This window comes from the organism of the source record quoted next, unplaced genomic scaffold (assembly GCF_019419815.1).
Source record: "Pyrus x bretschneideri cultivar Hongxiangsu unplaced genomic scaffold, Pyrus_bretschneideri_v1 Contig47, whole genome shotgun sequence".
Taxonomy (NCBI): Eukaryota; Viridiplantae; Streptophyta; class Magnoliopsida; order Rosales; family Rosaceae; genus Pyrus; species Pyrus x bretschneideri.
Window position 1 is genome coordinate 2,569,510 of NW_025999784.1, and position 209,157 is coordinate 2,778,666.

Consider the following 209,157-nt stretch of genomic DNA (forward strand, 5'->3'; position numbering starts at 1 on the left):
AGAGAATAAAGAAATATGAATAAACAGATGTGCTAAAAGAGAAAGAGGCATGTAAATATCGTCTCTCTTGTTTTTGTGATGAAATATATAAAAGTTGATTTGGAACAAAAATTTGTGTATGAGAATTTTTTTTTTTATTACTACTAAGAGTAGAGGAAAGAGTTCGAAACTTCACTAATTTAGGGGAGAGGGAATTTCGAACCCAAGACGCATGGTGGAAACCCAACATTTCTACCACCCTATTCAATAGAATATTGAATTAGGTACATGAAATTGTAAAGAAAAAAAATGAGATAGTACATAAATGTTGACACTCATTTAACTTAAAGGTGGTAAAGTGCAAAATACTTTAATCAAATTTTAAAAAGACACATATTTTAATCTAAATGATATAGAAAAATTGTAGGAAATTCTAATTTTCCCTTTTTAAATTGGAAGAGGATCCTCTCCTAAGCTCAGGATGAGGATCCTCCTAACCACGAAATCCAGGCTGTTCAATTTTAATCCAACAACTCTAAACAGGGGGTCCCCTAAAAAGTTATAATAATTGCAACTGTTGGATTAAAATTGAACGGTTCAGATTTCGTGGTCAGGAGGATCCCCATCCTATGCTCAGGAGAGGATCCTCTTCCTTTTAAATTGACATATAATGACTTGTAAACAATTTAATATTCAAATAATGATATGAAGAAAAGTCAATGGACTTTGATTAAAAATGAAAAAAAAAAAAAAAAAAAAAAAAAAAGGTTTCAATTAATAAGGAGAAATGAGGGCAAGAGAACCCAATTTATCCGAGAAAGGGTCAATTTGGAGGATAAATGAAGAAAAGTCGATCGATAGAATGAATGAGGATCCTTTCCAGATCCTCTTTGTAAGGATCCGAGGATCATCCAATCATGTTTGTTCATCGTACATCACTACGGTCAGAAATCATTGTAAATTTTTTTATTTAAAATTGAATATAAATAATACCTAACGAAAATTAACTACATGATGTATGATAAATGGATGTAATTGAAGGATCCCCGAAATTCTCACAAAGAGGATCTGAAGAGGATTCTCATTCCCATAGAATATAGAAAAAGTATGAAGGTGACACCTCATAATTAATTAGCGGATAAATGTAATTAATGGCTAGAAGTCATAGACATGAATTCAACCAAACCAAAAGGTCCATGTTGCAAAAATACCCATTTCTTCCTAGCTAATTAGGGTACGCCAAAACTTTGACAAAGAAGTATGAGTAAGAGATGTGCAATGGAATTCGCACGGGATATTTTTCCCATTGATTTGTGTGGAGTGACTTCTAACCATCAACAATGAGAAATAGAAATGCTAAGGAGACTCTTTGTGGATTTTGCCACTTTATATTTTTGGCACAATTTTCTATAATATTGTCACAAGAATTAATGTTAAACTATGAGGTAGTAGAGAGTACATGGAGAGTCATACTTTCAGAGAGTCTCCTTAACATTTCTTTAGAGAAATTGTATACATACACGTGTAAGCGATTGTCTGCTTAGTAAATTCCGTATAAGTAATTGAGATGATAATTAAGAATATTATTCATAAACACAATTTTTTTTTAAATGTAGAAAGATTAGGCAAGATTATTCTTTGGCAATGGTCACGTGCGAGACACATACCTTCTTCCGAATAGGGGACCGGTGGATTCTATTGTCAGATTAGTGTAGATTTTGTATGTGCCGCATTTGGCAGAATATGTGGTCTTGCCTATGAGCGTCAACTTGATGTGGTCTTGTCTTGGTGACTTTAGGTGGTCTCGCTCTCCTATGATGACTTTGTGTGGCATCGCTCATCAACAAAAATCGATGTGTGCACTAGTACTAGTTTGTTGAATCTATCATTCTTGTGACAAATTTGTACTAGTGCACCTTGTCACATCCCGGCCCGGGGGGAATCACTTCCCGGGCCCGCTCCACCACCGTAGCACAATATTGTCCGCTTTGGGCTTACCATTTTCTCACGGTTTTGTTTTTGGGAACTCACAAGCAACTTTCCAGTGGGTCACCCATCATGGGATTGCTTTAGCCCCTTTCTCGCTTAACTTCGGAGTTCCTACGGAACCCGAAGCCAGTGAGCTCCCAAAAGGCCTCGTGTTAGGTAGGGATGGGAATATACATATAAGGATCACTCCCCTGGACGATGTGGGATGTCACACACCTTGCTTGTGGTAGTCGTGTAGAGGTTTTTAATTAATCGTTTGTTTGTGCAAATTCACTCCAAATCAATGTATTAGTTACTGAAGCAATGTATCTAATTGACACCCTCCACTATCATTTATTGTCAAAAAATAAAATAAAATAAAATAAAATAATTCTTATACGCGAGAGCATACATGCTACTTTGCCTCCTGGTCTAGCCTCATTGCCTCAATCACATCAAACACCTTTGCCCTATATCAACCGTGCCCAAGACATCAATGGAATTTTGGACAACTATAAGGGTTGTCCTATCCATATTATTTTCACTTTACTACCTGAAAGTTTGCCAAGTTTCAACATTTACTATCTAAATTAAATTCTTTTTTGACATTTTCGTAGACAAAATGTTTTCTAACAACAGATTCTTAACTTCCATCACACTTGCTGATAAGAGATTTGTTAACTTGGAATGTTAAAATACATGAGCTCTAAAATGATTTAAAGTAACTAATCAAATAATACATAAATAATTTGTGAATCCTTCCATTTCTTCTATGTCTATAATATAGTAAAGAAATTAAAATTTTAAAACTAAAGTCTTTAAAATAAAAAATCATATTCTTCAACATTGGCAGCGCACCATTTCGCACGAAATAACATTCTCCCACCTCTCTCTTTCCTTCCTTTTCTCTCTGACTTGCTCTCTCTCTCTCTCTCTCTCTCTCTCTCTCTCTCTCTCTATTAATTTGCCATTCCAAAAACCATACCTAGTTGTAATGGAGCAACTTCCAATACGTATATAAGGAAGGGCCTCAGTTTTGTGTTAACCCTAGGCCACGAAAATGCCATGGTCGGCCCTAGAGAGATTTTTCAGTGTATGTATCTTTAGTGGCATTATACAAACGATTTAATACTTAAAGATAAAATCTTAACTATTTATCTTATGTCATTTAGTACTGCAATGGTCGTGTTCTTAGCATATTAATTTTTTTTCCCCAACTACACCGCAGACACAAATCATCACATAAACAAATTATGGGATTTCGTGCCAAATCAACTTGCATCTTCATCACGAAAACAAGTACTAAGCAAGCAGAAATTGAATAGAAATCCAAAGGGGATAAGGATCAAACAGTTTACCTTCTAATCAAAAGAGAAGAGAGGCACTTGACCTTCGTTTTTATGCTCAATTTTGCTTAATATTTGTTTATGAAGGATGATTTCCACAAACCTTTCTTCTATATCCACGCTTACCCTTGTTTATTTATGATTTTTGAATCAAATAAAGCAAAAGAGAATAAAGAAATATGAATAAACTAGATGTGCTAAAAGAGAAAGAGGCGTGTAAATATCATCTCTCTTGTTTTTGTGATGAAATATATACAAGTTGATTTGGAACAAAAATTTGTGTATGAGAATTTCTTTTTTATTACTACTAAGAGTAGAGGAAAAAGTTTGAAACTTCAATAATTTAGGGGAGAGGGAATTTCGAACCCAGGACGCATGGTGGAAACCCAACATTTCCACCACCCTATTCACTAGAATATTGAATCAGGTATATGACATTGTAAAGAAAAAAAATGAAATAGTACATAAATGTTGACACTCATTTAACTTAAAGGTGATAAACTGCAAAATAACTCATAATTTTTTTTTTCAAGTTAACAACCAATTGTATTATTACACGTGGCGTATTGAACCATATTTTCAGCACACTGAAAAAATATCTCCCTTATATCGTCAACCCTCCTATTTTTAGGCATTATCACTTGCCACACCACCCTACATGGATTGTCACTTGTATGGTTTCATTACATGAAAATTAGAGAGTGGCATGATTTGATTTTGAAACATTTCATATTCAACTTGTTTACTTAGTTATAAAGACTAGAGCAACGACGTGATTTGAAACATTTCACATTTAATGAGTTTTGGTTGGCTATAATATAAAGACTGGATGCGACGACGTGATTTGATTTTGAAACATTTCATATTCGGCGAGTTTTTGTTGGTTATAAAAACCGGAGCAACGCCATTTTTTGCCCTAGTCGGGTTATGGTGTGCATGCCGGTCGACGGGCGGTGCAAAATATGCCCTTCCGCATGTTCGTAAATATTCACACCGTGCTGCTAACTGCTCAAACTGATAATTATTGAGCGCGACATTAGGCAGGAGGACGATTGATCGAACAAAGGCCGGCCCCATATCGACTTGGAATCTTGTCAAGTGGTCCTTTGAATTTGGAGCCTAGGGATATATTATTACTTTATTGGCTACGAGCCAAATCAAATAATGCACGATCGTATATGGCTCAGTTTATGGCCATGATCTTTGTGTGGAGTCATGTTTTCTTAGACTCACTGTGTTCCAAAGAAATTGTGGCAATCTACTATTCAATCTGATGCAATGGTAGGAGAGATTTAACTTTTGTTATTGTACTATTTTTCACTGCTTAACTAAAATCAAATGATAAGTGACTACAATTTTTTTGAACTCTGAAATCTAGAAGAACTAAACTGTCATCTTAAAATCAATACATGATATATATATATATATATATATTTATATCTGACTCAATTAACAAAAGGAAAAGGAAAGAGAAAGAGTCATTTTGGTTCTGGTCTCTAATCAACCTAGTTGTTAGAATGAAACCTTTTTTGTTTAAATAGTTTGATCAAGGTCTCTAACATCATTTAAGGATTTAACTCATGCATTTATACATTTAATATCCCACAAATTATGAAATTTAAACAAATCCAAATAATATTATTACAAATATAACAATTACTTAAAAATTAATAATAGAGTAATTTGTTATTCACATAGTTCTAGCAAAAAAAATGTACCCATGTACTTATTAAGATAGTGCAAGAAATAACTATTGATATATTTTAAAACATAAAATAAACAAATATAATTAGCATGGGAACATTCATAAAAAAATATTGGTACAAATTAAATTAAAATAGAGGTGCATATTAAAATTCAAAACTATGGGTACAAATCAAATTGAAAATATGGGTACATATTAAAATTCAAAATTATGGGTACAAATTACAACTAAAAAGAATATTGGTATAAATTAAAAAAAAAAGGATACAAATTATAAATAGAAATATATGAAAAAATACTAAAAAGATTATATTTGAAAATGATTAATAATTTTTCATTTTTAAATGAGATCTTTTGATATAGACACCTCAGTTTTGAATTTTTTTAGATCAAACATCTATGCCTTTTAGTGATTTGATTAAACTTTTTTTTTTTGTCATAATTTTGGTGTTATATGCACATTATATTGTAACAAATTTAATCTAGCCTTTTAATTACACTCTTCTCTGTTAGAGATAATTGTAAAAAAAAAAAGTTGGTTAGATTCAATTTATTTTCACAATAATGCTATAATTTAGCAATAATTATCTACGATTTAAGATATTTTCTTTCCAAAATAGTTTAAAATATTTTTAAATCCCACAAAATCAAATGTACCGAAATAAGTTTTTCTTTTAGTACGTTAAGAGAAAATAGGATTGAGAATTATATAAACGTACCAATACACAATGTGTACAAAATAAAACATACCAAAATAAAAATAATGTACCAATATTAACAATATGTATCAATCAAAAGTACCAAAATTGCAAATAAACATACCAATTAATGATTTTTGTAAATTCAAATGTACCCGCAGATAATATATATGTAATGTATTGTACCTAATAATAATTTGTCAACAACTATACTTAAAAAAACAGTAAATATATATATAATTTCACAAAAAAAAATTGAAAAACAATTACACAGAGCTTTTTTGTTGATCACCAACTATTTGAAAAAAAACAAACAAACAAACCATTTGGAAAAAGAAATAATATTAACTGTTTGCATAACAAAAATAAAATAAAATAAAATAAAAACTGTGATCGAAAATACATATTTGGAATAAGAGAAAATATAGTTTAATTACTAATATCTCCACTAAATAAGGAAAAGTGTATCATGCAGATAAAATGATAAATTCAAATTTTATTTTAATTTTAAAAATATAATAATGACATGTAATTTAGCTTGAGGTGGTTATTGGTTAAAAAGGCACAGATGTTTAATCTGGATGATATAAAAAAAATTGTAAGGGATTCTAATTTTCCATTTTTAAATTGACATATAATGACTTTTAAACAATATAATATTTAAATAATGACATGAAGAAAAGTCAACGGACCTTGATCAAAAATGATAAAAAAAAAAAAAAAAAAAAAGGTTTCAATTAATAAGAAGGAGAAATGAGGGGAAGAGAACCTAATATATCTGAGAAAGGGTCAATTTGGCAGATAAATGAATAAAAGTCGATCAATGGAATGAATGAGGATCCTCTCCAGATCCTCTTTGTAAGGATCCAAGGATCATCCAATCATGTTCGTTCATCGTACATCTTGTGTGGTCAGAAATTATTACAAATTTTTTTATTTAATATTAAATATAAATAGTACCTGACGAAAACTGATCGCACGATATACAATGAACAAATATGATTGGAGGATTCTCGAGATCCTCACAAAGAGAATCCAAAGAGGATTCTCATTCCCATAGAATATAGAAAAAGTATGAAGGTGACACCTCATAATTAAGTAGCGGATAAATGTAATTAATGGCTAGAAGTCATAGACATGAATTCAACCAAACCAAAGGGTCCATGTTGCAAAAAAAACCATTTCTTCCTAGCTAATTAGGGTACACCGAAACTTTGACAAAGAAATATGAGTAAGAGATGTGCAATGGAATTCGCACGGGAGATTTTTCCCATTGATTTGTGTGGAGTGACTTCTAAACAATCAGAAATAGAAATGCTAAGTATACCTTTTTAAAGTGAGATTCTTTGTGAATTTTGCCACTTTATATTTTTTTGGTACAATGTTCTATAATGTTATCACGAGAATTAGTGTTAAACTGTGAAGTAGCAAAGAGTTCATGGAGAGTCATAATTTCAGACAGTCTCGTTAACATTTCTCTAGAGAAATTCTATACATGTATGTGTAAGCAATTGTCTGCTTAGTAAATTCCGTATAAGTAATTGAGATGATAATTAAAAATATTATTCATAAACACAATTTTTTTTAAAATGTAGAAAGATTAGGCGAGATTATTCTTTAGCAATGGTCGCGTGCGAGACACATACCCTCTTCCGAATAGGAGAAGACCATTACACCTGGAAATTCCACTCATGTCCCTCCTCCACCAAATTTATTAATAATAAATAAAAATAAACAAAAACGATACAAGCGGGGGGACTATGCCTACACTCACAAAGACGAGTGATCAACAAAAACGATAATAAGGACAAAAACAAATATCACAAGCATGAGCAAAGGTTACAAAATCAGGAACCATAGACCACTAGACTTAAGCATAACTTTCTACCCCAAACGAAACTAAAGCATCTACAACATTATTTTTTTTCCTCTATAAGTATGTGTAGACATAAATCATATTTGACGAAGACGCTAGAGACGATGCTTTCAATCTACCATAAGAAACCCCTAAACCACATTAGCTCCATATATCATTTAACATATGATAGTGACAAAAACTTACATATTTTTTTTACATGCATTTAAGCAGCTCCTACTGCTAACGAATCATGGGTGGACACGTGTCCAAGTAATTAATTTTTAATCACAACTTGAATACGTGTCTACTCGTGATTCACTACCTGATTTTTTCAACAGCCAAGCTTTCTCCTTTAAGAGATGAGCTCTATCTGTATGCAAAAATCACGAGTGTTAAAAGAATATTAATTTTGTGTATCTAAGTATATCACTATTGAGACAAGTAATGATCACACTATATAGAACTATAGAAGTGACACGAGGCAAAAGGAGTCACTAACTCTCTTGAATATCATAAGGTCTTACATCATTGTTATTCATTAGGAGAGAGGACACATTTCGTGAGGCCCGTTCCAGTCAATTCAAAAGTATTCGCAATTTTTGGAGCACTGCATTCTTAAACCCATGCTGAAATCTGACTGGTCACAAAAGCTTTCAATTTTTGTCCAATTTCTTTGCAGTATAGTCCAATACACGGGTACATATATCATTTCTTGAGAAAATGAAAGAACATACCCTCTCTCTTGCAGACCTCGTCAAGATTTAACACTGATATAGCAAATAGCTATATGACAATAATCAGTAAGGCAACAAGGAGTTCAACCTCTCTTACTATGTATCAATTAATGTAAACTAGTACATAAGCTCAATTGTTTGATCTTCATTTTTGATGATGTTCTTTTTACTCCGACTCATCACTTGGATTCCTTCTCATTTCTGTTCATGCGCTAAAACTTAGAAGCCGTCATACTACTTTCTCGAGAGTATCGTAGTTGGTCACTGACGTTGAAGCATGTTTTACGTCGAAAACCTTATAAAGTTTCATAACTAATTGAATCAAAGTCTTTTGTATCTCTTCTCTCTCTTGCCCTTTTCTTCTCTCTCTCTGTCTTATTCTCTATCTCTTCAGTTTTGTGTAATCCCTAGGCCACCAACAAGCCAAGATCTGCCTATCGCTAACTAGAATAGGATCCTCTCTGCATTCCTTCCATCTAGATCTTCTGGATCTTTCAGTAATGTCTGTTCAACCGAAAATCAAATAACTATAAATTAATTAACTTTATTTACCTTCTCATGTTCATCTTGAGTCCCTTCACCTTCTCATATTCATCTTCTTTCCTCTTCGACTCTCTTCTCTCTGTATACTCTCCATCTCTCTCTCTCTCTCTCTGACTCTTCTTTGTATCTTCTCCATCTCTATCTCTCTCTAGCTCCAGAATTGAAGAATCTAGAGGATCCAGATGAAAGGGATGCGGAGAGGAATCTCAGCCCTCCCTAACTACACCCCAGACACAAATCATCACGAAAACAAGTGCTAATTAAGCAGAAATTGAATAAAAATCCAAGGAGGATAAGGATCAAACAGTTTACTTTCGAATCAAAATAGAGGAAAGGCAATTACCCTTCGTTTTTATGCTCAATTTTGCTTAGTATTTGGTTATGAAAGACGATTTTCACAAACCTTTCTTCTATCCATGCACACCCTGTTCATTTATAACTTTTGAATCAATTAAAGAAAAAGAGAATCAAGAAACATAAATAAATATGGTCCGTTGAAAAAGAAAGAGGTGTATAAATATCACTTCTCTTGTTTATGTGATGAAATAAATGCAAGTTGATTTGGAAAAACTCGTTTAACTTATAGGTAGTAAAGTGAAGAAAAAAAACTCAAAATTTGTTTATTCAAACTTAAAGGGAGGCTATCGCCACCCATCCTCCTTATGTTGTCAACCGTCCTATTAATTCTTAGGCATTAGTACCGGCCACACCACCCCTACATGGACCGCCACTTGTATTAGTCTATGATTCATTACATAAATTTAGAGGACGACGTGATTTTAATTTGAAACATTTTTCAACATTTCGACGAGTTTTAGCTGGTTATAAAGACTAGAGCGACACAATTTTTTGTCCTAGTCGCATTATGGTACTCTGTGTGCCGGTCGACGGCCGGGCTGTCCAAAGTATGCCCGTCCACTTGCTCGTAAATAGTCACACCATGCTGCTAACTGTTCAAACTAATTGTTATTGAATACAACGTTAGGCAGGAGGACGATTGATCGATCAAAGGCCGGCCCCCATATGAACTTGGAATTTTGTCAAGTGGTCCTATGAATTTGCAGCCTATGGATATATTATTACTCTATTGGCTACGAGCCAAATCAAATAATGCATGATTGTATTCTGGCTCAGTTTATGGCCATGATCTTTGTGTGTGGAGATAATAGACTTACCGGACTTTTCATGCAGCTATTTGCAGTCATGTTTTCCTGAACTCTCTATGGTTTAGAAAAATTGGTGGTTGTGGAGCAAAAAATAATTTAAAATATTATAGAGACAATAGGAAACTTATTTTTTTAAGAAGACAAGAATGCTCTTCAACATCTTTGGAGTTTCGAGCAACTGACTACGAACACCAACCTCCTCTGCACCTGGCATGGAAAAATTAAAGGCATTAAAGATAGGATTAATCACAAAACCCTATCTTTAATACATTCTAATGAAGATCAACTCATACAATAAGGAAGCTTCATCACAATCCTAAAGGATGCTATTATCATCATCATCTCAAGATATTATCTCCTAATTAATATCTTGGAATAATTCTCTCCTTATCCTTACCACGGATGACTCACCTAGACCAATGAGAAGCCACCATGTGTAGGGCAAAAACCTACACCTAAGTCAGTCAGCTCCTTATAAAAACCTCATCTCCACCAAATTCTGGTAAGCTTTTACTATGCATACAAGCCCTAACACTCACTCTGTTTCAGAGCTACTGACTTAGGCATCGGAGATCTATTGGCCAAATCCCTGCCCACCCACCCCAACCTCATGGGCGCGTGTGGTTTTGGCCTTAACCAAAAGTGTTTATTGTTTTGTACGTACAAATTCGCCAAGACTAAAGACAACGGATTCTTTCTACCACAATGGCAATCTTTTTTTCTTTTTTCATTTTTTGATCAGAAACCACAGTGATAATCTATTGTTCTATTTTAATGCAACGATGGGAAATATTTAACAATTCGTTATTGTACTACCCTTCACGTGGAATTAAAATCTACGATGGATGACTACAATTTTTTTGAACTATGAAGTCTAAAAGAACAAGGATCTCATCTTAAAACAAATACAGGATATATTTATATTTGATTCAATCAACAAAATGAAAAGAAAAGGAGAAAACTCGATCGATAAAATATAGACAAAGAAAGTTACAAACTGACAGACACTCTAATTTCCTTTTCTATTCTTTTGTGACAGCCTTTCTCTCCTTTTCGTGAGAGTCTAGTTTATTCGTCGGCAGGGCCGGTCCATAGATCTTTGAGGTTCGGAACAATGCTAAAAAATTTGCCCTAACTTCATATAAGAAAATTATTTATTTTCACATGTAAGATATCGATAAAAGTATACTTAGAAAAGCAGTTTACACTCAATAATTTAGAAACATAGAAAGACTAATTTATTTTGTATCCAGAGAAGGAAACCAAATAACTCCGGGCTTACATGTAGATAAACGATGAGTTTTGTTTTCCATCTGAACTTTTAAAATGTTTTTGCATATATCGTGAGGTGTTTTTTCTTATTTACTAACCTTGTCAATATGAGACTAAAAAAATAATGATGTTTTCGAGTCTTTAATTAATATGTATAAGTACTGAATTGGCACTAAATTAATATGATTTGCAAATTTGCTCTAAAAATTTGGTCCACGTATTACTCTTTGTAGAAGATTAGACTTGAATTCAAATGAATATTTAAAAATAGCAACTCACATAACTACTAGCTAGTAACTTTAAATAAATAAACAACCAAACAAATATTCGTAAAATTGAAAAGAATAAACACGCATATAGCATTTCGAATTTAGGAAATCTCGTTAATTTTAAACGAAAAAAATCATTGCTTCAAATTAAACTTCTTGATCATCTAACCAAATTTTATAAATTTATACTTTTATGAAAGGAAATTTGTAAAAATTATAAAGTAAATAAGCACAAGTGGTGTTTTTAACCCAAGACTCTTCATTATATTCAAATGACAAAGCCACCACTTTTAGTTAAATTTCTTTGTCATCAAACTAAATTTTATAAATTTATATCCTTATAAAAACATATATAAATATACCATCCTAATAATTTGGTGTCCTGAATTTTTTTGGGCCCTAACGATCGCCCTGCCAGCATTGAGCCTGGACAGACCCTGGTTATTGGCCCTCGTCTTGGCCATGATCGGTGACAGTCCTTTTTCCTTTTCGCTTTCCTTTCTTTCCATCATTGTCAGCCTGCTTTTCCCTAACCCAATTTCCTTAGTCCCCCTAATCCTCTTGCCTTTGATTTAACCATCCTTAGCCCTAGATCGGAAGTCCTTATTGGCTCATTCATCCCTCCACCTCTTTCCGTCGCGATTTACAGCAACTTTATTGAAGGGTTTATAGAGTTTGGCTTGGGTTTCCACACCACCACCTTCTTTGTGTTTGCCGATCTTGGCACTATATCTTGTGGGATGTATTTTCCCACTGACTTCCTTTGCTTTGTGGTTTAGATCTTTGTGGTGGTTGTTGGAGGAGGATGGAGCTTTCTTCTTTTTCGACTTTAGGGATTGGTGTGGCTTGATCTCTTGTGTCTTCAAGGAGTGCTGGCTTGTGCTGAATGGGTGGTGCTCCGGCAGCCGGGGCAGTAGGCTGCTAGGTTTTTGCTTTGTGTTTTGCTGTTTTGAGCTCCAATCCTTGTGTTGGGTTGGGATCCTTTCTGTGCTGCCTTGGTGATCCATTGTTATGCTTTGTACTTCACTTGTAATTTTGCCCTGTTTGTGTAAATTTGTTGTGCTCGGAATAAAACCTACTTTTGACCAAAAAAAAATTAAAAAAGGTAAAAGGTGACAACTCATAATTAAGTATAGGACAAATGTAAGGGATTTGGATCCTCTCCTGAGCTAATGGAGAAGATACTTATGACCAATTATCGTGGACTGTTAGATTTTTATCCAATGTCTACAAACATGAGGGTTTCTTTAAAGTTATAATGATTGTAACCGTTGGATAAAAATCCAACGGTCCATGATGATTGGTCATGAGGATCCTCTCCATTAGCTCAGGAGAGGATCCAAATCCCAAATGTAAGTACTGGACAAATGTAATTAACGGCTAGAAGTCATGACATAAATACAACGAAACCAAAGGTCTATACATGTAGCACAAAAAACCATTTCTTCCTAGCTAGTTAAGGTACGCCAAAACTTTGACATAGAAATATGAGTAAGCTTTGTGCTAAGGACTTCGCATGGGCGATTTCCTCCCATTGATTTGTGTGGAACCATCAGCAGTCATAAATTGAATACATGCACGTGTAAGCGATATTTTGACCGAGTTGCATTATAATGTGTGCCTGCCGGTCGACGAGCTGCGCAAAATATGCCCGTCCAAATGTTCGTAAATATGCACATCATGCTGCATTATTGTTCAAACTAATAATTATTGAGTGCGACATTAGGCAGGAGGACGATTGATCGATCAAAGTCCGGCCCCCATATGAACTTGGAATTTTGTCAAGTGGTCCTATGAATTTGCAGCCTAGGTATATTACTCTACCCAGGGCTACGAGCCAAATCAAATAATGCATGATTGGTATTCTGGCTGAGTTCATGACCATGATTTTTGTGTGTGGAGGTAATAGGCTTACTGAACTTTTGGTGCAGCTATTTGCAGTTATTTTTTCCTAGACTATTTATGGTCTAAAAATGTGGTAACCTATTATTCGATCTTTAATGCAAAGGTGAAAGAGATTTAGTTCTTGTTCGACGTTTAATTTTTATTGTTAGATTAAAATCGATCTGTAAATAATTGAACCATGAAGTTAGAGGAACGAGACTCTTATTTTAAAACCAATACATGATATATATTTATATTTGACTCAATTAACAAAATGAAAAGGGAAAGAGAAAAGTCGATACAATATAGACAAAGTAAGAAGGTGACACCTCATAATTAACTATCGGATAAATGTAATTAATGGCTGGAAGTCATAGACATGAATACAACCAAACCAAAAGGTGCAAGTTGTACAAGAATCCATTTCTTCCTAGCTCTAATTAGGGCACGCCAAAAATTTGACATAGAAATGTGAGCAAGAGTTGTGCTGGTGCTATCTATGGAATTCGCATGGGCGATTTCCCCCATTGATTTGTGTGGAGTGACTTCTAACCATCAACAGTTACAAGGAGAAATATTAAGGAAACTATAAAGTGAAATTCTTTATATAGATTTTCTGTCACTTTATGTTTTTGCATAATGTTTTATAATGTTTGTCATGAGAATTAGTGTTAAATTGTGAGGTGATTGAGAGTCCATAGAGTCACATTTTAAGAGAGTCTCTTTAGCATTTCTCCATTCACAAATTGTATACATGCACATGTAAGCAATTGTCTGCTTAGTAAATTCCGTACAAGTAATTGAGACGATAATTAAAAATATTATCATAAACACAAAGAAAATTTTAAATAGAGAAAGATTAGGCGAGATTAGCTCTTCAGCAACGGTCGCATGCGAGGCACCTACCCTATTACGAAGGGGAGAGAACCATTACAAGCAGAAATCCCCCGCTCGTCCCTCCTCCACCAAAGTTATTGATAACAAATAAAAATAAACGAAAAAGATACACACTGGAGGACTATGCCAAGAACTTCAAAGATAAAAACGATCAACGAAGACGATAATACGAACAAAACAAAATGTCACGAGCATGAGCAGAGGCTACAAAATTTGGAATTGTAGACCACTAGTAATAAGTCTAACTTTCTGCCCCAAAAGAATCTAAAGTGTCTGCAACTTGATTTCCATCTCTATAAATATATGTACTCCATAAATCGCATTTGACAAAGTCGCTAAATACAACTTTTTCAGTCCATTGTAGGCTACCACGGGACTGCTTACCTCTATAATTTAACATGTGATAGTGACAAAATTTGACATTTTTGCTAACATTAGCTCTATAATTTAACACACGGTGACTATTCTAAAAATCCCCGCCTAGGCGCTAGGCGGCTGGCCATCGTCCCGATTAATGCCTTAACCATTTGAAAATTAAGAAATGACACATAGACCTGATGAAGCACCCGCCTAGACAGCCTAGGCAACCGCCTAGCCCACCCAGACCCGCCTGGGCACCCGCTTAGGTTGCTTTCATTTTGTATTTTATTTTTTTTTCAATAAATTGCAAGAGACTTACTGAATAGTTAAATGAACACACATTATATGCTTGTTCCCCATGTTTTTATTATGTTCCAATACTTCATAATATATATGTCATTCTATTTTGTAGTTTATGATCAAATTATATATATTTTAAGTATAAACAAACACTTATTTACACAAAATATAATATATTTACTTACATCCGCCTAGTCCGCTAGGCGCCTGCCTAGACCCCGCCTAGTTTCCTAGGTGCTAGGCCCCAACCCACAGCCCAACTAGCGTCTAACGTCTTTTAGAATCTTGCACATGATAGTGAGAAAAATTGACATATTTGCTAAACCTAGATCGTATACGGATCTCAAAAACCGGAGCCCAGGGATCAAATCATCTGGGCCGTTGAAATTTGATCCAATGGCTACAAACAGGGGACCCCTCTAAAAGTTAATAATTGTAGCCGTTGGATCAAATTTTAACGGCTCAGATCAAATGATTCCTGGGCTCTAGTTTTTGAGATCTGGATACGATCTGGGTTCATATTTGCTATACATGCATTTAAGAGGTGTGAGCTTTGTCGTTGCAAGCAAAAATCACGTGTATTAAAGAATATTAATTTTGTGTATCTAAGCATATCACAATTAAGATAAGTAATGATCACTCTACAGATAGAGAAATTTTTCGGTGTGACCGGTACATGAGATGGTACACCACATGTCGCTATACAAATGATGGGATATGTGTGTTAAAAAATTAATAAATTAAAAAATAAAAATTTTCATCATTTATATCAAAACACATGATATACCTCCCGTATTTCGATCACAATAAAAAATTTCTCTTATAGAAGTGAAACCAGTCAAAAAGAGTCACTCACTCTCTTGATTATTATAAGGTCTTACATCATCGTTATTCATTAGGTGAGAGGATACATTTCATGACACCCGTTGCAGTCAATTCAAAAAGTGTTCACCATTTTTGGCACACTGCAATCTTAAAGCCGTGCGGAAATCTGAATGGTCACAAAAGCTTTCAATTTTTGTCCAATTTCTTTGCAGTATAGTCCAATACATGGGTACGTATATCATCTTCTGAGAAAACGAAGGAACATATCCTCTTTCTTGCAGACCTTGACAAGATTTAACACTGCTCGATATAGCAAATAGCTATATGACAATAATCAGTAAGGTGACAAGAAGTTCACCCTCTCTTACCATCAATTATTGTAAAGCCCAATTGTTTATAGACGTGATATTACGTCATCAATCCGAGCAATCAAGGTCATTGAATGAGTAGAGTTTTAAGGCGTTGAATGTAAAATATAAAATTGATTTCAATTACTTTATATTATATGGTTGTGATATAATCCAAATTGAGTTGTGATTAATTTATATTTATAACATGAAGATCATGCCATGCATTCAGATGTTGGATAAGAGTTGTATTAGTCAGCAAGCAGAGAAGGAATAGCGATTAGCCTTTGTGCAGCGTGGTAGTCAGCACGTAGCAAATGGGATAAAGATGAAATTAAATGGGATGGTGATCAGAATGGTTTTGTGGGATAATGCAAAACTACCAAACAACAGGGTGCTCGTGCTGTATTTAAAATGATTTGGATGGAAGTGAAATTATATGGATGGAAGTGAAATGATTTCGATGAAAGACATTTTGGTCAAATGTCTACGTTCTGATCAACATGGAAAAGTTAGTGCTCATCGTGTTTAAGCCCACAAGGCTGTACGTGAATATTTGTCAAGAGAGTTATAGTGCAATTTGGAATTTTCACTTTGTGGCTGAGTTACTCTGGCCCTAGAAGCCTATGCAACGTGAAAAGAACTCTTAACTCAACACACAAAAATGTCTTGTATAAATTTTCGCTCTACATAAATCTTCTCAAACTTTTAAGACAACACTAACTTGCCTAACTTCGTCAACACATCTTTAGTTTGGATTAACAGCACTATGTTGACAATCGGTGATATTTTCAATTTGAATTAATAGAACTGGAGCCGGAGAATTAAGAGACCGAGAAACACCTTCAATTTCGAGTTTGGTTGACTACCTATCCAAGTTTCTGTTAATGAGAAGTCCTCGTCTTCTCATTGAAAGATGTCATCTCATTAGCTTCTCGGCGAGTGAGGTGTTACCAGTTACTCAGTGTTTAGCATATCGAAAGCTGAACCTCATTCATTCTACTCGCCAACCATGATCACTCAGATACAAAAGTCAGCAGTGTTTGACAACACCGCCACATTCATTCTACTCGCTGACCGAGCTTGGTGACGAGTTGGCATGTCCTCATTCATCATAAGAATGTAGTTAGCTCATTAGCTATTTGACCTGCACGCCACGTAGGCTAAATAATTTTTAGACTGAACAGTTTGATCTCATTTTCTGATGATGGTCTTCTTACTCCGACTCCTTACTTTAACCCCTTCTCATTTATGTCTATGCGGTTAAAAGTTACGAGCCATCAGACTACTTTCTCCAGAGTATCGTGGTTAGTCACTTGATTGTTGAAGCATGTCTTGCATAAAAAACCTCATGAAGTTTCATACTAATTGAATCAAAGTCTTGTGTATAAAACCTCATACCTATTGAATTACCCTATTAGTGATTAAGTTGACAATAACACTATCGATGTTGATTACTAGTGAATTGTTGGATTGTCTCCGCAACTTTGAAATGGACTCAATCATCCAAATTCCAAAATAACAAGAATATTATATAATTCAACCTATAAAAAAAGATTTAGAAGTTAAAGAAAATTTAAAAATATATATCATCGAATATCAGCTAACCTACATTTTTATATAGTTTTGTTAGGAAGGAAATAACAATTATCTTCCTTAGGAATGAAATGATCCTTCTACTATTTTGTCTCATGCCGGTAATATTGTAGAAGACACGAAGGCTTTGCAATCCACACGATCATTAGAAATATGTTTCGTCATGTTCGCCGCCAAGCTAACAATGTAGCTCATCTCCTTGCATGATTTGCTGTCCATGGTGAAAGATCTTGGCTATGGTTTGAAGAGCCGCCAGATTTTAATTCTGATTTACTTTTGAAGGAATGTAATTCTGTTTAGGCTATGGCCTCTGTGTTAGAGTGATTGGATTAAGTTGATCACGCAAACACTCCAAATATACGCATGCATGTCGATTCTACAACGTACGAGAGTTGGCATGCATCAACCTTAGCCAAATCCACACACCAAATACAAATACAATTATTTGCGAAACTCACGGCCTAACCCTAACCCTCCCAAAAGAGGCAAGCCTAGTTACACAACCCAACCTTTCTTATCTCTTGGGTCTCAATTTTGGAAGAACTCACCGTGTGAATAGTTTGTGCAGGGACCACATAATTTGTAATTCTGGAGTACCTCATGGAAGTGGTCGCATGTGCAAAAATTTTGCATGCATGTATATGCCTTGTTTTGTGCTTCTTAGTTTGTTTGGAACCTGCCTATAGTTACATAGGTAAAAAAAGTAGAGAAAGATAATTAACAAAACTAAGAATTAAAAGAATAGTGAAGCAGTAATTACTTTTTAATTTATATATATATATATACACACTAATTTTACTTATTAGGGTATACTTTTTATTCCCTACAAAGCCTCAAACACATGGAATCAATCACAGATGTCTTCATATTTAGAATGAGGAAGCCGGGAATGTGGTGGAAAAAAATGGCTATACGGCCTGATGATGTAGATCAAATGACGGAGTGGTTTGAAGATCAAAAGAGCAAATTGGACTAAATAGCTTTATAAATTTAAGCTCTAGTGTCCGACTTGTGTCTATACATGACCCTTTATTTCGAGGAGAATGACTATACGCATCAAACTCACTTTTTGAAGTTTTGGACAATTTCAATATTTGGTTATTTCTTAAGTTATATTCTTACTTGGACTCCCATTGCTTAATTAAGTTACATTTTAAATTTGTCATCTTGGCCTTATGTTGTTATCTTTCATGTTCTTACCAATTAAACTCTAAGGTTTTCTTCTCTAGTGGATTTCAATGTTCTTGTTCTTTAAGAATAACGTTGTGTATTCTTCTCTTTGTCACACTGCGTCACCCACTAGCCCTCCTTACTTATCAATATGACTCTTGGTTTTTTCAAGTTTAGGATTACAGGTTTTAATATAGATCACCCACATACTGTTTTATTAAATTTGAATGGCATGAAAAGTCAAGAATCATAGTAGCTTCAATATATCAATTTCATGCAATGAGTTTAGGGCATATTTGATAAGCATTTTGTTTTTTTTTTTTTTGTTTTTTTTTTTTTTAAGATAGAGACACAAGATATGTATACCGAGAGATGAGGAATGTAGAAAAGTGGAGAAAGGGTGGACACAAAAAAAAAAAAAAAAAAAAAAAAACACTCAAAATGGCAATGGCTAGTTACCATCTTGTTTTCCTGGGTTTTGGCCCCTACTGTAACCTATATATCCGACTAATTCGTGACTAGTTGCTTTAGTCACTCTCCAGTTACAAATGAAGAGAAGGTAGGAAACAAAAGCCAGAAAAGAAAACCTACTAAAAATTGTTTTCACTTTTTACTTTGTTGTACCATATATTGGATCTTAGTATTTAGACTTCATGACCTAGTCTATGATGTATGAAGTGAAGGAAGCCATTATTCTATAAAAGGGATAATTCATCCTCACTTTAAGAGGAGTAAAGAGAACTAATCCTAGCCTCTATTTCCATGCACATTGTAACCCTCAATTTACATGGTGAAACCGGATCGACACCAGTGTAAACGTAGCTCCAACTTAGGGTGAACCACGATATATCTTTGTGTTCTTGTGCGTTTGTATGATTTACGGTCGGATTTACGTTGGTCCAAGATCAATCCGATTTTGTGCATCAACATTTGGTGCCGTTTATGGGAATCCACATGAAAAGCTACGTTGGTTCTCTCTTAATATTTCATCCCACAACCGTGAAACCCTCACAACCTTACCACACTCCACTGTGAATCTACAAAACCCAAGAACCCAAAACCCCCTCTTTGGCTTTTCCAGAAAACCTTCGTAGCCTCCATCATGCCTCTCTCTTCTCATTTCCAAAACCAACGCAACCCAACGCATCAACATTGGTAATTCGGCCATCTGCAACACTGCGCACTGTTCCTTAGTTTTGTCCCATTTTTCTGTAACGGTTCATAAACCATGGCGGCATTTTGTAGGACGGAGAACGAAAACAACAAGGGGAAAGAAGACAGAGGGTTCGATTAGGAACCAAAGCCGAGTACTAGGCGAATCAGCAAGAAAATGGGGCCAGGAACCCATATTGCAGAGGTAGTCGAACTAAGCGGCTTTGTTGTGTGACTCGGCTATAACTACCTAAGCTATTAAACAACATTAAAGAACACAATCTCCACCCTAGTACTAGTTGGGGAAGTTATTCAAACTTAAACAACATTAAAAATATATATATATTTAACAACATAAAACTTAAACATCTACTCCATGCTTCTTTTGGCTCAAAGATGTGCAACAAGATCATGTTGTAGGTACTTGTTTGTGGCACGCGAGCGTATCATCCTATGGCACCTCATGTACTCATTTAAAAAGATATTACCAATTTCTGGATCCAAATGTAAACTAGGCCCATCATATATTTTTACACAAGCCATCTTTGACCTATTTGGATCATCTTGATTGTCATCATACTCTTCAACAATATAGCCATCACGCTTATCCTCCACAATCATGTTGTGTAATATGATGCACGGTATCATGATGGAGTTCAATTTATCTTGACTCCACCCTCTTGCCGGTTCCTTGATGATCTTCCATCATGCTTGTAGAGTACCGAAAGCTCTCTCAACATCTTTCCGGTATGCCTCTTGGTGTAAGGTAAACACATTTGGGTGTCATCCATAGGGTTTGTAATTGCTTGGGCAAGTGTTGCCCACTTTAGGTAGATGTTATCTGCCAAGTAATACCTCATATTTTACTAACACGCGTTGATGTAATAGTCAAGTTGAGGTGATTTACCCTCCGTTAGGTTATTGAAAAGGGGTGAACGCCCAAGAACTATAATGTCATTTTGGGATCCTTGGACTCCAAAGAAAGTATGCCAGATTCATGTGTTAAACGAGGCAACCGCCTCTAACACAATATTTGGCTTTCTCGATCTTCCACTAAAACGTATTTGCCATCCGGTGGGACAGTTCTTCCACTGCCAATGCATGCAATCTAATGACCCTATCATGCCTGGAAAGCCACGATCTTCAGCTTTGTGAAGGAACTGATCCATATTTGCTTGATTTGGTTCACGAAGGTACTACTCTTTGTAAATCTGAACAACTGTATGACATAATTTAGCAAGATTATCAAGGCCTGTAAATTCAAACATACCATATGTATCATCCATCACATCAACTAGGGAGGCATATGCCAGCATTCAAAGTGCAATAGTAACTTTTTGATGAGGTAAGAAACCAAGGCGGCCTGCTATGTCCAGCTTCTGTCGAAAGTATGGATTGACATGTTGGACATCATGAAGTAAACGCTTGAAGACATGACGCCTTATCCGGAAGCGACATTTGAAATTCTCTTATGTATACACCAAGTTGGGGTTGAAGTAATTGTTCATTAGAGTCTCATGCGCCATTTCTTTATTTTGTGGTTTGTAAGAACAACTAGCAACAGAGCCACCCTATTGAGGATGTTTTTTAGTTGGCTCACACGCCATGACCCCAGCCATGACTGCGATATATGTTGTGTTGCACCATGCTTCATCTTCTTCATCAAACTCCTCATCTTCTCGTCTCATATGCGCCTATTTATCTTCCAATTCATAATTGGATGAGGACCCCCAGTTGGAATCTGAAGAGGATCCAAAGTTGGAATTCATTGCAAACTTAAATTAAAGGATATTGAAAAAAAGAGATATTGGAGAGGGCAAAGATGAAGGTGTGTGAATTATAGCCCAATATCCACCCTATTTATGGACATTGGAAGCTGAAGATAAGAAATGTCATGCAGATAAAAATCCTATCTAAAATTCGCACAACCAATTACATCTCAACATATGGCACTCGAAATCTTATTCGAAAAATTATTGAAATTACATGTCGACAAGAAATTTGGAGAGTTATTCACATATCGACACGTGACACTCGAAATCCGATCCGAAGAATTATGAGATTACCTATCGATAAGAAATCTGCAAAGTTACTCACATATCAACACTTAGCACTTGAAATCCTATCTGAAAAATTATTGATAATACATATTGACAAGAAATTTGGAGAGTTACTCACTTTATTGACACATGTCATTCGAAATCCTATCCGAAAAATTATTGAGATTACATCTCGAAAAATTATTGAGGTAGTTTAATTTAAGTAACCATATTAATTTAATTAAAATAATAAATTATATTTGGCCTATGGCCCTTTGGCCCCCTCGGTTGGAGATGGTAAGATTAAAATATTAATTTCTTGGAGAGCTATAGGGCTAAAGGGAGCCTTCTGACCCTTCCGAAATGGCCTTATCTTTTCAATTACAGCTCATATATTATATATAAAGAGAATGGAAAAGGTGAATAGTGATTTGGTGTCACCATACTTCAACAAAAATATTTGGACAAAAATGCCCTCAAAACGAAAAACTTCAAAGGCATTCTGCATCAAATAATGTAAAGTCATTTTCTTCATTTTAACAGTATTTTTTTAACAATTTACTTTTTGGTGCTTCTTTATTTTTATTTTTATTAGTACCTCATAATAAGTTACTAATAATATGATTCAATTTCTTTATTTTTAAACACGTTCAAAATATCTTAAGAGGCGTGTAATGCTGATTATAGAAAAGGTTTTTCGCACGCGGATAACAATGTGATTAAATAAGTTGTCAAATGATTGTTTGTTTTTTTTTTTTTAACAAACGATATTATCTACGCTAAGGGGGAGGGTGGGCTTAGCATCACAATGAGCTATCAATAATGTAATTCAATCAGTTATTTGCTAAATATTATTTTCTCTATTTTTAAACACATTCAAAATTTCTTTAGAGGCGTGTAATACTAGTTATAAAAAAGGTATTTCGCACACAGATAATAATATGATTAAATTAATTATCAAATGATTGTTTTTTTTTAATTTTAAATAAATGATATTATCTACACTAAGGGGAAATGGGGTGGGCTTAGCCTCACAATAAGCTAGCAATAATATGATTCAATCAATTGTTTATTAAATATTATTTTCTCTATTCTTAATGTAAATTCTATAGAGACCGATTTTATTATGTAAATTCAGCTACTTTAATTGGTTTATGAGAGGTTTTTTCTAGCATGATCTAAAATTATTCATTTACTTCAAATATTTGACTTTCCTTTTGTCAATTTACGTATATAAATATATTTAAAACGTGTAAGTTGCTAGTAGCACACCGTGATTTAAAAAATGTCTTATGCGCACGTGTGAGAGCGTGCATGAAGGCTAGTTGTTTATTATTTTAATATTATGTTGACCAAAAACATATCACATCACATACCATTTTTTTTATTTTAATCCATAGACACATGGATAGGCTGATCACATTCACACTTAAATCTGCGCACTCACCATGAGTAGGCTGATCACATTCACACTTTAATCTGTACACTCACTATGGGTAGGCTGATCACATTCACACTTTAATCTGTACACTCACTACACCATTTATAGTATTATTGTTATTATTGCATGACAATTGCTAGTCATGTGGCATAGGTTGATCAAATCACATACCTGAATTCTTACAATTATTATTTTATTTGACAAAGCCAGTTCTATGACTTGTCCTCTTGTTAAATAAAAGGGAACTTTAATGAAAACTCACGGTACTGTTCATTTTAACAAAAAACCACATTTTTACACTAAAAAGTCAATCCTGGTACTATTTACTTTACCCTTTATTTTGTCATTATCGTTAAAACTAAAAGTTTTCAAGCCATTTTCATTAGTTTTTCTTAAATAAAATGATGATACACAAATAAATTATTATTTTATAATTTTTATTAATGTTCTATTGATATAATAGTTTTATCATGGGACATGGCAACAGCACCTATATGCATTCTATGGCATGTAACCTGTTACATCTTATTGAATCCGCATTCAGCATGCTATGTTATTATATTTATAGCATGAAATTGTATAGTCACACTATTTAAGGCATACTCATATGACAGTGTTCACAATATGTACACATTGACAATTAATTGCTTATAGACAAGGCTCATTCATTTGACTGATTAACCAGGAACCAAAATTATAGTAGTCCACACTACTGAGCCACATGCTTATGGTGACAAAGATTTAGTCTAAATGATGACTTCTTGTTTGACCAGACACTCACTTGCTCGAACACTCACTCATTTGGATACTTATTTGCTCGGACGCCCGCGAGCTTGAACACCCATGCGTTCGGGCACTTACGAGATTGGACACCCACAAACTTGGACACTCTTGAGCTCGGACACCGACTCACGAACCTAACTTGTGGACCTGACTCAAAGACTTTACTTATGGCCCCAACTTAAAGACCCGAAGTGTGGACCTGATATGCAGACTTGACATATAGACCCAATATGCGAACCCAACAAGCAGACCCGAATCATGTCGAGAGTTAACTTATATTGAGTGCACACTCACATAGACACATACTCGCAACAAGGAACGCTACAAGCTGAGTTATCTGGCAACGAACATAGCCCCCAACCGAGTAACCGCCTCACCCCGAGCACCGCTGTAATACCCCTGTATTTAAAAAATGGTTATATATACATATGTATGTATGTGCGAAGTTATTTTTATGTAATAATTTGGGTTCCTTATATATGCTATGAGTACAAAAATACTCGTATTTTTAGCATGTAAGTTAGTAGAGATTCTTTCACTACAAAAATATATCTAAGCCTAGCTAGTACTTTTAAACCCAAATTTCTCCAACTAGAAAGGTTTCTAGTGTTTCCCATCCTCATTGTAGTTTTGTAATTTTGTACATAACTTAGATATGTATTAGATTGTTTTTGGTAGGCCTTAAAGTTGTTTTTACTTGCTAAATGGCAATTATCATTGCTATAGCCGAGCTTCAGGTGGGATTACTTGAGTAGTTTTTGCTTGATTCATTTTTCTCCCAAGGATGAGGTGGAAGTTGGAAATTAATAGAAGTTAATGCTTAGGGTGAAGAGGTGGAAGTCTTAAGGGTGAATTGGCAAGTTTGTAATCATTAGGAATGTAGGAGTTAATGATTTGGTGATGATTCATCCCCCAAGCCTGTAGAGAAGTCAACGATATCATTCATGATATCTTGGCTTAGTTTAGGAAATAAATTTGTATAGATTTATTTTCCTATTGTATACCTAGAATGTAGGATAGTTTACTTCTCTGTCAAGAGTTCTTCTTTGTATAAATGTCTTGGTATCAATAGAAGAAAATCACTTCCGTAAAATATATTTTTACTCTATTTTACATGGTATCAAGAGCTAGGTCAAAATCCTAGTTCTTGCAACTACTCTTTTTTTATTATTTTTCAATAGCTTTTTCCGTTGACAGTTATGGCCATTGACGACCTTTCCAAAGGTGTCGCGGCTGATGCCAAGGATGATGTTTCGAATCCATTGTTTATCCATCATTCAGATCACCCATCTATGATGTTGGTTTCGAGGCCCCTTAATGGGGACAATTACTCTACCTAGTCACGTGCGATGAGGATCTCCTTGAGTGCCAAAAACAAGCTCGACTTTGTTGATGGTACTGTCACACAGCCTTCCGAGAAGATCAAATTGGACGACCATGCTACATGGCAAAGATGTACATGATCGTTGAGTGGATTATCAACTCCATTGATTCAAAAATTTCTGATAGTATCCTTTACATGACTGATGCTCGTGCAATTTAGGAAAAATTGCGAGAGCATTATTCACAAAGCAATGGTCCTTGGATTTTCCAGTTACAACAGGACATCGCTTCACTTACTCAAGACCAACTTTCAGTTGCTGCGTACTACACGAAGTTGAAGAAATTATGGGATGAACTAGCATCTTACAGTGACTTTACTTCTTGCATATGTGGAGTGCAAAATGAAAGGAACAAGTTGATGCAGTTTCTTATAGGCCTTAATGAGTCATATGGTGTCATTTGAGGACAAGTCTTACTGATGAATCCTTTACCCATTATTTGTCAGGCCTATGCTTCAATTTCCCAGAAGAGAAGCAATGATCTCTTACTGCTTCATGTGGAGTCATTGTGACAGCAGTTATGGATGTTCGATAAGGTGGTTTGCAATCATCTAGATCCTCTAGTCCTAAGCCCCTACATTGTACTCATTGCGATCATGACTATCACACAATTAATACTTGTTACCAGCTTCACGGATATCCACCGGAGCATCATCTTCACAAAGTCAAGCCTCAAAAAGGAAGCAAGCCTTCTAAAAAGGAAGGCAGTTCCTCTTTTTCTTCAGCGAATCAAGTTTCCGAATGTGCCACTTTGGAGGAGATGAAGTCGTGATGTCCGGGTTATTTAACACCCAATTCCAGCGAATCCTTCACATAATGAATAATAAAGGAGGTGATGCATCTGTTCCTCCAAAAGCTAATGTCGCTGCCATGAAGACAGGTTTGTCGACATCCCCTTTGCCTTTACGTCGATGGATAATCGATAGTGGTGCAACGGATCATATAACCTCCTCATCAGATTTACTTATTAATGGTGTAAAAAACACCTATTTGTCACTAGTTTTGTTACCAAGTGGAGAACAAGCTCGCATAGTCTCCACTGGGAATGTCCATTTGAGTTCTACTTTTTTGTTGCACAATGTGTTATGTGTGCCCACTTTCAAAGTAGATTTGATGTCTGTGAGTTGAATTACAAGTAGATTATATTGTTCCGTAACCCTTTTTCCTTCGTGGTGTATTATGCAAGATTTGACGACGAAGACTGTGATTGGTTTGGGTAAGCAATGCAGAGGGCTGTATTATTTGGTGGCATTGACTCACACAACCTCTTGTAGTCCACGCCGAGTCTACAACCTTGTTCTCTCCCCTATAAAGTTGTGGCATCGGCATCTAGGTCACTTATCATTGTCTAGACTAGATTTCATGTCAAAACACCTGTTGCATTTTCTTTTTAAGTCAAATAATGCTTATGATGTTTGTCCTTTAGCCAAGCAAAGTCGTTTGCCTTTTGGTGTCAGTTCTATTACAACTACAAAACCGTTTGATTTGATCCATTGCGATATTTGGGGTCCTTATAAAATTGCTTCTACTTTTGGAGCAAAATATTTCTTAACTATAGTGGATGATTATTCCCGGTTCACATGGATTTTTCTTATGCAACACAAATCAGAAACACAACATATCCTTAAAGAATTTTTCTCTTTTGTTCACACTCAGTTTAATACATCCATTTGCCAAATAAGAGTAGACAATGGTGGAGAATTTTTTTCACTTCGTGGTTTCTTTCAAGACCATGGAGTAATTTATCAACACTCTTGTGTCTATACGCCTCAACAAAATGGGGTAGTCGAGCGCAAGCATCGTCACATACTTGAAATTGCTCGTGCCTTGCATTTCCAAGCTAATCTTCCCCTTCATTTTTTGGGTGAATGTGTGCTAACAGCTGTCCATATCATTAATCGTCTTCTTACCCTAATCATTTCCCATCAAATGCGTTTTGAACAGCTTTACTCTAAACCACCTTCTTTTTCCCATCTTAAAGTATTTGGATGTCTTGCTTATGCAACCGACACCCATATATCTCACAAATTCCCCCTAGCTCACCAATGTGTCTTCTTAGGGTACCCCATTGGTCAAAAGGCGTACAAGCTTTACAATCTTACCACTCACAAATTTTTTACTAGTCGCGATGTTGTTTTTCATGAACATATTTTCCCTTACCACTCTTCTCCATCTTCTACCTCACCCATCACTGCACCAACACCTACATCATCCCCGACCATCCTCCATTCCTTACATGCACCTCCATCACCACTACTTCCAGACCCTACTTTACCATGCCCTTCTTCACCTCCACCTCATTCTCCACCACCTGAGTCTAGTGATTTCCTGCTGCCATCCTTCAGCCCGAGTCTTTTCCAGATTCTTATGTCCCTGCCGAGTCTTCTCCACTTCTTGTTGTACCATCTTTAAAGTCTATTTCTGCACTGTCCGTGCCTCTTGCCTCTCCTACACCGATGCTTCATAGCTTTAGCCGTCACTCATCTTCACCTCTAAAGTTGTGGGACTATAATTGCCCTACTTTCAAGCTTACCCAACCAGCTTCTCTGTCATCTTCGTTGTCTAGTCACACCATAGGTACACGTTATCCATTTGCTAATTACCTTACTTATCATCGTTTCTCACCCGCACAACAATCTTTTCTTGCAACTATTACTCAACAAGTTAAACCTCAGACTTATGTCGAAGCTACTGCTTCTCCTCATTGGCAGGTTACTATGACTTCCGAATTACAGGCTCTGGAAGCCAATAATACTTGGACTCTTACCTCTCTTCCCGTTGGCAAATCTCCCTTTGGTTGTTGTTGGCTCTACAAAATCAAGCATCGTTTAGACGGCTCTATTGAACGTTATAAAGCTCGTTTGGTTGTCAAGGGTTATACACAGCTTGAAGGTATTGACTTTCATGATACTTTCTCTCTCACTGCCAAAATGATCACTATTCGCTGTCTCTTAGCTCTTACTGTTTCCCGTCACTAGTTCTTCCATCAACTTGGTATCAATAATGCGTGTCTTCATGGTGATCTTTATGAAGAAATATATATGCTTCCTCCTTCAGGTCTCCGGCGACAAGAGGATAATTTAGTTTGTCGGCTTAACAAATCTCTATATGGATTGAAGCAAGCATCTCGTCAATGGTTTGCCAAGTTTTCAGAAGCTATTCAATCTACTGGTTATGTCTAATCAAATGATGATTATTCTTTGTTCACACGGCAGCAAGGCAAGTCTTTTACAACACTCTTAATTTATGTTAATGATATTTTGATCACTGTCAATTACCCTAATGCAATTGAGGCTCTCAAAACATTTCTTAATAATCATTTCAAGATCAATGACCTTGGTGACTTAAAATACTTTCTGGGCATTAAAGTGTCACGTTCAAAGAATGGGGTTTTCATTTCCTAACGTAAGTATGCTTTAGAGATTTTGAAGGATCGTGGTCTCTTGAGAGCTCGCCCAGTTGAGTTTCCCATGGAACAGAACCTTAAGCTTTCAAACAATGGTGAGTTGCTTAAAGATTCGGCACAATATAGAAGGTTGGTGGACCAATTGATCTATTTAACGATTACGAGGCCGAACATAACATATTCAGTACATGTGTTAAGTAGATTTATGCATGAACCTTGCCGTCCACACATGGAAGCAGACATCCAAGTTTTGAAATATATAAAGAATACTCATGGGCAAGGTTTGTTTTTCTCTTCTAAAAATGACTTGACCTTAAGTGCATATTGTGATTTGGATTGGGCAGGATGTTCTACGACACAAAGATCAACTACAAGGTATTGAGTTTTTTTGGGCTCTTCATTGATGTCTTAGAGATCAAAGAGACAAAAGACCATATCTTTGTCATCACCTGAGGCCGAATATAGAGCCATGACTGGAACCTGTTGTGAATTATCGTGGCTTCGATATCTTCTAAGGGACTTGGGTTTGTTGCATCCAAATAAGGGGAGAAAGGGTGGGATTCATATTCCTTAAGAGTTTGGACATGGCTTTTGAGCATTTGTCCACATGTATGGTAATGATTATAACATGATTAGATATTATTGCTTCCAATTACAAGATGTACAGGTGTAGCAAAGAATTTGGGACATGTCATTTAAGGCTTAATTGTGGATTCCATTTCTTCATCCATAAAAGCAGAGGGAGGAGAGAAATGGGGAAAGAACAACATACACACCAACAAGAACACACAGGGAAAAAAGAAGCAAAACCTCCTCTTCTTCATAGACCACTCTTCCCATCATCCTTTTCTTTTACCTTATGTAAAGGCTCTAAGCCATCTTCATTGTATTTTGTAAATCTCTCTTACATAGTGAAAACATAAATGCATATGCAACCTTAGTGGACGTAGCCAAATTGTTGAACCACTTAAATCTCCGTGTTCCTTTGTCTAATTGCAATAAATTTGAGTTGAGCAAACCATTTAAACATTGAGTTATTAAATAGAAACATAATGGAAAAGGAGGGTCGACCAAATGAAGAAATGGTAACATATTGCTTATCATTTACATTAAAGATTATTATTTTGTTAATATTATGATTATATTACTCTTGTTACTAATCAATTGATTTATGTTGAAGCTTATAGGCTTGTTAAAGAAAATGTGAGTATTGATGTGCACATGACATATACATATGCATTGCAAAGCAAGAAAAAGAGTTATGTTGTGTCAAGTGCTCACTTGTGTAAAGTGTTTAAGTTGTGAGGATATTCAAGGGCTGAAGTTTGCCTTTAATATAAATTAATGAACCTTGTATATGTCAGGCGTAGGGTGCAGGGCTTGAGTATTCAAATCGGTTGATTACCAAAAAAAATAAAATCTTGTATATGTCAGGCGTTGGGGGAATGGCTTGAATATACATTTGGGGCGTCGAGGGAAGTGTATGTATAATAAAGTGGAAACTGAGAGCTTAATTACAAAAAAAAATTGGGTTAAGGGATAAATGGGAGTTAACTCATATTCTAACGTATCTGGGTATAAGCATAGTATGAGACGTGCAGGCTTGGGTGCCTTAGGTATGTGTTGACGAGATTATAAGGGAGTGAATACATTCATGCATCTCATTTGCATATATTTTATGCATTTGAAAGAATTCTTACAATTTAATTATTATTTTGTTGGTACTTTTTGTTGTGAATTAATTTGTGCACTCTGCGTATTTGATAAATTTTATGTAAGATTTTGTTATCTAATGTATGTGTAATCGTTATAATTTTATTTTATTTTCCACCATATCTTGGTTGTAGAATTTATTTTTATAGCTAAGATATGACTCACACCCTAGCTCGTGAATAGCCTTTATTCTCGGGTTGGGGTGTGACAACCGCCTCTATCCGAGCAGCCTCGTAATGTGTGCTACCTCTAGCTGAGTATTGCTTCATGTTGAGCATCGCCTCATGTCGAGTATTGATTTCTGGACGACATTTAGTCATTTCGGCCCGTACATGTATTGGATTTGAAGTCTTCAGCCAAAATACTCTCTTGACTGAAGACTTGAAGGACTCCTGTTGTACCATATATTGAGCCTTATGACCTAGCTCATGATGTATGTAGGACGTGAAGGAAATTCTTATTCCATAAAAAGGATCCTTCATCCTCACTTTAAGAGGAGCAAAGAGAGTAAAGGAGGGAAAAAAGAAGAGCAAAGAGAACTAACCCTAGCCTCTATTTCCATGTACATTGTAACACTCAATTTATATAGTGAAACCGGATCGACACCAGTGTGGACGTAGCTCCAACTTGGGATGAACCATGATATATCTTTGTGTTCTTGTGCGTTAGTGTGATTTACGATCGGATTTACGTTGGTCCAATATTGACTCAATTTTTGTGCATCAACATTCTTCATGCATATTTGTTCCACTTGTGTATATAATCCTTCTATTCTTAATAAAAAAACATTGGAAATCAAAAATTCAAAATTCCTACTCTACAGTTATTTTCATATCATACCTCTCTAATACAGATGAAATTCACATATGTTTGTAGACCCTACTTTTATTAAAGAGTGGAGAGATTTCTTAGTGTGCCAGAAATACAGCCAAGTACTCCAAGTGTAATACTATAATTGTTTGGAAACTTGAAAAAAATAATTTGAACCAATTGTATTATGACATTGGTGTACTGAACCGTGTTTCCGGCATCTTAAAAAATTTCTCGTAGAGGTGATAATGTGGTATAAAAGATGTGATAAGTGTAGCATATATTACTCTTGAAACTAAATTATTATCTAGCAGATCCTTTAATAAACATGTCATAAAAGTCAAATGCTCTGTATTCAAGATTAGTCTTGCTCCACACAACGATGACTATTGGATTTATGAAATAAATTAATGTACATCATATTTGGATATGACAGTCACTCGTACATGACTCTGTTGCAGCAAAAAAGAGCTTCAGCTGGATGCATTCAAAAGAACAAGAGCCTGGCTAACCTCACAAACAGAAAACACAAGTAAATTGCCACAAGGCCACTCCCCATATATCTATCCAGCTTCATACCCTTCTTTGGCAAGATCACAAGTGCCCAAAGTAAACCACCCATCAAAAACCCTATTGTTTCGTAGAGGGAATGGTCGGTAGGTATGACATATGAAGATGGATACTCAAACCATGATGACAGAACCAGTGACGTCCCACTCCCACCAATGTGTTAAACATGGGCCCCGCATAGCATCCTGAAATAGCAATTTGGGCCCCATCTGTCCCACCCTTCACTGCCATTGTAGCATTAGCTATCAAATCATTGAGGGAGTTACCCCAAGCTAGGACAGTAAGTCCTAGAATTGAAGGGCTTATCCCTAAAATATTACCATATGATTCTAACAAGCCAACCAACTCTTCAGCAGTAATATATGTCCAAGCTACACTCATCAAAAACCCACCAACAAGCCAAGGGAACAAGCACTCCTTTGGTGGGCTACACTTATTTGTAGTCACGTATGCAAGGTTACTCAAAATTAACCCAATCAGCACTGCTGTCATGTAAGTTACCAACTTACCTCTTGAACTCAAATCTTCCCTCTGTGTGTTACAAAGGGCTGCCAGTAACATTGGTGCCAAAGCTACAGAAATAACTGCATAGGGCTTAGACCATCTTTCTTCGCTCACAACAGGTATAGTCAATCTTCTAGGCAAGTAGAGAGGTAGCTCCAAGATATAAATCAATTTTCCAAATAAAAAAACCAATAATTTTGTTCTTGATCATCATGAAGACCCGTTTTCAAATTTGCGTTGGAAACGGGTTTATCATCATCAACATAGCCAAGTAATGGTATACTTGCAGTGCCATCCGCTAAATCATCAAAACTTTGCACCACTGGTAAAGACTTTGAAGCTGCAAGATTTTTGTTCCTTTTGTATATTTGAGATACTGAAACAGTACCAACATAAACAAAGTAAATAGCAAGAAAAGAAAGGGAACCCCACAAGTTGATCCTCCCAATGACTATGATTGCCAGAAGGGATGAGAGAGAGAATAAGAAGAAGATGACATCCCTGACAAAGCTGGCCTCATCAACTGAAACCTGGTGAGGGCTTATTAGTATACTAATAACTCCCACCACAATGCTGGACACGAAGAAGGCACCCCCTAATACACTGTTGAGGCCAACATCGCCGTCTGCGGATTTTGTGAACGCAACGATGCTGGAAAAAACATCGGAGGCCCCGTTTCCAAGGGAGAGGAGGGTGACGCCGGCGATGGTAGGAGAGAGCTTCAAGATATTGGACAAACTCTCTAAGGAGGAACAGAAATAATTAGCAGCTGTGTTGCCCAATAGATAGAACAAAACAATAAGCCAAAGTAGAACTGCAGCATGACCCAGAATTGGAAAATTGCCAAGACTGCAGTAAAATATCTTCAGATAATGTATATACCCTTTAGGATTGCAACCTGTGTGGGTTTTCACATACAAACACCTGGATTTATAATCTGCGTGTTGATGGAGATCTTTGCAGCCATTAACGGATTTGATATCCTCACTGAGAATATTTGCACTGCTAATACTATTGGATTTAGGGGTTGGTAAGTCTAAGTTATTAGGATGGAGATATGTTGTGATGAGAGAGAGACATAAGAGAAAGAGAAAGGAAATGTTGATGAATATGGAGAGTTTCTTGAGTTGAGGAATGGAGGCTGAGCTCGCCATTCAAACCAAACAAGAGAGAGCTTGTAGAGAAAGTGTGCTTAAAGATATGTAGATATAATTGGAGTCCACCAACTTTGGAACTTCTGGGGAATCTGTTTTCTGGTGGAGGTAACGTGAAGTATTAGCTTATATATATCACCTAAAGAAATGGACATTTATTTTTTGGTCGTTAAAAGATGAAGAATTGAGTTTATCATAAAATTAATTGATAATATGAGAAATACCATTTTCTCATATGTAACAAATTTTCAAGTTTAATACGTGGACAACACAAATCGGATGATATGAAGCACGTGTGACATTGGGCTTCCACATAAACAATATACTTTGATACCATGAAAAAAAAAAAAAAAAAAAAAAATGGATTTATGAAAAATATTAACTAAATTACTTATAAGCACAAGAAAAGTCTCTCATTTTCGTGACTTTGGATTCAATCTCAACAAAAGAAAGGGATATATATGAAATATTTCATATTAGAGGAAGTAGGTGTTTGAAATTTTGAATTACATATTACTCAAGTACTGACCTCAAGGTATTTTAATTTGTTTGTAGTAAAAGAAAATGTTTTCGGTGTTTAGGATTAAGCCAATCAACATGTAAATTATGTTTAAGGGTAGAAAGTGAAGGTACGATACTTGGCTCCTTCCCTCTACTTTCTAGTAAAGAGCCAAACAATGCTCTTTTAAAAGTTCATGAGTCCGGACTTAATTAGATAAAAGTTTTGGGCACCTTCATTTCTGTACGTAGGAGGATAGGAAATAATTATGATATATGGTTTTGTACACAAAAGAGGTTAAAAAACGAAATTTCCGAAAAGCATTAGGGAGAGGGGGTGCCAAAACAAAATATATATATCCACAATTCCATGTGCAATCACATCATCCATGGCCTCATATTTTAACAGGCAATTTACTTACTGTGAGTTGCACTTGCACACACCCTTTTGGCATCCTTCCGTGGTATGCCGACAACCTCAGGCCGCAAACAGACAATGAAAATTTGTATTTCCCGTAACTTATTTGATTAGATAGTGGAAATGCATGCAGGGCAGTAGAGAGCTAGATTATAATTAAGACATTACAAGAAACCAGAACTACTTTGGCAGCACGCTATTGTTTCTTATGGTGGTGCATCTAGGAGAGTTTTTTTTTTGTTTGGGGGGGGGGCGGCGCGGGGCGCCTTTAAAGTTCCATGGAACTTTGAATGAATTGTTAGGAATGCACTAGAAAAATTATATTTGCGTTTGAAAATGATTAGATGTAATACATAGGTTGAGTAGTTCATGGGTTGTCAAAGTTTTAAAGAGACGGGTTGAATAGTCCAACATCGAGATCGGTGAGACACAATCTCAACTTATATATTATTGTTTTCTCAAGTTGCCCCTAAACTGTAAACCCGAAACCCTAGCCATATACATAAATTAATTATTTTACTAAAAAAAAAAGTTCATATATAATTCACTGAACGCTAAATTACTTTCTTTCACGTATGATTTCTTACAGCCATTTTGAAAGTAATTGTCTTCACAACATAACAACTTCATAGTCCAAACCAATTGTTAGGAATGCAGGCAACTCATGAATAATACTCTGATCCTCTCATTCTCAAAAAGTTTTATTCATAACCTTTTTTTTTTTTTTTATCGATTTTATAACGTATCGTGTAGAATATGCACATGTAATTCGTCTCTAACTACTAAACCACTCCATGTAGTTATAACCCTTTTTTTCAGAATTAAAGAAAGTATGTAGCATATTGATTGGATCGTCATCTGATAAAGTCGTATAATGTAGTTACTAGTACCAAGGGCGGAGGTACGCTTGGGCTGGACTGGGCTCCAGCACAGGGCAAATTGTGGGTTTTAAAAAAGTGCCGTGTAATTTTATTGGTCTAAGTTGCCTTTTAAAATTTAGCCCAGCTTCTTTTCGAAAAATGAGGCCAGCCTTTAATGCTTCTCTATTGAAATTTTTACGCACCATTTTTAGCCTTTTATACACCTTGTTGGAAAAATTGGGTCTAATTGCTATAATAAATTACATAAAAAATCACAAAATAATTCATGCAATTATATATCATAATAATGTATGCACATGAGTAACCAATGTTAAATGAACATGATATAATGGATTAGAAAAACTTAAAAAATACGATCGAGGCAAGTGTTGGACACTTTGTCCTTAAGTTTACACACCACTATGGTGCTCATGGTTGATCGGCGCATGTCTCCCAAGATACAACGACCACGTCCTTGTAATAGTAGCACTTCAACTCACAAGGCTCCATGAACCACGATTGTGTTGAAAACTCTCTCATATAGACTTAATGAGACTCACTAATATTTAGTACACTCTATGTATGATTATGTAAAACAATAAAAAGTTATATTTTGTGATTATAGGGGATTTCCCTATTTATAGAATGTGAGATACCTCTTTAGAAAGCATGTGACTATTCATGAAGAGTCAAAAGTTGCAACTCTTCATTTGAGTAGACATATCTTTCTACCAAAAGGCTCCACTTCTAATTTCCATTCAATTAATAAATTTAATATAATAATATTATTGTTAAATTTTCCAACAATTCCCCACATGAATGGAAATTGACGCAATACCATGCAAATGACAATGTATGTCACATACCGGACTCGATTCCACCGTAACACAATATTGTCCACTTTGAGCCCCTACCACACCCTAGTGGACATTCTAGGTCGAGGTGTGTCAATGTAGACACTAGAGAGAGAATTCAGTATGAAAAGTACCGCATCGAGATAGGTGGCTTTTGGCTCTGAACCTTCCGTAGTAAATTACTATCGTATTTACTTGGCTAATCAGTGAACGCGATATCTTGAACTGCTCAGTCGTTTGTGTAAACCAAGACAATAGTAATCACACAATACCCTTTCAGACACCTCGTGGTTGCTCTGTTGTGTTCATTTTGGCCCTGAACAATTCTTGGTTTCTCATGAGTGCTTTTAGAGAACTAAGCCCTTCAAAAAATTCTCACAAGAACGGCCCCATTCCTCACTCAAGATAGGTGACTTTCCATTAAAAGTATCCTGCAATACCCCATTTGTTATTTCCAAGTATATGAATCATTAAAAGCAAAGCTTATCCTATATACGTTGCAGATAGCAATGTTTCATCATAGGACATGGGTAGGAGATTATCTCCGCAGTGCTCCCATTGAATAATCCACAATTCGATTGTCCCTTTGAACCTAGATCCTGGATATCCAGTCAGCTAGGTAGGGTTGCCATTATGGCGATTTTTAAGACGTAGGCTTTTAACCCATTCCCCTCGATGATACAACTTACTCTCTAGTCAAGCCTTTAAAAATTGGTACCACTAGGTAGACTATTCATGATATGGCCATCACAAACTTTATATCCATGCATGAAAATTATTTCCTTTGAGAGTAGTTGTTTTTCAACGTAATTTCTCCAAATATGTGTTTTGGATTTGATAAGTAATTTTGCTGACACTTGGGTAAAATCCCCCACATTTAAAGTATTTGCGAGAAGATCTCCAACCTTTCAATACCTTAAAACTTCAATTATAAGAGATAATCATTCTCTTTTTAGAAGAAAATTACTTCTACATTATTTTTAAGTATATCCTATTTCTCAAAATAGCTAAGCCACCCCACAATTCACACATATTATGGTTGCTTTAATGCTATTAGTAACTCACTCAAATAACTTAAGAAGTAGAAAACTATCAAGATGAAGGACAACATCACTCTTCGTGATCATAATCCTGTATCAAATTTGTTGAACTAACCAACTAACATCAACAAATAAGGCAAGACTTTCACCGTGACTAATAGGGGTTAACTGCAAGACTCTACTATTATTTCTAGTCTCAAGATGTAGTCTGCATATTTTATAGTGCCACAAAGTTACGGTCTGCAAATGTTCCTTCTAATGCCCTGCAATACCTTATGGCGAAAGGAGCATAGGCATTTTATGCTTCAATTTTGGTGACCATCATCACCTTATTGTGATAACTAGCAACAAATAGACACGATACTACTATCATGCTCTGTCTTGAAAATGTTCAAACACCTTCTCTTTACCAACTATAAAATTGTTGGGTGACTGCACAGTCTGCAGATGCTTGATACATGACCGAACTCAAACGATCCTTATGCGGTTATCCAGACCGGATACCCCATCGCCATAGCACCTTTTCCAAGTGAAATGCTGCGTAGGAAACATGATTAATCTGATATAATTGCAACTCTAGACGGTGCATGGTTTAGAAATACCAAATGAGATTATCTTAAACAATTGCAAGAGATTCCAAGAAATACATATATCCCAAAAAATCACATAGGTATATGTTCTAATATGTAACGAACAAAACTCGTGTCCTTAGAATAATGTCAGAATATTTAATATAATAATAATAGACTGAAGCCGTATCTTGATTAGTATACCCAACACCCTCACGGTTTGCAAAGCCAAAGCATTTCACCATTTCATATATTATTCAACTTAATTTCTACTGCACGTATAAGATTATTTTTATTTCTTTTCACCAAAAGAAACCAATGCAAAATAGGGCAGAAAAGCATGAAAACAAATAATTACATTCTGTATGTACAACGTACCCAATGTATTTCTTTCAAAAGTAAAATTCATTAATAACATAGTTGACATACAAAATCTGCCCCCAGTCAAACAAACAGTTCATGCCAAGCATTGTAACCTTAACGCTCAGGCATCACAAAATTGAAATTCAATGCAACGCAAAGAGTTAACCAATTAACCAAGAATATAATAATTATTTTTGCAGTAAACAAAACAAAACCACCTCTTCATATGACCATTCTCCCACAAAATTATTCAGGAAGAAAATTCACGCCCATAGGACCAAGTATTATATCACGGATAATTTAATTCTCAAACAAACATAGCAATCAAACCATAAACTTGTCTTAAGATTGTTGGAAAAATTGGGTCTAATTGCTATAATAAATCACATAGAAAATCAAGAAATAATTCATGCAATTATATATCACAGTAATGCATGCACATGAGTAACCAATGTTAAATGAGCATGATAGAATTGATTAGAAAAACCTAGAAAATACGATCGAGGCAAGTGTTGGACACTTTGTCCTTAAGACAAATTTACGCCCCACTACAGTGCTCATGGTTGATCAGGCGCATGTCTCCCAAGATATAACGACTACATCCGTTGTAATAGTAGCACTCCAAATCACAAGCTCCATAAACCACGATTGTGTTGAAACTCTCTCATATGGACTCAATGAGACTCTCTAATATTTAGTACACTCTATATATGATTATGTAAAACAATGAAAAGTTATATTTTGTGATTATATGGGGCTTCCCTATTCATAGAATGTGAGATACCTCTTTGAAAAGCATGTGACTATTCATGAAGAGTCAAAAGTTGCAACTCTTCATTTGAGTAGACATATCTTTCTACTAAAAGGCTCAACTTCTAATTTCCATTCAATTAATAAATTTAATATAATAATATTATTGTTAAATTTTCCAACACACCTCCATATATTTTGGCAGTTGATTTAGTTTGATTTATTTAATCCAATTGCTTTTAAAGGGTGTATGAAAATCACTTCCTATGAAATATGATTAAGTTCTAATATGACTATTCTTGCCAGACTCTCTCTTGTGTTGTGGACTTTTGTCCTATCTTTTCTCATGTCTTCGGATTGAATTTGATTTTTTGCAATGACAACGATCCATGCATGAAGATTACTAAAAAAAAAAAAGTTTGGTCTTGTGTTCGAATCTCCCTCTACTAATAAATCCAAGTTTGAATGTGAATCATACTACTTGGATGTTCATAAACCTGAATCAACAAGGTCAAACTAAAATTTTATGTTATCATTATATCATCCTTCTTCAAACCTACGGGTTGCACCCGCATGAACATTCAATTGATTTGTTAACATCAAAGTCTAAGTGTCCAGTTCATATTGGTTACCTGTTAGGACTACGGGACAATGGATGAAAAAGTACATAACATAATATATCCAGAAAGAATATAAATAGTACTTAATAAAAACTGACAGCACAATATACAATGAACGGTCACGATCACGGGTTCCTCAGGAAATAGTCAGTTCACATAAGATCCTTCATAAGTAACCAGTTGCAGGTCCTTGTTGGAAGTGGTAAAGAAATCTTTTTCAACAAGTAAAAGTTAAACAGAAGATAAAAACTCACAAGCTCCATGAACACTAATAAAATGCAGCTCCCAATTTCCAACCAAAAGCAAAATTAATCTAGCATTAATTTAAGAGTCAAATATTCCCCCTAAGAAAAAATGTTGGTCACTCTTCTTGTTACCAAAATCCTAGGCAACCAACCAGCATATCCCTCTCACATTAATATTGAATTAATTAATTTTTGTCAATGATCAAAGAAAAAGCTTTGGGAAATTAAATTTGACTAGGAATACCCAATTCGTGAAAGCGGGGAGACAACATTTTTGTTGATAAAAGACGTCTAGATACCCTTAGCATGAAGGAGATCAAAATAGGCTCGCTTTCATTTAGCGTATCATTTTTTTGTCTAATATCGAGGAGGCCATCGCAAGCTCTAACATCCAAAGCTAGAGTGGTTTCTGAGCTAGAACATCCATATTCACGTCCGAGCCCTAAATGCCCAAAAAATATCTCCCAAAAGGGTTATCATTTTACTAATTTTCAGAATTAGAGCAATCTCATAAATTTTGAAACATAATTTAAGAAGTCATAAAATTTTGGATATATTCAGAATTGTTATTGACACTTTAAGATTTTTAGATATAATTGTTTATGACAATAAGATTTGTAGAGTGCCAATAACGATTTCCTTTAAATATTCTCAAACTTTTTTGTACAGACAATTTATTGTCAATTTTATGTATTTTCGTATATGCTTACGTATAAATTCAATCAATATTTAATATACTAATATGCTTACGTTGAGGTGGCAAAATGATAGTCCTTGTTAATTTCAGGGGCAAATGAATAATTAAGACTTTCTTCTTTTTTTGCTTTTTTTTTTTTTTTTTTTTCTGTCAACCTTGCGCGCCTTTGAAATAAGCGGATAAAGTCAGCTGCTGCTGCTTCTCCCTCTCCCTCTCTCTCTCTCTAACCAGTGGAGTGAAGCGCCACACTGATAGAAGCAACAAATGTTGGCAAACCCTAACAGTTGCAGGCTCCACTGCCCCAATCCTTCCCAATTCCTGCATCCAAACAGGCCCAAATGTTTCCTCTTCCCAAACTGCCCTCGTTCCCCCTGCTTCTCCAGCAAGTCCAAGTTCTGCAATTTGTCCCTGCTTCTGCCCAGAAAGACCAGCAAGAAGGGGCTTGGCATCAGAGCTTTGTCTGAGCCGGTGGTGTTTCGTCGAGCGGTCCTCAGGGCTACCCTCAGCCGTACTCTGTCAAAATCCCTGTTGGTGATAGACATGTGAGTCCAGTTTTCACAAAATTTGGTAGCTTCATTTTGACAAGAATGTATTTTGCATGCTTATTAGCCGCCCTTGTTCCGTGTTCTTTCGTGTTTTTCGTATCTTTTCGTTCATTGGATAATTGGGATTATCCTAATCAGTTTCTTCTTCTTTTTATATGCATATTTAGAGAGATTTTGGATAGGATTTGTATCAAGTGTGTTGAATAAGTACTACAAAACTCCGTAAAGCGGTGTTAAAACTAAAGGAAATTGTATTCAGGAAGCTTTTGTAGAAACTCAAATGTAGTTTCTTCTGTTACAAATTAGTCATATAGCTGAAATGGACGAGATGTTGAAAGCGGAGTATAATAGGATCGAAAACCCAATTTCAAAATACTTCTGGTGTTCAAACTTGAAAACGAAACAAACTTAAAGTGGAGGTCTTGCTGATTATTTCGAGTGAGTGTCATATGAAGTACTAATCTGTTACTTCACATTGTTCGATTATTTTCTTTTGCGCTACTTTATATCTTCTTCAAAGGGCTCTTATCATGTGTTCCACTCATTTGCGCCTGGCAGTGCCATATGAATTACTTTCCGGAAAAATTAACTTCTGCAAAATGCATTTGAATTGAATTCTTCCATGATTGCTATAGATTATTTATAGAATCCTGGTATATGGAATGTCCCTTAGGACTGAAAAGTGTCCAAAAGTATTGGTTTTACAGAACATGTTTATCAGTTCAGTTAAATTGTGTGGACAATTGTGATGCATCTACTTATTATTTAACAGAAAAAGATAATACTGAATTAAGCTCGATTGTTTTATCATGTAATATTTATTTGGAATCTTTACAGATTTTGGTTGAGACAGGTCATATTGGGAGACAAGCCAGTGCTTCTGTTACAGTGACAGATGGAGAAACCGTAAGTTATTTGTGCCTGAAAGCAAATGGTTCCTTCTCTAGTCTTGTTCTTTTTTCCAGTACTCAGCAGGCAACTTTGTTCAGCATGTCATATATATATATATAACTGTTATATTATTTGAGGAAATTTACACCCCTATATATATATATATATATATATATATAACTGTTATATTATTTGAGGAAATTTACATGTTTTTTTCTTTTACAATACTGATTTACCAAACTATCATTTAGGATTTCCAGTTTTAAAGTGAACTTATGCCATTTCCTGATTTTTACTTATATTTCGAATTTCCATAAACTTGGAATATTGATGTTTCTGCTAATATCATTTCATCCTTTCCTAACTCATTTTGTCATCTCATAACAGAAAGCTCTAAGGTTTTGCATTTGATATGCAGTAAAAATATGTTTTTGTTGTGTTGCTTTTGATAATAATCTTTAATTCCTGCTGTTATTTTGTAGCTGCATATTGGTATTCTTCCTTTGAAGATTTAGCAGGTTTATGTTTCTTGTTGTAGATTGTTTATACATCTGTTTGTCTGGCCGACACTCCAAGTGAGCCTTCGGACTTCTTCCCTCTTTCAGTACATTATCAGGAGCGCTTTTCAGCAGCAGGTCGAACTAGGTTTGTCTTGGACTTTATTCCTCTGTGGTTAGTTGGTTAGACTCTTACTTATTGCTTGTGCAATTTAATACTTTGTATTTGACATTGTTTTAGTGGAGGCTTTTTCAAACGAGAAGGAAGGGCGAAAGATCATGAGGTACTTGCCACCAGCTTTTAGTATTAAGAACCTTTGATCACCCCCCAACCCCCGCTTGACAGCTGGAGTTGTCTTGATTAATCATAGACATGCAGTTTGAAATGCTTGTTTCATGCGATTGCTATCACATTGCTTTATAGGTCTGGTGCAGTGGTGTGTTTATCTGTTCTTCCTTAGAAAACATGCAACAGTTCGCCTTCTTAAATTTTACATGTAACGTCTAGGTCCCAGGAATGAAAGAATCAAAGGTTGAATGCTTACTGTTTCTTTTTATTGAAAATGATGTTTTCTTTGATTCCTCTTTAGAGGTCTGTGCTCTTTTATCAGCCACTGAAAATTCAGTATGCCTTTTGGCCAGTTGGTAGCTCCTCTCCTCATCAATAAGGGTGGAAGGTGTGGTTGTGGGTTCACGTCGTGCTGGTTCTGAGTTTATTTACCAAACCAAAAAAATGAAAATATAAATGTAGATATGGCTTCTTATCAAGCATGTACATTTCAGATCAGATTTAAGAGCAGAAACGGTAGCTTGGAATTATTGTCCTAAACTTTCTAAGCTTTTCCTCTCTTTTGAGTTCCCATATTGGGAGATTGTCTCACTACAAATCCCACGTAAATGTACTGTTACGTATTCATATTACATAACTCAACATTCCACCTTTTTTAATTTTTTAAAAAAACTATTTGTTTAGCTTTATTTGAGAGGTCTGATTCTGTACTATAGTGGATGGAATCTGTCTGGTTCTGTGCAGGTTCTCATTTGTAGATTGATTGATAGGCCTTTGCGTCCAACTATGTTGAATGGCTTCTACCATGAAACTCAGATACTCTCTTGGGTATGTTCCATATGAGTTTCAACTGCATATATGTATGTGTTTTTAAATTTGTTAATTGCTTTATTTAAGCAAATAGCTAAATAGGTGGCTGTGTCTATTTTATAATTATTTAAAATTTAACTTATCAAAAGTTTTTCTGGTGCATGTGGATAGAATGCAATATAGAAATAAGGTGCCATTATATTGCTTGGTTTATGTTTCGTCTTGCTAACAACTTCCTTTGTCAACATACCCCTACAGGTTCTGAGTTATGATGGTTTACACTCTCCTGATTCTTTGGCAGTCACAGCAGCTGGAATAGCAGTGTAAGTCTGGCTGTTCCCAATTCTCTGGAGCATTTATGACACACATCTTACAATTTAGTTCACCTTTCTTACAAAAGAAAGTGACATTTTTTATGCCTAATTATTCAACTTCCACAGGGCTCTTTCAGAAGTTCCAAACTCAAAAACCGTAGCAGGAGTGCGAATTGGTCTTCTCGGTGACAAATTTATCGTGAATCCAACAACAAAGGAGATGGAAGACTCTGAGTTGGACTTGTTGGTTGCTGGCACAGATAATGCAATACTGATGATAGAGGTAAGTTACTGAAAAGTTAAATGTAATGTTTGACAATTCCGAATTCTCAGCCTATGTAATTTTCCTTAGGTGTAGCGGAAGGAATGTCTATTGCAGGGTATGGATAATCAATATTTAAGTTATCTGTTCATTGATATGCTACTGTAATTGTGGTGGGGGGGGGGGTATTGGGGGGAAAGAAAAAAACATGTTTTAGTAACACTATGTAGAAAATAGCATTTAGAAAGGGTACTATGCCAGCAGCGAATCAAATTGCACCCTTTCTGTTTGTAATTGAAAAAAACAAAAAAATCTTTTAGTAATTTGCATCACTTCAAGTAGATTTTTACTTAGTTTTGGGCTTTTAAATTCATTTTTTATCTGCATTACTTTATGTACTCATTATACATTTGACATGAAAGTATTAATTAACAGTTTTCATTCTCTGGTGGTGGATATAGCGGTTCCACAAAGTTTTCTATGTTTCCTTGTCTTCATGCTGACTCACACCCATTGGTGTAACATCTTATTTGCAGGGCTATTGTGATTTTCTCACAGAGGAAAAGTTGCTGCAAGCAGTAGAAGTTGGGCAGGTTGTTACTTCTTTTGAGTATGCAGTCTACTTGCTTGCAGGAGTTATAGTTTATTATTTGTTTTAGGTTAAATAAAGGATTAAGCTAAGTTCAATTATCTTGGCCTTGCCAAGACTAAACCCTAGATCTTCTAGTTAGACCAGCAGCAAGCTTGTAGCTTGTATGTTATGTACTGTATAGAAGTTATATTTATATAAACAAAATAAAATAAAATAAAAAAAATTCCAAACCATGTGTACTAAGTCGTTGCTGGGAGATCTGCAACCCTATTTGGTTGGTCAAAGAGTTTTTTTTGTTAGTTATATCTTTGATTGTTTATTAGAACAATCCCACAACAGACACAAATCCACATTAAATGTATAAACTTTACTTATACACCAATGTCAGGATGCCATACGAGCAATTTGCAATGAGGTAGAAGCTTTGGTTAAGAAGTGTGGAAAGCCAAAAATGCTTGATGCAATCAAATTACCTCCCCCTGAGCTATATAATCATGTTGAGGTATGCTTTCTCTCTGTTTTTTGTAACTGAAAGATATCACCTTTTGAATTAGATGATTGCCGATTACTTAGTTTTCCATAAGAAAAGTGTTTTTCCTTTACTTTTTGGTATGTGCCAAGCATTAAGTACTCACGAATTATAGATTACCATGTGCAGGAAATTGCCGGTGATGAGTTGGTAAGAGCTCTGCAGATTAAGGGAAAGATTCCTAGAAGGAAAGCTCTCTTGTCATTGGAAGGAGAAGTTTTAACTATACTTACAGAAAAGGGATATGTTAGTAAGGATGCAGCTCCCGGAGGCAGTGAAACGATACTGGATATATTTGAAGATGAAGAAGAGGATGAGGAAGTGGTTGTGGATGGTGAAGTAGATGAGGGTGATGTTCATATAAAGCCTAGTTCACGAAAATCAACCCCCTTGGTATAGAACAGTTCTTTCTATTCTGTATTCAAGTGTTTTGTGGTTATGGGAATGACATTATCTTTTATTGTAAATATATATATATATATATATGTAGTGTATGTATATCCAATTGTCTGTTTATATTTAAGAAAGATGGAATTATCTTATTCTTATATGTTTTCTTAACTAGAAGTTTTGATTTGTTGATTGCTCTGGAATGGTGTTAATAAAGTTTGTATTATTCTTGGTCTGTCTCTGAGTTTTCTGAACGCATGATTGTGAGTGCAGTTTTTGATACAGTAATTTTTATTGTTTTCTAGTTCTTTTCTGAGGTAGATGTGAAGCTGGTATTCAAAGAAGTTACATCCAAATTTTTGCGAAGACGCATTGTGGAGGTATGAACATTTTCTTCTAGTTAGATAAGCTTTACTTAACAATATTTGAGGTAGATGTGAAGGTGTTTCTTACTTAACAAGGTATTGTATTATAGGTTAAACTTATGACCTTAAATATTTAAGTATCAAACAGATGGGAACCTTATTTTTAACTGTGAAGTAGATTTTTGTCATCTAGCTGTTACAAGTGCTATTCAAGTTCATGTCTTAGACTCTTTTTGGTTGTTACAGGGTGGTAGAAGAAGTGACGGACGTACTCCATATGAGATACGTCCAATTAATTCAAAATGTGGACTGCTTCCAAGGGCACATGGAAGTGCTCTTTTCACACGTGGGGAAACACAGGTTTTGAATTTTATTATTCAGCATGACTTGATGACTTACCTGGTTGTGTTTTGTGTACTGTAACTACTCTTTTAGGTTGTTCTATTGTGATTAATATGTGTAGTTGAAACTTAAATCATGTGTAGATAGCTACCTGTTGTTCATGTATGGTCGCCTTTGCGACATGTGTGCTTGTGTTTTAAGGATTTCAGCATGATTTATTTCTTCCAAGCACTTGGTTCCATGAATGGAGCTATCCCAATGGTAAAAGCCAGTTACCTCTCATATGACTTTAATAGTATGAATGGTTTAGTGGTAGTACCTCTTCACTTATAAGTGAGAGGTCTTAGGTTCGATTCTCACCGAAGGCGGGTTTGAACCACATTATTGCTAGCCCATTGTGAGGCTAAGCCACCCCCTCCCCACTTAGTGTAGATAATATCGTTTGATAGAAAAAAAAAAAAAAAAAATATATATATATATATATATAGTATGAATGGTTTTACAAATTAATGTGAATAGCTTTTGAAATAGGGTTATTTCTGGCTATCCCAGTCGTCGAAGCTAGTTACCTCTTATATGTTGTTAATGAGATCAGTATACTAGTGATGGAGCCAAAGAGTATCGTTGACTTCTTTAATTCGTTTAAAGCCTCTCAGTTGACTCTCATTTGCACTAACTAAGCCTGTTGCTAGTCTCTTAATGCACAGTTTTAATATATAGATTTTTTAGGTTGTCACATTGCCACTCTTATCTTTATTTAGTTTATTCTCATATCTTGCAAGAAAATGAATTTCTCAGGCAATCATTTAACAAGTGTTATTTGTTCAGTTATGTGGGTATTTCAAGGCTGTAAATGTTTTTAGTTTAGCTTCATTAACCATTTCTTTTCATTTTTTCTATTGTAGTCATTGGCTGTTGTTACACTCGGGGATAAACAGATGGCACAGAGGTTAGACAACCTAGTAGGTGATGACGAATGGAAGAGATTCTATCTCCAGGTCTCTCTATATATCTCTTATTCTTAGTAACTTCACTATGTGGTAAACATTTTTTGGCAATGTAGTGGCTCTGGCACACGTAGTTTCATACAGATATAAATATGTACATCTGTTCATGATGTGATATTCTGCCCTTCTTTTCTGATCTTAAGTAGATTTGTCTTTTGTGATTTCATCTGTTTCCTTTAAGCATTTAACTTATGATTGTCATCTATTGTCGTTTTCTTTTGTGTTATTTTGGAAGTTATCATCATACTTACCAACATGGTCATAATTGGAGTTACAGAGAAACAAGTTGTTTGATTTCATAACAATTTTCTCTGTTTGAACTTTGGAATTACCACCCATTCATTGATGTTTGAACTCCACTGTGTAAATCATGCTGCAATTATTACCATTGCCATTTCAAAATATTTTTGCATTTCTTCATGTTATAAGCATTTGGGAACCTGGCTAATAATGTTTTGATTTTTCAGTACACATTTCCCCCTTCATGTGTTGGGGAAGTTGGACGGACTGGAGCCCCTAGTAGAAGAGAAATTGGCCATGGAATGCTTGCTGAGAGAGCTCTTGAACCAATTTTGCCTTCCGAAGATGATTTTCCTTACACTATACGTGTCGAGAGTACAATTACTGAAAGCAATGGCTCTTCAAGGTTGACCTTCCACCGAATAATTAATTTCATTATCAAATATATTTCAAACATCTATAACATGGTCAATATTCTTTTGAATGGTTTTGCACATATTAATCCAACTTATACCACTAAGATGTACATCTTAACACCATTCTTCTGCGGAATACAGTATGGCATCTGTTTGTGGGGGCTGCTTAGCTTTGCAGGATGCTGGGGTTCCAATCAAGTCCTCTATAGTTGGGATAGCAATGGGTATGGTTTTGGAAACTGAGGAATTTGGGGGAAATGGTGCTCCACTAATTCTGTCTGACATAACTGGATCTGAAGATGCATCCGGGGATATGGATTTCAAGGTCTTATGTTCTAGAATTTATTTAATTCACTATCTTAGAGTTTTTGTTGGTTTTTCCTTGATTTTGTTCACATCTGAAATCATCTGTTGTCAAAGTGGTCTGCAAAGATCATGTTTTATGGCATCATATTTGTATTGAATAATTCAGTGATTGCAGGTTGCTGGAAATGAAGATGGTGTAACTGCATTTCAAATGGACATAAAGGTCAGCCATCACATATGTGCTGTTTGCGTTGTGTGGGATTTCTTTGCATTTTAGTGAGTAATAATCAGAAGCACTCCTATCTTAGGTGAGCGGGATTACATTACCAGTTATGAGAGAGGCACTCCTACAGGCAAAGGATGGCCGGAAGCATATTATTGGTAAAGTTTACTAATTTCTTTTCTCTCATAAAGGTAGTTACACTGATTTACAAGAGTTCCTAATAAGTCTAGTAAAAGTAAAGTTATTACAAAGTCAACTCTCCTAACTAATTTTACACTAATTATAACCTAATTACAGCGACAAATGCTAACAGTTTTTGTTGAAAATTTATATCCTTCTGACAAAAGTTCTACTATGTAAAAGTGCTACAAGGTAACAATACTGCCTCCAAGCCACACCCAAACATGTGCCAACACAACTAGTAAATTATCTGCAGTTGAATTGATTAAACACTGTTTTTGCTTTAGACGGCTGCATGTGTACAGATGTTGTTGATCATCTTAACTTCTTGGAGTTGAGCTAGTGGGTCAGTTTATATGTTTGTGTGTTACACTTTTATAGGTTCTAAACAACTACAAAAGATGTTGAGTTTAGTTGTTTGGATTGTAGAGATATCGTATTTTGTTCTGTCAGTAGAAGTCTGAAGTTAATTTTTTGTGTTTCTGTTATTTTGGGTAAAAAATTAGCGGAAATGTTGAAGTGCTCACCTCCTCCTTCAAGATCGCTTTCTATATATGCACCACTGATTCACATAATGAAGGTTTGTTGATTACCGGACCAATATTGCTAAGCAAGTTATAAAACTGATGATCTGAAGTATGTAATCTGGTTCTTGCTCACGACCTGAAATTGTGATAGGTCAACCCTGAGAAAGTAAACTTAATCATTGGTAGTGGTGGGAAGAAGGTGAAGAGTATTATAGAAGAGAGTGGAGTAGATGCCATTGACACGCAAGATGACGGGATTGTAAGAGCAGACAATTACCCAGTCAGACCATATTATTCCCTTAAAATTTTCACCATAAAACATTACTCATGTTCTGGGTATTGCAGGTGAAAATTACTGGCAGGGATTTGTCAAGCATAGAAAAGTCTAAAGCTATTATTACTAACTTGACAATGGTTCCATCAGTTGGCGATATCTTCAGGTAGCTGTTTCTTATGTAGAAAAATATAGACACATTCACAAAAGATACTGTTATTGCCTTTATAATTCAAAAGTATAAATATCATAGCTATTGCAATTTTTTTTTTCTTTTTTTTTTTTTTTTTTTTTTTTTTTTGGTAAAATTTAAAAGCATCATAACTACATTCTGCATTATCACTTTTACATATAGTTTATACAGTTGGAGAACATTCCTTGATCTCTTTCAAATATGTTGTCAAGAACCATGCTGTATATAAAGTTACGTAAAATACACGTCGAGTGAAAGTAATGGTAATGGTAAGTTCTGAGGAAATGTAGTAATTATTAATTATATTTAATACCACGACAATTATAAGGTGGTAGTGACATTTTTTTCCAAGTCAGCCTGCTTGCAAAAATAGAGAGATCTCATTCAAACTAAAGCAATTTATGGAACTATTCTCAATAATCTTATGGACTAAAGACCAGGATCTAATACTCCCCTTGATTTTGTATCTTTTTGTATTTATTTATTTTCTGAGGCTTAGTGAAAGAGTATATCAATATATTAGCTGAAAACTGGCAAAGTCCCTTTTACTCATAAGCACTCCAGGCACTCTGTTGCTTACTAGCAATTGCAGGCTATCTGAATTTTGTGTCAGCTACTACCAGAACGTAGCTTCTAGTCAAGTGTGGTATGGGAACTCATAACTGATGCATGTCGTCATTCATTAGTGTATCTGGAAACAGGACATCTTTTTCATATGCCTTTTGTGTTGTTAATTATGGTTTAGATTACTAGCTAACTGTTTGACTTTCTGGCTTTGATGTATCAGGAACTGCGAGATCAAATCAATAGTTCCATATGGAGTATTCGTGGAAATAGCACCTGGGCGAGAGGTATAATCCAGTGCATCCTTAGTACATAATTGATTAGTTCTTTTGCCTCTGTAAGCGTTATAAACCTAGTGTTATATAGAGATAAGCCTCAACTTATAAATAAATGGGGTTAAATCAGTACATCAACAGACATCTCACTTCTCAATCTTTTACAGGGACTTTGCCATATTAGCGAGTTGACTTCAGAGTGGCTGGCCAAGGCAGAAGATGTAAGCACATAATGTTTTTCTATATTACTATATGTGTGTGAGTGTGCTATGATCATGGAGATAATAGCTTTCTTGTTTATTTTTTTAACAGGCTGTTAAAGTTGGAGATCGTATTGATGTTAAACTTATTGAGGTACGTTCTGTCATTCCTGACATCTTTTAAAAAACAAAACATAACATGAACTGTTTAGTGATAAGTGATTAGTTAGTGTCAAATATTCATCTCAATGGGACAATAACATTTGCTAACAGCGAAATAAATAAGAAAATTGTGGAGTTTCCTTATCCTAGAAGCGTGAAGAACATGTCTTTTCTAATAAGATAAGCAAGATCCATTATAGTCCATGGTCCCGCAAACTTTGGTCTCATTAAGGGAAGTTTGAATCCAGTCCTAACCTTTGCATCAAGTTGCTACCTCATGACTTGAGCCTGTGTAGTTGTGTTTTCTAGCCTGAAACTTTTACCATTGCACTCGACGAACTTTCTAATACTCCATCCTCCATTGTAAGGCCCCTTTCAAAGCGAGGAGTCCTCGCACATTGATAACATGTTGACAAGACTACTGATTAGAGTTGATTCAAAAACTTTATGCCGATGCATACAACTGCCAGCTTTTGATGGCAACAACTCTAGTATTCATGCGAGAATTTGAAGTACAACTGTCCTTTGCACAATCTGTCCATTATCCCTGGCATAAAATTTTTGGAAACATTCCTGATGTCGTAATTTCAGCAAACATTGCATCATTGGTTTTAAGAAAGCTCTTTTATAAATAGACTACTGACAGGAATGCATAGTTGCAGACCCGATGGTTTGGTTTTTCTTGTTAGGTAATCAGTTTAGTTGTTTTTGTAAATTTTTGTAGTGTTTGTTTATGTAGTCTGCCATAACCGCGACAGTGCCTTCTTTTTTCATTCCTTCCTATCTGTTGATCAAGTTTTGCTTTTACTGGGCCAACTATGAAGGACTACAATCAGATAATTTGGCCGTATAATGCAGGTAAATGAGAAGGGGCAACTTCGCCTTAGCCGCAAAGCTCTACTTCCAGATACAGGTGTAGAGAATGCCAGTGCAAAGCAGTCTACAGGTGACTCCAATGATGTAGCTTCTCAAGAAACATCTGACAAGGATTCTCCAAAGAGGGAAGAGCTCCCGCAAAAGAAGTTTATTCGGAGATTAGTCAGCACTGCCAAAGATAGACCAAACATCAACAAAGATAAGACAAAGAAGAGCAACAGCAAAGTAGCCAGTAGCGTCTCCAGCAAGGACGAAAATACTTTAGTGAATGGAGAGGCTAACATTGGATAGTATGGAAATTTTCTTCTACCAACTCACGAGGATTATTTATTGCTCCTGTTTGTTGAAAAATGATGGTGCCATGCCTTCAGCTAAGGAAGAAATGGTATGAGTTACCTACCTATATATTCTTTAAATGTCATATATCAGGTTCATATGATCTACATGAAGTAAACTAGATTTTGAGCACGATATATACGCTTTATTTGTATTACTTAAGCATTCACTAATTGGAAAAGATGGAATCTGCTTTCGACAGGAAATCATTTATTAGCATGTTCCACCAAAAGGCTCGCGTAGCGTGCATTGACGTGAATGTGTCACATTTTACCAAGGAACCTGAGTAAGTGTAACTACATCGTGTGTTCTTTAGGAAAGCTGGGAAAAGTTGCTGAAGCAATGATTCTTACTTGCTCAAGACTCCATTTGATGTGGGGTAAGCTTCCTTGCTAGATGCTTGAGAGTTTCTTTTGCAGTACAGGAGGATGCCATGGCGCATTTTTTGTTCGGATTTCGACACGGAGTTTCATTTCTGTTGGCTGTTTATTGCAGCACCACAATAGTTTTGCTAATATGTTGTAAACGATCACAGTTGAGCTCCGTCATACGTTTTCTTTTAAGTTTTTCTTGGCTGTCACTCAAACACCCTCCGACTCTAGCTATGGACTGATGCTTGTAAATCTTTGAGCCATCTATTAGTCTTGTAAGCGGGAGAGGGATTGTTGCCTGGTTCTGTTGCTCGAACCACACACCCGACAATGCTGTCGGGTTGTACACAACCACGTTCAGAGTCGGATTGTATATCCAACCCGCAATCCCAACCACTGCGGCATTACTAATCAAAATAGTGCCGTCGGAAAGTAACTCACGAGGGTTTGGGTCGGTTATTTTGATCTGCCCGCATTTTTTTTTAAGGAAAATTAATGAAAAGGGTTTGAAAACTTTGAGTTTTAATCAAAGACACAAAAATTTGTTGTAAGTAAATAGTACCATGAGTGACTTTTTAGAGTAAAAATGTTTTTTTTCGTTAAAGTGAACAGTATCAAAAGTGTTTTGTTAAAGCTCTTTTTTTTATGCTTCCACAAAAGTCCGGTTGACAATCATTGGAACAAGACCACAAACCAAAACCTCTGCCTCCATATTTTGTGCTTGCAAGTTTTCGAGTCACGGGAGTCGAACTTAAGACTTCTCCTCTAAAAATAGCTTGGTTCAAGCCTTTTTGGGCAACTCAAATGATTTTTTAGAGCTTAAGTTTTGCTCGTTTGTTAAGTGAACTCTCAACTTTTGTTTGACTCAACTAATAAAACTGAAAAATTAATATGAAAAAAACAAATAAAATATGTTGAGGCTTTTGCCCAAAAAGATATATAGAATAAACTGCTGATTTAGTGTCTGAATTATCACCTCAATTAAATTAGATCTTTAAATTATTTTTTAATAAAAAAGATCCTTAAATTGATTAAAAACTGCTATATGAAGAGCTATTTCATCAAAAAATTTGTCAACTTATAGGCAACTTTAAGGGCTTATAAGCGAGAAAATGACACTCTAAAATGTGTCATGTGATTTAAATTAATGAAAAATTGAATATAATAGTTTTGAACCTTACATTAAAGATGTAATTAACAGACTTTTATTAATTTAATTATTAAGGACCATTTTTTTTTTGAAAAGTAATTTAAAAATATAATTTTTATTTATATAATAATTTAAAGACTAAATTACCGTTTATATTTTGATTTAATAAAATGAGTTCTAACGAAACACTTTCAATAATTTTTATATTTCCCTGTTACTATTCATTACACAATTGTTTGTCTTTTTTCAATAAAACTATTTTTTTTTTTTTTTTTTTTTTTTTTTACTTTTCGTTAATTTTTTTTAATCAAATAAAATGAGCCGCACCCCAACAAATCCAGCCGATTTACAGCCCTAAAGGCACCAAGTGAGAGAACAAGTTCCCGCCACTTTTGGCGTCTCCTTCTTCTCAGTGAAGAGTGAAAGAAAAACAGTATTCTCAGGATGTTGTGGGTCGACAAGTACCGACCCAAAACCCTAGACCAGGCAATTGTCCACCAAGACGTCGCCCAAAACCTCAAGAAACTCGTAAAACCCTAACCCCCTTCCTCCTCCGATCATCTCTCTACTGCCTTCAACCCCCAATTTCTAGGGTTTTGTATTTTTTTCTTTATCTAATTCGTTGGAATTTTCATTTCTAATAGGTCGCGGAGCAGGACTGCCCCCATTTGCTATTTTATGGCCCTTCTGGTTCCGGCAAGAAAACCCTAATCATCGCCCTTCTTCGTCAGATTTTCGGACCCAGTGCCGATAAGGTCTCCGATTATTTAACTCTCACACTTTTTAATGTTTTTTAAACGGTCTCCATGCGCATTTCCAGTTACCGAATTGTGGGTATTTGAGAAAATTCTCTCTTTTATGATGGATTTTGAGAAATTCTTGTGATTTTGGTTGGCAGGTGAAGGTGGAAAACAGGGCATGGAAAGTCGATGTAAGTGAATTGCCCGCTTTTCAATTTATATGATTGATCATTGATGCTGCTTCTGCAGAAACTATTGTTGATTTGTTATTTAGATTTATTTGCATTTTGCTTATTATTATCTATCCGTGTTTGGTTTTTCGAAAAAGGAACAAAGTCTTCTTTAAAGAAAAAAAAAGGGTTCAAACCATCATCCATGTAATTGATGCTTTAGGAAATGCTTCTGATATCTCAGATTTGCCTATTCCTCTAATGTGTTGTTCCATTTGTGGCTTCACGAGCTTTTGTAGCATCTGTCACCTGAAAATCATAGGTTGTAGTTGAAACTTGATGAAAGGCTGAAGAACACTGACGTCTCCCATCTTAGCTCAATATAGTGTATCAACCCAATTTATTTGTTTTTTTCATCTCGCTTTGTTTCAACGTACTTTTGGGCATTCTGACTTTAAGTAACATTGTTTATGTTATATAATAGATCTAGAGTTTTTTTTTCAGATATCCTCCTTGTTCGATTTGAAATTGTTGATGCATACTATGCATTTTAATTTTTAACTAAAACTTTCCACTTTTAGTATGTTTAATTTGTATTTTATTTTTTGCATTTTATTTTATCTAAAATTTTTGTATGGTTTATTTTCAGGCTGGGAGTAGAACAATTGATATAGAGCTGACTACATTATCGAGCACCAATCATATTGAACTGAACCCCAGTGATGCAGGGTTTCAAGACAGATATATTGTTCAAGAGATAATCAAAGAAATGGCTAAAAATAGACCCATTGACACAAAAGGGAAAAAAGGATATAAAGGTACCTTCTGATCATTAATGAATTTACACTTACCCAATAGGTAAGTAGTTGGGTATCCAATTGTTTAAGTATTATATACTAATACTATGTCCTGTTTTCAATGTCAGTCCTAGTGCTGAATGAAGTTGACAAACTTTCAAGGGAAGCGCAGCATTCTCTTAGAAGAACTATGGAGAAATATAGTGCTTATTGCCGGCTAATACTATGCTGTAACAGTTCTTCAAGGGTTACTGAAGCAATCAGGTCTCGATGTCTTAATGTGCGAATAAATTCACCAACAGAAGATCAGGTTTGATTTTTCTGGCTTCCAACTAGTAGAACTGCTTGTGTGAAATTAACTATTGTCGAGTGTGTTGCCTTCCACCGTAATCCATCCTTCATTTAACGTATATCATTTTTTTGGGTGCCAGATTGTGAAGGTATTGGAGTCCATCGGAAAGAAAGAAGGGCTGCAACTTCCTTCAGGATTTGTTGCTCGTATAGCTGAAAAATCCAATAGGAGCTTAAGGAGAGCTATATTGTCATTGGAAACTTGTCGTGTTCAACAGTTAAGTGCCATAGTCCTTATTGATCATCAGCTGCACCAAGCAGTTCTTTTCTGTCTTAGGCTAATGCGCTTCATATAGCAATTGCACAGTTCCTGATACATAAGGTCTTTCTGTGTACCATTGATGTGGTTGCAGATATCCGTTTACAAGTAACCAGGCCATACCACCTATGGATTGGGAAGAATATGTTTCTGAAATTGCATCTGATATAATGAAGGAGCAAAGCCCTAAAAGGTTTGGTTTTTCTGCATGTTATCAAATTGGCATTTGTTGTGATATTTTTTTTTTCTCTGCAGTTCAGTTTAGAATCGTCCTTTTGTAGTTTAATTATCAAACCCAACCTAAGAAAAGCACACAAGAAAAAATTGAATTCCACAGATGTATGTTACACATTAAACCCTTATACAAGGTGGGAGGGTAAAAAAGGAATAGCCTAGAAGCGAAAAGATGACCATGCCATTCATGACAGCATTCATGGCTGCCATTTAGCATAAAACAGAATATGTATTTACGGGATCATGCCCTTCTCTTATCAAAAAGTCACTTTTTTGGAAACTTATAATTGAATTCAAAATTAATTGGATTTGAATACATTTATCTTATTTGTCCTTATTATGCCATCTTCTCACTAATTGAGTTTAGTAATTGCATGTCTAGCAACCTGCAGGCCCTTGTTCACCATAACGCAATCATATTACATGAAAAGAAAGATGATCGTAGAAGTTATTTTGTTGCATACAGTTATTGATCTCTAAAGTTTTTCTTTTCATTTTGCCTACACTATTCACGCTTGTAGAAGTAGGAAAGATGATTCTCCATCTTCTAGTGTTTCTTGGTACCCTAATCAAAGATTGTTCTGTTGGTTTTAGGCTTTATCAAGTGCGGCAAAAGTTATATGAGCTGCTGCTTAATTGTATTCCTCCGGAGATCATCTTGAAGGTAGAATTTTCTTTCCCTATAATATTGTTTCATACAATTTTCTCCACATCTATTTGCTTTAGGCCTTTTCAAGTGCAGCAATAGTTGAATAAGCGACTTCAACTTCGGACATTATCTTGAAGCTTATATATTCTATTTCAGAGACTTCTTTTTGAGTTATTGAAGAAGTTGGACGCGGAGTTGAAGCACGAGGTTTGTCATTGGGCTGCATATTATGTAAGTATATAATCGAGGTTATGTCAGAAGCCTTGATTTCTGACAGTAGTTCAATGTGGTTAGATTAGGCTTTATATATTTTTCATCAACATCTCTGTACTTGTAATCTCTTGTGCTGTTTATACATGATTAAGAATCATGAGCATACTGACCTCATTACATCGGGCCACAAGTCAAAGTTTGGGAATTGTGGAATAAAGTCAGGTTTTGGTTTCTCCAATTTTAATAGTATTTACATTGCAGATTTCTTTTTCTTTTTTACAGGAACATAGGATGCGTCTTGGGCAAAAAGCCATATTTCACCTTGAAGGTACTTTCGTCTCTCAAGATTCTGGTTGAGATAATGATAAGTAGAAATGAAGAATCATTACGTATTAGTTCAATTGCTTGCTCTCGATTTATAAAGAATCTCATTTAGGGTTCTTGAAATCTCGTTAAGAGTTTAATTTTTCTTTTTCTACCCATGATGCATGATGTTCTGTGTTGTGATCGTGTTTCATCTTATGTTACGTGTGATTTCATCATAAACTGTGAGGCGTGAGTTTTCAGATCCGTACTCATCCATCATGTACATGTTGTGCCTTTGGTAGCATGTATATTTAACATCAGACCTCTATCACATCACACATTTTTCGTATGGGTTGGGGGGCATGTGCTCATGAATATGACGACGAAGTGGCTTTCTAATCTCTAATGGGTTTTCGCTTTTCTCTCTTTTTTTGTTTTCAGCGTTCGTGGCCAAGTTCATGAGCATTTATAAGGCTTTCCTCATCGAAGCGTTTGGCTGAGCAGTAGACTGGCATAATGGCCTTCAACCAAACATTATGGCAACGAATTGTGTACTAATGTTACTAGACATTATGAGAAGATGTGTACTCGCAAACCAGCTTTGTAATGCAGTTGTATTTTCACTCCATTTCATTATTATTACTGAATTTCCTTTTTAAATTCTAATTTTGTCGAAACTCTTTAGTCTCTTCGTTCAAACGGAGGGCTAGAGTACATCAACGTATGATATATCGTTATCGAATTTAATTGTTGGATGTGCTCGTAAGAATTCCACGGAATTTAACGGGTGATGCAGGGTTTTGGGCACTTGATGTTTTCCCCCGGATATTATATGCGTTTGCTTGAATATGCAGAAACCTAGGTGATGTTTGTGCAACATTCTTATGGAAAGCTATTTTAGAATCAACTTTCATCCGACCAATGTTTAATCAACCAACTTTTCAAACATTTTGGGCCTAATTGGAAAAGTTTCTTCAGAAAGCACTTCTGCTTTAAAGCGCTTCTAGTAAAAGAACTTGAATTGCTTCCTTCCATAAAACACTTAAAAGTGCGTTTTGGAACACACGCTAACTTCTTCTACAAAATATGGTTAGAAGCGCTTTTGATGAACGAAAATGACTAAGTTATTTCAAATGCGCTTCCAGACATGACCTTAATAAACCTGTAAATGTCAATGAACACGATGGATGAAGGCAGAATGCTTATCCCGAACTCAAGCAATCGGATTGCCATGGTCAACACAAACATAAAGATAAAGAAATAGCCGCAATGAAAATAAGCACACTTGATGAACTACATTGCTGGGGTGTCTCAGCATTGTTTCAACATATTTACCAAAAAAGTTTTTAAGTCTTCCAACATAGTAAGTTCATAGGTCCAGTGCCAAAAGAGAGATCTTCCTAATACTTATAGACATCGGAAACCATTTTCCATGCATAAACGATATCTGATCAATCACCTCCCACCTGCCTCTTCCAGGAGTCTTCGACGATCAATTCATCTACGCCCCAGTCTTCATAGCTGAAAATATTAAACCCCAATTAATGTTTTTCTTAAACCATTTACAAATCTTAAAATACAAGTTATGGAAAATTTTGTGACTCTGTGTGCAATCATGAACAAGCTTCTCAAAAAAGTCGTAAACAGATAGTTTAAACCAAGACCTCTCAAATCATAGGCAAAACTAAAACTAGAACCTCACCTTCCATCAGGCAGGTAGCGGCGTATGGTGAATGGTATCTTCCGCTCACGAAGCTCCTTCATAGCAATCTATGAAATTCAATATTCCAGAGATTATTGTTAGCACACTAGAGTATAGCACAAGGGAACAATACCTGTTGTATCAATTAGATTACTTTGTGTACTAACAATTAGACAATATGTAAAGTCGCCTAAATGGTTTAATTTAAACCATCATATTTGAACATTAGAGCAATGTCGACTCCATGTTAAATTTCTATGCAGTCAAATGGATTAACGATATGTGATTCATGCGGGCACTGTTTATAGCAACTTATTTGTTTCTGACTGTCTAAAGCAACTTAAAAGTAGAAAATGAAGGGAATTTTTTCCCTCCCAACCCGACTGTAATAGCTACAGACAGTAAATTAAGGAAATTCAACAAAGCGTATGCTCCTCTACAGTTCTGAGTGGCACGGCCGCGTTAACATGTCATTGAGAACATTAACCAAAGAAGTCATTAATGTTATAATTAGTGCAGTGATATTCTTCTTAGCTGTTAATCCAGATAACTAGCAAATCTTACTTGGCTATAAGCTCTATTACGCTTATAGAGAAACAATCTCATTTCTCGTACGAATGAGAAGCATAAAAAATCTCTTCTCTCCCATGTAACCATTACTAATATCTAGCTTTATGTATGCATCTGAAGTGGAGAGGCCCGACACACCCTAAACCATGCCTATATATGTCTGTGCACGCGTGTGTTTAAAGCAACTATATATACCACGTTTTTAACCTCCCAGAAGAGTATAACCAAATGAATAAGAGCGATGAACCACCAACTCCATTTGTCTGTTCACAGTTCATAGAGAGATGACATACACAAACCATAGTTGATTAAACTGGGAACCGAAAAGATATACTTTGTTCTTATGACATTTACTGACATCACTCCTTTAGAGTCATCCTTTCCATTTTCTCCATCATTTCCTCCTCTTCCTTAATTAATTACCAATAAACACCAGTTGCTGACATACATAATCAACAATCAGAAACCTATAGCCTTACCCACTCCCAAATATATCAAGATTGATAATGCAGCACCTAATGTGACATTCACTGAATTGGGTAAGGATGAACATTATTCAAGAAACAAATATTCAAGCTCATATTTTCAATAGCTACCAGAATTAACTATTTGCATCATTCGTGTTGCTGTTGCATATCTACATTGTACTACAAAAAATTAGATGCTAACAGGACAATTAAGCGCTCACGAAAACAGCATTTCTACCCCTATTTCCATTTTGCAACACTCTAGCTACCAAAAACTTTTGAAGAAATAGTCAATAAGGCGGTTGGTGAATGTTGTACATATCATCATTTGACGATACAATCTCACATTACAAGTTTTAGTCCTTAATTTACCTCAACTCAACGTGAAAGCAGCAAAATGACAAGATCGAAACAGAGGCTAATAGATTTACAAGTGATAAATATCTGTAGGGGAATGGAATCTTACCTCAAGCGGGTCAGTCTCGCCCTCCAATTCAACCATAACAGGGGCATTCATGCTGTTCATCCAACCGAAAGATTAAAATTTTGTCAGCGTCCATCGAAGCCAAAATCAAACAAATAAAAATTGTAGACAGATAACGTAAAGTTTGGAAATTTGAAATACCTAATCTGCAGAGCACGGGTACCCAAGATTCTACCACGCTCGTACTTGGTCATATATTTCGAGGTTTTCCGAGGCCGTTCCACCCCCTCTTGTTCTTCCTTCTCCTCGGCTTCGATGGGATCTCCTGCAACATCATCATTGTTCAAATTGTCAACATCCTCCTCCTCTGCCCCTTCCTGCCCATCATTCCAATTAAAACTCAGAAATTAAAAAAAAAAAAAAAAAAAAAACATTGTATTTACCAACAAAAAGGGGAAAACTAAAAAAAAAAAGTAAGAACCTTACTTCAATTTCGGGCTCTGGAGGCTCATCCTGGTATCTGCAAAAAAATGAATAATAAATCAGTATACCTCACATACGCAATGACAGAAAATCTGAGGAGAGAGAGAGAGAGAGAAAGAACCCCATGTCAACGTCGTTGTAGTCGTCGTCCGCCATTGTTGATGGGTGAAGAAGTTCTGGTTTAGGGTTTATGAACTTTCGAGAGAGAGCGCCTGGAATAATGTGGGAAGGGATTAGGGTTTGAAATAAGGTTTTTGAACGATCAGGTGTGGCAACGACCACCGTAAAGTTTCTAACATCCAATCACGGTATAACAACTGGCAATTTTTTTTAATGAGCCGAGGGTTTAAACGGTTTTTAACACAGAACGCTTTCCTCAAAGCTTCTTCCGCAAGACGCCGTCGTTTTCCCCCTTATATCCTCAGGCAATCCATCTTCTTCTTCTATCTGAAACCCTAGCTGGCGCTTGTTCTCGTTCGCCATTATGCAGGTAACTACATATCAAATCGATATTATCGCCCTAATTAGTCTCTTAAAACCCCAATTTTCTGTTTGTTTGCTGAGAAAATTGAGGAAGAAAATCAACATCCATCTTCCTCAAGCTGTTCTCTTGGGGATTCCAAATTCATAAACCCTAACTTTTTTCTTCGTTTACTTAAAATTAGTAATTAGAGCATAGCTAATTGTTTTTATTTTGATTGGTTTAGGCCAGTGACAGGTTCAACATCAATTCCCAGCTTGAACACCTTCAAGCTAAGTACGTTGGAACCGGGCACGCCGACTTGAATCGATAGTGAGTAGTTAAATCTCTCTTCCTTTCAACTCTTGAAGAACGAATAACAATTAGAGCTCGTTGGATGTATTTTTAAAATGACTAAAAACGCTTCTAATGAAAATGTTTTTGAAATCAATTCTTAGTAAAAATACAAGGAAATTTTGAAAATGTACTTAAATGCTTCATGGAAGAAGCACGTTGCAAAAAGCACTTCAAGTACTTTTGGAATCCTAAATCATTTTCTCTATAAACGCTTTCAGTCATTTTAAAAGCATATCCAAACGAGCCTTTAATCTTTTGCGTTTATAATTTTGCTTATGTGTTAATCTTGAAACTATCTCGTCTCTGTAATGTGTAGTGAATGGGCGGTGAATATTCAGCGTGATAGCTACGCTTCGTACGTTGGCCATTATCCAATTCTCGCATACTTTGCTCTTGCCGAGAATGAGTCCATTGGGAGAGAACGCTACAACTTTATGCAGGTTCTCTTTATTCCTTTGTTTTTGTGCTTATGTATGACTTTGAGGATAACTAATTTCGTTGGGTGTTTCGCTTTAGTTGGCTTTAGGAATTGTATTCTGGATATAGTCTCTTGCATTGTTGTGAGTGATTTCAGATTTTCTTACTTGTTTGTACCTCGTAGTATTACTTATCCATGTGTGTTAGCCCCGTTCGAACCTTAACTCATATACACAAGAAACTAATCATACAAGAACTAGAAATACTAATCAGTTCATTTAACATCATGATTGTACAAAGACCTCAGTATATAAACTGAGTTTGCAAGCTGAAGCGCCTAACTAAAACCAATCTCTCATAAATTTACTAAAATGACCGTAGCTTCCTATCAATTTGTGCTTTTGCGGTGGTGTATGTGATATTGACATAGTCTTGTACTTTCAAATGTTTTCTTGCCTTGTGTGTTGTACTTTTTCGCGGGTAAACAAAAGCGGCTCTTAGCCTTACCCTGTGCGGTATAAGATCTTGAGGGAAGAGAATGGTAGTAATAGTTTCTTTGGAGTGAGTTTGTTATCACATTGTTTGGGTAAAGCTATCTAATTCTTTGAGCAGTTTTGCGTTGAAGTAATCCCGTCTGCTTAGTGTTTTCTTTGATGGTACGTGCATCTTTTGCATCCAATCATAGGAAGGATTGCCCTTATGGTATAAGGGTTAAGCGGCCAAACAGTTGGGTAGCCAGTTAGTTAAGCAAGCATGGATTAAGATTTTAATAATCTTGCTTATAGGTACACTAAAAGCAGGATGATGTTGAATTTGATAGGTTTCGTCAACAATTCAATCGTACATGCCTTTAAATTTCACGGGATGTAGGTTACATATGAAATGTGGCTCTTGTGTGTAAAATGTTTAATTGTAAATTTATGTGACTAAGACTTAAGTGCTATGGGTTTGTGTGCGCGCACGCACACATGTTTTGATACTAATTATTTGTTAGGCTTCCTCGTGTTAGTTTCCAAATTCCTGTATAATTTTGGTTTCTTGTTAACATCACTTGGTCCAGTCACGTAGTCTATCATGTTACATACGCCTTTCGTATTTTTCCCTTTATTTGTACCCTTATCATCTGATGCGTAAGTTCGTTCTGAGTAATTTATGATGGCTGTCTATTAGGTATGATTTGGTCTTATAGAGAGATTGGATTACGCGAGTTGTAGTATTCGAGCACTAAATACGTGTTGTAATGAATTGGTTGGTTTTCTTTTTTGTTGTGCAGAAAATGCTTTTGCCTTGTGGTCCTCCCCCAGAAAGAGAAGGCGATTGAGAACGTTATTAGGAGTGCATATCCTGTTTGCTGGAAGTAGCCATCATATATCTCTTGTTGCCCTTATAAAAATGGTCACTGAGTTTGTATATCTAAATCATTTTGGTCATTCCGTAAAATTTTGTCAATATTCTCATTAAGTGGAGGGGTTTGTTTGACAAAAATACATTCAAAAGGTGACCACGTTTAACGTGACAATTTAATGAGGATATTGATAGATTTTTCACGAAATATTCCAAATGATCTACGATGTACAAACTCATTGGTCTTTTTTAATTTTCATGTCAGAGACTAAAATGAAGAGTTATTTCAATCTTACAATTGGATTGGATACAGTTTTACTCAAATAAATCGGTTCTGAACCGATTATTTAACAGCCCTAGCTATTTCACCAAATGGGAAAGCTTAACTAACATCACCAAAAGAAGTCACAACTATGGATTATCGCAACACATAAAAACCTATTTGAAATGAAGCAGACTTGGGCATAAGAAAGTAGGCTAGAGTAATGTGTTTCTCCTTCGACATTAAAGTCGAGTGTTTGATGTCTAAAATTTAGTTGGAACTTAACATAATTAACATGTATTGAAGTGGATCCCTTCAGATTATTGATTGTTGCAATTGAAATATTATAGCGGGAGTGACTACAATATTTGCACGTATTTAACACAATCATCATTTGATGGTAAGTATTATAACTAAATTCTAACTGTATCAGGTTTTTCACGTAATTAACATGTATGTGACATATGTGCGGGTAAATAGTGAAAATTGATACATAAAAAATAAAAAAATTAAAAAAAAAAAAACCATGGACATGCTTCAATTTTTAATTTAAAAAAAAAATGACTGAATCATGTTATAATCCTTTAATTGCAATAATAACTAAATTTTGTTATAATTGGAGAGATTTTTCGAACATTACTCTGTATACCAAGATGTTATAATATAATTGGTTGGAATTTAAAAAAAATTCAACCACTCATATTGGAAAGGGATCATATCTGGGTCCCTTCCACCAAATCCTCATGATCCACAAATCTGGGCTCTTGAAATTTGATTCAACGATTAAAAATAAGAGGTCCCATTAAAAGTTATAATAACTTTAGCTATTGGATAAAATTGCAAGAATCCTGATTGGTGGGTCATGAGTATTTGATAGAAGAGATCTAAAAATGATTCATTTCCACTTATATTATGATACTAGATGTATCGAGCCGTGTTACGACAAAATAAAAAGTTTTTTCAACAATTGAATTTGAAACTATAAGGATTGAAGTGAAACTTCGCCCAAACTACAAAGCTTAAAATCATAATACTTGGGAAGTGTCCTAGAAATAAATCATAATACTTGGGCTGAAAAGTTAAATTTTAAGGCGCGCGTAGAGCGCGACTGAGAAAAGAAAAAAAAAGCCTGTCGACACGCGCCGTAGCGGACGGTTTTGCATTTTTCCATGCAGCGTTTCCTTCCATACGACGTCGTGTCGTCTTCTTCCCCTTGCCAAGTTCCAATTCCGCTCCAGAAATAAAGAACCCTAAATCCCCAAAGTTCCCGAAACCCTAAAAACTTTTGCTCCAGCCAGATCCAACTTCAATTTCTACTTCTCATTCCGCTTTGGCATTCTTCCGAATAAGGTTCAGCTTGTAAGTCTGCTCGGTTCTTTAATTTATCTCTCTCCTTTATTTTTGCGTTTTTTGTTTATGCTTTTCCTCTCAGATGCAGTAAATACCTGAATCTGTTGTTTTGAATCCAGAAAAATATAATTTTAGGAGAATTTTTCTTATTATTTTTGTGTGTGGTTCCTCTGGAAATAAGACAGCAATTGGGATAATGGTAGTAGTTGCTACAGGTTGCACTGCCTTTTTGGGCTTGTTAGGATTGGATTGGATTGGATTGGATTACTCGAAAAATTCAAGGTGTATCGAAGGTGGCGGTAAATGATTTTTCTTCTTGAGAGGGTTAGACATTAAGGATATTCCTTCCAATCCTACCATTTTAGAGGATTGGAATGGATAAGTTTTGTTAATGAGTAATCCTTCTTCTTTCTTCAAGATGGACACGATGTTGTTATTTCTTCCGTCAACGGACATTGATTATAGTGAGTTATCTAGTTCAATCCAATCCTAGACGCTAAACGAGTCCTTTTTGACACCCAAATAGTAGTTGCTTTTTCAGTCTAATGGTTTTTATTTGAAAGTTTGAGGTTCGTTTAATTATTATATGTTTTGTTTGTTCAATTCAAAACACGAACTTGTAAGTTGGAACTGTGTGAACTGTAATTTATTATCTAGAGTAGATAAGTTGACATTATCAAAGAGAAATATATACTGTCGAGAGATTGCATGTTAGTGTTCCTTCCTAGGAGTTATTATTTATGATAGCACAAAAAAGAACTCCAAGGAAGGAAGCCCAGCTTGTGGAAGCGGGGGAGTAGATCTGTTGATCCTCTGTCTTCTGTCAATAAAACCCAATTTCTTCTTGACGCAAGCCTTTATTCCTTTTTCGACATATTGGGGGCTGCCCTTTTCTTTGCATATGATGATGTGATGTTTGCCTATTTGGTAGTTTATGTAATGAAAAGATTCTGATGTTTTGGCTTCAAGTGTGTTTACTTTTAGCTTTTGTTTTGTGATCACTGCAAAGTTTTTGCCATTTTATTTCAAATCCTTCATCAGCTTGGTATTTAAAAAATCCCAATTTCAGTACCATGCCGTAATTTGTCTTCTGTTTCTTACGTTCCCCAGTAGATTCTGACACATGTTCGGATCAGCCAACTTCGCACTAACCCTGATGATGTGTGAGATTTGGAATGCATAACAATGGCTCTGTGTTTTCTTGTTTGAGGTATCTCTTTACTCACACCTACTCCTACATTTCCATATAATTCTTTGATATTAGCTATTTTCACCTTAGGAAATTAGGGGGATAAAATGAATATCAGTCAGTGGTTGTATTTTGGTTTTCATTTTTTATGTTTCATGTAATTGGACAGGTCGAAACCAGTAGGGAAAAGTACACTCTTGAGGGTGGGGTTTTGTGAATTTTTGGATTGTAATGGATACCAACATGACTGAAAGGACGTCTCCGACACAAACCAAATGGAGAAAAGTGGCTTATGGAGGGATGCAACCTGGGTTTGATGACAATCACACTGATGAATCATTTCTTGAAGAGATGGTTACAAATGCCAATGTGCGAAAAAGGGACATGCTAAAAGTGATGCAGGATTCAGTTTCCATCTCCCAGTATCTGTGCATCGTAACTCTCACTGGTTTGGTTTGGATCTACACCCTCAGATCAACTCTGAACTGAAAATTCGCTTTTGCTTCTTGATGTCACCCTTCTCGGGTTGGGTTTTCTCATACTCCTTTTAACTCAAGAAATGTTTTCCCTCAATCTTCTTTTCCATTACATCCTCAATATTTCTTTTTTTACCACCGGCTTATATCTTCTAGCTCCTATTTATCAAACTCTTACAAGATCCATTAGCTCAGACTCTGTTTGGGCAGTAACCGTCTCACTCCTTGTGCTTCACCTTTTTCTCCATGACTACTTTGGGTCCACCATAAGAACTCTTGAGGCCCCAAACAATCCGACATTGACAAGTTGCATCTCTTTAAATGCTTCTGTTGTGGCCTCGGTTTTCATGGCTTCGCGCCTGCCTTCAAGTCTTCTTGTATTTGCGAACATGCTTTTCTCCCTGCAAGTTTTCCTTTTCGCTCCATTGGTAACTTACTGCATCAGGAAGTATTCCTTCCGTCTGCACCTCTGGTTTTCGTTTAGTCTGATGGTTGCAACCTTGGCTTTTGTTTATACGCTGCACTTGTTTCTTTTCGTGATGCTGTTAGGGTTGTTGGTTTTTGTAACTGTGGTCTGTCCGTATTGGCTGATACGGATGCAGGAGTACAAATTTGAGATTAACGGTCCGTGGGATGAGGCTAAGCTTTGTTTTGAGATTGTAGATTGAGATTTTGAGTGCCGTTACGACTGTTTGTTGTAATATATGTAATTTCAATGTAGAACATACAAATGCTGTGTAAACATTATCTTCTGTAGCTCTTACCGTTAATCGTGTTTAGTGATGTTATGCTTATCAACTTATGTCATTATAAATCGGTTTTTCTTCGGTGCATAGTAGTTATATGCTTCAATCGGTAGATGGGTCTCGAGTTCAAATATCCTTCCCAACTCAACCAATCCCCAATTCTCATTAAGGAAGAAAAAGGTCATAATTTTTCTTTTCTTCTATTTTTCTTTAGTACCTACATGCACTCAACCTTTCCTCTTGCGGTCCACCCATCGATGCAAGCCATTTTTCGAGGCAATCAAAAAGGCGCAGGGAAACAAGTGCGACGATGAGTGCGAGAAAGCGTTCTAGAACAATTATTTATCATCAATTTACGCTTTGGATCAATTTCAATGGTCAAAATATGTATTTACTTTTTTTTTTTTTTTTTTGACAAACGGTAAGATAATTTACATTAAACTAGATCAAACAGAAGACCGCAGAGTCGGTTAAAGTCACTTGATAAACATATGAATGTGAAATGGGTGGCCCAGTTGAAAAACCTTGCCCACCAAGCCCACCTAGCAGCCCAGGCCACAACCCATTCCTGTCCAATGTCTAGATCCAAAAAATAAAAATGTATAAATTAGAAAATTGTAAGGGCATTTAGTTCGAATAAATCGTCCGGTCCCGAACACGAGCACGCAGCCTCCTCAGTCGGCAGCACTAAGTCCTCCCTGTAGCTCGAGCCGCCGCTCCACCGCCATTCTGCAGCACTCCTCCACCCAGCGCCGCCCTCTGTAAGTCCTTGCTCGTCATTTCACCTTCTTCTTCTTCTTGTTTAACTCTTCTGCGTCTTGTCTTCTCTGTTACAAGGAATTCTGTGAACGTATTCATCTTTCCTGTTTGATTTTTTTTGCAAATTAACTTTAATTATGTGTCTAACTTCTTATTATTTCTGAATTAGTGACTAAATTGTTACAAATTTCTGAATTAACCATAATTCTGGCAGGTTACTAGGGCTTTGCATACTTTGTTCCCAATTTGTTCCAACAAATAGCAAAAAATGCAGAAGAATAAGGGAAGACAAAGAGGAGGGGGACCATTTAAGAGACGAACGGATAACAAGGAAGAAAACTCAGACACCCACTTCCAAAAAATGGACTTGAGGAACATTGCTAAAGAGATTGAGCTTTTGGGTATGTATATAATCTGTCACTATTGTTTTTCGCATTCATACAGTTCCTTTTGTTGTAATAACCTAAGATTTTCGGTGAAACAACATTTTTATAGAACCTATAAGCCCAATGTGAGTTCCTTCTACAAAGCGTATTGGTTTAAGGTGTTGTCGTACCGAATTTGTTAGGAAGATGATAGAATTGCTTGACATGCTCCATGGATAATGCCCGTGAAATGCTCATGTTTTCGTTTGATGCATCACATTGATGGGGTCTAGCTACTTAAGATTATTTCAGTGGTCAAGTGAATCTTTTGTATTGTTCACTCAAAGTTTTGTTGTATGGTGAGACAAAAGTATCATTTCGTGGTGTGTGGATTTTACTTATATGTATAAGTAATGGGATTGGACAACGTCATGTGTTTGATGCATTTATCTGTACCTTTTCAGTTATGTTTATGCTAATTTTAGTCTGCCCTTCCACTTCAAATTACTGCATTCAGGTACTTCTAATATGACATGGAAGGAGAGAAAGGAGTTGGAAAATAGGAGGGTGGTTTCTCTAGGCGGAAAGGTATAGACCTATCCCTATATTTAATTTCAAAAGTATTAATCTATGAACTGCTTTGTTTTGATTTATGTTTTTGTTGTAATGGGAAAAGGATTTAGTTTTAGGAAAATAAATGGTGAGAGGAGTTCGTTAGTGCCTATTATTTCCACACTCTACAAGCCTTGTTGTCATGTATCCGTAGCCTGTTTGTGCCACGTTGATTTGGAAGTCTAAGGTACCAAATACTTGCTTGGATAAGCTTGTGGAGAAGTTTGTACCTGTAACATTATGCAGAAGAAAGAGGCTAGTGTTGGCTTATCACCTGCTCATAGGAAAGATCACCTTTTGATTGCACTATGTGCAATGATCTGATTGATAGTATTGACGATATTTTTAGTCGCTGTGATCGCTTTGAGGCTTAGGTATAGGTTGTTCTGGAAAGCAAGGTCTGTTCAGGGCAAACAGAAAAGTGGAGGACAAATAAATTTTGTGGAACAGGGGAAAGTTTCTGGTTTTCTATAGGCTTCGAGTCCAATTAATTTAGGGACGTTCCATTGTTTTAGATTAGTGTGGATTGGAGGGCTGATGTAGCTTAAGTCGTGTGGATTGGAGGGCTGATGTAGCTTAAGTCAGCTGTTAGTTTTTGAGGTGTGTAGTCTGTTGTAATGACGGTTTGGTTCTGTTAATGTATAAACGTGGTGGTTTTGATTGCATTTTCGGTGGGCTGCTCGCTTGGTGCAACGGACATTTGTTTTATTTATTACTTGAGTTGAATATGGTTTTTATGTTTCCTGTAAATGGGAATGAAATTTGCTTAAGTTTGCAAATAGTGCTAGTAGTCAGCTGAAAGCACACAGCTTATATAACTAAAGAGCAATAGGACATTGGTCTCCTTCAGCTGAGCACCGACTAGTACTACTTTTTTCAATATGGCCATGTATGCATTCATTTACAAGCTCTCCAAAAGTATTCATGAGTGCTTGCTCCCTTGAAACAGCCTCAAAAGAACCGGCGACTACCTCTAAGTGTAGCAAAACTGGTCATGAAGAATCAAAAGAAAAGGGAGCAAAAACTGCAAGAACAGGTGATTTTCTTCTTCGACTGCCCTTTTTAATTTGCAAATGGTAGTTTGGTCAACTTGAACTAACTCGATACTCAATCTGTATAGAACATGGTCCTTGGACGTTTTGGTGGGAATTCAAGTGGCAGTTCTAAGAGATCCACAGAGAGGAAGAGGCCCGAGAACAGGGGTTTGAAAGGAAGCGAAGGACACTTTAAAAACGGTGTACTTGATGTGAAGCATTTGCTACGTCCTACTTCATCTGGAGACACATATGCTGGTCCGAGTATGTTCAGAGGGAAAACTAAGGGGAAGCGAAAGAAGCAACACAGGTAAGAAGATCGGCGGTATGGACTAGCATAATGACGGAAAATCATTTTAAACAAGAGCAGAAAGATTTTGCTTGTGTTGGTGGTGCTCCTATCGGCATTGGAACTCAAACAATACTAATGTGATCCCATGTATCTTGGCAACCACTAGCATTTAGCGACAACTCTTTTTCGGGTTTGTTATTTACTTCCTTTTAGTTCGAAATCTGTACCTCTCCTTACTGGACCGGATATAAACCACACCATGCAATTTTTATCTAACAGATGCAGTTTCCGTTTTCATGATTTCATCGAGCAATCAGATGCCCGATCATGGTTTCCTGGTATCGTTCGATCTTCATTGTCGTGCTCTAGAATTCATTCTGTAGAATACTTATGAGATGTGTATGTTTAAGTCAATTTACCTATGTAAACAAAATCTCGAGTGCTTCTTTGCCGTTCAACTTTTTAACATTTGACAGAAATTTGGAACAAATGCTAAAAGGTGAACGGTAAGCCCCAAATTTTATTTTCAGAGTTCAAATCCCTAAATTAGAGGGGGAGAAAATGTTTATTTAAAAGTGCTACAAAATCTCAATTTTCGCATATCGGACCGTGAGGTTTTAAAATTGTTTCCATTTATGCATTTCATCTATTTAATCATATGATTCTTAATTTTTTATCTACTATTATCTAAAAATAATCAAGTTATTAATGACTAGACGAAACCAAGAAATAACCCCTCACGTGCGAAATTATAGAAGATCCCCTTTAAGATCAAACAATTCTATCGAATTGAGTATGATTGTATGTGTGATAGCATCTACTATACCATGAATATAAATTGATATTATGACATGTGAGACCCACTTTCAGGCTGTTCAGAAGTCACACTTACACCAATCAGACCAAAATAAGTCATTGTTTTGGAATACAAACTATTAATTGAGATGTTGAAGCTCTATGATGTCTACTTTTGGTCCATGTGGTGTTAATGTGCATTCCACAACTCATAAAATTGGACCCAAACTCAATTTAACGAAGGACTACAAAGTCAACCTGATGGAAGACATAGATTGATAAGATCTCAAGATTTTATGATGCAACGTGAGAAGATTAACACCCGTAACCAGTTTTAAAAATCATTTCAATCTGAGACGGTGTAAAATGAAGTGGTCCAAAAATAAATCATGACATAAGTGCAAATATTTTCAGAGGCGACTCGATCTTGAAAACAATACAACACTAGGTGACACCCGAGACGCAAAATACAACAGAAAGTACAAGATTTAAAAGGATAATTGTCCACCGGGCTAAATTGTCTATCCAGTCAGGTCAAGCTATCCGATTCCAAACTGAAAGTATTAGATTAAGGATAATTGTCCACCCGACTAAATCCTCCACCACTTCCTCCAAGCTCCCATGATATCCACGTTTCAACTGAAGTTCTTCAAAACTTCAACCTTCAAAGAGTTCTAATAACCAAACATGTAATCATCATACATTGTTAAACATCTGCTACGACTAAATTAACGAAACAAGATTAACGTAAACTTACCGAAACAAGACAGAATCAACCATCAACGTCTTGGGGGTGGTCCGAAAAACTCTACACGAAAAGAATGGGAAATGTTTGAAGAAATGCATAAATTCAACTCGGGCCAAAATTACAAAGAATTTGAATTGTTACCTGACTCGAGTTATTCGTAGAATTGTGTGTCCCGGATAAGTTTTCATCATCATCTACCAAGACGGGAGAAGATGGTAGGGTTCGTAGCCAATCTTGCAAGCACATCAACGCCTGCGCAAACTTAGGAGTGTACGAGCTCCAATGCTTATTAAGAGCACGCCCTCCTGTGCCTGTGCTAAATGCAGACTCAGATGAAGCCATTGTAGGTAATGGAATGGCAAACACGTCCCTTGCAAGGCCCGACAAAATTCGATACCTTGTAGAGTGTGCTTTCCACCAATGCAGCATGTCGAACTTGTCATTTGCTGGATCCTCGCAAGGGTCCAACAAATACTTATCCACCTCGTTTCTTGGAAGTAAACCTTTCTTTTCTTTGAACTCCAGAAACTTATTTATCCATTCATCGTGACACCGATCATCATCGTTAGAAGCTTCGGGGCAACCAGGGGTGGAATCCGATGCACTATAAACCTCGTAAAGACGAAACAACAGCTCTTTGAACCCTTTCACCATCTCTTCAACCGTGGAATCGTCATATATCTCACTAAAACAAAATGACACATAATCCAGCTTAAACCGCGGATCAAGCACAACTGAAACAATCAACAGCTTGTTGCTGTCAAGAGAACCCCAATATTTGTCATATTTTCTCTTGATACTAGCCGCCATTTTTCCCAAAACTGAATCTTGATTTCGGCTCAATGTTGTCAACTTCGATTGAATTGAACACATGGTATTGAAATACACATTCGAAGTGACACACGAAGCGCTAAACTTCAAGGTCGCATCATAAAAGACCTTCAAAGTATAACAAAAACCCGAACATTTTCCCAATCATCGACAGTAGGTGGCCCTTTCAATTTTACCCTACTGATCCAATCCTCCAAGAAATAGCTAGCATAATCTTCATCATCTTCTTCTAGCCTCTCAGAGGCCCTTTGGAACTTTAAGGGGTCTCTCAACATCAAATAGGTTGTATTCCACCCAGTATGATCATCCGAAACCATTAGACCTTCACACTCAATTTCTTCCTGCTCAATAAATGCTGTAAATTTCGATAATCCTTCGGGAAAAATCTTTACATATCTCACAGCATTGCGAATACTATCGATTGATTCATGCATATCTCTCAAGCTCTCGTTCACAATCGAATTCACAATACGTGTATAGCACGGTATGTGTAAAAATTCACCATCTAAAAAATTCCCAGCCAAAATTTTCAACTTCGTTTTCATAAAGTTGATAGCCGCATCATTTGCACTCACATTATCAACAGAAACCGTCAACACTCTTTCTAAACCCCATTCAACTAAACACGCTGCGATGAGTTCTCCAACCGTCTCCTCATTCACATCACGTACAACGCGAAAGTTCAATATTTTCTTATGCAGCTCCCAGTTACTATCAATAAAATGGACCTTCAGAGCCATGTGGTTTATATAAAGCCATATTCGTGACAAACCAAAAAGTGAAATGATTGCTCTTTTTGAAAACATCGTACAACAATAATTACACTACTATTGCCCTTTTGAAAACATCACATAACAACAATCACACTACTGTTCTCAAGTCTTCTTCGTTTAAAGCATGTGGGCATTCATTCTCACAATTTTACGATAATTTTATTATTTTATTATTTTTATTAAATAGTAAACTTTAGAATTGGTCCCTAAGTTATCACCTAGTTTACAATTGATTCTTGAACAAAAATTCATTACTTTTGGTTTCTTGAATTTAACAACACGTGCACCGTTGATTGCCTACCGTTATTTATCGTAAAAATTATGTTAGTATGTTTTCAATATGTGTTGGGAGATCAAATCTAAATCAAGATGAAATTCCAAGAACCAAATCTAAACTATAGTGAAAGTTTACATATCAATTGTGGCTCCTATGTTCCACGCCATAATCAAATTGATGAAAAACATTTCAGATTGACCAATAATGCACGTTTTGTTAAGTTCAGAATTCTAATTAACACTAAATCCAAGCTAAAATAAAAGTTTAAGGATCAATTTTAAATTTTACACTTCGAAAATTGACATTTTACTACATATTTGTTACATTATTGGCCCTTTCAACTCATTGAAATACGAAGTTAAGGGCTACTTTTATATATGATACTAATTACTTCATTCTTACTTATATAAAGGACAAAATGCGTATGTGTTGTCCATATATTATTTGTGTATGTATTTGTTATCAATATGGCTATGTACGTAACAAATTGAGGGTCAACAGTGTAAAATTCATACTTTCATGTGAATATAATAATATATCATTGTCTTGAAATAAATTTAAAAAGAAAGAGAGAAACAACTGACAAGTCATCCTACAAAAAATAAAGGGAATTTTTTTTTAATTATAATTAAAAGGAATCATTTGGTGGGTTCATCACGATGTTATATATTTCTAGGAGTTGGAAAAATCCACAGAGGCATTTCAAACCTCCTGACCGCCACCATGTGATTCACTCGAGCCAAAAACTAAACCCAAAATGTGTTGTGTGGAATAAGGACGAGAAACCACCAGATTGGGCCACCCCGCGGTGGTTATTAAATAGGGAGAATTTGCCTAATGTAAGGTGAAGTAGAAGAAATAGAAGAAAAGATGATGAATTTGACCAAATTCATGAGTGCATATATCACAGTAATAACTAGTAACCTTCTCTTGAACACAATATAACAACATTGAGACACACCCAGAAACAAGATACAACAGAAAGTACAAAGGTTTAAGGATAATTGTTCCAAATTCCCTTGATCCATGATTCGATCTGAAGTATTCAGGTCAAGTTATCCAACTCCAAACTCACTCTCCACTGCCAATGCACACCAGAAATCTTTCACCACTTCCAAGCTCCCAAGATCCATGATTCGATCTGAAGTTGAAAACTTCAGAAACCATGGAAAGTGTGAGAAGAAATCCATAAACTCTACCCTGACCAAATGTAAAAGCAATAGGTTAATAAGAAAGAGCTACAACGAAGTTGAATTGTTACCTGACTGGATTTCTTTGTAAAATATCGCGTCCTCAATTAATACTTCATCATCATCTACCAAGACAGTAGAAGATGGTGGGCTCCGTAGCCAATTTTGTGAGCACATCAAGGCCTGCACAAAGTTAGGAGTACAAGCTCCAATGCTGATTTAGAACACACCGTCTTCTGCTAAATACAGCCTCAGATGAAGCCATTGTAGATACTGGGATAGCAAACACATCCCTTGCAATACGCGATAGTATTTGATACTTAGTAGAGTTTACTTTCCACCAATGCTGCATATCAAACTTGTCGTCTGCTGGATTCTCAAAAGTGTCCGACAAATACCTATCCACCTCATTTCTTAGGAGTAAACCTTTCTTTTCTTTGAACTCTAGAAATTTACTTATCCGTTCGTAATGACATTGATCATCATTAGAAGCTTCGGTGCAACTAGGGGTGGAATCCGATGCACTATAAACCTCGTAAAGACGAAACAAAAGCTCTTTGACACCTTTCTCCATCTCTTCAACCATGGAATCATCATATATCTCACCAAAACAAAATGCCACATAATCCAACTTAAAGCATGGATCAAGCACAACTGAAACAATCAACAGCTTCTTGTCATCAAGAGAACCCCAATATTTGTCACATGCTTTAAATTTCAATAATCCTTTGGGAGAAGACTTTACATATCTCACAGCATTGCGAATACTATCCATTGATTCATGCACATCTATCAAGCTCTCCTTCACAATCAAATTCACAACATGTGTATAGCATCGCATGTGTAAACATTCACCATCTAACAAATTCCCAGTAAAATTTTTCAGTTTTATTTTTATAGAGTACATAGCCGCATCATTCGCATTATCAATAGAAACTGTCAACACTCTTTCTATACCCCAATCAACTAAACACGACGCAATGATTTCTCCAACTGTCTCCTCATTATCATCAGGTATTGGCAAAAGTTCAACATTTTCCTACGAAGCTTCCAATCACTATCAATAAAATGGACCTTCAGAGCCATGTCGTCGATTTGTTGCATAGAAGTCCATGTTTTGGTGGTAAGGCAGACCCTCTGCGAATTTTCAATCAACAAGCTTTTCAGTTGCTTCTTCTGATCCAAATAAAGCTGGTATGCATCTCGAGTAAGTGCTACTGGAGATGGGACATCAAACTCAGGACGAAGTGATTTCATAAAAACTTGAGCCCCTTGTCTTTCTAAAAAGCTAAAAGGCAAATCGTCGATAATTATCATCTCAGTGCATGCTCTGATATATTCTGCTTCACTTAACCACCCTTCCAAAGAATTCTCACCAGAACAACTAGGAACTTGCCCTAAGAGTCCCTTATTTTAGCTTACAAAAGGGGCACATTGTAACTGCTAAGTATCCACAACATAGTTCCCCGTTGTTAGAATCCCTACCTATATAACGGACTTAGTGATGCTAGCCTTCCGGGGTTCTTCAACTATTCCTAATCTAAATAACAGAAAAAGAAGTTTACTCAGCTACAAATCTCAACGCACACACAAATATGTAGGCTTGTTAAATGATAATATGAACTACTCGCAACCGGCCTATATCTATACAACAACAACAAAACCTTATTATTCCACTAAGTTGGGTCCGCAACGGGCCTATATCTATATGACAGAAATTTCCCAAGGCATTAATCTTGGGATCAATATACATGTCAATGATGTCATCACTATTTTCTGGTAATTTTCAACTTATATGCCACAGATAGACTTGCAATTCTAAGAAATGGAAAGCTGCAAATACCCATTACCCAGTTTCCAGATTTATGGTTTATCACTCACACCCCTAACAAAAAAATACAAACTAAAAATTAAAAATAAAAATTCTCCATTTGGGCATGTACAAAAATCGTCAAACATGCTTGGTGACAAAAAAGAATTATGCTTTTCATTACACATAAATAAAGTTACAGTGAGTTGGGGCATTAAATCTTCCAAAGTTTCTAACTTTCAGATCTATACAAGTAGTGACGATAAAAATAATAATAATAATTATGGTAGCCGGTAGGCCCTGCAAGGTGCCGGAGAAAGTTTCGAGCTTTTGAGCTGAGAGAACCAAAGGGGCGGGGAGAGCGGGGTTTCAGTCTGCTAAAGGGCTTAGCTTTTATCCACGAACGGATGCTTTTATACATCTACACGGCCTAGTATCACGTGGTGTATCACTCAATATTTTGAAAAAAAATATATTCTAAAATTATGCTCAAGAAATGCCAGTGAGCAGTAGATTCAAGATTTGAACTTTGGATCTTAGTATTAAAGGTTCAAATATTTTTTTCATAAAAACAGAACGCTAAGGGCATAAAAAAAATTAAGTTTATTCACCGAAACATTTCTTTGAACAGTTGATGAGTTCGTTGTCATCAACCGAACTAAATTGCACACATGTCAAAAGATATTGATATATGTTGAAATAATATTATGAGTGTTATTGAGAAAATTTATCAAGTGATGCAACCTTTGATACATCAATTTTTGGTGGGCATAAAAATAACTCATATCAAACATTTTAGAGATTAAAAATATCAATTTAGTTTCAGGAGAGTAAAGTGTGAAAAAAGATAAATTCAGAGACAAACAATAAAGAACTAAAAAATTAATAACTAATAAAGTGAATATGGCCAAAGCAACATAAGTAATAAATAAAATTACGAAAATTAAACGAAAAATTATATTGTACAACTAAAAGTCAATCCAGTACTATTTACTTACGTCTTTGACCACTTGTCATCCAAAACTTTTTATTAGTTCCCTGCAAACATAAAGTCCAGTCCAATCGAAGTCGAATAAATAAGGTTACTTCAGTCCTTTGACTATTGATCATCGAATTTCCATGGCGACTCACCTCCTACTCCTACTCCGGTAATCCCTCTCTCTCTCTCTCTCTCTCTCACTCATCCGATCCGATCGATCGAATTTGTACGGGAATCTGACTGTAATTTGTGAATGGTTGATAGTTTCTGGAGGTGAAATGTCAGAGTTCAGGGATGACACGGCGGTTCGCGATGGGGACGGAAGCAGGATTCGCGGTCTCACTCATAAACAAGAAATTGGGTGCGGGTGACCCACTTGCTCTGCACATTGAAGCCGTCAAAGAAGGTGAGGAGCCCATCAGTTTCGGCCCCAGCTCCGCCCTCGTCGATTACGGCGGTGGCTGGCGGTTACAGACCGTTACCCAGCTGGATTCACCTGGTAACTCACTCCCTTCTCTTCAATCACTCAATTCCAAGTTCTTTACTTTTTGTGTTTTCGAGAAAATTGGAGCATTGGTTCCTGAACTATGACCGAATTGTAGCTTTCGTCAATGAAGTGCACTTGACCCTTTTAACTTTAGGATAATTGGAGCGTTGGTTCCTGAACTATGACCTAATTGTAGCTTTCGTCTTTCATATTCTGAATTGAAATCCACAAAAACCGGTGTAGGAATCTGATTCTAACTTGTCTTTGAATTGGAAGTCAATTAAAATCGGTATAGGTATCTGAACTTAACGAAATGTGTAGCATTAGTGGTTCATGCCAACTTTGTAAGAATTTTTGTAAATGAAGTGCACATGAGCCTCTTTCAAGAAGTAAATCGGGAACTGCACCGAGGGCCAACTTTGACAGAAATTCTCGCGAGTTGGCGTGAAGGACCAATGCTCCGCATTTTGTCAAATTTAAAAATTGGATGTTTAATTCAGCGCCAAAGCTACAATACAATACCAATGCTTCTATTTACACTTTATTTTAGTTCATTTTTTGGGTATTTGTTAAAAATGATTAAATTGTGGGTTGTAATGATTTTTTTTATCTTTGCTCGAGTACAGGGTTTGGAGGTGGAGAAGGGGTTGTGAGGCCAATGGCAATGCCAGTTCCCGATGTAACGGTATGATCTTATTCATCTCTTTCTGTATGTTAACTGTTAAGTGAATAAGAATTCTGTTTGGCGTTTATTGTATAGATGAGTTCAGACTGCACATTTGTTTACAGTGATTATGAAAGGAAAGATTCAACCTTTTTTTGTATATACAAGCGATATTATACTTTAAATTCAAACTCAGGTGCACAGGGAGCCAATAGGGCTATGCCCACGTCTGCAAAAAAAATCAAACTTTAATAATACGAATTCAGGTTGTTAATTAACAAGTCAGTGGCTTGATTGGATGACCTTGTGGAACGTTCTAGGTTATAAATAGATTTTTGGAAGAAAAATGGGTCTAAAACCAAGACTAGATATATACTTTAGATAGTATCCACGGTCTGGAAGCTCAGTTTCTTGGGCTCATTAGGAAGGAAAACATTAGAGTGTGCATTGAAGCAGCTTGGTGATAGTCTTGACTCTTGAGCTTAAGCCCAGTACGTTGTTGTGTAAAGAGATGGAAATAATAAAAGAAAGGATTAGTCTATACCTTAGATTTCTAGGCCATGTCTCGGATAGCAAGGGTTTTGATGGGAGGTGGAATTGTGGATTAAAGGTTGTTTAAGTTCAGTAAACTATTCAGTTATTTTAGATGGGAGGATGATGGTGAGGCAGGGTGATCCGTCGTGGTCGTTTCTTTTAAGTTGTAGTCTTGAAAATATGTTCATATGCACTTTTAACCAACCAGTATTCATACTTCATAGGGGTGAAGTTTTTGTCTGAAATGATTAAGTAATCTACATTTGTGCACATGTAAAAATTTAAAATACCTTATTTGTAATGTGAGGAATGAAAACTTGCACTTGTGATAGTTACGTTTTCTTTTTCATCTAAACTAAAGTTTTTGTTTCGCGAAAAGAAATGTACGATCTTAAATGATTTTTAAAAGGGTATATTTGATGACATACAATCAAATAAGCGATTAAGGGTAGCGTTCTGCCATTTCTAAGTTGAACGTTCTCTTTATCAATTGTTGACCTTTTGGCTTGTATTAATATATGTTTATGATTTTCTGTAGCGTTCTGCCAAGTTACATGTTCCAAAGAGGGTGTTGAAACCAGCAATCAGTTTTACGTACATTGGAAAAATAGTATTAGCTTTCGTTTTGATTTTTGTACTTGGTGCAATTTTCACGTTGGCTCTCGAGAACCTTCCTGGAATGATTTCTTTTATCAGTTCATATATGTAATTCTTTTTATTATCCTCTGAGCAATGTTAAAGATTATTAACTTATCTCAATCATTTTGTATCAAAGAAATGAGAAATGAAAAAGAATAAGAAAAAATACTTTCCGATATGTATTGTCTCCAACATAATGTATGATGTGGCGCAAATAATTTTCTCTACACTTACCGCATGGCAGAGCCGAAAGGTTAGCTGAATTACTGAACATAAGTGTTTGTTTTGGTAAGTAGCAAACCGAGAAGATATCCTGGGGTTTCAGACTCCATATACCGAACTTTTAGAACCACATTCTACCCAGAACCAACCCTAAACCTTGAACCAGACATGTGTTCGGCTGTTCTACTGCATGTGTAGGCTGAGTAACATAACATTCAGGTGGTTGCGGGCCAAACTTTCGCAGTTAACTTCATCAATCAGCTGCTGAATACTGAAACTTTATCGAAAATGTATTTTGCAGCTACAACATGATGCATCTACAACAAGCAGTGGTGTTGCAATAGATAGCCTTTTGGACACCACAAGTGAATTCATCACTGATGAGGTAAAAGTTCTGTTTTGTTGTAACTTATTGGTGGTGTATGGTTGATTAGAACAAATATACATACTTTTGGCAGGTATTCAAGAGTCGAGAAGAATTGGTCAATTGGATTCGTGTACAAGGACGGAGTTGTGGTGTGGGGGTGGTCATCAAGAGGTCAGATGCTGCTGGAAAAAATAGATTACGACGAGCTAGAATTAATCTTTGCTGTGAGCATAGTGGATACTATACTAAGAAGTCTAATCGTAGATTCAGATGGCCAACAAGCGATGAGCTTCAGTGCAGATATAGATCATCGGAAGAGAAAGCGCCCTAAGGCCACAGGTACGAAAAAGTGTGGTTGCCCGTTTTTATTGAAAGGTGTAAACGTTGGTCCCGGAGATGAGTGGAAACTTGAGGTTGTATGTGGGGTGCATAACCATCCTTTCAGAGGAGGGTGTCTTGATGGGCAGTCGTATGTAGGTACAGAAGAATATGTTGAATTTGAATGAGCTTAGCCAGATCAAATAAAACCCCTTTCGTTGCATCTTATTCACTGCTTAATTTGTCGTGGATGAGTTATATATCCGACTGAAGAAATATCTTAAAAATGGGAATTGCGGATGTGCTCTCTCCATGCACCTAAGTTCGAAATCCTCCTCTTTGCATGAGTTATATTCTTATCGAACCTATCGGACAACCTAGCCAAATGTATCAGAGTTCCAATGAGCTTGAACAATCCGAATATGAGCCAATATTTGGGTCCGACTTTTCATTAAATCCGACCTTAGGTGCATGGAGGGAGCACATCCGGTCTGAAAACGAAACAATGTATGGCATTGTGCAAGGAAAGAACATTTACAGACAGCAGATTAAACACTGAACATAGAGTACAATAACCATTTCCAGTATTATGGATGGACGGTTATGGCGGGCGGGTAACCGTAATTATTTACCAATAACCGTTTAAGCCTTTACCTGCTGGATAATTGTATAAATAGATATACTCATACCCATAACCGTTTATTAACGGTTAACTGTACCTAGTTAACCGTTTAGCAACATTGGTAGGGGTAGCATTGGCTTAATCTCCATGCATAAGAAAAACGATGGATGGATGTGTGCGGTAAACGTCGAGCCTTCTAAGCCACAGTGGTTGAAGCACCATGTCATGTGAAATATGTCTCTACGATTTCTGGTACTCTCTTTCGGTTGGGTGGAATTTGTATCGAAAACTTGCTCGAATCGAGAACAGAGAGAAGAGGTAATGTATTCGAGCCTCTGTCCTAAGGAAGGAGAGTGGAAACTTTCATTATTGCACATTATTTACATTGCACGAACACGTCCAGCATCAAGAAGACAATAAGCTATTATACAATGGACTGATTTCAGTCCTTGCTATAACAAGATTACCAACAATACATAATCGGAGTCAAAAGCACGCAGTAGAGGACACTTCACGATCGCCAGATGACATAGTACACGATATAATGGACCAAGTTCGTTCTTGCATTTCCTGTACAACTTCCATTTCCTGTACAAACTTACGCTACATAAGTTTCTGAGCTCCGAAAGATCTCATCAGCGTGAGCTACTGGCACGTAAACTGCATCCTCCAATGAGCTGTGTGATCGGCCATAAAATACGTAAACCACCACTCCTATTAGCAGCCATACAGCAACACGCGCCCAGGTGTCCGCTCTGAAAACAAAACAATATACCAACAATTTTAAAGGAAAGAATATTTACAGACGACGGATTAGCCACAGTGCATTCAGCAGAAATCAATTCTGATAATATTGAAAGTGCTTTCCCGGTGAACACACAATACGAATTATCTCAATTCTGATAATATTATGCGACCAGAGTACAAGAACCATTTCTGGTATGTAGGATTTCCCTTTGATACAAAAAGTACAAAAATAATTTTTTTTTTTTTTTTTAAATGTGAAAAGCCATGAGAAACAAAAAGGACAACGTAATTAACACTAAAATGGAACGGACTATTTAATTGGATAGTTACCCAAGATTTATCAGTAGGTAGACGTTGATGAGAATACAGATGATAGGTAGCAATGGGACAAATGGGCATAAGAAACCTGAAAGGAAACCAATAAATCATTGTTATTAAATAGTCAAATAGTACTTTCCTCAATGAACAATAACCTAACCATGTAATCCAACGCAACTAAACACGAGATGAAGAAATTGTTGAGTTTCTTTATTATCGGTCTTTATATTCTAATCACGGCAAATGAAAACACGTTTTAATTATTAGCTAGCTAAGCCTACAGTAACCAAATTAGAGAACCAGCCTCATGGGCTACTCTTTCGAGGAAAAGCTGACCACATCGACTACAGCTGATATCTATACGTATGTGTTTGTGTGTACTAGTAATATACACTTTACAAGTTCACTATTTACAGCTTGCGGACAAGGTTGCATTTTCAGTGATATTTGTAAAATAGTGAGCATACCTCCTGTGTGCCCAAAGGTGTGTCGTGCATCATCTTGATCAATACATGTGAGTACAATCAGACCTAACAAAAGAAGAATACCGCCACCTCCACAAAATGTATAGCGAAGAAAGCTGAAATTGAAACCAAGAATATTTTTGTTGAATTAATGAATAGAGAATTAAACTATATACCAAGAGAAAGTAAAACATAAAGTATATTGACATAAATAAAAAAATCATAACCAAAACCATAAATCTTGGCATATCAATTTTAGAATCTAGATTTTGTTTTTGCGGCTAAAAATGAATCAAATGCAGCCAGAAAAAAATATCATTCTCAGAATTAAGTCTAGGACTGAAATTCACCCACCTGGGAATGGCCAAATCTGAAGCTGAATATGTCAGGAGAAGCACGCCGACACATGTGAACATTATGGTCCAGCCAGCAATTTTACGCCTTTTAGCTTCACTTAGTGTGTCTGTAATAATTAACACAGCAAAAACATATTTCAGAATCAGCCACATAACAGAAAAGTAGAGCAGAAACTATGCAGAATATAAGGTTGTTTCTGACACAAATATAAAGACACATATATCCCATTGTCATACATACTTTATAGACATGCATAGATACAAGGAAATATTCTCTTGCCCGACTGAGAATGTAGACTATTTATAAGGTTGTTTCTCGATTATGGCAACATAACTACGATAATAGGACATTTAGGTGTATGTGTGTGTGCTCGTGTGGTTCTGTATGACCCTTCTACTGTTGCAGTATCTATATATAATGAAGTGAGAATACAAGACTATAAGGAACTTACAGTTAATAAGAGGCAGTTGCTTTTTTATCAGAGGAAGTTCAACCGTGATATTCACTTCCTCGAGTAGAGGTTTGGTAACACTAGTCTTAGGATCTTCAACATTGATCTCTTGAGAATTCCTTCCATGTCGTAACCACACTGAATCTATTGACTCCCGAAGAGATGAAGGCATAGGCACCTCATCTGGCGGAACATATCTGAGTATCAGTACAGATATTGCTACCATAGTGAATGCAACAAGTGTACCCACACTAACCTGCACAACATAGGTACTATCTAAGTCAGTCTCCACATTTACATTCACTATCACAGAAAAAGGTCGATGTCAACTTAAATAAGGGTTAACACATGGATTTCCATCTTAAGTTGAATTCCTTGAGTCATTATCATGAACCACAAAATAAAATCCTCAACGGTATCAGAATTTGTTAGAGGATATAAATATTATCAAGGATCAATTATTGTGAAAATAAAAGAAAAAACTTCAAGGCTAGTTCACATGCGGTGGGAATCCCCCTTATAAAGCAAATGTCTGGTAAACCACAATTATAGCATTACAGTAAGAATACTCGCATGTCCTTTAGCATAACAAAGAGTAAATAAGTTATACAACTTATCAACAACAAAGCCAGACCTTTCCATGAAGGTCAACTTACCATTCCTGCCAACTGTGAAACATCCATGAAGAAGGCCAAGACTGCACAACAAATCCCAGTTGCTATTGTACTCTTGACAGGAACCTGAGTTTTTTTACTAATATCTGCAAAAAATGGTGGCAGCAATCCATCTCTAGACATGGCCATCAGGATTCGTGGCTAAGAAACACAAGAAAATATCTTAATCAGTGTTACAGTACAGGTGTGGTGGGGGATTCACGGACAATAAACAAGCTGACACAGCCTGAGACAATACACGATGCATCTCGAAAAGTAGGAGATAAATGGAATATTAAAAAAGATCAAATAATACCTGAGGAAGAATAGAGCCCATCAATGTTGAGCAGAGAGCAGTAACAGCTCCAACAGTTATCACATACCTTCAAAACATAAGCAGGAAATTTAACTTAGTTGCCCAAAGACGAAAAGGCAATCCCCACAATATTTATTCACTTACGCTGCCCATTGCATCCCATGACTAGCAAATGCACTGGAAATTGGTGTATCAGGATCCATTGCATAATAAGGCACTAAACCAACAATGACCATCGAAACCAACATGTACAACGCACAGCAAATAGATAGTGCAGCACCAATACCAAGTGGCAAATCTCGTTGAGGATTCTTCACCTTTTGAAAAACATGAAGGCATAATTCAGATTCTACACAAGTTAAAACATTTCCACAAAACTTGTAAGATTGATATTTTGGATGACATAACAAGAACCTGTTTACCTCTTCAGCAGTGCTGGCAACTGAATCAAAACCAATGTACGCAAAGAAGACAGTTGCAGACCCAGCAAGCATACCATTCACCCCAAAGGGAAAGTACCTTTTACATGAATAAATTGGAAGGAAACTCAAAATTTATTTTTGAAAACTACATGAGTTGATATAGGAATAGGGATGAAAAATACCCTGTAGGAAGTTCATATCCAGTCCAGCCAGACTTGAAACCCAAATAAGTACCAGCTACTACAACAAATATCATTGCACATACATTCGCTATCGTCACAATGCCTTGTGCTACTGTACTCTGCATAAATGGAGTGTTCCATTAAAGAAAAAAAAAGAGAGAATATTAATGAAACAGAAGAAATAATTACGTTTGCCAAGTTTAAGGATTGATCTGATACACAAAAGAAAACAAACGAGATATATGCATACCTCCTTGATTCCCACACACAAGAGCCCTGTAACAATAAATACTAGAATTGCTGCACATGGGTCAACCACAAGACCTAGTGCAGGAATATGCTGCCGGGCTATAATAGCAGGCAGACTGTCCTCTCCTCCAAAAAGCAATGCCTTCAGAAAGAAAAACAAACCCATTTAAGGTTAGATGTCCCAACTTCTCTTAAGAGATTGTCAGAGTATGCAGGAAGATCTTTTTTTATTCGAGCAGACATTATAATCTTTCTTGCAGAATACATAAGTAGATATTTTTAAAAACTGTACCAAATTAGGTGATATGCCCCGAGCAACAGCTGAGCCACCAATTGTATATTCTAGAATCAAAGCCCAACCAACTAACCAAGCGACACTGCAAACAATGATAGTTTTAATATCACTAACTGACGTACAAGAAAATTTTCAATGTAATTAGTTTGGTACAACTGTGCAAGCATGTATTTTGAATAAGCATGATAACGTAACTCTCCCTTTTCTTTTCCAATTGCTATGCTCAACACTTTAATGACAAAGAAGGAATGAGAAATTACCCTTCTCCAATGCATATATATGTATAGTGATAGGCACTCCCTGCAGAAGGGCACCGACTTGCAAGTTCAGCATAACAAAATGCAGAAAGGGCTGCCGCAATTCCAGCTATTAGAAAGGAAATTGCTAGTGCTGGTCCAGAATGCTCTCTAGCAACTGTTCCAACAAGAATATAGACTCCTGCTCCAATCGTTGAGCCAACCCCTAATCAAAGTGCATGATAACCTACGGTTAATTATATGAGAAAGACAAAATAATTCATGATAAAAAAACAGAAGTAGCCTGTTTCATTATTTCAGTACCGAAATGTGCTGTATGTAGAAAATAAGAAACCATCAGGTAGAAACTAGTAAGAATATTAATCGACAATATTATTATGCAAAGGGTTAGTAGTAAGTAATTCTTCAATGACGGGTGCACAGCTACAAGGAGAATCTTACATACCATAAACCTGAAATTTAAAGTGAGGCACCGAACACACGAAGATAAAATCTCAACAGATTATATGCCTGATTAGAAATGCTTATGAATTGGCTAAATGTGTATTCTAACAACCAAAAGCGTTTTTTACTATAATTGATAAAAATAAAATTAAAAAATTAAAAGCTCTTCTAGGTCCTAAAAGTGCATTATGAAGCAGTACATGTTGGCCTCGCAAGTGCTTTTAAACGACTAAAAGCGCTTTTAAATAAAATGATTTTGGAACCAAACCTTAGTTAAAATGCAAATTAATTTTGGAAAACACTTGAACTGCTTCTAGCAAGAAGCACATAAAGCACTTCTAGGTCCTAAAACTGCTTTTCCATGAAGCACTTGTATTTTTAATAAAAATTTCTACAAGTTAATATGAAATAATACTTCTAGCAGAGGCACTTAAGACCATAAGTATTTCCTACAAAAGCAATCTCAAACATGCCCTATGTAGATAAAAAGCCATAAAGTTGAGAGGAAATTATGTAACTGCAAGATGAAAATTCAGACAAAATTACATGAATATAGCAGACAACCGAATATTCCATCAGCATCATCATCTCATCTAAAATTACAAAACAGATATCAAAATATATGACTGAAAAAATATAAGAGGGGGAAAGCAACAAGCTTTTACCAATTGCAACAAGATGGGGAACAGTCAACTCCTTGGCCAATTGATGACCCCCTGACTTCACATGAACAGAATCCACCTGTTTCCGCCTTATCAAACTATGCCGGCCGCCCCATGAACCGCCGTTTCTTCCACTTCCTCCGCCGCCCCCTTCCCCTTTTGAATCAACCAATAAACCCATCAAACAAACACCACAAAAAACCCAACTTCCTCCCAGAAAGCTCCAAACTTTGATCCTCCCACACTGATTTTTCAAATTTTCCCTGTCCAAACCAAAGATTACGAGCTGGGTTTTTCTGTTTCGATTGGTATTTCGATCCTAAAGGGTTAATTCTACAGTTTAATCTGAAAATTTGAGGAAAAAAATTGAAAATTTATGTACAGTAAAATTCAACCTGCCAGCACACTCCCAGATGCATAATATATGATACAGATTTCTGAAAGCCTTGCACCGAAAGGGAAGCTGGCAGATTAAGGAAAGAAAGGGAGGATTTCTTCCCTTTTTATTTCTCCTTGGGTGTGTTGGTCTGTTTGTTGATGATATCACAAAAGTTGCTGTTTTTTTCTAATTTTATATTTCTTTTTTTGGTTAGCATAGGGGATTGAATCGGTCCAAATAAACAGGAATTTGGGTATTCATTCATTCTTGGTCCTACAATCCTATTGGATATGAAAGAGGTGGATTAATGTGTGCAGGGCACACGTATTCTATTTGGAGAGCGATTTTATTTTTCTTTGAGGATTTATTAGGAAAAATTACACGTAAAGTATACTTTTAATATTTAATCTCTACTAATTTATAAAATATTTTTTGTCAATTAAAATTTTAAGAAATTATTAGTTTAACATTCTAATTAAAACAGAACATGAATAAAAAATATGAAACAGAAATGTAATTTCACACAACTAAATTTTACATTTTTTTTTAAGTCTTACCTACGTATGATCCTAACATATCTCTAATTATAAAAAATAAAAAATAAAAATTTATCACTCCCACTGTCCCACATCCTTTATCTCTCCCTTCCTCTCTCCTTCTATTTTAAAAACAAAAATAATAAAAAAATTCACACACTTTGTGTGTGCTCATATGTTAGTTTCAGGTCTTTTAAGGGAAGGGATCTTTATTCCCTATTGATCATTAGATTTGACTTTAATGAAATTCTATGACTGAAATTAAATCACATGACACAAAATTTCAACCACAGAATTTCATTAAAACCAAATCTAACGGTTAAAAAAATATCCTCATTTTTTTTTAAATAAGTATCTCTTCTCTTAAAGGCTTCTTGTTAGTTTTAAATTAAGATAACACTTTGTAATTATTTCAAAGAGGAACAACTTTTTTTACACATATTTGATGACATCATGAATATTATTTCAACTAACGAAATCACCCCTCCAGGCCGGCTGCACTTTACTTTCATGCTTACCACGTGGAATCACTCATATTCCAAAAAGTAAGCAGCCATTTACTATATCACATTTTTCATCTCCCTTATTGGTGTCAATCCTTCAATCATTGCTCTTCAAAATTCAAAATTTTCAAACGCAAACACCTCTTTAACCTGCCCACCCAAACCGAAAACTAATTGTGTTGGGTGAGTCGAAGTAACAAATTGTTCACTCGGTGATGGATTGGTCGAATGATGACTCGAGCATAATTTATCGGCTTACGGGTTGCTTTTAAACAGGCCAACCCACCCAATGCTCAGTCCTAGTAGAGATGAGGGAAGTGAACCATGCTTGGAGAAAAACAATTTTGATGAAGAATCGTATGTGTTTGATTTTTTATTTATTTTTATTTTGATGGAACATAGTTGGATTTCCAATACAAAAAGAGTTGGATTTCAAATAAAAAAAGAGTTGGATTTGTTAAGCGAGATTAAGCAGTAATGTTATTTTTACCATGTTTTTATACCACACCATTTTATGTAGCACTGATATGAATAGCTACATCATTTAAACTAATCATAATTTAATTTAAATTAAAAACATTTAATAAACCAATAATTAAAAAAAAACTGGAATTAAATAGTAATTGTAGCATACGAGGAGTCTTCTCCTTCCTTCTCCGTTCTTCTTCTCCCGTTTCTTCTTCCACACCAATTCTTTCACGCCATTTTTTTTCACCGTAGTTTTTTTTATGTTAGTGTAGACTACCACCCTCTCTTGTACTTTTGTACCCCACTTGTATTACAAACCATGTCATCATCAAGCTTCCAAGAACAACAAAAGCAAAGTATGATGAAACAGTCTTCTTTGTGAAAAATCGAGCCAAATAGAAACCAGCAACTGAAGGCAGCGGAATGAACTGCAACACAAAGGACAACCAATGATCATTGCTAGTTCAACATTCAAATTAGAGTTCAGAGGCACATCACAATGCAATAAACTCATGTATTCAACATTCCAATTACAAGCCTAATACACGTTCAGTTTGGATGATTTTGCCTACAAAATGGCGCAAAAGAACTGGCGTGGAAGAAGAAACGGAAGAAGAAGCAAGAAGGAAGGAGAAGACTCCATGCCACGATCATCATTTAATTCTAGTTTTTTTTTAATTACTAGTTTATTAAATGTTTTTATTTTAAATTAAATTCTGAATAATTTAAATGATGTGACTATCCACATCAGATGCCACATAAAGTAGTATATAAATGTGGTATAAAAACATGGTAAGAACATTTAATTCCAGCTTCTTCTTTTTTAATTATTAGCTTATTAAATGTTTTTAATTTAAATTAAATTCTGAATAATTTAAATGATGTGACTATCTACATCATATATCACATAAGGTGATATATAAATGTGGTATAAAAACATGGTAAGAATAACATTACTGGAGGTTAAGTGGAAGGCCAGTTGTCAAACTTGTTTACAAAAATATACAAAATTGGTTATACTTAAAAATTATACAAAACTGATTTAACATATATTTGAAACTAATTTTGCAAAAATAGTCGATAACAGGTTAGGTTAATGGCATGTATGTAGTTTTATTGAAAATATACAAACTAATTATACTAAAACTATACAAAAAAAATTCTACTAAAAAGTATACAAAACTGATTCTACATGAATTTGAAACTGATTCTGCAATAATAGTCAAAGATGAGTTGAGCTGATTCTACATAAAATGGTCGAAGACTGGTTGAACTGATTCTACAAAAAAAGGTCAAACGGGTTCAACTGATTCTGCAAAAAAAAAAAAGACCGAATAAGGGTTCAACTGATTCTGCAAAAAAAATGGGCAAACGAGTTAAACTGATTCTGTAAAAATAATCAAGGACGGGTTAAAGTGATTCTGCAAAAATGGTCGAGAATAGGTTTAAGGGATTCTACAAAAATGGTAGAGGACGGGGTTGCACTGATTCTACAAAAATGGTTGATGACAGTTTGAACTAATTCTGCAAAAATAATTGAAGACGAGTTGAAGTGATTCTGCAAAAATGATCGAGGAAGTGTTAAAGTAATTCTGCAAAAATGGTCAATGATGGGTTGAACTGATTCTGCAAGAATAGTCGAAAAATGGTTGAAGTGATTATGCAAAAATGGTCGAAGGCGGGTTGAATTAATTCTGCAAAAATGGTTGAAGACGGGTTAAACTGATTATGCAAAAACAGTCGAAGACTGGTTGAACTAATTTTGCAAAAATGGTCGATGACAGATTAAATCGATTCTGTAAAAATGGTCGAGGACGAGTTGAATTGATTCTAGTAATAAATTATACAAACTGATTCTACGTAGAGTTTCAAAATTGATTCTGCAAAAATAGTCAAGGATAGATTGAGCTTATGACACATGTTAATTTTGTTGGAGTTGTGAGGATTGATTTTTATTAATAGCCTTAAAGTCTTAGGGGTATGATTGATATTTTAAAACATTGTTTCCATGTTTTTGAGCTAAACTTTTGTTATTTTTATGTTTTTGTCTCTACTTAACATGTTTAAAAACTAGTTGAGTTATTTGAAATATAGTGAAAGTTTTTGTCTTTATATATAAAGCTCCCTAATTATTAACATATTTAAAAAATAACTATTGATATATTTTAAAATATAAAATAAATACATATAATTAGCACGGGTACATTTAGCAAAAATCGGTACAAATAAATTAAAAAATATGGGCACAAAAAAGAATTAATAAGCACTACATGGGGTAGGCATGTCGAACGTAACTAAGGTGTCACGCATGACAAAAAAAACACCACACAAATTTACAATGATAAACTCATCATAAATACAATACTATTCTCCAATCACCACGGAGACCCATATCTAACCAATGAAAATGAAAACAATTTTGCGAGTAGTAAAATCACTGTGACAACATTGCGAGGGCAGGATTACACCACCTCCAACAAATATCGAGCTTCCTTCTCATAGTCCCTTGTCACGCACACAAGCCAAAAAAAAACAAAAACAAAAACCAACCTTAACTATGAACAATAACGTTGCTTAAAGATCCAAGTTTGATCGGTAGGCATAGTTATCACAAAGGCTCTCCTCGAAAAAGCGAGAGCATCCACAATCACAAAAAACTCTTGCGAAAGAGTGACTACAAGTAGAAAAGAAACACGAAAAAAAATAAAAAGAAGAGACCAAGCGATATTAGCGTGACCCCAAGGCCAAGTGCTAGAGTCAGCAGATGAGGGTTTTAGGGATAGATCACATGCTTGAGAGTTAAAAGGAATGGAAGAGGATCCTCTTTGGATCCACTTTGTGGGGATCTTAGAGTTCCCCACATACTAGTCGTTTATCGTATATCGTGCAACCAATTTTCGTAATATATTATTTGTGTTTAATTTTAAATAAAAAAAAGTCAAATAATTTCTAATCGCACGATATACGATGAATTACTAAAATGTGGGATTCATATGATTCCCACAAAATGGATCTAGATAGGATCCAATGCCAAAAGGACTTACAAATAAGTGATAACTATTATAAAATCAGTTGTACTTATTCTTTTTGAACGGCTTCATGATGTTCTTCATGAATTTTTGTGGAAGATGATTTAGTTTTTGTGGACATAATTTAAAAGAGAAACGAATCTAAATATGCAAATTATCAAAACTTAATCATGGCATTACGATATGATCTATACTTTTCTCGAATGAGGGTTCTCTTTATAAGGATTATAGAATCTTTTAATTGTATTCGTTCATCGTATATAATGCTTCAGAAATTATTATAAATTTTTTATTTAAAATTGAATATAAACAATACTTGATTAAAACTAACTGCATAATGTACGATAAACAAATACGATAAAAAACTCTCAAAATTTTTACAAAGAGAATCTGGATAAGATCCTCGTTCCTTTTTTTCGACACAGATACAAAATTAACATGTCGATAGACGGGCCATCGAAACGTTGTCAAGCCCTTGATTTATCTTAAAAAAATAAGTTATGGGTACCCATAAGCAATCGATGCGTATGGGACTAAACTGTTGACAGTAATGTTTATTGACATTGAATGGTACACACAAGATTCAATTGAGATGGTGACAAAATTTCCACTCGCTCAACTTGTAAAATAAAGTAATGTATTGTATTAAATGTATAGTTCAAGTCAAGAAATGGGCAAATAGTAAATTGCAATCATCCCCCTTACGAAACTGACGTCGGCGCGTTTACTGGCAAAAATCTAACTCAAATAATTCATATTCTGATGGATGACTTAATATTAAATTAAAGAAAAACTTGTTGCTGTCGAGAAAAAGAGAAATAATAGTTCATCGTAATTTTACTTTAATTGGCATCGCTATCTATTATGATAAACTTAATAACTGACAGATTGGACATATGATAATTATCAAGTTGGAGTATTGGTGTGGTGGGTCGATAACCGTTACTTACCACTAATTGTTCATTTTTAAAAATAAAAAATAAAAAATTTCATACCTATTTTTACTTCCTACACATCTTTTTATTAATTTACATTTTTTATTTTTTTCTATTCATTCTATTCGAAAGTAAAAAATTAATATAAGTGTGTAGGAAATAAAAAATGATGCGTTTGATGGCACCAACCTTTCTTTTACTTGGTTCCTTGAACGCGGGTTTTTAGAGTCAAATAATAATTCGCAATCATGTCCCATACGAAGCTGACGTGGGCGCGTTTATTGGCAAAAAGCCAACTCAAATAATTCATCTTGTGATGGATGACTTAATATTAAATTAAAAGAATTACTTAGTATTACGGTTTAATAATACGTATTCTTTTTCATTTGTAAGTGAAAAATTTTATATTCGATTCTCGCTAATGGTAAATTTGAACCACATTATTGCTAGTCCATTATAAAACTTAGCCTACTCTCTCATATAAATACTATTGTTTCTTAAAAAAAAAAATTAAATTAAAGAAAAACTTGTTACAACTTAGCTTCTTTTTTTTCTTTGGGTGACGTTAACTACACACCTATTTTTACTTTCTATCCATTTTTATTAATTTACATATTTTGATTTTATTCGATTTGACGACTAAAAATTAATATAGATGTGTAGGAGATACACAACTTTTTATTAATTTACATCTTTTGATTTTCTTTTATTCATTCAATCTAACAACAAAAAATTAATATAAGTGTGGACGAGATAAAAAATGGTATGTTGATAACACCAACTTTTTATTTTACTTGTTCCTTGAACACCGGTTTTCAGAGTCAAATAATGTTTTCTTAGACAAAAAAAAAAAAAAAATGTATGAACATTGGTTAAGATAACCGGAAGAAACTGACGTCAACTTTCAAATTTTGTCCAAATTGAAGGCAGCAGTACTCGAGAAGAAGACGTATCCCTTCCACACCGCACGATAGGATATCAACACCTTATAACTAATCTATTTAATTCCGTCAACTCTGTCAAAACTAGAAGTTCTTCAACGTGGATATCCAATCAAATTCAATCTTAGGCACCAAACGCGACGAAACGGAACATATGCTCACCATGGTCCTATGGTTAAAGTAAAGAAAACAGAGCTTGGTTTTCTCTATCCTTCTCTTTCAAGGCTTACTTTGTATTGCAAAGAAACTGAAAGTAATTTGGGTTACTTACAATGAGATGAACATTCTGTTCAAAAGTTCCGACATAAAATTTACATGAGAAAAGTAAACACATGATAACAGAAACACATTTGTGACCGGCACCGGGGCGAGCGTGGTTCTCGCCCGGCAGACTAGGCCGCGTGGTCTGACGAGGAACGATAAATCTCATTAGCATAAGCTGAGGATACATAAACTGCATTGTAAAGTGAACTATGGCTTCGGCCGTAAAACAAGTATACCAATGCTCCTATGGCAAACCATACAGAGACGCGGATCCATGTGGCAGCTCTACGAGTATGAAACATGTTATCAGTTGTGAATATAGCATATTTCGAAAGTCATGGATCAATGTATTCAGATTCTGGTTTTGGATTTCGATATGAATTTGCTTATTTGCGTGTGTGTTGCGAGGGGAAGGGAGGACTCACCCGAGACCAATTAGTAAGTAGGTATTTATGAGAATGCAAGCAGCAGGCAAAAATGGAACAAATGGACAACTGAAACCTGCAGAGAGAAACAAACGGTTGTGGAGTCGTAAAAATGATTTGCTTCAACTTTCGAGGATGAAGTCCACTCCAAACACAAGCAGGAAACAAAGAGATGGAAATTCGAGAGAATCGAGGTTTCTAGATGAACCCATCAACATTGAGTAATGCCATCAATCTCAGCAATATTTATAGGATAGATATTAACCGTACCTCCAGTGTGTCCAAAGCTGTGCCTTGTATCATCTTGATCAATACAGGTCAGCACAATTAAGCAGCACAGCAGTAGAACGCCAGACACTCCGCACACTGTGAAGCGAAGAATGCTGGCACAGTAAACAAGTTGGCAACATTAAACTAAAATCTGATGGAATTGTTAGATATATATGTCTGAATCTCTGATCTCATCTCTTTCGACATATGATTTACAAAGACAAAACTGCATATGTTTCTAATGGAATATACCTAAATCTTAGACTACCTAGATAGATCTTAATAGGACGTTGTTCAAATTTTAATAGCTCCAGTATCATTTTATACAACCACAAGCCCAAAAATCTAAAAGCTGTTAGGGAACGGGCCAACAATGTCTATCAAGCAAACAAAAGCTTTGTCTTAAAAATTTAACAGCCTATCACGAGTTGAAATTCTAGTCAATGTACAAAAGGCCAGCCATTAATCAAACATCAACCTGCGTAAAATGTAATTTAAAACATGACAAACCTGGAAACGCCTTTAGCTGAAGCTGCAAATGCAAAGGTAAAAGTCCCTATACAGAGAAAGGCTATGGCCCAGGCCGCAATCTTCCGCCTTTTTTGTTCATTTCGATTGTCTGTATGATTATTTGTAGTCAAAAAGAGGAACATCATATAACAATTGTCTAGGGTAGAACCTTAGTCAATCCAAATTGTAAACATCTTCATTTAACATGGGATGTGGCCCTAGTGGCTAGTGGAACTATGACCATCCTAACTTCAAACAAAATTGACACGGTTTGGATGTTTTCTAAACTAGTTTTCTGTAATTTTAATTTCTTCAACCAGATTGTCATAGTTAGGTTTCGTTTACAATCAAGGTAAAATCAAAGAATCCGTCAATCAGTTAGACTGAAATATCACGCACCTCAGTTGCATGTGGGACATAAGGCAGGGACCTTTGGAAACCAAAACTAACTATAGTGAGCTCATTGAAAAAGTATTTCCTCTAACTGATTGACGGATTCTTGTAATTATCCTTGATTGTAAAGTTGTAAACAAAACTCAACTATAAGGACCAAATTGAAAAGAAGAAAAAAACACTAGAGAGATCTAATTGAAAAAAAAATACCCTAACCAGAGGGATTGGTCATTTCCCCTATTTTTAATCCTCCATGTTCAGTGAGATTCTGCTTATTCCAAAACACAAGCGTCATGAGTTCGGTACATTCAGTGCATAATCTGTTTTCCCATACTACAAATCACGTGAGCTACTATTACCTTGTGATAAGACTTTCTGAATCAGAGGATAGCCAAGTGATGCCTCCCCTATTTCACGTAAATATTGACTATCATCCTTAGAGGAGCCAGCAGGAAGTGGAAGGTTTTCTCTGTCACTTTCCTGAATAGTACGACCAGTTTGCAATGATGCTGACGTAATGGACTCTTTAAGTGCTGATGAAAGTGGCACTTCATCTGGTGGCACATATCGTAGTATCAAAACTGAAAGTGCAGCAGTTGTAAATGCAAATAGTGTACCAACGCTAACCTGTACCCACATAATATACACTTATGAGGATGAAAACGTGAAAACGACAAAGATTCATCTCCCTAGAGAATAATAAATTATAAATATGTGCTCAGCTTTTATCTCCAGTCAAAAAACTTTGGTTAACTTACCATCCCTGCCAATTGGGAAACATCCATAAAGAACGTCAGAACTGCAGGCAAAAATACCAGTTGTAACAGTGCTCTTCACAGGAACTTGGGTTTTTTTATTAATGTCTGAAAAGAATGATGGTAACAATCCATCTCTAGCCATTGCCATCAGGATCCGTGGCTGTAAAATTGAAATAAAACAAACCGAGAGATCTCGGATTACCAGGTGGAATAAACCTCTGATTCGTGATAATGCAGAGAACAAAGTGCCTCCAAATAAATGGAAATTCAGGTGAGGCAAGCTCCTAAATTTAAACCTGGCAACCTAAATACTTTTTAGATATAAGGAAGGGTGCCTTGTAGTCCTGTCTCAGTATGGGAATGCAAGCAAAAAGACTTTCAAACAGCAAATTATTTTGGCATTGACACAAAATCTTCAGGAAGATCTATATAAAACTGTCAGGAAAGTTCGATGGAACCAACCAATATATAACTGAAAAAGCAGTAGTAAATGTAAAAACTTCCTAAAAGTGCTGTCTGCATTAGTAAAACTCCACTATAAAGAGATTTATAACTATGCTAAATTAAAAAATAAGGTACTACTGACACACCTGAGCAAGAAGCGAACCCAACAAACTTGCAGAAAGAGCAGTAACTGCTCCCGTTGTTATAATATACCTGCAGTCCATACATATGAATCTTAAAACAAATACTTTTAAATGGAAGGCACTCAAAGTCCTAGTGAACGGAGTACCAGAAACAAGAAGAAAATATGCTTACACTGCCCATTCCACCCCATAGCTTGCAAATACTGAGGAAATGGGAGTATCTGGATCTAAGTCATAGTATGGTACTAAGCCGGTTATTACAAAAGATACAAACATGTACAAGATGCAACATATAAACAATGCTATTCCAATACCGAGGGGCAAATCTCGTTGAGGATTCCTCACCTGCCATAAAAAATATTCTCTTAAATTCTTGAAGAACAACACGACAATAACATTATATAAAAAATTTGACTTGACATCTGATACAGCAGAACGGCTTTGAACAAGAGATGTGCAAACCATTCATTATGAAATTTTGCTTGAATCCTTAACGGGTGAGTGCCCGCAACCAATAACTTTTATTGAAAACTGAAACTTACCAGCATACATAAGTGTTCATTAAGTGACTCATCTGGTCAATTTTGAGATTCTTTGCTAAATTTCCATGCTTGTACTATAGTAAAGTTTTATATTACCGATCATTTAATCCTCTGCCACATGGTGGTTTCTAAGTAGTAGCTGCCTTTTGTAGACACTTCCAGTTTGCCCAAAAGAAACCTTTGACAATCTAGTGATGCTTTTATTTACAACTAATCGTCCAAAAAATAAAAATAAACATTTCCAGCACAACCTAACTGCATATGAATATTTCCAGCAGGCTCCATATTCATCACATAACACAAATAAACTGCTACAAAATTTTTTTTACCTCCTCAACTGTGCTAGTAACTGAATCAAAACCAATGTAAGAAAAGAAGACCACAGCAGAACCAGCAAACATCCCGTTTATTCCAAAGGGAAAGTACCTAAAAAGTTAAAGTGCAATATGAGAAAGTAGTTTCATGAGATTAATCTATAAGAAAGTGAAGACAAAGCATTACCCGCTAGAAAGTTCATATCCAACCCATCCATTTTTTAAACCCAAATAGCCACCTGCTATCATGATGAATAGCATGACAGAAACATTTACTGACGTAACAATCATTTGTACCAATGAACTCTGAGAAATCAGGTCGTTCGCTTTAGTAAGAAATGCAAGGAAAATAAAATTTGAATGGATGAAAAAGATTACAATGATACTTTTGGGAAAAAGATTACCTCCTTTATCCCTGTGCACAAGAGAAAAGCGACAATAAGAACTAACACTGCTGCACATGGATCAACCACAATACCAAGCCCAGGGATGGTATGACGGGCCAAGAATGAAGGTAACTTATCCAAGCCTCCAAAAAACAAGGCCTGATTTCAAAGTAAAAAACAGAAGGACCATATGGTATCCATTAACATTGGGGACCTCCCACATTGTTTGCTAGAAAAACTACTCAAACTGAACGGACAAATTACTTCGAAACATGTGATAATTTGTAATAAACACCATGAACTAAAACAGACTACAGACTTCTCTGCTGCGTGAGTATACCATTATCCTCCTTTGTTCTCTAGTAAATTATTTTTAAATTTGTACTGACACTCTCTCACTCATATATGGAAAGATATCATCAGATTATTTTATGTCAATTTACACATGTAACTCATACGAAAGTTAACTTCTGTTCCAATTGTTCTAAAATCAATTCATTTTATGTGAAAAAGCTTCAGAACTGAAAGGCATTTGGGGAAGTCTGCTCGACCTTCAAGGCTGAGGATGATCTCGTTTTCAACAAAAGAACAACTGATAATACACAGAAGAAGGAAATTTTGAGCAGCAGATGCCAGTATAATAACTCAGTATTTTAGGCATTTCAAGGTTACGTGCCATATAATGGCACAAAGAAGCCTTGTTTCACAAGTATGCAAAGCAAAAAAGCAAGACTGGTCAAATGATACTACAGCTGGTCCTCACAGGTACATGTTATTATTATTTTATCTAATGCATTCTAAAACAATACATATATAACAGTTAAAGTGCCAACATGTCTGTGCAAACCAAAACGCAAAAATAGAGAAGGCTGTGATTGGTCGTTGCAACAACCTTTGCATTTTCACTTGTCCACACTGTGAAGGCTCCCTCTTATCCAGCGTGTTTTTGTGTGTGTGTGTTTACATATTTCTCAGCAATATATTTCAATAAGCACAATTGCATATGACATAGTCAAGAGAAGACAAGATATATACACTGTACCAGATTTGGGGTTATGCCACGAGCAACAGCAGCACCACCAATGGTATATTCTAGAATCAGAGCCCAACCTACCAACCAAGCAACACTAAAGAAACCACATGACGCGAGTCACTAACTGAAGGTATCATAAACATAGATAAAAAGAAAGATTTTCATGGTTTGGTATCTATTCAAGGATCAATCACAATAACATATTCCCCCACCCATGTCTTAAGAAGCACTTAGCAATATGCCTGAGCAGCTTAACCATGTTCTCAAACTTAGCACTGTTTTTGTCCTATAATGAAATTGCCTTTTATTTGAGTGAGAAAATTTACAACCAGTATGCCTTGAAACTAGTCTATTAACAAAGAATTTTGTTACATCAAACAGGGCCGGCACATCATATAAATTAATGTGCACTAAGGATGATACTCTGTTGGTAGATAGCACGGGTAAAGACTATCAATAGTACAGTACATTCAAATGATTAAAAAGATTTTACAGTACCCTTCTCCAACGCATATGTATGAATAGTGATAGGCACTCCCAGCAGATGGACAACGACATGCAAGCTCTGCATAACAAAATGCTGAGAGTGCAGCAGCTATCCCAGCAATTAAGAATGAAATGGTAAGTGCAGGTCCTGCACCCTCTCTAGCAACTGTGCCGACAAGAACATAAACTCCAGCACCTATTGTAGCTCCAACTCCTGATTGATAGGAAGTTTAGAAAGAATCATCTCTATGCTTATAAGGAAATGAGACGTACAATGAACCTAGCATGAGCTCGAATTGAATGTTGCACACGTATTTTGGTTCATCAATGCTAAGCAGTGTGCACTCATCACATGGTTAATTTAACACAATGAGGAAAATCCTAAGAGCAAATTCTTCCAAGCAATTGCAATAAAACCAAATGAACCAAACTCATTTTATATTTAAAAAACAAGAACAGTAAAAAGAAAGAAAGGGAAACTATTATGCTAACAACCCCATTAAACAGTGACTTGAGGAACAAATTACTTTCAACTTACAGACAACAACATAAGAAAACATTATTGAATTAGCTACATTCATACACTACATACCACAAACTTGAATGAACATATCACAAGCTAATAAGAAAAGAAAAGTGCATATGTGGGTTAGGCCCGTTGGTCAGAGTAGTGTGTCCGCCCCTTACGTTTAAGTTCGAACCTGATCCCCGTAGTTTAGAATATCGCATTATCGAAAGTGAAAATAAGAAAACAAAGCAAAACCCAGTTCCAGAAAGCAAGGGAGAGAAGCAAGTTAATGGAATTATTACCAATGGCAATAAGGTCAGTGACAGATAATATCCTAGCCAATTGATGATGCCCCTCCCTCCTCCCCACATGAACTGAATCAACTTCCTTCCTCTGAATCAAACTTCTAAACCCCAAAAGCACTTGCTCCCACCAACACTTTGCATATCAGCACTTCGCAAACCCAACCAAAAACACTCAATTCAAAAGCACTTTTCGCCTGTTCTACTATATCACTGAAATAAAAAGGAATAAATTGTGGGTTTTTCTCAGAACAGTTTGGAGATAAGGGAGTTTATGAAGGAGAGGGGGAGCAGGATGACACTGCCACTGGGTTGTTGGGTGAAAGATGGGTGCTTTTATGGGGATGGTGGCCGAAGGTGATAGATTTCTGGGGATGGAGGTTGATAGTGATGGATATATTCTACCAAGTAAGTAAAGTAACAAATATAGAAATTACAGCAGCAGCAGCAGCACAAAGTTGTACACTTAAGGTAAGAACTGGACAACGAGGGGAAGAGGTGGAGAATTGCTTGCATTTTTGCAGTGTACCCAACATTCCAATCTTCACGAACCTTCGACCAATAATTTCTAAGGAAAATATACTTACTCCACCAATTTGCTTGCCACAAAAACAAATTTAATCTAATACAAAATTTACGATATGCAAACACTTTTAAAATGATTGAAAAATGTTTTTGGTGTGAGTATTTTTAGGTTCATTTAAATATTTTATCGAGAAAATATATTTCTTGCAGGAAGTATTTAAAGGTTTTTTTTCAGGATTTACTCATAATTGGTTTACAAAAAACATTCATTCAAAACGTTTTCAATCGGTTTAAAAGAATACTCACATTGTCAAATATGAGCCTAAACTCAGCCATGGATCGCATTTACTTTTTCCATCAAAGTTTAATAATTGTTGAATTTATTGGTTTATAGGTTGTTCTATAATTCACCGTTAGGCAAAAGACCTAAAAATGTATTTTATATTTGTTTTATTCAAAGAACCAAAGTAGCGTTTTGCTCATGTTTCAGTGGATTTTCAAATTGTACAAGATCCTCCTGCGTCACAAGTCTTGAACGATAAGAAAAATGTTACACTGACATTAAGAGTGGTGAGCAAAATACACTCGGAATCAATCGGAGCCACACCAAAGGCATGATAACTTATGTACATTTTGTTCTGAAAATCTCCGCCTTAGGCGTTAAGCCTCTTATTAATCTCTAGCGTTTAGAAATTAAATAAGTGCGTCTAGATCGCTTAGACGCCCGTCTAAATCTCGACTCTCGCTCAAACAGATGCATTAGCCGCATCACAGATCGCACTAAATGCACTGCAAAAAGCACAATTTTCTTGGTCACTTTCCCTAGCGTTAACGTTTGCAGCTTTACAAACACAATAATTACTCTCTAGTTCATCAAACAAATAAACGTTACAGAAAAATAACAACAGCCATGCTTTTTCTTATTCTGTCATACATTCTTCTTTTATCACATAGTTTTGCTAGTCCTTTTTCCTTCCATCTACTCGCATTCAAACCAATACACACATCCTCCACGTCAATCATCTTGCCTGGGACTCCTACTCCTACTCCTACCTCTCGCATCGCCACCGTCGGAAAGCGGGGCCCAAATGCTTTGACTTCTCTCGCCTCCGTTTTCCCAGGTTCGTTGCCTTACGCTCCTGTCATTCGTATCCCCTCCGTCAGAAAACTGGGCCCACACACTCCGAGTCTTTGCCCCTCCGCTAAGTTCCTCGTCGCATCCAGCGACTGTCTTCAGCAGCTCTGACTGCAGCAGCGGGCAGTTTTCCTTGAGATACTCAAAACCATCCGATTCCATGACGGCTGCATCAAACATGTCAATCAGAAAGTGTAGAAATGATAAGTGAGCACAGAGAATTAGGAGACTGGCATGTAAAGTGCAATAGAAACGACAGGCACCATTCTCGATTCCCAGGTTTTTGGTAACTGCAGGATCCCCAAATTTTGATCGTAAGAACTCACTTGTAATCTAAGCTTAAGATTTTGATATTTGTATAACTAAATAAATTGACAACGAAATACTAAAGTGAATGCACAATCGTACTGCAGATTCATCACAAACACAGAGAGGAGGGGAAGGGTGGGGAGAACAGAGTGGTTGATGGCTCTACTTCATAAAGCAAACAGCAAAAGCATATCATCCTTGTTTTGGGAAAATAATGCATACTGTTTGTAATTTCACTCCCACAATATGTACTTTCAAAAGTAAAAGCATAAGCAATCAAGGCAGCAAAAGCATATCATTATTGGTTACATGCAATTTGACTCCCACAATCTGTATGTTAAACTCACTGTTATACGGCAGGTCCCACTTGCATGTTGTTTGATTGCTCATGCAAAACCTCAATTAGTTTTGGCGAGCAACATAAACCTAACCAGGAACTACAAGTTATCCCAGATATGAAACACTTAAAGCTGCTAGAGAAATCAGAAAGCTCGAAATTGAGTCAGAATCAGATAGGTTCCCTACTCCTACCATCCTCAATCTGTCCTTTTGCTACTGGGTAAAAGGGTCTGCGTGAAGTTGGAAGATAAGTACCCCTTATGTTTGTTATGCACTATTTGATTGGGTCAATCAGCTGCTTTCGTGTATTTGCATAGGGGCAGATGGAGAATCGTGATGGCAATGGAAACAAATCTTTTTTATTTTCCAGGAAAATAATAATATTATCGCAAAGAGAGAAAACTACAGAGGACCAGTATATACACAAAAGGCACTTAAAAAGCAGCTGCTTTCCAATTTGAAAAGTTTGTAGAGAAGAAGTATCCCTAAACTTGAAAGAAGTATACCAGTTTGTAGAGAATGAATTGGTTCTTCAATTCATTCATATTACTACGAAACTCAAAATCCCAACTCAATAGAAACTGAGAAGGAATAACATACGCCCTAGCTATGGAGAAATTGAGATGCTGTGATAGACTGTATAGTCTAGGAAAAACAAGGCATAAGGTATTTTCCAGCACCTACCTCTGTTCCCAAAACCTGACCCTTTCATCATTACCCACCAAAATTGGAAGCAAGAAGAAAAACGAGTTAATCCCTTGATAAATGTCTTTCCATGGCCTCCGACTTGATCCCTTAATGACTAGACTGGAATCCCAGCAGCTGCACTCCCTAATTGTTTCTGATAACAGTATACAGTATACCAAAAGGACACACACATAACTTATCCTGATTCAAACCCCTTACCTACCCCTTACATAAAGTAAGAACCATGAAAACAGAAAATTAAACAGGGAGGACATACCAACTAGGTTTTCAGCAGCAAACTTTAGGCATACAGACTTTAGATCCATAGCACGATAACGGTCGGCCAAGGCCAGAATAATGGCAACAGAATTAACAGACATAATCTTGCAGAGAACAGATTCACACATCAGTCTGAGTCGAGGTAAGCCATATTTGTCTGATGCAGCTAGCAACTTCGCAGCTAATCCATCAGATAGAGATGACATGCACAGTGAACTTGCATCTGACAACTCTTCATCTTCAATAAGGTTATCCGTGTATATGAAGTGTAGCAATGCCTGCTCAGACAGCACAAAAGACATTAGATAGGAAAGCAGGATGAACTTTGTTCATAGGAAGCAAACCACCTAGGATAAACTGGTATATTATATTATTTCCAAATGCCAAATGACATACTACAACAAATACAACTCAATCTTACAAAAGCATAATTTTAAAGGAAAAGAAATAGTTGAGAAGCGTTACCTTAAAGACCTTGGGATCCATATCTGTAACAACTATATCATGATTCTCTTCTTCCGTTCCATCGAAAAATTCTTTTTCAAATAAAGGAGATCTAGCTGCCAATACTAGCTTGTGAGCATGAAACCTTTCACCACACACATTAAATGTAACATCTGAGCCTTCCTCATTCTCCAAAAGCATACCAAAATGATCCCCAATATCAGAATCGGGGACTTGTATTGAGTGCAATCTTGAACTATCTATTGCAGAAACCACAACACCAACAGTGCAATTGATTTTCAAGCAATCATCCTTGAGGAAACTTGATGATTCGAGCAGCGTCCTTCTGAAAAATCGTTTGTAGCCCCTAAAACCCAATTGCAAATAAGTTTACTTTAAAATGTATAAACGATACGGAGTTCAAATATCATTACATAAAATCTACATATAAAATCTGTTAGTAGTCAAATACCATCCATTTCTAAGACAAAAACACAATTGATTACAAATAGCAATCCTGCCACGCCTACCAGTACCAAAGTAGCTATTCAAAATCCTATTCTCAATCTAACAAACCGCCAGTCTCATCAAAGAACTGCAAGAATTCATTCATTCACAACATGCACAAACTCATTTCCAATTAAGTAAAGCATGGAATTAGCGAAAAAACTGCGAAAAAAATATTCATTAACAACATAAGTAAACTAATTTCCAATTGTATACAGCATAGAATTAACGAAAAATTGCGAAACACATTCATTCACAACATACGCAAACTCATTTCCAATTAAGTAAAGCATCGAATTAGCGAAAATTTCAAAGAATTGAAATGAACCCAGAACAAGAAACCAGCAAAGTGAAATTACCCACCACATGCTGCCCCTGTACTTGAGGGTGTAAGGCCCACTTTCGAGGGATCGATCGAAATGGCTATGGACCTTGTGCTTGCCATTAGGACCCTGATCAACGAGAGTCAATTCGAAGAGAGCTCGAACGTCGGTGCCCTCGGAGGCGAGGGCAATGAAGACGGAGACGTAGGCGGAGTTATCCTCAGGGTTTTTACCATCAGGGTAAAAATAGATGGCCCATTGAAACCCTCCGACGGTGAAATTCTCACTGGCAATGTGCTTTCCGACCCCAATTCCTTTGGCCAAGGAATACCCTTTGATGATGAAGTTGTGGGACCCGTTAACGGTTTCCGTCACGAAGCGCGAGCTCGACGGCGACGCCAGAGACCGGCCGTTCTTCTGCCTGCCGGATATCATCTGTTTCCGAATTGGGGATTGCAAGCTCGAAATCTGCAATTTCACAATTCAGCAGTAACCAAAGTAGGTCAAAAGCTTTTGACTGGAGAATTTGATTGATTTTTTTCCTAAGATTTCTTGCAATTTCTGAGATTTTTTGTTCTTTTGGGTGTGTGGTTTTGGCGGTATTGATGGATTTCACCTGAGAAATTGGGATTGTGTTTTGGCTTGAGAAAGAAGCCGATTTGGTATGTTTCTCAAAGTTTCCTTTTTCCATTTTAATTTCTTTTTATTTTTTAATACGCGGGTAAAAACAATTTCGTTCCACTACGAGATGAATTCTTCTGCATCTAAAATGATCTCTCGTAACTTTATTTGGAAAAAGATCTTCGTTGGATCTATTTTTTAGTGAATTTGAAGATTTTGTAATCGTATTTGTTCATCGTACATCGTGTGATCAGAAATAATTTAAAATTTAAAATTATATAAATAAGGTAGAAAACATTACTAATAATTGAATAATTCATTCATAGAGATAATAGACACAATTCACATGGATATAGTAAATCTTGCTTGGGTTGCTTTACTAGATTGACATCTTACCATTCTTGATCGTAATAAAGGTCGATGCTACCACATTGAACCTGTTGTTGGAGAAGAAAATCAATTTATTGTTTATGTAGCTTAATCCTTGGACTTTTTGAAGATTATTTGGTTACATCACTTGAGGTCGTGAGAAAAAATTTTCCCAATTAAATTTGGGGTGTGCTATCCACACACCCCATTTTACTTCTTACACACCCCTTGATAACTTATGTCCGTTGATCTTCTTCAATTCATCCAATCCGACGGCCAAAAATTAAAAAATGTGTGAGAAGTAAAATGAGGCGTGTGAATATCACATGCCTTAAATTTAATAGTCAATGTAACTTAGTCCACCTTATGTTATCATTAATTTATCAATCTAGCCACTTAATAATACGTCCGAATTATATTTTTCCTCAATTACATGTGAAAAATCTTAATTTCGAATCTTAAAGTGGAAATTCGCAACCAATTTATTAGGCATGGTTTTCGTGTTCATTTTCAGTTTCTTTAAGTATTTTATCTGCATCAGAAAACTTCTTGTAGCAATATCATGCACCTTAATTGGGTCTCACTCCTCTTTTCGTAATCCCAATAACTTGTACGGTGCATTTGTTCTCATCACTCTTAAGCAATGGTAATGTTCATCATTTTATTTATTTACGTTGTATAAGTTTAATTTTGAGATATTTATCCACAACACAAATTTTAAAATTTAAGTTTATATAACGGAGATACATAAGGTGCAGCACCATCACCGAGGCCGGTTAGAAAAATATTTCCAATTTTGAGATCACAAGCGTGCATGGGGAGTCCTTTCCCTCTCCACATGAAAGAAAAATCTTACAATGATGCTCATTACCCTATTTATCTAAGTTTTGAGATTAAATTTCGAGATATGCGTAATGAATAGACACAAATATCAAAATTTAAACTCATCTAACGTCATTAATAGGGTGACGAGTATTACCACTATTTGAAGGTGGTGAGCAATAATGCACCCCTGAAAATTAATGCATGCACTTTATTTTGATGATACAAGAAAGGTTTACATCGACTAATGAGATATTTTAACTCCATTAACTAAATTAATCTCGGAATTTCGACTAAAAGGGTGAATGCTCTAAAATAATTCATTAATCTTTCTTTTCTTTTATGCAAGTGACATCACGGAGGGGAAATCAAACTCAAGACCTCGACTAAATAGGTGAACACTCTTCACTAACTGAGCTACAAGCCCTTACACGTCGAACAATTATTCATTTCAAGTAATTCCACGTGCAAGGAACTTGTGCTAGTCTATTTACTGCGCTTCTCCATTCAACTAAACTCCTGCCAAACAAGAAAGACCCCAAAGCTTCAAGCGCAGACGGAAGGCCGCGAGCATGATCCAACACAAGCTCGCACAGCTCTACATACTGCTCCTCCGGCGGATGGCCTTGCTTAAACGCTTTCCAACAAAAAAGGCGAAGCGCTTCTTCGTGATTCAACGCCTGTGCCCTATAAATCCTGTCAACACGGTATCTGATCAGCAAGTTTTCATCCCTGGTTGTTACAATGATTCTACTTCCTGCGCCAAACCAATCGCGGCTCCCAGCCAAGGCTTCTAACTGTTCTAACCGATCCACGCCATCAAGAACGAGAAGAACCTTTTTATAGCGCAGTCTGTTCCGGATTGCATTGACTCCTCTATGTACATTCCATATCTTAATATTCTTATCCACGAGGATTTCCGAAATAAGTTGTTCCTGTAAAGGAACTAGGCCTTGTTTTTCATAAACTTCTTTTATGTTAGCAAGGAAGCTGCTGCCGTTGAACTGACCAGATACCCTGTCGTAAACAACTTGAGCAATTGTCGTCTTGCCTATACCTTTCTCCCCGTAAATTCCTATAATGCGAACATCGTTCACCCCCATATCCAAGCAGAGATTCAATTCCTCCACTCGGGAATCGATTCCAAATAAATCCTCCGGCACGCTTGAAAGCTTTTGGCTCAATTGATTTGATATCTCTTTGACAATCTCTTGGATAACTTTTGCCTCGTGCCTACAAAACAGACAGCAAGAACTTTGTGTGTGAGGACTGAGGAGTCAACAATAAGCCATAAACACACAGATACAGATACGTAGTATAGTTTAGTTTCTTCACTGAGACTGAAAATTTGATTGAAAGAAGCGAGCCACGATTTCAAGCATCATGTAAAAATGCACTCTGATTCCGTATAGAGCAGCACATTACTCACTTGAGAGCAACATAGCTACGTAATTTCCTTGAAATTACGTGATGCAAGAAGCAGGATCCAAATTCAAAATGAAATCTAGCATTCACATTTCGTGTCCGCTTAGTAAATCAAACAGTCTTGGTTATACAGATATACAGTGAAAATATACACAGCTCAAGTAACTTAAAAGCTCCAAATGCTGTTTTCAAAAACTCAAGTCTGATTTTTTTCTCAAATATCACATAGAAAACATGACTCGATCCTCGAAAAGGACGGACTTATATGCACAATTCGAAAGAAATCTCTGTTCCGGTTATCTAAAATTTGATAACTGAATACAATTTCCTCTTTTTTCAACCTACTTATGTAAAGGGTAAACAATGCCAAACTTTATCCTCTAGTAGGTGTGCTGCGTCTGCTCAGAATTTCCATTCGGCAACACTGTCTAAGTAGTTACCTTATTTATGTGCTAAACCATACGAGGAGTCAATCATAAGTATGCATCGAATACAATCCAAATATCGTTATCTATGTGAGTTGAATATGAAACCTCGCTCTTAATGAGTACCATTAAGTACTACCGTACTAGACCCAGGTGTTAGTGACGACTAATCAGTCTTTTTTTTCTTCTAAAAAGGGACCAGCTAGTGGCCGAAAAGACGTACAGAGGCATTTCAGCCTTCCTTGATCACTAACGTATGATTCACTAGCGCCAAAAATCGAATCGTGCCAACGCCAGGCGTTTCAACTTAACTAACAAATATAGTAGACCAATTAAATTTACTAATTTTAATCTTTTTATGCCAATTAGTGTGGGATTAGGCGAGCGGAACTACGTCTAAGTAATTAAATTGGTTGATGACAACTTACTTGTTATACAAATCCCACCCAGAGAGGCTGGCTGCATCTCTCAATGCACCTCTCCAACTCTCCACCTTGTCCATGAAATCCTCCTCATGCTTCCTGAACGCCTTCTCAAAATACTCCCCCCTCTGCTTCCTCACATCCGACGGATCCACATCGTAGAACACCGGAAAAACGATCTGGCCCGTCGATTTCATGCACCGGAGGATCTCCACGAGCTCGTCCAAGCACCGCGCGAGGCGGCGTAGTTTTTCGAGAAGACCACGATCGAAAACCTTGATTCTCCGATCGACTTGAAGACCTCGGAGGAAACGGGCTTTCCTCTCTCGAGTGCCTCATCGTACCGGAAGGCGATGATCCCCTTCTGGTCCAGGGCGGCGCAGAGGTGGTCGGTGAAGTTACGGCCGGTGTCTTCGCCGCGGAAGTTGACGAACACGTCGTAGATCCACCCTTCGTTTTCGTTCTCCATTTCTTGAAATTCAGTAGCTCTCTGAGATTTTTGAGATTCGAATTCGATGGAGGTTTGGCTGTGCTTGTTGACTTATATTGACTTTGTTCTGCCGCGTTGGGAATTTGGAAACTCCATGGAATTCTCGTGGAAGATGGAGGGAAGGAGGAGAGGCATCGCCAGACAAAAGTGGAAACTCAGCTTCTTTCGTAAGCAAACGTGCGGGAAGCGCGCGTGCGGTTATATCATCCTCGGATGCGGTCCGGTTTGAGATGGTTTGACATTAAAAACATTTACCGGTTTGATTTGGTTCGATTTTGACCAATATCAATAAAAAAACATTCAACGTTTCATGAATTTTAACTTTCCAACATTCTAATTTGATCAAAAGAATAAGTTTTTCCGAACACAAAAATTCATGCTAGTGTGCTAGCAAATAATTTTGTTAGTTACAATGTCGTGTAAACATAAAATATAAACAAATCTCCAATTGATAATAGTCATAAAACTTATAATGTGGTGACGCTAATAATATGTTAACATGTGTAAAATAAATAAACTAATAACTAAAATATATATAATCAGTTCGGTTTAGTTTTAGTGGGTTTCAAAGGTAAGAAAACCGAATAAAAATAAATAAATCTGTTCGGTTTGATTTTTAAATTGTTTAACTTTTGTCTGGTCAAAATCAAACCAAACTGATCAAATGGTTCAAATTGGTCGGTTTGGTCAATTTAGTCGTTTCAGTCAGTTTGATGCTCATCCCTACCTTCATCTCATTTTAGTTTAGATGAGTATCCCTGTAACGAAAAACGGGAACTGTTCAGTACTACGGTGTAATTGTATTCTTTTCTCGCTTTCAAGAGTTTAAACCAAATCATAGAATATGGACATTAGACACCCAAATATTTATAAATTAGTCCGCAGAAACCCTTGACTCTAGCTGCAGATCATGATCAACCATTCCATCATCTCATTGTATTTGCATCTCCCATTTCTCATCAGCGGTTTCATGGCGGCATTAAAAGAATTTGAAGCGGCACGTGGCGGAGACGGCAGCACAGAACTAGAACACGAAGAACGGGGAAGTGAACTTCTGTTACCCAGAAGTTACTTGGATCTGTATTACTGCTTGCTGGGAAGCCCTAGTACGGACGACTGAAGAACAGGAATACCGCATACTTTATGACAGAACAGACACACATTAACTTAGCAATAACTTGACAGACAAGGAACCCGGGAAAAGCAAAGTTGCCAAAGAATCAAAAGTAGCAATCCAACCAGAAAGGCTCTGAAGAATTTGACTGCATTTCCAATCATCGGATTGACTTTCCTGCTTTCCCGGCGTTCGACTTCATCATAACACTCGTAGATATCACGACTTTGTCCAGTTATTATGGCACCTCTTAGTCCTACTGATGATTCATCAAAATCAGCACGGAATATCTCCTCCATGTCTTGCTCGTATACCAGACGGAGCCCACACATTTTCACCTCCAAGCCAGGGACACTGGACTTGAACGAAGCCTGAATGTGTCTACATTTCCACCACTCAAATGCACTCTCTGGAAACCCGTTGCGCGTTAGGTAGCACAGCCAAATGTGATCTGACTCGATCCATATGTCTTTGGTGAAGGGAAAAACAATGCCAGGGCTCATTGTACCTTTGTCAGTATCCAACTCACACCGAATCTTTGGATCATCTGTTGAATTCAAATCTACACAGCGGATGGTTGCATTCTCGCAGACTCCGAAAACAGCAGATACGGCAACTCCCTTGAACTTACTACTGCACCAATGTGGACGTACCTCGATACTTAATGAAGTGCCCACACTCTGATGCATGAACCATGTTGGTATTTCACTTCCAGGAATAGCACTACTGAATCCAGCAAATGGTTCCTGTACAACAATAGGTACAACTTTTATCACATGTTTACTTTGCAGCAATATGTATGCGAGGTATGAGTATCATTCTCATCCGGACATATCATTCGTTTACTAACTCATAAGAATGAAAAAGAAGGTTCCTTGTTAAAATTACGTATGCCAATCAGGTACTGATGAACTGCCCACCCTGCCTTGTTCATCCCATACCTTAAGAATCATGTGAAGTGTCTGTGTGTGTGTGTGTGTGTGAGAGAGAGAGAGAGAGAGAGAGAGAGAGAGAGACAGACAGAGAAACCTGAGAATCAGCTTTCATTGATGATTGAAGATACTTTCTGAGCATGAGAAAGGTCAGGTTAATGCCTTCATTCCCTGCCAATCTATAGCAGTTAATAAAACTGAACCCCGCCCATGCTGAACTGCCTGCAGACAATGGATTTGAAAACGTTTCCAGTGACAAACAATCTTGTGCCATTAGTTCTCTTACACTCGATGGAATGTCTGGCAATAATTGAAGCCTCTTGCAACCATTTAAGTTCAGTTCTGTAAGCTTTGTAAGTTGACTGATGCTTGCAGGTAAACTATCGAAGTTGTTTCTATTCAGATTTAGCTTCACCAATGAGCTTAAGCCGCCAAGATCCGAGGGAAGCATTCCTTCTGATAGATTGCAGTCACTTAGATCAAGTTCCGTTAATGAATGTAAGCTTGACAAACACGGAACCAGAAACCCCATAGAATCTTGACGTCTTCTCATGACCAATGTGGACCAAAAGGATGAAATCCACGGAGTAGATGGCAGTCCATTACATCCGCGGAAAGATAATAACTTAAGGTTCTTCAAGAGTTCAACGGAGGGTGGTGCTTCTCTTATAGCTGTTCCACCAATATCAAGATCCTCTAATGATTCTAAATGCCCCAAGTTATCAGGCAGTTTTTCAAGTTTTGAGCAACCAGATAATGCAAGAACTTTAAGAGACTCCAACGCACAAATGGAGCTCGGAAGATTCACAAGGCCTTTACAGTCTCTCATACTTAAATATACAAGGCCGGGTAGATGGTCGATTGTTGAGGGAAGTTCTCGTATAGGCTGTACCATCTAACGACAGTTTGAACAAGTGTTCCATATTTCCAACAATCTTAGGGAACTTTTTGAGTTTTGTGCAACCAGAAAGAACAAAAATTCTAAGGGACTTCAGTTCTATGGAGCTTGGAAGACTTCGAAGACTTTTACAATCTTTCAGATTCAACAAAACAAGTCTTTTAAGCCCTGTGATGGACGGGTGAATATCAGATAAACTTGTACAACCTTCGAGGATCAGCCTCTCAAGGTTTGGGACTTCACTAAAATCCGGGGTCTTGATGAGACTTTGAGAGTAGCTTAGCTTAATGATTTTCAACTTCTCCAGAGGCTTCTATACATCCAGAAGAAAGGGAAAAAAAAAACAAAGAGAAAAGGAAGAGAAATTAAATTAGCATTTACTGATTTGCAAACTTTTTGATGAAATCACATGTATAACAATCCACAGTACCTTTATAACTTTCCAGAGTTCTTCAATGCGGCTATTACACAAGCTAAGTTCGAAAAGTTTTTCTGGTCGGAAATTTGATGGGAGAGATCTTGAAGGATATCCGTGCCATTTGAGAACTCTTAACTCATTCGAGAGATATGTAAGCTCTTCGGAAAGGTGCACATTACCTAATTTGAGCATCCGCAGTTTGTTCATTTTAGAGAAGGCCTCAGTGCTCGTGTGAACCTCCTCGTCTGCACGTGAAGTTAGGACTAAGCCTTCAATGACTTCGGTACCCTAATTAACAAGAGAAAACATCAAGACAAGTGCATGATATAGCAGACTAAGTAGAGTAGAACAGATTATAGTTTTGCTTAGTCGTATGTTAGTATCTGAATTCAAACTGCACCAAATCTCTTACCTTATTATTCACTAGTACATCATAGACATCCTCGAAAAGCCACAACCTGCTGCGTTTTCCCGGCTCGCTACGAGATTCTTGGCGAACAATTTCCCAACCCATCTCTTGTAGTAAATCATGCATCCATAACATATTATACGAAACACTTATGAGAGACTTATCACTTAATACTCGTATTCCAATATCTGAATGAAAGCCAAAGCTGTCAAGTATCTTTGTTACTCGAGCTTTGTTCTTCCACTTGAAGAAACAAGCGATATCTAGGAACATGTTTCTCTCCATCTCCTCTAGTCCTTCGAAGCTTATTCTAAGTATATCGAAAACTGTTATGTTGGGAACTTCTTTTAGTTTATCCAATGCAGTTTTCCACTCAGATACATTCCTGCGAAGCAGAAAGGACCCCAAAACTTCAAGCGCCAATGGAAGACCATTAGCATAATTTAAAACAAGGTAGGAGAGGTCTAGATATTCGTTTTCCGGATGGTCTTTTTTAAATGCTTTCCAACTAAAGAGCTCAAGAGATTCATCTTGATTCAATTCCTTAGCCTTGTATATTTGATCCACTCCATGGCGAAGAAGCAAATGCTCGTCTCTAGTTGTTATGATGATTCTACTCCCCAAACCAAACCAATCATGTTTTCCTGCTAACTTTTCTAACTGTTCTGATTGATCCACGTCATCAAGAATAAGAAGAACCCTTCTATGCCGCAGTCTGTGTCTTATTACACTGGAACCTTTGAAGACATCCCATACATTTACATTTGTTTCCATCAGGATTTCGGAAATCATTTGTCTCTGTAAAGAAACTAGTCCACGCTTTTCGGAAACCTCTCTGACATTAGAAAGAAAGCTGCTACCATCAAATTGGCCCCAGATTCTGTCATACAGAACGCGAGCAATAGTTGTCTTACCTATTCCTCCCATCCCGCAGATCCCTATAATGCGAACATCATCTAACTCTGTCCCTAAGTACGTATTTATTTCCTCCAGACGAGATTCTATTCCAACTAGTTCCTTGGAAACTTGTGAGAATGTGTCACTCAGTTTACTAAATATTTCTTGAGAAATTTCACGGATAACTTCTGACTCGTGCCTGCAGGACAGACATTCTATGTTTTAAGCAAGCAGTAAGCACAAATCAATGAGTGAAAATATTCCGAAGGGCAAAACCAAAAGTTTGATTACCTATCTTGCACATGCCATCCAGAGAGATTGGCTATCTCCGTCGTTGCAGCCCTCCATCTCTGCACCTTCTCTACATTTCCCTTGAAAGATTCTTCGTGAGTAGCAAACGCTTTCCCAAAACTCCCTGTTTGTTTGCGCACCACAGAAGGATCCACATCATAAAAAACAGGAAAAACTGTTTGTCCCAGTTCCTTCATGCATTTGCAAATCTTACTAAGCTCGTCCAAACACCACGCTGAAGAAGCATAGTTTCGCGAGAAAACAACTACCGCAAACCTTGATTCTTCGATTGCTTTGAGGAGTTCCGGGGCAATGGATTTTCCTCTCCCAAGTTTGAGGTCGTCTCTGAATGTCATGATTCCTTGAGGTCCAAAGCAGCAGTACAGATGGTCAGTGAAGTTCTTGCGAGTGTCTTCGCCTCTGAAACTAAGGAAGACAGTCATATGTGCATTGCGTTGGATGCGTTTGTATGCTACTGGAAGCCATTCGGAACTTACGAGCTTATCGGATTCAAGCTAACGGAGACAAATCAGATAACATTGACGGAAAGTTTCTTGTCAATCACAACTCTTGGATCAGTGTAATATGCAGGTGAATTTCAACTTTGGGAATCCCTGTGAAAGTGGAAAATAATAGTGATGAGAAATGCCCAGGCAAACCATTAAAGAGTTTATACAATATTTTGTAAAAGAAGCAACCCTAAATCAACAAGGCTTCTCGCTTTCTGCAGGCCGGAAAACATCTACCGTACGCAGCCTTACCCATGCTTCGCAAAGAAGCTGTTTCCACGACTCGAGCCTGTGACCTTTTGGTCACAAATGAGCAACTTTCCGTTGCGCCAATCCTCGCGTAAAGTGGGAAATTAATCTTTTAATTTTTTGTTAAATCATGTCACTAATACACAACTTAACTATGGATATAATAATTCAGATGGTTCAAGTTGTCAAAAACTTAATTGAATGTGTGTTCTCAGGTTTTTTGTTTTGTTTTGTTCTTTTTCCTTTTTAATTTGGCAATCTCTTCATCATGATTCATATACACACAAATAATGCAACAAATTCACATACCAGTTACGTCGAACAGCAGCAAAGCAAAGCAAGGGCCTCTCCTCTGCTGCTTCTGCTTCTGCTTCTAGAGAGAGAGAGAGAGAGAGAGAAAGTAGAGAGAGAAACCAGTGAAATCCCAGCACTTTCTAGTTCTTTGTATTTGCTTCACTTCATGGTAAAGTTGTACAGAACCAACGCCAAAAATAATAAAAAATAAAAAACGGTCGAAAAGTATTAGGATAGGATGGAAATCCTGGAGTATGAATGATTTGGCCTAATCGTAGAAGGCCACGTCGTTTAAGAAATAGAATTATGGGGTTTATCATTACTATTACATATTTGCCCCCTAAACTTTTGGGTTTTTACCAGTTTGGGCCCTTACCCTTTTTTTCATCCCATATTGATCTAAACTTTTGAAAATGCACTTAATTGGGATAGAAAGTGAATTTCGTTACATAAGTTCAAAAAATGACATATAAGATTTTTTGTAATTTGGGTAACTTGTCTACTGTGATCAAAATGTCCATCTGCGATATTATTGAGAAACAAATTTGTAGACATCGAAATTTCAGTAAAACAAATGTTCACCAATGCATTAAAGTTTTGACGTGTCAAGGCATACATGGCATACGCCACGTGTTGTACAAATTGTACACATGGTGTTGACTCAACAAAATAGGGAAGAAATACCCTTGAAGGATTAAACAAGTTTTTCTTCTCATTTGGGCAATGACAAGGCAAGTACATTTCAATCCATTGAGGATCAAAACAAGTTTTTCTTCTCATGTTGGCAATGACAGGCAAGCACACTTCAATCCATGACGATCAAAGCAAGTTTTTCTCATTGGGCAATGACAAAGCATACACATTTCAAGTTTAAAAATGGTGTTAAGTGGAAATTAGACCATAAGTTACACCACTTCAAGTTTAAAATGGTATTAAGTGGGAATTTAGGCCATAAGTTACACCACTTCAATTTCAATATTGCATTAAGTGGGAAAATTAGGCAATGGTGCTTGGAAAGGAAAAAAATATTTTGTGGTGGTGATTCATTCTCAAAGCCTATAAATAGGCTTCTCCATCAAGGTATCAAGCATCAAGGAATTCACAAATACATTTCTCTACTCCCAAAATGGAAGAGAATACTCCACACACATCCAAAATTCTTGAAGCTTTGAAACTCTAAAGCTCTCAAGCATCCAACCCCCAAATTCCCAAGAATCCCGAAGAATGGAGAAAGCACTCTTCATTCTTCGTCAAATCCTTCTTCAAGATCAAGCCCCAACGGCCCTTGAAGAACTTCCACACAACCATTATTCAAGATCAAGCCCCAACGGCCCTTGAAGAAAGTGTTCATTGTTCATACACTCATTCTTCAAGATCAAGCCCAAAAGCCCTTGAAGATCCATTCATCAACTGTTCATCCTAAGATCAAGCCTCAACGGCCCTTTGGATCAACAAATCCACACATCCAACCGTTCTTCAAGATCAAGCCCAAAAGCTCCCTTGAAGAACTTCCAACAACTCAAGATCAAGCCTCTCCCGCTTCTGAAGAAAGTGTTCATCATTCATCATCCGTTCATCCTAAGCTCAAGCCCCAACGGCCCTTTGGATCAACAACATCAACAAATCCACACATCCAACCGTTCTTTAAGATCAAGCCCAAAAGCCCTTAAAGAACACACAACTATTCTTCAAGATCAAGCCCAAAAGCCCTTGAAGAAAACCAACTGTTCTTCAAGATCAAGCCCAAAAGCCCTTGAAGATCCGCTCATCCATCAACATTCAAGATCAAGCCCCGAAGGCCCTTGAAGAAACTTCCATCAACCTTCAAGATCAAAGCCACAAAGGCCCTTGAAGAAACTTACAACTGTTCATCCAAGATCAAGCCTCGACGGCCCTTGGATCAACAAACCTACACCCTACGAAGATAGAATCAGAGGACCAAATTTGAGAGAGATCGTAACCCCAAAATCATAAATTATCATAAATTCAAACAGACGGACCAAAAACTCACATCACCATTATACATTCACGACTCGCACTTTTGCGGAAACAACAATGAGGGGATTGAGAGAAAGATAGGTTTTCTTCATGAGTAATTCATTTTCTATTTTAACTTGTACAAAATTTGAAAGTTTTCATTCATCAAATACATTGCATCTAGTCAGTGATCTAATCCAATCCAATCTTAGACACCAAACGAAGCCTACGATTTCAAGTTGAGAACACCCTACAATGATGATCCTTAGTTTCCGTTTCTGTTTGTGGGGATGCGTAGTAGAGTTTGTTTGGAAGTGCTTTTAAAATTGTTGAAAGTTATTCTCATAAAAATGTTTTTGGAACAAATCCTTAGTAAAAATGCAAGTAAATAAAAAAATACATTTAAAGTGCTTCTTTTTATGTGCTTCTTACAGGAAGTACACTTATAATGCTTTTAGAACTAAAAGACATTTTCGCTAAAGTGCTTTCATTCATTTAAAAACACTTCAAAACAAGCCAGTAATCGTTTCCATGGTCTTTGGGATATTTGAGCTTGTTATTGTTATTGTTATTGTTGCTATGCTTTGCCAAACAAAATTTTGCTCAAAACAGTTGAACTACAAAACCTTCGAATGAGAGAAATTGCAAAAGAAACATCAAAATTGAGCAATCAAATAACATATTTGATCTGTCTAGCTGCCTATTCAGAACACTGGCATATACATTGACAACACATTCAGAAACTACCATTCTTATTGTCATAGAATCCTGGCTCAGATTCACAAGAATCACGAAGCAGAACCAGTTTCTTCCTCTCTCAAATGGCATCCTTCGCCGCCAAACCACATTTCCCCCCACCGAAGTGAAATATACCCACAAAATTGCAAAAAAGAAGATGAAAACTCACAGTTGCATTCCATCAACTTGTCTTCCACGACCATTACAAGATCAAAAGATATGGGTCGAACAACATGTAAACATGTTAGCTGAGAAGGGATATAATGCCGGAAGCCATTTTTCTTAATAAGGAGCAACCAGAATCCAACGACCGCAATTATTTAGAGTCTTTGTCTTTAGACTTCTTTTGTTCAGAAACCCTTGCTCCCGTGATCTTACAAACAGGCTCATCCTTCGACTGGAGAAGCTTGAGATCTGGATGAACTTTGAGATCTCCCATTACTATCTTTTGATTAACATCCAACTCGCTCAGATCCACATCAATATATGGAGGAATCACATCAGCAGGACAAAGGAACTTTACAGTCCTCTTGATCGTATTTAGACAACCATCTGCCAAATTGTCAAATGTCACGGTTTAACTTAACTTGATAAGATCATCAAAGCAATATGAATAACAATGCAAACTGATTGAAAGTAACCAAAACAGCAAACTTGATTCTAAGTACAACAAAAACCATAAAGTACGACCCTTCACATACTAAATTTACAGTACATAATATATATCTTAGAATACGAAAAGGAAGCCATTATCAAATTTTCGTCTCCCTCTATAATTGAACCTCTAATTTACCTCACCCGCAAACTAATTTGCAACTAACCTTCATGTCCATGATTTTGAAAATGATTATACATAACACAAAAAGCAATCTACCAAAATCAATACGAAGAACCACCTTCAAAAATTTAGACGCACTCGACTCTTGGAAAAGGAAACTTTTTTCTTTTGACAAAATCCTTGTATAATCCCTGACAACTTCCGGGACTTTTCAACCTAATTTTAGTTACGGATTTGACCCAATAACATGCTCCACAACAAAAGCTTCGTATGCTCGAACAACGATATTAGGAATTACAGCTTTGAGACCAAAACTTCCAATCATTTCATAATCTCTTGCAAGAAACAATGACTTCCCACATAAATTCTCAAAGCATTTAAGATTTCAGAATGTTCCATATCCACAAAGGCTTGTAATAATCCAGAACTACAATCTAAAATCTGATAATATCTGAATGCTATGTTGTGTTCAAAACAGGCACCTACATTCTTCTTTTCTGTATACGTTTAAACATAAAACATCGAGGAACACAACAACGGAATTATGAGAAAGGAACAGTGGGATATAATCCGAATGAGACCAAGTATCATAGTTTGCTAACTACAACAGTTTGTTATATGCACAACAGAATGGTGGCAATGTTGAATCAAGGCATGGCATACACAACAAGAGGATAGAAACAGACAGTGCATGCGGAAATTCGCAACAACGGAATGAAACAAATGAAATCCCATACAACAGATAGAAAAAAGGTGGTTTCTTTTACTTTTCTTTAATCCAGGAGAGACATCATCTCCTCGAAATACAAGAGGAATCTCGACTTTCAACAAAGCATGAGAAGGAGCCCGTATGAAGGTCACATTCAGCGGTGCGTCCGTCGCAGAGTGCAGATGAATCTAACAAAAAAACACAACATTTGATAAACCCTAACAGCAAATTAAATTAAATTCAATTGGATTAAATTTGTTTAAGTTATTAGAGACTGCAGAGTGTAAGACTACATACCGAGCGAGGCAAAACGCGGACCCGTTCAACGACGTCGTTTTCAGAGTCGAAGTCGGAGCGAACCTCGAGGTCGAAGAGCCTGGAGAGGAAGAAAGAGCGGCCGAGATGACCAACGAGCTTGCGAATCTGGTTGGTCCGCACAGAAACGAGGCGCTTGTTGCCGCCGTGCTGGCCGTCCTCCTGCTCGAAAATGATGCTGGGGACGCGGCCGGCCTTGCGCTCTTTGGCGGCGATGCTCTTGCCGGAGGTGGTGCGTGGGACTGCGAAGATGGTCTCGGCGTACTTCGGGTCGGGTATCGGGAAGGATGTGGTGGATTCGAGGTCGCGGTCGAGTTCGGGGTCCGGGTAGAGGAGGGCGGCGGCGGATGATTGGGTGTAGCGGCGGAGTTGGAATTGGAGTGCTTGGGTGAGGACGGCGACGCGCTGCCTCTGGAGGAACATTTTGGAGTGGTGGCCCACTGAGGACTGAGGAGAGTGGAGAGGAAATGAAATGTTTGGGGTTTAGGAGGGTTTTTCCGTTGAGCCCACAAGCGAGTGGGGATTTATTTTCTGCGGCTGGAGACGAAAAAATAAATAAAAATCAGGAAATTGAAAAAGAAGCAAAACTTTGAGTTATTTTGTCACATCCCAGTTCGGGACAGATCATTTTCTGGGTCCGCTTCATTATCGTAGCAAGATATTGTTTGCTTTGGGCTTACCATTCCCTCATGGTTTTATTTTTGGGAACTCAAAAGCAACTTCCCAGTGGGTCACCCATCATGGGATTGTTCTCGCGCACTACTCGCTTAACTTCAGAGTTCCAATGAAAGCCGAAGCCAGTGAGCTCCCAAAAGGCCGCTTAACTTCGGAGTTCCAATGGAAGCTAAAGCCAGTGAGCTCTCAAAAGGCCTCGTGCTAAGTAGGGATGAAAATATACATATAAGGATCACTCCCCTGGACGATGTGGGATGTCACAATCCACCCCCCTTAGGGGCCCAACATCCTCGTCGGCACACACGTGGCCAGGGTTAAGCTCTGATACCAATTGTCACATCCCGGCCCGGGACGGATCACTTCCCGAACCGGCTCTACCATCGTAGCACGATATTGTCCGCTTTGGGCTTACCATCCTTCATGGTTTTGTTTTTTGGAACTCACGAGCAACTTCTCAATGGGTCACCCATCATGGGATTACTTTCGCGCGCTACTCGCTTAACTTCGGAGTTCCAATGGAAGTCGAAGCCAGTGAGCTCTCAAAATGCCTCGTGCTAGGTAGGGATGAGAATATACATATAAGGATCACTCCCTGAACGATGTGAGATGTCACATATTTTGTGCTTATCATCATAGTTGTTCATATAAAAAATCATTCTTTAAAGATCATCAAAAAATGAACAAAGGCTAAAACTATTTAGTTAATTTATTATAGCAAATACACAAATATAACGGTTTGTAATAATTTTATTAATTTCATTTATTTGTTTCTATATAGTTTGATGACTGAACGATCTATTTTTACAAAGACGGTCTTTATAGAGTAATTTATAATATGAACAAAAGAATGATTCCAATGAAGATAAAAGCACGCTCCGTGGAGAAAAAAATATAGACAGCATCATGAATCCTTTGTATGAGAAGGTAGGGGAAGAAGCTTATTTTTTGCTATTGCTGTGCTTTAAAAAAAAATTGTTTTGCTGTGCTGTAAGAATAAACTCATTTTTGCTGCTTTACGTTTTCAGTTTTTTTCACCCAAAATTATGAAATTAAACTATTTTTAAATATTTACCAAATACCTTTTTGAGCTCAACTTTTTTTATACCTATTTTTTATAAAAGCATCTCAATACTAAACCAGTACTTTACGTGAGTCATTACCCCTTAAGAAAATCTACTCGTTCTGTGCTCCCCACGACATTCTCATGTGTGAAATCATCCCACTCCTTCTTTGTGAACTTCCTTCGGTTCTGCACCTTGTGGAAGGTTGAGTATTACTCCTGTTGATTAGGTGCCCTGGAAGATGGGGACATGACACCTGCAACAAACAAAAACAAATAGCATAATTTAAAAAGTAAACCAATGAAAAAAGCTTGAAAGTTTTAAATTTTAACGATAAGAATAAAATAAAAGATAAAATAAATAGTACTAGGATTGACTTTTTAGTATAAAAATATGATTTTTCGTTAAAATAATCAGTATAGAAAATTTTCCGTTAAAGTTTTTAATTTAAAGAGTACAATGGTACGCTGACCGTACACGCCTACACTCTTGCATGATTTATAAAGCTGAAATGGGAATGGATATTCTGCATTTTGCATGTTGACTCAGTTTTTTTATAAATAGGCAGAACAAATAGCCAACACAAACTCTATATTTAGATGAAAAAATTTAAGATTATTAAGAAATTTTAAAACGACGGAATTTTATTTTCTAGAATTTGTGAATTTTCTTGTTTGGTTAACCTAAAAGAACGATGTAATTGAATACGAAATTTGTTATTTTTAAACTCTCAATCACATAAATTGAGAAATGACACCTATTTAAATAAAATTTAAACTTATGAATTGGAGATCTCAAATTCTAAGTATTTTTCCGAATAGAAATTATAAATTTTTATGCTTATGAATCCAAAAGGAATTGGTGCATGTCAATTTTATAAATTTTAACTTTTATCTAAATTCCAAGTATATTTTCCGCATCCTAATATAGTGTTAAAGTATATAACAAAGCAACTACGGAGTAGCTGGAACAAGAAGTCAGTCAAAATATGTATAAACGCAACAATATATGGTCTCCTTCGGCTGTTCCAATTCTTTTCTTGTGGGCTAGAATAAATTTTTAATTATGACGGGAATGCAAATGGTACATTATATGTTTTAATAGGAGTGATGGAAAATTTTTTTTTTTTTAAGTTATTAACTTTTTAGCATACATATTCCACCATTTGTATAATGATATGTAATGGATCTTCTCGTGTACCGATCACATTAAAAAAATATCTCCTGGGCTAGAGTCGATGGACCTGCTAAGAAATTCTAGACGACTTTGTCTACCCTTGACCTGTTTTCCCTTCCGCAGCCAAGGACTCCCGCTCCCACCATTCGACTGATGACTGCATGGAATAATAGTAATATGTTTTGGAGGAAGATTCTCTCCTTCGCTCGTCTCATATTTGAACGGTCACGGTTAAGCCGCGTTAATATTTTATATTGATTTTTTTATAAAGACAATAAGACAAAAAACAATGTGTAAGAGCAGAGGAAAGAAGGGGATGAGAATAAGAGGGAAGAGAATCCTACTCTATATGTTTTAATGTGACAAAACCCTTTATTAATGACCAGGGTCGCATCCATTCATCTAACTAAAACTTTCTTGCACTGCTGTTGCGAAATTTAAACTACCCGAAATCAGTCCAACATAGTTCCAAATTTTATACTCTCAAGCATACAAATTTTTCGTTAGTATGGAAAGCAAGCACTTAATATCGCCTCTCGGAAAATGATTTAATTCGTATCAACTAACTAAATTCCAATTACAACGTTATTTTAATTTAACAAAGATTGATGAATGAAGATTAGTTTGAAAATTGAAACTAATGTAAAAACAAATAACGAAAACAAGAAAGTATGATCAATAGAACTGGAAGTGCCAACAAAGAAAGCAATTTATAATTCAATTGAGTAAAACACTAAAACATCCGACTCACCATAACCAATCATACTTATTTCATGCAACGAATTATTAACAAGCACCCAATCTCACTGATAGTCAAATTTCCCTAATTCATGTAATATCTATGGCATCTAGATTATTACGTATATTCCACCATGCAACCTTCCATGGCATCTGAACTAGTTTAACATAACGCAACTTATTACGATCAGTGGAAATTTATATAAAGACTACACAAATCCTTGAGTATGGCATCTACTACTAGGTAATTGGTGGTATCTATTTGCAAGAAGTTATCACTCAAGTTGAAAACATGGCATCTGCACAACTTGCATCAAATTTACTAAGTGTCAAGATGTTAGCCAATCACCAAGACTAAAACCAAGCATATATGCACAACAAATGATACTCAATGAAAATTGAAAACTTGAAAATAATACAATTCAGAATTTAAGCATTCATAGTCATGGCTACATCGTAGCTCTAGCTAAAGAAAATTAGTTCCGAAACATAGTTGAAATTGTCACTGAATTCATAATAAGAAAACTGAAAATTAAGTTTAGAAATCTCTCTGAAACTCCTTTGCTCTGCCGCGCCCTTCTCCCGTCTGCTCTCTGCTTTCTCCCTGCGCTCTTCTCTGCTTTCTTTACTCTCCTCTCTCCTTTTTTTTTTTTTTTTTTTTCCGTCTGTCCCTGTCCTTATTTTCCTGCTATCTTTTTCCCTCTCTCCCATGGGCTGCGGCACCCTTCCTCATTTTCTGCTCCTTTTTCTCCTACTTTATTGCTTCATTTCTGAACCTTGTCTTCCAGCTTTTCTGCTGCAATTTGCAGCAATAAAAAAGGCATCAGCAATTGCTGCCAATTAACCTCTAAAAGCCACTGGTGCTTTCACATGAGCCAAATAAAAAAACCAACTTCATAGGCTATTGGGTGGCCCACTATAATTTGACCACCAATCAACATGATCTCTCATTTTTCTGATTTTGTAGCAGCTTCCAATTTGTCTAGAAATTACACAAAAATCTTAGGAATGTTGCCTTCTTATTACTCTAGTCATAAAAGCACAAATCTCTGAAATTCCTTTCATTTTCGTCCAACTTATCACAAGAAAATGTAACTTTCCGAGTAAATAAATAGTAAAATATGCAATCATCAACTCCCACTCCCAGCATTCGACTGATGACTGCATGGAATAATAGTAATATGTTTTAATGTGACAAAACCCTTTATTAACGGCCAGGGACGCATCCATTCATCTAACTGAACTTTCTTGGACTGCTAATGTTTACCTTCCAAATACAAAACCCAGCCAGAAATCTAAACTTATTTCGAGAAAAATATAGCTCCATACAATAAGTTAAAAATTATTTCAGCTAAAAACGCTTTCACTTCTGTAATACCAAGAAGTAGGCAGGTAAAGAATGTATGACTTACGATTTGAGATGCCATTTCAGAGAAGTAATCAACTTGCTGATAATCCAGTAAGAAACCAAAGCGCCCATTGCTAAAGGAGTATCGAGAGTGCTCTGAGAAAATGAAAAGAATCAATAACCAAATATTTTGGCAATTACACCAAATTATAAAACTAACTTTAACATAAGATTACTGAATAACTAATTCAGTTGTAAGTGCCTGTGGGTCCATACGACAAATTTAAATAAAAAAAGGTTTGAAGTAACATTGTCCTAATGGTGCCAGGCAATAAATGGTGTTTCTATGATCTAAAAATTGATCCTCAAAGGGACAAGTAATAGACAAGAAACACAATCTAGGTGTATTGCACTTGGCTATGTATATGTCTACTGAGTATTAAGTGTCCAGTAATCTACTAGCTAAATCTTAGGACACAAAGACATGGCCCTATTATCCAACAATTTCAATGATTCTCCTTTGACACATATCGGCTATAAAAAGTCCCTCAAATATTTTTAGCAAGGTACATAATATACCATTACAAATTTCTACCCCACATGGTTTAATTAAGCAGGCAAACATTTGGACTCGAATATCAAGAATACAGCCAAAAGGAATGTGAGAGAACACCTGCAAGATGGAGGTTGTTCCAATGATACGCATAGCCCACTTGACAAATTGTGCTATACCAACATTTACTGTCCCATCTTTTGAGACAACAAACTTCTTCACAATCCAGTACCCTAATGCAGCTCCCGGGAGGATAATTCCCACTAGGCAAAATATAGAGACCTGGCAGAAAAACACGAGAAGCCAAGACAATAAAGTGATCCAAAGAGAAGTTTCCAAAAAAAAAAAAAAGTGATCCAAAGAGAAAGTATCAGAAGCAGATAATTTGTCTAGATGTTTATGAGAATTTTGCGAATATAAGATTTAGGGAACCAACACTTACTGGGTTATGAATCTCCTCACTTAGTCCAAAAGGGCCAAAACTCAAAAGAATTGAATTTACCATCGGTGAAAACTGATGAACAAGGAAAGATCGTGCTCCAAGCTGTCAAAGGCATATAAATTGAAAGAATTACTTGTACGGTCAATTACATGAGGTTGATAAGTTACCATGAAGCAACAGTAAACTTCAAGACACCAAGTGTTACCACTGATCCACATATGGTAAGATAGAGGACATTTTTCCCCTCAGTTAGCAACAGCTTCATTCCCTGAAAGATTAAAGACAAACAATGATGCAAAACATTACCTATAAATTTGCAAGCTAAAACTGCAGGTGAAGGATAATGATCACAAAACCCTGTAATTACAATTTGTTTTAGAGGAGATCTGAAATTCATACTACCCAATGAAAAACCAAGAGCATGCAAGTCAAATGAAAATACATCAGAGTCACAAAAAAAATTACCTGGAAGAGAATGATTATAATGACCAGAAAAACTCCTATAACCGTTGAACTGCTATAATAAAAAGGTACCCAATTGCTGACAATTGGTGCCAACAACAGTAAAGTAAATCCCAGTGCCAGACACAAAAGGCGCCATCTCTGAAAATCTGTACAGACAAAATAGATAACTATCAGAGCCTGCAAATTGTAGCATAAGCAATTATAATCAGCCACACTTTTATTTTTATCAGACCTTCTTCAACAGTTATGGTGACAGGGCCAGGTATTTTGCCAATGAACTTGACATCGACATATCTTTAACCATAAGGCGATATGACAGAGCTCCATAACCCTTTCTGAATATTTTTCCAATCATCCTCTTCGCACTGACATAATCCAAGCGTATTATTCCTGTAAAAAATTCATGAGTGAGACAAAACAATCCACAGAAAAAAGGTGTGCGTGTGTGTGAGAGTGCGACTAGAGAAAATGAGTAAGGCAAAGAGAAACAGAGAGAATGAGGGAGAGGTAGCATATGGTGCACTCATAACTCAATCAATAAAACACAATTATCCTAAAAAAATACAGAATGATTGTAACAGTAAAGATGAGACATTTCACTCACCTATGAAAACAGACTTGAATTTTGCTAAGCAACCTCTCCAGGATTCCTAGAGATGCAGACAAGGTGATCTTAAGTGAACTTGCATAACTCCCAAGTTTTAACCTGGATATACCAGAAACTCGTGCCCGTTCACAAAATAAAACATCTTTAGAACCAGGCACAGCTGAGTGCTCAGAAAGAGGTGCCAGGATGACTTCTAATACTGGGTTTTCAATATCAACACCTGTGATTTCAATATTGGTAAAGGTTAGTTTCAAAAATATGCAAACAAACCACCAAAGTACACAAGAGATATTCGAACTCGTCAAAGTTAAAATCCCTAAAATTATAATGGACATACTGTCTAGCTATAGCAGATTAAAAACTCAAAATCAAAGCGACATCGAGCGGTAAGGTGCAACATATGTTATCAGACCAAACCCAAAATGGTATCACGCTAAACTACAATACTGAAACTAACATTCGACTTTAAAGACCAAAAAGTCGACATTTTTCGAAACCCTAACCGACTAACAACTTGACATTTCCCTCAAGCAATACAGCAACCGAAATAAACCCTCAAGAGGCATAACGAAACCCTAACCCTCTATCTGCCTTGCAAGTAAAGAAACAACAAAAGTGAGACTAAAACGTAATAATTTTCACAGCAAATAAATGCAGAGCAAGTCAAAGTACAAGTTTTTCTCTCTTAAAATGGAAATAAGTAAACAACCCACATACTCAAAACATAAAAAAAAAAAATTCACTGATTTTCCTAAAATTTTCTCGGGAAACAAACAGGCGGCGACGAGCAACACTGAACAAAAATTGACAATATAGAGATAGATACCTTTGAGTTCGGTGGCAGGTGAGAGGGTCGGAAGAGAGAGACAGAAAGCAAAGAGAAGAAGGAGAATGGCAGAGGAGAGAGAAGAGCCCATTGCATCGCACACTCGCTACTCTCTCTCTCTGCGTTCCGAGATAGCTTTGGCTCTAAAAAAGTGTCCATTTTTTCTGTTTCTGAATTCTGATTCCAAATTTTGAAGAAAGATTTCGTATCGAGGGAGGAAAAGCATCATGTTTTGGGCCTTGAAGAAATGGGCTTGGATTTTGGCTGCCCCAAAGGCACGGTGACCAGTGGGCTTTTCTTACACTTCGTCTCATAGGCACCGATAGAAAATACGCTAGTTTCACTTAAGAAATTGCATATAGGAGTAAACTTCACAAAATTGAAACTCAATATGACTTCACAAAATTGAAACTCAATATCGAACAAGACTCATATTCTAAGGAAAAATGTGAGTAAATGTAATCTGTCAAAACTTAACATCTTCATGATGCAATTATGACGCACACAAGGGTATGACCATCTTAGAATGGGTGCTCATCAAAATCTCGTTAGGCAAAAAAATCCCAGTTGGACAAAATGATCTTGATCGTAAGAAAAATAGTACATTAATATCAAATGAGTATACTTCAGGATAGTTTTCCTAAGTTTGACAAAATAATAAAATACGGCCGAGGTTCAAACTTCAGACGATCTACCTGATGACCCAAGTATGGAGGACAGGGACAACTCAAAAACAGAGTTGTTTGGTCCTACGGTTTTGGAACATGGGTGGCTTGGCTTTAGCGGCTCGCAACCGTGGCTCAACGACGTAGCTTAAACAACTTCAAGTTGTGGCTTCGCGCAAATCAAGATGCAGAAACCCTAATTCTGTTATTTTTCTTTTTCTTGCACAATTATCACTTACCACAATATATATATATATATATATATAAGAATTGGGAACATAATTTAAGCAGAATATTATAATTCGAAGCGTGTAAAATTAGATTTATGCATCATGATGAAAGTTTCATGCAATCAAAACTGAAAAATATATCGAAATTGGAATCGTGTTTTAGAGGTTACTTGAAGTGCGTGAGAAGCATTGTAAAATGGTTTGGAGCAGAAAATAGACTTGAGAAATATACAAAATGAAAAAATTTAAAAAGAAAAAGAAAAAAGAAAAAAAAAAGGGATATTAGCAAAAGTCATCGGATATTCACATATTCAGTCACAGCAAAAAACACTGGCTGAAAGAGTGCAGCCCCTCCTCCCTCCTTGCCTCCTCCGCTTCCAAATTCCAAATGTTGTTGTAATTGTAATTTCACAGTCTCATATAATTCAAGCTCTGTGAATTCAGCTGAATGGGGACGCTCACCAGCTGCACTTTCAGCACCCTCGATTTCAACTTCATCCTCAAAACCCGCGAAATTCCGAGACTGCCATTTCCCAAGAAACCCAGCAGCAAGAAGAATTCATGCTTCTTGTGCAGCAGAGCGAGTGTAAATACTCAGAGAGTTTGTTGGGTTCCGCGTAGGAATTTTGGTAGACTTAAATGTTATAGTTCTAGCGATAATGGTGACGGTGACGGAGAGAGTAGCAGCGGCAGCGGTAGTAGTAGTAATGAGTCAACAGACCCCACGACGGCGGCGACGACAACGGAAGTAGATGAAGATAATAGACGCTCGAACAAATATGATTCCGAGCGTCCGTCGGTTTCTTCCAAAGTACATTGCTTAACTTTGTTATATGTGTTCATACTTATATCCATTTGGGTTTTTGCATTAGCTGTTGAATTTGCATTAGTGTGTTCTTCTTTGTGTTATCTTACAGCGTTTTATTTATCAAGTTTGAATTTTTAATGAAGAAATTGGTATAGGAATTTAAATTCGGTATTGGGTTCTGCAAATAGGAGTAAAAGGTTCTATATTTGTAGAATTTTCTGGTTTGGTCAGTGGGTTTTTTTTTTCCGGAATCTGCAGTTGATGACGGTATGACATGTATAGTAGTCGTAGCGAAAAATGGTAGCTATCCAATTGTGGGTTTTAGTTGCAGCACTCAAGAGTGCGTTTGAGTTCATTTTCTGTGTTAGTGTTAGTGTCTTTGTTGAATTGTTTTAAGAATTGGTGTTGGAGAAATTTCCATCTTGTTTTCTACATTATACGTGGAGGTGGAGTCTCATCTGGACTTCCAACGGTTGAGATAGACAGAATCTTGTTAGCTTCAGCCATTGAATGTCTTCAACGGTTGGGAGCTCAGTTTCAGAGGAAAACAATTGTGACTGACTGCAGTGCATGAATTGGTAAATGACGCAATGAAAATGAATGGTCCATGAACTACACGCAGACATGCTGACACAATATATATACATATATGTATATTTACCTTGAATGGCTCATGTAAGAAGATAGGTTACAGATAACCGTTATGGCTAATTTCCTACGTACTCTCTGTTCCTAGTACTTGTGAGGGAACTGATTATCACTGCCAGTATGCATATGTAGTTATGTAACTATAGTTATTCTTCGTGCGAGAAAGAGGACATCAGAGTTTTCTACTCACATACATCTAATATAGTAATGTAACACTGTCTCTAATAGCGTTATGCGTCAATATGTCCTTCAGCCGCCAACTATATCACCACTTGGGCCCGCGTACAATACTTTCCAAGTTGACTCTTTTAAACTGATGGAACTCCTTGGACCTGAGAAGGTTGATCCTGCTGATGTAAAGCTGATTAAGGAAGCACTTTTTGGTTATTCTACCTTTTGGGTGACCAAAGAGGAGCCTTTTGGAGACCTTGGTGAGGGCATTCTCTTCCTTGGGAATTTGAGGGGAAAGAGAGAAGAGGTATTTGCCAAATTCCAGAGTCTACTGGCTGAGGTCACGGGTAACAAGTACAACCTTTTTATGGTGGAGGAACCCAATGCAGAAGACCTAGATCCACGTGGTGGGCCACGTGTTAGCTTTGGTTTGCTGCGGAAAGAGGTCTCAGAACCAGGGCCAACGATGCTTTGGCAATATGTAATTGCTTTCTTATTATTCCTTCTAACAATTGGATCATCTGTGGAATTAGGAATTGCATCTCAGGTACGCCAACTTGCATTTTTTTAATGTGTTTTGTGATGCTATAAATGGTCCATTAGCAATTGATTTCTTTCTCATTTTTAGAGTCTCTACTTATATTCATGCATTATTTTAAACAGATAAATAGACTTCCACCAGAGGTGGTGAAATACTTCACAGATCCAAATGCCGTTGACCCACCAGATATGGAGTTGCTATTCCCATATGTAGATTCGGCTTTGCCTGTAGCATATGGTGTTTTGGGTGTTTTACTGTTTCATGTAAGTGAGATGTCTTGCTGTTTGTTGGGTTTGGTTCAAATTTAAAATGTATATTTCTTTCTATATATTGGCTATCACACTGTGCTCTTTCTTGTCAACCAAGTAGAATCTTTAAGCCTATGCCTATGAAAGAGAGAGCTGATTTATTGTGACGTTTCTTTACATTGTTATGTATAATACTAGATTTGATTGTGAATAAAATGAGCATGCTTATTGTTCAAGTTCACTTACCCTGACGATGTACGTTGAAGAATAAGTAGATACTCGATTCTGTCAGTTTCAAGAGAGGGCATGCTAGTGAATAAAATGAACGATAAGTAAATACTCAATTGTGTCAGTTTTAAGTGAAAAAATCTGATGACTTGCATATGCTTTGTGTGAAATATGAAAATTATGTCGTTTTCTTTTCAAAAATTTCTGTCAATTTAGACCTTCTCCAAATGATTTTTTGAGTTTTGATGAATTAGTCAATACTTTGTAAATTGTGATTTGCTATTTGAATTTTACTTTTGTTCTTATTTGAATATGATTATGATGGAGTTAATTGTATGCAGGAAGTTGGGCATTCTGTGGCTGCTTTCCCAAAGAAAGTAAAACTTAGCATTCCTTTCCTTATTCCTAATATTACTCTCGGCAGCTTCGGTGCAATCACTCAGGTACCTCTAATAATCCAAGTATAGCAATCCGAAACATGTCCGTTTAAGAGACTTGTCTCTGTTGTTTAGTATACAATCTGAGTAGGAGCAGGTCTTTCCCGAAGAATAATGTAAATTTGATCTTTGTAATGTACTTCTTCCCCCTGCCACTCCCCATCCCAGACACGAGTTACACATTTTATTTAAGACAGTTGGCTTATTCTGTTCCGACTTCTGAGTCATGAGTTTCTGACTTTTCCATTTCTCCCGTATTGTAAGTTTGAATAGTTTAGGACTTTTATGGTTGTAGCTATAGGTATGTTGTATTTGATGCAGTAGTTTGACCTAGATTTGTGACTACCTTTGCTCGAACTAGGTCATCTGTGCGCCTAGACCCCCTTATCTCCCTTGTTTGTACTTAAAGGTGATTCAGATAATTTCTTCTCATCGTTCACTGGTTTTGTAGTTTAAATCCATTCTTCCTGATCGGAGCACAAAAGTTGACATATCACTAGCTGGCCCTTTTGCTGGTGCTGCACTGTCATTGTCAATGTTTGCTGTAGGTCTGCTGCTCTCGTCTAATCCCAACGCTACAGGAGAGTTGGTGCAGGTTCCTAGCATGCTGTTTCAAGGTTCTTTGCTTCTTGGACTCATCAGTAGAGCCACTCTTGGTTATGCGTATGTCCTTCCCTTGCCTCTGTACCACTATTTAACTGATTCTTCTACGTATGTGAGCTACGAGACATCTATGCAATCCTTTTTCAATTAATGTAGCAGAAGTTTCAGTTCATTCCACTTCATATATTCTTAGTTGACATGATACCATCCTGAACATGCAGATCAATGCATGCTGCGACAGTTCCAATTCATCCTCTTATGATTGCTGGCTGGTAATGTACTATTTCTTGACAACCTTAATAATTTCATTGCAATGCGTAACATGCTCGTGACTCAAGTTTAACATTGCAGGTGTGGGTTGACAACAACAGCTTTTAATATGCTTCCAGTGGGCTGTCTTGATGGTGGAAGAGCTGTGCAGGTTAATTTACAAATCCGTGCACTGAATTTCTCTTTCCGTTTTCTTTATTATGATGATTTCATGAAATCTTTATTTAATTTGTTTTAGTTGTTTTTTTTTACTCTTTGAAGTAGCCTAAGGTAGACAGTCTGCAGTGATGATCCCCGTATTCTAATGCGGCTTATGGTGTATCTCTCTTATTGCAGGGCGCTTTTGGAAAAAATGCTGTAAATGCTTTTGGCTTGACGACATACGCGATGCTTGGCTTGGGAGTGGTATGTCTTAACTTTTACGGCCTAAACATAACATGCTAATGTTTGCTTCAAACTTTAAATTCTTGGATTGAGCAGAGTTTGCTAACTTTTACAACTTAAAACAAAACATGCTTATGTTTGGTAAAAGCATTAATAGCAGTTTTTCCAACTTCCGAGGCTTGTTAAGTTTTAGTCTTGTTTTTCTCCCTTTCAGCTTGGCGGACCTCTCTCACTTCCATGGGGACTCTACGTGCTCATATGCCAGGTTTGCAAATAAGAATTTATGTACTGCAGTTTCATGCTTCAACAATCCTCTATCTGCTACCGAGAAAGAAAAAACGCTCCATCTCATTGACATTGTTTTGTTTATATGTTCAGAGGACTACGGAGAAACCGTGCTTGAATGATGTAACCGAGGTTGGAACGTGGAGGAAAACAGTTGTTACAGTGGCCGTTTTCCTTGTTGTACTCACACTTCTCCCGGTATGGGATGAGCTTGCCGAGGAGCTAGGTATAGGTCTTGTAACCACATTTTGATGTATCATACGCGAGAGCCTGTTTTTTGTTCGAGTAATTTCGATAGTAATCCATTAGCTATAAGTTTGTGAATTCAATACGCATTCAATCTAATAAAATTCCATTTTTCGTACTCCATTTTCATGTATCTTGAAATAATGAAGATTGTGGGAGCATGCACTCCCGCCCGATTGGGCAGGCATGTCGTATTGCAAGCCCAATCAGACAAGCGTGTCATATTACAAGCCCGTAGAGGTAAGCACCTTTGCCAGGCTCGCATAAGACACGGGGCAAATACGATGCAAGAACCATTAGCATCAAGTCTAGGCCTAGTCACAATGTGCACTAACCACCCTAATTAACACATTTTTTGAATTAAACGGCTACTTGACTTGATGATCGGAATAATGGTTCACACAACCAGCAATGAGCATGCACTACATGTAACTCTACCAGGAATGCTAATAATTGTCCTAAAACAATATATCCAAAGGTTTTCACGTTCAAACTTTTGAGGGTTGCCTCTTACTACAATTTAGTGATATTTCTCTTCACTTGTAAGTGAAAGATCTTAGTGTTGCGGACTTGTCGATAGTGAATTAAAAATCAATTTATTCCCGTCACTATTGTGCTTCAAAATTGAATCAAATTGTTCTGTTATCTTAAGGCGACAATTATTATTCACAACACGAAACCGATTAGAATCAACCTCTTTAAATATATGCGATTAACCATAATTCGTGTCGTGTTCAAAATTGTCATTCTCATATTCAAAATGTCCCAAATTTGCTATATCCCTAATAAAATTTCTCAAGAGTGGCGTTAAGCCCACCCTATTGTCTTATTATTAAAATATAAATGTCAATGACAAATATCTCCTCTTATAAGATGACATTTAAGAACTTAAACAATAGCTACTACCATTTTGCCACATCATCATTAGTTGAAATAGCGGAAAAAAAAAAGAAAAGAAATAAAATTTAAAAACCCACCCTACTATACAAGCCTAACTAGTCCACACCCGCACGCCTCCCTAACGGTGGCGTCGATCCAGAAAGAAGGTGACAATGGACCTTCCATGTCTGCCTTGATGGATTCTTGTTTATTGTTTGACTTACTGTTGAATATGTCCCATGGTTGGTTTTTTTTCTCTTGAGATAAATATATTTGACATGTATATATATTTATATATACATATTACAGAAAATAAAAATTAAAGAATTTAAAGATATTTAAAAGGTTATAATTGGAATAATGGTGGGTGGAAAAAGAGTGATGTTATTATTTACCTTTTTATAGTGGGTGTGAATATAATGTAGATGAGAAAATAAGACAATGAGGTGGACTTAAGGCTGGTTTGGTATTGCTGTACTTTGAAAAAAAAAAACTGTTTCTGCTATGCTATGAGAATAAGCAGTTGTGGTAAACTTTTTTGTAAAAATGATTTTGAAAAAAAAAAGTATTATAATATTTAATAAACTTTTAGGTAAAACAAATGTGAAAAAAAAAATCGATTTTTCAAAACTGAGTTTTGCAACTTTGTGTTTTTGACTTTTTTTCAACGTAAAAAGTATTTTTTTATAACCACTTTTTTGAGCATCATCTCGTAATCTCGTACCTCGGTACAACTCTTTCTCAAATGTGTTTTTGCTGCAGCTCACTGAAAGCGGGATGCAGCAAAATCAGCCCCCAACCCCGCCATCCAAACGCAACCACTCCCCTTCCCTCCTCTTCCAGTGCTCAGACCTAATCCTCCCATGGCTGACCCCACAAGAACTCGCCACCGTCTCTCTCACCTGCACCGCCCTCCGCGCAATCTCCACCTCCATCACTCTCCGCCGCGCCTCCGACGCCTCCCGATCCCTGGAACCCCATCCGATCCCGTTCCATAACTCCGTCGATCGACACCCGTACGCCTTCGTCACCTACACCCCATCTCAAATCCCTCCTTCCTCTTCCCGATTTCCACTCCGCCAATCCTGGGGTTCCGGTTGCTCCACGCGGGGACCGAACTCGGTGGGTGAAATTAGCGTCGAAACGTTGCGTTTGGTGGATGAGTCGGGAGAGGGCGCGGCTGGGTGTGATTGCGAGACGTGTGGGGAGGAGGAAGGTGGGTGTCCGTGTTCGGAGTTTGGTGGGTTTGACGGCGTCGTTTCGGAGTGTGGATTGGGTTGTGGGTGTGGGTTGGATTGTGGGAATCGGGTGAGTCAGAGAGGGATTGAGGTGAGGTTGAAGATTGTGAAGGATAGGAGAAAAGGGTGGAGCTTGTATGCTGATCAGTTCATTCCAAAGGGTCGGTTTGTCTGTGAATATGCAGGTATTTTTATAACCCACATTTTAGATTTCTTTTTTCGTTTGATACTAGCGATATTCTACTTTAAACTAATTTAAACTGCGTGGAGCGGGATTTGAATATCTCAATGGCAATTTGTGTTATGTTTAGTATGTGTGCTTATGGTATATGATTGGTGTTTCCGTTGATTTTGAATTGATTGTGGCTAGTAGAAGAAGAAATAATGTTAATGTCTTGAATTATGTGACATGAAGCTCACGATTAGGAAGACTGTGCTTGAATTGGGTTGGGAAGTTTTGAATTTGGCGCGCTTAGTATTTTCTTGGATATGTAGTTATGCATTATCCTAACATCAAATGAATAAAAATCAGAGACGTTATGAATGAATCCTCCAATCTGCATGAGAAGTAAGAGTAATCGTTCTGATGTTCTTTTCTTGGGTGGAAATGTGAATGAGGTAGAGAAGATTGAAGATACAGAAAGATGTTCTTTATAGAGGGACAACTATAGTTTCATTGCTGAAATGGCATTGTTTTGGGTAGGTTGGATTGAAATATATGGTTTACGGTATCAAAACTTCTTTAGAGGTAGATGAGAGAACAGATGATGATATGTCTGATATTTGGAGCTTGCGTTAGAGTGGGGACCAGGACACTTTAGATTTGAAATCATGTAGTTGGATCATCATACATTTAGGTAAAGCTTTAAGGAAGAGTGAACATGATGGGAGTGAAATTAAAGTTTATAAAAACAAGATTGAGGAGTGACGTAGGGTACTTTTGGGGATGTGGGGATAAGAAAAAGTGAAGTGCAAGAGTGAATTAAGGAGGCCTTCCTTTTTATTTCTTGCCTGCTCCTTCAGCTGAGGTGTTGGGGACCATGGACTGCTACAACGTTTGAAACTTTGACCATATTGCGGTAATTGTTGTTCATGAATGGCTTTCAGCTGCTGCTGCTCAATCTTCTCCCCTAATATTATAGTTCTTGCCAAAACTCCTATATTAGAATATCTACTTGCATCATAATGATACTTGTTTAGGGCATTCTCAGTTTCCCATGCTTGGTTGATTAGCATTTTTCTGCAAATAATTTCTTGAATTTTTATGTGTGTGTATCCTGCAGGAAGGACTAGATATGTTCCAACACTTTAGATATTGATATTTTTTATTTTCTGGTGAGAAAGGTGAACTCTTGACAACAAAAGAAGCAAGGTTGCGGCAACAAGTATATGATGAGTTTGCATCAGGTGGTAATTTTTCTCCTGCTCTTTTGGTTGTGAGGGAGCATCTTCCATCCAGAAAGGCGTGTTTAAGATACAATATCGATGCAACAAGAGTTGGAAATGTAGCAAGGTTCATCAACCATTCGTGTGACGGTGGTAACTTATCCACAACACTGGTCAGAAGTTCAGGTGCCTTGCTCCCACGCCTTTGCTTTTTTGCTTCAAAAGACATACGAGAAGACGAGGAGCTTACTTTTAGCTATGGTGAAGTTACGCTAAGGTCTAAGGGTTTAAAGTGCTTTTGCGGAAGCTCTTGTTGTCTTGGAATGTTGCCGGCAGAGCAGACTTAGTCGCAATTTTTGGCTCTATAGTAAGTAATCTGGCAAAGCAACAAATTTTGGTTCAAAACGGAGGAATGTCACGAATTGTTCAGTTGTGCTACTGTAATATATAATGGATGTATTGGAATTCATTGATTTTCTCAATTGGCCTTTAACTATTGTGCATCTGGAGTTGGTTTGTTATGTTAGAATACATTAGAATAGGAATGTGAATATTGTAATTGATTGTATTTAGGATTTCTTTCCTTAATATGTTTTCTAGATTAATTGTGATTAGGGTTGTATAGCTATGTACACTTTCTCCTAGTGAGAGCAATAATATTGAAGCGTTCACGAATTCTAATTTGGTATCAGAGCTTAGTTTGTAGTTCCAATAGTGATAAGAATTTTTGGCCCGCCTTTCGTGCCACTGATGCTCCTGAAGGCCAAGAACCCTAATCGACCTCCTCTGATCATTGTGGACAACCTGGCCTTTCCAATCAAATCTCGTTGCTATGAGATTGTGGGTTATCCAGGATGGTGGGATCATAGCAAGGATCCCAGAAAATGAAGTTCAAGTCGTCAACCAAACTGAAGCCGCTGGTGCTGTTGAGGAACCTCCGAATAATGTCGATTAAGCCTCTGTTTTGGAAGCCATAACATGTAATGTTGGTAAGACATCTCCGAATTTTGCACTTGTTTCAAATAATACATGGATAATTGATTATGGTGCTACATGTTATATGACTTTCGATTCTATACAGGCCCACAAGTTGACCTTCTAATCCTTCGTCAAATTGATGACTTGGCAGCCATGAAACTTGTTTATGGGTTGATGCGGAAGCAATATTTGCACCACATGAACCTAAACTAGTTATCATGAAGCTTGGACTTCTCCCAAAATGGAAAATAGTTGGACAATTTCAATTTGGTCAGAATGGTCGCAAACCAGAAATGGGTTCAACATTTACTATGTCATCAATCTAATGGAGATTCAGATGGTCAAATATGTACAAGCATAAATTCATATGACTTCAAAATCTCATAGTGCAATGTGAAAAAATAAAATACCGTGATCATTTAAAATAAGTGGGAGAGTGTGAAATGTAGCTATCCCAAAATTTTACCTATGCACACGTATTAGCGATTGGTGAAAAAAGAGTAGTTTAATGATAACAAACGATATATATAAATGATAGCAAGCAAAATTTGAAGAGTATTGTATGGATAGATATAGAAAGTTGTGTAGATGGAGAAATAAGGAGAAGCAGCAGAAAATTCTAAATCAATATCGATCATTGGCGAACAAGAGTGGAACTCGACTCTCTGAAGACGGGGCCGCCTCAATGTCGAAATTTGAGGTGAAGCTGTTCATGTTGATGAGGTTAGTGGTGGCTGAGGAGTTGTTGGAGTAAGCAGGCTGCAACATTAGTGCCATGTTCTGCTGCTGCTGCTCGTGCTGTTGCTGCTGCGAGGTGATTTGGAGAGCGCTTGCAAATGCAAACCTGCTGTTTATCAGCTGAGTTTGCACCATTGCTAGCTCGGCTTGCAAAGATGCAACCTGCACGATATTCATGCCAGAATAGTTAACTATATCACATCAGTTAGTCATACGTACGTTTCAATGAATATATATGTATATTTTTTGACTATTTTACTGGTAATTTGCATCTTAACTGAAGCCTTTCGGATATGACATCATCTTCATGAACGTTAAAGTATATTTGTTTTGCATCGATACTTGATCATTGTATGATAAATCTCGGGTGCAAGAGTAAATGCAATTTATCGACTATATATACAATATTTTAATGTCAATAAAAATATGTACAAAAGGAGGTAAACTTGAAATGTTGATCATCTTTGCCCTACGAACCTACGAAATTCGTCGGATTTCGTCAGGCAAAATTTCATAGGCCAAGGCTAAAATTTCTGTTAGTGCGTGTAGAGATAATGGATGAATGAACATTGTTAGTATATGATTTAATGAAACCTGTTGTTGCAAAGCAAGTATGGTGGAGACGCAACCATAAACGGGGTCGGAGAGCCTAGCTTGAGCCTCGTAGGAAATGGTAACGACAGCGTCATGCCGGCGGTTCAAGGGAATGTGCAACAAAAGCTTCGAGACATTACTCGCCCCAAACACCTTGTGCACCGCCGCAAAGCGTGCAGCTCCTTGGTCTGAACTGAAAAGGGGTGCGAATATGCACCCGCTTATGCACTTCCTCCTCAAAAACTTGCACGCCCCACATGGAGCTGCACCACCACCACCACCAGAACCTACTGCATTACTATTTATTGTTGTCGTTCCCATTGCCGCCTCCATGGAAGCACGCTTGCCTCCCCCTCCACTGGATGTGCCCTTCCTTCGGCTTTCAGACGTGCCATGGTCTCGTTGTACTGGCTGATCAGCCATCAAGCAATGGGAATTATATTGGAAGGACTTGCTAGTTAACAAGATGGGCTATATAGGAAGGTATAAATTAAGGATAATTTAATTAATTAGAGAGGGAGCAAAAGAGAAGGGTAGCGAGTTTGGTGCTTATAAGGAAACTGCCGGAGCTAGCACTGCACGTTTGTCTCGTGAAATAGTTGGCAAGCTGAATGTGCTAAGCCTTTCTTTTAATTTCTTTCTTAGAGAGAGAGAGAGAGAGAGAGAGAGAGAGAGACGTTATGGTTGGTGATGAATATTGAGCGAGTGAGTGAAATGTGAGTATGGTAGCTGCATGGTGTGTGTGAGGCGCACGTGCAAAGGCCAAGGGAGTAATTTTATGGTATACTCAGAATATGGTCTTGTGACATTGTTATATATTTAACTCAATGTATAACACGTGAATTTGCTTTATTTTGTTTTTTTATATTAATATAGTTTGAGTGGAACATATATATCTATTTTGTCACTTTTATTATAACACGTAAAATGATATACTATATGCGGATGATGCTTTATTGTAGTGACAGAAAATAATCATGTCTATGCATCTTGGTGTGGGCTCGAGATCCACTATTTTTTCTTTTCCTTAACAACTAATTATTTAACTAATTAAAGTTGTCGATCTATTTAAAAAAAATAAAAAAAAGATATACTATATGTAGTATGTGTTTATGCACTGATAAAAATTTCTTGTTAAAGAGGGGTCGGGGTTTTATAATTAATTAACGTTTTAATTAAATTAATTTTATGAGAAGTAGTTTTATTAATTTATACTATTATTGGTGTTAGTTTTAAGTATAGTACTATATAAAAAAGCAAATGATACTTGAATGGAACTTGTAGAAGGTTGTCTTGGATCGATCATGGCAGGCAGCTGGCATAAGATTTGTATTGCCCGTGGCGTGTGGAATGGGGAAAACCTCAAAGTGCATGGGTGCACATGTCAAGCATAATCTTTTACCTTAGTTAACAGAGAACAGAATATTTATGTTTTAATAAAGAAAACATGCACGCATTTTACCGTGGTGGCAGATTTTCTGTTTCCAAACGACTAATTATCTAACTCAGTAACACCATTGTTTTTCATAAAATAAGAAAAAACGTTGGGATATGTTGAAAATATATACATAAAATATGTAACATTGCCCTCTTTAAGTATTTGGTGATCAAAGACGAAAAGTTAAAATATGACCACTTTTGACACTTTTTTTTTAAATGAAAAAAATTACAATTTTATTTCTCATATATGCATTTTTTTTGCTTAATAGAATTTATATTTACACTAAAATAGATTTAATATAAAGAGAAAATAAGTACAAACTTAGAAGGGAGAATGAGAGAAGGATACATGGGAAAAGGTTGTGAACGTTTGCTCATTATAGTAGGATGAATGCTCTTAACAACTAACTGTGCTCCAGGTTATTGCTCCATATTGTCATATTCTAGTCCGGGGCGGATCACTTTCCGGGCCCATTTCACCACCGTAGCATGATATTGTTTACTTTGGGCCCCGACCACGCCCTCAAGGTTTTGTTTCTGGGAACTCAGACGAGAACTTGCCAATGGGTCACCCATCCTGGGAATGACCTTGCGCTCTACTCACTTAACTTCGGAGTTCCCATAGAACCCGAAGCCAGTGAGCTCCCAAAAGGCCTCGTGTTAGGTAAAGATGAGAATATACCTATAAAGATCACTTCCCTGGGCGATGTGGGATGTTACAATATGGTATAATTAAATAATAAGAATAATATTAGGTACACCAAATAATGTGGTACTAATTAAATTTGTACTTTATTTAAGTTGGAATTGGATTAATAGTTATAATAAAAATTTATAGGGTATAGAATATGTGATATTATCTGGTGCATAAATTTAGTGCACGAATTTGACGTATGTATAGCACTACCGAAATAATAATAGTTTTAACTTTTTTATAGAGCAAGTAGCTTGTAACTCAGTTGGTTAAAAACATTCACTCTTGCACTTGAGATTTAGTTCGAATCTCAACTCATTAAAAATTTTCCTTTGTCAAAAAGAAAACTATCTGTTTTACGGTTGAAGCTTCAAAGAAAATGTTGCATGAATCTTGTCGGATCCCTCGGTCAGCTACGATTGGAAAAGAATCGAAGCTGGCTGGGTGAAAGATTGGTTGTATGTCAAAACGTCGGGTACAAATATAATAAGATGTATGTACATATAGACAGTCAAAAGTGATTATTTACACTCCTTAATTTACAGTAGTGACTTGAAAACCAAGAAATTTCTGAACTGCTGCAGAACATAGATCACTGGTCGGCAAGGCAGTTTCGCCATCAATTGATCCCTTTTTTAAGGTTTTCAGTAACCTACGATGCTGGATATGAGCAATGTAACATCTTTCATGGCGGAAGTCATCATCTCTGTGTAGCTAGCCGTGGTATGAATTCTCAAGCATTAAAAAAACTACGGTAACTCACAACTTAAAGGCAAGGCGTGGAGGTTTTGGAGATGAAACCGGAGAGCCCTCACTGCTCTGGGATTCTCCTCCTTGCCATGCATCCTGAACTTGTTCAGCATACTGCAAGTTCCACAGAACATCCTCAATAGAAGGCCTATCTGCTGGATCCTCGCGCAGACACCGAACACAAACTTCCATCATTGTCTTCACCGACAGATCCAAGCACGTCTGCTTAATCCGTGAATCAACTACGCTTCTTCGAGCTGCATCATCAGCTGTAAGGGCCACTTGTAGCTGCATCATCAACGAATGTATATAAATTAACCACTTATTTTCCATATTAGTATATTACCCTGGCAAAGAGAAAAAGAAGAATTATTTTCAGAAATAACTGTAAGTTTGAGTGTAACGTGTAAGAAATTTTGTTTGTAATCTATCATCTTGGTTTTAGTAAATTTTCCACTCTTGATCCTCGAACGAAGGCCAATAAAACAATTGTTTGTGTTTTCTCTTGTTGTGAAGTTAGCCAACACTTCTTCCATGAAAGGTCGAAAATCAGAAGGTCTCCAAGAGCCGTGCAGGTGGCTTGGGAGATATTGACAGATCTTGTTTCCTCAAAAATTAAAATGAAGCTTTCGAAGAAAATATAAGAAAAGCAAGTTTCTTTTACCTGATCTTCTAAATCCTCGATTTGAGCCTCAGACTTAACCGGTCTCCCCTTGATCAGTTCCAGCAATATTACTCCAAAGTCACGAACATCAGTCCTACCGTCATGTTTCTTCCTGTCAACCAACATAGCACAATGGTTACAAGCAATACTGTGAAGGTAGCGAGCAGTGAAAAGGTGTCGACAAGAACAAAGGTGTGCTAAGATTAACATCATAAGTAATAGAATTAAGAAGTTGCTATGAATGGTGCACTTAAGTGTTTTAGTATACATGCAACTTAAAGTGATTGAAATTTTCACTGCGGACCTTGCACTGGTACTAGAAGTTATGGATCCACTCGAAGAGACTCCATGACCACCCTGCAAGGAGAAGCGTAGCTAAAAACCGGTGCATAATGATTTGCTTCGAGAATTGAATTGACAACCCCAGTAAGTTAATTACAACATAATCTTTACCTGTTCCATATTTTCTTCTAACAGAGGAAGGTTGTAACTGCTAATTTTCGCACCAAAATTATGATCCAGTAAAATGTCTGTTATTTTAAGATTACTTGAATATACACCAGGCATGATCCCTGTGTGCAAAAACTGAATGCCCTTCGCTATGCCAATTGCAGCTGCTATGCGTTGTGTCCACGCGAGCAATCGTCTGGGATGTCCCTCTTCCGGAAAAGAAAAAACAGAACGAAAAATTCCAGATAAATGTGTGAAATCAAAAGAAAAAAAGCATGGTCATGGTGGGAAATTCAATAAACTATTTCACGATGAATTACCAGATATCCAGCTCCGGAGTGTGCCATATGGTACATATTCGAAAACAAGAAATATTCTGCTGACGCTCGAATCATCCAAGTAACACTCAAAGCAGTGTCCAAGTGCGCTGACCAAATGGCGATGCCGTAGTTTCATAATTAGCTCTATGTGGTGCATGAAACTTTGAGTGCTGTGACTTCCTTTCATTTTCAAGCATCTGATGGCAACAAAAGAACCATCCTTCAACTGGCCTCTGTACATCTGAGATCACAAAAGGGACGAAAACACCAGGTAACGACCATTTATTTAAGCTCGCAAGAAATTCTATGATGCAATGCATAGTTAATCACACAAAACTGCATTCAAAAGCATCCACAAAAGCTCATCAATAAATACCACATGAAAGTAAGAGGTTTATGTTATGTACCTGTCCATGTGAGCCTTCACCCATGAAAGTAGACGTATCAAAGTTATGTGTAGCGTCCACAAGTTCCTCGAGTGAAAAGGTTCGATAACTTGGAAGGCCAAGCGCTCCCATCTTCATTGTTTGAGATATATATCCTTTTGGTATAAGCAGAAGATCATATTATCAGACATTTTGAGTACACTGGACAAATTGGCCAATCAGCATCCAGTATTTATGTTTTTCCTTTCTCATCGTTTATTTTTGCATGTATGTGTGTGTGTGTGAGCATGTGTGAGAGCGAGAGACCGAGAGAGATATGAGAACTTACTTGCATCTGATAGTAACTTTGAGGTATATCCACTTGATCCATTCTCTGTTATTGATCTTGGTGGAGATTTCTTCAATGTCTTGTTGGTATTAATTCTTCTATATACAAGGAAAATTAGACCGACAAGTAGAACACCTCCGAAAATCCCTCCAATTATACCTACGGCAAGGGCTGCTTTGGAGGCTTTCTTTCGGTTGCTTTGGTCAGGTACGATTCCAACAGCTAACGCCTCATTGCGGCAAAATGGAACCGGATGTTGATTTTGATTACTAGTAGCTAAACAATTACTTGCATACAGGACATCCCTGTCCTTAGAATCCGACTCAAGACATTTAGGTAAGCTTCCGGTCAAAAGATTCGAGGACAAATCCACATCTTTAAGTTCAGCATTGCAAGGCAAATTTTCAAAAAGCATTCCTGTAAACTTGTTTCCCGAAAAATTAAGATAAGTAATCGAAGGTAGAGATAGCAGCGATGGAGGAAATGGCCCCATGAACACGTTGGAAGAAACGTCTAGACATTGTAGCTGATAATAGGAGCTCAATTCAGCAGGGATGGAGGACCTAAATTTGTTCTTTCTCAGTACAAGGGTGACCAACTTTTTCCCAAGTTTCGGAAACTGAGGTCCAAAAGCATTATCTCCCACTTCAAGAACTTGAAGGTTTGTCAAACGACTAAAATCAGGCAGTTCCCCATGGAAATGGTTTTGAGAAAGCCCGAGAACTCTAAGATTTTCAAATCACTCAATGAACTCGGCAAGGACGAATTGAACGAGTTCTTCTTCAAACTCAAAACAGACAAAACTGGAAGTGAACTCAGCCCTTCTGGAAGCGGTCCAGAAAACATGTTGTCATCGAGTACAAGCGTCTGGAGGCTTGTTAGAGAGGAAAGCTCTGGAGGGATGGTGCCATACAAGAAATTTGAAGTCACATTAAGTATTTCGAGTGATGATAAACGTGCGATTTTACCCGGCAAGGTTCCCCATAGACCAACAGAAACCAATGTGAGGACTTTCAACCTCGGAAGCTTAGCCAGAGTTGTTACAAAGGAATCGATCGAAAAGTTTTGAGGCAACAAAGGAGCAGGTTTTTCGCCGATTATATGCAGCTGGGTTATGCTTCCTTCGTAGCATGAGACCGTAAAAGCAGTATTCACTTCAAGGTTGCAAAAATCTGTGTTGTTATTCAAGCTTTTCAGAACAGGGAAAATTTATGAGTCGCGTAATTCTCAAAAGGGTCTGAGCTTCGGAGGATTGAAGTTGTTCGGAATGACGAACTGAAGATAGAATGATAGCAAGAACCAAAGGCAGAAAAGAGAGAGAGAGTTTTGCCATAGCAGTTCCAGTTAATACATTCAGCTTCCCAAAACCATATACGGAAGCCCTATAAGCCAAGAAGGCTCCCCGCTTTGCAGGGTCGGAACACAAGTTTATTCAGGAATCAAGAAGGTTACCTTAGCTCAGTGGATTGAAGATTGAACAAATAGCTCAATGTGACTTGAGATCCAAACAAATCCACGAAAATAATGATGGTTACAAATCCACAAGCTTTTGCTTTGCCAAATCCCTGTGAAAGCAAATTAACAAGAGAGATATGTCAAACATCTTAGAGAGACGGGTCATTGATCTACTGGCTACTACTAACCACACCGATTGAGGATTTCATTGGTTATAATTAACTAATCAAATAATTGTGACTTCAACTTCAAATGAAGTAAATATTCACCAAAAACTGCTCCAAAAAACACAGGAATCCCCTCAAACAAAAGAATTTCCAAACTTTTAAACTACATAAACATTAAGTATCTGATCAAACTACAACAAATTTAAACAAAACCAACAAATAAATAATAAATAAATTAACGAAAACACTGACCTGCCTATTGCTTCAGCAAATCCCAAAGTTTTGTGAACCACCCATTGAAAATTTTAGTGACTGACACAGAAAAGAGATGGATATTTCTTTTCTTCCTCTTCTCCACAAGTCAGTTTGTAGTTTGCTTTCTGGTTTGTAGTTTGCATACCACAACAAGACAATCTAGTGACAAGTGACAACTTGAAACTGACATTTTATATTTATATTTATTTCAGTTATTTTTCTGTGTTTTTATTTTTGCTATTCTGGAATATTTCTCTAGTGCTTTTTGGAAAAGCTAAACTCAAAAAGGGAAGCCATACTAGGACTGTAACTGAAAGCAAAAGCAAAAAACAGAAGAGAAGGGTCGGGAAGCTCTATTTCACTGTGACTGTCTGTGAGTGGAAGAAATTGTCGAAGAATATAATATAAGAACCTCGTCGAAAAGTAAACAAAATTAAATATAACTTATATTGTGTAGTTTTACCCAGCTTTGAGCTTGGTACCGTGAAGCATGGTTTTTTTTTTTTTTTTTTTTTGAGTTGAACGATATTATCGTTAAGTTAGAATTAGTTTGCAAGTCACAGAATTTTATGTAAGGATGTCATTCTTTTCTATTATTATGGTAGAGAGCTATATGCACTGTTAAGCATGTTAGAGGACAGTATTGAAGTGACAAGTAGTAGACTGTAAACCCGTCTCTGACATAACTCAACTTGCTAATAATATTCTCTGAATTCCAGATTGATTTCGAAAAATTAAAATTTATTTAAATTGGAAATAGTAAAAAAAAAAAAAAAAAAAAAAAAAAAAAAGAGGTAGCCATGCTTTTGCTTTCTGAGTGTGGTGGTGTGGTGGTGTGGTACTGGTAAGCTTTGGCTTTTCATCCACTCGTCTTTGTATGGTGTAGCCGTGGCCCACTCTCTCCACATAATCTGTTGCTTTTCGCGGCTTTATCAGTCGTTCTTCTATCTCTTCTGCTAACCGTCAACTCTCTTGAGTGTCCTTCATTTGTATTTTGCCCCAAACAAAAATTGTTACACACGTTTTATAATTAGTGGTGAGAAATTCTACAACAGTAGTCACAAAACCTACTACTTTTTGTGGAGTTTTTCGTGCAACATAAGTTTCTTAAAATTTATATCGAACATTGCAGAAATATTTTGATCTACGGAATTTTATTCTGGGTACATTGCGTTTAAAAAAAAAAAAAAAATTGTGTAACGACAATATAAAATATGAGCTTCTCACAAGGTTTGATTGATTTTGTGAATATCTACAAAAACATTATTCTAAAAATACATGAGCTACTTACAATGTTTAATTTTGATTTTGTGAATCTCTACAAAAATACTCACAAAATGTAACCTTGTTAAAATTCTTTCAGAATACTACTTAAGAAAGTTATGGCTTTGAAAATCCATTATGAATCCCTCTAATACACGTAGTTATCTCTCTTTTTTTTATTACAAACACTAGCGTTATTGGATTAAATTATTAAATATTAAGGAAAAAAGAGATCGGTAGGAATCGAACCTGCCCCAAGTACATTATTGCTTTCCACCACTTAAGGTAAAGTACTATCTTATTTTATTATATATGCACTTGCTCCTTTTCAGATTTTATCTAGAAAAATTTGTTTATTTTTTTTAAGATTTTACAAACCCTTCATTTTATGTTAAATTTGATTATCTTGTCACGATTTTCTTCCATTTGTTGCAACGTCTCTCTCATAGTTTATTAGAACAACATGAAATGCACCAAGATTTCCGTAAAATAATTTAGAAATTATTGTCCCTAGCTCAAGAAAGTGTGCGACATCATATCAGGAGGCCAATGGAGGTCAATAAGGAAAAGCATTTTCCAATATTGTGTTTGTTGGGACACAACTGGAGCCTTTAGGGTTTGAAAGACCCACTTTCTTAAAGTGGAAGAATCAATCAACATGGAATTGAGAGCCTTTTAACTTCACATAAAAGTTGAGAGTTTCCTTGTAAACCTATCACAGTCACACATATTCTTATCCATTTTTTCTATATACAAATGATATTCAATGAGGAAGAGTCGAACTCAAGACCTATGTATAAGGATTAATGTTTTTATCTAACTTAAGTATCTTACCATCTTTATCTTGTGTGTAAATGGCCAAAATGATCAATTTTTTTTTTTTAATTTCAATTGTTGAATTGATCATTTTTCACTAGTTGAGCACAATATCGTTAATTTTTTTTTTATCAGTTATAACAACTTTATCTTTTGTGAAAATTGGCCGAAATGATTATTTTTCAAATTTCAATTGTTGAATTGATCAGTTTTCAATAGTTGATCACATATTGTCAAATCTTTAATCGTTATATCATCAATGTTTAATTAATATCGTATATTTGAATCTGATAATTGGTTTATTTTTTGCCATAGCATGAGGTATCCCATACCCTGAATAGTAGACTTAAATCCTAGTGAGGCATGGAAAGGCTAAAGGAATTTCAGCTCACTCTTGACTACAATCAAATAACACACGTCCTCTTAAAGCTTTTAGCTAGGAAACCACTCGTATTTTTGCTAGCTTCGTACCTCAAACCAAGACCAGAAAGCATACCTGATTGGGAATTCTACCGTAATTTCACTGGACCACTTGTTGTGGTTATTCAATAATTTATTAATTTCTCATGAATTTCAGAAGTTCAAACCCATAATCATTGAGAATTCATTATACACTCCAAGATTTTTGATTTTCAATGGACATCGTTATTTCATAGGACAAATGAAGATGGATTTGGCGGGTGATTAGATATGATATGCTTTATTAAAGGTATAGCCCCCCTGGAACAGGAGATCCACCTAGGTCATGTTCCCTTTTCACTTGATTTAGGACTCCTCTAGTGCTATTTCAGTCGAGAAATTTTTATTTTCGGCCGGCCGTACGAGCACACCCATCCGACCAACACACATAAAACTCCACCAATCCCACCTCCTGCATTCTTAGGTCCAACCTACCCCTAATTTGTGTCTTGAAGTCGTATGGGCCTGGTTGGTGGGCTGGTTGGAATAGGTTGTGAACAATTAGAATGAAATTGAATCTAATCCCTTATTTGTTATGTCAAAATATGAGATGGACAGGATCATGCATGATGGATTATGAATCCACAATAGAGTAGTTATCCAACCTATTCTTATGCATGGATTACAAATCATGTCTTACATGTCTCTGTCAATCCAATCTTATCCCTATGGCCCAATCTCATACAGTCCACCAAACAGACCCTATATGTCCCACCTCCTGCATTCTCATATCCAAACCACCCCTATTTTGTGTCTTGAAACCTTGAAGCCATATATGTCTGCCCATATGCGAGATTCTCTCTCTCAACATTCTGCAATTCATTAGCTAGCTAAAAACTCAACTCGGATCTCATTTAAGTCCTTGAAACACAAATTTTGTCACTTTATTCCTTGAACTAAAACTCAACTTGTGTCTCACTTTGCCTTTACCGTCAAAATTCATTAACAAATCTATCAAAATTGTTATGTGGCACAAATAAAACCCATTGTTGTTGAGATGGGTGTCATAAGATTGAAAATTTAATAAACAAAAACAAATTTAAGTCGATGTTTTCTTATCCAAATAAGGAAATAACTCTTAACAAATGTTTAGGAGTTTTGCCAAGTAATAGTTTTAACAAATTTATTCAGCAGACTTTAACAGTATAAAGGCAAAGTGAAACATGACACAAGTTGAGTTTCAAAAAGTTATATGATAAAATTTGAATACCAAGAAGTTAGTCAGATTCATAAACCATGAGCGCAAAGGTTAACCAAATCCATCCAACTTTTTTTCTCAAAACATGTAAAGTATGGTACATATGAAAGAACAAAATGACTAAAAGGAAGCTCTACAACCATCTTATCTTAATTCAAACACTGTACCAAAGAAAAAAACAGGAGAGATTTCCGTTTAGTGCAGAGCGTGGAGAAGAATATATACTCGACGGGCATACATCGGGAGTGCTACGAACTCGTCTCACTAAGTACTGGTTTGGTACTGAGGTGTTTTTATAAAAAATAGGTATAAAAAAAAGTTGAGTTCAAAAAGGTGTTCAGTAAACACTTAAAAACAGCTTATTTTCACAGTTTTGGGTGAAAAAAAACTGAAAACGTGAAGCTGCAAAAATGAGTTTATTCTCACAGCACAGCAGAAACAGTTTTTTTTTTCAAAGCACATCAATACCAAACCAACCCTAACTTGCGGACCCAAGTACTCAATTATATCCATTTCTGCGTTCTTAGGCATTTCAATCTTTTCCAACCATCCATAACAATCGCGTTTCTCTTCAGTTACTGCTGCTCCTCCATCTTCACCGAAACGTTGGCAAGCGAATAAGATATAGCTTATAAACTCAAACATGCATCAAATTCCAGTAATAAAAGTTTTTAAGTATATCAAGCTCTGCACTTGCTTCACAAGTTTAACATATGGCTGCGAACTACGTTTCAAAGAATGTGAGAATTTGGGATATCTATTGATGCATTTTTTCTGCGTTAAACGAATTGAGAAATTAGGAGTTCAAATTTCTTCAGTGGTTAGATAGAATGACTGAGGACCATGCCTAAGCAGCAAATGGTCAGGACCGTCAGGTTAAATATTCAGCATATACTTGTACATTTTAGGACTCGTACATAACTACTACACATAGAGTTTCCTTGTAAACCTATCACAGTCACACATATTCTTATCCATTTTTTGTTTATACAAATAATATTCAACGAGGGAGAGTCGAACTCAATACCTATGTATAAGGATTAATGTTTTTAACTAACTTAAGTTTCTTACCATCTTTATCTTGTGTGTAAATTGGCCAAAATGATCTTCTTCTTTTTTTTTTTTAATTTCAATTGTTGAATTGATCATTTTTCACTAGTTGATCACAATATCGTCTATTTTTTTTTATCGTTATAACAACTTTATCTTTTGTGAAATTGGCTGAAATGATTATTTCAAATTTCAATTGTTAAATTGATCAGTTTTCAATAGGTTGATCACAATATCGTCAAATTTTTAATAGTTATATCATCAATGTTTAATTAATATCTTATATTTGAATCTGATAATTGGTTTATTTTTTGTCGAAGCATGTTGTATCCCATTCCCTAAATAGTAGACTTAAATCCTAGTGAGGCTTGGAAAGGCTAAAGGCATTTTAGCTCACTCCTGACCATAGTCAAAAACACGTCCTCCTAAAGCTTTCAGCTAGGAAACCACTCGTATTTTTGCTAGCTTTGTACCTCAAACCAAGACCAGAGAGCACACCTGACTAGAAATTCTACCGGAATTTTACTAGACCTCTTATTGTGGTTATCCAATAATTTATTAATTTCTCATGAATTTCAGAAGTTCAAACCCATAATCATTGAGAATTCATTATACACTCCAAGATTTTTAATTTTCAATGGACATTGTTCTTTCATAGGACAAATGAAGATAGAATTGGTGGGTGATTAGATATGATATGATTTATTAAAGGTATAGGCCCCCTGGAACAGGAGATCCACCTAGGTCACGTTCACTTTTCACTTGATCTAGGACTCCACTCTAGTGCTATTTCAGTCGAGAAGTTTTTATATTCGGCCGGCCCGACGAACACACCCATCCGACCAACACACATAAAACTCCACCTATCTCACCTCCTGCATTCTCAGGTCCAACACACCCCTAATTTGTGTCTTGAAGCCGTATGGGTCTAGTTGGTGGGCTAGTTGGGATAGGTTGTGAACAATCAAAATGAACTTTAGGCGAATTCCTTATTTGTTGTGGAAAAATATGAGATGAACATGACTAAGCATGATGAATTATGAATCTACACAATAAAATAGTTATCCAACCTATTATTATGCATGGATTACAAATTATGTTTTACATATCTCTGTCAATCCAATCTTATCTCTAAAACCTAATCTCATATAGTCCACCAAACGGATCCCTATATGTCTCACCTCCTGCATTCTCAGATCCAACCCACCCCTAATTTGTGTCTTGAAGCCTTGAAGCCATATATGTTTGCCCAGACACGAGATTCTCTGTCTCAACATTCTACAATTCATTAGCCATGAAAATTCAACTCGGATCTCATTTAACTCTCTGAAACACAAATTTTGTCACTTTATTCTATTAACTGAAACTCAACTCGCGTCTCACTTTGCCTCTATCGTCAAAAGTCGTTAAAAGTCCATCAAAATTGTTATGTGGCTCAAATAAAACCCATTGTTGCTGAGATGGGTGTCATATGATTGAAAAATTAATAAATAAATAAAAATTAAGTTGAAGTTTTCTTATCTAAATAAGAAAATAACTCTTAACAATTTTTTTAGGAGTTTTGCCATGTAATAGTTTTAACAAATTTATTCATGTAAATTTATTCAACGAACTTTAACAGTATAAAGGCAAAGTGAAATATGACACGAGTTAAGTTTTAAAAAGTTATATGACAAAATTTGAATTCCAAGAAGTTAGCCAATTCATAAACCATGAGCGCAAAGGTTAACCAAATCCATCCAACTTTTTTTCTAAAAACATGTGAAGTATATGGTACATGTGAAAGAACAAAATAACTAAAAGGAAGCTCTACAAGCATCTTATCTTAATTCAAACACTGTACCAAAGAAAAAAGAGAGATTTCCGTTTAGAGCACAGCGTGGAGAAGAATATATACTCAAAGGGCATACATCGGGAGTGCTACGAACTCGTCTCACTAACTTGTGGACCCAAGTACTCAATTATATCCATTTCTGCATTCTCAGGCATTTCAATCTCTTCCAACCATCCATAACAATTGCGTTTCTCTTCAGTTACTACTGCTCCTCCATCTGCATCGAAACATTGGCAAGCGAATAAGATATAGCTTATAAACTCAAACATACATCAAATTCCAATAATCAAAGTTTTAAGTATATCAAGCTCTGCACTTGCTTCACATGCTTAACATATGGCTGCGAACTACGTTTCAAAGAATGTGAGAATTTGGGATATCTATTGATGCATTTTTTCTGCGTTAAACGAATTGAGAAATTAGGAGTTCAAATTTCTTCAGTGGTTAGATAGAATGACTGAGGACCCTGCCTAAGCAACAAATGGTCAGGACCGTCAGGTTAAATATTCAGCATGTACTTGTACATTTTAGGACTCGTACATAACTACTACACATAGAGTTTCCTTGTAAACCTATCACAGTCACACATGTTCTTATCCATTTTTTGTTTATACAAATAATATTCAAAGAGGGAGAGTCGAACTCAATACCTATGTATAAGGATTAATGTTTTTAACTAGCTTAAGTTTCTTACCATCTTTATCTTGTGTGTAAATTGGCCAAAATGATCTTCTTTTTTTTTTTTTTAATTTCAGTTGTTGAATTGATCATTTTTCACTAGTTGATCACAATATCGTCCATTTTTTTTACCGTTATAACAACTTTATCTTTTGTGAAATTGGCCGAAATGATTATTTCAAATTTCAATTGTTAAATTGATCAGTTTTCAATAGTTGATCACAATATCGTCAAATCTTTAATCGTTATATCATCAATGTTTAATTAATATCTTATATTTGAATCTGATAATTGGTTTATTTTTTGCCATAGCATGAGGTATCCCAAACCCTGAATAGTAGACTTAAATCCTAGTGAGGCCTGGAAAGGCTAAAGGCATTTCAGCTCACTCCTGACCATAGTCAAATGAAACACGTCCTTCTAAAGCTTTCAGCTAGAAACCACTCATATTTTTGCTAGCTTCGTACCTCAAACCAAGATCAGAGAGCATACCTGACTGGAAATTCTATCGTAATTTCACTAGACCTCTTGTTATGATTATCCAATAATTTATTAATTTCTCATGAATTTCAGAAGTTCAAACCCATAATCATTGAGAATTCATTATACACTCCACAAGATTTTTAATTTTCAATGGACATTGTTCTTTCATAGGACAGATGAAGATAGATTTGGCAGGTGATTAGATATGATATGCTTTATTAAAGGTATCGGCCCCCTGGAACAGGAGATCCACCTAGGTCATGTTCCCTTTTCACTTGATCTAGGACTCCACTCTAGTGCTATTTCAGTCCACAAGTTTTTATATTCGGTCGGCCGGACGAACACACCCATCCGACCAACACACATAAAACTCCACCTGTCTCACCTCCTGCATTCTCAGGTTCAACACACCCCTAATTCGTGTCTTGAAGCCGTATGGGCCTGGTTGGTGGGCTAGTTGGGATAGGTTGTGAACAATCAGAATGAACTTTAGGCCAATCCCTTATTTGTTGTGTAAAAATATAAGATGGACATGATTAGGCATGATGAATTATGAATCTACATAATAAAGTAGTTATCCAACCTATTATTATGCATGGATTACAAATTATGTCTTACATGTCTTTGTCAATCCAATCTTATCCCTAAAACCCAATCTCATATAGTCCACCAAACGGACCCCTATATGTCTGCCCAAACGCGAGATTCTCTCTCTCAACATTTTACAATTCATTAGCCATGAAAATTCAACTCGGATCTCATTTAACTCACTGAAACACAAATTTTATCACTTTATTCCATTAACTGAAACTCAACTCGCGTCTCACTTTCCCTCTATCGTCAAAAGTCGTTAAAAATCCATCAAAATTGTTATGTGGCACAAATAAAACCCATTGTTGCTGAGATGGGTGTCATATGATTGAAAAATTAATAAATAAATAAAAATTAAGTTGAAGTTTTCTTATCCAAATAAGAAAATAACTCTTACCAATCTTTTTAGGAGTTTTGCCATGTAATAGTTTTAACAAATTTATTCAACAGACTTTAATAGTAAAATATGACACGAGTTGAGTTTTAAAAAGTTATATGACAAAATTTGAATTCCAAGAAGTTAGCCAAATTCATAAACCATGAGCACAAAGGTTAACCAAATCCATCCAACTTTTTTTCTCAAAACATGTGAAGTAAATGGTACATGTGAAAGAACAAAATAACTAAAAGGAAGCTCTACAACCATCTTATCTTAATTCTAACACTGTACCAAAGAAAAAAGAGAGATTTCCGTTTAGAGCAGAGCGTGGAGAAGAATATATACTCGAAGGGCATACATCGGGAGTGCTACGAACTCGTCTCACTAACTTGTGGACCCAAGTACTCAATTATGTCCATTTTTGCGTTCTCAGGCATTTCAATCTCTTCCAACCATCCATAACAATCGCGTTTCTCTTCAGTTACTGCTGCTCCTCCATCTGCATCGAAACATTGGCAAGCGAATAAGATATAGCTTATAAACTCAAACATGCATCAAATTCCAGTAATCAAAGTTTTAAGTATATTAAGCTCTGCACTTGCTTCACAAGTTTTAACATAAGGCTGCGAACTATGTTTCAAAGAATTTGAGAAATCAGGAGTTCAAATTTCTTCAGTGGTTAGATAGAATACTGAGGACCTTGCCTAAGCAGCAAAAGTTGAGGACCATAATTTGGTGGTTGTCACAATAGATTTGGCAATTTGTCAAAGAAGCAAGTGATGAAGGCCACAGAGCAAGAGGTGACTTACTTGAATATGCAGCATAGGGATGATCTTTGTAATATGAGCAATCCCGGCCATCTTCTTTAGAATACGGAGGTCCAATCACATCGAGCACCGCACATGGTGTTATGGCTGTGAAGGCATGGATGTTGCCACCTTTTGTTGGATAGAGTACCGATGCATTGCAAGGGGCTGTGAAGACGCTATCAGCTTTCAACTCGGCCAGTCTCACTGCAAAATCATCCTACTAGTATTAGATACCGGTTAAGACACGGTCCCAGATAGTCTTTATGTTTTGTTTTAACTTTACAGGAGAGTGATATTGACTCACATTGAGGGGCTGGCGTGGAGCCATCTGAATTAACGGGATCAACCCAATCGTATGATTTAATATGCATCTTGCCTAGTAGAAGCTTGCTGAAAACAGTCATATCTGGATGGTTATGGAGTGGGATAACGCCATTTACCGGAATAAAAAAGCAGCACAACTGCACATGGAAATAAACAGGAGAACCTAATCAACAATCGACCTAGTAAATGGTTTTTGAAAAAGAAACTTTGCAAATCACTCATAATGTTTATATGCTATTAATTTAACTAGTAAAGAACCCTATACGGTGATCTTGAAGGAACTAATAGTCAGTTCTGCAGAAGCGACCGAATTAAATACTGGGCAAACTAGGTAGAAGGAAGTACTAGACTTACCGAAAACTTATTGCACTCGTATATGGTCGTATACGTGACCCTAGGAGTCCCCTTCACAACAGCTTTAGGCTTGAAGAACTGGAGATTCCTACTCAGCCCAATGTCTTCTGGTCTCATATCATCTACAGTACCACAATAAAATTGGCTTGTCAAGAAGATGGAGAGCGTCCACATTAAACATGCAGTAATGCAATCAACTCAGATGCACGCACATACATTGATCGAAAAGGCGACAGGAAATCGAAGAGACAAAAGTACAGTACGAAACATGGTAAATCCGAAAAACGTACCGAGAATGCGACACAGCCTGTGCACATGATGAGGCAAAGGAACGGTCCATGGCCTTTGAAAACATGTCTGCACGCATCAAACAGCTGTTGCAGCGGAGTTGGAACAGTCGACGGCGGCGCCAATGAAAGAGGATGCTGAATCTTCCGGCTCCATTTTCTCTTCCTTATACCCTGTTTCACTTGATACCTAACCTTGCTGCTGCTGCTGCTAGCATGCCCAACACGCGAAACAACCCTCTGATGTCTTCCCTGCTCCACCACCCTCGCAGTCTCCATAGTCATAGGTGTAATATATATATATATGTGTGTGTGTGTGTGTGTGTGTGTGTGTATAACTATATATTCACTTCAGATGCAGCAGAAGACTTTCTCCTTCAAAACCCAGAACTCAACATCCAAATTAAGAAACAAAGAAGCAAGAGAAACAACTGATTCTCAAAGCAAAGAGAAGTGGGACGATGAAGATATTGTTTAACGGTGGGGGAGAGGGGAAGATCAAGGATCAATATAAGGATTGAGCCATCGAGGGAGAGGAGGAGAGAGAAACCAAAACCAGGGCTGCACCTGCATGGATGGAATTGTGGTGTGGAAGAGGAAAAAAGTGTGTAAATTGTGGGATAAACTAAGGAAATATTAAGAACAAGGTTCTGCAGTTCCGCCATTAGTACCCATAGATTTGAATTGAAACTGGCGGTGGTGTCGCACCCCAACCACGACCCGCGGTTTTAGGCTTAGATGGTCACACCAAAATGTAAAATGACCAAATAGCCCATACACAAATGCCAAATACCGTTGGCTTTGACCTTGTAATTGGTAATTTGGCTCCGAGAAAATCAACCACGGATTACCCTTTCAGGAGTCAACTGTATTATTCTTACTGTGGCTTAGATTTTTATTTTTATTCGCGGTGCTTCTAGTTAAAGCATTTTTGACAGATAGTGTCAACAGTGTTTCTTCTTTCTTTTTCTTTTTTCGAAAACAACGTAAATTTCACTGAACGAGGAAAGATTCAATACACATTACATAAACGAGTTCAGTAAAAATTAGAGAGAGACAATTTTTTTTTATTTATTATTTATACTAAGATGAAGGAAATGAGTTTAATCTCAAAATATGATAGTAATAATATAATTTAAATTCGTATTAGACGAAAATCGACCATAAAACCTTTCAGCTACAATTAAAATGGAATATCATTACGTAAAAGAGAATTATAATCTTTATCCTGTAAAGTCATAACACAGTTGTTGCTCTCGCCACCACTACCACCTCACCAGCAGCAGGGTACCTGCCCTAAGAAAATCAACTTCGTGCTGAATTCGACGAAAGCATTGCAGCACACACGCTCTGCCCAGATATTCCGACACACCAGTCAGGCGAAAGAGGGCCCTTGATCTATCAATAGAGGGAGCAAAAAAGGGGCTTTTGTCCCTCGTAATTTTGAGCAAAGATTGTGGGAGGAGTGGTGTGTGAGAGGCGGGAGCTTATGAAGGAAATGGAGGATGATATGTGTTGGGGTTGAAGAAGGGCAATTACAAGATGGGGGTTAGGTTTGCCGAAGATAAAATACGGTTATAAACACTGAAAAACGCTGAAAATTGGCGAAGAACGCCGAAAAAACAAGCCTTCCGCGAAGGGCATGGTCTGAGATTCTAGATGGGAAAGGAAAAAAATGGAAATTGCACAAAGAAAGGGTTGCCAGCCGATCCCAACCCAAGGAAGGGATCGGCAGCGAGATAGCCATTTTGTTCTTTGCAAGAGAGAAAGAGAAGGAGCGGCGCTTCAAAAGTGTTTCTTCTAAAATATTCTCAAGCAAGAGAGAAATTTAATTTATGCAAATCATCGGCCCCAACCTGGCCGACGATCCCCAACATTGTCGAGCCGCCGGAGTTCAACTCACGCCGAGATACAATGGCATAACTCCTTCCATCCATAGTACGGTATCTCGCTTGTACAAGACTTCTTAATAGCTTTCTCTACTTGACTTCTGCTTACTTCCCATCTTTTTCCGATGACCAAGAAGCTTCGAGCCTGTTTCGTTTACTTTTCGAGTATCTTCTACTTCAATTTTAGTTATGAACTCGTTACCAGATGACGCATTACCGAAGTGACGGAAAACAATCTTAACATGTACGTACATTGTTTGTGCAGAAACATGCACTCCGGCATGCAGTTCTTTATTGAAAGAACTCTCACAATTTCATCTTCGATACTAGTTTTATGGCTTCCATTCTGAAAACTAAAGCTCTTTAAAGACCCACGTGTTTAAAGAAAACACTTCTAATTTCATTCCCTTTCTTAGCTTCCAATTTCGTTGCATTTCTTTTGACAACTTGAAAAGTTATGTCATTTCTACAATGATACAGAACAAATCTAGGCCGGAAACTTAACGAAACGTCGCACTTCTATTTCCAGTTGCCGGAAAAGCTTGGCGTCGTCTACCCTGGCCTAGTTCTTTTGACCCATCATCGTTTGAAACTCGACCAGCTAAAGATTTTTTCTTTCCCTCTGAATTTAAGCTCTTCACACCTTCCGCAGCTCCAGCTTCCCTGACCGGTTTAGCTCCAAATATGACCTGACTCTTTGCTGCCTCATAGTCGAAAGGCTTCACCTGCAAACCACCAGATTCCTGGGACTTCTCCACTTCTCTTGTCTTCCTGTTTTGGTTAAGCGACTGAATGCAATTTTGGAAGCTTGAGGACAAACCACAGAGAGACACAGGTTCGTCTTCCCTATCCCTTTCCAAAGCTGATAGTACTGAATCGTTCTCCTTAGGCTCATTTCTGGTTTCTAAGGAACCATCTACTGGCTCACCTCCATCCGAGTCATCTTCCAACGTTATGATGTCATCTAAACCAGACCTAGGGGGTGATGCAGTAAGCGGCCCTTCAGAATGGGGAGTATCCGAACTTTTATCTTGTGCTTCCACTATTGGTTTGGTTTTCTCACTCCCGCCCGAAAATGAGTGGAATGGGAAGTTCACTGAAGATCTAATTTGCTCCAACTTATTACCTTCCTTGTCCTAGAAAGACAATCAAGTAGCACAAGAGTTAATAATGTACAAGTTACTAAAGAAGATTACACAAAAAACAAGTTGTATAAGTAAAAAAGAAACCACCACCAATATATGATTCAAATAGTCAGGGTAAAAAAGGACGGTCACTGATCACTTAAATGCTTGTGTAGAAGGTGAGCAATCTTTATAACAAAACATTTGTGGTTGCAATATTTCTACTTGACTTGTAACATACAACGGTGCAAGATTTATGCCTAGCTGCGATTGCAAGTAATACAAGACCAAGATGACCTATTCCATTACACGCATATAATTTACAACAGCATTCTTCTTACTAACCTTTTTATTGGCGTCAAACTTTCTTTTTGGAACTGAACTCCCCAACAGCGAACTAAAGGCACGGCTAGGCTTCTTTTGCACCTGAACACTAACTCCAGTAACCTACAACAGAAATACACAACTATTTTAAGACTAGAGCTCCACGAGCAAGAAATAAAACAAGATAAACATCCAAAAAATGCCAATGGATGTAAACCTTTGCTGAATCTAATAAACAGGGAATGCTGCTTGCTTCTCTGTTTTGGCTTGGAACACTGTTTTGTCTAAGATTTACTGAAATGGGGCTGCCAGTTTCAAGAGAGTTTCCTTGTCCATTTCTTACAAGTTCGGAGGCACCAAATGCAATCTCCTTATACTCCATTTTACGCTGCTGAGACGGGGCTTCAGACCCATCATTGACCAATATTCTCTCTTCAGATGCCTGCAAAAAGGTGTACTGTTAACTATAGATAAAAATGTGAAGAAATAGTCATCGAATTACGGTTAAAAATAATTATAAATTTGAAAATGGAGGAGAAAAGGACTGATTTTATCATGATAGAATAGTTAAATGTTACCCAATACATGCAAAGTAGTTTTTTTGTCCATAACATTCCATAGGAAACATGAATGAAAGCCTAATACAGAAAGGCAAACATGAATGCCCAGTCTTCATGATCACCAAACAATTAAACATAGGGCTTACCATTCTTGCGCGTGCCGCCAGATGTTCAACAGCAGGCTGAAAAGAAGCAGCATTTTGCACAGAATGTCTAATGATACTAACAACTGAACCAAGATTACGCTCAATGTACGGGTGCTTTGATTTCACTAACCGCTTTAACTTGCTAGTGGTGACAGGCATCTGTTTAGCTTTTACCGAAGAAAAACAGAAGTAAGAAAGTCAGATATCTACTGTGTAAAAAGAGAAAAGAGCTAATATTGAGCTTGAAGAACAAGGAACTTTATAAAAGTATTACCAATTTCAAGAAGAGTTTTATTTGGTAATATATAGCCGGTACTTTCATCCTCTGCTCGGGCAACAACGTCCCTCCACTTAAAAAGCCCCTGAAACCATTTAACAATTAATCTAGTATAAGTAGTGTATAACCTTTTATATTGCGCAATAATCAACACCAGACAAAAAGTTGAGTTCCTCGTGTAACATAAGTATATATTACATTGCTCAATAAGGAAACAGATTATCAACTTATGATTGTGCCAAAACATTTAATATTTAACTAGTCCTCTTATGTAAAAACTCACTCATTGGACATAGTTAGAATTAACGAACAATGAGAATCATATTGGAAAAGTAGATACGATATAAAACAATTCAGATGAAGATTAGCCAACAGTTAAAAGTTGAACAATGTATAAAAGAAAATAAGGAGGCATCATACGGAAACAATGGCAAGCTGATGAGAATTGAAACCAGCACCTTGCAACCTGCATCAAAATAGAAAATAATATAAATTGAAGTCATTATAATATATAAACAAAGGTAATGCATACAAAATTCCATTCATGGACATACTTACAGAAAGAAAAAAAGAATTGGACTCCCTCACCAGTATCATATATTAATATTTCCTCAATTAACAGTTAAATCCAACAAGGTCATCTCATCAATTTAATTGAAGGCACAAGATTTTTACACAATCCCTACCAACTTATAGGAAACATCTAATGGAGCTTTAATGTGACTGGATCTTTGTTACAGAGTGGTGGTGGGCTTGATGAAATTCAGAAAAGATGTGTGCTCTCTGAGGGAAAAACTAGTCTAACATTAAAAATGTACAATGCGTATGAAAACCTCAAAATAATTAAGTGATGCGTAATAATTTTAACAACCTTTGAAAGAAATTGTGGTCAAGAAAACAAAAGCATGAACTAGGGAAATTGAGGGATTGGGGGGGATTGGAGAGGAGTCATGCCCAAGACCAGAAAGAATTGCCCAAATACGAAAGGAGAAAAAGAAAAGATAAAGAAATAAATAATAACATATGCCCAGCCACAAAAAAGCATACCCGTATATGTGGAGATAAGAATTTTCTGTCAAAAGATCTTTCTCATACAGATGCATGCATATATCATAACTGCGTTTGTAAACCTGTCGGGAAAAAAGAGTTGAATAAAATTGCCAAATGATAGTAAATGGAAAATAATATATAATACAAGATAATTGGAAGAACCATTTCCTAAGATGTATAAACAAATTTACCATCAAGACATATTCACTTTATATGAAAGAATACTTAGTTCACAAAATACTAGAAGGATACCTACACAATAAAACACCAATTCAAACAATAATCCATATGCAGATACTATAAACAAAATAATATCGACATACACATTATTAGAAGTGCTACAAAATTCGTCTTGGTAATTTAAAAACAGAAAAAACTTAGACATTCCATATGGTTAACTTCATTCCCAGAACAGAAACACCAAGAAACATGGATATTGGCCAACCCAAAAAGCAAATTCTATAATGTAAAAACAGTCTCATAAAGGCAAAACTAGCAGTTCAGTAGGTAACAATATACACAAGTGTTAAAAATGTAGATAATGAGAGAGCATAAAATAACATTAAAGAAATATTCAATGCAACGAAGACCATGTGATCCTCATTCATACTATACCTCTACTAATGGAGTGTCAGAGTTTTCTGATCCTTGGGCATCAGACATAACTGTGTTCTCATTAAATCATACATATGCAACAAATAGTGTGTATCTTCTCTGGCATATCTGTTAAGAAAAGAAAGCTTCTTTAGATAACTGTGGAGAATAAAAAAAAAAATTTATATAAAAGGAATGGACATGAGAATGCAACATCTAAAATAATTATTAATAAAAACACCCAAAAGGCGAAAATAATCATGTAACCAGGAAAGCAAAATAACATGATGCATTAAGACTTCCTTTACTGCATTGTTTACTCCAAAGTTCAATTTGGAGGTTATCTTAATCTTAAAACTAATTTTGGCATTACTAGAAACCGCCGCTCTAGATTAACCTAAAAAATAAGTGTCAAATCATTCTCCAACAAATAAGAAAGAAATTTAACATTGTGTCGATTATAAAACTAGGATTGAACAGTTATTCTGAGACTACAGAACTAATACTCGCTAAGTTGCCTACTTAAACAAATACCATAATCCACATTTTACCTGACCATCTCCTCAGGCAGCGGGCGTAATCTCCAGTCTGCATTCTGGTATCTGCAGGAGAAATAGTAGTTAAAGTCAAAGAACCAACACATGAATTTATCAAATATAAAGAGGGAAAATTAATTACGAGCATTTAGAAGATTAAAGAAATCGAAGTAATAGCAAAAACTTACTCTTTGTTAGCAGTAACACCACATAAGTGCTGTAGAAGATATTCCAAACTATTTCTCTCCAATTTCAACACCCTTGAAGCCTGAGGATTAAAACAAAGTGATTGTCCTTGGTTAGCAACACATTATGAAGAAAAAGTATATTTCAAGTAGAAAAGCTAAATTCAAACAAAAAGTAAAAATCATGGTACTCTTTTCCAGATTAAGGAAAAGAAACTAAGTATTCCTTCGCAAGATAAGAAAATCCATTCATTCAGTTGCTTCAAAGAATAGTATAGCACCTGGCCAGTATCAAACAAATTGCAGATATAAATGCCAAAATCACGTTGGAGCCAACTGATATCACGATCCGCTCCATGCATCACCTGATGAATTGTAAAATATTATCAGAAAAAATCATATGCTACCAAGTAAGAAATGCAAATGAGCACGCAACAAACCTTTCTCTTGGCAGGGTCCTTGAAAACTTCCCTAAGATATGGCCCAACATGAATTCTAAGCTTCAGAGTATCTACTATAAAATCTTCGGCTCTAGTTGAAATTTGCATCAAGCAAGTCAATCCTTGAAACGATCGATATTGATTGTGTTCCAAATCAACCTACACAGAAAAGGATAGAAGTCAGAATACAGGAAAATGAATGCCAAAATGTGAAGTTTAAGTAAAATACTAAAATGAAATAATCATAACATTGAAATGCCAACTTAGCAATTCCACACGGCTATGAATGAATAAACCTTTTCAAGAACTCAAATATAGCGTGCACAGAGGTAGCAATATTACAGGTGAAAGGAAAAAGGTTAAAAGAAGCAACTTCGTGATCCACTGGGAAAAAAGCCGAGGGAAATATAATCTGACATTTATGTATATTATTAATGAGCAAAATCCATAACAAACAACTATCACACAAAAATATAAGAACTTGAGAGAAAAAGGTTTATACAAATCCATTGCTAGTAACAGATGCTAAGGTGAAGTACTCTTGCATAGACACCAATTTGACATCAATCAATACCATGTTCAGGTTGTGCAAGTTTATTGTAAGTATATTTTTCGTGAGCCTAGGTATATATTCTATTTATGCTACAAGTTCCTATGAATACAACCATGAATTCTACACTAAATGAAATGGATGACAGCATCATCAATTCTACCTAATCATAGTGACTGCAAGTGCAACAAAATTCTGCAAAAGCAAATAACTTTAACCATGATGATAATGTATGTAGTTGGAGTTGACCGTGAAATGTAGATAAACTTTCACAAAAGAAAAACGAAAAGGGATCATTGCAGTCAAATTTTACCGCAAATTCATTAACAGCACAGAGCTTAGCTGCTAGCTCTTCCAGATCTTTGACCTCCTCCACAAGCTTGAATGGCGTAGACTTTAATGAAGGCGGTTTTACAGACTCAAAATCCCCGACGTTGTTGTCAACAAAATCCAGAACAGAAAGCTCCTCCTTTATTGATTAAAAATAATAATTAGAAAAAGACCCATTGTTTGACGGCACATTCCCAAAATAATTTAAGACAACATCAAAAGTTAAATAATTTTTAAAACCCAACATAAAATCACCCTGAAATTCAATAGCTATACAAAAATGATAAAAGTAATGACTTACTAGGGGATGAAGGAACCGCTGACCATCCTCACTTCTCTGCAACAAAACATGCTCAAACGGCTGGTTTGCATTGTTAACCAAAATGTTAAACTCCTCCTGAGACCTCCGAATGCTTGGTATATGAAACGGAACCTTGGGCTTCGTCGCCGCCACAGTTTTCTTGTCCTTGGCAGCCACCTTCACGGCGGTGGAAACCTGACTCGAATCATCGTTCCCACTGGCCGAAGCCAACCCAGTGGGCCCCTTTTTCTTCTTCTTCCCACACACCAACTGAAACCCATCGTCTGTGTCCAATGCCGCACTCGTCGGCCGCTTGGCCTCCTCCGCCTCCTTCCTCACCCTCTTGAACTCATCCACCGACGAGTCAAGCCTCTCCAGCACCTCGTCGTTCACATTAACGAGCCAATCGTACGCGTCGTCCAAGTCTTGGGGGAAAGCCATCGGTTTCCCCAAAACGGGCGCCGACGAGCCAATCGAGCCGAGCATCGTCTGCGCCTCCTTGGTGATTTTCTCGATCGGGGCTTTGAATTCGTCGAAGTTGCGGTAGAAATAGAAGTCCTTGCTGTTAGGCAAGAATCGCGAGGAGCCGGAGAGCTTGGAAATCGACGAGGAGAGAGGGCCTTTGGTTAGGTTTTCTAGGGCGTCGGACCTCGACTGCAGCGGCGGAGATTGGTTCACTGTCATGGCGTCTTGGCTCATGGTGGTTGTGCAAATGGGGGATTTTATCGGTTAGGGTTTTGGTAGGGTTTCATTTACAGTTACTTTTGCCTCCCTGGTGATCACCAACGTTTCGTTCCTTGGCCGTTGTTTGTTAGATTATACCTATATACCGGGATGTCACGTGATATTCGTGATGAAGATTGTGCGAGTAGTTTTTCAGTTTCTCTTTTTTTTTTTGTTTTTTTGATCAAGAGTAGTTTTTCAGTTTTACCAACATAATTAATGCATGAGATGTTTGTCTGTCACAAAAATGGAAAGGATATTATTGAGACAAAGACTAATGAATATATGAGTTTGGAGAGATTTTTTAATGCGGTATGGGTACGGACTAATACACAAGTGTAATAATGCAATTGTTTAACATTTAAAAAAAAAAAATCAACCAATTGTAACGTGACCGTACTCCGAGCACATTGAAAAATTTCTAGCTAGTTTGATTTTCAATTTTGAAAATGGAATTAATGAATGAGATGCATGCGATTTGCTATTTGCTATTTTTTTTAAAAAAAAAATTTACCAATAATTATTTCGATACTTTGTTACTTATGACTGACTTATTGTGTAATTCAATTTAATTTCACTTATATTATACAAGTATCAAAGTGATCTAACTCAATTTAAATAATATTACTTAAGTTCAAATTCGGCTTGAACTCGGACAATACTAATCGATATGCTCAAACTAGGTTTAAAGGGTTTTTCCTAATTCGAATAATATTTTGTAGACCACATATGAATTTCCTATATAATGAAGAATCATGAGACGTATTTGTATAAGTGAGATGGTTCAAATGTGTTTTACAACCCTAATCACATTGATCATGTCCCGGAATTAGTTTGGTCTCTAGGAAATATTTTTTAATTGTAAAATTAATTTTACTTCACCCGAATCCCTATATTATAGGTTAATTAAATCATTCACCCGAATCCCTAAATTAAAATTAATTTTCTCCTTATTGGAATTGAGAGGTCTTAGGTTCGAATCTCGTGGATGGCGAATTCGATACCAAATTAGGTTGCCCATTGCAAATGGGAAAAAGATCCTCGCCGGATCTGTTTCCTAAGGATCCCGCGATCGTAACTGTTCATCGTACATCGTGCAATCAGTTTTCGTTATATATTATTTATATTTAATTTTAAATTTTAAAATGATTTATGACCGTATGATATACAATGAACGATCACGATCGCGGGATCCCTAGGATCCCCATAAAAAGGATCCGGAAAAGATCATTTTCCATACAAAAGACCTTTTAAAACTCTAATGACATTTTAATTGGAACTAGTCTTTTGCACGTAGATGTGCATGCAAAAGAATTTCTTTTTTTTAGTGAATCTTAATAGAAAAACTTATAGTACTGTTTACTTTAACGAAAAACTATATTTTTATACTAAAAAATCCATTATGGTACTATTCACTTTATATGACACACCCCGAACAAGATCAGGGCATGCTGGGCGTCACGTGGGAGTGACGCAGCCATGTGCACAGTGCGGAAGCTAATAAAGTAGTAACGTAAAAGTACGAATAAATAAAAACTAGCATACATAAGGTAGAAGTAGTAAGTGCTAGTGTAAGTGAGACACAAGTTCATAGCAGAAAGCCTAAAGCAGTCCAACTAAAATGACGCTACAACAGTACACCCGAAGGTGGCCCTACGCTGGTGATCATCTGTCAGAAATGCCGGGAAAGCCCTCTGGGAAACCACCAAACCAACCGGATAGTTAGAACCTGGAGGGGCGCAAAACAAAAGCGTGAGTGGGCAAAAATAAAGCTTTTCGAAAACCATTTCAAAATCAAAATTCTAACCCCTCGCCGTAAAACCTGTATACTTCCCAGAAAATAAACATATGTACGTATATATAGATATGCCAATCATGTTTAAGAATATGCCATGTCAGAACCTCAAAATGAAATGCAAGTGCTCAGGTATAAATCATATCAATAACATATAATCTGGCAGCCGGAGTCACCTAACGTGACCTGTACGGCTGTATCTAGAGCTCAGATCTCAATCACAATAACTAAACTTGCCCACGAGTCGGAACCACCTAAAGTGGTCTGTACGACAAGCCTGGGTGTAATACATATAAACGCTCTAATGCTACGATCACGTGAAGGCTGTGCGAATAATCGCGGGTCACCTACGAGTCGGAACCACCTGAAGTGGTATATACGACAGGACTGTGCACCTAACTTGGATCCAAGCTGAGCATGTGGTGCGGGAGGTGAACAACACGTGAAAGACTGTGCCCTACTCTGGGCGGAAGCACTAACACCGGGGGTGCAGGTTATGAGCTCTCTAAGCATCTCGAATCACTACTGAATATAAACATGAATAACACTTACCTAGCACTTACCTGTGCGTCCACAGCACCAAATATGCATATGTATATAAATATATATACGCCCAATAATGCAACTAATGATGCATACATGATGATAATATAATGCATGGCATATAACAAATAAACATTAAAATCAATTTCTGGGAAAATATAAGTATATAGGTATATACGGAAAACCAAAAGCCCACTCACTGGTAAGTGGAAGGGTCGTAGCCCCCCTGCCTCAAGTGACCACGCTCGTCCTCGGGATATGTCTCACCTATATGCGAAATAATTATAAAAACGTTAATTTTAAAACACATAACCAAACTTTCGAAATAACTTCTCATACATTGCTCAAATGGGGTGTATGAATACACCAACGTGATCTACTCAACCTCACGAACATCCCCAAATTTTTAAAATAATTTTTCACCGCCGCACATGCCCTCACGCGCCGGCCACGCGCAAGCACATGCCTGGCACGCTGACGGCGTCAACTGACGCCGTAGGGAATATTCCGTTAGTTTTGACAGATTCCGTCAACGGCGTCAAGAATATTCCGTCAGATTTGACGGAATATTCCGTCTTCTTCCCCGGCGAGCCTCCGCCGCCGTCGCCGGCGCCGGAAAATTGTGAAAACTTTAAACTTCGATATCTTCTTCGTTTTTCATCCAAATTTCATAATTTTGGTACCAAAATGAAGCTTAGGACTAGAGGAACACAATCATACCCAAGGGTTAAAAACCACGAAATCTCACCTGAAAAATCAATCCAACTCCGGCCAACTTCGAAACCAACGATCCCGACGTCCAATTCCTTCAAACGAACTACTCCGAGCCTCCTTGGGTCCTCACCAAGCTTCCTACAAGCTTGAAATTTCCTAAAACGTGAGAAATCACGTGTGCATGAATAGTACCTCAAATCGGATATCGTTGAATCGACGTGAAAATGATGGAGTTCTTACCTGGAAATGGTATGGTTAGACTCATACGAGCCTCACGAGCTCGAATATGTGCTTGGTTCCTTCGATCTGTGGGTGTTTTGATGGTTTTGGGTGTGTGTCCGTACGTATATGGTGAAAGGGAAGGGAAAGGGGCTCGGGACAGAGACAGGGAAAGGGACAGAAGGGTGTGCAGGTGTGGGAGTGTGTGTGTGTGGCCCAAAACGTGCCAACACACGCAAAAACAACCAATAAACGTAACAAAATCGAACTAGGGGCAAAACAGTCTTTTCACACGTACGCTTTTGATATTTTCGGGACGGGCTGTCACATTATACCTTATTTTGTCCTTATCATTAAAACTCCAAATTTTCAAACCTTTATTATTAATATTTTTTTTAATCATGTGTGCTACACGCAGCTAAAGATATTTTTTATATGTTGATAAATGAGTTTAAAAAATGGGATTGGGTCACATATTTTTCAACGTGTCAAATTTTGGTATGTTTTGATACATTAACTCCCAAAAAAACAATATGTACATAAAAAAACCGAAAGCCTACTTGTAACATGATTGCCATGACCAAATTATACACTCTTTTAATGTATCAAACAAAGTGAAATATCAACAATCATATGTAAACATATCGTTTATACAAACCATGCTTACCATGGGCTTTTAAATTGGAGGGCATTTAGATCTATTTAAGTGAGAATTTGGTTACGTTTAAAAGATATTTGGGGCATTTGTTTGCCCTTACTAAGTGTCATTAAACTAGACTGGACTAACTATTAGTCTAATCTTGTGTTTGATAGCATGCAGGACTAGTGTTAATAAGACTAGTCTGAAGTTGCATAGACTAAAAGGCATCACTAAAGGTTCTTAGCGGAGTACCCGAAAATTATGGGACTAGCTAAGAATTGACTCTCTCTGCTCTCTGTTCCACTCTCTCCTACTCTATCCCTCTCTCCTTGCCCAGAACCTAGAATCATGAGACCTCATATCTGCTTTTTTCCGTGCACATCTCGAGTTTATTGCCGAGCTCACTGTCGAAAGGCAATGCTTCTCCTCTGCTCAAATCCTCGGCTTCCTTAACTCCCAATATTGCTCTCGACCATCACGTTTATCCGCTGGGACATCGTTGGCAAACTCCACGATGCCAGCCAAAACCCAGAAGACAAAAAATACCAATCTGCCAAAACCCAAATGAAATTCAAAAGCTTGTGAAAAATTCAGGAAAAAAACCCATATGACAAATCAGAAGCTTTGTTGAGAATGAATGAAAAAAAATGGAATTTCATGATGAGGGAGAAAGTGGTGAAAAAGAATAGAATTTGGTGACGAGGGAGAAAGTAAAATGAGAGAGACAAAGAGGCAATTGGACGGGAAGGAGAAAAAAAAATGGAGAGCATTCTAGAGAGAAAATGAGTTCTTGAAAAGTAAAAGAAAAAAGAAAAAGAAAAAAAAATGTAAAAGAAAGAATTAAATATTATTGTTTTTATTATTTTAGTTTTTAATCCGATAAAACATCAAAAACTTCACTAAATTAATCTAGCTTAGTCTAGTCTAAGCCAATTCATTTTAGTTCATAAAGTTAATCCGGTGCAACAAATACATCCATTGTGTCAAGTTTTGGTATATTTGCAAGAACCCTTACATGATGACATGAATTCGAATTATGTTGATAGCTAATTTAACGTCTAGTGTAACAAATGACAAAAAAAAAAGGTTTTGGTATATTCTATTGCTTCCCTCGGCTGCACCTGTTTCAGTACAACTGGCGGCTCGTCCAGTCTACACTGCCAGCATCCCAGCTCCACCTCCACCCGCCTTCCGTCCTTCCTCCGGCAAATGTAAGTCGTCACTTCTTCTTCTTCTTCTTTTCCTATTTTTTGTAAATTAATTTATGAATTGTGTCTGAATTCTGATATAGTGATTTTAGACTTAGTAATCAATGTTGATGGGTTTTAGTTGATAGATTTTTTTAGGGATTTTACGATTTCAGTTAATGCCCAATTTCTCATTTCGCATAATTCCTAACCTTTTAGGGACTTAAAGGTTCAGATGACAGTAAAGATGAGAGCTTTGGATGATTTCACATAAATGTCTAATTTCAAATTTCCGACTTGGGTTTGTAATTGAGCTCGGCAGCTTTGCGGATTCAGTCCACTCCAATTTTAAACCCTAAATCCGTCCCTGCTCAATTGCGAATGCCATTTGGTATTCTTTCACATATATTATTGTTCATCATCTTCCATATCCAGTGTTTGGGATCACCATGACCGTCTTCTCTTACCCTTTGCAATGTTGTATACATTAGGTTAGGTTCCGGTTTTTCGTTTTCCTTTTCTAAAAATTTGTTGGAGATTGTACCTCTGACTGTTAGAATTTTTTTGTTTATGTTTTATGTTTCTTTATTTTGGTTATAATGGACGGCTGGACTAGTTGCTCTCCTTATTTTTTTGAATTTGTTACCAGCCATAGATTCATTCTTGGTCCACCGGCTTAAAAACTTGTGTGCTAGTACATGAACATGGAGTCCTTAGCTGTATTCAACAACTCATTCTCACTCAGCTCTCCCTCACACTGACCACTTCATCCCAAAAAACCTTCGACCCTCTCGTATGGTGTCTTTGCAATCTCACAGACAAATGCCCAAGCTGGAGGTCCGATGTGCTGCCCTGACCCAGTCCACTGACCCCAAGTCCAAGGAGGCCAAGCTCTGGGGTGGTCGCTTTGAGGAGAGCGTGACTGACGCTGTCGAGCGATTTACCGAGTCCATCTCGTTCGACAAAGCCCTCTACAAGCATGATATCATGGGCAGCAAGGCTCACGCTTCCATGCTAGCCAAACAGGTACTTTCTCTTTTCCCATTTTTTTTATTTCTTTAAGTTTTGTTTTTCTGGGATCTGTTTGGTTAGAGGGGAAGCTTTATTCTTTATTATGTTTTAGGGATTGATTACTGTTAATGACCGGGATAGCATCCACGAGGGGCTGAGTGAGATAGAAAGGCGAATTGAGAGTGGTGAGTTTGAATGGAGGACCGACAGAGAAGATGTGCACATGAACATTGAGGCAGCGCTGACTGATTTGATCGGCGAACCAGCTAAGAAGCTCCACACGGCTCGGAGCCGAAACGATCAGGTTATGACAGATTTCCGATTGTGGATCCGAGACGCGATTGATGCAATTGGTGTGAAGATTAAGTATCTTCAAGTTTCGCTCGTCAAATTGGCAATCAAGAACGAGGGTGTGATTGTTCCCGGTTACACGCATTTGCAAAGGGCCCAACCTGTTCTGCTTCAGCATTTGCTCTTGGCGTTTGTTGAGCAGGTTTGTATCTGTATAGCTTTGCACAATGCAATTCTTTGCATAACTTATTAACATATATTTATATGGTTTGTGGCCCTTGTATTGTGGTAGTTGCTTTGTAATCATACATTGTTTGTAGTGTTTTTAGCGACTTGATAGTTGGTTTGTGTATGAATTTGTCAATTAGTTGTTATTACTATATAAAAATTGAAGCTTATGAAGTTTTCTTGGCCTCAGTATATGCATGGCCTTTGGAAGAGACTAATTTTGGAACTTTTTCTTGTTATGTAGCTTGAACGTGATGCTGGCCGTTTACTGGATTGCAGAGTGAGGTTGAATTTCTGCCCCTTAGGCGCTTGTGCATTGGCTGGCACAGGACTTCCAATTGATCGGTTTATGACCTCTGATGCTTTAGAATTTACTGCTCCTATGAGGAACAGGTATGCCCCTTGGTTTGACTCTTTGGTTGGGATCGAAGTTGACTTGTGCCAGTGAGCGGCAGCATGGAGCTATGTTGCCTTTTTGTTTCATTGGTACTCTGCAAAAGATGTTGTAAACTGGCCAATAGTTAACAAATTAGTCAGTTACTTTATGGCATTCTCATGCCATCTCCTTTTCCGGTTTTCCCTTCCAATGCACATGAGACTGAAACATACATGATTATAGCTGTATGGTTCAGTTTCGCTTTTCGTTCTAATAAAAAAATTGCATGGAACTCTGTGAAAGAAGCAGCTGATACATTATCCTTTCTTTAACTTAGGATTGATTATTATTTCTCTGTTTCTTACATTAACAATAACAAAGATTAATAATGTTTATCCACTTGTTGGCAAACGCAATCGTACAACTTATCATACATTCATCACACTTTGCTGTGAAGTCATACAAGTACATTAGCTATGCCCAATGACGTCAGTTAAATGAGTGACAGTGTATCTTGGTGCCATCAGTTGCGTCTAAATCTTGTGGTTGGTTGTGTATTTCATGCTTCTTTTTATGTGTTTTCATCAAATAATGATTTATTTCTTTTCTTAATGTAGTATTGATGCAGTGTCAGACCGAGATTTTGTCATGGAGTTTCTTTCTGCTAATGCCATAACAGCAATTCATCTCTCCCGGCTTGGTGAAGAATGGGTACTGTGGGCTTCAGAGGAGTTTGGATTTGTCACGCCAAGTGACAAGGTTTCAACAGGAAGTAGTATCATGCCTCAGAAGAAAAATCCAGATCCAATGGAACTTGTTCGTGGAAAGTCCGCTAGAGTAGTAGGAGACCTGGTTACCCTTCTCACATTGTGCAAAGGACTTCCCCTTGCTTACAATCGTGATTTGCAGGTATAATCTTCTCTTTTCTTTTTTTTAATTTACATGCAATCAGCACGGAAAGGCAGGGTTCAGTTGGGTCTGTTCACTCTTTACGTTCTCGAGCCTGAAGCTAAGGTCTTAGACGGATTTGCATGCGTGTTACTTATACAGAAACAAAATGCTACATAAAAGGATCTATTGCGCTTGCACTTACCGTGTATAAAATTCATTGGTCTTTTAACTAACCCTGCAATATTTTGAGTATGATCACAAAAGGTTCTTTCCTTTCCCCTTGAGACAGGAAGATAAGGAGCCTGTCTTCGACAGCGTGAAGACAATATTAGGGATGCTTGAAGTGTCTGCAGAGTTTGCACAAAACATTACCTTTAACAGGGAGAGAATACAAAAGAGTTTACCTGCTGGTCACCTTGATGCCACAACGCTTGCCGATTATCTCGTGAAAAAGGCAAGTTCTTTTGACTAACTTTCATTTTTGCCAATTATAGACGGAGCTTAGAACGTCTGAACTTAAATCACCATTCTATTTACGCGTTTTACGATCACATGTAGTTCATAATATTTGTCAATACTTGCTACTGAAGTTGCTTCTCTTGTTTTATAAAGGGAATACCCTTCAGAACCTCTCATGACATAGTTGGAAGGGCAGTTGCCGTGTGCGTCTCAAAAAGTTGCGAACTGCAGGCATTGAGTGTCGATGAGCTCAAAAGTATCGATCCAGTGTTTGAAAAAGATGTATACGAATTTCTCGGAGTAGAGAATGCAGTGAAGAAATTCTCCTCGTACGGTTCCACGGGGTCAGCATGCGTCGCCAGTCAGCTCAATCATTGGGTTACAAAACTTGAAATCAACAAAGGGGTCTGACAAACTCTCGGTGCTGGAGATACGAAACATGGATTGCTGAAACCGATTAGGAAGCCATCGCCGGAAACTTTGAATTTGTGCTTCACCGAGGACCGACTAATCTTGAATAGGTGGAGTTAGCGAGTCTGAAAGATGCGAACTTCTTTCGGGAAGTACATACAATTTTGTAGTATTTTAATTTCTAGATCTGAAGGCTCAGATTGTTGTTCGTGAAGTTCTATTTGGATCAATTCACACAATTTTCCTTAATTTGGTTGATAATTTCAACAGTTATTGATACGGGGCCATTCCAAGCTAACAAGGCCGGGAGTTGAACACAAGCCATGTAACATCCCATCAACTCCAACCAAACTTAAGTTCAAGCTCATTTCTAAGTCAATTCAAGCCAATCACGCATTGTGGCTTAAAACATGATTATGCATGCCTCTTCCTTTCAAAAAAAAAAACAAAAAATTGTACGATGAACGATCATGATCACGAGATATTCCGAATCCCCAGGAAAAGAACCGGATTCTTTTCCAAAATTATATTAATTGGCGTTTCATGTCAAAATATATAATGTTACATGCAAAATTTCTTTTTACATGACACGACGTTTGGGATGATATACCTCACGCACTTCCAACCCAATGAGGACGTTAAATCTGATATGTTATCATAGTATTCCAGACCTTCCCGCATGACATTTCATAATTTGTTTTTGGACAACCGTAACGCCCCATTTTATGTATTTTGGACACCATAAAATGGTGTCATCATTTATATTCTAATATAAATAAAGGGACACTCTGGATGTGGTCCTTAACTATCAATGTTCTTTGACTAAAATCTTTGTGATTTTTAGTTTTTTTGATCAAAGTCTCTGACATTAATGTAATAATGTATTTATTTTTTTTTTAAACTAAAAATGAAATTTGTAGTTATTTATGTTAATGATATTTTAAATAAAACGCATAAGTTATGGGATTAAAAATATTAAAGATAAATTATACTCTTCAACATATTATGTGTATACATGGGTACGTTCATAAAAACTAACCGAAAAATTATTGTACCAAAACATGGGTACATTTTTCAAAAACACAAAAAAAGAAAAGAAAGATATTAGGCTTAATAATTATTAAACATTTCTTCTATTAAACTTGACATGGATACATTCTTAAATCAACAAAATAGAATGTACCCATATAAGTTTAAAAAATGGATTAGAGAAAAGATTGAATGAATTTTATATAAAAAATGGGTACATTTTATATTAAAAAAAGGGTACATTTTTCCTATATCAAATTGGTATATCTAAGAATGGGTACATATCATTTTTTTATATAAAAATTTAATGGGTACAAACTTATTCTAATTTTATTTTTTATATTTTGAAAATGTTTGAATTGAAATTAATTAGGAGTTTAATAAGGGTGTGAGTATTAAAACTCTAAATTAATTACTAATTTTTATTATAAAAATTATGTAGCTTACATGTAATTCATTAATATATTAATACTAGGGAATTTGATCAAAATCTAAAAACTAATAAGATCTTAGTTAATAAATATTAGAAACTAGGACCGGATACTAATTTTTTCATAAATAAATAACAAACTTATATGTCTCGGGTAATTTTTTATTTTTATATTACAAGATGTATTTTAATTTGAGTGAAATAATAATAAAGTTTTGAATTCATCAAAAAAAACTTGAGGGTCGCCACGTAACCTACTTAAAAGGACACCTCCCCGCTTCCCTTCGCAACCATCGTCACCTCCCTTTAGTTTGGTCTTCCCTCCTTTTCTCATTCGGATTCTTCTAATCGGCTCGTCTTCTTCTTCCTCAATTCGTCTCTTCGCATCCAGGTACATCATCATCCTTCAATCCTTGATTATAAACTGTTAATTTATGATTAAATTGTGGCTTAATTTTGCTAATTGAGGTGATAACAGTACCGATTTCTTGAGAAAATGCGTTCTTGATCGAGTTTTATTATCTGCAGTCCTTGCTTAGGGAAAACAAATATTTGAGCTTTGAGTGGCAACTTCTAATTGATATTTAAATTGGTATATTTTCCTGATTAAACCGGTAGTAATTTCTCAAAATTCCAGTTCTGAGCATGTAATTTCTCGAATTTATGATTTATATGAGTTCTAAAGCTGTTAATTTAATGCTGAAATTCCCTTTTATTTAATACAAATTATGAAAGTTTACAATAATACAGGTCAGATTTCTAGTAGGTTTATGCTGAGGAGTTGGTTTTAACAAGAACCTAGATGATTAACCTTAATTTATTGTATCAGTTCAAAGTAAGGGATAAGAGGAGGGGTAGGGGTTGAACAGAGAGGAAGGAAAAGATGTCGGGCATGGGAGACGGATATGTGGGCACGGCCCAAGATGCCGTGAGGATTCGAAGACTTGAGAAGCAAAGAGAAGCCGAGCGCCAGAAAATTCATGAGCTCAAAAGCAAGTCAGCCAACGATACAGGCCAGCCAGGTCTCCTCCAATTCGGGTCAAGTACCTCTGAGGTTTGTACTTGAAACCGAACTCATATCTAGGGCTTTAAAGTTCCCCATGCACATATATATCGGTGTCAGAAATCTTATGACTTTTTAATGTTGGTTCTGTGTACTCTCTGGTTTATCAATGATGAGAAGCATGAAAGTTGTGAGCCTATTCATTAAAAAAAAAATTTCTTGTCCTTACGATTTATGTGGTACCAAATAGGTGTGTTACAAACTTACAATAGATATAGATAAGAAGTTTTGTACGGACAGAATTTTTATCGTTGATTAATGATTTTCTTGATTGATATTTCAGATTCTTGAGACGGCATTTAAGAAGGAAACCATTGGTTTGGTAACAAGGGAGCAGTATGTGGAGAAGGTAAATACTAAACAACTAGGATTGCTTTCTTTTACTTATACTACTGGAAGCATATGATGGTTAAAGTGCAGTGCTTGTGCTGTGAATTTATGTTGTAGAAAGAAAATATTAAGATCAAATTTGAGGAGGAAGAAAAGGAGAAACTTCAGAAGCTACAACAAGAGTGAGTTTCGTAACAGATGACTGTGTTGCTGTTTGATTTATGAACATCTGAAAGTGTTTATATTTGTCAATGACATGCAACAGTCTAATTTTGTTTTTCCTTTTATAATTTAGGGAGGAGCTTCTTCAATTACAAAAGCGAAAGAAGAGGAAGATAAAGGGGGGTTCTCGATTGTCCTTTGCAGATGACATTGAGGATGGAATTGAAGAGGAAGATGGTGAAAATAGTAAGAACTTGACTGTCACTAAAGTTTATTGTATGGAACTTTGTAGATTGATTTGGCATTTCTTTCACCATTTTATGTGACATATTCTCCCCTGATGAACATTAGGCGTAGATCTAGACTGATATTTGTTGCAACTTGCATGTATAGTAGTGTCCATTCTAATTTTTTGACGGGAGGCTATATTTAGATACTTGATGTTTTAGTGGTCACTTGAGATTATTCTCATCTAGTGTTTTTTGTGGATGCCCACTAGAAACTTAATGCTGATTCTTGTTCTACAGAAAGCACAGAGGCTACAAGATTACGGTGCAGGTAGACTTGGGAAAGATCCTACAGTGGAGACCAGCTTTCTGCCAGATAGGTGTAACATTTTTCTCTTTCTTGCTCTTATGCACAAACATTTTTATCCCTCCCTCTTATTTGATTCTGTTTCAGTCTAACATTTGAACTTAAGAGGTGCTATGGATTTATTTCAGTGAGCGGGAGGCAGAGGAACAAGCTGAGCGTGAAAGGTTGCGGAAGCAGTGGCAGACTGAGCAGGACAATATACGAAGTAATTTTGCTATCCTAATTTTCCCTGTATTTACGTCCTTTGCCAATAATAAGTTAGGTGTGAAAGAAACTTTTACGGTGTTTTTTCAGAGGAGGCACTTCAAATTACTTACAGCTATTGGGATGGAACTGGGCATAGGAGAGTGCTCAAGGCAAGTAAAGCATGCTCAACTTGCATTTGTTTTCCCTTCATGATTTCTCTTTTAAAATTGAAACTATCGTTTTTTCGTTCTTTTTCATATTCTCTTTGTTTCCATTCAGGTAACGAAAGGTGATAAAATAGGAGATTTCCTTAAGGCTGTTCAACAGCAACTTGCACCTGAGTTTCGAGAGGTGCGAACCACCTCAGTGGAGAATTTGCTCTATGTAAAAGAAGATCTTATCATTCCACATGTAAGAAAAAATTGTTAGTGATGCATTTTCTTGGTAGAAGCTTTACTGAATAAATGCTAATTAATTTCTCATCACTTGTGTCATGGTTGTGGAAGTGCAGCAGCATAGTTTCTATGAGCTAATTGTAAACAAGGCTCGGGGAAAAAGTGGACCGGTAATGTTCAATATATCTTATTATTCTTCTTCCATCATTTGGAAATATTGTATTAAGGTTTAGGTTTGTCTGAAATTTTATTGTAGGATGTGCTCATTGATGGTGACTCATTACGATTTTCTGTTGTATTTTGCATAGCTTTTTCATTTTGATGTGCATGAGGATGTGCGAACAATTGCTGATGCTACAATAGAGAAGGATGAGGTACATTCTCATTTCTTTTTTAGTAATACTCTATTGCATAGAAAGTTTCCAAGACTAAAGAAATGTAAGACAACCATAACTATGTTAATTGCATGGCTTGACTATGCTTGGTTATACTTTTCAGGTATCTATTTCTGGTAATGACATGTCTCTCTTCGTATTCTTATATCTTTGCTTTTATTTTTGTGGCAGTCTCATGCTGGGAAGGTTGTTGAGAGGCATTGGTATGAGAAGAACAAGCATATTTTCCCTGCTTCCAGATGGGAGGTACCCTCTCTTTTCGACTCCCTCTCTCACTCTCTCTTCGTATATGTGTGTTATAGATAGTATCTATGTCTGGTAGATGTCTACAACGAAGTGTCCCTTCGCCTTTTCGCTCCAGACAGGCTTGATAGTGTGGTATACTGCTTGCCATTCTATAAATTGCATCTCTCGAGTTAACTACAGTGCTTGAGTATCAAATTTATGTGTATGTAGACTACATACACAGAAATTGCATACTCAAAAGCACTATAGTTAATGTAGTGCGACCAATATGACTATTGTTGACAAATTTAATTTTTACGTGGGATAACATATTGTGTGCACCAGCACGGGCGGTAAATAAGTTTGATTATAGGAGTGCGGTTCAAATCCCTAACCTCTCTCTTTCGGTGGGATGATTGCCTACCGTCTTTGCTACTTCATCTGAGTATATAAGACATGTTTAATATATTTGAGTAGTTAACATCAAACATAGAGTTGCAGATGAGGCTTCATGATTCTTTCTTCTTTTATAGCAATATGGGATGCTCACTTTTTGGTTTTGAGTAACAATATATCCACCTTAAAAGCGTATAGACCTACTATGCCTTGAATGTTTTCCGATTCTTTGATTGAAATAGCAGATAGTTCCTTCAAAGTTTGCATCGTTTCTCTCATAATGTTCCAATATCGATATTCTGTGTTTTTAGTTCCCTGATGTTTCTATTTACAGAGATACTCTACACCTTTGGGTATTTGTGTATGATTCTGCAGCATTCTTTTCAGTCACCCGTTTTGTCTTTTTTTTTTCTTTCTTCTTTTTTCTGGCAGATATATGATCCAACGAAGAAATGGGAGCGTTATACCATCCACGGGGACTGATTCATCATCACAATTCACAAACATGGGAGACTGAACGCAGTTGCGAGTTGTTCCCTCGTAAGCTGCACAACAATTTTAGTTTGAGGTTTGAGGTTCAGTTACTGCAGTTACTCTTTTTTTTTTTCCCTTTCACTTAGTGATCAAAGTAGAGGTCAGGCAACGCAACGGTTTTAGCAGATTGTATACCTTAATTGGAAGTGTAACGAAATCTGTTACGAGCATTATGAGCATCGTTCATTTGCAATTTAATTTCGATTAGCTTCTTTTGGTCATGCAATTTCTATTAGGTTCTCCTCTGAAGATGTCTCAGATGGCATATGTTGTGCATATGCTTTTATAAATGGTACGTTCATAAATAAATACTTAGATTTAGGTAATCTAATACAATAGTTGGCTCTAATTTTACAACTTATTCGAATTATAAGCGCAAAACCGAGAGCGCATTGGCATTATAGTATTTATTTATCCAACCTCATTCAGTGAATAAGATTTTGTTGTTGTTTGTTGTCTAATTATGAGAGTCGTGCTTAAATCAAACTCGTTTTATTTTGGAAAAAGATACGAGCTGCTTATGAACTTTATGAGCCGACTAGCTTGTTTTTTTTTACATCAATATTGGAGAAAAGAATTTGGTCAAAAGCTACCAATCAACTAGTTATATTAAGGTATCGAACTCATTATCTATGAGTGAAAACTGTGAACTTATTAGTTCAGATAATTTTCTTTTATGGAGCCTACTATTTTGTTTAAGTGCCTCGCATCTAATTTACAAGGAGTCTACTACCATTTTTCCAATAAAAAATATCAAGAGGGAATTCAAACTCAGAATCTCGTTTACAAGCACGAATGAACTTAATCAACTAAGCAACTTCGAACCGTTGACTTACAGCTCAAGAAAAGAAAAGAGTTTGACACGAAGCCTCGGATAAAAACGTAAATGCTCTTAATCAAGTGAGCTATACAAGTGCAAACGCTTTTAATCAAGTAATCTACAAGTTAACACCGAATCATTTTTTGGCATATTCCTTCTACATATTGTTTGGCTGTTGAGGGTTTTTGTCGATTCTCCATTTCCTTGTTGCTTCGTGCCCACTTTTGTTACAGCACCCAGTACACCTGATCTCTGCCCTCCCTCTGCCGCAGCAACTCTCCAAAATGAGGTTCTCCTTCTCTCTCCTCCCTCAATCTCTCTCTCTCTCTCTCTCTCTCTCTCTCTCTCTCTCGATTTAACTTTTTGTTTTTTGTAGTGGGACCAGTCGGCACCCGGAGGTTCTGTGGGCGCAGCGCTCCGACAAGGTGTACCTGACGGTGGCGCTACCGGATGCCAAAGACATCACCGTCAAGTGCGAGCCTGAGGGATTCTTCAGCTTCTCCGCCGTGGGAGTCCAAGGCGAGCCCTTTCACTTCACTCTCGAGCTGTACGGTCCAATAACCCCTGATGGCTGCAAAACCAGAACTGGGTTGCGGAACATTCTCTGCTCGATCCAGAAGGAGCAGAGAGGTTGGTGGAAGCGGTTGCTGAAGACGGAAGAGAAGCCGGCGCCCTACATTAAAGTTGATTGGAACAAATGGTGCGATGAGGACGAGGAAGGTGAGACTTGTGACTTGTTTTTCTTTGTCAAGTTTCGATTATCGTCAATTGGGTTGTTTTTGTTTTAGCTGTTTGGTTTGTTATTGGTTTATTTTTCGAATTTTAATCATGTTTTGATTGATAGGGTGTGTCTGATTATGATTTGTCCAACTAGATTGTGAGATTGAGGTGAATAGTGAACCTAAGATGAACTTTCGTATGGATCACATTTCAATTTTCATTAAATCGGTTGCCTTTATTTTAGCTGTTTGATTCTGTTATCGGTTTATTTTTCAAAATTTTCTGATGTTTTGATAGATGGGGTTTGTCTGATTATGGTTTTGTCCAACTAGTTTGTGAGATTGAGGTGAACAGTGAACCCAAGATGAACTTTGTATAGATTGCCTTTCGATTTTCTTTAAATGGTTGCATTTATTTTAGCTGTTTGATTCTGTTATCGGTTTATTTTTCAAAATTTTGTGATGTTTTGGTTGATGGGGTTTGTCTGATTATGATTTTGTCTAACCAATTTGTGATTTTGAGGTGAATAGTGAAACCGAAATGAATTTTTGGATAGGAATGTGAAAATGAGCATGAGGTGGCACAAAGTTCATAGCTTGTGTGTTTTGAAACTATCTGCAATATATGAGTACATGTAAAGGCCCTACTTTGGCAAGTAGAATCATATATCTTGCCTTTCTCGTTGATGTGCTTGGCATTGTTTGTCTGAGTGGTGAATGATTGAAAGGAGAAAGCAGGACTATCTGGTGATTTGATTGCCTCACTGTAGTGTGTACATAATGCTGGTTTCTAATTGCTCTAGCACATTAGATTGATTCTCTTTGTGTGTATTTGTTGTTTACTATAAAGTTGTTGATATGGTGAAAAAAAAATGTTCCCCGCTGTGTTATCGTTACCTAGTTTTTATCTACCTCCAGTTTTTGCACAATCTTTCTGGAAATGCAATTATATGAGGGCTTTAGCGGCTTAGGCTAATCCATAGAAATGATATGGCATCCCTGGTCTTTTCATACCGTTATTGTTAATATGAAATGCCATGATGGGTCAGGGGAATGCCAATTGGGCGTGATTGCCGTTTTTAATTTGACACAATTTTTAGTATCATGTGCCTGCAAATTGAATATAGTTCTTGAGAGAGATTTTCCATGGATCTGACTCAACATTTGTGTTGTCTTTTGCAGCTGATTTGGCCCCCGATGATGATGATGATGATACGGTAAATATGACACCTTATATCAGTTAGAATAATGGATTAACTTCACCTAATCAGGTAAAATGGATTTTTTGTATTTTTGCAGTATGTTGGTCAAGATGGTGGAAGCAGTGACGATGACGGAATGCTCTGTAAGTGTATTTTTCCTCTTGCTCCGTTGGTGATATTAGTTTCAGTTAATTTTATAGAAGTATGTGCATTTGGTAATTTTTGCTGCTTAGTCCTTACAAAGAGTTCCGCAAAGTTCCTTTTAAGGAACTAAATGCGGCGGCTTAAACAGCAAGCGAGTGGCAGCATCCTCTGTTTGCCAAACTCACTTGATAAACTATACGCATAGCGAGGCACATAAACTGTCAAAGTTGTTTTTTTCTATTAAACCAAATTTGTAGACTCTCAGTACATTCAACATTTCTCCTTATTGTGTTAAAGTTTGTTTGCTGTCCAAGTCCTAAAAATATAAATGTGTCTCTGCATTTTAAGACATTTTGTAATCGAATGTGTAGTATAGAACGGTTTTTCTATTTAAAAACTACAAGTTCTTCTCTGTTATTATCGAGTTACCTTCTGTCGTCAATTTGTCCTTGAAAAAGAAGAAACCCTAGCGATGCCATTTAGGACTTTGCGGTTTCAGTCAGTTGTTGAACGAATTAGAGTGAGTCATATGAAGTCTGTTGGAAATGTTAAAAGTGCTGCACCTGCATCTCTTTCTGACGGTTCTTTAACACCCGGTTTTGGCTTGTTTACAGATCTTCCGGACCTGGAGAAGGCGAGAAAGTAGGAAAACGGCGATGAAGTAGTGAGTAGCAAGCAACGATATGGGATGGACAGCAAGGGGCTCTTATTAGGTAGATTAGAATAGTAGACGGAAAGTTTGTTAAACTTGATGGAAGGCGAAATACTTTGACATGACAGATCCTTTGTAACTATTTGATCATATCCTCCTCATGCTCTAAACTTAGTATTATCTTTGGTTCTAACTCCATGGTTTCAAATTAATGTGACCTTAGCCCTCGTTCAGCCAGTCCGGGCTATAAACGAGCCGAGCCAAATTCAACGAGTCTCTAGCCATTAAAATTAACTCCGTTGCCATGGATTTATAGACGCAATTCGAGTTTCATTAAGTGATTTTTAACAAAGATGATCTTTATAGAATAATTTACTATGATTTGGTCACGAAAATTTTTGAGTTCACTCCGTCATTGAATAGCCGAGTACTGTTCAATAACCTTCAATAACACATAGGAGTTGCAAAACCAATGGAACGATGAGAGCAAAGAGAAACTCGGTGTATTAATCCATCAACTTATCGATGGATTAATCCCCGAACTTGTAACAACAGGAGACGTAATGATCACTTTAATTAACTTCATTAGAAATTTTGTCGCTTATTATCGCATTTAAACCCTTTATTTAGATGAAAGTTCAAAGATCAATACTCATGACTTTTTAGTACAGTTTGATCAGAATTCAAGAACCGATGCTCCAATATCTCAAAACAAATGGTGTAACGAAGGCCAGGAAGATTCCATCTCACTGAATCGAGGCGGGCATAACAAACTCCATTATTATTACATTACAAGTTTTGCTGTAAAGGAAGTATGACAGTAACACCGCTCGTTTACAATCTATAGCTCTTAACGATGATATTTATTTACACATGGCCACACATGCAAGCTACCCTTCTTCTGGATCCATTTACTGCAGCATCGAAAAGAAACCGGAGAAACCATGACAAACCGGAATCATAAGTGCAACGTAAACTATTTCGGGCAGTTGGCAGTCGGAAGCAGCCGTATCTAGCTAGTCTGCCTTGGACTGTTGAGTCTCGACAACACGAACAGGAATGACTGGAATTGAATCCCACCATTCTCTTAGTCGTCTGCTGCTTTGGTTCTCCCCCTTGCCCATACCTAGTCTCGACGCCAATGTCGATGAGAAGCAACAAACTATGGCTGCCATTATAACAAACTTCACCGGAACCACCGTAAAAAATATTGCCGTCGCACTCAACAACACCATCGCCACATTTGCATGCTGCAACAACAATTAAACTTTGTTAGTTGGATTGATGCAATTAACACAAGTTATCAATCTCTTACATGCATGAGAAAAGTCGGCGTAACATAAGCATTGCGACATTTGAGCCTCTGAATTTAGAATATCTTTCGACTCTTGCTACTACTATTACGCATGCGTATAGATCTGGAAATTCATAGTGAATTGTAGAAGTGAACATATAGCTTGCCTGCATACATAAATAGGAGTTTTAACAAAAAGCCCGTGGCACTGTTCACTTTAACGAAAAACCATATTTTTACACTAAAAAGTCAAACCTGGTACTATTCACTTTACCCTTTATTTTGTCCTTATCGTTAAAACTCAAAGTTTTCAAGTCATTTTTCATTAGTTTTCCTTATATAAATACCTTGCGTGCCTTCGAAATATATATGGACCACAACTTCAATATCGAAACATTTGCTATCTGCATCATCTCATGCACAGTTTGCATTCCACGTTGAGCAGACACTATGCTTTCTATTGTACTCTGGTCCGAGGCGGTGCACACGACTATCTCATTGCATTTTATATCAAGTCTTTGCAGCCTGGCTCTAACCATCTTCGCAACCAGCCAAATGAATAAAGCGGCTAGTGCTACGCCAACCCACTCCCTGCATATCAAGAAGTTATTCTTCACAAAATCCCATTCACCAACTTGGAATTTTATTAAAGCTTACGCAGCACTGCAGCTAGCTAGAGAAACGACATACTGGTAGGTGACTATTAAAGTCGCAGCAACCACAGTGAGAGTAGTTGACAGTCTTTCCCACATGAGTACTTCTTCAAACCAAGGCACTGAATTCCGAAGGGGCCTTAGTAGCTCCTACACAATAAAACGAAGTCAGATTGATACGTGGATGTATGCGAAGGTACATGTTAGACGGAATATTAAGTATAATATAAACTAAGATATTTTTCGCCATTTGGATTGATCGATCATGGAAATTTCTCTAGAGTGATATGGAGGGGGTTAGATACTTGCCAAAAAGATAGTAGCGCTTTCACTGATTCCCTCTTCTTTACGTTCCTTCGTGGTAGCTTTGGCAATAGCAATATCCTTTTCTTCCACTCTTGCTTGATTAATTGCTGTTTCTAATAAGGAACTGTTTTCGACTTGACCGCTTGGAGTTGGGGTTGCATTTTCGCTGCTGCCAACTTTCATCTCTTGGTCTAAACCTGAGATGATCATCGACTCTGACAAGTTCATGCTCCTTAGGATGGAACTAGCACTACATGGATGCCCGCTATTGCTCTTCTTAAGACTCTCTGCAAGCTCTTCCAGTACATAATCTCCCTTCGGTATCTCATCGAACAAAGAAAAAATTAAGAATCTTGTTGGTGGAGGGGGTGATATTCTTAGCATTTCTCTTGCTGCATGGAGCCTTGTTATTGCTAGGATTGTCCTTGAATGCATCTCCCATGCTTGTATCGGACAGCTTATTTTATACTTCGCTAGGAAACGATGCATCAACATAATCTCCTTTGAGAGCGCAAGCCAAAGGTCACGCCTTGTAGAGCTTGTTACCTCGGGGAACTCCAGGACAATCTCCTCTGATCTAGAAATTTGGTGAAACAAATCATTAATCTATAACAACAATATAAGATTTTAACAAACTTCGTGTAGTTGTGTTTCTGTTTGGTCGATGTGGCATCCACACAGCGTCACAAGGAGCACTAGAAACCCTAGCGAAGATTTTGGTTTTTCAGTGTGTCAAATACTAGTTTCTAAACACTCGACACATAGATTGATTAGCTATTTGGTGCTTTGGGTTAGACTAAAAAATGAATGCAAGATTTCGGATAAATACTTAAATTCATAAATGCAGAGCATATGCCCTCACAATTCAGGAGAATCGTAAATTATAGCCTTGTCAAAAAGTGGAGCACCCCATGGCCCTGTTGAAGCTGGTTTCACCGTTTGCTCCATATCCTTCGAAAGGTCTATTTTAAGAGCGTCTTCATATGTTAATACTCCAGAAGCCTCGAAATAGAGTGCGTAATTCGTTAGTGTAAGCCTACCTGAAATACCAATGCAGGATTAGCCATATCAAATCGATTACTTAATTATATATGGGGAAAAAGAAACTATATATAGGACATGAGATGATCAAAGTTCTTTTTTCTAAACAAACCAGGCCAACTTGTTCCTCCAATGTGGCGCACTACTCGCTGTGTGCTAGCAGTTCCCTCGACGTGTAAAATGAATTCGTCGTCTGCAAGCTCCACACCCTTCGGTTTTGCATGTTTTGCCAAATATTTTATACATCTATAAAATACAAAAAGGGAAAAGTTGAAACAATCTTAAAGAAACTTCAAATGCAAGCATTCTTTATAAGTTACACAACCATTTATACTGTCTACTCCCCTAAATGTATTTACCAAAATTAATTACTCTTTGCATGTTATTATTTCAAAGAAAAAGGTTCAACTAAGGTATAACGAGTGTCTCCAACAGCATTAGCTGCTTATTGGGTATGCGTCGACACATCATACAAATGAAATATACGGTTATAGATGCATCACCTATCAATTTCCTTTAAATATTTGTCATAGGAAGGAAAATGGAGCCGGTTGCCCGTAGGCACCGTTAAAGTTTCAAAGGTAAATCTCCCATTAACAACATCTGTAACTAGTGGAACCAGCGACCCCATCCAAACAAATGCATCTTCTCCAACATTTTTCTCATTATCAACCTGCCAGACAGTAGGTGAAAAATGAATAGAAAACATAATAACGAGGAACAAAAGATAAGGTTCAAGCAACGACCATTACTTTAACCTAGAGCTTAGTTTAGTCCAACTTTCCATCTCTCTATGTATCTCGAAAAAAAATTACAAAAAACGAAATTAAATCTTAAGAAATGATATAGCTTACAAGAAGTGGCAGAAGGTCTGAATAGAACAGAGAGATGTCATCTTGTTCTGAAAGACATTTTTGCGGCAATTTTTTCTCTTCTTTCTCCTTCGCCACACACTCCTGCAAACCCCCAAAAACATGACATTTGAACAATAACAAAAGAAAAAACAAAGGGCGATCTCAAGCCAACAAGGCTCCCACTTTGCAGGGGTTGGCAGAGGAACATCTATCGTACACAGTCTTACCTTGCTTGCAAAGAGTAAGGATAAGGCTGCGTACATGTGTTTCCTTGCATACAAATATAAATATATCAATGCATCATAATAGTTCAATCCATATTGTAAATATGGTGGAGAAATCATATGTAATTTATATATGTTTCAATGTATTATATAGAAATAGTCCTGATTGTGAAGTTGTTATAACAAACTAACTAATTACAAACATAATCATACGACTATTTTTTTCACTTCAATAAAAAACAACCATCTAGTGGTATTCCTATCCACCTCTGTGTGAGAGTTTAGGTGTTTTAAGGTTCGACTTCCATGAATGATGAATTCTTCGATACCAAAATTTTTTCACTTCAACATCATCATGAAGCTTAGCCAAATCCCCGTTAGTATCAACAGAAACAATCAAATTACAAACATATTTAATTACCGTAAAAGATTCCTCGTCAGCACAGGTAGGCATCTCCCAACCGAGCATCATGTCGAAGGTGAAGCGGCTAAAAGAGCCATTGGCAATCTTTTCCTCAATGGTTTTGCACATGTCACAATTCTGCATAACCTTGGCACTGCAAAATTCTACGAATTTCCTCCCATAACTATTACTATTGTTGTTATTGTTACTACTGATAGTAGCAGCACCAACCGGCGCCGTTTCATCCGTCTTCCATGTAGTTTCAAATTCCTCCACCAATTTGTCCACCGGGGTATCCAGTTTCCTGAACGTAATATAATTATATAAGGGTATATAATAGGATTTAATAAACAAACATGCATATACACATGAAGACGTGGGCGTAGCCTCATTGGTTGGCTACAGCGGAAGTGCTCTCCTGTGCACCCTACTTCGAATCTCCCTCGACATGCGGTTTATAGTAGTTTAAAGCAGAACAACGATTCGTATATAAAAGAACTCATATATGTTATATATATAGTCAACATCGATTTGAAAAATTCAACAAATACGAAGAAGAACAATATTTAAAGGTGCAAAATATTATATATGTATGAATTGCATGTCATATATGATGGACTTACAAAGCGCATTTTTGTACAACGTCGTTTGCAATGGAGGAGAGTTGCTTCAACCTCATTGTGGACAGTATTGTATTGTTGCAGAACTGCAGAGAAATTAGAGCAGAAGATTGCTTGGTTTTTAATAGGGAGGGAGGACGGAGGAGGGAGAAGTTGAAGGAGAGGCAGAGGCTGAGATGTGTTTCTTCATGGAGCTGCCACGTTTGGGTGGCCATGCAGCATTTGCTATTCCACCTGTTGCACGTACCTCGTTTCTCTGAGGCCGACTTGGGCTGTCTTTTCTTAACCTTCTGGGTCGAGTTCGGCTGAATTATCCGGAATTAGAAACCAACCGAACATAGCTGATCTCACACTCTTGGCCCTATTCAAATTCAATTATATTGCTAACTAGTTGGTAATTAAGGTATTAACAAGTTAATAAAGTGAGTTGGTAAGTCGACTTGATTGTGGCTACAGATAAGGTAAAATTCCTCCAAAGCCTCTTCAGGTCCAAAAAAAAAGGATAACTGTGGCTTGCCACAAATTGTCCCCTTTTTGCAGAAAAAAAAAGAAGTTAATAAGGTACTAACTATTCATTTGTGCCTACTTCATAATGTATCATTGGTGTTGTTTGTCTTTAGGTTTTCATTTAAAGATTATTTTTGTGAAATTTCAATTGGACAAAAAGTGTTTAGTTATTTAAGTCTGATCAAAATAAACACATATAAACACAATATTTTCGATAAATGATAAATATTGATAAACAAATTGAGTGAGCTTGCTTTATTAGGAATATCCTCCAATAAGATTAACAAGTAAATGGTTAATACATTGTGGAATGAGCCAAAATGAATAGTTAATCACGTATTAAGTCACCAAATTAAAGAGAGTAATGCTATGAAGATTAAATTTACAAATTAAATTATGTGTCATCAATAGGAAATGAGCACGGTTATTGATGTTTAAGTAATAATTCAATCATCAACTTTCATATCATTTAGTTTACAAAATTTAGTCTATAAATAAGTGTTGATAATCTCACTCCATTGTCATATTTTCCCACCCATATTTTAATAAAAATCTCAAAAGTATTAATAACATGTTTATAATTTTATAAAAAGACTTTTAACCCCCTACCCCATTACTTCCCCATCGTCTCTCTCTGCCCCCGTTTCTTTATTCTGTTTCATCTCTCTTTTCTCGGCTTCTGCACCGACCACCACGGTCGGAAGCACGAAGGATCAGGAGGAGCATATCAAAGTTGTGGTGGTGGAGGAAGGGCAAGAGGAATGCTCCTTTCCTCTGGGGCAAGTCACTTCTCGTTTGGGGCTTAAATTTCAATTTCCATTGAATTTGAATGGTTGTGGAGATTGAGAGTGTCATCATGACGGTAATTAACTTTTTAGTTAGTTTTTTTTTTAATTACCCCGAACTTCATTGCTTGATAGTTGCTACAAGTGCAAGTGAATTGTTGTCATAGTACAAAATCTAGAGATACATAGCTTGTGGACAAGATTGAGAAAATGGTATTGGATTATGGGATTTTGGGTTGGCTAATTGACGCGTTTTGCTGCTAAAGGAAGTTCCAGGGGAGACCAGCAGTGGAAACAAGATAATGATGTTGTGGTGCTGGTGTTGTGATAAAGGTTATTTTTGGAATAATAGAGGGTGGGAAAACAAGATTTTAATTTTTTTAATTTTTATAGTGGGTGAGATTATAATGAGGTGGAGAAATAAGACAATGAGATGAGTCTAGTAACACTCTTACAAATTTAACCTCTCTAACATTGCTCAGTTAAAAACTAGTTGAAACTTTGAATCTCTAGTCAACGCTAGGAAAAAAAATCTCGCCAACTCAATGGTAGATGTGAAGAGTGAATTAAATTGTGCACACTTTTTTCTCTTGATCGCAATATATTTATTTTAGTCTTAAAATTAAATAAATAAATCAAAAATCAAAAAACAAACAAAAGAAGACAAAATGTGTTGAGATTACTTCCATTTTTATGTTTTAATCTTAATTTTTGTTAGGAATTGTTTTGATCTAAATTTTAATAAATAAGTAAAATATGCAGAAAAGGAAAATTATTTCTTTATTGAGAAAATTGTAACAATGACTCCTTAATTTTAATTCAATTAGAGAGTTAGTTTCTCAACTAAAAATGACTCCTTAATTTTAATTCAATTAGAGTTTGTCAACTCTATCAAAACTTCTGTCAAAATGAGTCATGGTAGAACGATCATTACATTAAAGTTGAGGTATCATTTCTCTATTTGGGTTAAAATAATATTGCTAACTATGGGTTAAAGTTCAAGAACCACTGCTACAATTTTCTCATTTTAATTTTTCATATTTGTCCTTTAATTCAACCTTGCGTACGACTTTTTTGACTAAAGTTCTAAAGGTGTTGATGAAAACGACGTAGTGGGAAAATTTTTAGGTGTACCGGGTACACCAAAAAAATTTGGTGTACCCTCACTCATTAGAATTTTTTTGGTGTACAAAAAGTGAGGGTGCACCAAATTTTTTTGGTGTACCCTCACCATTATGAGTGAGGGTACACCAAATTTTTTTGGTGTACCGGGTACACCGAAAAATCACTCGACGTAGTGGCACAGTTTAATGAATTAACCGATCAATTGCTACGCTTTCCTCGTATTCTATTTCTCGCTTGCTAAGCAATCATGTAAGCTTACCTTCAACCTACAATCATAAAGTCGGAAACAAAAAGCTCCGAGCTTTGAATTACTAGCTCCTGTGGATTCCCAAATCGGAGCCCTCAATTCAATGATGAAGGTCTCCGATTCCTCCTCCCTGATTCGCCTTAACATCGGTCAGCTCCCTCTCTCTCTCTTGCAAGTTGCAATCCAATCCAATTTAATTTGAATTTTCTGTTTCTTACAGCATAAATTTTTTTGTTGAATCGATTCGATCGCGCTCGAATGGAAATTGAAACCCTAATTTTTCATTTTCTCAGAAAAGCCAAGCTATATAAGTAACCAATTGAATGTTTTGGCGGGCAATTACTGCAATCTGTGTGTTTGTGCATGTGTGACTGATTGGAGTTGTCAAAAATTCAAAATTGGGGTTTTAACTTATAAGCCTTGATAAGATTACACTTTAGAGAAAAACCACTTCAAACCCATAACTTCAGATTAAGAGTATGAAAAGTGGATAAATGAAGAGTCTTTCTTCTCCAATTGAGCTCTTCAAGTGGTTTTGTTTAAAACTTAAAGTGATGGTGTAGTTTAATAGAGCTTGAGGTTAGCTACATAATTTGGATACATTCCTTGTCTGTTAACAGGAGGAAAGAAATTTTGTACTACTATTGATACTTTGACTCATCGTGAGCCCGATTCGATGCTTGCTGCAATGTTCAGTGGTCGCCATAGTCTATGTCAAGAAGCCGAAAAGGTATAAACTTCTGCCTTTGAGACACATTTTAAACAGGTTTCCATTGTGACTATTGATTTCCCCACTACAACCTCACCAGATGTTAGATAATTATTTATGTACTTGAATGATCATGTTTGAGTAGGCTGAAATGGCGCTTAGTGGAGACATAGGGAGAACCATCTATGATGGCCTCCGCATGTTCAACAAAGACCAATAGGTGTGCTGGTTAGGAAGTGACTTAATCAAAACAGAGGGTAGTGCTACGAAAGGAGATGGCAAGGAAGTAATTAGGAAAAATACAGTACTGTGTGATTTGTATGAAAGTATGATCCATATAGGATCAAATGAAGGGTTGGGATTCAAGTAACAATCCCAAATAGTTGGACATGAATCATATTTTTATTTATTTATTGTTATGTAATTATGAATGAAAACATTATTTTCAGTTTGCATAATGATAATCTGCTCCCGGGCTTTTTTTTTCTTTATAGGGATATGTTTTTCTTGATAGGGATGGCAAACATTTTCGGCACATCCTTAACTGGTTGAGGGATGGCGTTGTTCCCACATTAAATGATTCGGAATATTCAGAACTGCTTAGGGAGGCTGAATACTATCAACTTCTAGTAAGTGTGGGTTTTACATTTTATATTCATTTACTCTTATTTATTAACGTCATCAATGGGCTGCACTCTAGTTCATATTGTGTACTTGTTTACTCAAATAGTGAATTTTTGTTCCGTAATTTAAACTGATGGAAGGTTCAAATCGAATGTATTGAAGAGGATTAAAGGACAAAAATTAATAGGGGATGTGTGGGAGGTAAAAAAGGGTGCATAGATAGCACCACCGCATTAAAATTACATTCTTATGTACATGTACAATATATGGACTAATATTCTTTTTTTTTTAGACAATCTGCAACATAGGAATCTTAATTTCCAAACTGTGAATCTGGACCACATATTCAAGCAGTGATCAAAGTAGTTCATGTTTCAGATCACAATCTAATAACATAAACTGATTATATTCCAGAATGTCGAAAGACTCAAAACAAGTCCCTAGAGATAAAGTATTTGCTTTGTAACTATACAACTCAGATGTAACATTTTTGTATATCTCTAACTATGTTGAAGTAGTGGAGTTTATACATGTGCTGAGATTCATTCATCAATCTACTAATGAATTTACATGTCAAACATATCTCCATTTTTATCCGCTTTCATTTCTCCCATCACAATGAATACTGCCTCTTTTCATTTAACAGTCAGATTGTTCAACAATGTTGTGAATTTCTGAAACAATTTTCAGGGTCTGATAGATGGAATACATGCTGTTCTAAATAAGAAGAGGGAGGATGAAGAGGTAGATACAGAACTAACACGTACTGATATCATCAAGTGCATACAGTCTGAGAAAGTGCGTTTTCGAGGTGTCAATCTTTCTGGCCTTGACCTTTCCAAATTGGTAATTTCTCAGGTTCTCAGTTCTGAAAAAAGTAAACATAGTACTAGATATGTGCCTTGTAAAATTCGGTTTCTAAAAATTTGAAAAAGTACACTACAATAAGCTAATATCCGTTTAGAACATCTAGTTTCAGAAGTACAGGCACATAATGAAGCCCCGAAGAGATCTATACATTTGCATTTTCTCTGCAACGTCCTCACTGAACCTAGTGTACCAAGTTTTTTTACCAAAAAATATTTTGAATTTGTAAAACATCTATTACAATCTGTATTAAGAATCAAAATTTCCTATATCATGTTGAAACCAGTTGCTTACTGCTTACATAAAAGTAGGCATTGCTGGATTATTTATGAATTTAAATGAAAAGATGTTATGGATGGTAAAAGATGCATGATTATCCATCTATTTGATGCCTTGTCTCTGATGTCGATCCATGAAATTGCAGGACTTGTCATTAGTTGACTTCAGCTATGCATGTTTGAAAAATGTCTTTTTCTCACGTGCAAATCTTCAATGTGCTAAGTTCAAGGTAAGCTTTAGTTATACATGGTATGTCTGGTCTGCTAAAAACAACTGCTGTTTTTTTCTACATATTAAATGTTGTTAGAAAGTCTCACTGTATTTTTTGTCGGCGTATATAGTTTTCGTTTCTTTTTATAAGATCAGTACATGACTATTGAAGCTTTTATATTTTGTCACAGGATGTTGATGCTGAGGGTGCCATCTTTCACAATGCAACTTTGCAGGAGTATGAATTCTAAGAATTTCCAGTTAATGATGATATTATATTATTAATCGGTTGCTTGATTAATGCAATTATCTTTTGCCTAGGGAAGATGTGAATTTACTGGGGCAAATCTCCGTGGAGCTTTGTTGGCTGGTGCTAATCTTAAGAGCGCAAATCTACAAGGCAAACTTTTCTGCATTCTGGTTTCTAGTAATATTTTATTACTATGTTATTTGTTATTTCCGTAATCATGTTGCCTTAAATTCCTTGGCATACGTTTCTGTTCATTTAAACTTCAAATAATTTTTTAAAACCTTTTTAATATGGATTTAGCTTATGTGTCTCGTTTACCCAGAGTCAAGGCTGAATTTTCCTTGTAATCGTGTTCTGTCCCTTTTCAGATGCATGCTTGATAGATTCTAGCTTCTGCCAAGCAGACCTGCGTTCTGCACACCTACAGGTTCTGCATTGTCAATCAGAATATAGTTCACTTGTTTCTGAGTAGTTTGTCCTTTTTGGGTTTTCGAGAACATCCAATAATGAGATAGTAACTGTTTGTTTGAGATGCTCATATTACTTCGACTAATGAAGGCTTAGGATTTGGTGCTTACATAGTGAATGATGTATTATCTTATTGCTCTTAATTTTTCAGAATGCTGATCTTACAAATGCCAATCTAGAGGGAGCTAATCTGGAAGGAGCAAATTTGAAGGTAAAGTGGAGGTTGTGTGTCAAAAGAAAAAAACAACTTAGTCTAGTATGAATCTTATGTTTAAGAGATTAAAAGAACTCGTATAAATTCATTTTGAGAACATAATTATCCTGTTTGACTTCTAAAAAAGCTTATGAATTGCCATATTACATCTTTTTTCATAGCTCTAAATTTTCTGGGACACATCTTCACGGGCTTGCTAAAACATTGCAATAGAAGGGAATATATCTTGCTCTCCCTTTTTCGAGAAGAAAAGTACCATGAAAATAGTCTTCATTTTCTCCAATTACCGAACATTTGAGCCTTTTTCTAAGGCTTTGTTTGGTCTGAGATTATAGCGGGCAGGGGAAGGAAATGAAATATGTTATTTCATTCCTTCGTTTGTTTCACCTTAAGGGAAGCAAGATGATTTAGAAAGATCCCTAATAGTGAGGGTTGGATCACTTTGTGGTGAATTAGTGTTTCATGGTTAAATGAACATAATAAATGCTGGTAGTGGAACTCTAGTGTTGGTAGAGAACAGTATACGACCAACATGTTCATGATGTTAGATTTGGGGGCAAATCGAAGGTGTGTTTGAGAAAATGTACGAGGTGATTGTGCTAGTTAGTCATCGAAGACGAGTGGTGAAGGTATAATTAAAATAAACAATGTGAGATATCCCTCGAGTTGTTTTCTACTTTCGATCTGGTGAGATCTTACTTAGTAAAGTAAAAAATAACGCGACGGATATCTCACGTTCTTCTCATTTATGGGAAATCAAATGTAAAACCTATTTGGTTGGCTTATTTCTTATATTCTATTATGTGATTAAGAATGCCTTAAGTTAGACATGTGTCATAATCATATAGCTGGTATGCGAGGCTGTTTTGGAGAAACACCCCACGTTTACATGAAAAGAATTTTATAGAAAACAATCTGTAGTTCATCTTATATGACATTATCCATTATTGTTCAAAGAAATGAAATCGTAAATGAAAAAAAAATGTCTCCCTTTCCTCCCTTAATTTATTTGTTTGGTTTGTCTTTTTACATGCTAGGGTGCCAAGTTGAGTAATACCAATTTGAAGGATGCAAACCTTCAACGAGCTTATTTACGTCAAGTGAATCTTCGAGATACGGTAATGAAAGCTGATCAAAGTTCAAACCATTTTGTAACTTCTACTTTGGTTATTGGTTTGGTAAATTTCTCATTTTTGGCTTTTAGCGTTCGTTTTTTGTTAGAGACAGGGAGGATATATATGGGAGAAAGAGAGAAATAAAGAAGGGTGGTGGGAGGAGATTGAAGAAATCGGCTTGAAAATAAAAATAATTTTAAGTTGTTTTCGTTTCAAGTTTTTATTTCATTCATCCTCGATATTTCCCTCACCCCTCTCACCGCCTCTCTTCATCCATGTATTTCCTCTCCATCTCCAACTGAAAAAACGCAAATGAAAAGCTAAAAAAAAAAAAAAGAAAGAAAAGGTTACTGAGTGGGCCTAAGATGCTAAAACTAGACAATGAGTTTAGGATTTACTTTCCTCCCTTGAATTGAAGTTCGGATGAACGGTTTATGTGCATTATATGTACATCCAGTGTAGAAATTGCAGCATTGAGAACGTCCTTTCTGTTGGTAGGATAGTTGATAGGTGTGTCAACTGACAGCGTGCAATCGAGGATGTAACTCTAATTTTTATGTTTTGAACAGCATTTGGAAGGTGCAAGGCTTGATGGTGCAAATTTGCTTGGAGCAATCAGATGACATTGAATGATATTTATACTGTGGAGGTTTGAAATTCTGTTTGTGTATAATAACATATTTATTCGTCTTCCGTCTTCTTACATTTGCCAGATTTTAGAAAGTATTGTCCAATTTGTTTATCGGCGATGCCCTAGTAATCAAATCATGTGGTTTGTACATAAATCTTGCACCCAAATTCAATTCATGTGGTGATAGAATGTATTGGTAAATGTTCTCAAATCAAATTTTTACCTTCTTTACCCCTCCCATCTCCAATGCAAAGAAGGGAAATGATAACCATATACCCCTTTTCTCTTCCAATTTGACCATTTGCCTAATTCTCATTGTTCGAGCACCGCGGGAGAATCGGATGAGCCGAGAGAGAGAGAGCAACCCACTGAACTCTAAACCAGCACCTCAACACTGTCCGTGAGACCTTCGAGGTGTTGGATCAAACCGCACCTGGTACACTTGAGAAGGTGAGCTGGGAGGAGGCCATAAATATGGGTGATCAAGTCTCCGAACAAACTACCACGTTCGGGATGCTTTGGACCGAAGGAGAAACACCGGCAGTTAGAGCACTCGAAGAGAACATGGTTTCCTACTTCACCGTGCTGCAAGGTCTCGCTCTGCTTTCGCATGGGAGTAGGGTGGGTGCAGGACCTACCCTTTCCTCTTGTATACATGCATCTGTGAAGCGTGCTGTTGACACCAGTTGTAAGCTGTCAATCCCGCAATCGTTTGGTGCACATGATACGAATATTACAGCGATTGGGCAAGCAATGACGCAGGTTGCAGTTTCCATGGAAGATGTTGTGCGTGAGATGAATAAGCTTAACCCGACACCTTCCGAAGGCCAGGAAGACTCACAGACGCATTTCAACTTGTTTGAAGGTTTTAGTATTGTTGATTTTTAGGTGGGATCCACAGTGACGGATTCAAGAATTTTTTCTCGGGTGGGCGACGCATAAAAACTTGGTGTGATGTTCTTGCTTAGGTTTCCTTGTTGGTGGGTGGGTCTTAGTGATGGTGGCGCCGGAGGGATTTGAGAAAGGGAGTTTTATCATTACGAAATTCAAAATTTGGTTGAAATGAGACAAAAAGCACTTTTGATGAATGTGCTCTTGGAACTAACCACAAGGTGTGGTGCGATTGGCAAGTTGCCACCTTCAATTGGCGGATTCCCCGGTGCCATTTTGGCAGGGGTTTGAAACCAGCTGAGAGCACTTTGTGGCCAAAGGCAAGCCGAACCTCAAGCAAAGATTAGTCCCATCCTTGGGATGTGGGGACACTATGTGGTCTTTACCGAAAGAAAGAATGTGCTTTTGAAACTAATCTTTAGTAAAAATGCAAGTGAATCATGAAAAAGCACTTGGAGTGCTTTCTGCAAGAAGCACTTCGAAACGAACCATCATTAGGACTTCAACAAATGATGAAATAAAAATAATTTAACTATAACAGTATTACCAAAGAAAAATCAAAATCCAAAGTTATCTCAATGCAATTGCAATCCGTACCCTACTGACTACGGCAACGGCAACTGTCTCGTTTTGCAATGCAGGTTGAGTGAAGAAAACGGGAAAAACTGCAATTTCCAGTAAGTTAACGGAGACGAGGGCTACGTGCTCAAGCGCCACCATCACATGCTCTATTTTGCCTTCTTTGCAACGTTCGAGTTTCGCAACCTCTTTACTTGATTAGATGTCACGAACTCGGCATCGTCTCGGATAAAACTCCACCAAATATAAGTTAGGGGAATCGTGGTGGCATGCCAGGCGGCGTGAGCATCCAAGAATCCGTAATACGGAGGGAAGTCATAGATTTCTAGGAGCATTGCAAGGCCTCCTCCCACTACTACCACCCACAGCTTCCAACGTGATGGATGGCGAGTGACGCCAGCCCAAACTGCCCAAAGAAGAAGTTGAACCACCGCCATGACAACACAAACCTGCATGTTCCACCCTGCAAAGATTTTTTATTATCTCAGTCAGATTGTCGTCGTGAGATTGCTATGCACGTCAAGAAACTACATGTTAACAAAACTATTTGAAGACTAAAGGAGGTGCAATTGATCAATATTCTCTCTCCAACTATACGTCAATGACAAAAAAGTAGTAAACTGCCATACCGTAATCCAGTTTATAGAAGTTGAGGTACAATATGTGGGTGGTTACGAAAGCAAGCAGTGGAGCAGCAACCATGACTCTGACGGCATCATCTTTCACATCAAAACTTCTTAGTATGGACAGAATAAGTGAGTACCCAAGTATTGCCACTGCACATGAGTAGTCTAATTTCTCGGTCAAATCCACGTCCCTGTAGTCCATTAGACACATTGATGATCAAGAAATGTGCCAAGCAACCAAATTACCCCCCATTTTAGTAAGGATCACCAGATGAGGTAAATTCAATGCATAAGCAAACCGTATTTATCATTCGTCTTTCATCAATAACTAGTCTTTCCAGAAAGATTTAGGGAAAATTAAAATGTCACTTAAATAGCACAGTAACAACTTAACATACAAATCAACACTCAAAATTATTTTACAACCCATTCAAGCATGAGGAAATATCCAAGTCCCAATAATAAAAGGAAAATTGTGAGCTTGCATATGGGTGGCACAAGTTAGAGTAGAATAAAATGCTTACTTGCTATGGAACAGAGCACTCGCAAACCAGGAGGTCAATGATAAGAGAGCATAGATGTGCCATAAACTAGCAAAATAATAGTACGTCTTCTTATCCCGTCTCAGAGGCAAGTTGTAGTATAAAAGGATGAAAAAGGATATCCAACCATGAAAATGCGTTGCAAGGTTAAGCACAGAGAAAGCTACGGAAGCAGGCTCCTAAATAAAGGATAACATGTCAAATAGCACCAACCACAGAACTATGATACCATTAAAATATATTGTAAAAGAAAATGTTGCCAACGCATATAGTCCGAAAAAGGCAAACCTGGATCCCATAAACACGCTTGAAGGGCCATTTACCATGATATTTGACTGGACCGTTACCAGCTGCTTCTCTTTCTTTCTCTCTGTCAACCATACAATAGTAACGGCAATCACTTTGGCAATCCCATTGTTTCCACTGCTGATAAAGAGGTTCTCGCATGTACCATGGACGATCAACAGAGACCCCATCAGAAGAGAAATTGCAATTCGGAAAGCATCTCTGCCCTACACAACCGGTTTCTCCACATTCTTTTAGACAAGCCCTAAAGTTGCAAGTAATCATATATCAATTTCCAAATTCACAGTGTGAAATCCACATGACAAGTTACAAGTGTCGGCAAAATAACAAAATGTCAATTTTGCCAAAGAATTAATACACAAAGAACTTGTACAGCTTAGAAATAAACCAATTATTACAAATTAATTTCTAGTGAGGTACTTACCGAAAAGAATTCCAATTGTGTAATAAGGATTGATAAATAGTTTTACGGAAGCTATTTTACTCAAGGGATACTTATTATGTATTAATTCATCCAGTCAATAACTGATTGGTGAATTACCATATAGATATGCGAACACAAACATTTGAGGGAAAAGAAAGCTCCCTGTTCGAAATTCAAATGAGGAGCACTAATTGCTAATAATGGGGAGAACACCAATGTGGCCCTACTCACAGGAACAGTGTGGGCGACAACTGGCCCCTTCCATTAGAACTTCCAATGAAGACGGGCAATATAGCCATTCAGGATTCAGCTGAAATTTCAGTCATTTGGAAGATAAATGGCTGATTCAGGAAAGAACGTGTTCTGCATGCTAGATTAACATAGTAGGCTACATTGTGTTCTAAATGATGAATGACAAGAGGTGACAATACATAACTCTTAAACTTAAGAAATGCGAAAACCTCAAAAAACATACAAGCAGATGTGGCAAACGAGTAACAATAGGTACAAAGGCAGCATACCTCAAAATGAACTATAAAGGAATATCTAAAAAAAGATAAAAACAATTACCTATAGCGCGGATCAGCATCACCAGCACTGGCATCTAAAACTGTGAAGCTGACAGCCCATGACACCACCACAAAGAAAGCAACCCAATAATGCTTTAACATCTGAACATAGAATTACCGATTGATAAGAGTCTAAAGGTGTCAAATTTGACCACTACAAGGTGCTGAGATCTTAACTACTTCAATGCCTTTTCTGATATTCTTCGTTACAAAAACCAACCAAGGCAAGAATGAAAAAAAAAAAAGGAAATTTACTACTCTATACAGCGAAATGTCTGACCTTTCTGTTGGTGCCCATGTAGAATTAAACTTCTCTATTAGCTAATTGTATATGTAATTTATTAAAAACAACAGCTTTGTTTCAATGCCTTATTTATGGTCACGTCCACTAACAACATTTTTGTTCAAGTACACCATCCCATATAAATTCTAATGGAATGAAGCAACAAATTACAGTAGAGCAGGCCCGACTATATTCTAGATTAATCAATGTCGCTTTTGTCTTTCATAATTGTTTATCAAAGTTCCTCTCATAATTTGACTTCCAATTCATTATTCTGTATTTGTAAAGCAATTTGAAAATATACAAGGAAGAGAACATATTCAATTGTCACTAGAGTGCATGGAAATATCAGTAGACACGAAAAATCATGAGAGTAACCTCTGAGATTTAACTCTATAACCAACACACCTCTGAATGATAGAGGTGAAAAAGCCCCCAATCCCGAGCAATTCGACTATGTAAAATCCCACCTGCAGTACCAAAACAATAAAATCGAATCATCAATTCACTCTAAAGTTTGATGATTGGTCAAACTTTAACCGAAGCATATGTGATACTGGCTAGTTTGGGATTACTGTGCTTTTTTTCAAAACTATAATGCAAAAAGTGCTTTTAGCAAAAAAAACAGTGTGAGAATGTTTGGTAAACTTCTATATAAAACTGTTGTGACAGTATAAAATGACTAGTAAGCATATTAATCATTCATAGAAGAATGTCTAATTTATCAGCAAATCACACAGAAAACTCATCAATCATTCATAGAAAAATCACAGATTGCAAAAACACATACTAAAATCCATATCTTTATATATCCAATTTTTCAAAATAATAGAGAGGATGATGACTTGGCTTGCTGGTTCAGTTGATGTCAGTGTCACCGAAATCGTCCTCGAAGCAGGTGAAGAAATCGGCATCGGCTAGCTTGCCTTCACCCCGTCAGGGTCTCGCGGAACGCCTCGAGTGGGTTGACGAGACGTCCATGGCCATGGTTGAGCCCTGGTCTTCCATGCCGTTGAAGAAGTCCATCATCGTCGGCCTCAACACTCCGAAACCCAGATGACCAAGAAATCCAGATTACCCAGAATCGCAGATCACCCAGATTACCCAGAAATCTAAATCTTCCAATTCTACCTTCCAATTATTCAATTTCAATATTCCAACTATCCAGAAATAGAGGTTGAGAAAAGGAAATATACCTTTTTATTGGTGAAGAGTGCTCGAACAAGATGAGAGGGAGAGATCGAGCTCGAACGGAGAGAGAACAGGATAGTGGGAGCGGGCGAGAGACAACAGTGAAGGAGAGTTCTAGGAGAAAGATGCAAAAGGGTAGGTTTGAAAATTTGAAAGTTTCATTTAACGAACACTGTTCATCCGTGTTTTGGCGATAAAAAGCCGGTCTTGTGAAGCTTAATTTTGCTGCTTTTACGTTTTTTTCATCTAAAACTGTAAAAATAAGCTGCTTAAAAATGTTTTTTTCAGAATTTAAGCTTAAGCCAAATTGGTACCAAGTATACAATGCCTTTAAGTGACTCGGATTCACCCGTTTAATTCCTCGGAATTCTTTAGCAAACATCCAGTTGTTAAATTTAGCAATATATGCCATGTACACTGATGCAATCTAGAATTAACCATGAAATCAATGTGATATGTGATAGTATCTTCCAAGGGAACTCAGCTGGTGCAGATGGCGCTATGCACCTCGGTGCGGGTTTCATCCCCACCGATTCCCCACTCCTAACAACGAACTATTTAACCCACTAAATCGTTCTACTAAAAAAAACTCAGCTGATAAAACAAACGACGGAATCGAAAGCGATAGAGTTGAACAGATATTCAATACAGGATACAAGATCAACACTTTTCCATTGTTGTAACAAATTGAAAGATTCAATTTTTACGATTTTTATAGTCTGCAGAGTATGCAAATAAAAATGAACTTTTTGAAACTGGATAGGTTCAATTGGGTGCTGAGAAATCATTGACTGCAATGAGGGATCTGAATCGGAGTAGTTTGTAGGAGTATGATCGGAGAAGCCATGGATGCGTGCGTACCTGGAGGGGGCAGGATCGTGGGCAGCGGAAGAGCGATCAGCAGATCTGAATAGGAAGTGGGTTCGTCATCCTTCGTTAAAGCCGAGAGGGTCAGCAGCTCAGGTCAAGTGAAGAGGACGACGCTCGGTTGGCTTTTCAAACACAAGACAATTCAAACTCGAATATGGAGAAAATTCATACGATTCTAGCCAAAAGGCCGGTGGTTATCTTTTTTCCTCTTAACTAATATCGTTTGTTTAAAAAAAAAAAAAAATTTGAGTAATGTTGCCTCTTAGTACTCCGGTCTAGTGGTATTCATCTTTACTTGTAAGTAAAATTGTGAGGCTAAACTCATCCCTCCTCCTTAGTGTAGATAAATTGTTTGTTCAAAAAAAAAAAAAATGTTATGGCTAATGCTAGGGAGACTAAATTTTTAAACCAAATGATATAGTTGTTGATGATTATTACTTAAGTGTTTATTAACGTTCTTATTTTCTATTAGTGACACTTTATTTAATTTGCAAATTTAGTTTAAAAATTTAATCTATTTAGCATTACCCTTAAGTTATATATTTAAACAGGAGTCGTAAGATCTCGTCACGTTAATTATCTAACGACTTTTATTCATGTGCTAACAATAATGTGGTTCAAATTCGTCTTTGGTGAGGATTAAACTTAAAATCTCTTACTTACAAATAAAGAAGGAATACAACTAATTGTACTACTGAGTGACCATTCACGTGTAACTTAAATGTGCGCTTTTCATGTGCGTTAGAAGTTTGGAAGGTCATCTAGAATGAATTGGATACTTGTTTAATTACTCATTCCCTAGCCCATTCGTTGTTGAGGCCCAACTTACTTCACTCATTAGTTGGTTGTCTCGCGTGACATTCACGTGATTCTTTTAGTTAGAGTTGCTAAATTTGGTTTTTTTTTTTTTTTTTCTTTTGTCAAACGATAGATTTTATTAGATTAAATGTTAGATTAGCCACCGATGAAGTTTGAACCAACGCAGGCATGCAAGGATTCAACACCTTGCAACCCCCAATTTATGTCGCTCCAAACTAAGTTCACCTCTCACAATTCTTTCGTTTGGTTACCATTTTTTGTATCCAATATGTTCAGTTGTTTGTATTTACAGTTTTATTTGCCTGCTTCATTTGGATATATATGGGAAATTGATGGTTGTCTTCTTCTTTGATAAGTTTCGGAGATGGTGTTGGGTTTTGGGTTTCGGATACTGGGGGTGTATTGGGTTGGGGTGGAGGGGTGGTATTGAATGTGTAGAATGCAGCGTTATGTAAGGATCGTAGTTGAAGCTTTAAAGACGAGAGGCATCCATGCTAAGATTCTTGCTTATCCAAGTGTTGCCAAAAGAGAAGAAATATCTTCCATCTTTTTTAGTTCGCCATCGCCATCATCGCCATAACTACATTTTTTCAATTTTCGTTTCTCCTTAAACGTCGTTTTATTGTATTTTCTACTAAATATAGCGACTTGTGATGCTTTGAAATATGTTTATCTCGTGTTTTCTTTGATATAGTAAGTTTTAACTACTAACCGGTACATTCAAAACCTACATCAAAACGCAAGATCAATGTGTAAAATATACGTATGAAACATAACATGTACGAGACAAAAATAGGATGGTTATCACATTAAGTGAGACTAAAATACTAAAAACTTTTTTTTTTTTTACGAGAACGCCTTATAAATGATGTGGTTGGCATCTCAACTCAAGTTTTTCTTTGTATATTATTAAGCCATGCGGTCGACACAGCCATGATTCACGGCAAGAGTCGGAGACTTCGATGTAACGTGCCAAACCACAAACCAACAGTCGATCCGCAATGCCAGACTCAGGACAAAGTCTTGGCCAAGAAAAACAAGAGGACTTTGATGTAGTAATAATCTTTTTTTTTTTTTTTGGTTTAAAATAAAGTGATCTTACCGACACGCGACAGATGTTGGATATAAAGAAAGATTGAGTAGACTTTGTACCACCGTTTCCCACGTACACGTCGACGTAGCATGGATATGGTATCGACGTGTTATAGTGCTTGTTTGGATGTGCTTTTAAAATGTCTAAAAACACTTTTAGTTAAATTGATTTTGAGTTCCAAAATCATTTTAAGTGCTTTTTAGAAGAAGTATTAGATATGTGTTTCTTGCAGGAAGCACTTAAAGTGTTTTTTTAGGATCCACTTGAATTTTTACTAAGGATTAGTATCAAAAACATGTTCACCAAAAGGACTTTTAGTCATTTTAAAAGCATATCTAAACAAACCCATAAACTTATACGTAGCTACGACATATCTACTTTTTTTGAGTAATGACGAGTTATCAACACATATTTAAAGGTTGTATTTAATATAATGGCTTAAACTGGAGTGAGTAATATTATATTTAATCCAACACACAAATGTGTAACAATTAAGTGCATGTAGACTCAAGAAAATAGGTGGCCGATGGTCAATGTACTTTGCAATCAAACCGCGGATGAACTCTAATATTAGTTGTTTATTTATTTGAAGAAAGACGGGAAAGGAAAGGTCGTCTTTTTTCATGTTTTCCTTATAAATAGGCACACATTCAGCTTCATATCTCATATAACATACGCTGCACAGAGAAGTTAGAGAGAACTGTTTGTTTTAGACAGAGAAGTTAGAGAGAGAGAGAGAGAGAGAGAGACAGTGAAAATGTCAGGAATCATGGGCAAGATTGGAGGTGCCCTCCACATTGGGGCGACAAGGACAAAGATGACGAACACCACAAGGACAAAGATGGCGACCACCACAAGGACAAAGATGACCACCACCGCAAGGAGAAAGATGACCACCACCACAAGGACAAAGATGACCACCACCGCAAGGACAAAGATGACCACCACCATAAGGAAGACGACGAAGATGACCACAAAGACAAGGGCGAGAAGAAGAAGAAGAAGAAGGACAAGAAAGACAAGAAGGACAAGAAGGACAAGAAGGATGATAGCAGCGACAGCGATTAATCCGTCGCATGTGCATGCATCTGCCCAATAATCAGGTAATTATTTCCTTAGTTGATTTCATTTTTTGCTAATCCACAAAAGAATTTTAATTAGTTAGATTTAAGAAACAAACAAAACTAGTCGTTAAAATTTTTGACATATGCTATTTTTGAAACATATTGCTACTCAATATTGTCCTGTTACAAGAATGACTTCACGTATAATTTTCTTATATTGGTTATGAGATTTATCTTTACAATATGACCTAAATGTGACCAACACATGGTTGGCCAGGTTTAATTAATTTGTTAGTTAATTCATTAATTTGTTAAGTTTCAATTAATTGTTTATCTCCACATGATTATATATGTATGATTTGCCCTTGTAGGTGTTTGGGGCGTCAAGAGAGCGTGCTCAACTCCTGTTTCCTTTACGTTGCAGCCAATACTTAAATTTCAAGAAGAAAAAGGCTTGTTTCACAGCCCAACCAAAAACCAAGAACCAAAAAGAAAGTGTGTATTTGCTGAATACTGTTACTAGCTACATGAAAAATGTTTCTGGCACGTTTTGAATGTATGATTTAATGTGAAACCTTCGTAAGCCTTTGATATGAAATAATATTTTGGATGAATGCTCACTGCTTAGTATTATCTGTGTTAATCGTTTTAGTTGTTTAATATACTCTTGTATTGCCGATCGTAGTAGCGTTTTTAATTAAACAAGACACTAAAGTATCATTTTTGTTAAAATATAAGTATTTACTTCCACTTATAGATGAGAACTCTTAAGTTTAAATCTCATAAATGACAAGTTTAATATATATTCTTATTCCTAACGCTATCTTTGAAATGAGAGAGAAGGACATTTTTTTTTAAATTGCATTCCAAGGCTAACAAAATATTTGATAGAGTTAAATAAATATATTATGTGGAGGAGTGGCCAATAAACACATGCTTCTCATCTTTTTGAAGATGATTAGCTTGTCGAATTTTTCTTCGATTTGTCGTGTTTTCAAGACATAAGCAATGCACCCAAATACTCTAAGATAATGAATTAGTGATGTCTTCAAGCCATAAGCAATGCAGCCAAATACTGAGAAAAATTAAACATGCGTGTTTTTATTTAGTAGTGAAGAAGTTTGGTATTATACGAGAAGGTAATGAACTAAATGAATATGTAAGCTTTTTATTTATAATGGTTTCTGATATTGGCGTAAAAGTAATCATTTTGGTTCTTGACTATGGAAATCAATTGAAGTGGTCTATGAGTTTGTCCACAATTTATCATTT

The 209,157-nt window shown here is 36.7% G+C and overlaps 25 protein-coding genes, 1 long non-coding RNA gene and 3 pseudogenes across 30 annotated transcripts; 14 read left to right on the forward strand and 15 right to left on the reverse strand.

Moving 5' to 3' along the window:
• Positions 1-31,976: 31,976 nt before the first annotated feature.
• On the reverse strand, positions 31,977-34,212 carry LOC103956271 (cation/calcium exchanger 1). Its single transcript, XM_009368245.3, is given in 3 exon segments — positions 31,977-32,359; positions 32,362-32,895; positions 32,898-34,212. Coding segments are annotated over 3 exon segments (1,737 nt in total). The 5' UTR covers positions 33,871-34,212; the 3' UTR covers positions 31,977-32,129.
• A 6,753-nt stretch (positions 34,213-40,965) lies between these two features.
• On the forward strand, positions 40,966-53,047 carry LOC103956270 (probable polyribonucleotide nucleotidyltransferase 1, chloroplastic). The gene is given in 26 exon segments (XM_018649662.2): positions 40,966-41,250; positions 41,253-41,326; positions 42,167-42,235; positions 42,759-42,865; positions 42,959-43,001; positions 43,751-43,834; positions 44,075-44,139; positions 44,257-44,413; positions 44,929-44,985; positions 45,373-45,486; positions 45,643-45,906; positions 46,209-46,283; positions 46,515-46,628; positions 47,516-47,608; positions 48,085-48,263; positions 48,415-48,598; positions 48,755-48,802; positions 48,888-48,960; positions 49,489-49,562; positions 49,661-49,768; positions 49,855-49,949; positions 50,764-50,827; positions 50,983-51,036; positions 51,128-51,169; positions 52,036-52,438; positions 52,592-53,047. Coding segments are annotated over 25 exon segments (2,748 nt in total). The 5' UTR covers positions 40,966-41,048; the 3' UTR covers positions 52,345-52,438; positions 52,592-53,047.
• A 1,205-nt stretch (positions 53,048-54,252) lies between these two features.
• On the forward strand, positions 54,253-58,289 carry LOC103956269 (replication factor C subunit 3-like). The gene is made up of 11 exons (XM_009368242.3): positions 54,253-54,438; positions 54,555-54,665; positions 54,809-54,841; positions 55,470-55,638; positions 55,746-55,927; positions 56,049-56,185; positions 56,322-56,420; positions 57,056-57,125; positions 57,267-57,341; positions 57,606-57,651; positions 58,071-58,289. Exons 1-11 carry the CDS (start codon positions 54,355-54,357, stop codon positions 58,127-58,129), a joined length of 1,065 nt encoding a protein of 354 aa, XP_009366517.1. The 5' UTR covers positions 54,253-54,354; the 3' UTR covers positions 58,130-58,289.
• Positions 58,290-58,899: 610 nt separating this feature from the next.
• LOC103934995 (DNA-directed RNA polymerases II, IV and V subunit 6A) lies at positions 58,900-61,550 on the reverse strand. The gene is made up of 6 exons (XM_009344764.3): positions 61,397-61,550; positions 61,279-61,312; positions 60,994-61,169; positions 60,835-60,886; positions 59,332-59,399; positions 58,900-59,150 (listed from the first exon to the last, which is right to left on the reverse strand). Exons 1-6 carry the CDS (start codon positions 61,429-61,431, stop codon positions 59,081-59,083), a joined length of 435 nt encoding a protein of 144 aa, XP_009343039.2. The 5' UTR covers positions 61,432-61,550; the 3' UTR covers positions 58,900-59,080.
• A 73-nt stretch (positions 61,551-61,623) lies between these two features.
• Positions 61,624-64,206, forward strand: LOC103934994 (uncharacterized protein At4g14342-like). Its single transcript, XM_009344763.3, has 4 exons — positions 61,624-61,765; positions 61,983-62,068; positions 62,409-62,532; positions 63,783-64,206. The coding sequence occupies exons 1-4, from the start codon at positions 61,760-61,762 to the stop codon at positions 63,828-63,830; spliced, it is 264 nt and encodes an 87-aa protein (XP_009343038.2). The 5' UTR covers positions 61,624-61,759; the 3' UTR covers positions 63,831-64,206.
• Positions 64,207-65,229: 1,023 nt separating this feature from the next.
• LOC103934993 (phosphatidylinositol N-acetylglucosaminyltransferase subunit C) lies at positions 65,230-68,897 on the forward strand. The gene is given in 5 exon segments (XM_018644442.2): positions 65,230-65,474; positions 66,576-66,675; positions 66,824-67,140; positions 67,142-68,637; positions 68,850-68,897. Coding segments are annotated over 2 exon segments (912 nt in total). The 5' UTR covers positions 65,230-65,474; positions 66,576-66,675; positions 66,824-66,885; the 3' UTR covers positions 67,799-68,637; positions 68,850-68,897.
• A 6-nt stretch (positions 68,898-68,903) lies between these two features.
• On the forward strand, positions 68,904-71,238 carry LOC103956266. The gene is made up of 4 exons (XM_009368241.3): positions 68,904-69,036; positions 69,518-69,588; positions 70,562-70,648; positions 70,733-71,238. The coding sequence occupies exons 1-4, from the start codon at positions 68,904-68,906 to the stop codon at positions 70,958-70,960; spliced, it is 519 nt and encodes a 172-aa protein (XP_009366516.2). The 3' UTR covers positions 70,961-71,238.
• A 2,184-nt stretch (positions 71,239-73,422) lies between these two features.
• Positions 73,423-74,052, reverse strand: LOC103956287 (zinc finger BED domain-containing protein DAYSLEEPER-like). The gene has a single exon (XM_009368260.2). It carries the CDS (start codon positions 74,050-74,052, stop codon positions 73,423-73,425), a length of 630 nt encoding a protein of 209 aa, XP_009366535.2.
• Positions 74,053-78,573: 4,521 nt separating this feature from the next.
• On the forward strand, positions 78,574-81,795 carry LOC103956262. Its single transcript, XM_048568089.1, has 4 exons — positions 78,574-78,840; positions 79,455-79,513; positions 81,189-81,272; positions 81,346-81,795. Exons 1-4 carry the CDS (start codon positions 78,636-78,638, stop codon positions 81,583-81,585), a joined length of 588 nt encoding a protein of 195 aa, XP_048424046.1. The 5' UTR covers positions 78,574-78,635; the 3' UTR covers positions 81,586-81,795.
• Positions 81,796-82,520: 725 nt separating this feature from the next.
• On the reverse strand, positions 82,521-88,585 carry LOC103934987 (cationic amino acid transporter 2, vacuolar). The gene is made up of 14 exons (XM_009344754.3): positions 88,015-88,585; positions 86,909-87,110; positions 86,646-86,730; positions 86,355-86,495; positions 86,105-86,223; positions 85,923-86,019; positions 85,645-85,817; positions 85,501-85,567; positions 85,188-85,346; positions 84,532-84,787; positions 84,078-84,186; positions 83,727-83,839; positions 83,272-83,347; positions 82,521-82,949 (listed from the first exon to the last, which is right to left on the reverse strand). The coding sequence occupies exons 1-14, from the start codon at positions 88,190-88,192 to the stop codon at positions 82,793-82,795; spliced, it is 1,932 nt and encodes a 643-aa protein (XP_009343029.2). The 5' UTR covers positions 88,193-88,585; the 3' UTR covers positions 82,521-82,792.
• A 6,429-nt stretch (positions 88,586-95,014) lies between these two features.
• LOC103934988 (cationic amino acid transporter 4, vacuolar) lies at positions 95,015-102,110 on the reverse strand. The gene is given in 16 exon segments (XM_009344755.3): positions 95,015-95,351; positions 95,492-95,567; positions 95,762-95,874; positions 96,272-96,380; positions 97,024-97,291; positions 97,423-97,467; positions 97,469-97,582; positions 98,013-98,079; positions 98,182-98,354; positions 98,881-98,977; positions 99,053-99,171; positions 99,270-99,410; positions 100,294-100,378; positions 100,783-100,984; positions 101,581-101,691; positions 101,694-102,110. Coding segments are annotated over 16 exon segments (1,908 nt in total). The 5' UTR covers positions 101,725-102,110; the 3' UTR covers positions 95,015-95,194.
• Positions 102,111-102,928: 818 nt separating this feature from the next.
• LOC103956258 (BTB/POZ and MATH domain-containing protein 4) lies at positions 102,929-106,806 on the reverse strand. Its single transcript, XM_048568081.1, has 4 exons — positions 106,169-106,806; positions 105,320-105,665; positions 104,853-105,132; positions 102,929-103,407 (listed from the first exon to the last, which is right to left on the reverse strand). Exons 1-4 carry the CDS (start codon positions 106,561-106,563, stop codon positions 103,121-103,123), a joined length of 1,308 nt encoding a protein of 435 aa, XP_048424038.1. The 5' UTR covers positions 106,564-106,806; the 3' UTR covers positions 102,929-103,120.
• Positions 106,807-108,131: 1,325 nt separating this feature from the next.
• LOC103935009 (disease resistance protein RUN1) lies at positions 108,132-116,883 on the reverse strand. Its single transcript, XM_048567958.1, is given in 11 exon segments — positions 108,132-109,173; positions 110,219-110,444; positions 110,447-110,702; positions 111,775-111,818; positions 111,875-112,562; positions 112,846-113,631; positions 113,633-113,959; positions 114,077-114,352; positions 114,477-115,569; positions 115,662-116,275; positions 116,729-116,883. Coding segments are annotated over 10 exon segments (4,926 nt in total). The 5' UTR covers positions 116,105-116,275; positions 116,729-116,883; the 3' UTR covers positions 108,132-108,386.
• A 2,440-nt stretch (positions 116,884-119,323) lies between these two features.
• LOC103956256 (50S ribosomal protein L25-like) lies at positions 119,324-121,750 on the reverse strand. Its single transcript, XM_009368229.3, has 3 exons — positions 121,213-121,750; positions 120,974-121,103; positions 119,324-119,980 (listed from the first exon to the last, which is right to left on the reverse strand). The coding sequence occupies exons 1-3, from the start codon at positions 121,651-121,653 to the stop codon at positions 119,745-119,747; spliced, it is 807 nt and encodes a 268-aa protein (XP_009366504.2). The 5' UTR covers positions 121,654-121,750; the 3' UTR covers positions 119,324-119,744.
• Positions 121,751-125,252: 3,502 nt separating this feature from the next.
• LOC103956255 lies at positions 125,253-129,330 on the reverse strand (annotated as a pseudogene).
• Positions 129,331-130,301: 971 nt separating this feature from the next.
• LOC103956254 (probable zinc metalloprotease EGY1, chloroplastic) lies at positions 130,302-135,003 on the forward strand. The gene is made up of 10 exons (XM_009368228.3): positions 130,302-130,827; positions 131,726-132,190; positions 132,307-132,447; positions 133,002-133,103; positions 133,549-133,760; positions 133,922-133,972; positions 134,052-134,121; positions 134,307-134,375; positions 134,569-134,619; positions 134,733-135,003. Exons 1-10 carry the CDS (start codon positions 130,465-130,467, stop codon positions 134,889-134,891), a joined length of 1,683 nt encoding a protein of 560 aa, XP_009366503.1. The 5' UTR covers positions 130,302-130,464; the 3' UTR covers positions 134,892-135,003.
• A 1,523-nt stretch (positions 135,004-136,526) lies between these two features.
• LOC103956251 (histone-lysine N-methyltransferase SUVR3) lies at positions 136,527-139,063 on the forward strand. The gene is made up of 2 exons (XM_009368223.3): positions 136,527-137,187; positions 138,347-139,063. The coding sequence occupies exons 1-2, from the start codon at positions 136,542-136,544 to the stop codon at positions 138,733-138,735; spliced, it is 1,035 nt and encodes a 344-aa protein (XP_009366498.1). The 5' UTR covers positions 136,527-136,541; the 3' UTR covers positions 138,736-139,063.
• Positions 139,064-139,990: 927 nt separating this feature from the next.
• On the reverse strand, positions 139,991-141,121 carry LOC103956284 (LOB domain-containing protein 20-like). The gene is made up of 2 exons (XM_009368256.3): positions 140,699-141,121; positions 139,991-140,266 (listed from the first exon to the last, which is right to left on the reverse strand). Exons 1-2 carry the CDS (start codon positions 141,119-141,121, stop codon positions 139,991-139,993), a joined length of 699 nt encoding a protein of 232 aa, XP_009366531.1.
• A 2,195-nt stretch (positions 141,122-143,316) lies between these two features.
• LOC103956252 (probable inactive leucine-rich repeat receptor-like protein kinase At3g03770) lies at positions 143,317-147,949 on the reverse strand. Its single transcript, XM_009368224.3, is given in 10 exon segments — positions 143,317-143,870; positions 144,247-144,358; positions 144,551-144,603; positions 144,700-144,905; positions 145,017-145,257; positions 145,424-145,557; positions 145,731-146,465; positions 146,468-146,931; positions 146,933-147,295; positions 147,605-147,949. Coding segments are annotated over 9 exon segments (2,355 nt in total). The 5' UTR covers positions 147,064-147,295; positions 147,605-147,949; the 3' UTR covers positions 143,317-143,591.
• Positions 147,950-156,531: 8,582 nt separating this feature from the next.
• LOC103942075 lies at positions 156,532-159,082 on the reverse strand (annotated as a pseudogene).
• Positions 159,083-160,399: 1,317 nt separating this feature from the next.
• LOC103942074 (protein RRP6-like 2) lies at positions 160,400-167,343 on the reverse strand. Its single transcript, XM_009352275.3, is given in 15 exon segments — positions 160,400-161,157; positions 161,491-161,592; positions 161,687-161,911; positions 162,176-162,342; positions 162,450-162,537; positions 162,873-162,918; positions 163,500-163,582; positions 164,118-164,146; positions 164,149-164,225; positions 164,648-164,698; positions 164,821-164,900; positions 165,099-165,182; positions 165,258-165,416; positions 166,121-166,276; positions 166,439-167,343. Coding segments are annotated over 15 exon segments (2,682 nt in total). The 5' UTR covers positions 167,138-167,343; the 3' UTR covers positions 160,400-160,521.
• Positions 167,344-172,914: 5,571 nt separating this feature from the next.
• Positions 172,915-176,175, forward strand: LOC103956249 (annotated as a pseudogene).
• A 1,464-nt stretch (positions 176,176-177,639) lies between these two features.
• Positions 177,640-181,886, forward strand: LOC103942072 (protein XAP5 CIRCADIAN TIMEKEEPER-like). Its single transcript, XM_009352273.3, is given in 14 exon segments — positions 177,640-177,776; positions 178,215-178,439; positions 178,732-178,797; positions 178,896-178,960; positions 179,074-179,186; positions 179,468-179,496; positions 179,498-179,547; positions 179,663-179,739; positions 179,829-179,890; positions 180,000-180,131; positions 180,232-180,285; positions 180,424-180,489; positions 180,682-180,756; positions 181,564-181,886. Coding segments are annotated over 13 exon segments (1,011 nt in total). The 5' UTR covers positions 177,640-177,776; positions 178,215-178,268; the 3' UTR covers positions 181,615-181,886.
• Positions 181,887-182,613: 727 nt separating this feature from the next.
• On the forward strand, positions 182,614-185,395 carry LOC103956247 (co-chaperone protein p23-2). Of its 2 annotated transcripts, XM_048567915.1 has the most exons (5): positions 182,614-182,774; positions 182,862-183,205; positions 184,387-184,421; positions 184,504-184,549; positions 185,165-185,395. In XM_048567915.1, the coding sequence occupies exons 1-5, from the start codon at positions 182,770-182,772 to the stop codon at positions 185,194-185,196; spliced, it is 462 nt and encodes a 153-aa protein (XP_048423872.1). In that variant the 5' UTR covers positions 182,614-182,769; the 3' UTR covers positions 185,197-185,395. The 2 variants fall into 2 exon arrangements, with proteins under 2 accessions (XP_048423872.1, XP_048423873.1); XM_048567916.1 differs by lacking the exon at positions 184,387-184,421.
• Positions 185,396-186,016: 621 nt separating this feature from the next.
• On the reverse strand, positions 186,017-190,812 carry LOC103956282. The gene is made up of 11 exons (XM_018649642.2): positions 190,601-190,812; positions 190,213-190,281; positions 189,996-190,167; positions 189,351-189,452; positions 189,000-189,169; positions 188,609-188,742; positions 188,318-188,495; positions 187,459-188,032; positions 187,187-187,299; positions 186,844-187,087; positions 186,017-186,452 (listed from the first exon to the last, which is right to left on the reverse strand). Exons 1-11 carry the CDS (start codon positions 190,810-190,812, stop codon positions 186,219-186,221), a joined length of 2,202 nt encoding a protein of 733 aa, XP_018505158.2. The 3' UTR covers positions 186,017-186,218.
• Positions 190,813-193,223: 2,411 nt separating this feature from the next.
• LOC103956246 (FH protein interacting protein FIP2) lies at positions 193,224-198,859 on the forward strand. Its single transcript, XM_009368216.3, has 11 exons — positions 193,224-193,410; positions 193,882-193,991; positions 194,465-194,599; positions 195,285-195,440; positions 195,886-195,969; positions 196,142-196,188; positions 196,277-196,350; positions 196,569-196,627; positions 196,820-196,879; positions 197,920-198,000; positions 198,567-198,859. The coding sequence occupies exons 1-11, from the start codon at positions 193,365-193,367 to the stop codon at positions 198,618-198,620; spliced, it is 906 nt and encodes a 301-aa protein (XP_009366491.1). The 5' UTR covers positions 193,224-193,364; the 3' UTR covers positions 198,621-198,859.
• A 243-nt stretch (positions 198,860-199,102) lies between these two features.
• On the forward strand, positions 199,103-199,516 carry LOC103956281. Its single transcript, XM_009368254.3, has one exon. The coding sequence runs from the start codon at positions 199,103-199,105 to the stop codon at positions 199,514-199,516; it is 414 nt and encodes a 137-aa protein (XP_009366529.1).
• Positions 199,517-200,029: 513 nt separating this feature from the next.
• On the reverse strand, positions 200,030-205,057 carry LOC103956245 (post-GPI attachment to proteins factor 3-like). 4 transcript variants are annotated; one of them, XM_018649655.2, is made up of 7 exons: positions 204,901-205,057; positions 203,257-203,318; positions 202,567-202,667; positions 201,555-201,816; positions 201,249-201,445; positions 200,728-200,915; positions 200,030-200,561 (listed from the first exon to the last, which is right to left on the reverse strand). In XM_018649655.2, the coding sequence occupies exons 3-7, from the start codon at positions 202,665-202,667 to the stop codon at positions 200,248-200,250; spliced, it is 1,062 nt and encodes a 353-aa protein (XP_018505171.1). In that variant the 5' UTR covers positions 203,257-203,318; positions 204,901-205,057; the 3' UTR covers positions 200,030-200,247. The 4 variants fall into 4 exon arrangements, with proteins under 4 accessions (XP_018505171.1, XP_018505170.1, XP_048424048.1 ...); XM_018649654.2 differs by having other exon boundaries at positions 203,227-203,318; XM_048568091.1 differs by lacking the exon at positions 204,901-205,057 and adding an exon at positions 204,045-204,343 and having other exon boundaries at positions 203,227-203,318.
• A 2,248-nt stretch (positions 205,058-207,305) lies between these two features.
• On the forward strand, positions 207,306-208,505 carry LOC103956244. The gene is made up of 2 exons (XR_668465.3): positions 207,306-207,924; positions 208,257-208,505. It is a non-coding gene; the product is annotated as an uncharacterized LOC103956244 (long non-coding RNA).
• Positions 208,506-209,157: the final 652 nt, after the last annotated feature.

Excerpts from the sequence above, each read along its gene's own strand:
- LOC103934995 (XM_009344764.3), bottom strand. The coding sequence starts at position 61,431 with ATGGCGGACGACGACTACAACGACGTTGACATGGG. Across the intron at positions 60,887-60,993 it reads ACCCGTGCTCTGCAGATTAG|CATGAATGCCCCTGTTATGG; the intron begins GTATTTCAAATT and ends TTGGATGAACAG. Across the intron at positions 59,400-60,834 it reads GCGAGACTGACCCGCTTGAG|ATTGCTATGAAGGAGCTTCG; the intron begins GTAAGATTCCAT and ends TGAATTTCATAG.
- LOC103956254 (XM_009368228.3), top strand. The coding sequence starts at position 130,465 with ATGGGGACGCTCACCAGCTGCACTTTCAGCACCCTCGATTTCAACTTC. Across the intron at positions 130,828-131,725 it reads GTCCGTCGGTTTCTTCCAAA|CCGCCAACTATATCACCACT; the intron begins GTACATTGCTTA and ends TATGTCCTTCAG. Across the intron at positions 133,104-133,548 it reads GCTTCGGTGCAATCACTCAG|TTTAAATCCATTCTTCCTGA; the intron begins GTACCTCTAATA and ends CTGGTTTTGTAG.
- LOC103956269 (XM_009368242.3), top strand. The coding sequence starts at position 54,355 with ATGTTGTGGGTCGACAAGTACCGACCCAAAACCCTAGACCAGGCAATT. Across the intron at positions 57,126-57,266 it reads CTCCGGAGATCATCTTGAAG|AGACTTCTTTTTGAGTTATT; the intron begins GTAGAATTTTCT and ends ATTCTATTTCAG. Across the intron at positions 57,342-57,605 it reads GTCATTGGGCTGCATATTAT|GAACATAGGATGCGTCTTGG; the intron begins GTAAGTATATAA and ends TCTTTTTTACAG.
- LOC103956251 (XM_009368223.3), top strand. The coding sequence starts at position 136,542 with ATGCAGCAAAATCAGCCCCCAACCCCGCCATCCAAACGCAACCACTCC. Across the intron at positions 137,188-138,346 it reads GTTTGTCTGTGAATATGCAG|GTGAACTCTTGACAACAAAA; the intron begins GTATTTTTATAA and ends CTGGTGAGAAAG.
- LOC103956258 (XM_048568081.1), bottom strand. The coding sequence starts at position 106,563 with ATGATATCCGGCAGGCAGAAGAACGGCCGGTCTCTGGCGTCGCCGTCG. Across the intron at positions 105,666-106,168 it reads AAGTACAGGGGCAGCATGTG|GGGCTACAAACGATTTTTCA; the intron begins GTGGGTAATTTC and ends ATTGGGTTTTAG. Across the intron at positions 105,133-105,319 it reads TGGATCCCAAGGTCTTTAAG|GCATTGCTACACTTCATATA; the intron begins GTAACGCTTCTC and ends CTGTCTGAGCAG.
- LOC103956247 (XM_048567915.1), top strand. Across the intron at positions 183,206-184,386 it reads GTGCGATGAGGACGAGGAAG|CTGATTTGGCCCCCGATGAT; the intron begins GTGAGACTTGTG and ends TGTCTTTTGCAG. Across the intron at positions 184,550-185,164 it reads TGACGATGACGGAATGCTCT|ATCTTCCGGACCTGGAGAAG; the intron begins GTAAGTGTATTT and ends GCTTGTTTACAG.
- LOC103956256 (XM_009368229.3), bottom strand. The coding sequence starts at position 121,653 with ATGTTCCTCCAGAGGCAGCGCGTCGCCGTCCTCACCCAAGCACTCCAA. Across the intron at positions 121,104-121,212 it reads TCCGCGTTTTGCCTCGCTCG|ATTCATCTGCACTCTGCGAC; the intron begins GTATGTAGTCTT and ends TTTTTTTGTTAG. Across the intron at positions 119,981-120,973 it reads CTCTCCTGGATTAAAGAAAA|ATGGTTGTCTAAATACGATC; the intron begins GTAAAAGAAACC and ends ACAATTTGGCAG.
- LOC103956246 (XM_009368216.3), top strand. The coding sequence starts at position 193,365 with ATGATGAAGGTCTCCGATTCCTCCTCCCTGATTCGCCTTAACATCG. Across the intron at positions 195,970-196,141 it reads TTCAATGTGCTAAGTTCAAG|GATGTTGATGCTGAGGGTGC; the intron begins GTAAGCTTTAGT and ends ATTTTGTCACAG. Across the intron at positions 198,001-198,566 it reads AAGTGAATCTTCGAGATACG|CATTTGGAAGGTGCAAGGCT; the intron begins GTAATGAAAGCT and ends TGTTTTGAACAG.
- LOC103956262 (XM_048568089.1), top strand. The coding sequence starts at position 78,636 with ATGACACGGCGGTTCGCGATGGGGACGGAAGCAGGATTCGCGGTCTCA. Across the intron at positions 78,841-79,454 it reads TACCCAGCTGGATTCACCTG|GGTTTGGAGGTGGAGAAGGG; the intron begins GTAACTCACTCC and ends GCTCGAGTACAG. Across the intron at positions 81,273-81,345 it reads GTGAATTCATCACTGATGAG|GTATTCAAGAGTCGAGAAGA; the intron begins GTAAAAGTTCTG and ends TACTTTTGGCAG.
- LOC103956282 (XM_018649642.2), bottom strand. The coding sequence starts at position 190,812 with ATGGCCACCCAAACGTGGCAGCTCCATGAAGAAACACATCTCAGCCTC. Across the intron at positions 188,496-188,608 it reads TGGAGGAACAAGTTGGCCTG|GTAGGCTTACACTAACGAAT; the intron begins GTTTGTTTAGAA and ends TTGGTATTTCAG. Across the intron at positions 187,300-187,458 it reads AAAGCGCTACTATCTTTTTG|GAGCTACTAAGGCCCCTTCG; the intron begins GCAAGTATCTAA and ends TTTATTGTGTAG.
- LOC103956287 (XM_009368260.2), bottom strand. The coding sequence starts at position 74,052 with ATGGCTCTGAAGGTCCATTTTATTGATAGTAACTGGGAGCTGCATAAG.
- LOC103956284 (XM_009368256.3), bottom strand. The coding sequence starts at position 141,121 with ATGGCTGATCAGCCAGTACAACGAGACCATGGCACGTCTGAAAGCCGA. Across the intron at positions 140,267-140,698 it reads TACTTGCTTTGCAACAACAG|GTTGCATCTTTGCAAGCCGA; the intron begins GTTTCATTAAAT and ends AATATCGTGCAG.
- LOC103956245 (XM_018649655.2), bottom strand. The coding sequence starts at position 202,667 with ATGTTAAAGCATTATTGGGTTGCTTTCTTTGTGGTGGTGTCATGGGCT. Across the intron at positions 201,817-202,566 it reads GATGCTGATCCGCGCTATAG|GGCTTGTCTAAAAGAATGTG; the intron begins GTAATTGTTTTT and ends TTGCAACTTTAG. Across the intron at positions 200,562-200,727 it reads CTTCTATAAACTGGATTACG|GGTGGAACATGCAGGTTTGT; the intron begins GTATGGCAGTTT and ends AAATCTTTGCAG.
- LOC103956266 (XM_009368241.3), top strand. The coding sequence starts at position 68,904 with ATGCAGAAGAATAAGGGAAGACAAAGAGGAGGGGGACCATTTAAGAGA. Across the intron at positions 69,589-70,561 it reads TGGTTTCTCTAGGCGGAAAG|CCTCAAAAGAACCGGCGACT; the intron begins GTATAGACCTAT and ends CCCTTGAAACAG. Across the intron at positions 70,649-70,732 it reads AGCAAAAACTGCAAGAACAG|AACATGGTCCTTGGACGTTT; the intron begins GTGATTTTCTTC and ends CAATCTGTATAG.
- LOC103934994 (XM_009344763.3), top strand. Across the intron at positions 62,069-62,408 it reads CACGCCGACTTGAATCGATA|TGAATGGGCGGTGAATATTC; the intron begins GTGAGTAGTTAA and ends TGTAATGTGTAG. Across the intron at positions 62,533-63,782 it reads AACGCTACAACTTTATGCAG|AAAATGCTTTTGCCTTGTGG; the intron begins GTTCTCTTTATT and ends TTTGTTGTGCAG.
- LOC103956281 (XM_009368254.3), top strand. The coding sequence starts at position 199,103 with ATGGGTGATCAAGTCTCCGAACAAACTACCACGTTCGGGATGCTTTGG.
- LOC103934987 (XM_009344754.3), bottom strand. The coding sequence starts at position 88,192 with ATGGGTTTATTGGTTGATTCAAAAGGGGAAGGGGGCGGCGGAGGAAGT. Across the intron at positions 86,496-86,645 it reads GGGGCATATCACCTAATTTG|GCATTGCTTTTTGGAGGAGA; the intron begins GTACAGTTTTTA and ends TTCTTTCTGAAG. Across the intron at positions 85,347-85,500 it reads TGGGCTCTATTCTTCCTCAG|CCACGAATCCTGATGGCCAT; the intron begins GTATTATTTGAT and ends TGTGTTTCTTAG.